Source organism: Heterocephalus glaber, unplaced genomic scaffold, assembly GCF_053883595.1.
Source record: "Heterocephalus glaber isolate CG9 unplaced genomic scaffold, H.glaber_assembly_v1.0 deba00001600, whole genome shotgun sequence".
Taxonomy (NCBI): domain Eukaryota; kingdom Metazoa; phylum Chordata; class Mammalia; order Rodentia; family Bathyergidae; genus Heterocephalus; species Heterocephalus glaber.
In genome coordinates, this window is record NW_028258372.1 from 41,540,371 (window position 1) to 41,821,180 (window position 280,810).

Sequence of the window (280,810 nt, forward strand, 5' to 3'; positions counted from 1 at the left end):
GGAGCAGAGCAAGCAGAGCAGGGGCTCTTTAAAGGCCCTGACAGAGCTGGGCGTAGTGGCACACGCCTGTGATCTCAGCATTCAGGAGGCTGAGGCAGGAGGATCGAAGCAAGTTCAAGGCCAACCTGAACTACATAGTGAGACCCTGTCTCAAAAAAAAAAAAAACAAAAAAAAAAACAGGGCCAGGGATTTACCTCAGTGGTTCCTGCACCTGCCTTGCAAGCACAAGGTCCCGAGTTCGATCCCTGATACAAAAAAAAGCAAAAAAATTAAAAGCTCTGGAGACATAGCTTAGTGGTATGCATCCCCGGGCTCAATCCCCAGTACTTAAAAAAAAAAAAAAATCCTCTCATTATTTTAACATTTCTACCTCCAACCTGTGGCTCTCTCTGCCCTGCCACCACTTGAAAAAACAGGATGGGACAGAAGGACTTTATGGTCTTCACTCAGTCCCTCCACAACCAGGAGGCTCAGGAGTCTGTGAGGAGATGGCCCAGGGTACAGGATGTGCTGCTTTGTCTGCATTTTCTCAGAAGCTTACTTTTTTGCTCCAGACTTCATTACTCCTCTCTGCTTTGAAGAATATTAAGAGAAAAGATTAGGTGAATTTTTACTGTGAAAACAATAAAGACATACAAATTTGACTTTCTTTACTTTATTTTGTGATGCTGTGGGTTGAACCCAGAGCCTTTGCACTGAACTATAGCCCTGGCCTTTTAAAATTTTGAGACAGGGTTTCCTGAATTGTTAAATTGCCCAACCTGAGCTTGAACTTTCGTTCTTCCTGCCTCAGTCTTCCAGAGTGCTGGGATTAAAGGTGTGTGCCCAGCTTGATATTCATTTTATCACCTCCCCCAACCCACACAATGAGAAAGCTGTCATATTTTTCCTTTTTTATTGACATTCATTTTATTTTTAATCATTCATTATTATTATTATTTTGAGACAGGACCTCACTTTGTTACTCAGGCTGGCCTTAAACTCACTATGTAGCCCAGGCTGGCCTTGAACTTGTGGCAATCCTCCTGCCTCATCCTCCTGTGTGCTAGAATTACAGGCATGCGCCACCACACTTGGCTCTTTGCCCGTTTCTTCATTGGAGGGTTTTGTTTTGTTTTGTTTGCTATTTTGTATGAGCTCCTTATATATTTCGAACATTAACCCTTTATCGGATATACGGTTTGCAAACATTTTCATTTGATTATTTCCTTTGCTGTGAAGTATCACCTTCCTCTTAGTCACCTGAGCTCAAATCCTTTTGCTACTCATTCCACCTCCATTCCTCAGTGTTATTCTCCAACATGGAAACCTCTTGATTCCACCTTCATTGAATTTAATAAAAATTCACTTTTTTACCTTCTTAGTCCATTTTTTGTTGCTGTGACAAAATACCTAAGGCTGGACATTTTATAAAGAAAAGAAGGTTACTTAGCTTACCATTCTAAAGCTCTAGTATCTTGTCAGCTTCTGGCTGAGGGCCTTGTGCTACAGTAACTCATGGTGGAAAAACAGAAGGGGTGCGGTGCATGAGAGAGAGCCGGACAGGAGGCTGACCCAGTCCCAACCGGATCTCTGATACCTCACTCACTTCCACAAGTCCCAGTCCAAGCCTGAGGCAGTTAACCCAGACTGAGAAAGACACTGACCCATTCACGAGGGTGACACCCAGCCACCTATTAACCCCCAAAGGCTCACCTTTGACGGGTACCACTGCCCTCAACACTGTCACACTGGGGATCAGGTTCCTGCACATGGACCTCGGGGGACAAGCCACGTCCACGACATGCTCACCACTTCTGTTGTCACCACGCACACTGACACTGCTTCAGTAGCCCGTCTTTCCTCCTCCGTAATCAGTAGTAGGTCTGGTAGACAATGCCACGTCCTAGTGGATGGCACTCACGTGGTTTCCATAACTCAGATTTTCAATAAATCCAAAGTTTTCATAACAATGTCTGGACTCCATAAAGTAGTATTTAAGCTACCACAAGAGAGACTTCTCGAGCACAAATATATTACTTTGCTTTAATACAATATTAATGATATAACATTACTTCCATGACCTGGGGGGGACAGTTACAATACACATGGCAAAGCAGTAATGTCCTTAACATACAAGGAGCTTTAGAAGGGCTCAGGAATGGAGTGCAGTGGTAGAATGCATGTTTGGCATGTGCTAGGCCTGGGACACAGGTGATGCGAGAAAGAAATAAAATGATCAATGTTATTTTTTATTTTTTTTGAGACAAGGTCTCCCTATGTAGTTCAGGCTTTTTTTTGAAGCAAAACATTTATTGGTACATTTTAGATATCCAAATGATAACACTCATTATAGGGATGACTTTGAACTCACTATGTAGCCCAGCCTGCCTTGAACTCACAGAGATCCTCCTGCCTCAGCCGCCCAGTGTTGGGATTGCAGGCATGTACCACCACGCCTGGCACAGGCTCCTCCTTTATTCCACTGCTGTTCCTCCAATCTTATTTTTCACCGTCCTTGCTATGCCCCGTGCTTCCGACATTCATATACTGAATTCTAATCCCTAATGTGTTGATATTAAGAGGTAGGCTTGGGAGCTGCCTAGGTTAGGAGGGTGGAGCCCTCCTGAGGGGTATTAGTGCCCTTCAGAAGTGGCCCAGAGGACAAAGCAAGTAGGTCCATCTATGCAGCCGAGCACCCTCACCCGACACCAAACCGCCTGGCGTCTCCACCTTGGACGTCTCGGCCTGCAGCACTTTGAGCCAAGAGCCTCTGTAGCTCGTACCTTCCGCAGTTAAGTTCATTACAGCACCCCAAGGACAGCCGACCACACAGTTCTGTCCTTACTCCCTGAGCGAGCGCCGGCCCACCGCAATCGCCCGGCCTTCAGCCGCTGCAGTCCGCAGCGGGCGAGACCGATCCAGCCCGAGGGCCCAGCCTGACCCAAAGCTTTCTCCCGCGCAGACGCAGTTCTTCATGGTCTGAAGCCTTCCCCTCTCAGCCCTGCCGCGCGCGCCCCGGGACAGGTTCAAGGAGCGACCCAAACAATCTGCCCAGCAGCTTTCTGACCTGATTTCCACTGCTCAACACCCAGACCCTTTGGTCCACTGGCCACGTCCCAAACTTGCGGAACAGTTCTCAACTCGCCTTCCTCCCCAACCTGAAATCTTTCTCAGTCTGTCCTCATCTCAAGTCCTCACCCTCTCCTACGACCCCTGCCGCAACACCGGACACAGGAGATGTGCAGTCAGAGATGCTTTAAATGTGAATACATTATGTGAAAAAAAATCTCTGCACGAAACAGTGATTGGCTGGACATGACGGTGCATGTTTATAATCCTGGCTGCTCAGGAGGTAAGGCAGGTAAATCGCAAGTTCAAGGCCAGCCTGGGCAACTCAGCAAGACTCTGGCTCAAAGTAATAAATAAAAAAGGCTGTGGATGTGGCTCAAAGGTATAGCACCTGTGAGTTCAATCCCAATACTGGAAAAGAGGGGCTGGGGATTTAGCTCAGTGGTTTCACTGCCTGCTGCGAAAGCACAAGGACCTGAGTTCAATCAGGAAGGAAAAACTGATTTAAAGCTCCCCCACCTTTTTTGGGGGGGGGCACTGGGAATTGAACCCAGGACCTTCACACTGAGCTATATACTCAGCCCTTTTAAAAATTTTTATTTTTGAGACAGAGTCTCACTAAGTCACTAAATTGCCCAAGCTGGGCTTGAACTTGCAATTCTCCTGTCTCAGCCTCCCAGAGTGCTGGAATTACAGGCATGCACCACCATGTCTGTCTTAAAATCAAATTTACTGAACTATAAATAAAAGTCTTAGTTGGGTTTTAGCGCTATTGGATGGTTTGGGTTTTTTTCCTTCATTTTCCTTAATGAGGAGGATTTGTATTTTTCAGTATACGAGTACTGGAAAATCTATCTACCCACTTGATTAATTACCCACTTAATAAATTACTCTTTCTGCCATACTGAAAATTTGTTAAATGGAAAAACTTCAAGGACCCACCACCACCATACACACAGGCATAAGGCAGGAGGCAGTGTAGCATACCAAGCAGCTGTTTCTGATGTCACATTGCTTAGGGTTAAAAGTCATGATTTTGTTACCTGCCAGCTGGAAAACCTTGAACAAACTGATTTTGGGGGGCTTCAGTTTCCTCATGTATTTATTGCATGGGGGGGGGTCACTGTGAGATTAAACATTTTCTGTGTGAAGTGTTTCTGAGAGTATGTGGTTTATAGCAAACACTCAGATTAACACTGGCTACTGGCAGCAGTAGTTGAAAATAGAATAGCTGTTAAATTCCTTGTGTTTGCAGAAAGGAAAAGCGATAATCCAAATTCAATGAGAGTCACTGGGCTTGGTAAATGGAACTTGTCAGTTAAACATCACAGGACACATCTGCCTGGCAGGTGACTCAAGCTCCACTTAGCTTGGCCCTCAATTTAATCACATGTCTCTTGTCCACATGTGAACATGTTCTCGAAGCTCTCTGACACAAAGCAAGAGTTTCAAAGCCCTGAGGGCCTGGTTCTGTTTCTCTAAATGTCTGGGCTTATTTTCTAAAATAGGTTTTGCAGGCCAAATATTTCCCAGAAACCTAAATGACAGAATGGAGACAGAGAATGAGGAGACATGCAGTTATGTCTTGGCTTTATGACAAATGCGACCAGCTGCCTTTCAGTCAGTCAAATTTTGAGCCATTTGTTCCTTCAAACATTAAATGGGAGGAACTGTTTGCTTTCTTATTTCAAAGATGGTGTGAGAGATACACAACTTGTCAATCTGAGGGAAGGATATTGGTTTCTAGTGCTTCGGACTCATATCATAATAAATCAGAAAATACCTGTCTTATCACCCTCCCATCTACTTTCTCCTGCTGATTCCTATTATCATGTAATTAATTCCTAACAAGATGGACTTTGTTTCGCAGTATTTTTTGGGGGGGGTACCGGGGATCGAACTCAGGACCTTGCACTTTCAAGGCAGGTGCCAGAACCACTGAGCTAAATCCCCGGCCCTAATAAGATGGACTTTGAATGTGAATAAAATTAAATTTGTGTGAAGAAAAGGTATCAAAACAGTACCCATCACTTAGTACTGTTAAGAGCATGTGATGGTTAATTTCATATTATCATCTTGACTGGACCACTGGGTCCCCAGATATTTGGTCAAACACTATTCTGGGTATTTCTGTGAGGATGATTTTGGAGGAGGTTAATATTTAAACTGGCAGGTGTAAAGCAGATGGCATTCCTAATGTGGGTAGGCCTTGTTCAATTGGTTGAAGGCCTGAGTAGAACAAAAGTGCTTTCTCTGAAGTGAGAGAGAATTCTGCCTGACAACCTGCAGGCTAGAACTCTGGCTCTTCCGGTCAGTTTTGGACTCAAACTGGGGCATCAGCACTGTAGATTTTGGACTTGCCAGCCATAATTGTGTGAACCAATTCCTTATCAAAGTGCATATATATCTCTACATATTTATATCTCTATCTATGTATGTTCACATCTCTCTCCATACTTCTCTCTCCTGTTGTTTCTGTTTCCCTGGAAAAATTTAGTAGAGATCAATACCATTATTATGCTGAAATTCTGCAGATAAAACTAGAGAGAATTCAGATCATGTCTAAAAACTAAAGGAAACCAGGATCTTTCTGACAAAAAAAAAATCCCCTCATATATAGATATAGTCTCATATATAGATATAGTCTCTGGTATTTATGGCTGAATCAAAAATACACACAGAGCTCTTTCCAACATAGATCATTTTCTAGTGACTTTCTACCTATTCCAATCTGCAGCTTTGTGACTATTTGCCTGTAACAGATGAGTCACTGACACAGTGAGCCAAGGTGGAGGAGAAAAGGCACTGAGGTTTCTTTCTTTGGGAGATCTGCTCACTGGATTTACAGAATCCCACGGAAAGTTTTACCTCCTCTAACCATGGCCCTAAATCATGTCGAATGCAACCCACTGCCTACAAAAGGATAATGACCAGCAAGGAAAGCCTCATGCAGGATGGGGGAGTGCCCTGAAGAATCACGCTAATCTGAAGGTAACAGGAAAAAAACGAGGAAACCAATTATACCTTAGCAGTCCTACCGAGAGTGACTCATTTGGGCTCTTTAGAAGTGGCTAAGAGCAAGGGACCATTTACTGCTGAGGGGCCTTCCCTGCCTCATGGTCTCTTCCCTGTTTATTTAGTCACAAAGCTGGAGGAGGAGTCGCTGTTCCACAGCACTGTTCTCAGCCCTTCTTGGGGTTTCTCAGAACACTCTACAGGGAATTCTTAGGTTTTCTTTTTGGTCAAAGACCAGATGAATAGCAGGGGACGTCTCGCCTTAAATATAGAAACATCTGTACGGAAGAACTACTATAATATCCATTTCTAAACAGTTTTACCAAAAAGACAGCATCCAAATGATAGGACTTGATTATTTTTAGTGTGATTGCATTTCCATTCAGGTAAGTTTCTCCTTCTCCTTCTTCTTTTTTAGAAGTGGCAAAGTTTATTTGAAAAAAATAAAAGTTAAGAGTGAGGGAGAAACTGGCTCTGCAGAGTGAACTTGAGCCAAGTGGAAGATGAAAAAGTAAGATAAAAGCACACCCTAGAGGAAGTGGGGTGAGCTCTTAGGAGGAAAGCTACCATAGCATCTTCTTCCTCATTTTAACTGCTTTCCTTTTCTTTATCTCTAGGCGCATAGAGGGAATTATTATGTATTAATTAAACATAGTCATTTCCTTCCTTAGTGAGTTTCAGGCCTATAAGGTGCACCATTTGGGAGAGAAACCCAGAAGGGCTGGCAGGGTAGCCTCCACAATGTTCAAAAAGGCAGATAGATCTTGAGCCAGCGAACTGGAAGAGAAAGCACATTCAGTTTTTAAAATGGTCACATCTCTCAGCAGTATCTGCAGTGTTACATTACGTACTGAAGTGGGCATATGGATCTAAGGAATTGGTAGTTGTAAATTAACAGATAAACAGAATATTTACGGTCCTCTAAAAAAGAAGTTATTTAAAAAATAAAGGTCTCCACAATACTCCTGAACTACTGGTATAAAACAGCACTTTAACTAACTCACATTATTAAAGGCCAGTACCTACTAACTACCCTGAAAGAAGACCTGGTTCCTATTTGTGATTCTGCAGGGGCTCAAACCAGTGGATGAAAACCAATTTTCTTTTCACATAAATAGAATTTGTTACTGCACTATTATCTTCAGGACCACTGTAATCAGAACCCTACCTGAAAATAGTAATACAGAAGAAAACATCAAGGTCTTAAAAAACTAGGCAAGCTATACAAACTGGCATTTAAAAGAAAGACCTAACCACTGAAGGCCCTCTTCTGATATGTGGCTTCTGGCCTCTTTCTTCAGAGTGGTTTTCAAAACTTGTGTGTATCATAACAACCTGCACAGCTAACAGAACCTATAGAAGCCCAGGATCCTTTACATAAGAAAGGCCTGGCTCTCTATGTCTTTACCAAGCTCTCCAGCAATAGTTTCCAAACACTGTTGATCACAATCACCCCTGATGCTTTGAAAATAACACATTCCTAGGCCTCACCCCTCAAAGTTTTGATTCAGTGGGTTTAAGGCGGGGACCAACAAAACCCTTAAAGCATTAAATACATTTTAAAACAAACTTTCTAAGTAGTTTTGATGAGCTAGATTTGGGAACTTAGGACACTTATTTAAGGTCTATCAAAGAACTCTGCCTCTGAATTCACTAAGAATATTCAAAAACTTGAGTAGTTTGTAAATCATCATCCTGGGGAGAATTTTACAAATTAAACTGTCTAAAGTGATTTATTACTAAAAACCCTAATTTGGCACTTAAATTATTTAGCAATTTTTTGTCTATCTACTTTCCGCCCCCAGGCCATACACAATATTTGTTTTGTATGGCTGTTAACTGCTAGCTATCCAGGGTTCCCAAAGCCACTCTGCTGGATTCTATTAACCTCCTCCCTTCCTTCCACTCTGATTCCCAAACTGTGAAAAACAGACCTATTTCAGAGCACCAAGCCATCTGATATGTTTATAGATAGATGAGCTAGGTAGAAGTATTAGAGGCAGTCAGATAGGGCCAAGTCCTCAAGAGGGCCAGGACAAAAATGAAACACACCACAGCTACACATCGGCTGGAAACCAGGCCTCAAGATGGAGACGAGATGACCAGACCCACGGACTTCTTCAAAGAACTGGAAGAACTGGAAGACTTAGTGAAGTCTAGACAGGCATCGACCACTCTGGGGTGACCAGAGGCCTCTGGACCCACTGCCCCCAGGAGAATCCTTGTTCTTTCCATCCACACTTGGTATGTGACTCGCTTCCCAACTGGACACCATTCCCTAAGTGACTGCACCTGTAACCTTATTGGGTGTTCATGGCTGTGGCCCACGTTGTACCCACGTGAGTTTCACCCTCTAAAACTCCTCTGTAAAGTGGGGTCCTTGGGCCGCCCACTTGGGACCCCTCCTGCCCCTCAGGAGCTCTCCTATCCATAAATATCTTCCTGCTTTTAACCTCCATCGTTCCTAGGACTCATTCTTTGATTTCTAGAGAACAAGAACTTGGTGTCTCATACAGTTAACAGGTTGGGAGATGTCATATTTCATATTTCCTATTTCCCGTGACAATATCACTTGGAGCACTGTGCATCAAGACATCAACCCAGAATCCCCAAGTTCCTGCTGCTGCCCTATCAGAGGGGAGATACTAAAAAAATCTAACATGAGGATTAATTTCTCGCTGGAAAGAAATGCTCTCATCACACAAGACAGGTAGTTTAAAAACTTGACAATTCTTGAAGTCAAAACAAGAAAAAGTTTATCATGACTAAAAGTTCCAAATGTGACTAAATGCAATGACTACTGGTTTACCAGCAGTAACCCAAAGCCCACAGATGTCCCTTCTATTTCTGCATCCCAGAATCATGTTTAATTTCCAAGTCCACAATGGAAAGAGTCTGAAAGCACTGGCCTGTGAGGATTTTGGAAAAAGACATCTGATCTCATTTTCCTGAAGTCATATTATCATACATCAAATGCAAAAGTAAGCTTACAAGTAGGTGAGAATTACAATTTTTAAAACAGATGCTGAATTCTAATCCTTCCCAAGAAATTCTAGATCACAAATAAGGATGAGATGCTCTTTCTTATATAAAGGCATTAACTGGGCCACAGGAGGCGGTAACAAGTCAGAGCCAACAGCCAGGAGATGCAGGAATGCCCAGCTGTCTAAGTCACAATGGACCCCCTCACCGGACAGGACAGCAGGCAGGAAACAGTTCAAATGTTCTTTTTTTTTTTTGTACAGGGAATTGAACTCAGGACCTTGCACTTGCGAGGCAGGTGGCAGAACCACCGAGCTAAATCCTCAGCCCCAGTTCAAATGTTCTTAATGAAATTGCTTGGTGAGAGATGGAAAGACCTCCTAGAACAGGGATGGAAAACAAGCCAAAGGCTACTAGCAGCAGGACCAGCTGGAGGAGGACTTGGCCTGCAGATTTATGTAGTTTCCTTGGGTGGACAAAGATATGACATCTTCTCTGCAATTGCTCATCATCTTTTCAACAAGGACTCTAAAAAAAAAAAAAAAAAGAAAACTCAGGCTGAGAAGCTGGATAGAGGAAAAGGAGAAATGGCAGACACTGTGTTATCACTAGACAGCATTCAATAAAGTCACAAGGTTTAAGTACCTCTTGTCCCCGGTTATCTTAGACAGAAGACAGCAGGCCTAAAATTCAGGAGCTGATATTACAGTGGTTTAGTCCATTCTTGTTTGTTCAGAAACAAGAAAAGATGGTCTGTGGGGACACGGTGGAAGACGGATAAACCAGATCAGTATGAGCTACTCACCTCATGGCTTCATTGATATTTTTGTTCTCCTTAACTGATGTTTCTGTCCAGCCTGCGAAACCGTTCTCTTTACTGAACCGGTCAATCTGGTCCCGGCTCACTGCCCAAGGGGACAGATCACACTAACAAAGAAAAACATAAACGGTAACACCATCAACTTCCTCACAACAGGAACACAGATCAGATACCCGTGGGTTTGGAACATTTCTCCAACCAATGGCTAAGAACACCAGCAGCTAGAATCTAGTCAATCTTCTTCCTGAAGAGAGTCACACTCTCAACATCCCCTGAAAGGAGGCAGGGATGATTCTGCCAACTTGAAAAGGGGAAACAGAGTCCCAGAGTCAGATGCATTTCAAATCTGTGCATTCTCTGACCACGGGTAGAGGCCAGGGGCATCATCTGCCGTCAGTCACACACCTTGTTGGCCAAGAGGAGGCAGGGCACGGGCTCTCCACTGGGCAGTGTGAGCTTGCTGTCCAGATCCTGTTTCCACCGCTGGCTGTTGCTGAACGTAGTGGCGTTGGTAACGTCAAACATAATGACACAGGCAGAGGCATCTCGGTAGTAGAGTCGGGTCATAGAGGTGAAGCGTTCCTGCCCTGGGAGAAGAGAGAATTTTCCAGAAGGTGATCTGGAAAGCAATTCTCACCACCTCTCTGCCACCCTGCCTGCTCTCCCTCTGCTGTGGGAGCCCCTTATTTCCCCCTTCTGATTCTTAGTTTTTCTTTCTAGCTCATAAAGGGAATTATTAAGCCTAGTTACTCCAAGGCAGATTCCGTACCCAGTTTGTTCAAGTCCAAATCACTGTGCTGCCACTTACTAGCTATGTGACTGAGCAAATCACACTCTCTGCTTCAGATTTCTCATCTCTAAAGTGAAGATAAAAGCTTTTATTTTATTTTTTTGGTACTGGGGATCGAACTCAGGACCTTGCACTTGTGAGGCAGGCATGGCGCCACTGAACTAAATCCCTGGCCCCAGTTTTTCTGGAATCTTGTTCCTCACCAAGATAAGCTGAGAACCTAGAAAAAGCGGCCACCCCTTGCTGTGAAAGGAGCACCCACCTATGGTCTGGACAATCTACCACCTTACACTGGAGTCCTTTCACCCACACAGAGTGCTCCTCTTCTATGCAGGGCAAAACAGCCACAAAAAACTTCTGCAAAGTTCTATGTTCTCAGTTCATGTATCTTTAGGGCGGCTCAATCATTCCAGCTTCAGAAAAAAAAAAATATCTGGTTTGGCTGGCCTGCTTTTTTCCCCCGGGAGCATGCTTGTTAAACTAACATTTCTTTCCTTGTTTCTATCTGGCCTTCCCATTTTACCTGCAATATCCCACAGCTGGAGGCGCACCATCTCTGAATCAGACCACTGGAGAACCTTCAGAGCGAAATCCACTGAAAATATAGATATGTTATACTTAACAAAATTTATCTTTAAAAAACCCAGGGACAAACTCAGATTGTGTATACAATTAGAACCCCTGGGACATGCAACTCCAATCTGATTTATTTATTTTTAAGCCCTCAAGAGGCTAAGATGAGCCCGTACTTGTGCATTAAGCATGGGACAGATAATTCATTATTACTCTTTTTTTTTTTTTGTACCAAGGATCGAACTCGGGTCCTTATCTTGCAAGGCAGGTGGTGGAACCACTGAGCTAAATCCCCGGCCCACCAATTTTTTGATATTATCTGTCGCCAAAGCTGGGGAGAGGAGGGTTGCAAGTGATTATGAAAACTTTTTTTCTCAGGTTAAACTTTCTGGGAGATTTGGGGGGGTTTTCTCAGGCAAGGGATGATGAAGAAGTTGGAGGAAATGAGGTAAGTGAGGCTGGTTTTGTATCTTCCACATTCAATCTCACCATTGGTTTCTAATCAAATTGTGTTATGAGAAAAAAACCCTAGGGGATTCCACATCCTCATTAAGGCTGTAGGAATCATCTCAGGCAGGAATGAAATAAATGAAAAAGGTCCCTGAGGATTCCCGGGAAAAGGACACTTCATGGATGATGCCTAAGATCTGGTGGAGTCTGCCAAGTCTGTGCAGGGGCCGAGACTCCCTGAATTAAGGCTAAAGGAGTACCCGGGGGGAAGCTGTCTGCTAAGGACAGAAACAGAATAATTTCCAAGGTTTGGAGATATATTCTTCCACATCTGTGACAGGAATCAAATCCACCGAAAAAAAGTAGCCAAGTCAATTTGTTCTTTACTAATGTAAAACTAGAACTGTAAAAATTGGCAGGACACTTTTAACTCGCTATCTATCCATGAAATACAGACGCTCATATTATTGAGGAGGAAACAGTAGAGTGGTCAGCAGTCTTTGAAAATTATAATTTGCTGGATATTCTTAGACAGGATGTTTTACTGTTAATGTTAATTTTTTAAAAAAACTTTTGGGCCGGGGCTTTTAGCTCAGTGGTGCTGTCATCTGCCTCGCAGGCGCAAGGTGACGAGTTCAATCCCTGGTATTAAAAACAAAACAAAAACAAAAAACTTTCATGGGAACAGCAGCACACATTTTCAGAATGTACCTCAGTACAAGTTTTTTCTTTAAAAAAGCTGTTTTCGTAGACATACATAAAAGTTTAAGTTGCTTTTTCCCATCGTCAGTTCTTTATATCTAAATATTTTCCAGTTAACAAAAAACACGTCACGTCCACCTTTGAAAAAACAGTTCAGGAGTTGAAAGGTCACAGTGAGAAAGAAAGGAATCAATTTTCCTGTCCCCATCCTCCCTCCCTTCCCCAGTGTGAAGAGGGGAAGAGGGGCAAGATGGGTCAGAGAGATAGGATATTTCATCCTTTGAAGAATTCCTCCCATTTTTCAAAAATAATTCCTAGGTTACTTTTTACTGCAGCAATCAATGGACAAAAACCACGCGGGTCATCAGAGGAGCATCGGTAAGGGGCAGGGCCCCAGCCTCAGCTGGCACGGTCCCCAACATTCCCCTGCCCGGCTGCGAAGCCCAATGGCTCGAGCACATCTTCCCTTCCTCCTCTGTCATCTTCACACCTCTGCCCTATCTTTTTCCATAGTGTCGGCTCAGGCTGGGAAATCCCACCCGGGGGTCCCTAGAGAGACAGGCAAGCCGAACGCCCAGCCAGGACTCCTGGGGGAACCCAGACGCCTACTTCCTGACCAGAGGAAGAGCCCAAGGGCGCCCTCCCCGCTGCACTCGGCTCCTGGTGGGCCCCGCCGCAGTCTCACCTCCCACCGTGGACTTGTAGTGTTTGCTAAAGCTGTCCTGGGAATACCGCTGCACCAGCGACGTCTTGCCCACGGCGGCGTCCCCCACCACCAGCACTTTGAACAGGTGATCTCGGCTGCCCATGGCTGGCGGGGTGCGTAGCGGGGAGGCCCGGAAGGCGCTGGTTTAACCCCTGTGGCCGCGGGCCCTCTGCAAGCTGAAGTGAGGCATTCCACCCCTCGCCTGAGAAGCTGCTTTGACGAGAAAGCAAAAAAGGAAACTTTGCGCTCAACCGAGACGCGCTTCCTCCCCGTGCGCTGCGGCCAGGGTGGGGCTCAGGACGTGACTCCAGCCCCCGACATTGGCACCTTCGCCTGCGCCCCGCCCGGCTGCCGAGAGTCTGGACGGGGCATGCATGAGTTTCACCCGCCCGGACTTCCCAGCCCCTGAACTCGAGCCAGCTCATTGACACAACTGGCGATAGACGACGGAAGCCCTCCCCGCCGCACACACCAAATTGTGAGGGGAATCCCAGCGGGTACCTGGGTTCCGGACCCTGTCCAGTCCCAGGCAGTGCTCTCGCACCTCCCTCTACAAGCGTCACGTGCAGGACGGCTTACAGCACTACATTTCCCAGCGTGCCTCGCCGCGAAGAGACCTAGCGAGTGCGGAGATTCGCACGCCAGGCCCTTTGGGAAATGTAGTTTCTTGGCTATTGCTCGTTTAAGAAAACTTGCTCAGTTTCAAGTTTTCAAACTCTTTCAACTATCGGAATCTTATTTTAAAATACTTCTAGGTCAATGCGGTGGGTTAACTGATGGTCATCTTGGCACGCCCAGCTGAACTGAGTGTAGCTCTTGGTGGGGAAGACCCACTTGAGAATTGTTGTCAACTACGTAAGAGGAGAACTGGAGGGGAACATTGCATGCTGTTGATTTTCCCGGAGAAGCTTGGCAGGGCTGTTTTTCCTGATAGGAACTTGGCTGTTCTCATGTCAGAGGAGCTCAGGTCCTTGCTGTCACCACAGATGGCTGCAGCTCTTGTCAGGGGAGCTCTGATCTTCGTCTTGAACATCGCTTCCTGGCTCCAGTGCAGATCCCTCAGCCTGGTGGCACAGGTCCTTCACCCCCCAAAGACTTTCCAGCTTCCACCACTGGCCTTTGGGCCTTCCTGATGCAGATCCTCCATGCAGACTTGCAAGAGACATTACCGTGGGCTCTAGGCCTCTGGCTGGGCTCATGGAGGACATTGCCTTGGGCTCTAGGCCTTCAGCTGGACTTGTTTGGGACATTGCCGTGGGATCCAATTCCTCGGTTGGATTCTTCAGGTCTCTAGTGTGTGCACAGATCTCTTGTGCTCCTCTGCATTTGACTTTTTGGGTAAATATTATAAAATAATCCTATACATTATGTGTCCTGTATTAAATCTACTCCCTTGCAAACCCTGACTGTAACAGTTAGTAAATATCCCTTCCCTGGAGATTTGTTCAACATCATCTCACATGCCTAAATCTGTCCCCATACAATTTTATCTTTCAAGGTTTTATAGAGTAAACATTAAAAATTATTCCACTAACCTATAATCCCAGCACTCTGGAAAGCTGAGGTATGAGGATCACCAAGTTTGAGCCCAGCCTGGGCAGTTAAGTGATTTAATGAGACCTGGTCTCTAAAGGGGCGGGGTGGGGGGTGGATAATGGGGATGTTAGCTCAAGGAAAAGGTCCTGGGTTCAATCCTCAGTACTGAAAAGGAAAAAAAATTTGCCCATTAATAAAAACCTCACCTTCATCTATCTTGCTCCAAGTGAAGTCCATTTTCTGTTCCTTCAAATAGACAAGTCCAGGACTTTGTGAACATAATTTCATATTCTTCCATATGACTCAATACCAAGCAAATTCATGGAAATTTGAGCCAAGAGACCAACCTTTAGAAAAACACACATGCCAAAAGTTGCAACAGTTAATAATTACCAGTGAAGACAGACAAAAAACAGAGAGATAGTTCCTCATTCTCACTTCCACAACCCCTATACTTGGCACTCATATCACTTGAGATGAAAGCCATTTATTGCTGTTGCCCCTGAATAATCATAAAACTCCAGTTTGACAAATAATTTAAAATTTTCAGTCTGTAGTTTTTCTGACTGGCCTGTCCTTTAGGTAGGAGTCAAAGGGACATGAGCTCCATGGCAAGCAAAATGAAGCCTGCTTTCTATGATTTTCCCAAGACCAAAAGAAGAGACTCCCTCAGGGCCAGCCATGGGGAATCAGCTGAGGGCCTGACACTGTGAAATCCTGCCTGGGTCCCCTGGTGGAGAGGCTGCTGCTACGGTCTATGAGGAAAGAACATCACGTGTGCACGACATACTTAGCCCCAAATGTTTGTTTCCCAGGTACAGGAGGTTAGGCCAGCTATTTAACTTTAAAGATCCACTTTTCTTTTTTTTTTTGGTACCAGGGATTGAACTTGGGACCTTGCACTTGCGAGGCAGGCGGCAGAACCACTGAGCTGAATTCCAGGCCCAAGATCCACTTTTTTGAGTTCCTCTTTGACATACTTGGTCACTCCTTGACATTTGTTCCCCACGTGGCTTCTGTGAGGCTGTTCTTTCTTTCCCATCATCCTACTTCCCTGATGATCATTTTTCTTTCAGGTGTCTCTCCGTCCCATCTTTCTCTAAGTATTTCCTAAGCCTTAACTCTTGGTCCTAGAATTGATCATTCAATAAACTCTTCAGTGAATCTTCAAATCTTTCTTTGTATTCAATTTAATTGTTCTTTCTTTATTTTTTTTTAAAAAATTTTTAAAAATTGTTCTTTATTGCCAATCAATTACGGTACATTTGTGCAACTGCCAAAAAGGTACCCTCACCTGGATGTACTTCCATAGTCTCTTCTTGCTACCTCACTGCAAAAACAGCTCCTTTTCTGTTTTTGTATTTTTGTCACTGACCTCTTTTTTTCCCTTCAGGTAGACTTCAGACTTTGAGCATTGCTAACATTTGTTTACTTACATCTGTTTATAGCCCCTTCCCTTTTTATTATTTATTGATTTGTTTGTTTGTTTGTTTGTTTACTTATTTTTTGGTGCTGCGGATCGAACTTGGGTCCTTGCGCTTGCGCAGCAGGCGTCGAAACCACTGAGCTAAATCCCCGGCCCTTTTTATTTATTTTGTGGTACCAGGGATCGAACTCAGGACCTTGCAATTGCAAAGCAGGTTCAGTGCCACTGAGCTAAATCCCTGGTCTGTTCCCTTTTTAGAAAGTCAGTCACCACCACTTACTGATTCTTTCAAAATGTTTCACCTACCCATCCTCTCTGGTCCCTATCCAGTAATGCCTTCCTAGTTTAGGTATCCTCATTTCACTCTGGTGAAGGAGATAAACATGTGTCACCTCAAAATATGCCAAATTGGTATAGTGATTTTTTTTCAAGTTGAAATCACTTGAAGAAATTGTAACTGCAGGAAGTGTCATCTGGTCTGTTTTGTTACATGCAGCATGCCATAAACATCCTTTTGGGAGGGATGTCCTTCACATACCAAGGCTGAAAAATAACCTTGATCACCAGAACTGGTAATTGAGATGGCAGTGGAGCTGACTAAACAAACTCTGACATAATTCTTACCGTCTACTAGATTGTACACTCCCCTCTATGATCTCTTAGCAGCATCCATAGAATTTGTCACCCTAGTCAAGATATCCACTTGTCCTATCATTTCTTCCCAATTGTACTGCTCTTGTCTAAAAAGTATAAAAATATCATGATTTTATCATTTCTTTGGACTTTACTCCATGAAAATTCTCATGTAAATGTAAATTTAATAAAACTTTTATGCTTTTCTTTTGTTAATCAGCTCTTACATAAATGGGGGTTCTAGATCCAGCCAAAGAGTCCAGATAAGAACATAAGGGGTGGTAGAGCGGATCTCTCTCTCTCACACTGGATTACTGCAATTTCCTGTTCACTGGTCTCCCTGATTCATTTTTTCACCCTCTTTAAGTCATCCTATACAATTGTCCAGGATGATTATCCTAAAACATCAATGCTTGTTTCTTTATTGTCAGCCAACTATCTTTTCAAAACTGGCCAACCTCGCTGAGCTTTCTATGCACCTGCCCTGTCCTACTAACTACTTTATCTCATCTAATCTCAAGGGAAGAATTTTTCTCCTCCTATATGATGTGGTTCCTTATTCTCTTTAAAAGCACAATTTCATTTTTGATTTTGTGTCTTTGCCCAAGATGCTTTACCTGTTAGAATAGTCTCCAGGGTTTTTTTTCCCTACACATCTGAATCTTACCACACAAAGTTCTCAAACTTTAACATTCATAAAGATCTTCTAGATTGCTTAGTAAATACAGACATTCTGACTTTGTAAGGTTGGGACTGGGCCCAGGGGAAATCTGCATTTTTGGCAAGTACACATGTGATTGCTAGGCCAGATTCCATGCTGAGAAATGGTGCTTTAAGGCCTGATTTAAATATCAGCTCATTTATAAATATTTTCCTTGTTATTGAAGCTCTTCTTTGTCATCTGTGGCATTCATATTCTGTTTAACTTTTGGTCACTTAATTATGTGAATGATTCACAATTATTTTAACTTATAAGTAACCAGCATGTTGCACAGTAAGTAGAAACTCCAAAATTCCTCTTCATCAATGAGAAGAACACTTTCAGTTTCTCAAATCAGAGAAGTGGGGTGTCAAGACCTACAAGGGAATCTTGCAAGTTTCTGCTGCCCCCACCCCTCAAGTCACAGAACTTCTATCAAAGAAGCAAGCTTAGCATCCCTATCCTGGAGGTGCATCAGCTGCAATTCTAATTGCAATTTACCAGAGAGAGAGAGTTATAAATAAGATAGTGGGAAAACACATTCAGAGAGCCAAACACCTGATTTGCATACACGTGTTTGGAACACAGTGTTTTGGAAGCTGGGGAAAGCCTTGCTCTGTTCCTATCACACTTCCCATGGGTGTCTGACTTTTTATTTCTTTATTTTACATTTTTCTTCTCATTTTTTATTTTTAAAAAATGCAAACCCATAGGAAAGGTAAAAGAAGAGTACAACGTATACCAGTATATCTTCTTGCTGAGTTTATCAATTACTAATATTGTGGGATACCTGTATATGCTTTATATCTTTTTTTTTTTTTTTTTTTTGGTACTGGGCATCGAACTCGGGTCCTTGCTCTTGTGCAGCAGGCAGCGAAACCACTGAGCTAAATCCCCGGCCCTGTGCTTTATATCTTTGTGTGTTGAACTATTCAACCTTAAGTAGCAGACACTTCAACCTTTAATACAATAGCATATAGTTCCTAATAATGAAATTATCCCACAAAAGCAAAATTCCACAATCATATCTTAGTTCAATAATGTCAGCTACTAAACAGTTTAAATTTATACTTCTTTATCCTCCCCCTTATTTTTCTCATTTTTTTGCCCCATCTGTGGTCCAGAATCCAATCAAGGTTCAAGGTTCATGAGCATGGCATTTGGTTATTCTGTTGTTGTTTTTTTTTCTGTTACTGGGGATCGAACTCAGGACCTTGTGCTTTCCAGGCAGGTGGCAGCAACACTGAGCTAAATCCCCACCCTGGTTATTCTGTTTCTTTAGTTTCTTTTAATCAAGGACTATGCTGTGTCCAATATAGGAGCTAGTAGTGATGTGTAGTCACTTACATTTTTGTTACTAAAATTAAATAAATTTATATCGATTGCCCAGACACATTTTCAGTGCTGAATAGCCACATTTGACTGGTGGCTACGAATTTGGACAGCATATACACAGACTATTTCTGTCAGCACAAAACAGTCTATTGGCTGTGGGTAGCATGCCAAGTGTAGGCCCCAGCACTTAGGGAAGCTGAGACAGGAGGATTACTGCAAGTTCAAAGCTAGCCTGGCTATGTGGTGCATTCAGGGCCAACCTGGACTACAGAGTAAGACTCTGGATCAAGGCAAAACCCCAACAAGGAGCCAAAACAGTCTATTGGACAACACTAGTCTAACAATCCCCTACTTTTTCTCTCCCTTTTGTTCCATTGGCTTTGTTTTTAAGAGTCCAGGCCAGTTGTCCGGTAGAGAGTCTCACATTTTGGATTGTCTAATTTGTTTCCTCAAGATTGGGAAAACAGGAGAAATGTTTGGCAAGAGCACTCCACAGAGGATGTGGCCTACATCTTAGTAAGCTGCAGATGCCAGGTAGCTATTGGTGATGGCTATGGTATGAATTCAACAAACACTTGCTGAAGAAATGATCCAGTGCCAGGCAGTCTCCTCAGGACTTTGAGGCTTGACTTCAAATGGCGTGTATGATCCCCGGATTCTGGAGACCACCACGGTCCTAGGACCAGAGGGGAAGTGTGTTTTGACCCAGTGAGTGGCCCTGCAGCAGAGGAGAGGGGTGGATTGGGACAGAAGAGGGCCCGCAGCCCACCGATTGTGCCTTAACCCCAGGCCCCAGCCGCTGTTCAGTGATCATGCATTTTAGTGACTGCTGTGGGGCAGGGAAGGCAGCTTGGTGAAATGCTCGTGAGCCACCTGGGCATTCAACCAGAAGGCTCCACAGCAAGGTGCCCAGGGTTACCTTCCTAGAGACAAGTTGAGCAAGCTCAAAGAGAGGCCTGCTGACAACTCACCGCTGGTTTGTGCTCAGGCCTAGCACCAGTCTTGGGCCTGGAAGAATAGGGGAAACACTAAACGGTAGTTTTTATTGCTTTTGTTGTCACATTTGCCTCCTTGCAGGATACCTAGCCTCCCACTCCACATAAAGACCAAAGAAATGAGACAGGGAAAGGAGCAGGAGCCAGAGATCTTGGTTTTGGTTTCTGAGACAGGGTCTTGCTATGTAGTTCAGGCTGGGTTTTTTTTTCTTTTCTTTTTTTTTTCTTTTTTGAGACAGGGTCTCACTGCGTAGTTCTGGTTGGCTTAGAAGTCACTACGTAGCCCAGGCTGGCCTCAAACTCATGGTGATCCTCCTGCCTCAACCTCCAAAGTACTGGGATTAGAGGTGTGTGCCACCATGCCCAGCTGCTAGACTGCTCTTGAACTCACTGTGTAGCCCAGGCTGGACTTGAACTTGTGGTGACCTTCCTGCTTCAGCCTCCTGAGTTCTGGTGTTACCCATCTGCACCATCATGCCTCACTAGAGATTCTGGTTTTTAAAGAACTGAATGTGTGGTCCCGGCTGTCCAAGTGGCCCTGGGAGAGCAGCATCTGTGGAAGGAGGGAGTTGGGAGGATTTTATTTCAATATCCTATCTCCTTTGAACTTGCTAAGAGGTGGGGAAACAGAGATTGCTGTTTCTAAGGGTATCTAGTTGCTCCCTAACAATTCCCCATCCCCAGGCACTTGAAAATACCAAGGAACCCCAGCAAGATATACACATGTCTGAAGGAGGAGTGCTGGTCTGAAGCGAAGTCGGCCCATCTGAAGGTAAAGAAAGGAGCCAGCAAGAATCCTGGCCGTACCTGTTTGGGCTCTGTCTCGTAGAGGGACGGGAGTCTTCCAGGATCTCCGGCCCTCGGTCAGGTGTCCTTATTGCACAGACTCTTGCGGTCAACCAACAAGGCCCAATACCATTTGTCTTGGTCATTTTTCTCATCGCTGGACAAAATACCCAACACCCACAATTCTCTCTCTCTTTTTTTTGGAACTGGGGGTTGAACTCAGGATCTTGCACTTTCGAGGCAGGTGGTGGTGCCACTGAGCTAAATCCCCGGCCCCAACACCTCCAGTTTAAAGGAGTTTATTTTGGCTCATGGTTTCAGTCCCTGGACGGCTGGCATCCAAGCAGGCACAGGGTGGCAGAGAGGAATGATGGAGGAAAGGATGCTCCACCGCAGCAGCCAGGAAGCCCAGAGAGAAGGGAGGAGCCGGGGACAAGACTGCACCTGCATCACCCCCTCAGTGACTCCTCCAGCCAGGCCCCAACTGCTAACAGCACATTCCACTCATCAGTGGATGAACCTCCTGAGGAGTAGAGCACCCTCTGATCCAGTCACCATCTTTGGGAGACACTGAACAGGTAACACCATAACCGTAACCCCATGTACTTTGGAGTTTTACAATGAACTTCTCCGTTAGGATTCCAGACTTCCCAGGCATCTCCCAGTCATCTGCCTTTCCCTGTAGCTTGCTTCCAGGGAACCAGTGTGTGTGCTGGTCAGGCTGATGCTGGCCTGGTGCACAGGCCTCTGTGAGTTTGAGGGTCTGAGTCAACCTCCATGTGTGAGGTCATTTCCGGTGTGACTGAGCTTTGAGCTTTGGAGGATGAGGTGGGGCTCAGGGTCATGGTGCCTGCACTCAGGAGACTGCCCTGTCCAGGGGGGAGCCTTCCTCACTGCAGAGCTGTGTCCCTTCACCTGTCCTCCTGTCATGGGTGAGTAAAACCCAGGTAGCTCCTGGTCCCCCCCGCCCCCAGTGTCCACTCCCTAGATCCTTCACATTATCCCATGCTGCGTAGGCTTGGTATTTCTCTTCTCACTAAAAATTCAACCAATTCAATCCACATTACATCATTATAATAATAAAAGTTTCTATTTATTGAATCTTCTGGTGCCTGACAACCCAGCAGAGGGCAATACTGTCCAATTTTGGGTATCATAAGAGGTTAATTATGGCCACATGATGAGTGAGCTAGGAACCTAATATTTGTCTACATCTGATTATTACTATTTTAAAACATTAAGCTATGTGTGGGGACTAGGGAGACATGCCAGAAGAGTACAGCATCCTCTGCATGTTTTCTGGGTTTCTTCATTCCAAAAGTGGATGACAGGGCCCTTGCTTACTAAAGAAAAAACAGTAAGAATATGCCCTGGCTGGAGAAGGCAGCCTGGGAGTGGTATCTGGCCAGAAGAGGAGGGGAATTCTAGGTGGCCCAGGTGCATCCCAGAGGATTCTGGCTGCCAGCTCTGACCCTGCTGCAGGAAAAGTATCACCAGATGCTAGGCCAAGTGAGAGACACGGAATGGAGAAGCAGGAGTGCGTGGGATGCGATGATTGTTCTGTCTTCTGCAGTGTGGATGCTACAGGGAGAAAGACCAATGCTCCACTCTTGGCTTGGGAGTGGTTCTCTCAAGGGTACCTTGGGCAGTGGTGACATCTTCCTCCACCTTCCTGAACTTTCAGTTTGGTGTTTGGGCTGCTGCTCAGGAGGCCATAGTCAATATTCTGTCTTTGCCACCAGGGGAGGTCAGTTATCCTCTTAAAGACTTAGTTTCTCAGCCTGATGCAGTGGCCCATGTCTGAAATACCAGCACTTTGGGAGCTTGTGGCAGGAGGGGCAATTTAGTGACTTAGAAAGACCCTGTCTCAAAATAAAAAATTAAAAAAGAGCTGGGGATGTGGTTCCATGCAAAGGCTCTGGGTTCAACCTCCAGTACTGAGAAAGAAAAGTTAGTTTCTCTCTCTCTTTTTTTTTTTTTGTACTGGGGATCAAACTCAGGACCTTGCACTTTCGAGGCAGGCGGCGCCACTGAGCTAAATCTCCAGCCTGGTTAGTTTCTTTTTTCACATGACTTTCTAACTCCTGAAAACCAGAAACTTCATTTCTGAATGATTTGTGAACTAGTCACCGACTGAGGAAAAATGCTTAAAAATTACATATGTGATGATTTGCTTTTGTTTTTTTTTGGTACCAGGGATCAAACTTGGGACCTTTCGATAGCAAGGCAGGTGCCAGAACCACTGGACTAAGTCCCTGGCCCTGTTTTGTTTTGTTTTTTGAGGCAGGGTCTCCCTTTGTAGTGCAGGCTGGCCCTGAACTCACTATGTAGCCCAGGCTGGCCTCGAACTTTCAGGATCCTCCTCCTGTCTCAGCCTCCCGAGTGCTGGGATTACAGGCATGCGCCACCATGCCTGGCTTCATATGTGATGATTTGTGTCAAAGTCAAGGACAGATAAACGTGAGCGAGCTGGGCAGGCCAGTCTGGAGCTCTTTTAAAGCAATGTTCCCTAATTGTGCAATATTCCTTCACTTAACCATAGAACACACTGCAAAATGAGAAATTCATACCCTATGAATATGAGTATGACCTAGCATTCCAATTTATTTGGACTTAGTTTTCCTACAATTTAACTTTAAAAAAAAACACCAATAGTTAGATAGTATTAGTCATTCATGTTTAAATAAACATAAATTAAAAAAACATAAATATAGCCCTAAAGTCAAATTATGTTTAAACATTTTTTTTTTCTGGTTGCCCAAACTGTCCTCACTTTTCTGTCATTTGTTTTCTCTTTAGTGCTTTAAAAAAAAAAATCTTACAAATGAGACATTTCCTTGGGAGCTAAATGAAAGATTTGATCTTTAGATAATATAATGAAATACAGTGCCGTGCTCTGCGGATTACGCAGTTTCTGAATTTTAGCTGGAGGAGACACTAACTTCAGGAGAATGCCAGCTGCCTGGTCTCAGGGTTGGAAGTACTGTCTGTCATTATGTTGCAAAAATATCATCAGAGATAGGCTGGCGCTCGAAAATGTCCATTGTGGGACACTATTTCAGGAGACAACATTTTACAGTCAAGTGTTTCACAAGTAAAACTGAGATAGCAGGTCACCGTTTTAAAAGCAATAATTCCAGCTGAGTTTTGTGTTCCTTATACTGTAAAAGGTAGCCTGGCTAGCCATTTTGTTTGGCTCTGGGCATGGTAAGGAGCACTGGGTTCAATTTAGGACCTTGTGCAAGATATTAACCTCTCTGAATGTCAGTTTCTCCCTTGTAAAATGGTAGTATTATCTTTTCCATAGTTATTAGAGATAATATTGAAGTTGTAAATAAGACTTATTCAGAAGTAAACAGTATAGCGGGGTGGTGGTGGATGCCTATAGTCCTAGCACTCAGGAGGCTGAGGCAAGAGGATTGCCACCAGTTCAAGGCCAGCCTGGGCTACACAGTGAGACCCTGTCTCAAAAAACCAAAAACCAGGCTGAGGATTTAGCTCAGTGGTTCTGGTGCCTGCCTCGAAAGCACGATGTCCCAAGTTCTATCCCCAGTACCAACCAACAAACAAACCAACCAAACCAAAACAAAAAGTAGATTGTATAATAAAACATGATATAAAATAATTAACAAGCAATTCTCTTTCTCTTAATAGACATTAACATATGGTTGCTTTGAAGAGTTAGTCCTAGAGCCCAGGGCTGTTACGAAGGCTGATTTCTGAGATTAGCTAGTGCTCAGTACACAGCCTATGCCCTGCACTGTTGGGCAGTACCCTGCAGGGAGGGTGTCTTACGTGGGCAGCGGTTCCCAACAGAAGCTGAGGTGTCAGACAGACCTGGGTGGGGCTGCATTAATTCTACCTTTCTGTATCTGCTGTCTCAGAAAAATTGCCTCAGAGAAACCCAAAATATAAATAATTTAAGGGGCAAGGTAAAGGAGAGATGGTAGGAAACTGGGAGACGACAGGTTTTCTGGGGAAGGAGGGGAGGGAGAAGAGGTTAAAATGATCAGTATGTGATAAATATATATATTCCCCCAAACAAGTGTAATTATTATGTCACAGACATATACTAGTATTTTAAAAAATATATAAAAATATAAAAATTGCTTTGTCACAAGCGTGTCTTTTTTGGGGTGGGGGGTACCAGGGATCGAACTTGGGACCTTGTGCTTTCGAGGCAGACGGCAGAACCACTGAGCTAAATCCCCAGCCCATAAGTATGTCTCCTAAGGTTGTGTGATCCCGTCCTGTGTCCTGCACTCCAGGCTCTAGGGAATGATGGATCAATTGGCAGTTGCCAGAAGCGCCTGGGGACGCGCACTTCCTTGCTTAGCTCATGGTCCTCTCTGCGGAGGGCTCTTTCTCCTCCCATCCACTGCCAGGCTCATACCATTCTTCTCAGCATCCTCCAAGTGGACCGACTCGCTGACCCTGAGACTTGACTCGGAGCCCTTTCCATCTGCTGCTCTCTTCACCACCTTCCGTCTGACCGGCGGGAATGGATGGATGTCGCCTAGGCTCCAGCCTCCAGTGCTACTGGAGGTGGTGCAAACTATTAAGAGATGGGCCTGATGGGAGGCTTTAGGTGACTGGGGACATGTCCTTGACGTGGACTGTGGAATGGTGGTCTCTGCTTCTCAGTTGCCGTGAGGTGAGCATTTTTCTCCACCATGTACTCACTGCCATGATATTCTGCTTTACCATGGGCTCAAAAGCAATGAAACCCACCCACTATGGACTGAACCCTCTGAAATGTGAGCCAAATAAACCTTTATAAATTGAAAAGCTCAGGCATTTGGATATAGTAATGGAAAGCTAATATACCTACTTTAATATTGATTAGTACTTTTGGGCACAGTAGTACCAGGCATAGAGCTTAGTACTTTTATGTATATTACCTCATCAAAGTCTCATAATTATCCTGTAAAACAGGAATGAGTACAGATGAGAAAACAGGCCCTAGAAAGGTTCAGTGATTTGTCTAAGGTCATTCAAATACAGGTAGAAGAGTCAAATTTGAACCCAGACCCTCTGTCGTGAATTGTAATTTCTTTTTTTTTTGTTGTTATTAGAGATCAAACTCAGGACCTTGCACTTGCAAGGCAGGTGTGCTGCTGAAGCTAAATCCCCGGCCCTGTGAACTGTAATTTCTAATGGCTTACAGGGTTGAGCACCCTGGTCATATAGGAAATATTCAACAAATAACAGCTATTATTTGACCTGCCTAATTGTAAACCTTTGCAGGGAAGGGATCTTAACCCATGGATGCTCCCACTCTTAGGACAAAAAGAAGCTAAGTGTAGGGAAACCACAGTGTAATTTCTTTGAGAGCAAGGACCCTGCATTTGGCTTCTGGAATGTCCCAGAGTTCAGTACCATTCTTTCTCCATGACTGAAGTCTTCTATCAAGCAATCTCTATGTCGATTGATGTTTTATTGCTTATCACACTTAGACCCCTTTCTACTCAACATGGAGGCGGTAGGACTACTAAAAAAATAGCTAAAGCTTTTTTTTGAACTGTGGATTGAAGCCATTGCACTGAGCTACATCCTCATCCCTTTTTATTTGAGACAAGGTATCACTATGTAGATCAGGCTAGTCTTGAACTCGCTATGTAGCCCAGGCTGGCCTAGGACTCTGTGATCCTTCTGCCTCAGCCTCCTGAGTGCTGGGATTACAGGTATATGCCATCATGCCTGCCTACCCATTCCTTTTTGAGACAGGGTCTTGGTAAATTGTCCAGGCTGGGTGGAACTTGGGATCCTCCTGTCTCAGCCTTCCAGTGCTGGAATTATAGGCATGTGCCAGCCTGCTTGGCTTGAAGCTGCTTTTTGATGAGATACACAGGAACACCAACCATCTAAATAAACATCCTCTTTATTTTACCAAATATAATTTATCAGTTAAGTTGACATTTGTCAATTCAGTTATAGTAACTATAAATAATTCTCTTAAGACACAGTTCTGTAACTTTTGAAGGATACAAGAGTAAACCAATTTTGCTCCTTGCAGCCAGGCCAAAAGTACATGCAGTTGGTACAGTCAGGGGGAGAGAAATGGACCATCCATTGAAGTCATCTTCATTTTCCTTCCCTCTCACCCCATAGTTCTCCTCTGCTCAATACTCCAAGGTCAGTCAGGGTGTACCCACTTCTCTTTCTGGGCAAAGGAGGACGGGTGCTCCAGAGCACTCCAGGACAGCCCGGCTGAACTCGAAACAGGAAAGGGTGAGGGGCTGGAGAACTTGGGCCACAGCCTCAGGGCTGGAGGCCTGCACAAGAGTCTGTGTGCAAGTGTGTTCTGAGGTGGAGGGAAAGGCAAAAGGAGGCTGAAGCAGAAACAAGCTCAGGCTGGTGTCAATGCACTCTGCGGGACACAACTCCAATTAGGTAACCTCTAGGATCCCTTCCAATTCTAAGGCTCTATGATTCCAGAAGGTGGCCTGGGAGGAGATGGAGAGAAAGGACACTGGCAGTCTAGGGCAAGTTCCTGGATAAGGCATGGTGCTGGCAGAAACAGGGCCACCGCTCAAACCTCCCCTTGGGGGCGGCCCTTAGGGTACAGAGAGAGGGCTCACAGGAAGCTTCAGACAGCCCAAGGCCTGCGTTTGCCCGTCCGAGTGTGGCTAGCTCTCTGGGCCGTTCCGAGCAATGTGTGGGGAAGAGGTAGAGGCTCTAGCTTCTCCCAGTTTTGCGGTAGGCAGAGAGAAGGAGCAGCCAGCTGAAGTCCGGCATGCTCATGCCGAATCCTCTTCCGGGTGTGTGATGAGCAGAGGTGGAGGGAAGGGGAGGGGAGGGGAGGGGAGGAGGGGTATTGTGGGGTTGAGCAGTGGGGCTGGTGGTCTGAGCTGTGGTCAGCATTGCAGAGCTGGGGTCTGGAGGAAGAATGAGGCCGAACCTGGTTTGGCGAAACAAAGACAAGTACCTGACAGGAGGGAACTTTCTCTGCCAGACTGAAAGGGGTACGTGGCCTCTGGAAGCTGGGGATTGAGGTGAGGTTAGCACTGTGATTCCCCTACCCTGGTCACTCAGTGCCTGGCACAATACCTAACACATACTGGGCACCCCATACTTAATACTCAATGGTTCCAGACCAGGCCTGCAGAAGGGCTTATCTTGGGGAGGCTGCGGTTTCTGCATGAATGAATAATGAACATCGGAGGGCAGGAGCCAAGGGACAGGATACCTGCCCTCTTGGCATGGCAGAATGAGTAGGAAGCGATGGAGGCCAAGGTGATCACGTGATTATGTCCTCAGGAAAAACAGCAGCAACAAAACATCCCTGGTTGCCCTCAACCTCCAGGTCGTTCTCCACGTACCCTTCCTCTGTCCCTAATCTCAGAACCCCACTTGGGGAGGGGAGTGCTAGAGACAAGGAGAGAGGTCTGAACAGAGACAAAATCCCAAGGAGCAGAGGGATCTTGGGAAACCTACGGCTGGACATGAATCAACCGGGAGACCAGGCCACTGCTCACTACTTCCTGGATGTGACCTTCCAGTGGAAGACAATCAGAAGGAGGTTGGTGATGCTGACCAGGAAATCAGGAGAGGCAGGTACATGAGCGGAAGCCGGTCCATCTCCCTCTGAGAGCAGCAGGGACTCGGTCCAGAAGGCAGAGAAGAGAGCGGGGATTCAGGGGCCTCGTCTCTGCCCAGTGCTCTGAAGTTGGTCCATTTCTACAAATGCGTGTGTGTATGTGTGTGTGGGGGGAGTGTTACTTATTCCTCTGCTCAACACTAAAAAAAAGAACAAAGAAAACCACAAAACCAAATAACCACAGCCTACTCATAAAGTATTTCTCATTAGGGCCAAGACTGAGGTTGCTAAAGCTAAACCAAATGTCCCCAGATCTCAGACAGAACCCCCCGCCCCAATCCACCTCACGTGGAGGCACCCACCATGAAATTGCACTTGGTGATTATCTCAGAAATCTACTCGTACTGCTTATCTCAGTCCATCTGTCCTTCCTGAATTCTTGCTATCCAAACTTGGCTCAATGTATAAAAATTCCCATTGAAAATAATGAGAATTTGGTATCAAAGTGAAGTCCTCGAAAGATGTGGGAGTGTGTGGTGGAGTAGGGATGGGGAACAAAGAAAATATTCAAATAGAAAGTGCAGAGGGATGGGGGAAAGGTTGAGTGGCCAAGCTAGTCCCCGACATCCGTGTCTCGGTCCCCGATGAGCCAGAGGACATGGAAGCTGAGTGCCAGGAGCCCAGTGCCAAGCAGGTCCCCCAGAGCAGTCAAGTACGGGATGGAGAAGTTGTCTGGGTCCAGGCCTCGGCCCCACATCCAGTGCACCATCCAGTCTGCGATGTACAGGAGGATCAGCACCTGGAGACAGAGCCCCAGCTGTAGCCATCGCCTCTCTCCAGGGGGAGCCAGAGGCCACACGGTGGGACCATTCTGTGCATCACAAGGCTTGGCCAGCCACGTCCCTGGGCTGGGACAGCTTACCTTCTCAGCCTGCCAGCCTCCCTCTTCCACCCTACAGTTACCAACAGGAAGATCGAGAGCTCCTTGGAGAGGAAGAAGTTGCTACCGGTGGGGTCACTCATCTCAGCATGATAGTCTGCTCCCAAATTTTCCTAATCTAAATCCTCCCTCGCAGGAATTTAGCATTCTCGTTTTTAATTCTGGGTCACTCCAATTCCTGCCAGGTTGGCCTCCCCAGGATCCTGGTAGGGGACTGGCATTTGGATTCAGCTTTTCCTACAGAGCTTTATTTGCTGGGAAGAGTGGGATGAGGAGACTGTTTGAGGCTGCTGTAGAACAGTTGTCTGAGTGAGCTGGCTTTCTCTTGACCCTTCCATTCTGCTGCTGTCAAAGAATGCAAGTTTAACATTTGTCCTAGCAAAATAAATTGTCTGCTGTGCTGACAATGCATAGCAATTCAAAATACATTTAGGATTGTTTGCTGCTTGATTTTTTTCTTTTTTAATCAGTGCCCTTGCTTAGCTTCTACTCCTACAGATAATTAAGAAGGATCTGGACATAATCTGGCTAACGGGAAGGACCTTGACCAGGACCAGCAGCATTAACTATAGCTGGGGGGTTGTCAGAAATGCAGACATGCAGGCTCCGTGCTCCACTGCCTGAGTCAGAACTTGGATTTTAAGAAGATTTATGCTTTGGAATTGATGGTACACCTGATCCAGAATTCTGCGGTGGCGTAGGCCTGTGTCTAAATGACTATGTCTGTGTGAGAATGAAATGGTTTCTAAAGTTTAAGTCCCAACACAGTCATCAGTCATCCAGGAGGTTTTATTTGTTTGTTTGTTTTTAAGATAGGGTCTTTGTTAAGTTGCCCAGCCTGGCCTTGAACCTCAGATCCTCCTGCCTCAACTTCCCAAGCAGCTGGGATTACAAGTGTGTGCCACCATGCTAGGCGGGAAGTTTTACTCCTGACTCTACTGTGAAAATACTGCAGTATGGAAATTCTTTTGTTTTGGTACTGGGGATGGAACTCAGGGCCTTGCGCTTGCGAGGCAGGCGGCGGGAACACTGAGCTAGTATGGAAATTCTGCCCTAAGGGACCCAGATGCAGGACCAGAGCTCTTAAGAGCCAGAGCCACAGTGGATACCTATTTTTAGGCTAACTTGGCCGCTCTCCTGTCCTCTCTCCAAGGAAGTCAGGGGTCACAGCCCCAGCCCCCTCACACTCCCCTGGCCTGCATACAGCTGCCTTGCACTCCTGTGGCCTGGCCCTGGGTAAAGTAAGACCCCCTGCCCAGTTTACTCTCTTTCTAGCAGCAGCAGAAGAGTCCCCAAAGCAGAGTGTGGCCAGAGGCCCCTCGAGATGCACCCCAGGACGGGAATGGCAGCAGCTGTCCTCGAATTTAGTCTCCTGAGCAGCCCCAGGTGCGAGGCTGGGAGGCGGCAGCGGCAAAGGGATCGGCAAAGGGATCGGGAAGAACTTTCCAGGGGACTGAGTGTCACGCTCCGCTCCTCCACAGGTCTAGAGGAGATGGTGGTGGCCAGTGTCCCCTTGGGCGCTCATGGCAGGCAATGGAGCCAAGGCTTCTTTCAACCTAGGCCAAGGGATAAGCTGAAAACCTGCACTACGGACCCTCGGCATCCGGCCCCTCCCCCCCCCCATAGGGCTGCACTTGACCGCACCTGCAAGGGAGCCGGGCAACTTGGGTAAGTGCTGCTAGGCAACAGCATATGGTTGTTCTCAGCCAGCCCTTGCTGCGATTCCTAACACACAACCATTCTGTAGTTGGGGGTGGGGCCCGGAGGGATAAAGGTTTATCAACAGGAGATGAGCTAAGCTGGGCGTGGTGGTGCATGCCTGTAATCCCAGCACTAGAGAGGCTGAGGGAGGAGGATTACTGTGAGGTCGAGCCCAGCCTGGGCTACATAGTGAGTTCAGGGCCAGCCTGCACTACAAAGGGAAATTCTGCCTCAGAAAAATCATCCCCCCAAAAAAAATAGAAGACCAGCTAAATAAAAAGTAGTAATAGGGTGGATGGATTATCTAGTGCAGTGGTTCTGATGTCTTTTCGTCATGGAACCCTTTTCTTAAATGAAGCCCAGCACACTAAGCAGAGCCAAAGATGGTCGCTAAAGCCCACCTGTGGGCATCCTACTACCATCTGTTTGAACTACCACCTCTGGTCCATTCCTCTCAATTTGCAGATGTATCACTGAGGCTCAGAGAAGAGAGCACTGGACCAGAGTCACATATCATGTTAGTGAGTCTGCTGGAGCCACACACCGCCTGTTCTCTTGAGCTCTGTCCAGTTTTCATTGGCCGCCCAGACCCAGGGAGAGAGGTGGCACGGCGTCTAATGGCCAAGCCTGGGGCTCCTCTCTCATCCTCGTAGGGCAGCCTGAACCCCTCCCCGTGCCCACCCGCCCAGAGCTGGCTCATACCTGGAGCAGTGCAGCTGTCATGTAGAAGATGATGAAGATGAGGGTGAGGGTGGTATGCCCACCCTGCATGCAGCTGATGGTGTAGAGGAACACCAGGTGTCCTGGGACCACGAGAAGGAAGAGGACCCGGGCCGAGCGGGAATTCACATCTGGGGTTGGGGGACAGAGTGTGAGGAGGCCAGGGACAGGGAGCGGGGTCCTGGCCCAAGAAGGTCACGGTTAGGAGGGCCCGCGCCATGTTCTGGGGCTGCAGACATCCCACTGTCCCTGTTTTTCCATCCCTGCTCCCCACTACCAGGGCATCCGGGAAAAGACAACTTTCCAGCCTGGGTTCCACCATCTGGAGCAGCTGGTAGAGCCCAGGAGAACTCCAGACCCAGGCCCCAGCTGTTTTTTCCCTCCAGGGCTGCGAAAGAGATGTGGGGAGGCTGAGAACCTGTCGTTACCAGGACTGAAGAAAGTGGTGCAAGGGCTGGGGCAGCGGCGAGGAGCTTGCTCAGAGTTCTCCCCGGGCATCCCATTCATGTGCAGGAAGGTGGAGATGCGGCTGGCCTGCACCGCCACCAGATTTCCCCCAACACCTGCAGAGACACAGAGGGCTTAGACTCAGGGCAGCGAGGAGTTGGTGGTGGTGGTGGGGGGTGATCTCCTGCTGTCTTGTCTTAGATCCACTATCCTGTTTTCATTTAGGCCAAGTCTCAAGTCCCCAAGGGAAGAATGAGACATTGAGAAAGGAGTTGTCCAGGCTCCTGTCTTCCTTCCCATGGCATGACTATGAGAGTGCCAGTATGGACACGGGCCATGAGCTTGGGTCCCTGGCTCTTAAGGCACAGGTCTCGCTGAGACTCAGCTGCACTGGCCCGCTGGATCTGCAGGCTCAGAGCTGCCAACTCTACCGTTACCACGTGAGAACAGTACAGGGGACGAGGCCCTGCCATCCTCATCTGCTCCACTACTCTGGCCCTTAGGCACCCAATGCTCTGTGCTGGTTCTGGTAAACAGTTTGCAGTAGTAGGTTTGAGCTCCAAACTCCTCTCTCTGGAACTGTGGCAGTTACTCTGCCTACTTCCTGCTCTGCTCAGCCTTGCCCTGAGCCTGGGAGCCCAACTTCTCCAAGCCACATCCCCTGCCTCCTTGCTGGGTGCTTCTATTCAGGTCTATGCAATGGGAGGCAGCAGCAGGTGATTAGAGCCTGGGAGAGAGTGGTCAGGGCCTGCCCTGCCCCTGCTGAGGGCAGAGGTGAGCTTTCGCTGGGCTTCTGCAACATAGTTCGCAGGTCCCCTGGCCCTTAAGGACTAGAAGTTCCCATCGTTGCTAATATCTGGGTACCTCACATTGCTTTTCAGTCCTTTTACCCTGCTCCCACCTTGTGAGCATTCCCTTCATGGAAATCTTGAGCTCTGAGCTATATTCTCCTGCCTGCGGGAACCCAGCGGAAGCAGAAACCAGCCCAAGTCCTCTCCCCCGACTCTTCCCCTGGTGCCAGGATCTTATACCATTAATCACAGGTGTGAAGACAGCCATCCCTGCAAAGTTGGGGTCCGAGACAGTCTTGTCTAAGATGAGGCCTCCCACGCTAGAGATACAAAGACAAAATGACACAAAGATCACTGAAGGGTTCTGCTCTGGTCTTTGGAATGAGAGGCACAGACCCATCCAGTCTTGGGGACAAAGGGAGGCCTGGTGGCTTCCTCATTTTTCAGTCCTTTGCCGAGGCAGCTGCTGCTCATAACCTCTTGACTTGGCAAAGTGATGCCAGGGCCAGCTGATGGTGCCAGGTTAGGCAGCCTCTTCCTGTGCTTGCCTTCCAGCTTGGCTCGAGGAGATGCCCATAGGACTCCCTGCCCATGATGACCTATGGCACTGTCCCTTTGGCGTTCATTTCCCTTTCTGCTACCAGCACTGAGCTCCTCCTCAGGGAACCACCTCTCTTAAACTAAGTCACTGTGGTCCAGATGACACTGCTTCAATGACAGCTAGGCTCTAGACTACCCAATTAAGACTACTGCATGGCCAAGGCCACAGTGATTGGTTCAGGGACTGACATGTGACCAGATGAGAACCAATGAAATTCTATTCTGAGACTTTGTGGACCTGGTGGTGAAAGAATCCCTCTATCTCACTGGAATTGGGAAGTCAGCAAAGTATGAGCCAGGGCTGTTGGCCACCATAGAGAAAAGCAGAGGAGAGAAATGGTGAGTCTGGGGCCCTGATGACAGTGTATATACCCCTGGATCCAGCTGTGCTTTTTTAGTTCCCTAGGCCAATACATTCTTCTTGAAATGAAACCCAATTCAGATAGTTCCTATCACTTGCAACAGAAGGACATGTGCCTGACACACTATTAGACGCACTACTAGTGGCTGCTCTGGCCCCTCCAGAGTCTGTGGCAGGGTGGGAGTGAGGCAGGGTACATACTCGGGGCCCAGCCTACCTGCTGATGGCCATGGCAATGATGACGGGCTCCCAGCCTGAATACAACACCTCCCTCGTGGCTGGGCTTCGTCGTGCCAGCACCACCCAGACAGGCAGTAGGGCCAGAAAGATGGCACACACCAGGGGGTAGATGTATCGCCAGTGATCTGAGAGGAAAGGACCAGGAGGAGATGAACACTGTGCCTCCCTGCGCCAACTTCCCTGGCTCAGCCTCAGAATGTCCCAGCAGACCGACAGCGACACTCCGCTAAATGCCTGTCAGCGCACTGCCTCATTTGATTGTTGCTGTAGGCCAAGGAGGTAGATGGGGGCGGCCACGTGCACTTTGGAGGGGAGGAACCCAAGGTAGAGAGAGCTACCCAGGCACTAAACTTACTAGGGGCAGAGACTGGACTGTCTCTTGGTTTGACCCCAGGAATCGCCATCTCCCACCCCTTCGTTAGTTTGCAGATTCCAGTGCCCAGTTCCTTTCCTTTCCCGTTCTGCCTCACCCCTCCAAGAGAAGCAAGATCCACAGGACAAGCAAGGATGTGTGCAGGAAACTCTCCCAGAACCCTGCTGCTGGCATGGATTTGAAATCAGTACCTAGCCTCTCCCCTCTAAGAGCAGCTGTGAGGACAAACTGTTCAAGGCAAATGGTTAAGGACATAGTAAAACATCCTCGCACATTTGCAGAATGACTACTGTCTCTCCCAGTTCCACCCGGAGTCCACCCAAGCCACTCCTGGTGGCTGCAGCCTCACTTAGTTCCAAGTAGAGTCCCCAGCTGATGCCTGAGAGCAGCGCCAAGGTGATGAGGTCGCCCAGGCTGGCAGCGATGGGTGTGGCCACATTGTCCGGGTTGATCCCAATCTTTCGAGAGCCAATGATGACTCCAATCATGATCATACCTGGAGAGAAGCGGAGGGTGGGCCAGGCACGGTCCACACCTTCAGGGCAGCCCTCCTTACCCTAGGGCCCCTTCCCTTCCTTACCCAGCACCAGGGAGGCAATGAAGGCTGTGGCCACACTGCTGGCACACAGCAGGAGGGCATGTGGGATACTGAAGTGGCCATCAGGGATCCAGCCAAAGATGACGGCGGCAATGGATGCCAGGAAGCCCACAACTGTGGCCTGCACCTGAGGAGAGGCATGGTGATGTGCAGAGCCCAGGAGCAGAGCTTCTTAGCTGAGGTCACTGAGCCCTCAGCAGCCCTGCCAGTCAGGCTGGACAGGACTGTCCCGCTCTCTCGGGCTGGAAGGATGTCTCTGTTTATTTAGTTTCACACCAGACGCTAGTACTGGGCAGTACACCCTGCGGGAGCCCAGGACACATTACTGGCTGAATGAGCAGTGTTCTAGGGGCGGGGTCAGAGTCAGGACCTGGGACTCTAGTGGGAAGACGCCCAATCTGGGACCTGGGTGGCCTCCTGGGGAGATGGGACAATAGTTGAGGACATCTCAGCACTCTTGAGTCTGCTCCTACTGCCAGGATCTATGAGGGCCCAAAGACTTCTCCCCACCTGGGGCCTAGAGCGGGACATCTTAGCCATTAAGCCTCCCAGAGCTATTTTGCAGGAGATTCACTCAGACCTGGATTAGCCTTTCAGAGATCCTGACTATGGGGGAAGCTGGGTCCACCCATCCTGCCGCCTTACCTGGATGAGAGCCATGTTCCCAGTGATCATCCGCCAGAGCTCCTTGGGTGTATCCATTTGTCCAATGTTGGCCTGGGAGAGGAAGCGTGAGGGGCTGGAGCTCCAGGCCACAAAAGGGCTGGGGCTAAACCGTTAGATCCTTGCCTGGATGAAGAGGCAGCACATGTGGCCTAAGACTCAGGGAACCGAACATGAAAGTTCTAAAACAGTGAGGTAGGGTTGGGCCCAGGGTGAGGGAGAAGGAGCTAGAGTCTGAGCTCCTGCAGCTGCAAGGCGGTAGGAAGGAAGCTCCCAAGGCGGCTGCATCTCTTCCTCCCAGGATGCAGGGGAGGCAGCAGAGTCCACCCTTTGCCTTGGCTATCTGGGCACCCCACTCCTGTGCGTCAGAACAACCCAAGCTCTGGCCCTGAACCCGGCTTGCCATCCTAGGGAAGGAAAGGTCAGTGGTGGGCCCAGGTTGGAGAGTATCTGGGGAGGAGGGGTGGCACGGACAGGAACAGGGTAGAGCACACTGGGGTGGGTCAGGCCGGTTGTCCCCTCTCCAGACTGGGCCCTGCAGGAACATCTTTGCCCTCTTGAGTTTTACCACCCCCACCTCCCACTCCACGGGCCCTGCATCTGGGTCAGTCCCTGCAAGGGCATGGCGGATCTGAGGAACTGTAAGAGGTGGGACTGGTGAGCAGCCCCTCCCCGTCCATTCCCTTAAGGCACAAGCTGCCATGGGGAATGCGAGCGGCTGGGAGGGGCTGCGAGGCCTGGCTCTGCTCCGGCCCAGCTGCAGAGTAGGGCTGGAGATCAGAGGAGGCCCCCACCTGTGCCGGTGGAGGGACCAGCATGATGCCTGCCTGTCAAAGCTGCACAAACAGTCACGAGGCAGGTTTCGAAGCAGGGGTCGGGGCAGGCATCCAGGGACGGCTGGGACGTCCAGAAACGGAGCCTGGGAACCTCTTTGGGCAGGGAGCCCCTGCCCAGGAGCAGGTCGCCCAGCCTGGGATCTCCCAACACCTGCCCAGCGGGCTCTCCCCTCACTTCGGCCCTGCACTCCAGGCAGGCCTGGGAAGTTGAGTGGCCATCTCCTCGTTGCTGGCTCTGCGCAGCCTGGAGTCCTCTCTGTGGCCCCTCCTCCCAGCCAGGACACTCACTGCGGTGGACAGCCTCGACGCCAGAGTCATTTCCAGGTTCCCCTTGAGCCCCAGCAGCGCTGGCACCAGGATGAAGACCTCAGTCACCTTCTGGAAGACCTCCCAGTGCTACAAGGTGAAAACAGAGCCCAGGAATCTCAGTGCCCCAAGGGGCTGGCATTGGGACTGGCTGGACAGCATGGGGTCAGGGGCTCAAGGAGGAAACGGATCAGCAGGGGGTGAGCACACCAGCCTCCTCTCCAAGGGCCTGGGGAGCAAAGCAAGCCTATGGTTTCCAAACAACACAGCCACCCTTCCTGGCCCTAGAACAGGGGAAACCTCTAGCCTGGCTCTCGATGAGCCACCTCAGGCTGGCCTGTGCCCCAGAACTCCTCTGCAATTCCCCTTCACATCACACCCCCAGTCCCCCGCCTCTAGTCCAGTTCCTCTGTGGCCTCGGCCTTGGGTGGTGTTGTCTCAGCTGCAGAGAGCAGGGCTCCACAGGGCTGGGGCTGGGAGATTAGAGCCTTTGTTTGGTTTCTATCTGCACAGGCTTTGGGCCTCAGCTACTCGCTCTCCTGACCAGGCTCTGAATCCAGACTGTTGCAGGCTGGAAAAGGCCTGGTCTGCAAGCGGCTTTTTGTTTCTCCTCTCCACCCTCTCAACTCACATACCTTCCCCCAGCCCCTCAGCTAGCACAAGCAAGTGCACCCCTACGGGAAGATCCCTGGCCTGAAGATGAGGGCTCTAGTATCTGTACACGAGGAAACAGACGTACTAGTTAATGATAAGAGGGAAAAATGCAGGAGCCAGGATTGGCTATTTGAAAGCCTCTTTAGTCATAGTGGAAACTGAGGACTTGAAAAAAGGCGGGGATTGTACAGTTTCCCCGGCCCTGATGGGCAGTGTAGTTTCCTTTTTCCCTCTTTATTTGTTTTAAGAATGGAAAGCCTCCAGGTTTGGAGAGGAGGGAGGGGCTGGATCTGGGCGGATGTGGGCAGCTTGGTAGGGAGGCACAGTGCTGTCATGAGCCAGGGCAGTGGACTGAGAGCCCCAGGGTTCCTTCCTACTAGGGACGTAGGGAAGGGCCTCATGCTATTTCTAACAGACTCCTCATGTCGACCAGCCGGGGACCGCGGACAAGTTAGCAGGTTCTCACACTGCTGGCCAAAGTGGTCCATCCTGGGGCCAGACAGTCTCTAATGGCAATTCCAGCACTGCTGCGCTACTGCTAAAGAGCAAGGGTGTGAATCAAAGCCGCAGTGAGGTGGCACCTCACATCCATTAGGATGGCTATTAGGAAAAAAAGCAAACCAACAAACAGCAAATAAGTGTTGGCAAGGGGTGTGCAGACTGGAGCCCTCGTGCAGTGCTCTGCGAGCGGGATTGGAAGTGTGTAACTACAATGAAAAGCAGATGGCAGCTCCTTAAAAAAGCAAAAAGAGAACTGCCGTATGACCTAGCAATCCCACCTTTGGGTACCTTCCAAAAAAACAGAGCAGGGTCTTGGAGAGATTTGCATTCCAATGTTCACAGCCACACTATTCACAATAAACAAGAAGTGGAAGCAACTTAAGTGCCCATCAGCTGAGGAAAGGATAAACAAAGTGTGGTTTACCTGTACAATGGAATACTACTCAGCTTTAACAATGAAAGAACTCTTGTCACATGTGATGACATGGATGAATCTTAAGGGCATGATGGTTAATGTAGAGGCGGTCACACCAGTCACACAAAGACAAGATTGTACAACTGCCGGAATCTGAGTAACCCTTATGTATCTTTATGTAGTCGAATACTGGGACTGGGAGAGGGGGAGGGGTCAGTGTTTAATGGGTATGTTGGGGAAGATGACCAACTTCCGAGGATCTGTTGCACAATACTATGAATACGCTTAGCACACAATAAAACTGGTTAAAATGGGAAATTTTGGGCTGGGGATTTAGCTCAGTGGTTTTGCCACCTGCTGCGTAAGCGAAAGGACCCGAGTTCGATCTCCAGTACCAAAAAAAAAAAAAAAAAAAGGGAAATTTTGTTTGGTGTTTTTTTTTTTTACTACAATTAAAAAAAGAGAGATGAATAAGATTATCTAAGGGGGCCTGTGTGAGGGCCAGGGGCCAGAGGAGCTAGACGCTGGGTAGTCCCACAGGGAAGGGCCTTCTTTTCTCATCCAAGTTTCTGGTGTGTGTGTGTGTGTGCGCACGCTTGTGCATCGCAGCCCTAACAGGGCCCCAGGGAAATGCTCATTTCATCAAGGCTGAAGCATACACTGGTCTGAGCTCCTGGACCCAGAATTCTTCTCAGGGTCCCTCCAGCACCTAGGACTCCCCTCGGGAAGCCTCTCCGATGGTAGGTGCTGAGAGGAGAAGGCGCCCCACCTCCACAGCAGTTCCAGGGCTTTCAGGCAGCCCCAGTGAGCGATGGCCCCGTCTCCCTCTACAAAAGCCCCAGTGAGCCCATGGGCCTTGGGGAATTCAGGGACACACTTTTTTTTGGTACCGGGGATTGAACTCGGGTCCTTGCACTTGCACAGCAGGCAGCAAAACCACTGAGCTACATCCCCGGCCCAGGGACACATTTTTAGACACAGCTGGTGCCTAGCCTGGGGCTCCAGCTCCCTGCAGCCCCAGCCTCTTGGCTTTGTCTTGTCCTTCCTCCCACCCTGGACAGGAGCTCCAGCAAGGTGAAGCATTCCCTTCCTCTCCCCAGCTGTGGGGGCTTGAAGTTCTCTCGGAGCACAGCACACATCCAGCTCACATCAAGTGCCCTAGCTGCTCCCAAGCTACCAGCCCCATGCAAACTCGGCTCTCCAGACAGGTGAGTGTAATGGACATGTGCTGGCAGAGAAAGGGCCTGAAGGAAACACTGCAAGTGTATGCAACGGACATTTTCTGAATTGTTTTTAAGGACTACTGCTTGTCTTTATTACTAAGAAGAAAATGTATAAAAGCCCCCTGGGTACCACCATAAGCACCCTCGAATCTCCACCAGAGCGAGCGCACGCGCACGCGCGCACACACACACACACACTCTTTTTAACTGCAGGAGGACTGGAGGTATGGGGGTTTCTGGGGGATGAGCTGAGACAGATGGGTGAGGGAGTGAGCAGGCACCCTATGGCCCCTGGCCAAGGCTTCCTGAACCTCACACAACACAGCCTGAAGGGCCGGGGATTTAGCTCAGTGGTTCCAGTGCCTGCCTTCCCAAGTTTGATCCCTGGTACCAAAAAAAAAAAAAAAAAAAAAAAAGAACAGCCTGGAGCTCATACTGCCTGACCCCGGCGCAGCAACGCCCCAGCTGGCACTTGGGCCATGGCAGCCAATTCCTACATACCTATTTCTTTTACCCACCAAACGAACGGTCTCAAGATGCAGCTCAGGCAGGGGAGGCTGTGACACAAAGCCTGCACAAAACTCTGGGGAAAGAGGGTGCTCCTGAGATAAGGAGTGGGTAGGATGTGTCGGGCAGACAGAGTAGCTCTTCTTCCTCCTTTGGCCTAATCCTGTTCATCCTGGCTGGGAGTGTCTGTCCCTGAAGTCAAACCAGTCAGCCAAGCCACTGGCCTAGCTGCCACCCACACTTCCTGCTCTGCTGGCGATGGAAAAGGGTCCAGGAAGCCTTATACTGTAGGGGGAGGGGCGGCAGGGGAATTACAGATTTTCAGGGCTTCTCAGAATTGCAGCCCTTCTCTCTCTCTTTGGGGCAGGTGGCTCATTAGTTCCTGATATTCTGAAAGTGAGGGAATAAAACTGTACCCCTCACAATCAAAACACATCCTGATTCACAGGATCACTCAAAGTCTCAGGTCTCAGTGGTCCTGCTGGTACCTCTTCCCTGTACATCCACCCCCCTTATGTCCCGCACCTCTGGGGGCCCCCGTACACTGACCCCCACCTGCCTTCAGGCTAAGCCTTCTGTTCCAGGAGGGCAGTGGCAGGGAAGGAAGTCAGGCCCATGAAAAGATGGTGAGAAGACTTAAATTCCCAGGTACAAGCTATATTTTATTTTTATTTATTTTTATTTTTATTTTTGGTACTGGGGATCGAAGTCGGGTTCTTGGGCTTGCGAGGTAGGTGGCAGAACCACTGAGCTAAACCCCCGGCCCTACAAGCTCTAGACATAGTCTGTAAGCAGGCCTGGGAAGCGGGGCTGGAGTGGAGCTTTCAGGGAGAGCCTGGTCAGGTAAGATCACAGTAACCCCAGCCTCCATCTGTGAGCTTTCCCCAGAGGCAACACCTGAGTATACAGGGCTGAACAAAATCTGAGAAAAGCAAATGGGATCCTGAGAACACGCAGGAGGCAGCTATGGGCAAAGCAGAGGGGTGGTCAAGGGAGACGGGATCTGAGCGTCCTGCCCAGGAATGTGGTGGCCATGGGAGCGCGCAGCAGCTAAAGGACTGCTTCCCTCCCACTGCCTCCTGAGGCCATGCTGCCATCTGCTTTCTCATTTTCTTGGTAGACTCCTCTGTATGCACAGAGAAGGGCGGGCTCAGGGAGAGGGCCTGCTTAGCAAGTAAGGACCTGGGAGTCCCCCTATCCTAGTGCAGGAGGTAATTTGTATGGGTGTCGCACCTCCTGCCAACCTGTTACTCACAATGGCTGGCCATAAAAGGGAGTGAGGTGCCTGGGGTGGGGCACAAAGTATCCCCTACCCCCTTTCAGTACTGGGGATTGAACCCAGGGCCTTCACGCTGAACTACATCTGCATGAAATGCGTCTACATGCTGAACTTCTTTTGTGTGCGACAGGGTCTCACTAAGTCTCTAAGTTACCCAGGCTGAGCTCAAACTTTTGATTCTCCTGTCTCAGCCTCCCAAAACATCCCATGCCTTTCCGAAGCCAACATTGGGCCCAAGGCTGTTTCTCTCCCAAATGCCACAGGAAATGTGGCCATGGTGGGCAAGTCAGGGTCAATGCAGCCCATTTATCCCGCGACTCTGACAAGCACCCCAGCTCATTTCACTAGAGGCTGCTGGGCACGTGGAGCCGAGGACAGCTAAGAAGAGACCGAAATCAGTTTCCCAGGAAGAGGCCAGGTCTTCAGTGCAGTTTCAGGCGCTTGCACTGGGCCCACACAGACTTGTGCTCAGCTGCTCTGACCCTGGGACCCTCTACAGCCACCTCTTCCAGGTGGCCCGTCTCTTAGGCACTTCCGGCCTCTGGCTCTCTGGAGGGCATCTTAAAGGCAGGATACAGGTGCGAATCCTTAGAAATCACCCTGCTCCTCCTGCGTCTGAGGTCAGTCACTCTCTTCCCTCCCCCGGATGTGGGATAAGACTTCCTGTGGTTGCAAGTCCTGGTCCTCCTGCACCCACCCCTACCCGTGATCCTGCTGCAGCCATCTGCAGGCCTTGCCCCGCCCCACCCTGCAGGGGAGGGAAGGCTGGGATAAGGCACAAGGACAAATCAGCATTGTCACCCACACCAACTGGACCCTAGCTCGGGGAGCCGAGGTGCCACACCGAGGGCAAATGCCGACCTCTGTGGGGACGCTGGGGCGCTCACAGGTACCCTACAGCCTAGGCCCTGGGGGTCGCAGACTCACAGGGACAGGGCGAGATGTCGGAAGGGTCTTCCAGTTCTGGTACCCTGTGATGTGTGGGAGGGGTGGGTAGGTGGCTTGCTCCCTACCCCTCTAAGAACTTCTGTTCTTGTTCACCTCAGAGGCTAACTCCATTTGTTCCATATTCTGGTAACCATTTCTTAAGGGAAAGACAAAGATAGCAGGCTCCTCAAAGACTTCAACCAATTGGCAAACTATGCCCATGCTGAAGGTCACAGAGATTAGTAGGACAGACGCTGGGGATAGGTGGCCAGAGGCAAGTTATCTAATTTTCTACGTTTTTGCATCTACAAAATGGAGGCGATATGTTTCTTACCTCACAGGCCTACAGGAAAGCCCCTGAAATGCTCCTCAGAAAATAACTCTCCTCGGTTCATCACTAGGCTCTGGCCCTGCACCCTTCCCCTTCTTGTTTGATGCCGAGGAATTGAACTCTGGGCCTTGCACATGCTAGGTGAGCTCTCCGCCACTGAGTTACACCCCCAACCCTGCACCCCTCACTGTGGGCACCAATCTAGAACTTAAAAACTTTACGAATAAGAAAATGAAGGCCACGGGACAGGGACAGAAGAGGTGGACAAAGTGAACCCTAGTTTCATTTCTTCTCTTCTCCCTTCCCCTGCTCACTGCCCTAGAAGGGGGGCAGCCACGAGGGGAAAGAATCCACAACTCTAGGCTGGCTTCCTCACCGCCGTATAGGAATAATCCTCACAGTAACAGGTTTGGGGAGAGGGACGGTAGTACCAGGCGTGACACAGACACCATTCTCACTAGCAAACAAAGGCACAGGGTTCTCCTGAAGGGCTCAAGGTCTCTGTGGACACTACGGAAGGAGCCACCTAGAATCAACCACCTACAGCCCCCTGGGAAATGGGCACAATGAGCTCTACTGGCAGCCACTACAATGCCACATGCAAGGTTTACAGTGCTATCCTGGCACAGGGGAGGTGATACTGGGCTTCAAGCTCTTCTGGGAGACGTCACAGTCAGGGAATACTGGGGGTCCCAAAGGGCATAAGCCAGCTCCCATCTTGCTTCTGTATTTCTCTGAATACCCAGGACAAAGCTAGCACGTGGAAGGAACGTGATACTCACTGCTGATTAATTTAGATAAACCTAGCACCTTCCAAAGACCGTGTGTGTCTTACTAGGCTTCAGAAACGCTTACTGTTTAGCTCCCCAACCTGGAGGCCCTGGGTTGGAGAGTCCTAAGTCATAGCACGCTCAACACAGCAGGTCCCTGGCTCTGAGCCCCCAGATGTCGCCCCAGCTCTTACTCTTCTTTCTACCTGGGACTCTCACGAAGAGCCCTCTTTGCCCAGGACTGGTTGATAACAGACAGGTGAGGGGCAAAAGGAGAGGCAGCTGTGCCTTCTGCCTGGCCTGCTAGCACTGCCCATTTAGGGCAATAATCAGCTTTTAGGTCTTGTTACGCCAACTCCCCCCATCAGGCATCAGGCAGCATGTGCCCACCCCCACTCCCCCAGTAGACTGTGCCAAGATTGCAAGAAGATAAGCAACATGAAGTGCCTTTAAAAGCTTTTTCACTTCATCTGAGACCCTCTTGGCAGAGAAACAAATTCCTGCCCAGCAGGGGAATGGAGGGGAGACTTGAAACTGAGCTTTCTACCATGGGTATCCTTGAAACCCCAAGTGAAGGGGAAAGAAGGTATAAGGACACCCATCTGGACATCTCCTACTGAGTGCAAATGCTCAGGAAGCACAGTGAGCCACAGCTCGATCACCTCTCCTCCTCCAGCCGGACTCTGGAACCAATTCTGTTACTGTTAAGCAATACTGCCCGACCACCGCCCTGGGTCTACTCAGCTTCTTCCAGGATTCTGCAGAAAGTGATCCAAAGGGAAATAGCATTGTAGCAAGTGGCAGCTGCTTCTCACAGGAAGTGGAGAGGAAGTTCTAAGGGCCTCATTCCCCCAGGCAGTTCACAGTCCAGAGCCACCCTACCCGAGTCCTACCTGCACGATGTCCAGCACCATGCCCGCAGCCACAGTCCCGAAGCCTGCCAGGAGGAAGGGGAACAGCACTTGCAGCCCGATGGAAAAGGAGGTCTCCTTGAGTGGGGAGGGTGGTGCAGGGCCGCGGTCCGTGCTGACGTCGTCACTTTCGTTGCTCTGGCTCCCGTTCTCCAGCAGGGCGTCCTCTTCCCGAACCCCCTTGGCGTTGGCCCGAGACTCAATTACCACCACCTCCACCCCAGCCCCATCAGGCCCCAGGAACTCTGAGGTCCCAGCCAAGGGCTCTCGCCCGGGGCCATCTGAAGCGCAGGGAGAGGGAGCAGGGCCAGTCCCATTCAGCTGGTGGGCGTCCTTTGGCTCCGGCTTAGAGGACATGACGAGCAGAGAGGAGGGGAGAGGAGCACTTTCTTTTCCCGCTTTCTCTCTCTCTAACTCGGGAAAGAACTTAGTCTTGGGGTGAAACCAGGCTTGGACGCCGCGGGACCTCTTCCCGCGGCTCTCTGCTCCTACCAGGCACTACCAGAATTGATCCACCAACAGGCAGCCCCATCAAGCACTGCCGCCCTAAGCTGGAGGAAAACAAGAAACTCCTCACCAGACGCGGCCGCCTGCCACTAGGGGTGCAGATGCCTGTTTGGGGTTGCCCTGCTCTTCGCTTGAGGAGATGGATCTGGCCTCTTATTTTTGGTTCTCAGCAGCAGGCTCCTCAGAGCAAGGGCATTCAGAGAAGGGCCCAACCGGAGTTTGGAGTGACCCCTGAGGCAGGCCCTCTCTGGTGAGTTCAGATCTTTTGGAACTGGAGCTGGAGTCCCTTCCCACTCCTCCTGCTGGGCTGTCAGCTTCCCACAGCACCTCAAGCTTGGCTGGTCCCAGGGCTGTGTCTGCTGTTTGTCCCCTCTCTTCTCAAGATTTCCTCCCTTTCTGGGAAGACCTTGAATTGCCTGGTCCTTAAAGTCACAAGAATCTGTGTAGAACACCTTATGTGGGAAGAAGAAAAAGAAAGAGAATGTTACCATATCCCAAAGCATAACTCCTACTGACATAGTTCTCCCCCAAGGCAGTTAGCAGTTACAGATTTGCTATTTGACTCCTTCCTTTCTCTAGAATTACTTATCCTGTACCGCTACAGGTATATCTGGAGGCTGAGCAGGTGCTATTCCCACATCTTCCCAACCAGCAACCCACCGCCCTCCACTAAGATGCTGGACAGGAGGCCGAGGCATTGCCTTCCTGCAGCAGGCGGTGGGCAGGGTTGTCTTCAGGGAGGGCCCTTCTTGAACCCCATTAAAAGCTCAGGACTATTTAAATGTGAACTCTAAATGGGGTATGTTACTGCCCATGCAGCCGCTCCACTGCAGAAAGTGACTACCATCCCAGGGCAGCAACAGCAAGGCAGCTGCATGGGGCAAATAAACAGGGAGGCTCTGACCACTGAGTGAGGACCCCTAGACCCTCAAACGCCCTAGCCCCTTTGAAAAAGGAAACTAGAAGGGCTTCCCAGGCAGTGGGGCAAGCCTGCTAGACCATGGCCAAGAGCCAAAGGCCTGCCCACTCCTGCCCTTGAGAGTCAACAGTGCTACAAAAAGCTCAGACGCTGACTCGGGGCCAGGCCTCTGTCTCTGCTTCTCTCCCTGTGCTTGGCCTTGTGAGTTTGTCAGACAGGAGGAGGCACTTAGCTCCTTGTGAAAAGTCAGAGGCTTAAACTCTTGGTTACTACCCCCATATTTTGGCTCCCCCTGTCCCCAGGGCTACTGAGCAGTGGATATAATGGAATTCTTAAGAACAAAAACAAAAAACTGAACGTGTCAAGGAAAGAGAGAGAGAAAGAGAGAGTGAGAATAACAAAGCAAAACAAAACCCCAAGCACCATAAGCTAATATGCACTTGCTCCCGTCACCTCTGGCTGTCATGGCCCCACTTTTCTTTGCCTGAAGGAACTCCCAGGCCTGCATCCCACCTTGTTCCTTTTTACTAGAATGGCTCTCACAAGAAAAAAAAAAATTTTTTTTTAAAAAATAAAATATCTATCCGGCGCCTGCCTGGCAAATGTAAGGTCCCAAGTTCGATCCCCGGTAAAAAAAAAAAAAAAAAGATTTCTACAGGTAATGAACAAGCCCTTAAGTATTCCAAGCACTCAGTTAGTCAACTCCAGTTCGGGAAATGTTGAATCGAATACCAGGAATGGGCCCAAGGGAACTGTTTCCTTTTCCTATCAACTCTAGTCACCCTTCAGTACTGTCCCATCTCCTGAAACCCGGGCTCTGTGATTCTCTCAAAGATCCTCGCAGAGCCGGGAGGAAAGCCGAGTCCACTGCCCCTGTGCCAGAAAAGTTTCCGAGTCGGCTAAACCCTGACACCCCCGCCCCTCCGGCCTTCCGGGCAGCCACTTCACCTGAAAGGGGGCTCCCGGGACCGGGACTGGCCGCCGGCTGCGCACCCACTGCCCAGGCGGGCACTTCCGACGGGCCTCAGGCCCTGGGACGCCCCATCCCCTTCTCCCAGGCGGGGACCGAAGAGCCCCGTCTCGCCTCCCAGCCCCGGGGAGGGAGAAGCGACTGGGTGGCCTCCGCCGTCTCTCCACGCTCGGGCTCAGCAAATGCGCAGCGCGCCAGGTCCCCCACCCCCAGGCCCACCCCACTGACCTGCCCCTCGCGTGGGAGGAGGGGGCGCCTGTGGTCTCGGCGGGTGAAGGGTACCCTCTCTTCTCATCACTCCTCCTCCTCGGCCCCCGCGTGCCCCCACACCCAGCCAAGGCGAGCGTCCGGCCGCGACCCCCGGCTCGCTACATCTCGCTAGAACGTTACAGCGAGGCCGCCGCTCGGCTTCCACGAGTGGCCTCGGAAGGCAGGATATACCGCCTCGGGCCGGCGGGGGAACCCGGACGGGGCACCGGGAGTCGAGCTCCCTCGGCCCCAATCGCTTCTTGCCCTCGGACTCGGGCCCGACTGGTTGGCTGCCGGTGGCAAACGTGATCTGGGGCAGATGGGATGGTACCCCCCCACCAAAAATAGATTCCAGATGGACAGCTTCGGCAGCCAATCGGGAGCCGGGTGGGGCCCCTCCCCGCCCCTTTCCTTCGCTCTGCGCGCTGGAGGCGGGGCGCCGGGAGACGCAGGCTGAGGAGTGCCGGGAACTGGGGGCCGGCTGGGCTGGGCGCGGGCTCTCGGGTCCCAGCGCCCAGCGGCCGGCAGGCGGCCCCCAGTTCAAGTTCCTGCCGTCCCTGCTCCCGCTCCCCCGCGCAGCCCGCGTCTTGAGTGTGTCCTCTGCGCCTCCGGCCTTCCGGAAGGCCGGCGAGCATCCCAGAGCCGCGGCTCGGCCATGCCCACCTTGTCCTCAGCTGGACCCGTCACCTCGCGCTTCCGCCAGGTCTCGAGTTCACCTAAGCAAGTGGCTCAGCCCGGAACCGACCCGGCCTTAATAAAGTCTCAGCCTCGAAAGGAGGGAGGCGGGAGAGGTCAGGTTCTGGCTGGGGTCGGCCCGTCTCACCTGAGGCGAGGGCGGAGGGCAGCCTCGGGGTCGAATGCGGGGAGAGGTCCCCATCCGGGGACAAAGGAAGTCCAACTTTCCCTGACGCACCTGGCGGGATCAAAGAGGGGCGTTTCCGAGCCCCGCTCTGGCCACTTCCTCCCTGGGGTATCTCGTCTCCAACCAAGCTCAGCACCAGTGCTCTTTGGGATGTTTTTGTGAGGGGGTGTGACCTACCCTACAAAGGAACCCCTGCTCTCAGCCTTTCCCTTCTGGTCGGTGGAACCTGTGACCAGTGATTCCTTCCTGCCCTTTTCCTCCGGGAAAGTGGCTCAGGGGGCACTGGAACCTCACCCCGACCCCTGCCTGGGGTTTGGATCAGAGATAGGTCTGCGGGCACACACACAGGGCGCACACAACAACCTGAGCGGGTTGTTCCTTTGGACTACCATGATAAATACGTGCACAAATCCCCACCGCACCATGCAATCTTTCACCTCTAGGATTATTCCAACTCACCTGGTGAGGCATTTACAAGGGCCTGCAGTCTCACAGGATCCAGCAAAACAAATGTCAGTGATTTAGAACCCCAGTTTTAGCTTTCAAGACTGAGTCTCTGCCAGGAGACAGAAGTAGCTCTGAGACTGGGAAAGCACTAGGCCTCCTCCCGAAGGATCAGGTGTGTGAATAGGGGGTATAGGGTTGGATGGGGAGTTGAGACTGACTATCTGGAGACTTTTCAGTCAGGGGTTGGAGACAACTTCTGCCTTGCTTTATTCAACAGAGCCCACTCCTTCAGTCTAGCTGTATCTCACCTATCTATGTATAAAATCTTAATCTTCCTCCTCTTCCTTCCCATCTTCCATGTTTTATCCACCTGAAGAGTTCCTCTGTCCTGTTGTATTTATTTACTTAGGTACCAGGGGTCAAACTCAGGGTCTTGCTCTTGTGAGGCAGACACGGTGCTACTGAGCTAAATCCCTGGCACTGGTGTTTTTTATTTTTAATTGAAGTATACCAGACATATGAGACTGTGCCCAAGTGTTCAGATTAACAAATTATAACACAAGTGAACAGACCCATACAGCCACTGTCAAGATCAGGAATTAGATCATGATCAGCATCCCCATAAGCCTTCCTATCTCTTCTGTCTCTACCTTATCCCCATTTTCAAAGATGAACTTTGTCTAACAGTATAGATGGGTTTTGTCTGCCTGCTTTTGAATTTTATATAAGTGGAACAATTTGGTAGGTATTATTTTGTGTCTGGTTTCTCTCATTTAATATTATATTTGTGAAACTCATCTATAATGTGTGGTAGCAGCTCATTTTTCAGTTATTGTATGCTATGCCCTAAGTGGATAGACCACAATTTATCTGATGGCCATTTGGGTCGTTCCCAATTTGGGGTCATCACATGAGGTGGATGAGGCTGCTGTAACACTTTAATGCATGTCTTTTGGTGCACTTTTTTTTTTTTTAAGTACCAAGGTTGGAACCCAAAGCCTTTCCACTGAGCTGTATCATCAGGTGTTTTTATTTTTTATTTTGAGACAGTGTCTTGCTAAATTGTCCAGTCTGGACTGGAACTTGGGATCTCCCTGCCTCATCCAGAGTACTGGGATTACAGGCATGCACCATCCTGCCTGGCTCATACTTCTATTGGAAATATGGCTGGGATGTTGGGCGTGGTGGTGCATGCCTGTAATTCCAGCACCTGTGAGGCTGAGGCAGGAGAAGTCACTGTGAGTTCAAGGCCAGCCTGGGCTAAATAATGATTTTAAGGCCAGGTAGTGAGACCCTGTCTCAAAAACAAAACAAAAAAGAAACAGGAAATATATGTGGGAACAGAATTACTGGGTCATAGTGTAGGCAAATGCTTATCTTTAGTAAATGTTATTAAACAGTTTTCCAGTTTGCTTGCATTAATTTACACTCTTGCCAGCAGTGTCTTAGAGTTCCAGTTGCATCATATCCTTATCAACACTCAACACCCCGTATTGTCAATCTAAAAAGAGAAAAAATTGACCCATTCTAGTAGATGCAGAGTAGTATTTCATTGTGGTTGAGAGCACATTTTCACACATTTACTTACTGCTTGGATATCTGTTTAAGTGTTGTGTCAATTTTCTATTAGACTCTGTCTTACTGCTTTGTAGTTGTTCTTTATATACTTCATGTGGGAGTCTTTTGTCAGTTATAGGAATTGCAAATATTTCTATGAGTGTATAAATATGGGATATCTTATTTTGGGGTCTTCTGAAGGATCAGGGCCACTGCAACAACATTATAATATGTATTGAGTGTGTGTGTGTGTGTGTGTGTGTGTGCATGCATCTGTGTTACTGAGAGTTGAACCCAGTGGCACTCTACCACTGAGCTACATCTCCAGCCTTTCTCATTTTATTTTTATTTTTATTTTGAGACAGGGTCTCATTAACTTGCCCAGGCTGGTCTTGAACTTGCAGTCTTACTTCAGCCTCCCCAGTCAGTGCTGAATTACATGTACCATCGTGCCTGGCTATAATCTGTATATTTTGGTCACTAGTGAGTCCCAGGCTCCTGGCACAAAGTAGGAACTCAGTAAATGTGTTAAATGAATGATACATGACACAGATGAGTCTCAAGCAGACTCAGGCAGTGTCCCCTGTGTTGTGCTGATCCTCAGAGTCAAACACCGAGAGTTCCTGGAGCAAGCAGATTTCCTGCTAGCCGACTTGGCTGTAACCTTGGGAAGGGGAAGACATCCCAACCTTTTTCCAAGAAAAGAGTAGAAATAGCTACAGTTTTCGAGCAGAGCAGCACAGATGTGGGGAGCAGAGGTCATAGATGAAAAGACAGGAACTAGCAGCAGGTATCAAGGCTGCCAGATACTTCAGAAGGAAAGTCTCAGTTGGGGGTGTCTAGGTCTGTGAGCATCGTGTGGACCTTTGTAGTACAAGAACACCCAAAGGTCACGTGGTCCTCATCCTGCCTCAAGGCATGTCCCACTGTTAAAGTTCCGTAGCTGAGAGCTCTTCTGCACTTAGAAACATGTTTCCCTCTCAGGGAGGCCTCCTGATAACTTTGGTCACAAGGTCTTTCCTACTTTTCACTAGGAACATTGTTTTTCCCTCAGATGTAGCATTAACTTCCTCATGGCCTGCACTGTCCATCCTGAAGATGGAGGGTCATTCGGTCACGGTCAGTATCTTATTTTCCCTGAAGACTGCCCAGGCCTGTTGCATTCTGCAGCACCTTTTGCTTATTGTCTTTGTCTGTGGTGTCCTCCCCACCTCCTTCAGTTACAGTGCTGGGATCAGGTTGGATCAGGAGTCTGACTGATTGTCCTTACTACAGGGGAGAGATTTCCCCCTTGCATCACCCTATCAAACTCATAGGATCCTCTCCCCAGCTCCTCTCCCTCCCTCCAGGCAGTGTGGCTAATCGTTGTGCTAGAAATTTCTGACTAAGGTAAGGATGGGCTAGCAGTCTCCTTGTAGAGAAGCTGGGTGACTTGTCATCAGGTGACATTTGAAGAGCAAGTCCAGAATTTTCACTTAGAGTATGGATCTATTCGGCGGTGGAGGTGGTTGTGGGAACAGAATTGTTGATCATTGCTAGGGATCCGTGGGAGCTGGTGAGGGGAAGGCTTCTAGAGGCAGCCTTCTTCAGTCTTGCTTAGCACGGTCCTGATACATGGGTCATTTAACCTCTATCCTGACCTTCCCTGGCACCACGGCCTTCCTTCAAGGACAGCTGCTATCCTCCCAGGACTTCTCCATGGATGATCTGGGCACTCATCCCGAAGCTCCATAAGATTCCAGAGCTGCACAGATCCTAGACACCCTCACTAGCTTAGCAGAGTCACAAGACTAACCTGATGTGGGTGGAAACTTTTCTGGGTCTTGTTTTGCTGGGAAAAGGTACCCCCTCCCGTTTTTCCCCTTGCTGTAACCCCTCCCCTGCGTCTCCCTCGCAGAGGTCAATGTCTTTCCGCTGCACAGAGCTGAGGTGATATCCCCTTCCGGCTTCATTCCGTTCTAGGAGGATGTGGTGATGGGGTGGGGTGGAGGGGACAGGGAAGTGTGGCCATCTGGGCACAGAGCTAGTTGCTGTCACCATCCCCTTGTCTTCCCTCCTGCTGGGCTCCTATTTCCCAATGCCCCTTGGATACCCACCCTGGGATTCCTGTAGGCAGGGTGATTCCAGGTGTTTTGGAGCTGTAGTTCTGAAATTACTGGGCAGAGCTAGGAAGACTTTATAGCCAGCAAATAATCCGATGAATTGTAACCAGGGATAGAGAAGTAATCTTTGAGAGGCAATGCTGCAAGTGGAGTGTGCCACAGCAGTGTAATCACAGGGCTGAATTCATGCTCAGCTGTGTATTAGGCATGTGACCATAGGCAAGCTCTGGTGTCTGATGTCTCAGAACCATATCTATAAAGAGGAGACATAAAAAATAATAAATGGCAGACACTACTCCCCCTTTCAGAAATGCTGAGAGGATTAGTGATAAAATAGGACTTGGAAAATTCTTTGCATACAGAAGGACTGTTATGACTTCACCAAAGAGGAGAAGCCACAAACAGGGCTTAGGCATCTGAAGGCGCAGCTCAGGCTTGAATGTGAAGTCGTGCCTGACTGGGAAGGGCTAAAGAGGGACAGCCAGCATGTGAGTTCGAGCAGGGAGTTAATCAAGACAGCATCTCTGCAGTGGTCACAAGCCAAAGATGAATCAGCTTTATTTTGCTAGAGCTAGGACACAAGAAGACTGTATCTTACCAACCAGATTATCTAGTTTCAAACTACTCTCTCTGTTTAATCCTCCTTTGATAATTCCTTATTCTGGGGATTCCTAAACCGGCCTGGTCTTAGGAATCACCTATGGGCACTTCATTTAAAATACAGATTTCCAGGGCTCTTTCCTGGAAATTCTGTTTCCAAAAGTCTGGTATTAGGCCAGAAAATTTACCCTTTTTTATCATATGAAAAAACAAGTGTGCACCTGTAATCCCAGCACTCAGGAGACTGAGGCAAGAGGATTGTCGCAAGTTTGAGGCCAGCCTGGGCTAATAGTGAGTTCAAGGCCAGCGTGAACTGCAGAGTGAGACCTTGTCTTAGAACACATACCTGCACACACACACACAAATCAAATAATGGGAGAGTAAAAATAGTTCTTACACTGTGTATTGTTGTCTATAAAGTAGTTACTCAGAGTATAAGACGTAGGCCAAAAAGATTCTTACAAAAAAGGAAACAGATAATAACACAAATCTTTCTTTTCAGTGAACTAAGATAAACTAGTAGTATAAATAAAACCAATTAGCACATATACTGAAATATTTTTAAACAGTGGGAAAGTATTTGAATTGGGGAAAGTATTCGGGAAAGCATTTAAATTTCTCATTATTTCCTATTTATCTCTCTTCTATTTTGCTCTTTATTTCTCTATATATCTATATCTCAATATACATTATATATCCTATTTCCCTGAAAATAAGATCTACCTGGAATATAAATTTCAGCTGTAATTAGTAACTGGTTGTTACCATGGGGATGGGCAATGTCATGCAGAAGATTATACCTCACTATTCTCTGTAATGACAGGTAAGGCAAGGGTGGGCTGATGGGCTGGCACTTTGGATCTCTGGTTAGGTCTGATTTTCAGGGAAACATGGGATATATATATTTTTTTCTTTTTTAAAAAAATTATTTGTAGTACATGTTTACAGTACCTAATGATCATATTTGTCATGGGGGACTTGTACATGTACAGAACACGTCTTAATTCTTTTCTTGTCCCCTTCTTGTTCTCCACTCCATTTACAAAAGCTCTATTTCCATTTTTTCTTCAATTATAAGAAAACCATGTGATATTTGAGCTTGAGTGTCTGATTTATTTTACTTAACATTACCTTCTCAGGTTGCATCCAGTTGATGGCTTGAGTTTATCTTTCTTTATGGTAGTACTACTTCATTATGTATAATACCACATTTTCCTTTTCCATCTGTTGATAGACATAAATGCTGTTTCCAAGATCTAGGTATTATAAACTGTGTTGCTATAAACATAGGTATGTATGTATTCCTGTAATATGATGATTTTAACTCTCTTGGGAAGATAGAAGGAGGATAGCTGGGTGAAATGGAATTTCTATTTTTAGTTTTTTGTGGACTCTCCACTCTGATTTCCATGGTCATTATACTTCTTTACATTTCCACCACAATGTAGTAGAGTTCCTTTGTCCCCAAATCCTTGCCAAGATTTGTTATAGTTAGATATTTTTGTGATATCTATTCTTTCTGTGGTAAGATGGTATCTCAATGTAGTTTTAATTAGCATTTCTCTGTTGGCCACCAATGATGAGCATTTTTTCATATATTTATTGACCATTTGTACTACTACTGAGAAGTACTGTTCATCTTAGTTGCCTATTTATTGATTTGATCTTTTATTTTGGGGGGGAAGGTTTAATTTTTTTTTTTTTTTTTTGGTACCAGGGATTGAACTCAGGTCCTTGCGCTTGCACAGCAGGCAGCGAAACCACTGAGCTAAATCCCCAGCCCTCTTTATATATTCTTGATGTTAGGCCTCTGTCCATGGAATAGCTGGCAAAATATTTTCTCATTCTGTAGGTTGTCTCTTCACTCTGTTGGTTTTTTCCTTTGATGGGTAGAAGCTTTTTAATTTAATATGATCCCATTTGTTGATTCTTGGTATTATTTCTTGCACCACTGGGGTTCTGTTCAAAAAGTCTTTGCCTACACCCATGTCTTCAAGAGTTGTACCTATTTTATCTTCCAGTACATTGTATTTCTGTTGTAACATTTAGATCTCTGATCCATTTTGATTTTAGTTTAGTACATGGTGAGATATATGGGTCTAGACTCAATCTTCTGCATATGGATATTCAGTTTTACCAGTGCCATTTATTAAATGGGGCTATCTTTCCTTCAATATATGTTTATGGCTCCTTTGTCAAAGATCAAATAGCCATATGTGTCTGGGGTTGTTTCTGCTTAATTAATTAATTAATTAATTAATTTTGGTACAGGGGATCGAACTTGGGATCTTGTACTTGCGAGGCAGGCGGCAGAACCACTGAGCTAAATCCCCGGCCCCTACTGGTTTTCAAATTCTATTCCATTGATCCACATGCCTGTTTTTGTGTTGGTACTATGCTGTTTTAATCACTGTAGCTTTATAATATAACTTCAAGTCTGGGATTGTGATGCCACTTGCTTTGCTTTTGTTACCTAGGTTTGCTTTTGCTCTTCTGGGTCTTTTCTGATTCTATATAAATTTAGAATTCTTTTCTCTGGCTCTGTGAAAAATGATGCTGGTATTTTGATTGGAATTGAATTAAATCTGTATATGAGTTTTGGAATTATATCTATTTTGATTATGTTGGTTTTGCCTAACCAGGAACAGGGGATGGTTTTCCTCTTTCTTTCTTTCTTTCTTTCTTTCTTTCTTTCTTTCTTTCTTTCTTTCTTTCTTTCTTTCTTTCTTTCTTTCTTTTTTGAGACAGGGTTTCTCTGTGTAGTTCAGGCTCACCTTGAACTCACTATGTCATGTAGCCCTGGATGGCTTCGAACTTGTGGCTATCCTCCTGCCTCAGCCCAAGTGCTGGGATTACAGGTGTGTACCACAATGCCCAGCTACATTTTCTGATGTCCTCCTTGATTTTCTTTTTCAATCTGATATAATTTTCATTGTAGAAGTCTTTCGCTTCCTTAGTTAGATTAATACCTAAGTACTTAATTTTTTTGATGCTATTGTTTTCCTAATTTCATTTTCAGTGAGTTTATTAGTAGTGGATAGGAAAGCTATTGGTTTTTATGTGTTTATTTTGTATCCTGCTACACCACTGAACTTATTTACCAGTTCTAGGAGTCTTTTTTTTTTCTGGTACCGGGGATCAAACTCAGGACCTTGCACTTGTGAGGCAGGTGGCAGAACTCCTGAGCTAAATCCCCGGTCCCTCTAGGAGTCTTTTGGTGGAGTTTTTGGGGTCTTGTAAGTAGTCATGTCTTCTGCAAATAATGACATTTTGACTTCATCCTTTCCTATATGTATCCTTTGATTTTTTTTCTCTTGCATGATTGCTCTGGCTAATGTTTCAAGCACTATGTTGAACAGAAGTGGTGATAAAGGAGGTCCTTGTCCTGTTCCTGATTTTAGAGGGAAGGCTTTCGGCTTTTTCTCATTTAATATGAGCACTTCCAGAACTGCTTCAGAAAGTGGCAGGAACAATAGGGTAAGTGTGTTCAATGTGAGGGGGGAGTATTTTTTTTTTTGCTATTAATGGCCAGTGTGTTTTTTACTTTAATATGTTTTTAAAAATACAGTGGACCCTCAAGTTAGGACTGGCCTGACATAAGAACAACTTGGGTTAATTAGGTCAATGGAAGATTCATCTGCCTCTTGTTATCTATAGCGTGTATACAGGTAAATATCCAGATCTCAGTTGTATTTTCCTAGTTACAACCAGCCCTCAGAAACCGATTGAGTTTGTAGGTCAAGGATCCACTGTATAAAATTCACTGTGATATTTTAGTCTTTGTGGGCTGGTATGGCCACTGGGTCCACATGGTGCAAAAAGCAGGAGGGCTCCTTCCTTGTGGATCCCTGGGAAATAACACCTTCTGTATCTTTCAGAAGGCCCAGGGCCCAGGGCTCTAGTATTCCAGAATGGCACAGTACTTTGGTCTCGGCACTAATAGTCCAGCACTGTGTCATTCTCCCCAGTAGCAGATTTTAGAGATCAAACTGGATATGATCTTCCATTGAAGAAGACAGACTGGATGGTGGAGAAAGAAGTGGAAAGTCTATCTAGAAGAAACCTGAGAAGACAGTGAGCAGATAGAGAGACAGCCAGACTTTGGAGGCAAGTTGCATCCATCTCCAATAAACACAGACTAGGGAAAGAACAGTGAATATAAGGAAATTGGAAAAACCCTTTGTTCACAGACCTTGTTTCTCTTAAGGCAACACCTTTTTTTTTTTGGTACCGGGGATCCAACTCGGGACCTTGGGCTTGAGAGGCAGGCGGTGAAACCACTGAGCTAAATCCCTGGACCTAACACCTTTTTGAAATTTTGAATTCAAAAGACAATTTAGACTTAATTATGAGGGAAGCTGTGTAGAAAAGAATCATCAATTTTATTAGTTTGGAAATCCTCTACCAGAGCGTACTCTATGTGTTAAAAGCCCCTTATGAATTGGTATAGAAATGCTTTTGTATGCTGTGTGATAGCAGAGCATCCCCACTGGAGAAAAACCCCATGAATTTACTGAATGTGGAAAACAGTCACCCACATGACGAGAACATTTGTCCACTGAACCGAGAAGTCCTGCTGAAGAGAAACCCTGTGCTTCTAAAGAACATTGATCAGCCATTAGCGAGATGACAGAACTCGCCAAGCATCAGACAATTCACGCTGGAGAGAAACCAGTGACTATAGCATAACTTCATTGAATATTAGAGTTTTTTACTGGAGAGAAAGCTGTGAAAGTGCTACATGTGACAAAATTGTCTCTCAAACTTTATCCCTTGTTCTGCATTTGAGAGGCCACACACAGAGAAGCCTTATAAATGTAATAAATGTGGGACTATCTTTAGCCAAAAGTAGATCTTCGTTCATCCAAAAAATTCATACTAGAGAGAAATCTTGTGAATGTGGGAGAGCTTCCATCCAGAGGTGAGAAATTAGCAGAGAAATTGTAGTGGGAGAAACCCCTTTGCCTTTATAAATACCTTTATGTGGGAAAATCTTCAGCCACAACTCCAATCTCACCGAGCATGACAGTTTCATACTAGAGAGAAACCTTTTGAAAATGATGAATGTGGAATAGCTTTTGGCCCGAAGAAGTACCTCATAAAGCAGTAAGACACTCACCCTGGAGAGAAACCCTATGAATGTCATGAATGTGGAAAAGCCTTCCTCAACAAACATCACTTACTGTGCATCTGAAGATTCATTCAAGTGATAAACCTTATGAATGCAGTGTATGTGGAAAAGCCTTCTCTCAGAGTTCATCTCTCACTGCGCACTTGAGAAGCCATAGAGGCGAGAAGCCCTAAGGATGTAATGAATGTGGGAACGCTTCCTCTCAGTTCTCAACCCTAGCCCTGCATTTGAGAATACACACAAGCAAGAAGTCTTATCAATGTAGTGAATGTGGGAAAGCTTTCAGCCAGGAGTCACCCCACATTAGACACCAGAAAATTCATACTCAATAAAAAACCTGTGAATATCTTCCAAATGGGAGAATATGCACCAGGAATTTGCATCTCACAGTACATGAGAAATATTTTGAAGCAAAGCACCACAAGTGAGGTGACCTTTAATGCTAAAACTTAGAGGACACCAACAGTTCATGCTGAAGAAAAAGACATTCCTATGAGGAAGACTGTGCCCAACCAAAAAAATGACAGCAGAGGTAACACTGTAACTTCAGGTACATTTCCCTAGAATTGGGAACAGAAAATAGAGGCCTGTTACTGCATTCAGCATAAATCTGGACATCTTCACAGTGTAAGAAAAATTAGGTATAAGTGTTAGAAAGGAAGAAACAAAAGCATCTGTGATCAATGTAGGCTTATTATTTGTAGATCATCTAGATGCAGATTATTTGTAGTTGATCTACAAATAATAAGCCTTTGTGATGGTGACTCAGCAGAGCAGAGGGGACCCCACAATGAGACCTATGCATTTATTCAAATTTGGAATATTAAAGAGATGGCATTAGGAGATGAGGAAATAATGAAACTTAAAAAAATTATTTGGGGGCAATTTGTTCTCTGAGGGGCGAGAATGGACCATGAATTATACAGAAAAGTAAAACCCACAGGGATTGAAGAAAAGCCAATATATTAAAAATGGTTATGACCTTGGAAGTAGGAAAACATTCCTTGTAACAAATTTATTTATTTATTTGCTACCGGGATCGAACTCAGGACCTTGTGTTTGCGAGGAAGGTGGTGGAACCACTGAACTAAATCCCCGGCTCCCTTATAACAAATTTAAAAAAAACAGGTATGGGCCAGGGATTTAGCTCAGTGGTTTCGCCACTTGCTGCGCAAGCACAAGGACCTGAGTTCGATCCCCAGTACCGAAAAACAAAACAAAACAAGTATTAGTTTTACTTGTGTTTATGCTCAGGAAATACCAGGAACTTCTCTATGGCTCGCTTTGTAGTAGCCAGATATTGGAAACAATTTAAATGTCCATCTGGAACAAAATGGAAAGTTCTTATGATGGCATACTGTACATATATCTATAACAGATAAGAATCATATGTTAATGGAAATATCTAAAATATGTCAAGAGGGAAAAAAGTTGCAGAATGATGCATATAGTATGGTGACTTTTTGTAAATTTGAGTTATAAAAGCTTTCTTGATCAAGTTCAGTGCTTTCAATTGCTTGTGGATACACACATGTATGTAAATGTTTTTGGAATCCACTGGAAGGATAGAGACCAAACCCTAGATGGTGGCCTGTGAAGAGTGGAGAAGGGAAGGGGATGAGAGTGGGAGGTGGGGTAGGGCTTCAGCTTTTTATATAGACATCCATTTCTCCTAAAAACTGCAAGTAAGTTGGGGCCGGGGATTTAGCTCAGTGCTTTCACTGCCTGCTGCACAAGCGCAAGGACCCAAGTTCGATCCCCGGTACCAAAAACAAAAAGCAAAAAACTGCAAGTAAGTATATGAAGATACTAATTTTGGACTGTAGTGTATGGATAGCTTATTCTTTTGTACTTTTCTGTACTTTTTTTTTGGTACCGGAGATCGAACTCGGAACCTTGTGCTTGCGAAGCAGGCAGTGGAAGCACTGAGCTAAATCCCCGGCCCAATTTTCTGTATTTTTAAAACTTCACAAAATTAAAAGAATTAAAAGTACCTGTAGAAGTCCTGTTATAAATGGATTAATTCCAAATCAAATACTAAACATTTTATTTTATTTTATTTATTTTTGGTATCAGGGACTGAACTCGGGACCTTGTGCTTGTGAGGCAGGCAGAGGCACCAGTGAGCTAAATCCTTGGCCCAATACTAAACATTTTACAGAAATTATTTCTAAAATTTTATCAAGGATGAGTGGATGGACTTACTCTCTATGTGATATGAAATTGTTTATTTCATTAAAATTAAAAATGACAAAAAACATTCACTGTGATTTTAGCTCACATCTTATATTTACAACAATGAATGATGGCTGAGGAACATTTGGTAGTATTAATTTATATTATTCTTAAATTTTTATATTTGTAGGTCTAAATGTAATGTATGTGAAACATGATATTGATTCCCTTTATTGACGTATATGGAATTGAACAACTAGAATTACAAATAGTTTAATTTTATAAATATACTTTAAATTTTCAATATTTAGTGAAATATTCAGCTCTTGCATAGAAACTTTGTCTCCTGTTGTCTCCCTAGAAGAAAAGAATATTGGATGATCATCTTTTTAGCAGCCTTGGTTTGAAATCAAGGGGTTCCAGCCCAACTTTACTCCCTTTCTTTCCCACTCTCTTTGCTTATGAGTATTTTGTCTTCCTTCCCACCTGAGGTGGTGAGGTGGGAGTAAGAAGGTTGAGCTAAGTCCCTGATGGGGAGGAAGGGCCTTGCGTGGGTGCTTTATCTGCTGCAGTCTTTTTTTGTTGTGTGGGGGGGTGTCTCACTGTGCAGTTCAGGCTGGCCTCAAACTCACCAGGTGGGCCAGGCTGGCCTCAAACTCTTGGCAATCCTCCTGCCTCAGTTTCCAAAGTGCTGGGATTACAGGTGTGCACCATCTCTGGTGGAGTCTTTCAAGGTGGATTCGGGAAGAGGTAGCTGAGTGGGAGCAGGGGTAGAGGGATGTCTTGGATTTGTTGCCCCATCATGCCCAGAGTCTTGGGAGCTCATGCTGTCCTGCTCAGCCCACACTTCGAGCCTCTTTTCCCAGAACCTCTAGCTGCCACTGGGCCGGAATATGTGTTCTCAGAGCAGTTCCCTCTCAGAGCCCTCCTTCCCACTCCAGGATGTTACAGACCAACCTTTCTAAAGCCAGAAGGGGTCTCTGCTTAGTCTTCTCCCACTTACTCTATGGGTCACAAGAGACCTGGTTGTCTCCAAGTCAGAGAAGGGAAAAGAACTGAATCTGGAAGCTGGGATTGGAGTGGGTAGTAAGAAGAGCTGCAGACAAGGAGAGGTGTGAACAGGCAGAGGTCAGCCAGGGGAAACAGAGCGCTAGAGCTAAGAACGAAATCCAGCAATAGAAGAGCCTTTGGCCTTGACCTCTCCCTGGATGAGAGCGAATCAGCCCAACACTGCGAGCTCTTGGGGCAGGCAGCATGGTGAGGTAGAAACAGCTCTGGACTTGGGGATTTTTGACCTGGATTTCAACTCTGGAGCTGCCCCTTAAGAACTGTCACCTTGGGCAAATGACTTTCCTGAATCTGTTTTCTCTTCAGGACTATTAGCACAAGTTTTGGATTCATATAGATTCTGTCCCTAATAGTTGCATGACCTTGGACAACCTTGGAGTCACTTAACATTGGAGTTTCAGTTGCCTCTCCTGCAAAATAGGCAATAACACCTTGGAGTTGTATTCGTTTGTTTTCTGTCTCCTAGAACACAGATGCCACAGACTTAGTGAGTTATAAAGAAGGAGGTTTATTTTGGTTCATGTTTTTGGGGGTCCAAAGTTCAAGGGCAGGTGGGATAGGGGGAGGGGAGGGTTAGCCCCTGTTGAAGCCTTCCGGCTGGCAGAGTCACAAGGTGGAGCTCACATACCTATGTGTCTTCTGGTCTCTTTCTATGGATTTTTTTTTTTTTTTTTGGTACTGGGGATCGAACTCGGGTCCTCATGCTTGTGCAGCAGGCGGCAAAACCACTGAGGTAAATCTCCAGCCCCTCTTTCTATGTTTTTAAAATGGGGCACCATATTATATTTTGACATATACAAGGGCTGATCAAAAAATGGTGTTTACACTTAAAAAATGTGTTACAGTGAAGGACACATTGCCATCAATCCCTCTTACTTTGATCACACTTAACCATCGTTCCTGCCACTTTCTGAAGCAATCTGGGAGTCCTTTTGTGAGGGTCTTTAAGAGGCATTATCAATACAGTGAATGCTGCTGCTGAGTGCCATCCAATAGAAAGGCAGCTTTGTAAAAATTATACAGCGTGTCTTCATCTACCCGATTCACCATGTCTGGTACTGTATAACTTTTCTCTCTCTTTTTTTTTTTTTTTTTAGTTTTTTGAGACAGGGTCTTGCTATGTAATTCAGACTGGTCTTAAACTCACTATGGAGTCCAGGTTGGCCTTGAACTCATGGTATACCTCCTGCCTCAGCCTCCAGGGTGCTAGGATTACAGGTGTGCATCATCACACCTGGCTGCTGTGTGACTACTGACTCTTCCCCCAAATAAAAATGACCATGAAAAGTAAACATTTCAAGTCAGTCATTGGGCTGTACCCTGTGACCATCTTCCAGTGGCCTCACCGCTGCAGATCATGCTCTGAATAAGTTTCCACCCTCTTACTACCATTCACACAAAACCCTGGGGATGAAGTTTCCGACACGTGAATTCTGGGGGACACAAACCACAGCAGTTGTCGTGAGGATGGACTAAGACAATCGATGGGTGGTAGATGTCATGGTAAGTTAGGTCATGGCACAACTGTGAGTTTGGGGCAGATGACACAGTTTGGGCCCACTGCCCCCAGCAAGGTGTGTGACAGCCCTGGGAATCAAGTTCTCAGCTCCTTCTTCACGGGGCTCGAGAGGGGCTGTGTTGGGGAAGGGTACGAAACTGCTCTGTATGGCAGGATTCTTCCTGTGCTTCAGCTTGCCCTCCGGCAGAGGCTGAATAAGTACTGAATTGGCAAAAACAAGGGAGGGCGAGGGGAGGAGGGTGAACCTTAGGAGGAGCAGCAAAAAAGCCTGAATAATCCCTGCACTGTTTCTAACACTGACAATGGAGCCAGAGCTCCAGGAAACGGCTCACATCCATGGGAGGGAGGTGAGGGATAGGCGGCTCAGGGGCACAGGGCTTTACGGGGAGAGGGCAAAGGAACCCACTGCTCTCAAACCCGGGAGGGCACGGGAGGAGAGAAGAGGGGAGCCTCTCAAGTCCCAGTTCCCTCTGTGACCCCAACTTCCTTGTGATCCACAAAGCACAGCTCCTGGCCTCGAGCCACAGCAATGCTGCTTTCCAATGCCCCCACCTGGCACCGACTGCGCAGTCAAGTATGCTCAGCGCTGGAGTCCAGAGCAAAAAGACAGGGCTCTGCTAGCCCCGATGGAGGCTGCTGTGTCTCTCCGTGTCCCCCGAGCCCAGGGCACAGCCCCCAGGGCAGTCTCCCCCTTCCCCTCCTGCCTTGGGCCACCCTCTTCCCCTTGATTGGCCTGAAGCAGGACACGATGCCAGGGCCAGGGCTCTGCTGTCATGAGTTCCCTTCCCTTGGGAGCTCAGCCCATAGGATGTGCCAGGAAATGTTCCCACAGATTAGTGCCTCCTGGGGTGGGACAGCAGCAGCAGGTGGCAGGAACAGGCCAGGGGAGGGAGCAAAGCCCAGGCAGCCCTTGGGAGGAGCCCAAGGACAGAGGCTTTCTTTTCCAGGCCCCAGGCTTCAGAGTGAGGAGGTCTGGGGTTTCCCGAGGTCCCTGCTCAGGCCGGCCCCTCAACCTCACCAGCTGGTGCTGCTTAGGTCCCTTTACCGACCAACTGTGGCGGCAATTGCACTAGCTTCAGCTTCAGTGAGTCCTGCTTCAGATGTGTTTTAACTGTTAGAGCAGGGAGAGGGAGGCAGGGGCAGGTGAGGAGAGATAAAGACCCAGCTCGTGAGTTCCAGAAGAGACAGGCTGAGCCAGGTGAGGTGGTGTGTACCTCTAATCCTAGCACTGAGAGAGGCAGAGGCTGAAGGGTTGCAAGTTCAAGTTCCAACTGGGCGACTTAGTGAGACCCTGTCGCAAAGTGAACAAATGAAAATGGCTGAGGAGGTAGTTCAGTGTGAGGGCCCCGGGAGAGAGGACGGGGCGCGGAGAAAGTTCTGGCAAGAAGCAACATACAAACCTTGAAAAGGGCACTAAAGCCCCTAAATGAACACTTTTATCAGCAAAAACCTGGTTGAGCTTTTTAAACACTGCATTTGTTGTCAGGCTCAAAGGGTGGCGCAGTTGAATAATTAGCGTAAGACAGATGGCATCTTTCTAAGTGGAGGAACAAGAAGGCAGTGAGTGCCAGTCAGTGGAAGGATGCAGACAGTGGGAGGAAGGGCAGGGAGAAGCCAGAGTTCCGCTGTCTTCCCTTTCTCCAGGCCTTGCTTTTGGATGCGCTTAGGGGTGACCTAGGCAGGCCAGCAATATAGCAAAATGTGGCTTTGGTCAAAACCATGATCGGCACTGGCTTTCCCTTGGGGGTTCGGCACCCTCACCCAGCTTGGCCCTCGACCTCACAGATCATGCAGGTGAGGGGGGTCTGGCATCCCCTCCAATTCCGTGTCAGCATTCTGGATGAACTCAAAGATGAATTTCACCTGGGTCTCGTAGTCTCGGATTGAGATCTTCTCATTGACTCCGTGAATGCTGAACCAGAGAGAGATGGTGAGGGCAGCGGAGGACGGCCAAGAGCTACAACCCGGGTGTCTGCCAAGTGCATGCCCTGCCCTCTCCCGGTCTCCTGGCCTCTGATCCTCCAGGGTGGGAAAGGGCAAAATGGGAGAAGCCATTTTTGAGACTTCACATGACATGATGGCCTCTCAGGGTCCTGAGTTGGTGCTCATGGCAAAGAACAGTGAGGAAGAAGAATACACTCCAGTGGGGTTCGAAATCTGCTCTGAAGTCCTCTGGAAGAACGATCTCCTAATTCTCTCTCTCTTAGGACAGAGCCCCCAGCCAGACTTTTCTCCAAGCCAGTTGCCCGTGCCTCAGGTTCCCAAGGGTAAGGGGTGGGGCAGGCAACTGCCTGGGGCCCTGTTCTGCCCTCTCCTCAACCTAGGGCCTCGCTGCTACTGATCTCATGCCCACCAACCTGCCTTTCCAAAACACAGTGAATCAAACACGACAATCAAACTACACTTGTAACCTCAAAGATGATAGGAAATAGAGGAGCTACTTGCCTCTCTGTCCAATGTGAAAAATAAAAACAAAATCATTAAAGTTATCCTTAAGCTCATATCTAAATATTTTCTTTCTCTTGTACCACTGACCTATCATGGGGAAATCAGGTCTGGATATGATAAATAGTAGAGAGGATAATGGAAATTATCTTCCCATACCCAACATTCCAATTTGCTGATGAATGCACAAGATAGTAAACCACACGCAGCCCCTAAAATTGGTGCTCACGTCTGGGATTTCCATAGTGTTTCAGAGAAGTCAATGCACATGGCTACTTCTGACCTTGTGTGCATGCATTTCAGAGAGTGCTGAGGGGTTTTCTTTGGTACAGAGGGGTCTGGGGGTAAGCACTCTCCCATAGGCAGGAGGAGCTCCCAAGGTCCTTATTCCACCAGGTTTTCACCAATCCTGATTATGTCCATCCTTGTAAAAGGCAGGCAGTTTTCATAAATTCTGGGGAATGACAAGCCTCTAGCCATGAGGGCACCTGGCTTCTACAATGTCACCACTTTGGACTGCCAGCCCCTGGCTTTCTTTCTCCCGTTCTGTGGACTGTTGGGATGGGAAGACACAGGTCACATGTGTCTCCTGACCCCCTCTGCTCAGAGCTGGTCCACTCACCTGCTGAAGTCCTCAGGCTGCAGAGAGACAGGATTGAACAGATAGATGCCATTGGTGAGGTTTGCGTAGTGTCTGCTGTCTGTATTGCCAATACAAGTTCCTAGAGAGGGAAGATGAAAAGGGGTTCTTATGAGCAACCAAGCCAAGGAAGAGTCAGGAGGCGGGGTGGCTGGAAGATTAGGACCCCTGGGTCATTATAGGGCAATGCCTGCCCCTTCTTGGGAGCCTATGACTATGACATTTTTGACCTTTGAGCTGCCCTTCCTTAAAATCTTACAAAAACTTAATTTCAGATAGGAACATAGACTCTTCTGCCAAGGGCAATGGTGATGTATTCCTGGAATGATTCAAACCTAAGTGTCCTCTCTTCATGATGACCAAGGAGGACAATACCTTCCTTTCATCCCCATCACCATGGCCATTTGCTATTTTAGAAACCAGAAGTCTAGATACAACTCTTTTATCACCTGAACTTTATTCACTATCTCCTTTGGTCAGAAATAAACACTGTCTAGGTGCAGGCCTCTGCAAGTGGAACACAACTTCCTGTTATTCTCATCTTCTGAGGGGCGATTTCATTCTAGACTCAAACTGCAGGTCTGGAAAGTCCCAAGATCCTCTCTTTCTGGTCTTCTACTCTCTCTCAGTCAGAACAGGTCACCCAGGTGGGGCCGGGATTTGTCCCTGTTAAGTGTGTTCTTTGGGAAAAGATACCACAGAGCAGCAAGACAACTGCCACAGAATGATCTGAGGTGATAATTTGTGTTTTATTTTTCTCTGCTGGTTTCAAATGAGTAGCCAGGCCCTTTACAATTACGTGGTTTGAATTTCTGTCAGTTGACTTCTTTTTTCCTGTCACAGCCCAACCCTAGTGATAAAGATTATGGCAAGTGCCCCAGAAGGGAGACAGTAAGGGACAAAGTCTTTGAGGGCCAGGGGAAGAGGGTCTGGGACTGTGAGAGCCAGGGCTCCCATGATTAAATCCAGATAGGACACAGGCCTTCACATTAGAACATCTCTTTCCTACTCCATGGACCAGAGCTTCTCAATCCATGTCAGCCATCACTTGCGTCAGAATCCCCTGTTGATATCTGTCCAAGGTAGATTCCAGGTCCCATCCACATGTGGCTGACTCGAATCTTTCCAGGTCTGCATTTTAAGAAGCTCCCCAGGCAATCCTTGCCCACTCTTGGTTGGACAATCATATCATAGGTAGATTTGGACAGCATGATAAAGACTGGAGTCCAGGCCCAGAGAGGAGCTGCTGGAATTGGACTGGGCTAGCAAGGTTGATAGGGTTAATGTGAACGTTACGGGCCAGGACACTCTTCTGGGTTGATGCTTCTGAGCCCTGCTGCTGAGCTGTCATCCTAGAGAATCAGAACCAGAACCTGGGTGTGGGGAGGAGCTCAGCTCCCTCTGTGGCTCCTCCAGAGGAGAGGGGATTCTAAGCCAATCCTCCTCTCTAGGCCAGGGGGTGCAGGACCTTCCTGGCCTACGTTAAGCAAGGACCCAGGCTTGACTGACTTAATTTATTGTTTCTGTTCCTTTCCTGTTTGTCTTCTCACTTCTACCCTGAGGGGAAAATACAGTTCTAGTCCCATCAGCAGAGGAAGCAGCCAGCTGTTTCCAGGATGAACAGCTGGGGTGGGTGTGGGGCAGTGGACACTGGATAGGAAACGGTTCCAGCCCCACTCCCTCTAACCACAGCCGATGAAGTCATTACCTGGGACAACAACATTGACTTCCGGGAAGACGGACTGTATGGTCTGGCGGAGCAGCTGGTAGCCCAAGGCCTGGTCATCAGAGGGACTGATGGGAAGAGGGTCAAAGGCTCTTAGCACCTGGAACTGCACTCGGTCATCAGCCACAATGTTCTTGGCGAGTTCTAGGACCTTCAGGGTGGAAACAAAGGGGGTTGGATTTCATATCAAGCTGGTATCCAACTGCCACACGAATTCAAATGGTCCCTAAAGAAGGAAAAGCTTGAGACATTTCTAGGTAAATGGATGCACCTTGAAACCATACTCATAAGTGAAATAAATTGGACATCCATTTAAAATATTGCCTTGTTTCTCTGGTGTGAGAAACTGAAAGGGTCAATAAGGATCAAAATGTATAATAAATATTGGGAAATGGGAAGAAAATGTTCAAACAGGAAGGGGAACTAGGGAGGGACGAGGGAGAAAGGAAGGAAGAGAAAAGGGAAAAAAGAATAGAAGGAAAAAATAGAAACAAAGTTTTTTTTTGTAAATAAGGAGAGGAAGAGGGGTCAAAGGGAGGGGAGGGGAATGGGGAAAAAGAAAAAACAAGATACATCATGTACAGGTGCAAATTCCCTACAGTGAATGTGATTATGATGTATATCTAAAATATATCTATAAAAATTTTTAAAAATGGTCCCCGTTTCTCTCCAGCAAGGCAGAGCCTTGGGGTTTACAGAAAGGACCTCAATTTCAGCTGACCTTGAAGTAAGAGCTGAGCCTTTCTGGAAGCAATCTACAGCACAGCAGATTTAGGCTAAGTGTGTGGGGAGCTTGTCTTACAGCCCCGAGTGTGTGTGGGGGAACTGGACAATCAGGAAATTGTGTGTCTTTCTCCTGGGGCTGAGGGTCATGTGCTGGTTGAAGGTGTCAAAGAGCCGATAGACTGGAGTCTGAATCATCTCGTGGCAATGGGCTGATCCTGCTTCAACCCGAGTCTCGGACAGGTGGCGAAAGGACCAGACCCTCTTCTTTCCCTCTCTGGGCATGCCTGCTTCCTGTTTGCAACCAACTCTACTGGAGGCAGGAAGATGAGCTCAGCACGGACAAAATGTCAGAGCTGAGATACTGGTATTCAAGTTTTCTCTCTTTGCCTCCTTTCCTCAGGAAGGAACCCGAGGAAACTACTAGAAAATTCAGCCTGAAAGGACTATAGAGGGAATCTGGCAAAATCCCTGAGCCCAGAAGGATGCAGATGAGACCCTGAGCAGTAGGTCACATGTAGAAATGGACCCAAACCCATGCAGCTACCCAAAGGAAGGCTCAGCACTGGCCTGAACCTATGACTGGGAGTTGCTTGAAAATGTTCGGAGATTACTGATCATTTTAAAGGGGGATGTCCTATTGTTGGGGATCATCTGAATGGGGGGCATCACCTCAAGAACACCCTCTTTTAGCTTGCTAGGATCTGAGTCTGGAGTAGAAGCGAGGGTTTCCACTTCTGGCTTAGAAATTACCATGAGTCAAATGGTGATTTCCATTTCCCTATTGTTGGGTGGGCGAGAGGGACACAGAGCTTATTTTCACTTAGAGCTGTTTCATTCTAGCACTTATGGCCCAAACATTCCATTCTAACATAAGAATCAATATAGTCTTTTCTTTTCCCTTTGCAGTGCTGGAGATTGAACATGCCAGGTCTTGAACATGCTAGGCAAGCACTCTATCACTGAGAGACCCTTTCTAAATTTATTTTGAGATAAGGTCTTCTGAAGTTGCCCAGGCTGGCCTTGAACTTGTGATCCTTCTGCCTCAGCCTCCATGCCTGAGCAATGTATGGTCCTGAAACATCCTTCACCCACTGAAAGGTTCCTGAAGTCATCTCCTGTGAGGTTGGATTGGACTATACACACTGTCCCCTGCCCTGAACCATTTAGAGGTTCCTGTTTCCAGAAATCAAAGAAGGTAGAGAGACTGTTCCTTCAGTAAGAGGCCAGGTTTCCCACTAGCCAAAGGACACTTCCGTGTTCCCAGTGTCAAGCACATGAAAGGCCTGCAATAAAGGATGTATACTTAGACATAAAAGATGGGAACTGACACAGATGACAATAGGAGCTGTCTTAGTAACTAACTTGCCAGGGTCAACCAGATAATGCTGCTGACTGGGCATTCCGCTGTGAGGGGAAGGATCCTTCACAGACTTCAAGTGAGAAGGAGGCCTTTGGGGAGTGAATTCCGAGCCCAAGTTTGAAGGAAGGCTATGAAACTGATGGGGAGGAGGCCACAGACATTCTGGGCACGGAGAGGGGCATGATGGACGGTCAGTCACTCAGAGCTGTGTGACCATGGCAAGCTCCTGGACCTCTCTGTGCCTCAGCTTGCTCTTCTGTTAGCATGTGGTGAGATTCTGTTGGGTGTTTATGTGTGTCGAGTACCATGCTAGCTCCTGAGGAGTACAGTACATGCAATATGAACAAACTCAAGTGGGCTGTTGTGTGTTACAGAAAGCCATGTCTCAGCTCAGTACAAGGAAGACGCTGAAAACCAAGTTGCTGAAAAATGGGATGGCATATTTTAAATAACAGCCTGTCTCAGTCTTCCAGTGAGCAGCTGCACAGCAAGGTGGAATCTCGATTGCTAACTCTAAAGCCCTGACCAGTTTTTATGTATTTATTATCTTTACCTTCAACAAATCTGCCATTCACATGAAAGAATAGCGCTATACGTAAAACAGCTGTGGGACAAGACAACGTTGTGAGAATGTTCTAGAAGGACTGCAGATAGAGAGGTGAAAAGTCAACGTGCTCTAAACTTTGAGGTCTCCCTCATCATTGGTGAGTCCCTCTGCCTACGCCCAGCCTTGTATCTCTGCTTATTGCTCAGGGGAGGTCCCTCTATTCTAAACAAACATCAGCTAGTTTATTGAGTGCTTGCAATGTGCCAGGCCCTGGCCTAACCACCTACATCACTGACTCCAGTAATGGTGACAGCCATCCTAGGAAGTAGATGCTACTGTTATCCACACGCTGAAGAGAGGGCATGCGGACTGCTCCCCCATTGAGCTCTTGCTGCCTGGATGCATTCTCAGCTCTGGTTCCTCCCCTGGTCTCAATGGAAATACCTCTGAGGGAGTGTGTCCCTACCACTGCACTCCACAGTTCACTTCCCCACTGCCACCTGATGATCACTCTGGACATAGCATCTGCTATTTTCTTCATGGTACTTCCCACTTAAAAATCCCCTTGTTTGGGGCCGGGGATTTAGCTCAGCGGCACTGTGCCTGCCTCACAAGGCAAGGTCCTGAGTTCCATCCCCAGTACCAAAACCAAAACAAAACCAAACCAAAATCCCCGTGTCCTTTTATCCGGCCACTTGCTCATTGCTGTCTCTTCCCCCTAACGCACAATTGCCGTTAGAATGGAAATCTTGTTTCTCGTGTTCACTGCTATCTCAAGTGCTTAGAGGAATGTCTGGTCCACAGTAACCTCAGTACACTCTTGGTGACTGAATGCATGAAGGAAAGAATCTTCTCTGTGACACTCTGCTCAAGCCCTGTGAGGGATGAAACTACACTGCTGCCCAGAACGACACATTCTAGAATGCTCCCTCAAGTGGAGGCTCCCCAAAACCTTGCCCAGTGGCCATTTCTGCTCCTCAGGCCTATTCAGAATGAACCTTCCTTTCCACATGGTAGCCTGTTGAACTTCTGAAGAGTCTTGTTTCTTAGAGGAAGGTGCTGGAGTCTACCTACATCTGGGACATGGGAGAGACCAGGTGAAGATGGAGTGGACTCTGGGGACTGCCTGTCTTTCCCCCCCAGATCCATCATGAGACTCTGTGCATGGAACCCTCAGGGCATGGCCCTGGAAAATGGAACATGGTACGGGAGAGGGAAATGACCAGGACCAACGGGCCCTGTGAGCTTTCTGACTGATGGAAGCTTTCCATTCCTCACTGGTGCAGGTGGGCAGCATGGACCTAGGAATTCAGGGGTCGGGAAGAGAGGGGGAAAAGTACCAGGACTGGGGAGATGAAAGTCCTGGCTGGGTGGAAAACAACCCTTGGGAAGGGCATGGAATTGGAACGAGGCTGGAAAAAAACTGGTGGAAAGAAGCTCAATGAGGGAATTCAGTGATTTCCTGGCCTCATGGTCCCCCAGCGGGGGGACAAAGGTTGGCATTTGATGAAAAGCATGCCCTAGTACTTCACGCTGGTTCTAATTCCTCCCTTCCCCTAGTGCTGGGTGGCTTTAGGCAGGCTATAAATCTACTTCCCATCTGCAGTGAGGAATGTGCCTCCCAGATGAAATCCTTCACAGGAAGAACTTAGGAGAAAGGACCCCAGGAGTGCAAGTGTAGTTGACCCTCCATGATCTGTGCCAGAGACCTGCCTCTCAGCCTGTGTATTCTGGAATATTTGATTCATCTGATAACTTGTTGGGTTGCTATTTGGTTAAATTGGGAAGATTCAGGTTAACTTTTTGAATTCTTTTCTAGCTCAACTTGATGTTTGAATAAGCTGGCATTTCCTCTAGATATTAAGCAGTTAGTGTAACTTCTGCTCACCCTTGAGGTTTTAGCTTAAATGTCCCAGTCTCAGGGCACCCTTGCCTGGCCCCAGAAGAGATCTCATTCCTTCTTATATTTTCTCAAAGTGCCAGGTTCCTTTCCATCATGACACCCATTATTGACTTTGCAGGTTCCAATTATGTCAATAACACTCCACCTTGTACATCTACTTCATGTCTCCCTCCAGGTTGGAGGTATTTAAAATCACCTATTAGTTTCTATGATATACTTCTCAAACTGTTAAGCCATTGTATTTCTCTTTGAACTTGTTCTTCTTCTGAAATTCTAAGTCTTGGTCATAGGCACTGGTTTTTGGTCAATGACTGCACTTGGGTTGGAATCTTACAGCCATCCTGCCTTTCCCTCCCTGCACATCTACACACCACCCCATCCTGTTGAACCTCTCTCTTGCAGGTGAGTTCCCGGTCTTCACCCCATGACCACAGCCTCGGTTCAGACCTCCAATGCACTGCCTGAGCTGCTACAATAGCTTCCTGTCTCCTTCTACCGCAGCACTTCCTCTGCAGTACCACCAACGTCATCTAACAGTAAACCTGAGCCTATCCTGACACTGTTGGAAAAACTCTGAGAGTTCTTTCCTGCCCTCAGTGTGGACTAGATTTTGATCCCCAAGCTACAACTCTATCTCCTATAAGTTTTCATCTCCCATTACTTCTCCCCAATTTCTCTTCTTTAGCCACATGAATATACTATTTCTGTGAAGTCTTGATCCTTTAACACCTAACTCACATTTCTAGGGGTCAGAAAAGATTTTGGAGGGGCCCCTCCAAGGTAGCGTCAGCTCTCTCTGTAGTGGTCGTATGGTGATTTGCCCATCCCTGGTTGTTGTAATTGTCATGTAGACCACAGACTCAGAAGCTAGCGTGCTGGATGCATAATTGTCGAATATGCTGTTTAACTGCTCTGTTGCTCTATGCCTCAGCTTTTACTGGCTGAGAGAATAAAGCAGTGCCCACCGCATAGGGTGGTTATAGAGACTAAATGAATGTCTGTGAATGAATGTGTGTGCATCTAGCCTTGGTGCCAAACATGCAGCAGGTGCACTATATTTACTACTATTGATATCATTTATTAGTCTTTGCCTCCCACTTTGCACCCCAGACACCAAATTCCTCCAAACCAGACACCTTATCCTAGCCATGTAGCCAAAGGATGCTTTTGAAAAATGTACATTGAACAAAAAAACCCCAAACTGGCCCAGCCCTAGGATTGTCGTTAAACCGAGGTCCTTAGGGCTTCGATTTCTCAGGTTTAGCCCATTTTCTGGAATATATGGGACGTACCTCACGGACTGTCTGTGAAGGGTGAATCCGGAAGTTGATTATGGCCCGGGCCACCGGTGGGATGACATTTACCTAGGGAGGGAACCAGAAAGCCTGGCCTGAGCCAACCTCAAGTCTCCCACAGTTGGTCCCTGCCCAGGAAATACCATTCACCAGCGGCAGTAGGAGCAGAGGGGCCCGGGCTTACTACTTCTGCCCTTGTCTTTGCTGGGCCCTTGGCATGTGGTTATATTCAGGGCTGGGGGCTGCTGCATCATGCTAGGTGGTCATGCTTCTTGGTCCCAGAGGTGGTCACGGAGTTGCTCAGAGAGAACAGCTTTCTCGGAGACAGTGCAGACACCTGTGTCTGGCGCTGCACTGTACTCTGGGAGCCTTCTGTGTGCACTTTCTCAGGACAACCCGAACATTTCTGTTAACCAGAGTGCTAACCCGCGTGAGGGCATGCAGAGCTTCCTGGGTCCCTCATAGCATGCTTCATCCCCAGGGGACGATGGTGGTGGTGGTGGATTCTCAGGTTCATTTGCAAAATCTGACTCTTTTTCTTTTTTCTTTTGGTACTGGGGATCAAACTCAGGACCTTGCACTTACCAGGCTGGCACGGCACTGCTGAGCTATATCCTGGGCTCCCAGAATGTGCCTCTTCTTTACCTGACCAGGAAGAACCCAGGACCAACTGCAGAACACAGTCGGCTATGGATAGATTTTTCCTTGGATGCTGGGAGGGAGCAGCCTTCACAGCTGCATGTCTTTCTTTGAACCGGTTTGGTACAAAAAACCCCCAGACTGGGGCCTGGAGAACTGGGCTGTTGCAAACTACCTGTGTGATTTTGAGTAACTGCAAGCATCCCCTCTGTGCCTGTTTCCTCACTGGCAAGCGGGCAATAACAATCATGCAGGTCTACAGAGGATCAAATGATGTTAACACACGTGGCACAGCTTGGTCACATTCCACCCGCACACACAGTCACTTATGCTGGGATTAATTTGGAGGCATCATTCACACTAGCGCAGGCTCCAGACTGCCAGGCCACCTCAGAGTCACGTTGTTGTTTTGCAGTGCTGGGGATTGAACCAAGGGCTTCTATCATGGAGCCATAGCCAGCCCTTTTTTGTTTGTTTGTTTTGTTTTTGAAACAAGGTTCCGCTATGTAGTCCAGGCTGGCTTTGAACTCACTACTATGCAGCCCATGTTGGCTTTAAACTTGCAGTGATCCTGCTGCCTCAGCCTCCAAAGCAGCTAGGATTACAGGTGTGTGCTAACACAACCAGCTTCTACAGGTCACGTTGTGCTTTAAGGGAACGGTGCCCTCTCAAACTTCGGTGGTGGCACTGCTGGTTACATGACTGATCGAATTCCCTGCAGGATTTCAGAAAGGCTAGGCTTGGTCCTTTACGGAGAGATGCCCCATAGTGGCCAATCCACAAAGCAGACTAATTCACCGAAAAGTAATTCTTAGAACAAAAATTTATCAAAGTATTGATTTACCTGAAATTTAATTCTAGAAAAGTAAATCTCATATAGAAATTAAGTTTGTTAAGGCCACCTGATATTTAGTAGATTTTGGGAAATAATAACATGAGTTTTAAGTGCGATATATATATATATTTTTTTCCTTAATTTTATAAATGGCAAGTGGGTTCCCCTCCATATTTATTTATTTGTTTATTTTTGGTTTTTTGAGACAGGGTTTCTTTTTTTTTTGGTACCGGGGATCGAACTCAGGACCTTGCGCTTGCAGGGCAGGCAGCAGCACCACTGAGCTAAATCCCTGGCCCGAGACGGGTTTCACTATGTGCTTCAGGCTAGCCTTGAATTCACTGTGTAGCCCAAGTTGGCCTCAAACTTGAGGGAATCCTGCCTCAGCCTCCCAAGTGCTGGGATCACAAGTGTGTACCACCATGCCAGGCCAGTTTCCCTTTTACAATTTAGGATTAACACTGGGTAAAATACATTAATTACTCACTAGCAGGGTAAGTGGATAAATCTTTTAAAACATGAGGATCTTTTTTTTTTTTGATACTGGGGATTGAACTTGGGACTTTGTCCTTGCAAGGCAGGCAACGGAAGCTCTGAGCTAAATCCTGGCCCTAAAATGTGAGCATCTTTAAAAAGACTCTTGGTGGTAGGAAAACTTTAGCCTGCAGGACTGAAGTGTTAGGGAAATATAAAACATGTGCAGCTACAGCTGAGTACAGGTCACAGAGCCAACTCCCAGATGAGGCTTCTTCGCACTAGCACAATGGTTGCTTCTGGGGGAGCTAAGACCCAAGGAATCGGAGAGGGTCACAGATGCCTCCCAGTAAAATAGGCACATGCAGAATGTGCCTTAGAGTCGGCAGGTCTTAGCTACAGCCCTGCTCTAGGCCACTACCTGATGAAAGACACAGGCCCGCACAGCACTGTTCCTTCCTATTGTTCAACCTGGGGCCAGAGGAGGATGACGCAGCCACAGGACAGAGGGGATAGGCAGTAGAGTGGGCAGCGAAGATCAGGGCAGAACCGGGTGACGTTACCTTGACCCCCGCGTGGAACATGGTGGGTGCCATAGTGGTCCTGACCAGTGCGTTGGTTATGGGATTTTTCTCCAAGAACCTAAAGCACAAGGACTAAAGTCAGACGTGAGGAAGGACTGTCCAAGGGGAGGAAGAAAGGGCTGGAAGTTCGCCCACTTTCCCGAAGCACCCTATGTGTGAATTAGATTCGCTGTCTGTGCAGGGTGAGAGATGATTCCGCAGGCCCAGGCAGGTCAAGGAAGGGAGACTGGGGCGGGCAGGCTTGGGGCAAGGGACGTCGGGGAAGGAAAGATAATACTCTACCTGTTTATGATGGGCCGAAACAGCCACAGGTTGCTCAAGACTATATTGGTAGGGAAGGGAAACTGAAAGGGAAAGAAGGTCAGCAGGATCAGTGGGGACAGTGCCATGCGGCCCTCACTCCTGGGGCCCAGGTCTCTACTGCCTTGGGGTCCTCACTGAGTTCAGCTGGCTCCACCCTTGCTAGAGGGCAAGGCACTTTTTCCCTGGCTGGGCTTACTGAATTGCCCACCAGCCTCAAAGATGAGTGGGAACCAGCTCTCAAAGGGGACCAGGCTACGTTAGGCCTCAGGGTCTCAGCTAAGCACCAGCAGCCCCAAGGAACAAGCCAAGTCCTCCCAACATGGCTGAGCCACTGGCTGTGAACGGTGAGACGTTGCAGAGCTTGGGGTAGCTCTCTAATTGCATTCTCCACCACCCTCTTGTTCCTCCTCCACAGTGGGTGAGGAGCATGTGCTGCTCCTTCCCACACCTCGCTTGCCAGTTGCTGCAACATCGTCTTCAACTGCCCGGTTCCAAACATGCTTGGCATTGGGGTCTGCTCCAGTCTGGAAGAGAAACAGAGTTCTCAAGACTTGCAAGCTTCGACCAGCCTGGCAGGAGCTCTGCCACTGACCTGTGCGTGCCCTCCAGCAACTCAACCAGCAAGCTCTCAAAGCAGCAGCAGGACGATCCCTACTCTACCAGAGGAGAGTCCCTGTCCAGCAAGTCCAAGTTAGGGTTCTCCTTCCACTCCTCTCTGACATTCCAACACCAAATACCTCCAATGCTGCAGCCAAGCTGTCAGTCTCCTCTGCCAACTCTGAGCGCCCTGACCACCAGGGCTGTTTCGTCCCTCATATGCCTATCCCTTGGCACGCTGCCTTGACCGTGGTAGCTATTCATTCAGTATTTGAATGAATACAGTGTTCCTTCCCACTTTGCTAAGAAAACCAAGACACAGGTGAATGCTGCTATTACCACGCTGTTCTCACCCGACAGCCAATAGCCCTGGTTTATCTTTGTCCAACTGCCAGGGCAAAAGAATAATTTAATGGACAGTTTAGCTATTGACAACTTGTGATTTTTAACTGATTAGCTGGACTCTGGGTTACTCATCCACCTGACCTAGCTTGGTCTCCGGCCCTGCAAGCTGTAAGGACGCATTGATCCGCCCTCTTCTGGCCCCAGCCCTTGCCTGGTGTGGGTAGTTCTGTCCCTCTGTGGGCTTGCACCATGGCCTCCCAGCCCAGTTCAGGGCACCGACCATCACTTCCTCAAACTCAAAGGGGAAGTGTCAGGCCTCCTGTCCTGAGCCTGGCACAGGAGTCACTTACCGGCTAATGGCAGCTGACAGGATGCCAATGCTTGTCTCCTTCGGAGGAGCTGAAGAGTGGCTTGGAGTCATATTTACCTGAAGCATGAGGTCCATTGCACCCTTCTCTGTGACGGAAATCCTGTCAAAGGGGATCAGCGATGGCCCTCCTGACCTCTCTCCACCCCAAATTATCCCGCAGACCCACAAGCCCATCTGCATGGTGCTCAGGTGGCCTAGGGGGTCGGCTTCATGCTACCTTAAAATAATCTACACTAGAGGAAGAAGGGAAGTGGAAGGTGAGGGTGACTAGGGCAGTAGGGGTGGAGTGGACTGGCCTCAGCATGGCTCACAGACACCTCAGGTCGGGTGGGGAGACTCCTTTCCAGGTGGGGCAGGGATGCTTTACTCACATGGCAAAGGACTTTTTGAGGCTGGGAAGGAAACCATTCAAGATGAAGCTGCCCTCATCCACAATGAAAGCCAGCTGGACGCCCCTGGCCTGTAGCAGTGCCGAGATTTTCTGAGCCCCATTTGTCCCTGATACCTGCAGACATTGAACCCAGAGCCACAGTCCTTCTCAGCCAGAAAGACCCCCAGAGGTAGCTGATGGAGATGCATTCAGCTTAGACAGGGGCCCCCAAGTCTTCCTTCTAGTTTCCTTTCTGGGGGGCAGGCCTGAGACAGTCCTGCCTCCCAGCTTCCTGGAATGTCACAGCTGGGAGAGTCCAGCTCCCTTCATTTCACAAATGGAGAAACTGGGCCGGGGATGCAGCTTAGTGCTGCAGCACCTGCTGGACAAGCACACAGCCCTGAGTTTGATTCCCGGTATTCCTGCTACTACTAAAAAGAAAGAAGAGGAAGAAACTGGGACCCAGAGAGTAAAGTGACTTGTCCAGGGTCAAAACAACTAGCTGTATTGGAAATAAGTCTCCCTGTTCAGTTACCTATCACCCCACTTCTTCTAAGGGGACAGGTGATAGACGACCTGCCTGCTTCAGATATTACCAGGGAGTCTGATAAAAATTCAGGTTTTTGTCACAGGACCCGGTAATCTGAATTTCGGTCAGGGTCCTTACATAGTTTGGCACAGACTCCCAGGGAAGTTGGCAAACCACAACACCAGCCCGTGAAGTCCTTATAGCTGGGAGCACACTGGGGTATGGTGAAGTACCTGCACCCCACCCCAACAAGGGAACCAGAGCCAGGTACAGTGTGAGGGGCTCTACCTCTTCATCGTGACCCAGCGCAACAAAGAAGGATCTCCGTGGGATGTAGTTTCTGAACAGCAGGAGGTCCAAGGCCTGCAGGATCGCCTGGGGTTTAGAAAAACAATGGAAGAGGAGAGAGTTGGATTATCTAAGTAGGATATCAGAGACATCCAGCTGTTTCCATCAGGGCTGGTGGAGCTAGGCTCTGATAGACTCTCTTTAAAGAGAACAAATTCAAATGCTCCCAGGGGACCCAAGGTGGGGAAGTAGAATGTTGCATAAAATATTTTCCACCTGGAGAAAAGCATTTTTTTTTTTTTGGTACCGGGGAGGGGATCGAACTTGGTTCTTTGCGCTTGCACAGCAGGCGGTGAAACCAATGAGCTAAATCCCTGGCCCAAGCATACATTTATTAATGTCAGGGCTGAAAGGGTCCCTGGGGATTTTCTACTACTCCAATCCCTGCACATGTGAGAAATCAAGGTCCAGCAAAAGAAAGGAACAAACTGATGGCTGGAACCCAGGTCTCTTGGAGCCAAGATTCTTGCTACCATAACTTCCTTCCTCCCAGAAGTCAGCCAAACACACCTATCCTGGATTATCTTTAGGGCCCCGAGGTAGAAGAAAGAGCATTTCAGACCATGACGGAGTTCTTGTTGTCCAGCGTGCCCCGACCATGGATGAAGCCATCACGCTTCAGCCCGGAGAATGGTGGCACCTCCCAGCCTTCCTCAGGGGCAGGCACGACATCAAAGTGAGCCAACAGCATGTAGGGCTGCAAGCTGGGGTCTGAGCCTTGCACAGTGAATAGGTGGCTGTAGTTTCCTACAACTTCATGCTTGATAAAGCTGGCTTGGAACACTGTAGGAAAGACTAGAGGCAAAGGATAAAAGTGGGAGAGAAAACCAAGTTTAATAGCTTCCTTTGGTCTTCCTTCCATTTAGTGCTCCCTACTCTTTTTTGTTTTAACATGCATTTTCCTTTATGAAGCCTCCTGAGGCAAAATCAATCTGACTTCTGATGGGCCTGCTCAATCTCCGAATCTTCTCTTCCTCCTATTTTAATGTGCTATGATTATATAATAACAGGCAAAGACTCCGCCATTAAGAATGCTCAGTATCTCAAGATCTGGCTTTGACTGATCTATAACATATGATGACATGTAGAAATCTTTGCAGAGGAGAGGGTGTATTATATCTTGAATATAGTAGTTCCCAATATCCAAGTTACTCAGAGTCAAACATGGTCCCTATAAAAAAGATTCAAAGGTACTTTTCTACTTTGTGAAATTTCCTACTTTCTATTTTCACTTCTACTGTTTGTGTTACATGGAGTTAAAAGATTATTCTGACTGGTACAATGCCACACTCCTGAGTGCAGGTGTGTATGTTCCCCGGGTTGATTATTCAGATTATTGGTGGGCCTAATACAGGTGGCTTTAGAGACAGGAGAGAAAGAACTTATATTTTCCTCTGGGCTTTTTGGGAAGAAGTTATATGTACCTCTGGGGACACCAGAAAACAAAAAAACCGAAGAAGGTGATTTTAGCTCATCAGCCAGCGTATCTAGTTTATTTCTCACTCTTTTTAAAAATCAACTATTTGATAAAGACTTTCTGCTTGGCCTCCCAGTTTGATGGCTAGGCATTAATTCCAGATTCATCTGCCCCAGAGTGTTAGGGGTAGGGGCCACTTGTGCTCCTAGGCCAGCCTCTTCCACCTGAAAATTTCAGAGGGGCTGCTTTTTATTTATTTTAGAAGGATGCCTCCCTACTCTCCATGAAATTTTCACAAGGGGACAGGGGCTTCCAAGATTCTTTCCTTCTCTGGCTATCCTTCCTTGTTCTATGCTGCATGGTGGTAGAGATGAAGGGAGAGAGGACAGCTCAAAACTGTTCACTGCCTAGAGCAGTGGTGGTGAACCTATGGTACCTGTGTTGTTTTTCTTTTAAGACAAAAGATGTTAATGTATGAATTGTTTTTTCCAAACTAAAAGCTCAGTATTCAGGTTTAATTGCAGTGTTGGCACTTTGTGATAAATCAGTGGTTGCAGTTTGGGCATTCATCTCTAAAAGGTTCGCCATCATGGGCCTAGAGGCTTAGAAATGAGTAGGCCTCCTGAGGTGGAATGCGTGTATGGGATACAGGGGTGTGTGTGTGTGTGTTTGTGTGTGTGTGTGTGTGTGTGTGTGTGTGTGTAGACAAGGGTGGGCAGTGCATGAAGCATAGTACTACATATTTGCCCAGGTAGAAGGAATCCTTAGTTATACCTTTAATTATATCTACTGATTGACACATATTTAGGGCAAAGATTGGGAGAGTTTAATTCCAACCCAATGGCTATGTGGCTTAGTCCTTCAAAGGGCAAATCAATAGTACTACTCTGCCTCCACCAGTAACTGAGGTTCTCCCTTTCATACTTACCCACCAGGTTCAAAAGAAACCCCAAGAATTAGATTGTCCTCGGATCAGTGACAAAATACACTTCTTTATCACCTTGTACAAGGATTGTGTTTCCACTGCTATCTCTAACACCCTTTGCCCACAGTTCTCAGCTGACCTCTCTGAATGTATTCTCCAAACTCAGCCAGGGCCGTGGTGTTGGACTCCTCATGGCTAAAAGACACTGTTGGAATCTGGATGGCACCTGTCAGAGACAGAAGATTAAAGATGATACAGGTTGGGAATTCCTAACTGAAAAAAATCTGAAGTCCAAAGTGCTCTGAAATCTGAAACTGTTTGAGTGTGGACATGATACACGAAGGGTTTTGGATTTTGGGGCCTCTCAGATTTTGGATTTTCAGATTAGGGATGCTCAAATTGGTAAATCAATTCAAATATTGCAAAATCTGAAACATTTTTCTGGTCCCCTTCTGATAGGAGGTACTCAACCTGTAATACTCCCCCGGCCCCACCCAGTCCTCTGTACATAAAAAGTTGTTTTTGCATTCATTATCTTATTGCAGAAGGCAAAATAATCTTGTGGGATCATCATGTTATTTTCCCTAATTTGGAAATGAGGAAACAAGTTTAGAGTTTGAGCCCCCTAAAATCACACAGCAACAAGTAGGAGAAGTGAGATTGAAACCCAGATCTTCCTGGTTTGTTGACCCTAATACAGTTCTTAAAGGACAATAAAGTCTCAGATTGGAACGCTGGCCCTTGACCCTGAGAGGAAAGTTTCTATAAATTGTTTCCTGAGGCCTCACTGTGCCTCTGAAACCACCACTCCCTTTGATGAATCCCAAGCTTCAAGCTTCATCGGTCTTGAGGCACTCACTGTCCTGGGCTCCTGCCTCAGTGTCACTTCTGTGCCTGTGTGTGTGCACAGGTGGGCTTCTTCCCCGGGTTTCACTGACCTCAACTATGCCAGCTTTTTGGGCAAATGATGCCTGGGATTAAGCTGCGCCCAAACTCTTCAGTCCCTCAATAAACTCATTCTCCCCACCCAGATGTCTCAGTTCCTGAGTTGTCACTGGGTTCATCCCTTTAAATCCTGAAGAATTTACAGCCTGAAAGGGCTCCATTATCAAATGTAGGCACCACCTGCCAGAGAAATGCAATGAGTCATGAAAATATTTGATTAGATAGCCATCTAACAATCCAAAAAAATTCACTGGGAACACCTTGATGTCTAGGGAGCACCTCTGAAAGACAAACGGACTCTGGTATTCAGTTTTGCTAAGAATAAATAACAGCTCACCATAAAGATGGGGAATATGAGGTCCAAAAGACTAAACTGCCAACCCAGGAGCAGACCCAAGATCTGAATTCAGGTGTTTTGGACCTTGCTAAGAATTCTAAACCATGCTGCTACATACCATCCCTATTCTAGGTTCTCAAGTGACTTCTTGCTTCGGTGCAAAAGGACTCTGAGTAGTTAGCTTTAGACCATGCCCTTCTCCATCTTCCAAGCCTATCATTCCAGCACATGAGCAATCCATCTGCAACTGCAGGGTTAATTTGGCCCCTGCATCTGTCTGCACATACTTACATAGCCAGATTTCTTGATGCACCACTTAATGAAAAGGAAAACACTGGAACTAGGCCCAGTGGCCAGGACAGATCCCATTATCCCACAGGATCTAACACTCAACAGAAACTCTCCTCTTTCCTCCTGGAAAACAGGTTCAGAGGATGAATGCGTTGTTAGCCTCGTTAGGTACTTCAAATAAGAAAGGGGATGAGGAACGTTTCACATCCCAGGAACACTCCACACTCTTTCTTGGAGCTATAAGGAGCCCAGTGAGTCTAGACATTTGCTGTTGTCACCCAGGCCCCAGTCCTTGCTCCCCAAACTGGGGAAGATCACTTTACGAACCTCAACTCCCCTCCTCTGGAGACAAGACTAAGATCACTTAGTTTGATTTTAAGATACCACAGAGATTTAACAGACGTGAAGCTTCAGTAGCCCTTGTAATATCAGAGGCAAGGAAGGGGTGGAGTGGGCGGCGGCCAGGCCAAGAGGACAAAGTCGGGACTTCCAGCTGGGCAGGGAACAGGAGCCCCGGAAACCGGGTCGGGGGGAAGAAAGGTGAACCCAAGTCGGGGACTGATGCGGGGGGCCGGGACTGGGCCGGGCGAGGTGTGTGGCCGACCTCCATCTTGAGTAGAGGACCCTCTGCGCAGTCACCAGGACCGAGGGACCGGCGTGTGAACGAACAGCAGTGGGCAGAAGGGACCCAGGTTCACCTTGTAGCGCCTCTATCATAGCGATGCGCTCCCGTCTGCAGAAGTGAGAAGGGATTCGCGATGTCTCCCGTAGCTCCATGTCCCACAGGCCCTGAGACCTGGAGGCAGTGGCGACATTTAGCAGTAACACGCAAAGATACCACAGAGCCATGCTTCCCTGGAGCTCCCGCTTCGAGTTCGCCCGGGGTACTTGGACCTGAGAGCAGAAGTCACCCGTCTCGCCGGGTCACGCCTCCGGTTTCCGCTGGCCAATTATCGCTTGATTGGAGCTGCAGAACAACCAATCAGCGAAACTACCACGCCCCGGGCCCGCAAAGACTTGTGGGAGTTGTGGTTTTTCACCTTTGGCAGGCCGGGGAGCGCAAAGGAGAGGCCTCAGGTCTGGTAGGTCTTGCCACCCTTGATCTTATTCTCTGGGATAAGTGGTAGAGCCTTTGATTGCGACAACAAACCTAGTTAAAGGGGAAAAGGTACTGATGAGATCTTAATCTGCTTGGCGACTTCCAACGTTTAGGTCTACTGCTACTCCATAGATGTGTAGGAACGTGAGCTCTACAGGCCCTGGGTTTGATTTGAATTATAATAGAATTGCTCTGTTTATACATACTCCTTTGAAATACAAGCTCAGAAGGTTTGCTCTTGTTTAGAAATTTCACCATAAGTGGGTTTTTTTCTTTTTCTTTTTGGCAGTGCTGGAGATCAAACCCAGGGCCTTGCAGTTAGGCCACCATTATCCCAGAGCTACATCCTTAGCCCTTGAAAGTGTTTTTGATATTAATATCAACCTTGCATTCTTGACACTTCAGGAAAATTACTTTAAAACAGAAGGATATATATAGGTTACTATAAAATATTTATGAACATTTTGATATATTTCTCTATCTGTGGTTTCAGTTTCCATGGTTTCATTTACCCTGGGTTAGGTGTGGTCTAAAAATATTAAATTGCAAATTCCAGAGGTAAATAGTTTGTAAGTTTGAAATTGCTTACTATTCTGAGTAGCATGAAGCTTGCCCTATCCCTCTTCCTCGCACACAGGATGAGAATCGAACCTTTGTCCGGGGGATCCATGCTGTATACATTTACCTGTCCACTAGAGTCAGGAGGTTAGGGTGTGGCAAAGCTGCCTGGAGAAGTAGATGTGACCTGTTAATTACAAAGTGCCACAGCCTGGTGTGGTTGTGCAGACCTGTAATCCCAGCAGGTGGGAGACTGAGGGAAGAGGATAGCCCATGAGGCTGAGGCCAGCCTGGGCTACACACTGATTTCAAGGCCAGCCTGAACTATACATTGAGAGCTTGTCTCAAAAGGTCAAGAAGCCCCCCCCGCCCCCATCCTGGGACACGTGGGCAGAACAGCTCCCAAAGCCCTGCTCACAGACTTCTCTGGAGAACTGGAGCAGGTTTTTGATAGGATGGCCCGGACCTGACCTCAGCCTGAGGAGTGCATGACACAAAAAGGATGGTTGCTATTAAGATTTTTGCCACTATGCTCTCTCATGCATGTGGCCCGTCCTCACGCTGCAGGGTGTGCTTCTTTTCCTGCTTTCACTTGGCCCAAACTTGCTCCACAGAGCCTGTTTCTCTTCCTACCTTTAATAAAATTTTGCAACCAGTTGTGGTTTTATTGACCAATTCTTCGCTCAGGATGGAAAGAACCTAGAAACCACCTCCAGAATGAAGCCCCAGCATCCTAAAACCTAGTAACATATTGTCACTTAATAGCAGTCTCAGTCATCAGATTTATTGTTCTGATTTTGCAGTGGCTGAGTTTAAGTAAGTCTAACTTCACTTAATAATGACCTTGAAGTGCAAGAGAAGTATTCCATACATTTAGATATGCCAAAGAAAAGATGTAAAGTGCTTCCTTTAACTGAAAGGCAAGGATTCTCCACTTAATAAGAAAAGGAAAAAGTCCTATGCTGAGATTCCTAAGATTTATAGTAAACATGAATCTTCTTTCTGTGAAGTTGTGAAGAAGGGAAAAGGAGCCAGGTATGGTGCCACATGACTGTCACCCCAGCACTGAGGGAGGCTGAGACAGGAGGAGTGCAGGTTTGAGTCTCACCTGGACAGTTTAGTGAGAACGTGGGCTGGGGATGTAGCTCAGTGGTAGAGTGCCCCTGGATTTGATCCTCAGTATCCCCACATTTCCCCCAAGAAAAGAAGGAAAAAGGAAGTCATGCTAGTTTTGCTGTCCGGGCTGAAACTGAAAACTCAAAACACTCCTAGACCAAAATGCTTCAAAGTCCACAGCTGGAAAATTTTGTAACTGAGTTCACGTGACGGGTTGCAGCCAAAATGTAGGTGTACTACAAATACTGTATAAAATTAAATTCAGGCTATGTGTGTAAGGTATACATGAAACACAAATAAATCTTCTGCTTAGACTTGAGTTCCATCCCCAAGACATCTCATGAATATGCAGATATTTCAAAACCTGAAGCACTTCTGGTGACAAGCATTTATTTTTGGAGGCCGAGTCTTGCTATGTAACAGATGTCTTAATTTTCTCTATTTAGTGACTGACTGGCAAACATTAACTTCTTCTGATATTAGTTTGCACTTCTGTTTTAATTACTTTCACAATACCCACAAACTGGAAGAGGAAAGTCTTATTTTGGCTCACAGTTTGTAGAGGTCTCGGTCCAAAGTCAGCTGGCTGCAAGGCAGGGCTTCGTGGCAGAGGGGCCAGGCAGAGGAGGCTGACTCTTAGCCTAGCAGACAGGAAGCAGGCAGAGAGTGAACAGAGAACAGGGGAAGAGATAGACCCTCCCAGGCCACACCCCAGTGACCCACCTCTTCAGACCAGATCCACCTCCTAATGGTAAATCAGCAATAAATTCACTGGAGAATTAGTCCACCCATGAATATCACACCCACCCCCATGACTAATGACCACTCCCAAGCTCCACCTATCAGCAGTGAGGCCTTGGGGGGGGGTATCTAGATGTAAACAATAACAACTTCCAGGTAATTAAGGTGCCTAAGCCTTGTTTCCTATGCTTATCTGGCATTCACTTTTCTGTAGTAAAATGCCCTTAATATCTTTTGCCCATTTTTGTTTTGAGTTTTAATATATTAATATACTAATATTAGAACAGTTTTGTTTTTATTGCAAATATTTCTTCCCATTTCTGACTTGTACTTTCTTTTTCTGGGTATTTTGAGACAGGATCTCTCTGTGTAGTTCAGTCTGGCCTTGAACTCGCTATGTAGCCCAGGCTGGCCTGCAACTTGTGGTTATCCTCCTGCCTCAGGCTCCCAAGTGTTGGGGTTACAGGTGTGTGCCACCATGCCTGGAAAATTTCACTTTTTAAATAGGCTTTTGATGAACTGAAGTCTTAATTTGAAGGTAGTTGAATTTATCATTATTTTCTTTTATGATTAGTGCTTTCTGTTTTCTTGCCTAATAAATCTTTCTTTGAAATATAAATATAGATACATTTTGATATGCACTCTTTAAAAGAGGTTAAACTTGCCTTTTACATCAAAGTTCTTGATCCATCTGGATTGATTTTTTGCACATGGAACAAAGTTAGAGTCCAATTTATTATCATTACTAGTGTTATTGAACCTAGGACCTTACTAATGCTAGACCTTATAATGAGTTATATCCTCAGCCCAATTTACTGTTATTTTCCCAACTAAATTACAAATTTTCCTAGCACCATTCATTAATCTGTCCTTTCTTTAGTGATTTACAATACCAACTCTATAACTTGCAAGCTTTCGTATATGAGCAGGTCCATTATTGGGCTATTTCACTAGATGCTTTGTTCATTCTTCTGCTTTAATTACTACAGCTTTAAAATGTTTTACTATCTGGTAGAGCATGTTTCTTTTTTCTTTTTTGTGGTACTAGGGATGGAGCCCAGGGCCTTCACACTGAGCTACATCCCTGGACCTCTTTATTTTTTTGAGACAGGTTCTTGCTAAGTTGCTCAGGTTGGTTCAAATTTGCAATTCTCCTGCTTCAGCCTCCCAGAGTGCTAGAATTACAGACATACACTACCATGCCGGATGTATGTTTCTTCTTTAATTGACTGATATAGTCAGTTGTATTAATATATTAAACAACATAAGTCACCCTTATAGTCCTGGGATAAACTATACTGGGATAAACTCATGCCTGATTTTCTTTAAGAATTTTTACAACTTTGCTTATGAGCTCGATTGGCCTATAATTTTTACTTTCCGTAATATCCTTGTTTGGATTTAATACCAAGTATGTGCAAGCTTCAGAAATCTAATTAGGAAATACAGTAGAGATTTCTAGCTGCCCTTAATATCCATTTGCCCTCATTGCTAAATAACAGGAATCTAGGGTTTTAGATTCACATAATGATAACCACATTTCCCAGGCTGTGGCAGCTGGGTTTGCCATATGACTACACTTGGAGAAAGAGATTGGAGCCTGTGCAGCACGTGATTCAGGGTGTGCCCTTAAGGACCCTCTTCATAATCCCTTTCTCCAAGCTCAGAGGTAGTGGCTCAGCTCTAGCAGCTGTGCTGGGCCAGCGAGTGAGCCAGAAGGAGCTGAGCCCTTGGAAGTTTCCTGGCACACTGCACCAGCTCTGGCTTTCCTGCCTCTGCACAGCTTCACCAGAGAAAAGGTTAGTTCTACCAGGTTCGAACCACTCACCTTAGCTTCTTCATTCACAAAATGAATAATCTTGGGGCACAGAACCTCTCCAACCTCAGTTTCCTCCCGTTTTCCATTGGTGTAAATAAAAATACTCGAGCCCAGGTAACTTTACAAGGAAATTTTTTTTTTTTTTGGTTTTTTTAAACTCACAGTTCTGGAGTTTTAAGAGCAGGGTGCCAGCCAGCATCAGTTCAGCTCTTCAACTCTGGTGAAGGCCTGGGGCAGATGGCATCACAATAGCAGAAACATACGCTAGAAGAAGAGGTCACATGACAAGACAGGAAAGCATCAAGCTTTACCATTGAGCTCCACCCTAGAATCATATAATATGTGGTCTTATGAGTCTAGTGCTTTTTACTTAATATGTTTTCCAAAGTTCACCCATGTTGTATCACGTGTTTGTACTTCATTTTGTAGCCAAATAATATTCCATTGTGTGAACGTGATATTTCACTTACCCACTGGTGGACGTTTGGGTTGTTTCCACCTTTGACTATTACAAATGATACTGTTTTAACTGTTCATGTGCAAGGTTTTATGTGAACATATGCTTTTATTTATCTTGAGTGTATAATTTGGAGTGAAATTGCTGTGTAATGAAATGTTATGGCTTGTATCTAGATGTCCCCCAAAGCCTCATGCAGTCACAGGTGGGGCTTTTTGGGGTGGCTGGATCTAGGATGTGTGATGATGGGGTTAAGGATGTGATGCTGGGATTAATGGTACGATGCTAGGATTAAGGGTGCCCCACCCTGGGTAGGATATAAGGGACAGAAAGATGGCTGCTGCTTTGCTGCCTTCTGCCTGCCATGAACTGTTTCTCCTCTGCAATGCCCCTCCGCCATGCCACCCTGCCTTGGAACCAGCCAACAATGAACGGAAACCTTGACAAACTGAGCTACAATAAACTTTTCCTCCTTTAACTTTGGGTGTCAGGTATTTTGTCTCAGCAATGAAAATAGTAACTAAGACATACACAACTCTAATGTAATCATATGTGGAGCTGCTAGGCTGTTTTCCAAAGAAGCAGGACCATTTTGCATGCCCACTAGCAGTGTATGAGGATTCTTCTTTCTCCACAGCCTTTCCAACCCATATGTGACACTTTTGAGTCTAACTATCCTAGTGGGTGTAAAGTGATATTTCATTATGGTTTTGATTTGCATTTCTCAGATAACAAATGATTTGAGGATCTTTTTATGTGCTTATTGGCTTCTTGTGTATCTTCCCTGGAGAAATGTCTGTTATAATTCTTATCTTTTTTAAAAAATTGAGTTGTCTTTTTATTATTGAATTATAAGAGTTTTAAAATATATATTCTAGATAGAAATTCCTTGTCAGATGTATGATTTTCCAATATTTTTTCTCATTCTGTGGGTTATCTCCTCACTTTCTTGATAGTGACCTTAGAGATACAAATGTTTTTTTCTATTTTTATTTTTTTTGAGATACAAATGTTTTTAATTTTGATTAAGTCTAATCTACCTATTTTTAATTTTTTTGCTTATGCTTCTGGTGCCATATGTAAAAATTCTTTGCCAAATCCAAGGTCATGAAAATTTACTTTTACATTTTTTTCTGATAGATTTATAGCTTCTGCTTTTACACTTAGGTCTGATAAAAAATTGAGTTAATTACTTATACAGTGTGTGATAAGGAACAATTTTTTTTGTAGGTGAAAGCTATCCATTTTTTGTAGGTGAGGGCTAGCACCGCTTATTGAAAAGTGTATTGTTGGGAGCCATTCTACATAATTTTGGGAAAAAATAATTTCACAATTAAATTATTATTAGGGCTGTCTGAAGCCTCAATGGTTCTGTGATGCTGTGAGGATCAAGGGTGAGAGGACATCAGCTGACCTTGAGAATGAGTAGTAATACAAAAAGAACAGTTTTCACCTGGGGAGGGGGAAATCCCTTAACAGCTTTACTCATTTCACCTACTGTTGTAAGACCATGTCGCTCATCTCAACATCCTAATCAACATAAGCTCCTCATTGACCTAAGATCCTCATCAGCATAAGAACCTCATAGTCATAGGGTTACTGGCACCCTCTGAGTCATCTGATACTCCCTACAATGCAATAAATAGTGGAAAGCTCAGAGAGTCTTTGTCTTTGCCCACTCTGCGGCACTGACCCTCCCCATACTTTGAAACTGTGAAAATCTCTATTGGTTTTTTTTCTTTAGTCCTTGTCCCCCTACCTAGAGTACTCTTTCCCCACGAACAGTCTTGGTACTCTTATTGAAAATAAGTTGATCATAGACATAATAAGTTTATTTCTAAACTCTCAATTCTGTTCTGTTGATCTATAGGTCTATCTTTGTTTTAGTATCACACTGTCTTGATTACTGTCATTGTCTTAATTACCATCATTGTATAGTGAGTTTTGAAATTGTCCAGTATGGCTTCTCCTATGTTCTTTTTTTGAAAGTATTTTTGTTATTCGGCATCCTTTGCAATTCCATATAAATTTTATGAACTTACCAGTTTATCAATTTCTAAAAAGAAGACAGCTAGGATTTCAATAGAGATTATTGAATCTATAGATCCATCTAGGGAGTATTATCATCTTGATAGTATTAAATCTTTTTTAAGATTTAATAAATGATTTTTTTCTTTTTTTTGTTACTGGACCTTAGGCTTGCTAGGCAGGCATGGCACCACTGAGCTATATCCCCAGTAAATATTTTTTGATTTATGAATGTGAGATATTTTTCCATTTATTTAGGTCTTCTTTTCTTTCACTAATGTTTAAGAATTATCAGAGTATATGTTTGCACATTTTTTGTAAATTTATTCCTAAATATTTTACTCTTATTGCTGATATTATGAATAAAATCACTTTCTTAGTTTCATTCTTGGATTATGTATTATAAGTATATAGAATTGCAACTACATTTTTATACTGAGCTTGCAACCTGAAACTTTACGGAGCTTATTTATTCCACTGATTTAAAAAATGCATTTCTTAGGCTTTTCTGTATATAAGATCATATCATCTGTGAGTAAAGATCATTTTACTTCATCCTTTCTAGTCTGAATGCCTTTTATTTCTTTTTCTTGACAAAATGCCCTAGCTAGCATCTCCAGTAAAATGTTGAACAACAATGGCAAGGACAAACATCTTTGTCTTATTCCTATTTTCCTTGAGGGAAAATATCCAGTCTTTCATCATAAAGCATGATGTTAGGTGTGAGTTGTTTATAGCTACCTTTTTTTTTTTTAATCAGGATGTTCCTTTCTATTCTTAGTTTGTTAAATTTTTTAAAAAACTCATGAAAGGCTAATTATTACTTTGTCATCTCTAGTTTCTCCTCCTCCTCTTCCTCTTCCTCCTCTTCTTCCTTCTCTTCCTTCTTTCCTCCTCTTCCTCTTCCTTTTCTTCCTTCTCCTTTAGTGGCAGTGGAGACTGAACCCAGAGCCTTTGTACTGAGCTTACATCCCCAGCCCATTGTAAAAGTTTTTAATTTTGAGACAGGGTCTCATTCAAGTCATGAAGCTGCCTAGGTTAGACTCAAATTTGTGATCCTCTGGCTTTAGTCTTCCAGAGTGCTGAGATTATAGGTGTGTATCACCACGCCCAGCTCTAGTACAGCTAGCACAGTGGGACTGAGAAATCACTCCCCACCACTGACTCAAGTTTGGGGAGCACCCTAGGGCCAATTCTCCTTCCTCTGTTCTAAGAAAAGCAGAAATAAAATAACAAGGACACAGGAAATCGCTGAAGCTTTAGGCAAGAGCACATGCACATGTTAGATCTCCTGGCCTGACCTTCAGTAACTGTTTTCCCACTCAAATCTGGAAAAGTCCTGAGCATTAGAAAGCCTTGAGATGGCTCAGCACCCTGTCAATCATTCCCATCAATCTTACCCCAGAGAGCCACTGAGAGCACCCGGGCTAGGGTACACATCTTTTGAAATCTGAAAGCCTGATTTATCTGTGTCCTGTATGCTTTTTGCTTTCTTGTCACCCTGGCACCACTTTTCTGTTCATCCCTTGTTTTTGTCGGCATGAACCTTCCCTGAGCACATCCTCCTGTGATCTCCAATAAATGTAGCTACTTTTCTTCTATCCCTGGATACACAATTTACAATTCTTTGCTCCTCATTCACAAAAACCTGTAATCTATCTGCTTGATTCATTCCATGGTATTGTGGGACTGCATAACTCTGTAATCATAAAACTCCCCTAGCCCCAACTGTGATTGAATGTGAGTAAATAGATAAAGATGCTTGTTAGTTCCTGGACACTAGATAAGATCTGTATCAGCCATAAGGTCCCAAAGTAAATTATTCAACTCTTTGTTTGAAACTGATATTCTGGACACCAGCTATCTATAGAACAATCTACAAACATCTGCTGACCATCAGTACGTGTCAGCTGACCACTAACTTTTGTTCCTCTTCTGCAAATTTTGCCTGTTAACTTCCCCTGCAACCCCCTATAAAAAGAGCCTCAGACTCTGGGCTAGTCGCCTCTCCAAGCTACTTTGCTTTGGGAGTGCCATCTGGCCAGACTAAGGTCTGTTTTACTTTCTAACTTGTCTGGTGTGTTCCTTCCCGGTGTTCTTTGCTGCAGTCAGCTCCTCGGAGCATTTGGTAAGGCCCTCAGTCTTACAGTATCAGCTCTGGTTATTTTCTTAGCTCAATATAGCTTTGCTCTCGCCTTTTTATGCTGTTACTGGTATGTATATTATATATATTTACATTTCTACATGTTATAGGCCCAAGAAAATATATATATATATATTTTTTAATTAAATTCTTTTATTGGTACATTGTAGGTATACAACACAATTACATTTCTCATTGGGAATTGTACCTTTACATAATGCATCTTGGTTCTTATTTTTTCCCCATTCCTAGCCCTCCCTTCATGCCCTCCACCCTTCCCTATGTACAAAGACTTTATTTCCTTTTTTTCCATTTCTCAGCATTTTTCCTTTCCCTTCTTTCCTTTCCCCTGCCCCTCCCACTATCCCTACCCCTTTGGACCTTTTCTTCCTATTTCACATTTTTGATTATTCATTCTAATCATTGGTACGTTTTAGGTATACAATATAATGACATTCATCATTGGAAATTTGCACCTTTACATAGTCTCTCTTGGTTCTTATTTTTCACCCTTGCCCAGCCCTCCCTTCAACCCCTCCATTCCTCCCTATTTACAAAGATTGTGTTCCTATTTTTCCATTTTCTCATATTAATCCCATTCCCTTCTATCCTTTCCCCTAGCCCTCCCACTTCCTTCCCCTTTGCCCCTTTTCTTCCTATTTCACATTACCTATTGTACATTTAGTCCTTATTTACACTTTCAGTTCCAAGAATATATTTTATATGTGCTATGCAATTGCTTTTTAAATCTATTGCAATCTATTTATTTTACTGTTCTTTATAGTTATAAAACTACCTTTGTTAGTACTCTTTATTTTTTTACGTGGGTTCAGACTCCTGTCTGTTCACTACTCTGAAGTTCTTTCTTTAGTATTTCTTGTGAGTCTGCTAGCAACATATTTTCTCAGTCTCTGTTTGTTACAAATGGTGTACAACAGACCAACCCAGACACAGGCTTTATGTGGAAAAAAAAAAGGGCTGGATTTACTGTCTGAATGCAGGTTGAAATTATGAATAACATTAGCAGCTAGCTTGAAGAAAAACTAAGTTTTTGTAGGGATTCTCCTGAGGAATCTGTAGTGGAATGTTTATAAGTGAGGGTCCAAGGATGTCAGCACAGGTATACATATAATACTGGACTCTCCTGTGCTGGGGAGATTGTGTATCTTGCCCCAAATTTTCTTTATGGCTATCTGTTCTGTTAAGGATACCATGGCCCTTTCCTGTTGTTTGCTGAGAATGGTATGCTTGCTGCGAAGGTCTCATTCAGGCCAGGCATGACTCTGTTAATGTGAGAAAATCTTCATTTCTTCTTCATTTTTGAAAAACAACTTTGCAGGATGTATGATTCTTGGTTGACAGTTTTTTTCCTTTGAACATGTGGAATCCTTTCCATTGTTTCTGCTGAGATGTTGGCTGTGAGTCTTATTAGAGTTCCTTTATAAGTGATGAGCCAATTAGACTTTCAGCATTTTTATTCTACTAGAATTTTTTTTTTTTTTGGTACCAGGTATCGAACTCGGGTCCTTGTGCTTGCGAGGCAGGCAGCAAAACCACTGAGCTAAATCCCTGGCCCAGCATTTTTATTCTAATGTGTCTGTTTGTGGATCTCTTTGCATTTATCCTTTTGAATTCATCGAGCTTCCTGGATATGTAGATTATTATTTTTCAATAAAATTCGGAAGTTTTCAGTCATTTACCACCCCCCTTCCTTCTGGTACTTTCATTTTGTACATGTTGGATACTTAATGATGTTATATATTTCTCTGAGGCTCTGTTCATTTTTTCTCTCTGTTTTTCAGTTTAAATAACCTCTGCCAATCTATTTTCAACCTCACAAGTTCTTTCTTCTGTCAGTAAAAATCTGCCACTGAATCCCTCTAAAGAATTATTAAAAATTTTAGTTATACTTTCAACTGCGTAATTTCTACACACCATAATTTCTGTATCTTTATTGATATTTTCTATTTGATACAACAGTCATAGCTACCATTCTTTACTTTGTTAATCATACTTTTTTCCTGTTCTGTGAATTTTTTTTTTTTTGGTACTGGGGATCGAACTCAGGACTTTGCACTTGCAAGGCAGGTGGCAGCACCACTGAGCTAAATCCCCGGCCCCTGTGAGTGATTTTTTAATGATTATTTTGACATCTTTCTGTTAAATCTGACATCTATTTGCTCTCACAGGCTGTGTATATTGCATGCTTTTTGTGTGTTTTTGATCATATGTGTGGGTGTATGTGTATTTTAACAGGCTTAATAATTTTTTGTTAAAAAGTGGACATTTCAGATAAGATTGTAACAACTCTGGGAGTTGGTCCCTATTCTTGGGGGATTGTTAATGGTATAGGGTATATGATATGTGGGCCTCTAAATAATATAAGGGACATATTATAACTCCCAACCTACTAGATATCTGAAATGCTGAGTTTGTGTTTTTTAAAATTGAAGAATGAATTCTAGGAACAACAGAGGTTAAGAGTAGTAAGAATTTATTGACTGAAATACAGCTTCTGTCTAAGAGAGACAGATGGGGGCCTGGAAAGTGGGTTGCCCACCAACCCTGCTTTTCAAGGGTGTTCTATTGAGCAAAGCCACGAGGTAGGACAAAACTATAGTCAGCTAATAAGATTAAAAGTATAGTTGCCCTTTCTGTGGCATGTTGGAGAACAAACTTTAAGGCAAAGGAAAAATGATAGATAAATCAGGAATGGATCCTGTTAACTATATGACATCTGATACAGCTGTGGAAATTGAAAACCAAAGTGACAGCTCTTCATCTGGTAGCAGCTATTTTTTGGTACTGGGGATCAAACTTGGGACCTTGTGTTTTTGAGGCAGGCCCTGGAACCACTGAGCTAAATCCCCAGTCTTGGTAGCAGCTTTTAAAAACACAGCGTGGGGCTGAGGATTTAGCTCAGTGGCTGCACAAGCACAAGGACCCGGGTACAATCCCCGGTACAAACAAACAAACAAACAAACCACAATGTGTACCATCCTTACCAAAATGGGTACCTGAAAGTGTTCAAACAGATTGAAGTGACTCATCTATTGAACCAAGACCACCGACTTTAAAATCTATTTTTGAAAGATTCAAGAAGAAATGTAAAAAGAGGAAATACAAGCCAAAATTAACACCAAGGAGAAGACCAAAAAGAAGGAGAAACACTAGCAGGTCATCAAATAGATTAAAAACAAATTAAAGAGAAAGGACCTATGTTCTCATTTTTACAATCTGAGGAGTTTGCCACTCCAAATTCTGAGCCCCGAGCAGGACCAATGTAATTCCTTTTATACAGAAGCAGAAAAAAGGCAATTATTTAAGCAGTGAGTTTGTAATTTAGCACATCTGGGTGTCCTTTGTCTGATGAAGAAAAGGAAACAGGCTCCCATAAAAGCAGGATGTAGCAAAACCATTATTTGTAGGGATAGAGTCGTCAGGGCAAAGAACAGCAGCCACAGGGAGGGTAAAATTTTGAGGGGAAGCTGACAGAGTGTTAGTTATGGCCCTTAGGGTTTTATCTGACACTTAGGATTTAGGTTTTGTTCTTTTTTTAAGTTTTGGGTTCCTCATTATTTCCCCCCTTTGATGCCCTAACAACCTTTTATAGGGCATCATTTTTGGCAAGAGGCCTATACCTGTGTAGAGACAGAATTTGAGTAGTAGCTCTTCTGGTGATGGTGGTTTCTGTGAACTGAATCAGGCTGTTTAGGATGCATGGCTCTGTTATGAGTAGTAATAGGGTCACCAGGGGCCCTGTCAGGGGCAGTAGTCAAGAGGCCCATTGGCCTAGGTCCCATCCCCAGCTGCTGTTTATCTCTCCTCTCTGCTGTTGGATCCCCTCTCTCAGCTCTTTAACCTTGGAAGTGACTATTCCTGACTGGATGACAGAGTAACAACATTCTCCTAAAAATGTGCAGATCCTGTCTTTTTCAGCCATGAGGAGGTCTAATGCCCGTCTATTTTGTAAGGTCACAGCGGCTAATGAATGATCTGGTTTTGTAGGGAGACTGGGGGGTCAGCCACGTGCTCCATGTCATCATTAAGTTCTGGTTATAGTATAGGCCCACTGAGGATCCGATTCCCCCCAATCCTGTCCCTATTCCAGTAGCTATCCCAGTGCCAATCAGGACAGAGGCTAGGATGGCCCTTTTGGTTCTAAGTCCAGGGCCTAAGGCTGACTCTAGTTCTGTGTCTGTATAGACTGAAATATTTGGGGTGAGCAGCACCCAGACACAGGTGCCGGTCCAGTTAACCTGTAAGCAGCAGTATGATGTCTCTCCACACAGGAGAAATATACTTGGGAGTTACACTAAGTCTCATTGTTGAGCAGGGTTATGTTGTGGGAGCAGATTGAAGGGGGCCTGGATCCTAATGACCCATTCTTTGATTCTGAGTGGAGACTCTGGTAGCATGTTGTAGTTGGTTTTGTGGTGCCCAGGAGGACACCAGGTGCCATTGGTCCGATTAATGCACTGGTATTTGTATCTGGCCTGTTTCTGGGAGGCTTCAATTAGTGGGAATTAGAGTTCCTATGTAGGTTTGCCTATGGAGAGGCAGGCACAACCAGCAGAATTGGGTTTGGTTGCCTCCACTTTGGTAAAAGAGTAAAGGTGGCCTTGAGGAGCCTGCGGGTCTGATAAGCGGGGTCTGTGAATCGAGTCAATTAGTAAAGGCCAGTCAGATCTATGTGCTGGTATAGTTGTTTTGATCCAGGGCTAGACTGACCAGCTGTTTTTGAGTCAGCAGACTCAGTGTCTGGTGAGAGCCCTCCTCCTGGGAGATGGATGTCTCCTCACTGCAATCTCACATGGCAAACGGGTTAAGGGATCTCTCCGAGTCTCTTACGAGAGCACTAATCTCACCCTTGAAAGTTAAACCTTTACGATCACTTCTTTTTTTTTTGTACTGGAGATTGAATTTGGGTCCTTGCCCTTGTGAGGCGGGCTGTGGAACCACTGAGCTAAATCCCTAGCCTAATCACTTCTTAAAGGCCCCACCTCTTAAACCCATCACCGTGGGGGTGATGATTTCAACATATGAATTTTTGAGTGAGACAAATTTTATTTTAACCAAACTACAAAATCTCTATTATCTCTCTATCTATCTGTTATAATATTCATTGGTATGGACTCAATTCTTATTTTTCAATGGTTTAAGAATCACTATTATATTTAATTATTTTGGGATTAAACTGACCCATATCTGGCTAGTTCAAGCCACTGTAACCTGGCTCCTGTGATCTTGTGGTGTGCTCTCCTTGACACATGCAAGTCCCTGATTCTGGCATGGAAGATGTTCCAGACTCATCTTGTATCTATCCTGTCCCAGCCCTGGAATCAGCCATTTCCCAAATGTCCTATTTCCTCTTAGAGAGACATGGTATTAGAAGCCAAAATCTGAGTCCTTTTGTGTTTTTACTACTAAGTTTCTGCTTCTTGGAACTGTCAGCAGTTAACACTGAGACATATATTCATGAGTGTATGCTGCTACAGTGTGAATTCCCCTACCAAATCTCAGGTTGAAATGTAGTCCCCAGGTGAGATGTTGTAAGGTGGGACTGAATGACTGGGTCATAAGGAAATGGATTAATTCATTTATAGATTGATGGATTAGTGGACTTGTGGGTTACTGGAAGAGTGGCATTGCTACAGATGTAAGTGCCTCTGGTTTGTTTGCTCTCTTGGTATACAGTGCCCTCCACCATGTCATAAGATCCTTACCAGATGCTGAGCAGATGCTGGAGCCCCTTCCAGAACTATGAGCTAAACTTCTTTTCTTTATAAGTTACCTGATCTGTGGTATTCAGTTACAGCAAGACTTACATCTACACATATGCATAAACTGCACCCAGGCAAAAAAATACACATATACACATGCATACATATAGGTATATTCATATGTATATAATATGAATGTAAAGAGATACACACAACAATATAAATAAATTTTTTAGAAACTGTGGACATGTGAAAAAGAAGTCAGGGATCTTGCTGATAGTAGGATGTGGAGAGCTGACAGGTAAATGTAGATTGTAGGCTGGAACTAGAGAATCAACATTTTGTAACCATCACAGAATCGATAGAACTAGACAAGAATCATCAATGGGTGCTCAATATAGGAAGATATTTTAATGAACAGCAGAATATTTGCATGGTTTTAAAGTGTTTCTTCAAAATCAACAGTTTCAAGGAGAAAAAACTTCCCTTCAGTGATTATATGGTGAAGCAATCAGGCAATATCCTGACTGTGTAATCAAAATTAACTTCTCAGGCCAGGGATTTAACTCAATGGTTCCACCGCCTGCCTTGCAAGCACAAGGTCCCGAGTTCGATCCCCAGTGCCAACCCCCCCAAGATATTAACTTCTCTATGAGTGACTGATGGATATCTTGTTATTCTGGATATGATAGGCAGAAAAAGACAAAGCATTCATTACCTATGGAATATTCTGGGTGAGAATGCAGTGGAAGCATAAAGAGATATCAGACAAATGAGAAATGAAGGATATGAAGAGAGGGTAGGTGAATCATAGTCTTAAAAAAATGCCAATATTGTAAAGGGCAAATCACGAAAATGTTCCGTGCCACAAAGACATGGCAACTAAATTCAGTATTTGACCCTAGTGCTTCTTCTCCCTAGTGCTGGAGAGAAAAAAAAAAATACTACCAAGGATGTTACTAGATTGACTGACAAAAGTGGAATAGTGCTGTGTCTGTGTAAATTTATCAAGCTCGGAAGTGGTTAGATGTTAGAGACAGTCTCTAAGGAAATACACACTGAAGTATTTGGAATTAAAACACCTATCCTAAAATGGTTCTTTTTACTGGGACAAAATACTGAATACCTGCAACCTAAAGGAAGAGAAGTTTATTTTGGCTCATGGTTTTGAAGTTTCAGTCCTTGTCTGGCTCCAAGGTAGGACTGCCCAGCACAGGGATGTGGCAGAGGGACAGCGGCTCACATCATGGTGATCATTAAGTAGAGGGATCAGGGGAGGAGCTGAGGGATCTATAACTTCTGGGCTCACAGAGACCCGTGGATTCTGACCGGCGCCCACCACCTAACAGCAGTCAGCTCTAAGGCCCCCGAATTGAATCACCTCCTAAAAGCCCCGTCTGTGAGCACACATGGCTCTGGGGGACATCTAGATATAAGCCATAACAGTAAATAATAAAGCAAATGGGTAAAATGTTAACAATCAATGAAAATGAGTAAAGAGCTACGATGTTTCTTGTGCTACTTTTAGTACCCCCCGCCAAGTGGCATTTAATTTGAGAAAGTAAAAGTGAAGAGTGGGAGAGAAGCTGACTCTGCAGAGGGAGCTTGGGGTGAGTAAAGAGAAAAAGATAAAAGTATGATAGCCTATTTTTAGTTTTGTACCCTTTTCTTAGTTTGAATTATTTCCAAATAAAAAGGTTTTTTTAAGACTTTATGAACGAAACATCAGTAGCACGGGAACTAGCACAAAGAACCAACAACTGGGATCTCATCTCATTAAAAAGCTTCTGCACTGCAAGAGAAACCAACAACAGAGCTAAGAGACGACCTACAATGTGGGAAAAAAGCTTTAGCAGCTGTACCTCAGACAAAGGACTATTATCTAGAATATATCAAGAACTGAAAAAAATCAGACTCCCCAAATTTAAAGACCCGATTCAAAAATGGGCATCTGAAATGAACAGACATTTCTCAAAGAAGTAAAAGCAGGAAATAAACATATGAGAAAATGTTCAACATCACTGGTCATTCAAGAGATGCAGATGAAAACAACACTGAGATTCCACCTCACCCCAGAAAGAATGGCTGCTATCAAGAAATCAACCAATAACAAATGCTGGTGGGACTGTGGAGAGAAAGGAACCCTTCTCCATTGACTGGTGCAACCACTGTGGAATTCAGTATGGAGACACCTTAAAGAACTAGGACTAGAGGTCCCATTTGACCCAGCTATTCCCCTGCTGGGTATCTTCCCCAAAGAATTAAAAGAATCATACCACAGCGATATATGTGCACCCGTGTTTATAGCGGCACAGTTTGTAATAGCTAAAGCTTGGAAACAGCACAAGTGCCCATCAACTGGAAACTGGATAAAGAAGATGTGGGGTTTTTTTATAAAATGCAGTACTACTTAGCCATAAAGAACGAGAAACTAGAGACATTTATAGCTAAATGGATGCATATGGAGGCCATACTCTTAAGTGAAATAAATAGGACACACGTGTAAATACTGAATAGTTTCTCTAGTGTGAGAAACTGATAGTGTAAATAAGGATTAAAATGATTAAAATGAATAATTGATGATTTGAAATAGGAAGAAAAGTTCCAAAGGGGTATGGGTGATGGGAGGGGAAGGGGAAAGGAAAAATTATGAGAAAAGAAAAAAAATGGAAACAAAGTCTATGTAAATAGGGAAGGGTGGAGGGGTGAAGGGTGCACAGGTAATGGGGAAAAAATAAGAACCAAGATCCATCACGTACAGGTACAAGCACCCAATCATAAATGTAAACGTATGGTATACCTAAAATGTACCAATAAAAGAATTTAAGGAAAAAAAAAGTTTTTTAAAAATGCCTTGTTTCAGGGCTGGGGATGTAGCTCAGTGATGCCATGGTTTCCTGGTAAGTGCAAGGTCCTGAGTTCGATACCCAGTACTGCCAAAAAAAAAATGCCTTGGTTCATTTTAAATTAATTAATTAATTAATTAATTAGCAGTACTGGGGATTGAACCCTGGGCCTTTGCAGTGAGCTATATCCCTGGCCCTTTCAACTGGATCTCATTAAATTGTCCAGGTCCGGCTTAAATTTGCTATCCTCCTGCCTCAGCCTCCTAGAGTGCTGTGATCACAGGAGTGTGCCTCCACAGCTGGCTTACCTTCTTTTGAAAAATGTTATGCCCTTTAGGGCCTGAGGGCCAGGAAGCCTTCGCATCACCGGTAAGATCTGCCCTCTGGAGCAGGTCTCCTTTGACAGCACCTGTGGGGTGTGTTGAACATGTTCCTCTTGAACAGGTTCAGAGATTCGTGGCCTTCAACATACCCCGTTCCAGTTTGGGGTGGCAATATAGCCATCTCATGGAAGTTCTTGACTCTACCCCACTAAGACCATATTGTAGTTATACCATCTAGGCAAAAATGGGTCTTAAAAGATGAGAAATTTAGCTTTTGGTGCTTAACTTCTTAAGTCTCATATCCAGAAACTTGGCCTATAAGTTTAGAAAGAACTTTTGTTTTCTATTTTTATTCTTAAAAATAATCCAGTTCTACTATTAATGGAATTTGTATTATTTACAGAATGGTTATCAGAATCTGTCAGTTTAATTGAAAATCTGCAGAATTATTTAAGTTGCCAAAATATGGACTATGGAACCTTCATACTGTAAGATACTTTACTTTACAGTCACAATAAAAAATTTGAATCATAGAGAATTGATTTTCAAAAGAAGCCCTTCTGTCATTAACTGGAGGTGTACATTTTTCAGGATCTTGTCCTGCTCTAATATGGTGCTCTGCATAAGCGATTTCTGAAGAATGGTTCTTTTTCGGCGAATGATCTGTAGCCATTGTTTCATGTTACTTACACAAAAAATCTTATTTCAGACTGAAACTGGAACTCCTTGTTTCTCATATTTGCTACTCCTACCACTTTAGTACTGCTTGAAATTCGTGTTGTCCATGTATTACCGTTTATTGACTTGCTGATGCATGTATACTGGCTGCATTTTGTTGCTGCTGTGTGTTAAATGGTGACCAATGTTTCTACAAAAGAATTGAACAAAAAATATCTTTTAAGAAAAAAAAAAAGATGAGAAATTTAAAATGCATTTGAATTTGATGTCCCTTATGTGTGATCCCTACTGAGCCGCTGCTGAGGCTGGCGTTTGGAGCTGCCCTACCTGCCAGTCCCTCCCTGAAGCCTTGTGGTGCCTCTTCTTTCCTACCGAGGCTTCCCTGCTGCACGTGGGACACCATGGGGACTTCTCTGCACTTATGTCCTTGCAACCTGTAACTCCTGGAGAGTTAATACCCAGCTCTTGACTAATGGAAGATGGGAGTGACGGTTGAGTGTTTCTCCAGGACAGCTAGTTGTGCTCTGCCATGGCTCCCTCTATTTCTCATCGCCATGTTGGCTTCTCCCTTTCCTCTTTTCACACCTCCTGCTTGTCACTCCTGCTCTGTTCGATCACTTCTAAATAACCCGTGCACAGACTTGGGCCTCAGATTCTGCTTCTAGAAGGATTCAGGCTAAGATAGCATCAATAACAAATATCTAAAACTCAAATGGGAAGGATGTTAACCGGGAATCAGTCCAAATCCCACATTCCAGCTGAACAGGAGGATAAAGCAAGATCAGTTCATAATTATGTGTCATTTGGAGCTCACTGTCTTTTCTGCCTGTGCAATATATCTTCCTTCTCCTGCCCCATTTTTCTTTCTTCTAGTTCTCTTCATCTCTTCATTCCCACGTGTCTATTTTGCTCACCGTTCATCTGCTTTCTCTCTTTGCTTTTTCTCTGGTCATCTCTTTCCACTTCATTCTATTTCTGCCTTCCTCACACTTTTATGCTTTCTTTTTCTGATCCTTCTTATCTCCTTCCCTTTTTACTGTGAGTAAGCAAAGCTAGGAGTCAGTCTAGCTTGTTGGGCACTCGAATCCTATGGCCTCACTCTCCTTGAGATCACTCACAAACAGGAGGTGGGGTGGGATTAGATCATGTGCTCTCCCAGACTGAGAATTCTAGTCTTTGCTGAGTATTGATGATGTTGACCCTGTATGAGTCACTTTCCCATCGCTGGGACAAAGTACCTGACACCCACATTTTAAAGGAAGACAGGTTTGGTTCCGGCACCTGCCTCGCAAGCACAAAGTCCCGAGTTTGATCCCTGGTACCAAAAAAAAAAAACAAAAGAAAGGAAGACAGGTTTGCTTTGGCTCATAGTTTCAAAGGGTTCAGTCTGTGGTTGGTTGACTCCAAGGCTGAAATGGCATGGCATAAGGGGATGGCAGAGGAAAGGTGCTCAACCCATGGCAGCCAGGAACCAGCAAGAGAAGGGAGGAGCTGGGAACCAGAATACACCCTTCCAGATCACGCCCCCAGTGACCCACCTCTTCTGACCAGGCCCCACCTCCCAACAGCAGTTAACTATGAAATTATTAATTCCCTGATGAGCAAGCACAGCACCCCCATGATCCAATCACCTTTCAAAAGTCTCACCCTGAATACATGAGACTTTTGGGGGCAATGTAGATGGAAACCATAACAGACCCATAACAAACATCTTATGAATGCAGGAGAATTGACAAGTAAAGTGTATGCATACAAGAGGTTGGGGATTTGACTTCCTTAATATGAGATTGTGAGGAGCAATGCTACATAATTCTAGGGAAAAATCATTTGAGTAGGCCTAGTTCTCGGGCCTACAGGCCAGCTACGGCCTTCCAGACATAATTGCATTTTGGCCTCGGGTCACAACTGAGACCTCAGTGATCCCACAATGCTATGATGCTCCAGGGCAAGGCCACACCTGCGGGAGAGGCCAGGGAGGAACCAAATCTTCATCTGCACAGTTCCTCATTGTTCTTAGATTCCCCCACCCCAGTCTTTTGTTACACCTTGTTTATCCCAATTTGAAGTACTGAACTCTGCATTTCACTTGTTACATCTGTTTCCCCATGTACTGAATAAAAGGTGCTGCAAGCTAGGGGGTCTTTATCTTTGGTGCTCAGAGCAGCACTGATCAAACCCAAAGCTCAGCTTCTTCTCAGTCTCATTTTTCTGCCTTTCCTGTAATTTGCTGTGTGCTGCTGTGGGTCACAGGAGACTAGGACTTACTACAGAGGTTCTGGTAACGTCCCCTTCCCCTGTTCCCTACATGAGATGTGATTGAAAAATACAATTAATGTTTAAATTTTAAAAATTATAGTAAAAGACACATTGCTATTAATGCCCCTTAGAATATCTCTCCCTGGGTGGTGGCGGCTCCCGGGACCAGCTGCGCAAGTTGGCTGTGACAAACAAAATGAAGATAGATGATGCTGATTGGCAGGTTCTGGGTCCACCAAGCATCAGTGAAGGACTCTCTTCACCAGAGAACAGCAATGATGTCGTCCACTGGGCATGTACTGACCAATGTGGCAGGTCTGAGAACATAGCTAAAGCTGAAAATAGGAAAGCTGGGGCAAGGAAGAGCCTTGAATCTTGAGGTGGACGTTGACTCTAAGATGTCCTTGAGCAGTGGCGCCTCTGGAGGGAAAGGAGTAGATGCAAACCCAGTTGAGACACATGACAGTGGGGATGAATGGGACATTGGAGTAGGGAATCTCATCATTGACCTGGACGCCAATCTGGAAAAGGACCAGCAGAAACTGGAAATGTCAGGCTCAAAGGAGGTGGGGATACCAGCTCCTAGGGCTGTGGCCCCACTACCAGACAACATCAAGTTTGTGACCCCAGTGCCAGGTCCTCAAGGGAAGGAAAGCAAATCAAAATTCAAAAGGAATGAATGGCAAAGACACTAGCAAACCTACTCCAGGGACTTCCTTGTACACTCCAAGCGAGGGGGAAGCTAGCAAGAAAGAGGTGCAGGGGTGCTCAGGAGATGGTGCCAGTGCAGGAGGCCTGCTTGCTGCTATTGCTTCCAAGGGCTTGGAGATGGTGGCTAAGGCGTCACACAGTGTAGCCGGCTCCAAAAAGGAGAAGGAGAACAGTTTGTCTAGGAGCAAGAAGGAGAGAAACGAAGGAGTGGGGACTTGTTCAGAAAGGGATCCTTGGGTCCTCCAGCCAGTTGCCTTGGGAGGATGAGGTGGTCAGTATGATGGAAGTGGGGGGGTGGATACAGGCTCTGTGGAGCCACTTGGGAGTGTAGTGATTGAGCCTGGGGCAGCACTCAGTCCTTTGAGAGCTAAACCGGAGCCAGAGGAAGGGGAGAGTGAGTGTCACCCGCTAAAGAAAGTCAAGTCTGAAAAGAGATTTTCCAGGGGTGTTCTCAATGCAAGAGGGAGGTAGGTTTGAAGTCAAATGGAGGAAATGATCTGCAGATGGAGTAAAGAGTGGTTTGAAGATGATGGTCCTGAAGAATGGAGCCACAAGCCAAAGAATGCTTGCAGCCACCAGAAGGTAGAAGAATCAAGACCTGGATTCTCTGGACGTTCTCCAGAGGGTGTGGCCCTACTAACCCTGGATTTCAATACAGTGAAAACTGATTTTGAACTACTGACTTCCATTACCATGAAAATAAATTTCTGTTGTTTTAAGATTAAAACAAAACACACAAAAAACCTCTCCCTTGCTTTGAGCTCACTTATCCTATCATTCTTGCCACTTTTTTTTTTTTGGTACTGGGGATCAAACTCTGGTCCTTGTGCTTACAAGGCATGTGGCGGCACCACTGAGCTAAAACCCCGGCCCACTCGCCACTTATTTGAGGGCTTGTTTGGAGGTTCTAGCAGGGGAGAGCAGCTATTCCTATACCCTTGACTGAGGAAACAACGGTCCTCCTCTATCCGGGGTGGTCGTCTTTGAGTGGACAGCTCCGGGAGGGGCGAGCATGGAGCGCTGAGGGAGGAAAGGGACACTCACCTAAGCAGCCAGATCAGCCAAATCAGCCTGCAGATTGATGGGGTGACAGATGTCACAGCCAGATCGCTCTCACATCCTCCTGCCACTTTCTGAAGCAGTTCTGGAAGTCCTCCTTCCAGGATGTCTTTAGTTGTGCTGTCATGGCTGCCTCAGTGTCTTAAATCAATTTGAATCAGTTACTTTTCATGGTCATTTTGACTTTGAGGAGGAACCAGAAGTTGCACGGTGCCAGCCTGGTGAATAAGGTGGGTGAGGACTTGCTGCCTTTCCATTGAACGGCACTCAGTAGCACTCACTGTATATATATATATTTTTATCACAAAGACACTCATGAAAGAGGACTTCCAGAACTGCTTCAGAAACTGGCAAGAATGATGGGATAAGTATTTGAAACAAGGGGAAATATTTTGAGGGAGATTAATAGCAATGTGTCTTTTACTGTTATTCACATAAACATTTACTGATCATTTTGATCACACCTCTGGCCCTTCATAGTCCAAAGCCCAGAGTTGGCTCTCAGAGCTGGTTCTGGGTATGTGAATCCTTTAGTCCACTCTTCTCTCCCTGATCTCCACATTCTAGCTGGGTCATGAAAAATTGCTTCTCCACCGGAGTGCAAAGCCAGAAACTGGAGAGGTGCTAGGAGACCCATGAGGAAATCTCAGGTCCTTGTTTCATCTCAGGATGGTGCAAAGCCAAGCCAGACGTTCCCTGGAAGTGACTTGTTTGCCCCTCTGTTGAACCACCCAAAGGTGTACTTGTTCACATTTCAAAACCACTTTATTACCAAAATGAATGAAAAGAGAATGACACTTAAATTAAATAAATTACACAAATATCTCAAGAGACAAGCTTCCCAGTCCTCCCTGGGAATCGTATCATCACAGGTCAGCATCAGTAAGAACATTAAAAAGGATTGAAATTCTGGGTTATTTTGCTACCTTTGCCTCAGTCATGTCAGAAAAGTGGTCGGTGTGACATTTGTGTTCTTTCCAAAATATCTGGACTGCGAAGTTGCTTCTGTGTCTTCCCCTGCCCGCTGAGGGGGTACTGGGAGTGGTTATTGTCCTGATATGTCACAGATCATTCCTGGAGCCTCAACTCTGGGCCACTGTAAGTCAGCAATCCCCTTCAGTCCTCAGGCTGGCCTGGCATTAATGGTCACTTCTCCAAGTCCCCCTGGGATCTAGACACTTGGTTCAAAGGGGGATTCTGACTTGAGCAGTCCTGAGACTGACCTTCCTCTACCTCCTGGGCCTGAGCTGCACTTTGGAGGAGGTGGAGTAGGGGAGGGTGGGTTGTCATTGGCTAAGGTTCTTGTCCTCCTGGAATTTGGCACTTCGAGTGCTGGGCACGGTGAATCCCAGATAACATCGTCTTCTGCCTTCCAAGTTTTGGGTTCCATTGGCAAACAGATGGCATAATGAATTCACTGAGAAGCAGCGCCTCTGGGCCAAGAATGCGTGGGCGCTGTGCCAGCACCCTCTCCTTTAACTCTAGGAAGACTTGCTAGCCGATCAGCTCGCTCAACATACAGACATACAATGCAGATCAGGCTGAAGTTAGGGACTGGGATGTTTGCCCAGGCTGGGCCAGCCCAACCTGTTGGGACAGGGAACTCGGGAGAAGCAGTGAGGAGAAGCAGTGAGGAGAAGCCAGAAGATTTTCTGTGCTCTTTCATGGAACTTTTACAAAACACTTGCACACGGAACCTATTTATTTTCAAGCCAACAGTAGGGTTCCTCTCTATATCCATATAGAGGTTCCTCTAGATGTACCTCCCTGTATATGCGGAGGATTGAACCCCAACTTTCATCTTTCCCGGAGGAAGATGGCCTCAGGTCCTGGGGTTGTTAAGGACATCCTGTGGAGAAAGACCCATCTGGACCTGCTCCTTTCCACCTCTGAGGGGTGCAGCTGACCTGTGAGACCCCATCCCTTGCCTGGCAGGAGGACCCTATGGTGACTCCAGTATCCAGGCTGATAAAGGAGAGTTAAAATGATTGGCTCTTTGCCAAGTAAAGAAGGACAAGGCAGACATCCGAGTGGAGGTATTTTCCCAATGGGCCTTGAGGTCAGGGGAACCATGAGACCCAAGTCCCTCCAGTTTGGCCTGGGTTGGCACTAGCACCGCACCCCCCCAATCTCTGGCACAAAGAGGAGTCCCAAAAGCCTTTGTGCAGAATCACTAGTATCTGTTGCCAGGTTGTCAGAGGATTCTACTAGCTGCCTACCCCCTTTCTTGGGCTCCTACTCAGTCTCAAGCAGAAGGCAGCAGCCTCTTGGGGGAAGCAAATGGTGCTTCAGGAGGCCCAGGGAGTCCCTCAGTGGGCCGCCCCCAGGAGGAAGTTCTGGTGTTGTGAGGGGCCTCACCGACGCTCAGACTGGAGTTTGGAGTGCTGAGCAGCAGCGGCCATCTTGGCAGCCTTCACAGGAAGAAGGGATGTGGGCACTGCGACAGAAGCTCCTAGGCTGTGGAATCACATGGCCCCCGGTGTGGAGCTGCCGGGCGTGGAGGGGACAAGCTGTGGTATCCCTGTGTCCTGTCACAGCAGGAATCCTCTGCCACCAAGCACTGCAGGCCCCAGGACCCTTGCCAAGCTCGCACACCAGGTCAGTGCAGTTGTCCTTGTCCTCCTGCCCTTGGGTCACTCTTGAAGTTCAGAAGTCAAAACATGCACCAGCTGCATGGGGCAGGGCATGGGTGGGTGCCGTGGAGGGGCCAGAGGCTAGGGAGGGGTGAAGAGGTAAGTCCACCCGACTCTCAGCCCAGCAGAAGGAAGCTCTTCCCATCCAGGGAGGAGGCGAGAGAGGAGCCAGGTCCTGGTGCACAAGTCTCCTCCCCCATCACTCCCTGCCACCTGGGATTTCCTCCATGGAATCCCCAGTGCCAGGTGCTCTGGAGGCAGCATGGGACCAGCGGGCCTCACAGGGCAGTCAGGGTCTCTGTGTGAAACATGGTCCCGAACATCTCCTGCAGGGCCACAGGAAGGAAGGGGGAGAGGAAGGGAAAGAGTCAGACCTGTAGGGGCTGGAGGGGATAATGTGGCTCTCAGCCAAGCGATGCATTGAGTGTGTGTGTGTGTGTGTGTGTGTGTGTGTGTGTGTGTGTGTACAGGGGAGACGCAAGGCCAGCCCAAGGGGAACTGGTGCCATGACGACAGGCGAAGGTGCTAGAATCCACTTGTGCATTGCCCTTGTGTCCTGTGTGACCTTCCACATGTCACGAGTCCTTCCTAGTACTTCAGCTTCACTTTACTAGGTAAAATGAGGGTTGAGACTAGAGAAGCTGAGAATTTTTTCTCACTTTGATAAGCCAGTATTTCAGTCCTACCCAGGCTTTTTATGGGAATGTGTTGGAGATTCCAAGGAGACACAGAAACTATTCTGTCAGATCTCCATGGTGCTGGCTGTTTCCGACTCTCTCCTCTCCCATTGGCACTCTGAGATGTATTCAGAGTTCCATGGAGCCCAAACTCAAAATGAATGGAAAGAGACAGGTGTTATGTTTAATGGGCTCAAAGCCAGATTTCTCTAAACCTAGTCATCTGTTTGTTTGTTTTTTTTAAATTCAGGAGGTTGGAGTTAGTGGTAATTTCCATGGGCCTTGTGGGGCTAGTAACCCTTCATATCAACATAGGCTTTAGTTCTTAAGGGCTGTCCACTTGCAAAAATAACAGTGTACACTAGAATTGCAACAATAATACACCCGAGAATCCATCTGATTCTCCCAAGGGGCAGGGTTGTGGGAGCAGCTGTGTCAGGCAAGGAACAGGCACCCCATAAATACCTCTTTGTAATGAAAGGACACACGAGCCCCTGCCCCGTTAACCTTGTGGGGGACAAGCATTACCGCATTTCCCTGATTTACAGATGGTAACAACAGGGGCTCCTTGGGTTCTGTGGCTCCCCCAAGACTTCCAGGTTAAGAGTGGCTAAGGCGCTCTGGGATTCCACCCAGACTCCCTTTCCTAGGCTGCCTTCAGGCGGTGGGAAGAATGAGGATCTGCTGTTCAGAGAAGGGCGAGGATGCAGCTTTGCTGCTGCAGATGACTGGCTGCGGCTGGGGTGAGAGAGCCCAGCCAGCCCTGGGCTGCAGGGTCCCCGTCCTGGCCCCTCCACCTCGTCTCCCTGCTCACCTGCTCTAAGTCCCAGTAGCCAGAGTTGTCCTCCGAGTTGCACAGGGAGAGCTCGGTGACCTCCAGGGCCTGGATGGAGGGAAGCAGGTGCAGATGAGCCCAGTGACAACACAGCCGCAGGAAGGACACAGGCCGGCTCTGGGTGGGTGCTGTGCCTCCCACATAACTCGCCTCTTGCCCTCTCCCTCGCCTGCCTCCCCCAGTACAGCGGTGAACAGAGCACCAGGCAGGTGTGTGCCGAGGCTGCCCTCCTTAGCTTACAAGGTGACTGCAGGTGCCCGAGCGTGGCCAGTTCCCTCCCTCTCTGCAAGTCTGCGAGAGCCGGCTTTCTCCCCTACTGTGGCATTGAAAAGGGCTGTGTGTGTGCATGTGTGTGCACGCACGTGTGATTTACATGTCTAGGAATGTAGTCCGTAATGGGTAAATACAGAAGACATCTAATGTAAATGACCTACAGACATACAAGCAATGCAGGATACAGAGAAACCATAACAACTGGACATTATTGACGCGATAAGAACAGTGAGATTCACGAGAATCTCCCTGTTTGGTTGTGGAGGGAGAGCCTGTCCCTCCCCGCCTCCCAGCCCTCTAAGTTTCCCTCTAAGTGGGGAGGGCGGGAGCCAGGGTGGCCCCGAGCTGTCCCGGGAAGGCTGTCAGCTCTGGGAATAGATGGCGTCACCTTCACCAGTCTCTCTTATGGCAAAGAGCAAAGCATTGCTCTCAGGCCAGAAAAGTCTCTGATGACCTAGAGAGGGCAGGGGAGGCCCAGGTGGGGGGCATGGAGTCTAGGGAGGCCAAGGGCAGGGGCGGGCTGGGAAGGGACCTGCGGTTAGGGCAACTGTGGGACTGGTGCAAAGACCCCGCTTGAGTGGCCTTTTCTCTGACTCCGCAGCTTTCCAGAATCCTACACAGTGTTATTTGTACCCCATTCGCATGCCACTTACTGAGCTAGGAAATGAAGTGTCCAGAGGCTGAGACCAAGCTCAGACCCAGCCTCTCTGTGCATTGCCAGCTTGAGGTCTCCAAGGCCTGCTGAACTGAAACTGGCAGGGTCACTCCCTTCCCCTCCCTAAGTGTGGTCTGTCTGTCTGTCTGTCTATCATCTATCTATCTATCTATCTATCTATCTATCTATCTATTTTTGGTTTTTGAAACAGAATATGGTATGTAGTTCAGGCTGTCCTTGAACTCACTATATAGCCCAGGCTGGCCTCAAATTCCCAGAAACCCTCCTGCCTCAGCCTCCTAAGTGCTGGGATTACAGGTGTGCAGCACCACACCTGGCTAGGCCCTTTTAGAAAAAAGGCAGGAGGCTGTGGATGAGCAATGCCAGGTTGTAGGGCATAACACGCTAGCCTTTGTATGTTGGTTCAATCAGGGAGTTAATAGTGACAAAAGGATTTTAAAAATAATACACACATAGTTTTTAAGTGACATAAAATATATAGTTATCATTTAATCCTTTAAAAAAAAGAAACCAAGAAAGCTCTGTGAAGTTGGTAATGGTAGTTGATGATCTCATTCTACAGATAAGGACACTGGGATTCAGAAAAGTAGGTTGGCAGAACTGGGGTTGGAACCTGAACCTTCTAATGCTCCTTGGTCGGCCATGGCGGTGGCCTGGAGCCCAGGGTTCGCTACGGGCGGGACCTTACTTACCCCTTGGGCGCTGGGTGCTGGGACTGCTTCTCGGGCATTTTCGCGGGCAAAGAGGACCGCGTCGTGTATGCTGGGGAAGACGTGGTCGCGCTGTACACAGCCACCCTCGAAGACGCCTCCGTGGCTGATGTCATTGTACACCTGGGCTGGAAGGACGCAAGATCACGCTCAGAAAGATCGGCCCTGCAGACTGGTGCTGAAGGGGCTGGAGCGGGGGCAGCGCGGCCAGGGCGGGGAGAAAGGAACACAGAGGTCTGGGGGTCCCAGGGGGTCCGAGGGGATCCCAGGGGGTCCCAGGGGGTTCGAGGGCCCTGACGTTGGCTTCAACGCTGCAATGTCAGTCCTGGACAGCAGAGGGCAACATGAGCTTGAAGATGCTGAAATTTCCACCAGCAGAAGCGGTTTGTTTTAGGGGTTGGACTCCGCCGCGGTTCCGGAAGCACAGGCCTACGCATCCCCAGGAGGCTGCTGCCCGTTCCCTCTCCTAAGGCCCATCCTTCCTCTCCTTTACTTGGGTCTTTCCCGCGACTCCCGGTGTGTGGCAGACCCCTTACTCATCATGTTCGAGAGTGGTTTCCTGAGGGAGCGACTGGGAGCGGGCAAGGGATCTGCTGATGCGAACCGGGCGCACCCCAGCAGGTCGTGGCTGTTTCTTCCTCTCTGAGCGGGGCCTCTGCAGAGCCCTGCTGGACCCCCTAACCCTCCCAGTGCCTGGGTGCGCAAGTGGTGTGCACTTGCTGCCTTTCCACACCCTGTCCTTGGCCTCCGTGCTAACGCGTGAATGTCCACTGCTCTGCGGCCGCGTGCGTGGGAGACTGCAGCTCCGTGTGCCCAGGGAGGTGAGGGCGTGCACTTGTTTGCATCAGTTCCTGGGCCTGCTGACGGGAGGGGGTCCCCATTCACAGGCAGCCAACCCTGTACTTTACACAGGTGGAAATGGGTCCCTACACAGATAAAGTGACTTGGCCCAGGATACACAACAAGTCAGGGGCAGATTACAACCCTGGCTGTCCTCACTCAGCTCCACGGCCCTGACTGTTACTGAGGCCCCTAGGATGTTTATACCATCTGTGCTCCCCCCCTCATCTTTCAGCACTGGGGGTTGAATCCAGGGTCTTTGCACTGAGCTACACCCCACTCCTTCTACTGTTTATTTTGAGACAGGGTCTTGCTAAATCGCTAAGTTACCCAGCCTGAGCTCAAGCTTTACATTGTCCTGCCTCAGCTCCCCAGAGTGCTGGGATCCGAGGCGTGCGCCTCCACCCCTGCCTCTGGCCAGTCTCTTTTGACTTGGATCTGAAGTTCTTACTCCTATGCACACGTTTGGGGGAATATTAGAGTGCTCTCATCTCTTACCAGTGCCCCACCAACTGGCCCCACAGCGCCTCCCTCACCAGCTTCTCAGGCCCTTCACGTTGCCTTTCCTTACCATGGATGTTCACCAAGAAGACCTTGACTCCAATCTTCCCATAGGTGGAGCTCAACTGGAAGTGTTGGAGGAGGTTGAGGGTGGGAGACAAAAGGAAAGGAATGTTCTGAGTGGGTCTGAAAAGTGAGTCCCAAATGCATTTCAGAGAGGAAGCCAACAAGTAAGCAACCCCAAGGGACCTGGATGCCAAAGACAAAAATAGCAGCTGAACATAGCACTTCTCTCTGGAGTGTTGGCCGAAGGCGCTTTTGGAAAGTGGGATGGAAATGGGTCTTTGCCAACACGGAGGGCACTTAAAGTCACCACGGCCTGCCTTATGGGACCAGATCTTCTTTTTCAGTAGCTTGATTCCCACCTCTGTCTCTTTCCCAACCTTGTGGCTTCAGGCAGAAGCTGAAGGACAGGGTGGAGGCTCAGTGAGCCCAGGCCTTCAGCCAAGACCTGGACTCCAGGTCCAGGCTTGGGGAAGTAGGCAGAGGCTCCAGGCTGGGCCCAGGGCCTCCTCTGCCCCAGTGACTGCACCTCCATCTGAGCCCCAGCCATCGGAGGCCCACTGAAAAGTCAGCAGACGAGTACATGCATTCACAGTGTCCTGAGGTCGGGCACTGATCTCATTGCTTCTTCTCCCCTAGGCAGGCGCAGACCATGAACCTGTGGCTAACAGGTCTCTTCGGAGGCCTGGCGGATTGACTCCTGGTGGCCTGAGAGGGCACTTGGGATCGCCCCTGCAGGGACTCCCCAGCATGGGCCTGCTCCCTGGAGAGCATCTGCCCAGTCTCATCAGGGGCTGGGCCGGCTTGCTGAGACGGAGCCTCCCTGGAACAGGAGTGTGGGAGACGGAAGTATGCACACCCTCCTGTTAGGGCCTCACCTTGGCCAGGGCTTTGATGCCCATCAGGTCCACAAAGCTGACACCACTCATGTCCAGAATGAGGGTGTGGAAGGTGACAAAGGGTGGGATGCTGGTCAGAGTGTCCCTGGGTTTGGGCTCTGCAGAGGTCACCGGCTCACTTGGGGCAGCCGAGGAGGTGTCGGGGCTGAAGGTGATGTAGGATACGCTGGCACCGTTGGCCAGCGTCTGGTTGTTGTTGGGGTCAGTAGGGGTGGTGTTCTCAAAGTCCTGCTGCAGCTCCTGCAGGGAGACCGTCTGGGGGTGGCGGTCAGGGTGGGGGCTGAGTCAGGGACCACGGAACTGAGTCAGGCTTCGCTGCGGCTGAAGCAGCAGCGGGAGGGGACAGGTCGAAGAGGGTCACGCAGCTTGGAGGTGTGAACATGGGCCCTGAACACCCCACGGAGAGCCCCCCAAACTCCCTTCCTGTGGGCCTGTGAGCTTGGTCTCCCACATCCCCGACATCAGAGGACCTTTCCACAGGGGCCCCAAAGTCTTGGCCCACGGTGCCCTGGGAGGAAGTTCCTTTGGGGACAGCTGAGCTCCCTTCTGCATGTATCCACGTCTGAGTGCTTCTCCCTAGCTCCTACTTCCGCCCCAGCGCTGCTACTCTGGATTGGCTGGGCACCCCGGAAGTTCACAGCTGTGCCCCCTCCAGGCTTGTTAATAAGTCCCTGGGCAATAGCCTATCTTTGCCATAACATGGGAGTGCGGTGGTTCCCCTGGGAGCTGACAGCCCCTTGAAGATTGCCTGGCAGCGCTCGGAGACTTCCTGTCTTTTCCACTTGGGGTACTGAAGGTGGGGTGCAAGGGGCAAAATCAGAAACGGGGGCCTCTGTTCACCTTGCTTTTCATGAAGAGAAATTTCCTCTGCTGTGTGGGCATCGTCCTCTTCTCCTGCCTCCGGAGGTGTTTTTGCTTGGCAAGTAATACTTTCTGGGGGTCCATACCGGTCTGTCGGGGGAGAACCAACAGCAGTTTTGACCTCCACCCTTGTGGGGGTGGCCTGCTCTTAGCTCCAAGCCCCTTTCTGCTTCCATCTTCTGGCCACTCCTTCTTGAGCCTTTCTGGTCACCAAAGCCTTACCTTAGCAATGACCTTTTGCCTGAAGATCTCTGAATTGGCAAAGTAGATAGGAGAGCAGTAAGTGACGATTTTAATCCCCTCAATTTCCTGGACCTGTGACACGCAGACTGAGCTCAGGTTGCAGAAATGTCTCTGTTGTTTTTATTTCAAAAACACTTCTCCTTAGGGTGGGGGGACTGCAAGAGGAGGTGACATGCTCGTGGGTTACCTACCCTACTGTATGTCTTGGGGTTCACATAGATGTCAGTGTCTATGACCTGAGCCAGAGCATAGCCGTTTCGACTAGATGAAGAGGAAATGAAAAACGTGAGGATGAGGGGGTCAGGTGGGCCTGGAAGGATTCTGGGCAGAGCCAGTGTAGGACCTGCGCCCTGGGCTTGTGTTCGCCTTTCTGCACTGGAGGCGTGCCCAGCGGCCTGCGGTTAGACTGTCACGAGGGGAGGACAGGCAGGCCCTTGGTGCTGCTCCCCGACTCCTCAGGGAAGGTGACAAACTTAAGTGGCCCCGAAGTCACCACTTCCTGGTTCTAAGTTCTCAAGAAGGGAAGAAAAGGAGTCTTTAGCTTCAGCATCCTTCCTGCCAGTCCAGCCCCTTTCTCTCTGGTGCGGTTGGCTTTTACTACTGAAACCATTTTAGAAAGAGCACAGCGTCTGTCCTCTGCCCTGGTGCTGTCCTAGGGTGGTCTCACTGGGTCTGCAGTTGGGGCAGCACTTCTGGAAGTATGCTGGGTCTCACCCATCAGCTCTTCCTCTACTCTCTCTGTACCCCTCAGGCCTTCCAGTCTGTGCTGGCCTCCTGCGTGGCTGAGGATACAGGAAGTCAGACAGTTTGGCCCATCCTACCCGGGCCAGATTCTCCCAGGCCTGGCAGCACCTCCAGTGCCAGGCCTATAAGGTCGAGGGCACAACCTTGGCATGGGAACCCTTGGCAAGCTGGCCTGGCCACCCCAGTGCTGTGCATGGGAAGGGAGGAGACTGCTACTTACAACTGGGTCTGGAAGACCACAACCAGGATGGAGAAGGCAACACCCACGGCCACTCCATAGGGCAGGCTCAGGAAGAAGGAGGAGAGGAAGCTCACCACCCAGACACACTGTGAGGAGAGAGGTGTCAGAGCAGGCTTGGGGAGAAAAACCACCTCTTTCAGGAAGACTTCCGGGATTAAACAAGGTCACTCTGCTAGCACATTCTCAGATCTAGCCTCTCCTTTTCAGTGCATTTTTGCAATGATTTACATATTTGGGGTTTGGTTATACTTGCCTGTTTCCCTTAGACTGGGGGTGGCTGCCTGATCTCTCCTCCCCTCCCTCCCTCTTTCTTTCCCTCTCTATTTCCTTGGTGGTACTGGGATGGAACCCAGGGCTTCACACATGCTAGGCAAGTGCTCCACATGCTTAGCCCCTCCCTGAGACACCAGCATGCACAGGGAGGCAGCATGGACGTAATTAGAGCATGCACCTTGAACCAGACACACCAGGGTTCAGAGTTGGGCTCTCTTACTTGCTGTGGGAGCCCTGGTTTCCTAATTCACAGAGGGAAATGGTACTTATTTCATGAAAGGGTGTAACCAATATCGTCTCATTTCAAAGCCACCCTCCGGGTAGCGATAAGGTGATTGCTGCAGAGCCACTGAATGGCTGGGTTAAGATTTGAACCCAGGACGCCTCCTGCAAACCCTGAACTCCTCACCTCTAGACTACGCTAACGAGAGAGCAGCGACCAGGGGGCTCAGCCTTAGCCCAGTGTGTGGGTTTGGAGGAGGTGCCCGGAGGCTGCCCAGTACCTACACAGTCCAGCTTGCTTTTCCTCCACAGGTAGTAGGGGTCGGCGAGCTGTTTGAGGGAGTTCTTGAGGTTGACAGCTATCAGGGCTCCCAGCACAGACTGGAGGATCAGAGCATTGCTTGGTGTCACCTGGGGTGTCCCCTTCCCAACTCCTAGGGAGGGCTGCTTCCAGTGGGGCTCTTACCTTGGGGAGAGGGTACAGATAGGACCCCAGGACCAGCATGGTGATCATCACCACCAGAGACACGCACAGGCTTGCCATCTGTTCGGAGAAAGAGTTGGGAGCAGGGGAGTCTAGCTGTTGGCTGGTTCCCCCTGGAGCCTTTGGTGGCGTGGAGGTGAGGCAGGAAGAGGAGAGCCAGGAAGGCTGGCCTGGACTGCGGAGCCTGGCTTCCCTGGGCCTCCCCGGGACAGTCGTTAGCGACCCTGCACCACTCCCCAGCGCGCAGCTCACCTGGGATCTCCCTCCAGCTGCATCCACGGCCAGGGTGACGGAGAGTGCACAGCAAATGACGTGGATTTTAAAGAAGGAGCCGAAGAAGTTGCTGCAGCCCAGGGCGATCATCTCCTGTGGGGAGAGGGGCTGGGTTGGTGGGGGAGCGGGGACCAAACGTCGCCAGGTCGCCAGCCAGCCGTGCGGGCTGGATCCTGAGCCTAGGGCTTGGGAGCTTGAGAGCGACCCTGTGCTGTAAAGCCACACACTGGCAGTCAAGGGGAACGCAGCCTGTTGGGGCGAGAGCCCCCCGGCCCTGCTGCCTCATCTCCGTGCCCCAAGGAATCCTTGCGTGGCTTCTGTGGGTCCCCCTCCACCTGTCCCCCAAGGGTGGCCGAGCTACCTGGTTAGAATCCACATCGTAGCCGTGCTTGCCAGCCAGGGTTCGACCCATAGCCAGGTTGATGACATAGCCCACGATGGCCAGGGAGAAGGCTGTGCCAATCATGTCCTTCCACTGTGAAACCGTGGGCGACACCGGAGTGGGGAACCTGCCGAAGAGCCAGAAAGGAGGCAGGCCCAGGGATGTGAGGAGACAGAGGCAGCTGAATCCTTCGTCACCTCAGGACCCACGGTGGGCCAGGCCCTGGTATGGCTGAACTCGCCCAGTCTCCTGTGGTGCCGCCCCCACGGGAGGTACCATGGCTCCTGCAGCACCCCGGCTGCACCCTAAGTGATAGGGCCTCATTTGTCTGTGCCCAGATTCTGTCTGGACTCTCACTCTCGAGTTTACAGACCACAGGTCCTGGGGCTGGGTCCTCTCCTCCTTTGCCTGCTCCTTCTCTGCAGGACAGACTCTGTCCCTCTTCTCTGGGGGCCCAGCATGTTGCCTGATCCTAATAGGGTTGGCTGATCCTAATAGCTTTCTGCATGACTCACAGGAGCCAGTGTATGACAGCTTGACAGAGCCAGCAAGGGCCGATCAGAGAGGGCTGCCAGCCTCAGTGCAGGGGACTTACTGGGGAGCGGAGCAGAAAGACAGACTCTTCATAACCAGCATGCGGTGGCTGTGTGGCTCTTCTTGGTAATAGGTAGCAGTGATAATTCACATGTGGTCAGTTTCATACACTTTCTAAACCCTCCCTCTCTCGCTTTCTTCCTGTCATTGTACTGGGGATTGAACCCAGGAAGAATTGAGCTACATCCTGTTTTTTTCAGTACTGAGGACTGAACCCAGGCCTTCACATTGAGACATAGCCCCAGCCCTTTAAATTTTTTTCTTTTTAAAAATTTTGAGTTCTCACTAAGTTACTAAGTTGCCCAGGCTGGTCTCGGACTTGCAGTCCTGCTTCACAGCTTCTGGTCAGGTGGCTGGGATTTCAGGGTTGTGCCTCCATGCCTGGCCTCTGATGACCTCCATCTGAGGCCGGGCCTTGGTGGGGGGCAGGCCACTGGGCCCCCTGGACTCACCCATGTTGGATATGTCCCACGACCTGCATGTGATACTTCTGGGGCATCTTACAGCTCCCGGAGACGGCTGTCGCCACCACCACCTGCAAATCCCAGAGTGCAGAATGGGGTGGGCCGTAAGCTGAGTTCGAGGGGTCTCTCCCAAGTCTCTCTTTTCTATGTGGGCCCCAAATTCTACCATTCTGCTGCCTTGGGGCAGCTTCGGGGGGGACAGTATGAGAACAGGAAGGGAGGAAGAGCCCCACACGGGGAATTGGAATGGGACTTCCTGTCCCCCTGGCTGTCCACGGAGGGGCGGGGCGGCAGGTGGGGCATCCCTGGCCCTGCCTGGAGCAGGTCCTCTTCTCTCAGGCCTCGTCCTGGCTCTGGGAGGTCCTTACCACAACCACCTCTGTGGGGATGGGGAAGTGGATCTTGTGCATGTAGCGAGCGTTGAGCTCCTTCACCAGCACCAGGAAGACGCCACTGATGAGGGCGAAGATGAGCGAGGCGACGTTGGTGTGCGGAAGGTTTTTGCAAATGTCAATGAACGTCTGTGGAGAGAGCGTCAGGCTCACGGACCTGGGCCTCTCTTCCCACACGGCCCCACCTTGGGTGCCTGCGCCAGGGGAGGAGACGCCGTGGTGCTCATGCTGGTGGCACACGAAGGCCATGGGCACCGTCGCAGCGGCCACCACCCTCTCCCAAAGGGCACCTCAGGAGCTGGGCCAAGACTGCTGCCTTTTCCTCTACAAGAGCACAAACTGAGAGAGGAAGGACGGAGGTCAGACTTAAGGAAGGACTTTCCAGGCAGGGAGGGCTCGAGGCACTGGAATAGGGAACCCATGCTGTGAACCTCTCCTTTTCTGCAGCCATTAACCGTGGCCTCAGCAAGCTCGGGAGGCTCGTGTTCGACCCCCATGGCCAGCCAGGGTGGGAAGCCCCTCCAAAGCCCCTCCCCAGAATCCCCTCTGAACAACAGCTCAGCCAGCCCTTGCTGAGCACATCTCAGGATGAGCAGCAAGAGGGTTCTTTAGTTAACTGCTCCCATGATTGCTCAACACCTGCCTCCTTTGCAGGTGTCGCCCCAGACTCACAAGGACGATGGACCCTGGGCCTGAGTAGGAGGGGATGGTCAGTCCGAAGATGTACTTGAGCACCGAGATCAGAATCTGCAGGCCGGCAGCCGTCATGAAGCCCCGGATAAAGGACTCAGACAGGTAGATGGCCACGAAGCCAAACTGCATGAAGCCCAGGCCCATCTGGAAGGGAGAAAGGGGTGGTGGGAGGATCAGGAGGGGTCATCTGCTCTGCAACCTGCCTGACACCAGCCTGGGCCCGAGCCCCATGCAGCACGGGACAGCAGCAGCTCTGGGGAAATGAGCCCTCTGTGCCTTGTCCTGCCCTTCCCTGGGGCCTGTGTGCCCCTTACCAGGCCCTCAGTTCTTGTCGGGCGTGGGTCTCTTTGTCACTTTGCCTCTCTGGCTCTGGTCCCCTTAACTGTAAAACAAGCCTGGTTCTCCCTCACTGCCTCCAGTCGTGGTCAGTGGCACCACCGCACACCTGGCTGTCTAACCAAAAACTTGGGAGTCATCTTCTTTCACCTCCCACATCGAGCCCCGTCGCCGTGCTCTGTGATGCTCCTGGCAAAATGTCCCTGGCACCTTCTTCTCCACAGCCACCACCCTGGTCTAGGCCCTTGTCACTTCTGGCTGGGTCGCTGTAGTCCCTGCAGGTCGCAACATTGGTTCTACTCCACCTCCACCTTCTCTGAAGCCCCGAAGACCCTTATGCACTGCCAGTTAGACCGGAAGCCAATGCTCAGGGGACTCCATCCAGACTTCACTGTCTGGCCCCTGCCTCGGTTGCTGGTCTCTTTCTGGCCCTGTGTCCTGCAGCCTCAGCGCACTCCTTGCTGCTCAGATTCTACCCTGTTAGGCCTCCGTGCAGCTCCCCCTGCCTGGATCTCCCTTTGGCACCTGTTCATTCATCTACCGGTAAATTCTATTCATCCTCTCAGAGGCCTGGCATCACCTCCTCTTTCAGGTCTTCCTGGCTCTCTCCTCTCTGTTCCCAGCTCCATTGTGCTACCTATCTCTGCACAGAAGTTTATCTGTTGACATGGCTACTTCCTCTGCTGGCTAGGAGCAACTTGTGAACTGGGCCCCTTCTGACTTATCTTTGTATCCTCAGGGCTTAGCCCAGTTCCTGGCATAGAGAAACAACCAACAAAACGAAACAAAAGAAAACAAGGAAAACCACTAACTGAATGAATGAACGAAAGGAAGGTGTTCCGTCCCTGAGGCTGCTTGTTGCTCTCACATTACGCCTGCTGCGCTCCCCTTCCTAAAACTTAGGAACCTTTGCTCTCTTTGGTAGCAGCTCAGGCTATGCAGGCTGTGCACCTGCCACGTGGCTGGGGGCGGATGGTGCGGGCTGGAGGGGCCTCTGCAGACGCTGACAGAGAGTTAGGGCAGCAGATCTGCCTCGGTGGTTTTAAAATTCAGGGCATGGGCCAGGGATTTAGCTCAGTGGTTTCGCTGCCTGCTGCGCAAGCTCAAGGACCCAAGTTCGATCCCCGGTACCAAAAAAAAAAAAAAAAATTCAGGGCAATTTCATCACCATTGCTGGACTTAAGTATGGACCTACCAGATGCAGGTGGGAAACTACTCTGACATTTCAGGTCCTTTCTGGCCCCGGGGCGGGGGTGGGGAGAGGGAGGAGGTGGAGGGCCTGCGTCAGATTTGACATCACGTCATGGGCTTTGAGGCGGGGTTTTCTGGTGCCCTTGTGAGGCAGGGCTTTGAGGGGCTGGGGTGTCCCCCTCACCTGGATGATGGCAGTCAGGCAGGCGAGTGTCGCTGACACGTGCAGCCTCTCTGTCTCCATGGCTGCCGTGTCCACGTAGCTCTCATTGGTGGCATTGTTGAAGACCCGGAATTTTGACTCTGGGGCCAGGTGCAGACAGATGTTACCCACCAGGATGCTGATAACGGCAAAGGTACCTGTGGTGTCCCACACAGCCAGCAAAAATCAGAGGTTTGGAGCACGCCCGTGGAAGCAGCAGAAGGCCCAGGGACGGCTTCCTTGTCTGTACCACCCGTCTCCGTGACACAGATCTATCACATCTAGCCACCGCCTATGTTTTCTAAGGTGCTCTTGTCCCACCCGTCAATGATCTCACTGGACATGAGAGCTCAGAAGTAGAAGCAAAGCCTGCACCAGAAAGCAGCCCTGGCGACAGGTCCTTTTTCTCTATTCACTTAGCACCAGAGAACTCCAAATGTCCGGCAGTGGCCTGCTGGGACCAGTCGGCATTAGATGGTGGCTTCCTGCATTTATTTAGCCCGAGTAGTGTATGTATTTGTTTTGCCAAGTCCTCCTCTCCTTCCAGGGAAGGAACTAGAACAGGTCCTGCTAACCGACCACGGAGTCTCAGTGGTTTCTCCAAGGTCACGGAGGACCTGGGGCCGACTCAGCGATGGACTCTCCAAGACTGACCCACCCCAGCTTTGGAAGAAAGCAGGTGGAACCTGAGCCTCCTTCCCATGGTATGCAGCCTCAGGGTCCAGACCATCCTGCCTGGAAAGCGGAGCGGCCTTACCTGGCACCATCTGGTGCACACTCCCCAGGAAGAAGTAGATCAGGAGGGGGAAGAAGGAGGAGTAAAGGCCGTTGACCGCAGGGAGGTTGGCCAGCAGAGCGAATGCCATGCCTGCAGGTGACGAAGAGTGAAGGCTCAGAGCACAGTTGGCTTATGGGGGTTGCAGAGGGATGAGGTCGGGGTAGGGAGAGGACTCCTAGGAGGGCATAGCAGGCCAGGCCTACTGAGGGGCTTCTCACCTTGTGGCACCTGGATGCATCCCCCACTGAGCCCGCCAAGCAGGTCAGGGAGAAGGTACTCTTTGATCTTATACTTGGGGAGCCAGGAGAGCACAGGCAGCAGCTTGAACACCACAGTTTTGATCTTAGCTGAGGAGCATCTGCAGGGAAAAGGGCAGGTTGGAGAGGGCTGGTAATAGCCTGTCCATGCGTGCATTTGAAACCCACTTGGATCTCGGGCAGGATTCTGGGCACCCACACTGAGCTGCCTGCCAGGGCCCCCAAGGGGAGCAGCAGGAACTTTCTCAGGACAGCTCCCAAGCTTGCCCTGGACATCAGCTGGATGTCTCCTTGCTGCAGTCTAGGAAGTCCACAGGCTTGGCTTCAAGGTGTGGGTCGCATGGTGGTTCAGCCTTTGAGGTGTCGGGGCCTCCCCTGGCTCTGATGGCCTCTCTCCGGGAAAGGCTTCTTTGGCTCCTGTTCATGCGAATGCGGGCCCAAGCACCCCGGCCTGGGCTCCTGCAGCTCCGCCTGCATCCTGTGCAGTAACAACTTGCTTTTTGTCTCTCCTGACAGCAAACCCCACCGTGGGAGAAGTCTGTCTTTCTTGTTCCTACTGTATACATCCACTGTTACAGAGGCTGCTTAGTAAATACTTGTGGAATAAAAGAATGAAGAAGTGAATGGATTAGCTGGTATTGAAAGTCAGTCTGAGCCAGGGGCTGCCTGCTGCCCTTTTTCCTTGAACTTTCCCCAAAAGGAAGGCTCTGTTGTCCCCACAGGGTGCGGCTCTGCTGACTCCCTGTCCTTGTTTTGTGTGACGGCCTCCGTGCGGGAGTTCTCTGCTGGTTAATGCACTGTGGAGGAGGGAAGAATGGGAGACTATTCCCTGGCCACTGCGGGCCAGGAGAGTCTATCCCTTCCCTGTTTGTTGAACACCTTGAGGCCCTTTCATGGAAACTCCAGAGCAGTCAGAACAAGGGTGACAGCCGCTGGATTGATGACCGGAAGGGGCTGCTTTTCTTCTCCCAGTTGAAGGAACTCAAATACTCAGGGCCCATGTGGTGACTCACTAGCCTGGTCTGATTAGGCTTCCCTGTCCGGCACCAATTCCTGCTCTTTGCTCTTGCTCAACAATAGTTTACCCGACACTGGGCCCCTTGGATGTCACCCAAGACTGAAACCAACACAGATAACGCTCTGTGTCCTGGAAAGTCCAGGGAGGTTTTTCTGTCCCAACAAACACCCTGCGGAATGGCATCACTGGCTGCCCAGTCTCCTCTGGGACTTGCATGTGGCTCTCCCATCCCTGGGATGGTGGAGGGGGAGATGGGCTTGGTGAGTCGCTTAATGCATCCTTGATGTCTTGTCCTGGGAGAGAAGCAGCCCTGCAGGAGCTCTGTTAGGCTGTGTTGTGTGTGGCAGAGAGAACTAGATTCACGAGTAGACAGCTGGCTGGGGAAAGCATAACTCCTCATACGAGTGGTAGTACCTGTCCAGCCTTACTTGCAACTCGGCCGTCTGCGAGGCAAGCAATCTAAAGTCTGACAGAAGAGGTAGAAGCAGGTGCCGAACAACCACACCGAGGCCTCAGAGGTGCCCCGGTGGAGGGAGGGGTCGGCTTTCCAGGCACTCATTGATCGACAGATATTCACCAGACACCTTCTGTGTGCCAAGCCTGTTCGCAGTCTCCTATGCATCATGGGAATTGTTGGCTTCCCACCTCCCTTTGTGGTTCACATCATCCTCATCTTTGAGGACCACAGCAGACCTCCCCGTTGCTCCAGCACAGATGCAACCCCGACTTGAACTCTTTGGGAACAAAGACTGACCGAGCCCACCTATCCGAGGAGCAGAGCTGTGGGTATTGGTGTCCAGAATTGGGGCACCCAAGGCCTTGGCTGTAACTGGGCAGAGATGGAACCTCCCAAGAGAACCAGGGTTGGGCCGGGGCTTTTAGTAAAACCCAAGTGGGTGATTCCCCTGGCCTGAACCAGTTCCACCTGCATCTCCACTTCTGCCACTGGCAGCAACCTCAATCCAGGTAACTGAATCAGCTCTTAGCCCAGGGGAGTGAGCGTGCACCAGCCAGCCCACAGCTAGGCCTGGACGAGGGCCCCAAAGTAGGAACGGGGAGGGCGAAGCACGTGGCCTCAAGCCCTGGGGTATGGATCCGAATCACCTTGTGCAGCCCTCTGCTTTGAAGCAGGGAGACACTGCCCATCAACATGCCAGGGATCCAAGGCAGGAAAAGCCTGGAGGTAGTAGGGCCTTCAGGTAGGTCATCCCCTTTGGGAGAGCCCAGGAATTTAGAGCCTCCTGTGGAATTCTCTGGACCAAGTAGAAGAAGGCCGGAAAGAGGAGAAATGGCAGGAGTACCCCTCCCCTCCATTCTACAGCTTGTGCACCTCCTGTGAGGACCCAAGAGAGACTTGGGTGGACGGAGTCTAGGGATGCAGGGTGCCCTGTACCCTCCTGAGACTGTAGATGCTTCTCGTTCCTCCTCTCCACACCCCCTGGGGCTCTCAGGGAAGATGAGCTTGTAGGCACTGAACTTGAGGGTTTCCTGAAGCCCCGCTGTGGAGATACTGGTGCAGGAGCCACGCCCGGAGCTGGAGGACTTGGGTGGGGAGCAGAGGAAGGAGGAGGCTGGGCCCTGGGCCATGGTACCTGAAGGCATGGCGAAGCTTCTCTCCCACTGGGTATGTGCGATCCTTCTTCTCAAACTCCTCATCGAAGAGGGTGAGGGAGTACGCGGCTCTGTCCACCACGTAGCGGGGCCTGGGCTGGCTCATGTCTGGAGTGCCTACGAGCTCTGGGAGGAGCAGAGAGAGAGAAGATGAAGGGCATCTCTCTGCAGCACAGCTGGGCCACCTTCTTCTGCTCCTCCTGCAGCAGTTTTATGCTGGCCTTCCCCACCCCATGCAGCACGGTGCCTCCCTTCATCAAGTCGCTTCTTTTGGTGGCCTTCCTCCCCGGGCACTGGTGACACACACCCTCACCGTGGCTGTTTTACTTGGTGCCAGCACGTGGCTGACACTGCGCACCTGTGACATCACTCTCACCCCCGCGGGCACCAGGTGAAGAGGAGGTGGCAGTACTGGGGCAGAGGTCACAGTTGGATGCAGTGTGTTGAGCCTGCTCCTCCCTGGGCCCTAGACCTCCCACAAACCATTGTCTCTCTCCGAAAGGCTCCTGTCATTCAGCCAGGAACAAATAGAGAAAACAACCTTCCTGGAAGCAGAGGGATGATGAGGTGACCTCAGGAGGACCCTTCCTGAATAGGAGGCCTCGGACTTCACCAACAGGTTTCCCTGGGAGGGACAATGGCGTGTCTGGGAAAGTCAGGACGGTCCACTGCCGGCTGTCTCTCCCACAGCTTCCGGTGCCTGAGCTTTCCCCCACCCTTGTGTACTGGCGTCTCTCCTCCTTGCTGTTTGCGCAACCTCACTGAAGTCCCAGGAACTGAGCTGGGCAGAGCTGGTGCCGGGGCCCTGAAGGCGCCTTCCCCTCTATGTCTCTTGGTCCCTTTCCCTGTCCCCTGCCCTCCAGGGCCAGGAGAAGCTGCGAGGAAGATGCTGGAAGAAGCGGGGAGTGGGGCAGCTTCGGGGGAGGCTTTGTGCTTGGGATTGGGGGTTCAGGGTGGCTGTGGCCAGCTTGAGATACAGCTGGACATGAACCCACAGGGAGCTGGATGCTGACTTCCTGAGGGGGTCATGGGAGGAGACCGGGCTGTGGGTGCAGTCTGTGGAAGAGGACAGTAGGGAGAGCTAGAGAGGGGTTCGCTCAGGGTCCCCGACCTGCTTCTAGTCCTGGCTCTACCGGAGAGGTGGAATGGTGACCTTGGCTCTCCAACCCCGATTCCTCATCAGCAACAGGAGGGTAGCTTCCCAGTTCAGAGGACTGTGCAGAGGATGGGATGAGAGGGGAGGGAGTGAGAAGGAATGAAGCAAAGTGCGAGGGGTGTGCATGTGTGTCCTGTGGTTAACAGGCTGTGCTCCAGGTGGGGACGCTGGGCTGACACGTTCCGTTTGTTCGGCCTCAGCACTGAGGTCCACTGGGAGCTGTGTACAGGGAAGGTGGACTTTTGGCCAAACCTCATGCCTGGCACCCAGTTCAAGGCAAGGCGGGGATGGACCTCCGTGCCCAGCCCCTTGCCTGGGCCTCGGTTAGGACTCTGCAGTGCTTGTTGAGTGAATCAACGTGGTGTTTTAGAGGAGGTGGGCAGAAGTGAGTGAGGCCTTGCAGTGGGAGAAATGCAGAGCAGCCTCAGAAAAACAGCACAAGTTTGGGAGCCAGAATGACCTGCGTTCAAAGATTCAGTTTCTTCCTTGGAGAAGGAGGATAATAACAGTGCCAGGCAGTGGCCGTGAAGACTCAGTGAGGTCATGAGTGTGAAGCGCCCAGCCTTTCCTGGCCCCATGGGGAATGGTAAGGCCAGTGATTACTGTTATTAAGGTGGGAGGTGCTTCCTCCTCCCACTCTCTGGCTTCCACCTTCACCTTCTCTGAGGCAGGGTGGCCTCGCGCTCCCTGGCCACCCCCTCTGGCCTGCCCAGGTCTGGCTTCCCAGGTGGATTTCTTGGCAGGTTCTTTAGAGAGGAGTTCAGAGCTCTATACCTGGGCGTTAGAGAGAGACTTGTGGTTTGGGGAAAGTGTCCCAGGCCACCCAGCAGACACTTGCAAAGAAATAACCCAACTTTCTAGGCAGGCTGAATCCGAAAAGAGTGCTTTGGAAAAGGGGCTGCTGACAGGAACTCTCGAAGCCACGGCACCCAGCACGCGGGGACCCTGAGCCTCCTTCCGAGGAAGCGTCCCAACTGAGAAGCTCTAGTAGTTCCCCGGGATGGGGTGGGGGGGTATTAACATCTGACCCCACCACACCCTACTACCCTAACTCCACCGCCAATTCCCCCGTTTCCTCAGTAGTTCCTTCCTTCTGTCACTAGCCTCTCCTTTGCCACATGTCCCTGCCTGTTCTCAGCCTCCACATTCAGTTGTTCATCAAATCTTACCTCTCTTTCCTCTCCCTGTTCCATATTTCCTCCCTCTCTCCCTCCCTCTTACTTACTTCCAGGAAGATCAATCAAGCCCCACATCCTTATTTTGACATTTGCTTTCTCATCCTCTGGCTTGTTTTGGTGGATTCAGGAGATTTGTTGGCTGGGTCTGCTCAGCACCCAACAAGCTTGGGTGTCTGCTCATTCTTTCCTCCTTACTCTAGTGTCTTGACTCATTCTGCCTTTCTAGACCTGCCCATCCTTAAGACTTGCTTAAATTCTTCCTCTCCCGCCTTCCTCTCTCCTTCCTCCTTTCTATAGTGAACACTTTCCCGATCGTCCTAGCCCAGACGGATCTGTCTTTCTTCAGGGACCTCCTTCCCGGGTTCCTGTCCATCTTGTACCCTGGGCATTCCTGTCCATCCTTCTAGGGAGGGAAGGGGGAAGGGGTGGGTGGTGGAATTGCTTCAGAGCGTGAGCAGGTGGGTGACTCAGGACTGTCCCTGCCCTTCCGGGCAGCTTCCTTTCCGCTGGGGACCAGATGCTAGGGAGTCCCCGGTGACACAGGCCAGCAGGGGGAAAAGCTCCCTTGCTTTACTGCCAATGACATCTACCCTTTTCCCAAACTGTCTACCCATCCCATCCCTAAACAGGGTGAACTGGAAAAGGCTCCTTCGGTTTGTACCACACATGCAGAAAGAGCCCAGCAGCCAGTTGGAGTCAGGAAGTTTTGTCTGGAAGGGAGCTTGCGGACCACGCAAGCCCAATCCTCTATGTGGCTGAAGAACCTGAGTCTCAAACAGAGGGGGGAGGGGTCTGAACCAGGCCTTGACTCCCCTGAAAGTGGTCCTGTGAGCAGGGGCTCTGGACTCCGGGGACAGCACTGATCTCTGCTTCCCGGGGTTGTCCCCTGAGTGGCATCCAGTTTCCTTTCAGACCATTCTGGTGACCTTGCCATCTCGCTGGTGAGACAGGATTTCTGGGTTCTGAGTCTCCCTTTTTTTGGTACTGGGGATTGAAGCCAGGGTTTTTGAACTGAGCTCTATCCGCAGGCCTTTTCACTTTGAGGCAGCTTGTTGCTAAGCTGCTAAGCAGCCCAGATTGGGGTCATGTTTGGGATTTTCCTGCCTCAGCCTCCCAGAGTGCTGGGAAAACAGGGATGCACCCAGCTTTGAATCCTCTTTTGGGGACTTTGTGGTGGGGTCTGCCTCCCAGCTGGCTTCAGGTTACTCAAGACGATGACAGAGTCACAAATCTGCGGGCTCTGGAGCTCCCCAGCCCTCACCGCCCTGCCTGCTCTTCCGAATTCCAAGAAGAGGGCTTGAGGTGGAGCCCTCACCGCCCTGCCTGCTCTTCCGAATTCCAAGAAGAGGGCTTGAGGTGGGGTAGGGCAGCAGGGAAAGGCACTTCATCCCAGCCAGTTTTTCAGGCCTTGGGACAGTGGAGGAAAGGGGCTCGGGAGGTGGGGAGGGCCTGCCCCTCCCAGACAGGCTTTGAGGCTCTCTGAGAGCTCAGGGGCTGCAGGGTCCTGGGGAGCAGGGGCTCCTCCTGGGGTGGGGTGTGGATGTGGGAAGTGGAAGCGGGAACGAGAACTGAGAGAAGTAGATGGAACGAGACAATTTGATCCCTAGTTAAACAGGCAGCCCTGCCGGGTGATGTCAGCATCGGCCAAGTGTTCTGCTGCCCTGGGTATGTATAGGGGTGCCTGCCGCCTCCCACCCTCACCAGATCAGGACCAGGAGCAGAGCAGGGGCCGTGTGACCTCAGTGAGGAACAGAACACTGGCCCTGCCCGCCCCCCATGCAGGGAAGGAGGTCCAAAGAGCTGGAGAGACTTAGAGGGGGCTGCGGCTGCGGGGCTTCAGAGGACAGAGGGGGACACGGGAAGAGCAGAGTGGGAGATGCGGGTGCCCCGAAGGCACCCCAGCTCTGGGGGGCCAGTGAGGCCAGTCTGGGGCTGGGGACCCAGGGGCCTTGCAAGGCTGAGGAGCTGGGCAAGAGGACTCAGTGGGTCGCCCCTACCAGGAACTCATGCAAAAGAAAGGCCACTGGGTCTAGGGCTGTGGACGTCCTCAGAACACTAGGCACAGCACCAGAGTCACAGCTTGGAGAGGCTTGGACTGGTGCCCGGCCTCGGGAACCGCGAAAGCAATCTGGGCCACTCCTGTTGCTGTTGTCACCCTGAGGTTCTCCTTCCTGCTCCTCAGTTCACTCGGCTTCCTTGGCCTTCCTTTCCCTATCTGCCCTGAGCCCTCCAGATGTTCCCAGGACCGGCAGGAGGGAACGCAGGAAGTCTTTTCAGAAGAGGCCAAGGACGTCTGGGAGCAGGGCTGCAGGATCCCCCATGTGGGTTCTGGTCGGGTCTGGAAACCTGTCGCCGAGACCCCAGCCCTCTCTGTGTGTGCGTGTGCGTGTGCGTGTGCGTGTGCTGTGGCTGGGGAACCTCTGATGCGTCTGTGCCAGGTACGGGGCAGCCCCAGCTTGGTGTCCTTATCACTGTCCCTACCTGGCCGGTCACTGCGTTCTGGGAGAGGAAAGGTCACTTTGAGGTTTCCCCTTTGCTCCAGCTGCTGGTAGCCTCTGCTCATCCAGGGGGGGCCCCAGGGAAAGGGCACCTCTGTCTGGCCAGGGCCGAGTGGGCCAGGAGGCCTTGGATCTCAGCCGGAGACGTGTCCCTGACAGGAGAGGGAGCTGTAAAGGACCGTGTACCCCTAGGGCATTTCAGATACTCTTTCTTTCCGTCATCCTCAGGGTTCTTGGGTGACTCCTACCCCAGCCCGAGTCCTCCTTGGTGTTGTGAGGAAGGACAGCATGTCCCGGACAATGTCTCACCCCTTTCTCCAGCTAATTCCCCTCCACCTCTGCTTCCCCTGCTGGGCATGGGGACAGTGCGAGGATGAGGAAATGAGTTCCGGTCAGAGGGACCAAGGCTTCAGGATGCTCCCCAACAGCAAGGCCCGAACAGGGTCACGTGGCCCCTGGGATAGACGCCCGGGTTAGATTTGTCGGTGTCTCCAGACCGAGACTGGCCTCCCTGGGAAGCAGGGGCCCAGACAAGGAGACCGGTGAGGTCTGAGTATCCAGGACGAGGCCCGGCGTGGCACGGAGTGAGTTCTGCTCTTGTGTCTCTAGGTGACCCTGTCACCCTTCAGAAGTTGGACTGTGTCCAGCTGGTCCCCTGTCCCCCAGAGAGGCGACGCCTGTTGTTCAGTGTAGTTTAAATCACACTCACTACATACTGACTAGGTGCCTGTCTCCTGCAAGACTGAGCACTAAGGGATACAAAGAGTCCATCTCGGCTGGGTGTGGTGCTGATGCTTGTGATCCCAGCACTCTGGGAGGCTGAGGCAGAGTGACCGAAGGTTGTAGTCCTACCTGGGCCACTTGGTGACTCAGTAAGACCCTGTTTCAAAATAAAAGAAGCTCGGCGTGAAAGACTCTGGGTTCAATCCCCGGTGCCGAAGAGGTAAAGAGCCCCGTCTGCGCCCCCTGGATTTCATACAGACGGGCCTCAGAGCCGTGGAGCAGACCTCGGGCCGAGCTGGGACGGCCACCCTGGCAGTGAGCGGTTGTGGGTGTGCCAGTCTCTGTGTGCCCAGGCAGGCTCTGTCAGGTTCTGAATGCCAGGGCCAGGGGAGAGCCCGGGGGTGATGGGGCTGTCTGTGAGAGCAAAGGCATTTAGGGGGACAGCCCTGGCTCATTCTCCCTGCCTGGGGGCTGTGTCACACCAAGGGCCCTTAAGCCAGTGCTTAGACCCGATGGGTCCAAGTTCAAGAGAGGAGTCGGCCCTAGGAGGGTAAAAGATTTGCTTGGCCTGGGCTGGACCCTCAGAATGGAAATCAGCCCATTGCCCCAGGGTGATGTGGGACCCTCAGAGCTGCCAGACAAGGAGCTGGGAAGAGGGGAGCCTGTGGGGCTGGCTCGTCACCCACTCCCGGGGAACTGGCTGTCACCGAGTGCCACTCCGGGCTTCCATCTGGACTCCCAGACCTTCACGGGGCTCCTTGTCCAAGTGAGGCTGCCCACAGCCCCCTTGGAGACCTCAGCAGTCTAAACCCAAAGCCTTCAGGGCTGACGCATTGGCCAGGGAGCTCGCCCCTCGGGCCCGCCCACTCCCCCACCCTGCCCACCCTCCAGGCCTTGCTTTGCTCTGCTCCACCTCCTCCAACTTCTCAGGGTTAATGGGACAAACAGGATTCCTTGTGGTCCGTGCTAAGTGCCTGAGCTGAATGAGTGACGGAGGACATCGGGGAGGGTGGGAGGAGGAGGACAGCCACACAGAGCAGGCTGGAGAGCCACGCATGAGGGCGCTCCGCTTCCCAGGCTTGGAAAGAAAGGGAGAGGCACAGCCTGCTGCTTCCAAGGCTGGCGTTCTGAGGACAGCCCGGGGTCCCCTCCCTGGGAGGCTGGGCAGGGCAGGTGGCTCTTTGGCCCCTCTCCATGTGGGGCTCTACGGGGCCTCCTCCACCATGGCCTCTGTCCTTCCACTCCCTCAGCCAAGCCTGGCCTCAAGGAAAGTCCTTCCCGGAAGTGGGGACCCAGCGGGCTTCTCAGAGGTGAAGACCTGGGGGCTACTTCCAGACTTGAGGACCGCAGTGTCCTTCCCACTTTGCTCAGGTGGGAAGCAGCCCACCCTGTGCCCAGTGGGTCCTGTCATCCCTCTCCCAGGGCTGCCCTGCCTGGTGGGGTGGGCTGGGCCGGGCCAGGTGGGGCTTACCGGTGGGTGAGCAGAGCAGCTGGGCAGGGCTGCAGGTGTGTCTGGGCAGCGGGCAGCCAAAAGGTGTTCTGAGGTGTGTGAAAGGGCTCTGCTCAAATAATCCAGGGAGGCGTTTATAAATAACTTCACCTCAGGGCCGCGGGGTGAGCCCCGGCTTCTGATTGGCTCCGAGGGGAAGTGGTTTTGAACACTACACCGTAGCTAAGCCTGAGGAGATAGGAAAAGGAGATAAGGGGGAAAAGGTCCCAAATGAACAGCCCTTTTTTGTTTCCCTGAGGGAGCAGGGCTGTTTGATGGGAGCTTGGCACTTCCGAAATCCACCCTGAAGACAATAGGTCACATTCAGCGGGGCCCCTGCCCCTCAGGCTCCCCCAAGGCAGCCCGCTGAGGAGGGGCACCGGGCAGATTCCTCTCTGAGCTTGCTGTCCTGCTGCCTGTGGGCTGGGGGTCAAGCCAGACAGCTTCCTGGACAACGGGGACCTTTGAGGCAACCTGTGAGGTGGGCACTGGGGCTGCCTGCTTTGATGGACGGAGATCTGGGGTGGGGGCACAGACCTGGGAACGCCCCTGTGCAAGGAGATGCGCCGTGTCTGGGAGGCCCCCAGAGCCTCTGGGCTTCCAGAGCTGTGATAGAGGGCCCGTTCCCAGCTCTGTCCCTGCCCTTAAGTCCCTGTGAGCCTGGGCCTTGGTCTGTCCATCAGGGAAATGGTGAAAGCATCCCTGGCCCTCCCGGCTTCCAGACCTCACACAGAGAGAACATGGGGGATTGGGATCTGGTAAAGGAGCTCCAGAAACTGGCTCTACAATGATACGGAAGGTGTCCTGAAAGCTAGTAAACCTCCCAGCCACCGGCTTCAGCCACTTCCAGGAGTCAGTGTCTGCAGGGCCACGGCACTGCTCAGGCTGCTGCCTGCCTCTGGGGTCGGAGAGGCCCTCGGAGTGGCCCTGACAGTGAGGTGAGGAGGGGGATTCCCTGACATCTTCCGGGAAGAGGAGGGCCCCTGGATGTCAGGTGCCCTTTCCCTGAGAGAAGTGGGGCTGTGCTGTCCCAGTCCCGAGTGGTCCTTCCATCCCTCCAGGAGAAAACAGGTGCTCTCGGATGTGGTGGGATCACCGGAAGGCACAGCTAGAAGTTGGGGCAAGAGTCCCCCTGAGAAGGTGAAACGAGCTGGCTTTAGTACATAATAGGACTCAACAAATATTTGTTGAATGAATGGAAGAATTGTCTACCAGCCCAACCCAAGGGAGAGTTCGTAGATGCATTGCTTGTGGGGCTGGGGAAACACCCAGGGTCACTCAGAGTTGTCAGGGTGTAGCCAGCAACGAGCTGAAGAAAGCCAGAACACAAGCGGCCCAACTCCTGTGCTCAGGGAGGGATGTGTGCATGGTCAGTGGCTCTAGGACCCCTCCCAGGCCCCTGCATGGACCGAGCATTGCTCCTTCATCCCTGGGGCCATCTCTGCCTTCCCACTGTGATGCTGGTTGCTGGTGGTAACCAAGCACTCAGCTGTCTGTCTCCAAAGCCTGTGTACCCATGCAGAGGGTGGCGGACAGGCCTGTGCTGTCCACTTTTTGCATCCTCACCTCCTAGCCCAGTGCCCAGCACTTAGCATGAGCTCAGTATAGGTTTGCAGAATGGATGTGTGATCGTGCAGTAGGGCTGCTCAATGAAGCAGAACCAGAGAGCATGCATTTATCCATGGTCTCCTGCAGTGTCCAGTGTCATGGGCAGCCCGACCTGCTCTAACTTTGGCTGGGAAGTTACTAGAAAGCAGATGAGTCATCAGGCTTCTACTTCTAGCCAAGTGGCAGTGGACATAAGTTCAAACAACTGTGTCCCTTTGCCCACTGGAGACTCATCTGGTTGTGCATTCCTGCTAGGCAGAGAATGTGCTGCTAAGCTGATAGGAGCATCCAGGGCTGTCAGCAGTACACAGCATCTCTTCTGTATTGGGCTACTGATTGGTCTAGTGTGGGTCTTGTTAATGTGAGTCAGTCTCCCCTGAGGCTGATATACTTTCCACAGTAACTCTTGGCTTTCAGACAGGTTATCTGGTTTAATTCTCATACCAAGGGTGCATGTAGGCACGCTGCTCTCATTTTTTTGGATGAATAAACTGAGGTTGACTGAAGTGAGATAACTTGCCCAAGGTCACAAAGATCTGGCTGGAAGGAATCTAACCTGGATTTTATGGCTTCACCTCCTCTGCTTGCTCCATTATTCCACTTTAGTCTTTGAACAGGCAAAGCCAAGGATGAAGCCCTAGCCAACAGCTCTCCTTTCAGATACTTTCTGCATCCCTTTCAAATAATTTCCAAGGCAGCCTGGAATGGAGCTCAACAAATGTTTGTAGAATGCATGAAAGAATAAATTGTCTGTAAGTCCAACCCAATGGGTAGACGGCGAGGGCCTCCAGAACATGTGTGGGTCTGGAACTTGTTGGGTCTTCTCTGCAGCTCTTCCGTATGTCAGCAAAATTCTAGGCCAGCAGGCCTTACATATGGAGCAGGGGAGGGGCCCAGTAGTCACTCTGAAGTCCCGAGAGGGAGGGACTGGGGCTTAGAATCTGAGACCCAGGAGGGAGGAAACCAGAGGTTAGGGAGGCAGGGGGCAGGAGGGAGAGCAGCGCTGATGGCTGAAAAAGTCCTCTCAGGGTGTGGAGAGGAGAGAATTATACGCCACGGGACAAGTTAAACCCAAGACCTGGAGAGACAGATGGACAGATGGTAGAAAGAAACACAGAGAAAAAGAGTCAGAAATAAAGAGAAAGGAGCAAAGAACACACCGACACCCAGAGCAGCTCCGTCCTGGGTTTGGGGAGCTGTCTGGTTTTCATAGTGAAGGAGGTGATCACCAGCCCCAGGCCTCTGGAGCACTGTGGAGCCTCCTTTGGAAGCAGTCTGCTTCTCCCTGCCTAGGGTTGAAAGCCACATCCATCCATCCATCCATCCATGCATCCATCCAATCATTTAAAACCCCGAGGTCCTGTCCTGGGGATGCACAGGTAAATAAGAGAGAATTCCTGTCCTGAAAGCTCATGGGGGTGTGGGGGGTGTGGGGGGGCAGGGACTCGAAGAGAGCACTGTGATAGGGGAATCCAGCATGCTTTGGGGAGCAGAGGAGCGGCATTGAGCTCGGCCTCGAGGAGAGGGAGGACTTGCTGCAGGAGGGGACACAGGCGGCCTGCCACACCCAACGCCCAGGCACCTGCACTAGTAACCCACGAGGGAGTAGGATGGAGGTGCTGTTCGAGGACTTTCCAGCTTGCTCCCAAGGCCTCTCTGCCCTCTGAATCCATTCCAGGTTCTCTACTGAAAAGCAATCCCTGGATTCCCTTCCGACCTCGGGCTTGGTCATCCTCCCCCATCCCTGTTCTCTAACACATCACACCACGCCCCATGTACACATGTGCACATGTGTGTGTGTGTGCACACCTGCAGAACAGCTTTTGGGCCCTTTATAAGTTATGCAGATAAAGTCACAGTATTCATAGTCCCTCCTGTCACACCTCCCTTCGAGCTGGTCTGGCTAAAGAACAACTTCTTTTCAGATGAGCAAACTGAGGCTGGAGACTAATTCTGCCCCACTGCCCATCCCTGGCCTCTGGCCTTATCCGTGCCTGCTGGCTCCTTGCAGGAGTGCTACGTGGGGCACATGCCAAGGGTGTGGGCAGGATCGTGTTTTGGGCAGAGCGGCCTAGCGACTTAAACAAACACCTCCAGGCTGAAGACAGAAAAGTCTTCAACCCTGCCCTGCAGGGACCGGAGCTGACCTGGCCCGAGGCTGCTAGCTTCATAAGGGCAGATCCTCACCCCTCTCCCCAGGGAAGCCTAGGGGCTCGGCACCCCAGCGGGGCCAGGTGCAGCCAGCCAGGAGACAGGGACAAGGTGAGCAGGGCGAAGCCTCCAGGTTTCAGTGTTCCCACACAGGGGACTCAGCCTCCTGTTACGCACCCGGCTCTGTGCTAGGCACAGAGGGTACAGGAGCTGGGAGAACAGCCCGGGGGAGGTCACGACCGGCACAGCAGGCACGGGCAGGCAAGCTTCTGGGAGCACACAATGACCAGTCTGGAAGGAAGACCTACCCTTTTCTTGCACCCTGGCCCTGGAGCTTCCCCTCCACCAGTGGCAGAGGCCACGTGGGACAGACTGCACTCCCAGTGCTGGGCACCAACTGCTCCGCCTTCTCGATGCTGTCCCTTGTGGGACTGGAAGGAGCCCGACTGGCTGGCTCTGCCAGGGGCTGGGGGAGGCGGCTCCCACGTGGGCTGGCCCTGCAGGTTCTAGAAAGAGGAGAGAATTCTGCTCAGATCCAGAAACTGGTGGTCTGGTTGAGGATGGTCTGGGCAGTCTGCACTCTGGGGACCATGACAGCGGGCTGGAGGTGGGGAGGGAAGTCGCAGGCTGTTAGTGCTGACTGACAGGCCTCCTGGGGGCCTCAGGTCAAGCCCACATTAGCTGCTTCAAAGGGTGGGGCATAGGGGGCTTAAACCCCCAATTCAGGGAGAACTGAGCGAGCTGGAGAAGCAGAGAATTGGTCAGCTTGCCTCCCAAGCCTCGTCTGCCTCCGGGTCTGGCTTGGACGGTGAGAATTAGGTGGACTGTAGTGTCTTGTGACTTCAGGACAAAGGAGAATGATGCCCCACCAGCTTTCCCTTCCTATCCTCCCAGTGTCACCTCTGTTCTCCCCAGACTGACAGCTGTGCTGTTGAACCCCACGCCAGCTGAGGGTGAGGCATTTAGGGTTCCTGATTAGCGATGGCATCGCAGGTGCCTGAGAGGCCTCAAGAGACAGGGGGCCCTGGAAACTGCAGGCTCACACCCCAACTCTGGGTTTTGCTAGCTACGTGACCTCAGGCAACAAATCAGGCCCCTGGAGCTTCAGTGTGTTCATCTGTGCAAGGAGACAAGTGGCAGAAGGAGGTGCTGTTGGAAGGTGGATTCCTTGCCTTCGCACCCCTCTGCACTCAGCTCTCCAGCCACACCCTGCTCGGGGACACCCCTTCCTCCCTGTGAGGAATGGCTCTTGTCCTTGGTCCCTTGTCCCAGGGAGCAGGAGTTTTAGGCTCCTGAGCTCGCACGCCTTCAGAGACACAGCAGACTGGCAGGGTGGGCTGGGGTAGCCTTCTCCACGCTCCACCTGTGCCCCGGGCCTCCCTGCCTTTCCTCCTTGGCAGAGGTGCCAAGTGAAGAGGGTAGCAGAGTGTGTGGGTGCACGTGTGTGTGTTTGCTTGCGCATGCTTGTGCGTGCGTGCCAGGTATGGGTACCGAGCAAGAACAAGGGTGCTTTTCTAAACGGGAGGAGCCTTGGGTACATTGTAGACCTTTCCTCTGGCTCCTTCTGCTCCTCTACTCGTTCCCTGATCACCCGTGGTCTTTTGCCCAATCCTGGGTGCAGCTGGCCACCTGGTGGGCCGGTATGCCCTCCCTCGTCCTCTAGATCCCTGGAAGCTTTCCTGCCTGGAACAAACGAGACTTTCTTCAAAAGGGAGGATTGAACCCAGGGTCTTTGCAGTGACCTACATCCCCACCCTTTTTATTTCTTACTTTGAGTCAAGGTCCTGCTAAGCCACTAAGTTGCCCAGGCTGGGCTCGAGGCTGCAATCCTCCTGCCTCAGCCTCTTAGAGTGCCGGGGTGACAGGTGTGCTCCACTACGCCTAGCTCACAGCTGACTCTTTATGCCTGGACCCACTCTAGGCAAAGGTGAACAGTCGGAAGTGGGGGCTGCGCCTAGTTCACACTGGAGAGAAGAGAAGGCGGAGGGGATTGTATCTATCCTGAGATTTCCCTCAGGGCTGCACTTAGGGCACAAGTTCAGACAGTGTCAGCTCTCTCCGGCAAAGAAAACCTCACGCTGCTGTTAGGACCTTCGGAGGTCAGGACACTCGGCACCCTGATTCAGCTGCCTCCTTCCGGGTGGAGGTAGCAGCGCGGTCAAGGACACATGTTCAGCCTAGAGTGTGCAGGTGCATTCTGGGCAGGGGGTGGGGGCCAGGCCAGGGCTTTCACCTGGGACCCACTCAGGGCTCCTCAGCCTGCTCAGGCTCTGGGAGGGGAGGGGCTGCGAAATGCACATGTTGCCTCGAGAAGGTGGTTCCACGCTAGGGTGCAAGAGGAAAATTCTTTGGGTCCCCTGGCACAGGAGGCATTCCCGAAACAGGTGGGATGAAGGGTGGTAGAATCATGCTAGGGTTACCAAGGCTCAATAAGTATCTCCAAACCAGGTATGGTGGCATAGGCCAATAACCACAGCACTCTGGGAGGCTGAGGCAGGAGAATTCCAAGTTTGAGGCCACCCTGGCCAACTCATTGAGATCCTATTGCAAAATAAAAAATAAAAAAAGGCTGGAGATGTAGCTCAGTGTGAAGGCTCTAGGTTCAACCCTCAGTACCACAAAGAAAAAAAAAAACATGCACTCTCGCAGAGTTCAGGAAACAGGCTGCAGCAGGAGCAGGCTCTGGAGTCCTCCCAGAGGCCTCAGTCGGCTGGGGCTAGTTTCTGTCAGCCCTCCAGGGCTGATCCCTGCCTGGACTGCTCACAGAGCCGCATTGTTCCTCGGGAGCCTCTAGAGCATTTAGCTTGTCTCATCCCGCCGGTACACTCTCTGGCTGTGATTCCTGCTGCAGACATCTTTGGGGAGTAGGCAGGATGCCAAGCTTGTGGGCAGGGCCTGGGCTTTGTGGCACTCAGAAGCAGCAAGGACTCACGTCCATCTGGGGCTGAGGGCCAAGGGCGAGAGCGAGTCCTCCCGGAAGTTCTGACAGCAGCTCTGGCCCTGGTAAGGAGGCCTTGGGCAGACCCTGCAACTGGAATGCCCTGAGTCTGGCCGTGTCTCCCCCAGAAAAAAGCGAGGTAATCATGGGTGAGACCCTGAGGCACTCTGAGCTCTGTATTTGCTCTTCTGCAAAGCACGGGTGATAACGGCATCTACCTCAGAGGCGTCGGGAAGAGTAGGCAGGCGGTGTGGGAAAAGCAAGTGGCTCAAAATGGGACGCTTCTTCCGCCCCGCCCACCAGCGCTGTCCTGTCTCTGCCTGGCCCCCGCCCAGTTTGGAATGTTCGTCCCCTTCCAGTTTTCCAAGCCCTTCAGCTCGAGGCACGTCTGGGTGAAGCCTGCCTGCTTGCTCTGTGGTACCCACCCTCTGCCAGCACCCTCAGGGCCACGTACCCTCAGGGTGTGGGGCTCCTGTGGTTGATAGGAGCCCACCCTCCTGGGGCGAGGGAGTCTTGCGGCTGCTTCTTCTGTACCCTTCATGGACCAAAGCACCCTAAGCGTATTACATGGTCCTGCCCAGAGCAATTGGAAGGACCAACTGCACACCATAGTTCAGCTGTCCTCTGAAGGGCTGAGCCATCCACGGAGGTGCTTCAGCTGCAGCAGCCTCCAGCGGTGAGGTCACTGCCCCGTGACTCCCCCACCTCATGCCCCTCGCTGTGACTCAGGGTGCGTTTGCATGGGCAGCCTTCTCCTGGTAGGTTTTGCTGGCCACCTGAGAATTCTGCTCTCCCATCCCGCTGTGTCCTGGAGCTCTGATCCTCGACCATCCATCTCAGGGTCCGGTGAGAGTGGGTGGAGGCCTCCATATCTGTGTCACTGATCATCCCAGCCCTGAGGGTACTGTGCTGTAGATGGCCGGTAGCCACCATTGGAGACAGCAAAGCTGGACCTGTGCTGGCCAGGCTGGGCTCCTCTCCCCAGCCGCCCTGGCTGTCATCCATGGGGTGGAGAATGAGGCGCGCTGCTTGCAGGTCTGGGCTCTCGCTGGGGGTGCACCTTCTCTTTCCCCTTACTCCTGGCCACAACCTAGACATGCTGGTGACCCAGCTTCTGCCATGTACGATGGCAACGGGATGCCAAATGGGAAAACAACACATGGAAGGAGCTGGGGCCATGAATGACTTCATGAAGCCAAGGGCACTGCCAGCCTGGACTTCCTCTCTCACTGAGGGAAAATCTCCTATATTACATAATCCACTCTGTCGAAAGTTCTCTTCATAGCAGGAAGGTGTGTGTGTGTGTGTGTGTGTGTGTGTGTGAAGCCCATGGGCTCTCTACCACTGAACCACATCTCCAACCCTTTCTGTGTCCTATTTTGAGACAGCACCTCTCTATATTGCCCAGGCTGGCCTCCACTTGCAAATCTCCTGCCTCAGCCTCCTAAGTAGCTGGGATTCCAGGTGATGCCACCATGCCCAGCTGGGCGTTTCATCTCTAACACACTTGGGGCCAGGTCTTCTCCTCCCATACTTGGTCCCCACACCAACCCCCGTCTTCACTCCAAGACCGCAAGGTAGGTGCTCTGAGGGCTCAGCCCCCCTCCCATCCCGGAGGAGCTGGGATCTGGGGAGAAAGAGGTTCCAGGCCTGCTGCTCCTGGATGGCTCACTGGGTGAGCCCCACTGGGCTGGCCTCTGGGTGGGGCCCAGGCTCGGACCGAGGCCCTGCTCTTTCACCTCCAAAGGCTGAGCCACATGAGCTGCCTGGGTGGAGTGCAGGTAAAAGGCCAGTGGGGAGGAAAGGCTGGTGTGACCCCCATGCCTGAATCAGCTGCCCCAGAAGTACACAGATACAGCCCTGTGCATTGATACGAGCATATCCATTTGTTGAGAACTGCAGACTTCAGGCCCTGTGCCCCACTGGGTTCTGCAGAAAAGCACCATGCAGGATGTAGGGTAGACACAAAGAGGAACTTCTCAAGGTATCAGATCAGAGACTGGACACTGTGGAGTCTCCCGAAAGACGTAGGATAGTTTTCATAAATATGACAGCAATGCGCGTTCTTCTGGTGGTGGGGATGGGGGCCGGGCTGGAGGACCTGAAACTGGACCAATCAGGTGGGAAACTGGTGCTGGTGAAAGCCTGGGAGCCCAGGCAGAAGCAAGGCCTGAAGGACATAAGCAAGCACCCACAGGAGGTGGACCCTTTACTGGAAGCAAAGCTCCGAGTTCTGGGCCCTGGGTGCAGTGGGGAGGGGCCCCTTGCCTGCCCACAAAAGCTACCCAGGAGGCAGGACTCTTGGGTCCCTGGAGTGGCATGAGGGGCCTGGGACTTGCAGATTTCCCTCTGTCTCAGCCACAGCTGTGAGCAAGTGGGCTTGGGGTTAGAGCAAGAGGGGAAGCCAGTGAGGACGGGCAGAGACCCTCGTGGGCTTCTCCCCGTGAGGGCTGGGGAGGACCCTGGGGAGGGGTGATACTCTGACACTTCTTTAATTTTTCTCATTTCCACCTTTTGTTTTGAAAAATCCCAGACATACAGAAGAATGCGAAGACCTCTACAGTGAACCCTGTGGGTTCACAACCAGCAGGCTGCTACTAATGTCCTGTCACGTGCATCATGACATCACGAGTCTGTCCCACCGTCCGCCCCTCTGTCTCTCCACGAGTCCTCCAATTCAGGGCAGTGTTTTGGACCAAGGTGCAGCCAGCAGTGCCCGTGGGGGCCAACTCTCCCATGCTGTATCATTAACAGGAGTTCACGTTTCTCGCAGCTATTTTACTTCTTCTGAGACAGGTTTTGCCTGTGGTGGGTGCACAACATGCGTCAGCTGTGGTCGTGGTGTGCGCCCTGGCACATTCCCACACCTGTGCCACTGGGAGGCGGACCTAGCTCCCTGCAGATCTTTTTCTACCTCAGAGTTAGTTTTGCTCGTTCTTTAACTCCACTCCTGTGAATGAAGTCGTGCAGTGTGTACTCTTGTGAAGGTCTCTCTCCCGCTGCATAAACGACTCCTGCGTTCTTTGGCCTGCTCCGTCTCCAACCTGGCCAGTTCACCCCTCCTTAGGCAATCTGGTGGTCCCCGCTCTCAGGAGGTCACCATATTGATGCCGAACTTAGTGCGGACATAGTGCACTGCAGGCCAGAACTCCTGGACTCCAGCGACCCTCTGGCCTCAGCCTCCCGAGTAGCTGGGGCTACAGGCTTGTGCCACCACGCCCGGCTCCTGCGTTCTTTGGAAAAGAATCTGCTTCACATCGTGCCAGACTTCTTTTTAGCCATCAAACAACATGTCCCCAAATCTAATCTTCGTTATATCCAGAGGAGCCAGGCTCACAGGGCAGGGTCTGCACCCCAGGGTGCCCATTCTGTTTGTCCTTCGTCAGCCAAATGTTAACCTGGCACGGGGTCAGGCGCGCCTGTGAGATGTGCAGTTCCTCAGCCTCCTGCTTCCTCTTTCTGTGCTGAGGTCCCTCTCGGCCCCCCCTTCCAACTCCAGCGCTCGGGGCTCTGCTTCTTCATGCCCTCCCCACCCCCTCGGTGGGCAGGATCTGATAAGGAACCGTTTACACGCGGTAGCTGATAGTCCGGTTACACTGTAACTGGACCGCCCTCCACCTGGCCCGTGCTGCCTCTCTGGGGTATTGACTTGTTCTGCTTTTATCTCTGAGTGGGGCCCGATAGGCTCTGTTCCTCTCAGACTTCCACTGAGGCCCCCTAAGGACAGGGAGCATGAACACATCCCCATCCTGCTCAGGCGATGCTCTATTTTCCTTCAAACAGATTGTCATGGATGTTTTCATGGGGGAGATTGAACCCAGGGGTGCTCTATCATTTCCAGCTACATTTCCAGCTGTTTTTATTTTTTATTTTGAGATGAGCTCTCATTAAGTCACTAGACTGTAGGCTGGCCTCAAAGTTGCAATCCCCTGCTTCAGACTCTCATATAGCTGGGCTAGCCACTGTGGGGTGTCAAAGATTTTTATTTATCATTAGACTCAACCCGTAGATAAAGTACAGAAGGCTTAGACCCACGATGCTATCCAAGAGAGACGCACCCCAAGGAGAGCGGCTATCTAGAGCTAACACATTGTAATAACAGAGCAGCTAAGAACCAAGTAAATAAGCGCACTGTACACATACATATTGGGTGACCCAAAGACAGCTACCAGAAGACCCAAATTACCAAACATGAGGAGGCCAGAGAGGGCAGGGGGACCGGCTTCAATGAAGGTCACTGAAGGTCACTGAAGGATTGTAGGTTACCCATGAGTGATGCCATGGGGTCCCCATGTCCACCTGGCCAAGTTTACCTGTCACAGAACAGCGGCCTCCCCTTCCTGGGTCCCCCAAGTCCGGGAGGAAAAGCCAGTTTGTAGGGTTCTGCTTCCCTTGGTGTAGGGTCCCAGCCTGACACAGTGTGCCCTAGGTTGGGGGACATAGCCTTTCACAAGCATTTGGGGCACTGGTAGCAAATGAGAAAAGGCGTGTGGGATGCGAGGAACCTAGAAAATCACTCTTGGCCCATTCTGCTGGCCCCAAAGGGGAGCCAGGTTGGCCCTTTGTCCAGAGTTTGATTGTAGGGGGTCCAGCCTTCTCGTGGTCTCTGCTCTGGGGATGCTGGCTGAGCCGTGGAAGCTTTCTTCTGAAACAACTCGGAGTGGAGAGGTCCGGCTTCCTCCCTGGGCAAGAGGCCACCCGGAACGGCACAGAGCAGCCTCCCTTCCCACACCTGCTGCTCACCTGCAGGCCTTTCCCCCAGCCCCAACCTCACCTTGAGCACACGTGGGTTCCTCCAGCCTGGCTCTACTTGAGAACCTCCTGGAGGAGCTGAAGAACAAATATGCAGAATCTTAGGCCCTGTCCCTGGATATTTAGTGCCACTGTGTCTTTGTGGGACAGTCACGTGAGCTTTGTAAAAGCTCCTGAGATGGCTCGAGCATGCGATGAGGCGTGGGAGGCCCAGCCTTGCCCCAGTCCTGGCTGCTTTCCCCACCTCCCCTCCCAGCCTCCCAGTATTCTTAGGAAGTGGGTCAAGTTGTGGACCAGCTCCTTACGGGACCCTAGTGCAGCCCCAGCTAAGTTCTTCCTCTGAACACCAGGCTCCTGCCTTCCCTCTTCCCCTCCCCCTTCTTTGCCTTGATTCTCTAGTCTCTAAGGTGAGGAGGGGTGTCGGTGACATAACCAGACAGCACCCCAGCCCTTCCCAAGCCCCATCTCCTTTCTAAGCTTGTGTAAAGCAGTGGAACCAGTGATACCATCTCAGACTGTGACCTCCACAAAGGAAAACATGTGCCAAGAATCCGCATGGAAGTGTGGGGACGTAACCCTCCTAACAGTTCCAGGGCATCTTTGTAGGGCAAAACTAAAGAAAGAAAAAAAACCCAGCTATAGTAAGTGGTGAACAGTGTCTAACCCCAGAATAAAACTTCAGCAGCAGTGAAGGGCGAAGGAGAGGTGATTCTGGATTGGAGACACTGCTGTAGCTTCTCAGATTGCAGCCGCTGCCTGCCGAGCGGCTGGAGGCAGAAGAAACACATCTGAGCTACAGCTTGGTAGCTACCTCCTCCTTCTCCAGCAAGGACAAATAAAGGATTTTCTGTAGAAAAAAATCACTGGAGTCTATGGAAAACTCACTTGAAAAGCCAGTAACATTATATATGTGACTCTTCTGCAAATGATCTTGTTCCTAGAACTTCCGGCCTGTCGTTCGCCACCAGTCTGGTTCCGATCCAGGCCAGGGTGTGAGATGGTGGCAAATCAGTGCCCAGAGCCCAGAGTCTGGGACTCCCTAATGCTGCCTGCGAGACCCTCCTTAGTGGGGCTCTCCCAAAGAAGGCAGGAGCTTAGCCAGGGCAGGGAGAGGGTGGCAGAACCCCAAAGCCTGCTTCCTCCCGGAGCCCTAGCTGGACGCATCAGCCTGAGCTGACAGACCCTCCTGAGCTGCCCTGCTGCCTCGAGAAGGGAGCTCCCAGTCAGCCACTGTGCCTGGAGGCGGAGCCAGACCCGCTGCTCCTCTGGGGACTGTGACAGCGCCTCGCCTTTTCTCCTCACGACCCCCTTCCAAGTTCTTGCTCCCAGACACCACACTTTGTAAGGATGCAGCATTCAGAGGAAGAACTCTTTCCTTCCTACATTTTCTTCCTGCTTCTGAATGCAATTATTGCTCACTCTGAAAATTCAAATAAAATAGTAATGTGGAAATGCCAAAGCAAATGTTCCCATAGTGTAATTTTCCCGAGATAACCCCCTTGGCTCTGGGCAGGACCCTTTGCTCTTGCCCTCTGCCCTGCTGCCTGCCCGCCCTCGCTCCTCCTTCCTGGGCCGGTTCCTGCACTCAGCTCATTTGTGCTGCTGTCCCCCAGCCTCCCCAGGGACCCCTCCTCGGGGCCCACCCACCCCCTGCACAGCCCCAGCCCCGAAATGGCACAGTGAGTGACCCAGTCTTGCCCCTGGAATGTGGGCTGGCGCTAAGAGGGAAGCTGAGGCCCACCCTAGCCTGGCTCGGAGCCTTCAGTCTCTGCTGGCCAGGGTCCTCACTTCAGCATCTCCCGTGTCTAGCTTACTGCCTGCTCGCTTGCGGCTGGAGTCGGTAGGTATTTGTTGGATGAAGAAGCAAGTGAATGAGAAAGTTGCGGGTCACAGCAGGTGCCCGCATAGGACTTTGACGTACAGGCGGGGGCTACAGGGAGAGTTAACCCACTCTCCGAGAACAGAGGCCCTTTTGGCTGGCCCTAAGAACTGCCACTCACTTACACTAGCTGTGTAGCTTGGGGGAAGGACGCCCCCGAATGCCACTAGAGTGAGGGCACATGAACTCAGTTTCCTTCCTCCCTGCACTTGACTGATCAAGCCCCACCCCCTTTCCAGCGAGTACCAAGTGCCCTGGACATCTCTGGGGACATCTTTATCTGGAAGTCACCCCCTCGCCTACCAGTGGGGTGGCCAGACGCCTCCTTGCCTAAGCTGGACCACGGTGGGAACACAGTGAATGCTCAAAGTGGGTGTTTGACAGTCGGTTGGTGCCTCTGTGTCACGTATCTGGTTTGGTCCTCGAAGGGAGGTGGGATTATCAGCCCTGCCTTATGGGTGAGGCAACTGAGGCTCGGAAAAGCCGGGAGCCTGCCCTGAATTGCAGGGCCTGTTTGCAGCTGAGCCGGAGTCCCCCTGAGTCCTGAGCACCAGGCTTCCTGGAGCTGCCCTGGGTGGAGATGGGGGTGCCGATGGGACCTGGGACGGGCACTCCAGGACAGGGGGTGCTTGAGGGGGTCAGGGAGGAGGGCAGGGCCACTTGGCTGGGAGATGAGGAGCCTGGAGCTCAGGGCCCTTGGCTGTTGCTGTGAGGTGCAGGGGCTGGAACGACTCCTCAGAGTCAGAGAGGCAGGGACTGGAGGGGCAGTGGGCAGCCTCGGGTCAGCAGGGGCTGCTCAGGACAGATCGGCGGTGGCCCTGTCCTTCTCCCCACTCCATCCGGCGATCGGACTCTTCACTGCGACAGCTGGTCTCTGCCTGTTTGGTTCCCTGACCTCTGTCGCCACAGAGCTGTGGCCAGGCCCGGCTGTCATGTGTCCCGTTCCTCAGGACTCCCATGGCTCCTGGCTGCTGCTGCTCTGACTCTGGGCTGGGGATGAGGGCTCTGTACCTGTGGTGGCCAAAGCCATGTTGGCCCCCACCTCCCTGCCTGACATGGACGGCAAGGTCAGGTTCTGCCACCTTGCCTGGTGGCCCAGGAGCGGCGCCCGAGACTGTGGCCTCCTCCAGGGCTGTAGGGATGAGCTGATCCAACCTCTCCTGGGACTTGGAGTGAGGGGGCAGCTGGGAACCCGCGTCTACCGTGCCCCTGCCAAGTTCTCAGGGCCCTTAAGGTCGGGGCCCCGCATGAGGTGACCTCACTGTCATGGGAGGGGCAGCCTCCAGGGTGCCAGGAAGGAGTCTGGGTTGGTGGCAGTGAGATAAGACCGGTTGAATGAGCAGTTTTGGAGAGACAGGCAGGAAGGAGTCCCCTGGCTGGGTGCCCTTGAAAGACTGTTCTCACCTCCCACCGCCAGCCCTGCGCCACCCCCGCTCCCACAAGAGCTCTCTCCCCTCAGGGAGCAGCAGGGACGCAATTTGGGTCCAGCACGGAAACTTGAGTGCGGACTTGGAGCCGAGCCAAGCGCAGAGCCAAGAAGGTGCAAAGAGATACTTTTAGGGTCACTCACTCCAGAAAAGGCGGGGAGGGGGCACCTCATCAGCATCCCAGAGCTGGGGAGCCTTATTTAGTAGGCTCTTGACCAAATGATCTGACAGAGTAAGGGGCAGCTGAAGGCAGGAGCTTGTGACATGCTGACACAGGACTCGCAGAAAGGCTGGGAACTTTCAGCCTTGCATTTGCTTATTTATTTACTTATTCTGAGGAGAGTTTATTCAGGCATTCCCTGAGTATGTTTTAGTGTCTACTGCTAGCTCTTGGTCAGCACGGGAGAGAGCCATGACCAAGGGACACCTGTTCCTTCCCCGTATGCTGAAGGTCACCTGCCTGGAGAGCCTTCTCCTTGTCCTGACCAGGGGCAGACACCCGGGTGGTGGGCACAGGTGTGGGCCTTGCCTGGTGTGGATCCCCACGGGGAGCTGGGTGAGGCAGGAAGGATGTGTCAGGAGGAGTGGGTGGCCTGAGATATGGATCCCCGTGGCCACCCCTTCTCCTGCCAGAAGCCTCCGTGGCTCATGCAGGGGCATATCCAGAAAGGCACTGGCTGCCAGCTTCGAGCACGACGCTACATCTCACGTGACTGAGAGGCCTGTCATGGGCGTCGGCTGAGAGACCCAGGCTGTCCCTGGAGCACCAGTGGGCCTGTGGGGGACCTCAGAACGGGCATGCCCCATAGCAGGCTAGGCCTACAGCGTGGCACCTGGGCCTTGCTCCCCTGGTGGGCGTCTGCCCGCTCACTGCCCTGTTCAGTTCAGGCTCCTCGGGGGAACCTGGTGGCACGGGCAGCCATCTCACCACTGTGGCGCGTTTCTCTAGCAGCACCGCCAAGAGGTGCACAGGTGAGCAGAGGGAGAGGTGAGAGGAACCCAGCAGAGGCGTCTGTGGCTGCCTCTCCGTGTGGCCTGGGTCTGCATGTGTGAAGCAATGAGAATGATTCAAGCCCCAAACCACCAGGAAGTGGGAGTAGACCCGGCACCCCAGGACTCTCTGAGTCCCTGGTAAGTTCCAGAACGTCTCTGGGTTCTCCTTCTACGGCAGGGAGGATGATGTCCGTGGTTCTCTGAACCGAGGGCGGGGTGGACCGTGTTAATGGAGCGCTTGTGGGCTGGGAGGGTGCTAAGCATTTTATGTGGTTCTCCTCAGCCACCCTATGAGGTAGCACAGTTATTATCTCACAGAGAAGGAAACTGAGGTGAAGAGAGATGAGGAACTCGCCCATAAGTGGTGGCGTTTAGTCCCCAGCCTGTGTGCCCGAGCTCTTTCCCTGCAGGAGCTTCGAGAGCGAAGCAGGGGCAGCAATTACGGCTGCCAGTGTGGGGCTCTTGGGTTGCTTAACCGAGTTCCTCTGGACGGGGTGGCGGCGGGGCGACTGCCTGAAGAACTCCTCTCTCTCCTCCTGAGGTGACCCCTCATCCTGAGCCGGGCTCTGTGGCCCCCTCCTCCTGGCATTCCTGCCTCTTCTCCACACAGGCCCGTGGCTGGGTCTGAGCATCTGCCCTGCTGACTTTTCACTGTTGTGCTCGGTTTCCAGGTGAGGAACTGAGGCTGGGGCTGGGTGAGACTCACCGGGGGCATCATGGTCAGTGGACTCAGCCCAGTGCTTTCTTCCCCAGTGGAAGTGCCTCTAAGGTGGCCCTGGCGACCAGTACCACTGGGGTCAGAATTCCGAGGGTGAGGCAGAGCCTGCATTGCTGAGTCCATCCATCCATCCATCCATTCACTCCCTCACTCATTCACTCGCTCACTCATAATGAATGAACTCCTGCCATGCTGAGAAGCTGGGCCAGATGAGTGGACACAGACGTGAACTGTCCTTGGAAGCTCAGCGGCTGGGGAAGAAGGAAGAAGGGAGGCAGCAGCAGTTGCTGCTCAGGTGATCCCCGAGGAGGCCTCACTCCTAAACCTGGGAGGCAGGGATGGCTTCCTGGAAGCAGTGGTGAGGGTAAGCCTAGGTTGAGACCAGGAGGATGAATAAAAGTGGCCTCAGAAAATCACGCTGAGGGTGGGAGAGAGGAACGGTCCCACAGACAGCCTTTGTGAGCCTTGACGGCAGTGGAGCACAGCACACCTGCCACTCCGGAGTCATCTTCGGTCCTTCTATGTCCCTCCTGCCACCCCGGCGGTCCAGCGCTCTACTTCCCTTCTGGTGGAGACCCGGGTGTGGGCACCATGGCATCCTCCCTCCTTGCGCTGGCACATGGAGGGCTCCTCTGGGTGCGGGCCACATCCCTCCAGAGGTAACTGGAGAAGAGGTGGCAGGTGAGACCACAGGGACATCCTGGCCCCAGCTCTGCCCCGGAGACCCGCGGAAAGCCTTTGTCCTGGCGGCGTGCTAATGGGTTTCAGGAGAGAGCTTCAATATTTGCTGCAAACACAGACACAAAGGAGGTGGAGGACTATTGTGGGCTGTCCAAAGAGGAGCTAAATCCTACCAGCCAGAAGGGGCTCAAGTGCTGCAGGCGCTTGGGGTGTTGCTCTGTGTGGGCCATTGTAGCAGATAATGGCAGGGCTGGCAGTGGAGGGTGTGGTGAAGGGATAGCACCTGTCCTGAGAGCTCGGGAAGCAGGCCACGCTCCCCGTGCCCCCATGTGCCCTCCAGCGCTCCAGGTTGATTTATTCACTGTCCCTTGCCGGGGTCACTCATGCCTGGGGTGGGGGTGGGAGCAAGGCTCAGCCAGGGCTCTTGGGCCTCGCTTTCCCTTTCCCTTTCCCTCCCCCAGCTCCCCCCCCCCTTCTTTTTGGTCCACTGCATACAGACCAGTCATTTCTTGGCTCCCGAGCCCAAGGAAAGGGAGACCAACTGTATTTGCATGTCATTAGCACAAACGGGTTCCATGGCAGGAGCCTATTTTTAGCTCCTCCTCCCTTCAAACCATCCAATTATCCCCAAATGTGGTACACGAATGTACTGTCCAGTCACAAGAGCAGGGAAAGTCTTTGGTGGAGCTGATGGTGAGGGGGTTCCCCTTGGTGCCTTCTAAGAATGGGTGGTGGTCACCCTAGGGTTCGACCAGCCACGCACTCTTGGAGCCAAAGGAAGAAATTTGCAATCCCAGGAGCCAGAGGGGTGGAAACTCAACTCTTGCAGCTTTGCATTAGTGCAGAGGGCTCTGCCCGGATCCCTCGCTCTAGATATCTCCAGGGGTGCAAAATGGTGGGTTGGGAATAAAGAGGAAGAAAGGTGGCAGATTGACATAAATTTGCATGATCCTATGTAATCTGCACAGGTGGGATTATTCAGTTTTGCAGAAATGCTCAGATTCAGTGTTTCTGCTTCCTAAGCCGTTCCTCTCTCTCTTGGAATTTCCTTTCTTTTGCTCCTTGTGGGCTTTCTAAGATGCAGGCTTGCCGCCTCCCTAGGAGAGAGGAGAGGACTGGCCAGGAGCACAGGGAAGCAGATGCGGGGAGAACAGGGCAGCGCAGCTGACTGAGCTGAGGAAGAGAGCCAGGGCAGATGTCTGAGGTTGCTGCCGGGTCCCAGCGGTGCCATCCCAATTCCAGGGCCGCCGAGGAGTCGGGGAGATGCTCCTGAGGCCTTCCTTTGCCGGAGAGCCATGGGATCTTATTTCCTCTCACAAACTCGCAGAACTGGAGCGAGGTGAGGCTGGGTTTGTCTGGTATTCCCAGAGGGTGTCCAGGCCACACAGTAAGAATCTGGAGAGCTCTGCTCCAGGCCATGGTTCGGCAGGGACTGACCTGCACCTAGGATTGAGAGCCCAGACTCCTGGGAGCAAGGCCTCCAAACTGCTCAACAACTGGAAGAGGGCCTCTCTCCCCTGGGGTTATGGGGCAGGAAGAGCAGCAGGAAGAAATCCGATCCCTCACAGCAGAGCCCTGGAGATCTCGCTAGTTATTTCCATTGACAGCCAATGATTATTGTGTAGAAGATAAATGAGGCTCCACTCCCTGAAGCCAAGCAAAGGAAGCAGCTGCGAAAGCCCTTGCTGGCTGAATACTTCTCCCTCCAGCCCACCCTGCTTTCGCGGCCTCCTTTGTTTCCATTCTTCGCGCTTGTCTGCTAAACAAAATTTTTTGGAAAAGCCACACTGTTATAATTATTAGCGCACTGCAGGGCTACTTAAACAATTAACATAATAATGTCCTTCTAAAGCCACCACTGTACTACCTGGAAACCTCTGAAGGCCCCAGGGTCCCTTCCCGGAGCAGATCAGGCCCTGGCTGGTGGGTCCAGCCTCCTTTTCTCACCTCTTCTGAGGCTACTTCCACCCTCCTGCCAGACTTCTGGCTCCTCCCCACCTCGCTCCTCTGCCTTCCTGCAGGTGAGAAGACCGCACCTCTCACTCAGGCTCCTTCACCTCCCTAACCAGACAGGACCCCTACCCAGTCACACCTGCACCTGGCTCAGTTCTGTGGAGGCTCTGTTTGTGGAGAGAGGCCTCGCCTGCTTTGGACATCTCTGTCCTCAGCGTCTGGGCAAAGCACCTAGAACATAGGAAGATTTGTTGAATGAACGAATCAGCATGGATGGGTTGGGGTTGGTGACAGATGGTGGATTTGGAGTCAAAGGGGTCACGTTCCAACTGTGGTTCTGTCACTCACTGATGGACAGCCGTAGGCAAGTTATGGGCCTCTCTGAGCCTCTGTTCCTCCAAGAAATAGCTTCTGTGTGGAAAATTAAATTTGGCCTTATGTTTTAGCATCTGCGAATGTCTGGGGCACGTAGGGAGCTCGTTAAATAGTTATTGCTAATGTTAATAATTAATACCTGTGTTTCACACTTACCCTGCACCAGGATCTTATTGCACAGAGGGAAAGCAACCAACTATAAGACCGTGAAAGCAGAGGCAAACTATAAGCCAGGAAAGCAGAGGCAAGAATAATGCCTTCCACCAGCCCTGCCCTGAAACAGCATTTTACAGCTTCCATACCACGCACACTTGGCCCTTTGATAGCCTCCCAGCTTTCAGGTAGGCAGGTGAGGGAGGCCTCAGTGTGTCCGTCCTGCAGCAGGATAACAGAGGCCCTGAGATGACACCTGGCCAAGGTCACCCTTGTGCCTGGCTCTGCTTTATTCTTCGTGGTAGCTCTTATCCCTCCAGCACCTTCTGTGGTTACAGGTTCTAGGACAGTCTGCTTTGTTTACTTCTCCACCCCCCCACCCCGCCTCTAGACCAGTGTTTGGCGCACGATAAGCGCTGGGTAATTAGATATGGAAAGGATGAATGAGAGCCAGCAGAAGGAATCAGGGCGTGGCAGAGTTCGGAGACTGAGCTGCAGAGCCCAGGCGCGTGGGTTTGGGTCCCAGCTTTGCTACACACTGGCTCCGGTACCTGAGCAAGTTACCTGCCCAGCGGGATGATAACGCAACACCTATTTCATAGAACTGTTGTGAGACTCAATGACTGAACATTTACAGAGCTACTGGAACGGAGCCCGCTCGTAATAAACCTCAATATACATTTGGAAGCTTAGAAAAACCAAACGAATGATCATCCTGGCTCTAAATCCATATCATGGCATGTAGAACTGTCTACCTTTCCAACCATCGACATGCTCATGGTCTTATTTCCTCGTTAGATCATCCTTGTGAAGGAAGCAAGTAGCCGATACCAAATTTTGCAGAGGCGCAAATGGAGACCACAAATGGTGGCTCTGGCTCAGGGCCACACAAAGGCTTTATGAGGACGATCTGATTTCAACTATTCGGCCCTGTGTGGCTCCACAGGTGGCCTCCCTGTCGACCCGAAGCAGAAGGATGGATGTGCGCGTGTGCGTTAGTCTCAGCATTTGAAGTCTGTTTAATTTCCTCTAATCTTGGGCTGTCATTCATCTGACGGAAGGCAAACCTTGCTGGAGGCTTTGAGGTCCAGGCAAACCACAGATTCCAGTAGATCCTAGGCGTAAATGTTCAGGATGCTCCTGCTGACCCTCGGCCTCTCCTCTCCTCCCCTCTCCGTTGTTTACACCAACAACTGTGGTGGACCCAGAACTGTGCCTGGTGTGCCCAGGGGAGGCAGACAGGGTGAGCTCCACCCCGGGGGATCTGCGTCCAGTGTGGAGGAAGGAGGTGCAGTCTTCCTGGGCTGATGGCTCAGCTTGCTACTTTCAGAGACTCTGAGCAGGTGTGAGAATTCTATTCTAAGTTTATTTTACATTACTGCAGTGCACACCAGGGGGTTTGAATCCCAGAAGTCATCGAGGGAGGACATGGGGAGGCAGGAGGAGAATGGATGAATTCCTTCATTTATTTGCTCGCTCATTCATTCATCTCTCATTTATTGTATCCTCTGTGTCAGGGATCCCAGAATCCTATGCCTGACCCCATAAATAGATTGAAAAGAAACATCCCTATCACTATTCCTGAACTCATTACGCCAGCCATTTATTGAGCATCTACTATGTGCCAGGCACATTACATACACAACAGGAGCTCTTTGAGCTGAGCATTGTCATCCTCACTATCCAAGGGGGACAATGGAGCCTGGGAAGTTAAGTGACATGTCAAGGTCACCCAGCTACATCAAAGACAGGATTCCAACCAAGGCCTACCTGACTCCAAAGGTTTAAATTTTTAAATTGAAAGATATGGGTCACAGAAAAGAATTTGGTAACATACATTCAAGATACAAAGCTTAGTAGCAAAGCGATGTCATGACTCAACTAGAGGAATCGGCAGTTTCCAACCACGTTCTCCCCTGCTTTCCCCACCCTGATCCATCCCAAGGAGCCCCTGTCCACATTTTGGGTTCATCGTGCTTTTATGTCTGTGGCTGTTTCACCACCCGTGTGAGGGTGAGCCGTTGCATTGCGTGGTTTGGGCTTCCCGTGAGTGTTATTGGCGTGGCTCCTTCCGTGGCCTGCTACCTTCCGGATGCTTGAGACTCCCCGCTTAATGCGAATGGCTTTGGTTTATTCATTTCCTCTGCCATGGAACTCCATTGTTTGAGTATAACACCTTTTATTTACCCCGTTTCTTGCTGGTATAAGCAGCACTGCAAAGAATCCTTGGTCGTGCTCTCTGGCGCCCCCGACAGTGCTGTGTGTACGTGGTGTGCGTCTGCAGGTGCGGGGGTCTGTGGGTAGAGCGCTGCACTTCAGCCGGCCAGAAGGGAGTGTAGGTCACCCACAGACCGCCCGAGGGTCTTCTGAGGGGCCAGTGTCGGCGCAGGAAAGGGGATTTCAAGGTGTGGACGGCCTGGCAAGGCCTGAGTGAACCTTGGTAAGTATCCGAGCGGTCATTTCGATGGCCCTTCACGGCAGGGCACACTCTTGAGACTTATCTTCAGAGTCCGGGCTCCGAGGCTGGAAACACTCGCTGCTCTTACCTGACACCAGGAGAACCAAGAAGAGTGAGGTGAGCTCACCCCACCCGGGAGACGCGGTGCCCAGGCCAGGGCACGTGGGTTTAGGGGTTTTCGTGCCCCGTGCATCACTTGCCACAGGATCTGGGTCTGTCTGTCTTGGATTCAGGACTGTGAGCTGCAAGCGACCAGAAGAGCTCAGTCCTGTTTGGACCCTCCTCTCTCTCCCTTCTCGCTCCTTCCCTCCCTCCCTTCTGCCAATATTTATTTTCCTTCTTTTAAATTTTGGTTGAGCAATCCATTCAAAGAGTTGGAAATTAAAAGTGTAAAATTATACTAGGACAAGACTTGCTCCTGCTACTGACTCCTACCTTCTCCATCCTTCCTACGAAAGGTAACTGCTTTCGGTAATTTCTCATGCATCTTTCTAGAGTTTTCCTTATATATAAACAAAACTGAACATAAAGTCTTATTTAAGCCTTCTATTATAGAATCGATAGCATATTACAAATGTGATTCCACCACTGTCTTCTCAAATAACTGCACCTTGGAGACCTTATCCACAGAACATTTGACTATTCTTTTTAAATAGCTGTGTAATGATTTATTGTATTCTACCATATTTATTTATCACCTACTGGGCCCCAGTCTTACGTGGAGTGCTAGGTTTACAATGCTGTTTTGATGGATCAAAACAAGCCGCACTTTCAAGGAGATGGCAGTCTAAGCACCACAGAGAAATAATTATTATAAAAGATCTCAGGTACTACTTGGTCCAAAAATATTTATGGAGCGCCGATCATTCTGGCCCCGGGGATGACAATACCGAAGCCCACAGGAGCCCGGCCATCCTGGTGGAGCTGATGTTCCGGCCCTGTGGTGAGGGAGAGTGAGGGATGGGCTGCGTGCAGGGCGCTGAGCCGGCCTGGGCTCAGGGAAGGCGCAAAGGAGGAAATGACGTTCAGCTGATGATTGACAGCTGGGGAGGGGATTGGCCAAGCGGGTCCAGGCTCCAGCAGCCCTCGCTGGCCGCTGGCCGGGGCAGAGAGGAGGAGCAGCCAGCTCCCCCCCTGGCTGCATCGGCACCCGTAAGGGCGGGAGGGGAGGAGGAGTGAGCGACACTGGGCAGCCTGCATCTTCAGGCCCCACCCGTCCGTTCCTGGGCGCCCCTCCATCGCGTCAGCTTAATTATTCCTCTTCGCTTCAACCAGGGCAAGCTGTTGCCCATTGCACACACAGCACACACGGACACGAATGCACACCCCAGCCCCGCGCCCTGCACAAGCGACATACACAGGCCACACTGCGGCACTCCACCCTGCATGGGCACTGCCCTCCACCGAGCTGGTCCTCAGCCCGGCAAACATCCCGGAGGGGCCTCGGATGTGTGCAGCCCACTGTTGCAGCCCGGCCGGGCGGGTGTGCGTCACCCAGCCTGGGTTTATTTGCTGATAAGATTTGGCTTGGTTTTTGCCAAGCCCCAAGGGCATGTGCCACCCTGAGCCTGGCCCGGCCTCTCTCCTTTCCAGTAGCTGCTGCCTCCTTCATCAATCCCTGGGCTTTTGGGTGAGTATGAGGGCCAGAGTCAGACTGGGGGCCCAGTGCGGGGCCTCCATGGCGGCCCGTGGCTCCTTCACCTGGCTCGGTCCCATGGTGGATCCAGTGATGCCCCAGATCCCATCCCCACTGGCTTCTGACTGAAGAAGACGCAGGGCTTGCGGTGTGGGCCTTGGCAGGGTCCCCGGGCTCAGGCCCAGCTGTGCTCCATTTCCCTGCAGGCCACAGGCCTCATGGTGGAGGACAGGAACCCTGTTTGCACAGCCCCATCCTACCCACTCCGTGGACAGTGACCTGTCCCGGGGCAGCCCCATCTTGGTGTAAGCACCCGTTGTTGCCCTCTTGCAGTTCCTAGTCTCTGGCGAACAAGGGGACCCGGCCTGTTCAGTCTGTGCTGGGCTTTTCACAGGGGTGGCCAGCTCAGTTTACTGCTGCCTGTCCACTAATATCTTTTGCATTTTGAATCATGTAGGTGTGGGCGTTAAAAAAAATTAAACAGTAAAAGGCCGGGATTTAGCTCAGTGGTTCTGCCACCTGCCTCGCAAGCGCAAGTCTTGAGTTTGATCCTCAGTACCAAAAAAAAAAAAAAAAAAAAAAAAATTAAACAATAAATTTTGTAGCAGGGGACACAGTGGACCCTTGAATTATGACCGGCCTGACATATGAACAACTTGACTGACGACCGGAATTTTAGTTTTAACTTTCGACTAGAGTCTTGACTTACGACCCAAATGCCAGCTGCTTGTGCTTCCAGATGGTCTCAGATGCAGATTTAACCTTAAAGAGTTCTGGAAGGAACATTACAACATCCTCTCCTGTGTGGGGTTCATTGAGAAATCCTGGGCCAGTGTCTGTCTAAGATCTGCCTGGAAGAAAGCATGGCCTAAAATTATACAGGAGAGAGACTTTGAAGGCAATTGGCCAACTTGAGTTACAATCAGCTCTGGGGAGTTTGTAAGTCAAGGAGCTTGTAAGTCAAGGGTCCACTGTACATTCCAAGACCCCCCATAGATGTCTGAAACCAAGTATAGTGACAAAACCTATATATTCTATGCCTTTTCCTATACATACCCACCCATGATAAAGTTTAATTTATGAATCAGGCACAGTAAGAGAACAGGACAGTTATAACAATACATTGTAATAAAAGTTGTATGAATGTATACTCAAAATATCTTATTATGCAGTATCCACGCCACTCCCTGTGATGATGTGAAATGACTCATGAACTCTGTGGTGAGGAGTGAGGGGTGGCAGAGACCTTGTGACACAATGTTAGGGTATTCCTTAAGCGTTGCTTGACACAAGCACTTGATATATATGCCAGCTGATCTGATAACCAAGGCGGCTTGTCAGTGACTAATGGGAGGGTAGCATACCCAGTGTGGATACACTGGACATAGAGATGATTAGTGTCCTGGGTGGTGTGGCATGAGATTTCGTCACACAACTCAGAATGACACATGAATTAAAATTACCCATTTTTCCTTGTAATTCCTACCTAATATTTTTCTTCCACAGTTGACTGACATCTGCAGAAAATGAGACGATGGACAATAGGAGAACACTGTTACACAATGGATAAAAACACAGGGCACGTTTATTAGAGCTGCTCCGTGTGTCCGCGGACGCCCCCATGAGGAGCGGCTCCCGGCTCCTCCTCCCTGTTTGATTTCCTGCCGGATCACCTGTGTCGCAGTTCCTGCTCCTTTCTTCCCGAGCCTAAGGAATTGGAATTCTCTCGGAAGCGACGGGCGCTGCTGCCCTCTGCTGGCCGGACGGCGCACGGGCGCGCCTTGCGGCTCTGGGACGCCTCTGTCCGGAGAACGAGGTCCCTTCGCCATCTGGGAAGCAGTGAGCCTGTCCTTGCCTCGGCCTCCGCCCTGCTGCCCCCACCCCACCCCGCAATGCTCTTCTTCCAGCCCTCGGGCAAATGCCACCTCCTCAGCGAAGCCCTCCTGGGCCACTTCAGCTGCTTAGCTTCTGTTTGTCGCCTCTTCCTCACCGGTTGTAGGCTTTTGGAGACGGATGGGGCTCTTGTCTGTGTTATCACTGGGCCTCCGTGCGAACAAGTCGGAACTCAAGGGTGTCCATTGAAGGAGCAGACAAATGCACAACATCGGCAGGGACTGAGATTGAAGCGCAGCTTCCGCCTCAATCCACGCGCCCATTTCACAGATGAGCAAACTGTGGCTTGAGGGAGCGCTGCAGCCGCCTGAGCACCAGGTCCCCGGCAGCTTTGTCCCCCTCAGGCCCTCAGCAGCATCTGTTGGCGGGCCGGGCCCTCTCCCCGCCTGGCTGCTGAGGGAGGCTGCACTGCACCCGGTCAGAGCTGGGCGGGGCTGTGGGCAGCGAGGGGAGCAGCCCAGGGAGTCCGGGGCCTCGCTGTCTGCAGGGGTGCGTGTGGGGCTGCGGGGGCCCGGAGCTGAGCCACCAGGCAGCCTCACCTGGGACGCTCTGGCTTCCCTGGGTCCTGTGGGCCCAGCCCGGCCTCCCCGCAGTCAACCCCGCAAGGCCAGCCTGGCTCTGGGGCCGGAGAGGCTCAAGGCTCTGGCTGCAGGGCCTCGGCCTCCTGGCAGGCAGTGTGGCCCGGAGGATGCCGGCGGTTTCGGGATGAGGGAGCCCAGGCCGGGTCCTCTCCGGAGTCCAGAGTGGGAGTGGCCTCAGCAGCACCTGCTCTCTGCCTGGCTGGCCGTGAGCTTGATGGAATCTGCAAGGTGATTCTCCAAGATGCCTCGGTACTGAGGGAGAGGAACAGCAGTCAGCGTTCGCGGCCTCCACAAAGGAGCTCGCCCGAACCCTACTTCTGAAAGGCCCTGGAGGTTGGGTGATTTCTTTCTTTCCCATGGCACAGTTGGGGAACTGAGGCCCGGAGGGGCAGCTGCTGCCTTCCCACCCACCCCTTCCCCCCTCCTCTCCCAGGTGCTTCCCAGAGCCCAGCATAGTCCTGAGGCTGGATTCAGATCCCCGGCCTCCGACCTCCACCCTGGGCCCATCATTTCCCAGAAGGAAAAGTGGACGTGACATGGGGGCTCAAGCAGAAACGGGACAGCCCACTGCCCAACGCCCCCACCCTCTCTCCTCCAGGCCACTGCCCGCCCTCTTCCCTCCCAGCCGGTCCTCGACCTGCCCACTCTCCAGACTCCCCTCCCAGCAGGGGCCCAGAGACGCCTTTGCCTCGCCTCCCGCTGCCCAGCGGGATCCACTTCTCTCCAAGAACGCCACCCGCCTTGGTTCTGGGTGAGGGTGCCATGGCGAGGGTCCTTTCTCCAGGCCCCAGGTTCGGCAGCCGAAGGGTTTCCTCCTCCCCCTCCTCCCCCCTCCCCCCTCCTCTCCCTCCTCCCCTCCTCCCCTCCTCCCCTCCCCTCCTCCCCTCCCCTCCCCCTCCCCCCTCCCCCTCCCCCTCCTCCCCTCGCCTCCTCCTCTTCCGCAGTGCTCCTGAGAAGATCTGGGGCCTTGCACCTACCAGGCAAGTGCTGTGCCACTGAGCTACAGCCCCAGCTCAGTTCCCCGGGCTGGCCTTGAACTGTGGTCCTCCTGCCACAGCCTCCCCCGTGGCTGGGATTACAGGCCTGTGCCACCACGCCCGAAGGCCCCCATTTCTCACCCTTCCCTGGTAGAGTTGGAGGGCCGGCACAGCACCGGCCACCCTGAGTCGGCCTAGGTGACAGGGAAATCTTTTCCATTATTAGCGATGTAAGTCGGGATGCAGACTGATAGGAAGAAACGGCGGCGGCGGCGGCCTGTTCTGCAGATGAAAGTCCTCCCCTGCCGAGGCCCCCGGGACGCCCCACATCCCAGCTTGGGGCGATCCTGGCTCACAGGTTCCACACCAAGCCCCAGCTGCCAGCCGGGAGCCCGAGGCGGGAGAACAGGACCGCAGGCTCGGCGCCCCGCGCCGCCCACCCTGGACTCACCCAGGCCTCTGCCCGCTTCTTCCCCGTCCTGTCTTTTGGACCCAGGCCGGGGCCTGCAGCTCGGCCTCATTCGCACACAAGGCCCCGGGGCCTTCTGGGAAATGTCGCGAAAACTTCTTCGGCCTCCGTCTGTGTGCAAACTTCTGCTTCAAAATAAACTTCACACGGATTTGACTTTGCCGTCCTCGTGTGTTTCTCTTACTGTGAAAACGTTACTTTTCCAAACCTCCGCTTATGGCATTGAATTACTTTTGCTTTATAGAGAAGGAAACCGAGGCCGGGATGAGTGCTATGTTGTGCCCAGGCGTCCACCTGAAGGCTCAGGGCAGGACTCGAATCCAGGCCAGTCTGACTGCAGACAGGGCACCCGTGACTTCCGGTCTTCAAGGTCAGTTTGCTGCGTAAGCGTGGGGGGCGGATATGAGATCTCCAGTCTGTTCTGTTTTCAGGAAGGACTGTTAAAAGGAATACGCAGACGAGCCAACATCTACTAATGGCATTACCTCGTAAAAGCGACCCTGTGGGAAGGACAGTGTGACCACATCAACAGGAAGGACATGATCTCAGCAATAAGAGCCGCTCTGTCCCCTTAAGGAACCAAGGCTGACCACACAGACGTAGGCAGCGGCTGCTGGAAGCCGTGACTGTTGGCAAACAGCTGCACCTTGTTTGTGGAGGAGGGGATGATGACACCCCCACGCGAGGCCGAGTAGTAATGTTCCCGGGGATCACGCAGGAGGTTCACTCACTGAACGTCGGGAGCCACCTTGCCTCTGTAATAAGGCCACAGCGCTTCGCTCTGCCCTAAGAAATGGACACCCCGCTGCTTGCCTTCCAGTGGAGCCGGCGAGGTCCAGGTCCGGCGAGTGGGCGGGGAAGCTTGAGCGGAGACCGGGCCGCGGAGGCCGGAGGCCGGGCTCGAGCCCGCCCCTGCGCTGCCGCCAGAGGGCGCTGCCGCCCGTCCTCCCCACTGTACCCTAGCGTCTGGCAGCGGCAAGGCGGGGTCACACGGGGCAGGCACTGCTTCGCTCAGGGGGAGCTGCCAGCTCCCATCCGCATTTCTCCTTTATGCCTCATTGCTGCCATGACCGCCACGCCCCATATTTTAAGAAGCCCACCTTGATTAAAGGCGGCACGATGCTGAACGAGCTGAGCCCTTGCTCCAGTTCATCTCCTGTTCTGAGCCCCCCAACTCCACTCAGGATGGCACCAAAGCCCTGCTACGAGTCAGGTGTGACCGCGACACTCAGCACTCTGGGAGGCCGAGGCAGGAGGATGGCAAGTTCAAGCCCAGCCTGGGCAACTTAGTGACTTAGCAAGACCTTGTCTCAAAATTTAAAATCTGTTAAAAACGAGCTGGAGGTGTAGCTCAGTGTGAAGGTCCTGGGTTCAATGCCCAGTACTGTGAAACAAAACCAAACGCCCCCGCTACTGCTTCCAAGTGACCTTCCCCTCTATTCCCCCACAGGGTGGTGGTCGGGGTGCCCCCAGGTCCTAAACCACTGTGTGCCTGTCTCCCTCCCGAGACTGGGGTCCCCGACGTGGCACAGTGCCGGGCACGGATGCCAGCTGTGTGCAGTCCTGCCGGCTGCAGAGGCCTGCCCCTCTTTCCCTGGGAGGGTGCAGCGCCTCCTGCACGCTGCATATGGCACTTGGATGAATGCTTGGCGTCGGGGCTTCTGCCCTGCTGTGGGGAGACCACTGGGCCACCACTTCCGAGCCCTCGCTGGACGAGTCTGGCACTGGCCACGCCTCGAAGGCACTTTGTGGTCTGTGGTTCCAGAACTGGGGACCCCTCGGCACCGAACTCGCCAGGATGGAGAGCACCCCCGCACCCCGGGCCGGTGTGGTCCTCTCTGGACGCTCCCGTGTCCCCCGCCACACACTCACCCTGGACAGAGCCCGTCTGGCCAGCGTCTCGAAGGCTTGGCCCACGTTGATGTCGTTCTTGGCGCTGACTTCAAAGTAGGGCATCTCCTTCTCTTCACACCAGCCCTGGGCCATCTCCGGGGGCACCTGAGGAGGGGAGGAAGCCTCACTGTCCCCGTGGTGTTGTCACTGCCGTCACCGCCGTGGTCACTGCTGTGGCTCCCGCGTGCTCCATCCTCGCCCCCCAGACTTGCGTGGAAATTGGGGCTGGGGCGGGGGCGGAGGGCAGTGCTAAGGGCGCTGGGGCCTTGGGCAGGCGATGAGGTGGGAAGGATGGGGCATGCTCTTGCTCTGGTGCTCGCCTCCGTCACTGTGAGAGCGAGCTGCCCCTCACCTTTGCCCCCTCTGGGGCTCCCGCCCACCCTCTCACTTCCTCTGAGTGGAAGCAGCACGAGGCTCTCGGATTTCGCAGCCTCCAGAACCGTGAGCCCAAACAAACCTCTATTCTTTATAAGTTACTTATCTCAGGTGTTCTGTTACAGAGACAGAAACTGGACCAAGACGCACATCCAGCCTCCTCTCCGTCCCACTCATCCTGGGAGAACTTTCCACACACCTCTAACTCTCTTAAACCCTCACCATAGATCCATGGGGTGGGATTCTTAGCTCCATTTCACAGATGAAGGAGCGGTAACCCAGAGAATCATAATGCTGCTCAGAGTATTCAGGGCCGAGCAGGATCTGGATGCAGGCCTGGCAGAATTAGAGCCACTGCAAGTGCAGCCGTCGTAAGCCTTGAACTAGGAATCTCTCGCTGGCATTGGCTTCTTCTGCAGTCCCCTCAAAGGGAGATGGACAAGGCAGAGGAGCGGGAAGGAGGGAGGCCCTGCCCTCCTGCCGGCTGAGCAGACTGCTTGCTGGAGGCTTGTCACTGGGCAGAGACTCAAATCCCTGCTGACCCTCTTCCCCAGGGCCTGGAGCCATGGAACACCAAGTAAGCTCCTCCCAGGCTCAGGCTCTGGGTTAGACGGCTCTTCATACGTGAACTCATCTAATCCACTCACCCACCTACAAGACGGGGTCATCAGTTCCACTTCATAGACAGAACCCTGAGATGTCCAGTGGCAGCCCCAGACCACACAGCAGTGAGAGGCAGAGCATGGCTGCAGGACAATGCGTGAGAATTTGCTCCTCCTTTTCTGTTCTTCCCATTAGGCTGGAGCCGCCTTGCACTCGGTTCTGGACCTTTCTGGATTTTGGCTTGGCACATTTGAGTCAGCTGAATGAAGACATCTCAACGTTTGGGTTGTTGGATGACAAATGCCCCCTCTAGCAGCTGTTGGGGTGACTTCCAAAGGCAGGTGGTACCACTGAGTCTGGTGTCGAGTTACTTATTTTGGGAAGGAGGAAGGACCACAGATGGAGCACTTTATAATCATTATTTTGATTTACTGAAGGGAACCAAAGTCTTTCTCCTGCAGAAAGGATCCTGCTCCCAGAACTCATCACAGGCAAGGGGAGATGGAGGACGCTCCTCATCATATTTCCCCGCTGCTCCCCCAGGGTCTGGGAACATGTGTCTTCCTGGGATTAAAAAGTACCTTGCTATACTAGCAACAAAGTCTTTCCACTGTAATTGACCCACACCTTCAACAAGTGCGCACACACACACACACACACCCCAATAGAAACATGAGACAACAAGGCAACAAAATGAACCAAAACAAAACAAAACAACAGGTCAAGAAGGTGCTCAATGATCTCAAAGATGATATAATTAAACAGATAACAGACTTAATAAAATGGTTAGTGAACTTACAGAAGAAACTAATAAAAAGCTAGCTGAGATAAACAAAAGGATACAATGCATAAATGACCAGTTTAGCAAAGAATTAAGAGTCCATGAACAGGTAGCAAATAGAAAGCCAGGAGATAAAAAATTCCGTTGAAAGTATGGGCAGCAGAAGTGACCAGTGTGAGGACAGAGTGCCAAAAGTAGAAGACAGGGGCCAGGGATTTAGCTCAGTGGTTTCGCCGCCTGCTGCGCAGGCCCAAGGACCCAAGTTCGATCCCCGGCACCAAAAAAAAGGAGACGACAGGACTGATGCAGGTGACCATATTCTCAGAGATACTTTAAAAACAAGAGAATATGGAAAATGGATCCAACAGCTGCTAGATAATGCAAAGAAGACTAATCTAAAATTAATTAGAGTTAGTGAAAAATCAGAAGACAGCACAAATACCCTGGTTACAGAAATAATAGAAAACTTTCCAAGAATAAGGAAAAAATTTAACATACAGATAAGCAAGGGATACAGAACCCAAACAGCCACACTCAGAAAAGGACTTCTCCATGACACACCATAGCCCAAATCCCAGGAGCTCACCACAAGGCAGAATCTTGAAAACTGCCAGTGAAAAACAATGAATCTCTTATAAAGTTAAGCCCATTAGAATTACAGCAGACTTCTCAACACAAACCTTGTGATCAGGAGAGTTTGGAGTGAAGTGTTTCAAGCCCTACAGAAAAACAACTCCCAACCCAGACTAAAATATTCTCCAAAGCTATCTTTCAAAATTGATGGAGAAATAAAGTCTTTCCACAACAAAGAGCATCTTAAAAAAATTCATGACCACCAAACCAGCACTACAAAAAATTCTCCAAGATATCCTAGAGAGACAACATGTAATGACAGGAATAGGTCAGTGTGTTTCAGTAATAACTCTCAGTGTGAATAACCTCAACTCTTCAGTCATAAGACATAGATTGGCAGATAGGGTAAAAAAAAAACCCAATGGTATACTATATGAAAGGAACACATTTTATCCCCAAAGAAATTCACAGACCAAAAATCAAAGGATGGAAACAAATTTCATGAAGTGGAAACCCCAAAACCAGCAGGAGCAGCTGTCCTATTTTCAGACAAAGCAGACTTCAAGCCAAAACTGATCAGAAGAGGCAAAGAAGGTCACCACATATTGATTAAGGGAGCAGTTCAACAGGAAGAGATAAAAATTATAAATAAATATGCACCAAACACTGGTGCCCTCAACTTGATAAAAGAAATACTGCTGGATGTAAAAGATGAGATAAATATGAACATAATTAGACTAGAGGACCTCAGTATCACAAATACACGGATCAACTAGACAAAAAAAAATCAACAAAGAAATAATAGAGTTGAACCACATTCTCTAACAGATAAACTTAATGAATATCTGCAGAATGTTCTACCCAACAACAGCTTACACATTCTTCTTAGGAGCACATAGAATTTCCTCCAAAATAGACCACATGCTACCCACAAAGCATGCTTAAGTAAATACAAAAGAATCAAAACTATTGCATGCATATTATCAGATCATAGTGTAATGAAACTAGAAATCAATAGCAAAAGAAACAGAAATTATGCAAAAACATGAAGATTAAACAATATGTTCTTGACTAACCAAAGAGTCACAGAGAAAGTCAAGGAAGAAACTAGTTCCTAGAATCAAACAACAATGCCAGTCCAGCACACCAGAACCCATGGGACACAGTGAAAGCAGTCCCAGATGGAGGTTTATAGCTGTAAAGGCCCAAATCAGAAAAACAGAATGATCCTAAATAAATAACCTAAATCCTAGGAAAACGAACAGTCCAAATTCAAAACAGATACAAGGAAGTAAATTATAGAGATTACAGTAGAAAATTGAGACTAAAAGAACATTACAAAGCATCAAGAATACAAGAAGTGGTTCTTTGAAAAACTAAATGAAATAGACAAATCCTTAGCCAATCTTACCAAAGAAAGAGAAGAAAAGACCTATATCAATTCCATTAGAAATGGAAAATGTTTTAAAAAAGAGAAATGGAAAAGGTGAAATCATAATGTACATTGCCAAAATCTAGAAAATTATTAGTAATTATTTTAATAACCATACTCTAATAAATTGGAAAATCCAGAAGAAATGGACAGATTCCTAGATACATATGAACTACCAAAATTGAACCAAGAAGATACAAAACTCCTGAATTATCCATTAATAGGCATTGAAATGAAGCAGTAGTTAAAAACCTAGTAATTAAGAAAAACTCAGCATCTGACAGATTTACCACTGAATTCTGTCAGGACTTCAGGGAAGATCTAATGCCAATACTCCTCAGATTCTTTAATGAAACTCAAAAGGAAGGAATACTGCCAAACTCACTCCTGGAAGCCAGCATTACCTTGATTCTAAAACCAGAAAAGGAATCAACTGAAAAAAGTACAGACTAATCTCTTTAATGAACATAGATGCAAAGATTTTCAACAAGATACTGACAATCAGAATGCAACAAATCATCAAAAAGATCATACATCATGACTGATAGGTCTCCCACTACCTCAGCAGCTATTATGTATAGTAGCTGCCCTCTTCCTATTGTGCCTTGACCCCTCGCCTGTGTGACATTATGCCAAGATGGCTGCTCCCACCAAAGAACAAACCCTTCTTCCCAGCATGCCCCTGTTCCCGCCTAGAGAGTAACCTAATACTCGCTCACCTCCTACCACCTAGTGACATCACCGGCTCCTCCGTTCCCTAGTCACTACCTCACTCAACCCCACCTCAGCCCCTACAAACCCCACCCCAGTCTCTGTAAAAGACACTCCCTGCCCCAGCCATATTGCTTTCTGTCTCTCCTTTGTTCAGAGACAGCCTGGCAGATCTATTCCCCTAATAAAGGCTTGTTGTGGCCTGGTCTGGTCTTGGTCTTTAGTCCTTTTACTTGACAATGACCAAGTAAGACTCATCCCAGGAATTCAAAGATAGTTCAACATATGCAAATCAGCAAGTGTAATACATCACATAAATAGAAGCAAGGCCAAAAATCACATGATCATCTCAACAGATGCTGAAAAAGCCTTTGACAAAACCCAACATCTGTTCATGATAAAAGCCCTGAAGAAAATAGATAAGCAAGACCTTATCTTAATACAGCACTGGCAGGGAAACAGACATGTGATTCAGTGGAACAGAACAGAGGATGTAGAAACAACCCCAGGAACGTTCAGCCATCTGATTTTTGACAAAGGGGCCAAAAATATGCGCTGTAGGAAAGACAGCCTCTTTAGCAAATGCTGCTGAGAAAACTGGCTCTCCACATGCTGAAGATTGAATCTCGACCCAAATCTCTCACCATGTACTAAACTAAAATAGAAATGGACCAAAGATCTAAATATTAAAACAGGAACAATCTGTTAGAAGAGAAAACAAGTAAAACTTTTGAAGATATTGGCATAGGCAGAGACTTCCTCAATAGAATCCCAACGGCACAAAAAATAACATCAAGAATTAACAAATGAGATGATAGCAAATTAAAAATCTTCTACACAGCAAAGAAAATAGCCGATAGAATGAAGAGATAATGTATAGAATGGGAAAAAATATTTGCCAGCTATTCCTCAGGGTGCTACTATCTAGAATATATACAGAACTAAAAAATTAGACCCCCAAAATAAAAGATCCAATCAAAAAGCAGGCAACTGAAATGGACAGACACTGCTCAGAAGAAAAAGTACAAATGACCAATAAATACATGAAAAAATGTTCAACATCTCTGACCATTAGAGAAATGCAAATTAAAACAATGCCGAGATTCCATCTTACTACAGAAAGAATGGCTATCATCAAGATATCAAATAATAACCAACACTGGAGAGGCTGTGGGGAAAGAGGAACCCTTTTATGTTGTTGATGGGAATGTAAACTAGTACAACACTATGGAAATCAGTATGGAGAGCCCTCAAAAAACTAAAAATACTCAACTATTCCTCTTTTATGTATTTTCCTGAGTTATAGACATCATATTACAGTGATCCATGCATAGCCATGTCTATAGCAGCACAACTCATAATAGCTAAATCTTGGAAGTGGTCTAAATGTCCATCAACAGATGAATGAATAAAGAAAATGTATGAAGTAGGATAAATTTGAGTCATTTGTAGGGAAATGGATGCACCTTGAGGCCATAATGTTAAGTGAAATAAATCAGACACAGAAGCTTAAATATTGCATGGTTTCTCTTATATGAGAAACCCAAAGTATAAATAAACTAAAGAGCAAAATGAAAGATAACTAATAGGAAACAGAGAGACAGATCTTTTGCAAATGGGAAGGGCACCAAAAGAGGAAGGGAGAGGGAGAGAAGAGGAGGCGTAGGCACATAAAAAGAATTAGGATGTGTTACGTACATGTACCAACTCCCCACCATGCATGCAGTCATTATGAATTGCAAGCATGTAGTAAGAAAAATAAAAATTTTAAAAGTACCACTGCTGCCCACTGTCCCTTTGGTCCAGCTCCCCTGGTTCCAGGAGAGGCAGGAGGGCTAGTAGCTCATGTTTTTCTCCCACGAGGCTTGTGCTGTCCACCAGCCCTGCCCTGGCATCGCGAGGCCTGTGAGCTGAGGTGGGGGTGAGGACTGTGGCCAGCATGGCAGCCTTTCCTTGGGGCTCCCCAGGTACTGGGAGGTTGAGCAGAGAGGAGAACATCTCTAAGCCTTAGTCTTGGCCTCTGATGGCTAAGCTCCTCAGAATTGGTCAGGGTGCTCTCCTGGGAGACAAGATGCTATTACCTTTTACTGTTTGTGTTATAGTTTTGCACATCCATTGGAGGCCAAATATTTGACAAATTCACACAGTTTGCATCATTTTATTTATGATGCTTTTCCACCTCGCATGCCTTTCAAATGATTGCTTATATTTTTCTTAAAATTAGCACATTAATACTAACTAGTAAACCATTCACTAAGAATATGAAAGAATATTTTTAAAAAACATGATCCAATTCTGTGAATTGGCAGTCAGAAATGACCTCCCTGAGCACAGAGCAAAGAATTCACATCCTGTGAACAAATTCCTGTAGCATAGGTGCTAGCAGAGCTGTTCTTCCTAATAAACTATTTTTTTCCACTGCTACCTTCTGTAGAAGTAGTATGGATATTTAAAAAAGGGTCAACAATTTCTTTACAATCATTGTGTGTATGTGTTGTGTGTGTGTGTGTGTGTGTGTGTGTGTGGTAAAACATATAGAATATAATTTCCCATTTTTACTATTCCAAAGCATATAATTCAGGGGCATTAAGTATATTCCCACTGTTGAACAACCATCACCACTATCCAAATCCAGAATTTTCTCTTCTTCCCAAATCTAACGATGTATTTTAAATGTCGATTTTCTTTTAATGAAGCAGGAAAGGCTGCCATGTTTTCCAGCCTGTCCCTTACAGACATTAAGAAGGAGGATAACAATGACATAATTTCCTTTAATCCTCAAATAACATCAGAGAATTCATGTTCTGGTTTCCAACCCACCAAGTAAGAAACTGATGTGGACCCAGGACGCAGAGGGAGCAAGTGGCAGAGTGCAGATGTGAGTCCATCTCAGCTAGAGGTGCTGCAGTTTGAAATATCCCCCAAAGACGTAACTGTAAAAGCTTGGTCCCCAGCCTGCGGGCTACTGGGAGGTGGGAACCTTTAAGATGTGACACCCAGAAGAAGGAAGCTAGTTCTTTACGGTTGTGCCCTTGAGGACCTATCAGGACACTGACCCCTCCTCTTCTTTTCCTTGGCTTCCTAGCAGCCTCCTCCAGCACGTACTCCTGCCATGATGTTCTTCTTTTTTATTTAATTTTTAAAATTTATTTTTAAAAATTAGTACATTTTGTTATACCTAATGATCACATTTACTGTAGGGAATTTGTACCTGTACTTAATATATCGTGATTCTTTTTATCTCATTTTTCTCCCTCGCCTCAACCTTTCTTCCCCTCCCCATTTACAAAACTTTTGTTTACATTTTTTCCCTTTTCTTCCCCACCCCCCCTTTCTCCCCTTCCCATTGAACGCGTTCTTCCTGCTTCCCAGTATCCATCCTCCATTATGCCCCTTGTTTACCCTTTGGGCTTCTCATACCGGAGAAACAGTGCAATACTCTATTTAAACTTGTGTGTCCAATATATTTTACTTAAGATTATGTGCCATGCAAAGAATCAATAACTGAGATCTCAACTTATTAAAAAGCTTCTGCATTGCAAGAGAAACCACCAACAGAGCTAACAGACAACCTACAATGTGGGAAAAAATTGTTACCAGCTGTTCCTCAGACAAAGGTCTATTATCTAGAATATATAAAGAACTCAAAAAAATCAGACCCCCAAATTTAAAGACCCAATTCAAAAATGGGCATCTGAAATGAATAGACATTTCTCAGACAAAGAAGTGAAAGCAGCAAATAAACATATGAAAAAATGTTCAACATCACTGGTCATTTGAGAGATGCAGATGAAAACAACACTGAGATTCCACCTCACCCCAGAAAGAATGGCTGCTGTCAAGAAATCAACCAATAACAAATGCTGGCGGGGGTGTGGGGAGAAAGGAACACTGATCCATTGGTGGGAGTGCAGACTGGTGCAACCACTGTGGAAATCAGTATGGAGATACCTCAAAGAACTAGGACTAGAGGTCCCATTTGACCCAGCTATTCCCCTGCTGGGTGTCTTCCCAAAAGAATTAAAAGAATCATACAACAGTGATATATGCACACCCATTTATAGCGGCACAGTTTGTAACAGCTAAAGCTTGGGAGCAGCCCAAGTGCTCATCAATTGGAGACTGGATAAAGAAGATTTCTTTTTAATTTTATATAAAATGGAGTACTACTCAGCCATAAAGAATGAGAAACTAGAGACATTTATAGCTAAATGGATGCACATTGAGGCCATACTCTTAAGTGAAAGAAATAGGACACACATGTGTAAATACCAAATAGTTTCTCTGGTGTGAAAAACTAAAAGTGTAAATAAGAATAAAAACGTATAACTGATATTGTGAAGTAGGAAGAAAAGGTCTAAAGGGGTAGGGGAAGTGGGGGGGGGTAGGGGAAAGGAAAGGAGGGAAAAGAAAAAATATGAGAAAAGGAAAAAATGGAAACAAAGTCTTTGTAAATAGGGAAGGGTGGAGGGGGTGAAGGGAGGGCAGGGGAAGGGGAAAAATAAGAACCAAGGTACATCATGTACAGGTACAAGATCCCAGTGATGAATGTAACTGTACTGTATACCTACAATGTTCCAACAAACTTAATGGAAAAGAAAAAAGATTATGTGCCATGATAGTCTGTCTTGCCGCAGGCCCACAAGCAATGGGACCCATTAACCATGGACTAAACATGGTGAAACCACAAGCAAAGGACACCCTGCCTCTTTGTAAGTTGGTCCTCAGGTATTTTGTTGCAGTGACAGAACGCTAACACAGACGGGCTCACAGAGAGGGTACTCCTTCACAGCCTTGGGGCTCCCCCACTTGGCTCTGTGCAGTGAGGAGTGCTGCCCACCCCAGACCGGCCCCGCACCCAGTCTGCTCCGTTTCCTCACCACCAGGCAGTGGGGGCCCGCAGACCCCTTGCTAGCTCTGCACCAGCGTAAAGCCACCCGAGGCAGGTGCTGCCCAGCTGCCCCTCTTGGCTCGGCTTTGCTGGGCTCCCTCACCCACTTCCTCCTCCCCACTTCCCTGTTGTCATTTCATTATCGCTAAGGACTTCCTCACCCCTGGCTCCTCTTTGCACCTGGCTCCACATATTGACCCAGAAAGTTCCCTCTGGAACCCCCCTTTCACGGCCCCGTCTTGGCTGAACCCTGGCTTTTCCCTGGGCTTCTGTTCCACATTTTGCCGTTTGCAGTGGGACTATTTCCACATCCTCCTCACTACAGATGCCAGAGTGCCTCACTTCAATCCTTTGTTCTTCCTCTCTCTACCAAAGCCCAGCTAAAGCCTTCAGGGACCCCTCTGCTCCTGTGAGCCACCACTGGTCCCTCTCTTGTTGGGAAGGCCCCTGCTCATGGAAGGCTTGCAATCTGGTGCCACTGCCTTGCCCCTCAACACACAGCTGGCACTGCTAGTGGTAGCCTCAGGGTTCCTTCCCAACCATCAGCCTCTCTGCTTCTGCCTCTCCCTCCCAGGGGCAGACCCAGGCCCTGCAGACACCAGACCTGGCCTCCTGTTCAGTGATCACAATCTCCTCACCTTCCACTCCCTCATGTCCTTGCTCCTGCCCTGCTCTCTGACTTCTGACATGCCAGCTCCACCCTCAACCCTCTGCTCACCCCTCTCCTTCCCTTCACAGCTTGTCGGAACCCTCCCAGCCCTAGCCTTCAGCTCTTCTGGCTTGAGAAAGCCTCAGTCCCTTGTTCCTGACATTTATCCCACCCAGGGCCATTGGAAGATGCACACACCACAGACTCCACTTCACATTCACGGCCCCCTCCTGTTGGGCCCGTGGTGCTCCTATCAGTTCTTGTCCTCGTCTTTGATCAGCTCTTCCTCCTATTTCTCCCAGGACTAAGTGGCCCCACCAAGCCTCACCATGACTCTTAAGGCTTCTACTTGGTCTCCTTCATCTCACCAGAAGGCAGTGCCTCTTACTTCACTGAGAAAAAGTCAGACTCAGTCTTGAATTCCCCTCAACTTCCCACCCTCCAAACTACAGACATACAAAACAAGATGTTAAAATGAATGTCTGGGTGAAGCATTGCAGACTGATAGATGTCAGATAGGAGGTATACTGGGAACCCCGAAACATTACAGGAAACCTCTGCAGTAGCCTCCAGTCTCCTCCCCAGTGTATGATGCAGGCCGGAGGGGAAAAAACCTAAAAGAGAGAACTAAGAGAGACAGAAAGCAGGGTGCCAGGATGACCAATGCTGGTGCAACTGACAAAGGTGCTGGTCTGCCCAAATCACCGATTTTTATTAGTAATCAATTGGGGTAAAGGCAAGCTATGTGCAAGGGCAGAACTTCGTGCGAGGATGCGCAGTTGTGCAGTTTCTATGGAAATTAATGTAAGCAAGCCTCATAAAGGACAAGACAAAGCATTCTTGAATAGGAACAGAATAGATAAAATGTATGGTTGTAATTAGAACACTGTCCTTCTAGTTAAGAAGGTTTTAGTTGTGGGAATGGATTTTGAGTGTGAGTCACTCTGACCTCAGCACATAGGCTTCGGCCAGACTCACTTCTATAAACAAGCCAATTGTGAGGTTAGCTATTTACAGCCTGCTTTGGGGCATAATCAGTATTGCAGTCTCTGGCAGAAGTGGGTTGAGGGACAGACCATCCTGGGATCATGCTCATTTTCAAAGGCTCATAACTGAGGAGCTCGTAGGTGAGGCTAAAATCCACAGCATGGATATAAAGGAGGTTGAAAAGAAGATTAGAATGGATTCCTTTGGAGAAGGAAAAAGTTGTGTTGTTGGTACAACTACCTTTGTCTCCTCCGAGAGGGGGAGCAGGTAGATTCCCACTAGTCTAGATGGCTTTGAGGAGGACCATGGACATATGAGCCTGGAGCCTAGCGGACATGGGGGTCTGGTGGTACTTGATATTTACCTAAGGGCTCCTAGGCAGAGGCAATGGGAAGAGAGAGAAGAGACTTTCTGCAGGGGACCCCAAAGGCAGGTGTGCACCTTGGGAAGGAGGTGGGGTTCAACAGACAGATGGCTGGCCTGGAGCAGGTGAGCCCAGTGGGGTGGCTGAGAAGTTAGGAATTGAGGAGGGAGGAGAATGCAGGACTCTCATCATGGAAGGCTCAGTGTCACGCCCCTGGTGCAGGCTTCTTATGGACCCAAAGGGGTGACAGACAGAGGAAAGAGCTTGCCATCCCCTGCCAGGCCCAGAAACCTCAAAAGTGTCCATGACAGTGCCAGTCAGGCCAGCATTGGCCCACTCTGGTGTTCACTTCCCCTCCCTTCTGCTTGGCTGCAGACAGCTCTGTTGCCAGATTTATGACCTCAGGGACAAGGAGGGCGGATGTGTGAGGTTGGCTATGCTATGATGGTCACCTGCAGCTGGCCCAGTGGGGAAAAGAGAGGGGACACTTTCTTTGCCTTTGAACAAACACAGGACATTGGTTATTACCTGATACTTGTAATTGGAGAATTGACCCTGAGTTTCCAACCTGAGCTGACCACCGAGACAATTTCTAGCTACCTGTTTCCAACCTAGACTTCTCCTTCCAAGTTTTGTTCTTATTCCCAGCTTTCGAGTCCTCTGCAGCTGCCTGTAGTTGTTGCCCAGGCTCCTCAAGCTCAGCGCGTCCAAACATACCAGGCAGGCCTCTCCCTAGGAGCAGGAGGCTCCCCTCTCTGTCAACGGCAGTGCAAAGTACCCTCCTCTGCTGCCCTCAGCCCTCCTCCCCTGCCCAGTGGTGCCTCAGTTCTCCCACAACTCCTCTCTGAACCATCATGAAAACTGAACTCAAGCGCAGTGATTCAGTTCCCGATTGCTTTTTTCTATTTGAAACAGTAAAGAAACTTGTCTCAAACGGTTCCTTTGGGTTCCACTTTGGTTTCGCTTGGCCTCGGATGCTTTAAAAATTCAGGCTACATCTATGCCTTTCTTGTTGGCAGGCAAGGACTAAAAGGACTCTCCACTCAGTGGTCGTGTGATGGTCTGCACTATGCACGCTGGCCACTGTGGCCACGAAGGGGACCAGCTGTCACGTGGTTAACTCGATGACCTGGAATAAGCTTATGCTGGTAAGGAAAATTATTACTTTCCCAGAGAACTATGGATCCAAGCATTTATGGCTGTAGACCTTCTACCTGGCCACAGGCAGAAATGTTGCTCAAATTCAAATCCCTGAGACCCAACTGCTGTCCTCTTTGAAGCCTCAACCTCTCCATGCCCTCTCTCCAGACAGAATTGCTCAGTTCTCTGCTCACACTGTGCTGCTCCTTCAGCTTGGAACCTGCCTCTTGAAGGAAGCCTGGCCTGTATTCTGAACTTGAACATGCGCCTCTGTACTAAGGCTCCAGGTCTCCAGGTGGAGGCTGCCATTACTTATTGCATCATAGTTGTCTTTCAAAGTGTCTGTGTCCACTACTAGTCTGTGGATTCGAGAAGTAAGGACTGTGACCTATTCGGCTCCGTATGTGTGGGACCTAACACAGTGCCTGGTAACAGTGAGGGCTCACACGATGTTTGTTGAAGGGGTGAATGGATGAATGAATGAATGAATGAATGGATGGATGAAGAATGAGTGGATGGTACCTTTCTGTCTTCCAGATCGATTTTGTTGCCCAGCACCACCATGGGGTAGGACTGCTCCACAGGGATGATCTTGGCTAGAACGTCATCCCGCCAGACATCTAGGGCCTTGAAGGATTCCAGATCAGTGACATCAAAAGCCAGGATGCAGCCATCGGAGCCTTTGTAGAAGGTGGACACCATGGAGCGGAACCGCTCCTGACCGCCTGTGTCCCAGATCTGGAGGGGAAGAGCAGCCACACCGTGGGGCCGTGATGCCAGCTGGAGGGAGATTTGTCAGGTTAGAGTGGCCAAAGCTTCCCCTTCGGGGTGGGGAGCAGGAAGCCGGGGTACAGGTGTGGGCCTGACCCTCACCCAGGTGCACCTCAACACCTCTGCAGTGTTGTTCAGCATCCTGTGAGCACTTTCACACTTGAGCTTTCATTTTGCCTTTGGCTTATGGGCAGGGGTTGCTATTCTCATCTGACAGATGTGGAAACTTGGATCCTGAGAGTGACTTGGCCAAGACCACCACCAAGTTTTCTGGGGGACCTGGTGCCTCTCAGCTTCGCAATGAGTCAGACGCCGGGTATTTCCTGCAAAGAGCCAGAGAATATTACAGGCTTTGCAGGTTGTACTGTTCCTGTTCCATCCACTTCCTTTGTCATTGTAGTGCAAAAGGCAGCAGATAAAGAAGTGGGCATGGCTGTGCCCCAGTGAAGAGATCATTTGCCAGTCTGCTTGGACCACTCTAGCTCCTGGTGCACTTTGCTGTGTAAGAGGCAGTGCAGGGAATGTGGGTGATTTTCAGGTGCATACACGGGGAAGGGAACGAGAGGGTGGCTCACCTGTAGCTTCAAAGTGGTGTCATCCAGGATGATGACCTTGGAGAGGATGCTGGCCCCCAGCGTGGTCTGGTATTCCTCGTAAAACGTCTTGTGCACATATTGGTGAAGGAGAGAGGTCTTTCCCACCCTGAGGCAAAACCCAAGACACGTATGAATGCACATCTACAAACACACATGCATGAACCTCTACACTGTTTCCAGAATCTCACCAGGCCCCTAACATGATTGTCGCTTCCTGAGATTCTGATTCATTTGTTGGCTCTGGCCCAGGAACCGCACTTAGAGAGACAGGGGACTAAGGAGTAGTTTCTAGAAGCAAAAGCCAAGGGAAGTGCTCGGGTTTGGTGAGAGGTGAAAACCCCACAGCAGGTTTGTCCTGGGTGTGGCAGGCAGTGGAAGGGCGCAGACTTGCCGGCCAGCTCATGGGACTTGTGAAGCTTGTTACTGCTGAGCTGGGGCCAAAACCACCCGTTCACTGCTGGTCTCTTTCTCTCAGCTGAGCTCCCTTCCTGGAGGTGGATGGACTTCTGCTGCCACCCAGAATTAGAAAGGGACCCAGGGGAGGTGGCCTCCTCTCCCGAGTCAGGGGCTGTTTCCTGACCCCCATAACCTGTGCTGAGCTTGGCTTACCCAAGTGCTCCGACAATGATGAGCTTCAAGTCCATCTTCTTCCGGGGATTCATCAAGGGGCTCAGAGCCTGGAGGGAAACAGAGGTCTTTCATGCTGGCCATGGTCCCTGTGGCCATTGTCACCGGGGTTGGTCCTTCTCAACAAGCAGATCTCCACCCTGGACCTGGGACACAGGTGGGGCCATCCCCCAAGGAGGAACAAGATTCAGCAACTCTCAGCCACCCTGCCCTCACCTGCCTGGGAACCCTACAGGGGCCACAGATCACTCACCCTCGCACTCCACCAGCACTGCTCAGAACGTAGCCTGGAATGCCAGGAAGGCTGGATGGGTCTGAACAGAGGCCTTGCAGACAGCCAAGCCTGGAGCCAAGGGTGGCGGGCAGTGCGGGAAGGGAGAAGGGGGACAGCACAAGGGGCCCATTGTCAGTACTGCCTGGAGCTGGAATGGGCGGCCCCGTCCCCCAGCCCGGGTGTGGCTGCAGTTGTGGAGTGAAAAGGCTCTTCTCTCTGCAGCTGGCAGGGCTGAAATCTGTACATGTTGCTGGAAAGCTACTTGGCAGCAAGTGCTGAGAGTCTTAAAAATGTCCTGACCTCCACTTCTAGGAATTTGTCTTAAGGAAATAACCAGAAATGCAGACACTTGTTCCAGAATGTTCTTCTCAGTACTGTTTGTAAATAGCCAATAATAAAGAAGTGGTTAAATCATGGTGCACATGAACTATTAAGCAGTCATGAAAATGGAGCCCTTGAGTGTTTTATAACAACATCGGTTCCTGCAGCTCATGCACTGGGATATAAATGAAAAACAGAAGGTGCTAAACTGTATATGTAATATCGCCCCAAAGATTTCAGTATAAGCTGATAGTAAATTGAATTTGCTCTGCCTTCTTTCTTTTTCTTTTTGATGTTGGGGATGGAATCCAGGACCTTGTGAAGGCTGGCCAAACGCTGAACACTGACCCCCTCTCCCTCGCCTGAAGCCTTCAACATGTTCTTTTGAAATACAGGACATACACGTTGTGAAATTGCTAAATCCAACTAATGCACACATGCAGGACCACACATCCTTACTGCTCTCCAGTGATAAGAACAGTTCGCAAAGCCCTGTGCTAACACTGGCATGGCCCACGATGAAGGAAATAGGAGCCCACAGTGGGGAGTCACCAGGAGGAGCGTACAGGGGCTGCTGACACCAGAGAAAGTGGACGGCCCAGTGACACAGGACAAGGCAGAATTCAACAGAGCCAGGAGGTGATGCTTCCTGAGGGGGAATGAGAGAAGCAGACCCTGGGAATGGAGAGGTGGTGACTGGGTTTTGCTCCAGGGAAGGGAGGAAGCAGGATGAGGGTGGGCTGTAAATGTCCTGCAGCAACTCGTTTGTCCTCTCAGCACACACTGCCACCCTTCAGATGTGTGAGGAAGGAATTCAAGGTGTTAAAGGTGTCATTGCCCTCAAAGGAAGGCAGCCAAGGGACACTTGGCTCAGAAACTCCTAGAAAGGCCCCACTTTGGGGGTGGGGTGGGGGGGAGCAGTGGGGAGCTATTTCCTGAGGCTTGGGTAAATGTGCTAGCTTAGCCGGAGAGACCAAACAGTATCTTAGAAAGGGAATCAGAATGAAAGGGAGGCAGAAAGAAGTGGGGGAAATCCAGCAGTGGCTGAGCACCACCGAGGGTCTTCCAGGTCTGCTGACCACACGTGACCCTTCCCCTGCGAACCGAGAGCACACAAGCTCTGAGAAGCGAGTTGCTCGTAACGGGTAAGCTGGTATCAGGCAGAAGGCCAGAGAAGACTTCTGCATCCTGCTTCCTGACAACCTGAGCTTGAACCCACGGAATCTGGGGCCCTGGGCTCAGGTTTGGAGAAATTCACTAGGTCCTAGGAGAGCAGGGGGAGCTGAAGAAAGGCAGCCAAAGCAACAACATACAGCAGGCACCAACGGAACTGTGTCGCTGGACAGCAGCTCTGTGTGAAGACAGCCACAGGGCTGACCCGTCATGCTGGGCAGAGGGCTGCGCTTACAGTGCCAGAGTGAGTCCCACACTGTCCACCAGCATCAGTTTCCCAGCCACTGTGCTGAGAGCTTTGCAGGTATGCAAATAAGCAATTTGCATGTTGTTATGAGAGTTACTTGAATCAATATTTTTATCATAATGCATTTAACACTTAATGTGTTGCTATGATTCGTTTACTGGCACAAATTAAGGGCTCAAGAAATGTTAACTACTTCATCAGGCACAAAAATAGCCTATGAGATTGATGGTATTATTATCTCTTTTTATCACCAAAAAAAAAAAAAAAAGCTTACAGAAGTGAAGCAGTTCATCCATCCCTAAAGATACATAAAGCCTGCAGTGGGAGGAGCATGGACTGGAGCTGGGATCTGAAAGCAGGCCCAGCTCCAGCAACTATGCTTTTTCTTTTCTTTCCTTGAGAGGAGCTGTACTTTGCTGCCCAGGCTGGACTTGAACTTGCAACCCTCCTTCCTCGGTCTCCTGAGTAGCTGGAATTACAGGTGTGCATGCACCACTGTGCCCAGCAACAGACTAGAATCTTAACTGGGTTCCCGTCTGCCTGGACCACTAGAATGAGGATCACACGCTCTGCTCCCCGGGGCCCCATGAGAACTCCTATTTGTTGGACCTAAACTTCGACCTGGTGCAAGCGGCAGCCGGAGCCGCTGCGCGCCAGGCCCACGGAGATGTCCTCATCTTCGCTGTCATCTCGGTCTGGGAGGAAGTGGACAGCTTCACAAGGAAATCGGTGCCAAGGTGCACAGGCAGCAGTGCGCGCAGGGCTGTCGTGGTTCTGCAGCCGGGGCAGCCAGGCGGAGCTGCAGCCCCTGCCCCAGCTCGAAGATGCCACTTCCAATGAACAACAAGAGCTTTTCTGCCAGAAGTTACAGCAGTGCTATGTACTGTTTCATTTCATGGACTCTGTTTCAGACTTGAAGAGCAAAGAGATTACAAGAGCAACACTGAATGAACTGGTTGAGTATATTTCAATTAATCGTGGTGTAATTATTGAATCAGCATACTCTGATATAGTAAAAACGATCAGTGCTAACATCTTCCGTATTCTTCCTCCAAGCGATAATCCAGAGTTTGATCCGGAAGAGGATGAGCCCATGCTTGAGGCTTCTTGGTCTCACATACAATTGGTATATGATTTCTTCTTGAGATTTTTGGGGAGCCCTGATTTCCAGCCTAGTACTGCAAAACGATACATTGATCAGAAATTTATACAACAGCTCCTGGAGCTTTTTGATAGTGAAGATCCCAGAGAAGGCGACTTCCTGAAGACCGCTCTGCACCGAACTTGTGGGAAATTTCTTGGATTAAGAGCATTCATCAGAAAGCAAATTAACATTTTCCTCAGGTTTATATATGAAACAGAACATTTCTTTTTTTTTTTTTTTTTTGGTACTGGGGATCAAACTTGGGTCCTTGTGCTTGCACAGCAGGTGGCGAAACCACTGAGCTAAATCCCCGGCCTAAACAGAATATTTCAATGGTGTTGCTGAACTTGAAATTCTGGAAAGTATTATCAATGGCTTTGCATTGCCACTGAAAGCAGAACATAAGCAGTTTCTAATGAAGGTTCTGCTTCCTATGCATACTGCAAAAGGATTAGCCCTGTTTCATGTTCAGCTGGTGTACTGGGTTGTGCAGTCCCTGGAGAAAGACACAACACCGACAGAACTGGTGATCAGAGGACTGCTGAAATTCTGGCCAAAAAGTGCAGTCAGAAGGAGGTGATGTTTTTAGGAGAAATGGAAGAAATCTTAGATGTCATTGAGCCAACACAGTCCAAAAAATTGAAGAGCCACTTTTTAAGCAGATATCCAAGTGCGTCTCCAGTTCTCATTCTCAGGTTGCAGAAAGAGCATTGTACTTCTGGAATAATGAATATATTCTTAATTTGATTGAGGAGAACATTGATAAAATACTGCCACTAATGTTTACCAGTTTGTACAAAATTTCCAAAGAACCCCGGAATCAAACGATTATAGCACTGGTGTACAATGTGCTGAAAACCCTCACGGAAAAGAATGGCAAGCTGTTTGATGACCTTACTAGCTCCTAAAAGGCTGAGAGACAGGGAGAAAAAGAAGGAATTGGAATGTGAAGAATTACGGAAAAAATTTAGAGGGGCTAAAGGTAAAGAAAGCTCTAGCAAAGCAGAACAGTGCTTACAACATGCACAGCGGCCTCAGCAGCGCCAGTGCCTCTGTGGGGCAGCACTGTTCTGTACACGTTTTAAATACATAAAAACTGCGAAGCAAACCTCAGCAGTATAATGTAATTAAAAGGCCAATCTTTTCTGGCAACTGTAAATGAAAATGTGTTTGGACTAAACGTAGCCCTGTGCTGTATCATGGCCGCAGTATATTATAACCTTTTATCTAATCATTGATGCATTGCGTCACTTCTGAAGTTTCACATAAATGAATGAACTTTATCATCTATGAGTGAGATAATTATGGGAGTGGTAAGAATTATGACTTGAATTCTTTGATTGTGTTGCACACAGACCAAGTAGTCTGCTCTGTATATTTTTCCTTCTCTAATGTGCTTTTCACACTGCTGCAAACCTTAGCTGCATCCTAGGACAAAGAGTATTTCCTAGAATAAACTAAGGCACCATCCTTGCCCTGCCCTCCGTCACTCCGTCACTCCTGGAAACATGACGGTGGGATTCCTGCCCCAAGCCCACCTCATCAGAAGGAATTCCTGTATTCTGAATATGCAGAAAACCTTCCATCTCCAGTCTTTTAAAGTACAAAGTATGAATAAAAGCTGGGACAGTAAACCAAAATTCTTGAGAGTGCTCCTCACCAACACCCCTCCACCGGCAGTGCCCCGGGGCAAACACAGATCAATGGTGCAGCGCAGGGGACTTGCTGCCCTTTGTCCATTCCTCTCCCCCAGAGGCTGCAGGCAGGGCCTTTCCAGGTCTCAGCCCTGACCACCCCACCCCAGGGTGGAGGCTTCAGGTCCGTGTGGTGTTGCACACTGCTAGTCCTCACTGCCTGGCTTTATTTAGAGGAAATGCAGTAGGCTTCCTCCGTAGGGCGCTGGAAAGTTGGCTCCAGAGAGATCTTGTATGTTTTACCAGGTCAGGTATTTCTCACATCTTTTCTTATCAGAGTACCATTCCAATCTCTTAACTTGCAGTTGTGTGGAAACTGTTTTGTAATGAAAGATCTTCACTGGGGGATTGAGTAGCATTTAATAAATTCTATGTTTGTATAATAAATAAATAAATAAAAACTTCCGCCCATAAGTGACTCTCTACATGAATTCTAATCCCTGCATATACTCTGGAATACCAGGCAGTTTTAAAAAGACAAAATGATAAAATGGGAAAACACAATTATTTAATTTTAAAAAGAAAATTACTGAACAATTTGTATAGTGTGATCCCAATCATATAAAAACAGACAACCCGATGGGTGTGACCGTGTGTTTCGTATGACACATACGCTTATCCTGTGAAAACACAGAAAATTAGATACACATGACAGGACTAATGAGAGAGTTGTACAAAGGCAGATTAGGGGCTAAGAGCTACCTTTTTCTTTTATATATGTCTGGCTTTAAAATTTGTTCCACAAGCCTAAATTATTTCTGTAATTAAAAATCCCAGATAAAGACTTGACCCCTTTTTCACAAGAGTGTGTGAATGTGTGGCAGGCCGAGTCATCTGAGTGTGACTTCCGGGTATGATGAGTCACTTGGTGGCTGGGACGAGAAAGAGAAGCAGGTGCCACTGAGTGATCATGAGCTTTGGGTCAGAGCGCCATGCCAGCATGACGTTAGCAGGCTATTCACTGAGTCTGCTCTTTATAGGGACAGGGACGTCACCCACGTTGGTGGCTTCCTCTACAAGTGGTGTATTTTATAGCAACAGGCTCCCCAGGATGGGAAAGATCAGCTTAAATGTTTAACAGCAGGGAGGCGAGGAGGCACAGAGCTCACCATTTTCTGTGCTGTAACTCACCGGGGATGGCTGATTGCAAGCCCCAGTGTGGAGCCTCCAAGGGCCCCTCTGTCTATCTCCCACCCTGCACTTGAGTCATCTGATCGCACTCCTGGGGAATAGGGTGGACTTTCCTTTCCTGTGCACCACGCAAGAATTGCTCAATTCCTCTGCCACACACCAGCCTCTTGGGTTTTACTTGATTCTTTCCTTCTGATCATCGCCTCAGCCTGAATGGTGAGCTCCCCCACTCCTTCCCACCTGCCCCTGAACGTGTTGCTGCCCCAAGGGCAGGAGTTTTGCTGAGGTTGCTGTGTGAGTCTCAATCATAGCAGCAAGGAGGGAGGAGCTGGACAAGCTCGGTGCAGCACTGGCTCCCAGGGACATGCAGTCTTCAGACAGTGGCTGAGTTCTCTTTCCCTGTCCTCTCTGCTCTGCTCTTGGCTGGGCAGTGGCCACAGCTGTCCTTTTAAGCCTTCTCCTGCCCATTCAGCTGACTCAGATGTATCAAAGCAGGGGATCCTCTTAGAGGCCGGGCTGACTCATCCTCCACGCTTCAGGAGAGTGACAGGCAGGCTTGGAAGGCAGCCCCTTGCCATCAGCCACCAGGCCCACGCGGAGCAGAGCCCAGGCCTCACTGGATGTGACCAGCTCTTTTTCCTGTCTGGCCTGGCAGCGCTTCCCTGCCTGGAGCCCAGGCTTTGCCCACTGCCGAGGCTGGCGTGAGGCTCTGTCCCTGCGGAGCAGAAAGCGTGAGAGGTTGCCAAGCTACACAGCCGGGCCAGTGCCTACTCCTCCAAGAGCTCCCGGAGCTGCTCTGCCCTCACCCTCCCGCTTCCCTTCGTTCCCAGGCGCTGCCTGCCTCCTGCCTTGCTGTGTCGGGCGGGGCATCTGCTGGCAGGGAGACCGGAGCAGGCCAGGTGAGAGCTCTGAGGCAGGTCTTCCCCAGCTTCTTGCCCAATCCTAGCATCTCCCCTCCGCACACCATACTTTAGAAAATAGCAAATATATCCACCCTAAAACAAGGAGTGGGACTTGCCATGGGGGAAGTCAGGTTTGTTGGTGGAAGAGACTATCAAGGGAGCGCAAAGCTCTGTCGCCTGCCAGGAACATTCACAATTTTGCCTCCCCTGCCCAAACCCTAGCAGGTCCAGACCTGCTCCCTCCTGGAAGGGCAGGGCACCCACAGCCCTGGTTTAGGAGGTGCAGCCCCCTTGTTCTTAAGTTCCCTGGAGTATTTAGCCCTGTCCCCCCAAGCACACTGTGTCTGGGACAGTGCCTCACATTATGTTTCCACAAAGAGCCTGATGCATGCTGAGGAGATAGAGCCATCCATAAATAGGCACCCAATCACCCAGTGCAAAAGCAGTGCAGGCCAACTGTGCACTAGACTAAGCACACAGGTCAGGAACAGTCTCCTTTCCTGATGGAGAACTGATCAGTACGTCCAAAGGAACAATATTATCTACACACAATGCATCGAGATTATGGCACACTTCGACCTTTACAAAATGCCATCATGGGCCAGGGCTTTCCTGAGTGAGGAACTAGTTAGTGGCAAGCTGAGACTGGAACCCAGGGCTCGCTCTGCTCATTAGCTCACCTGGCATTGCAGCTGTTTGCCAGGAGAAGTATGTATGATTTAGAACAAGTGTCATCTCTGACTATGGAGGCTCCCTTTACTGGATGAGGCCCTGTGGCCCACAGAGCTCCATCTCTGAAGGTGCCCTGTCCATGTGGCATGGGGACACCATGTGCCAGCCTCCCGGAGGGCTCCAGCTTCTGGCAGGCCCTGCAGGCCTGACGTGGCAGTGTGAGCGGCTGCAGCTGCATCCTGCCTGGCACAGCTGGCCCCGTGGATTCCCGAGCAGGGCCCCAGCTCCTCAGGCAGGCGGGCGAATCCTTTCTTGCCACCATGCCCGGGAATTTCTCCAGGGTCAGGGACTTTGGGCTGGGTCCAAGCCAGCAGCTGCCAGGTCCCAAGCCTCTTCCTGCCTCCAGCCTCCATCCCAATCCCCTAAAGCACACAGATAGCTCCGAGGGCTGCTGGACAGACAGAAGGTTGGGGACAAACATCGGGGGCACTTACAGCTGTGGCTGCGCAGCACTTGGCTCCGGGCAGGTGGGTGTCCTGTCTGGGTCTTGAGGTCTCTTCTTGGAGTAACGGTGCCAGCCGGGCCAGAGGAGAAAGCTCTGGGCACTTGTGAGAGTCTGTGGGCCAGGCAACTTCCCTTTGAGTTTTCCTCCTCTGCCTCCTTGCACAGACTTGGGAAAGTTGCAAAAGAGGCTGGGCCAGGGTGACCTCAGCTGTGTGGGTGGGGAGGATGGGGTGGGACAGGATCGCTGGGCTTCTGAGCCGACTGGATTTGGAGCTCCCTGAGAATGTGCTTTCAGGGACCCTGGCCGGGAGGATGGAGAATGAGAGGCTTGAGGGTGGGGCCGGTGGGCTGGTGGCGGCAGGGTAGCGGGGCTCCGTGAAGCTCCGAGGAAACTGCTGCCTCTGCTGCTGGAAGCCACCCAGGACAGGGGCTCTTTTGTGGGGTGACGTTTTCAATACGCGTGCAGTAGATTCGGTCCTGCTGCCAGCCTGGTGGGAAGAGGCTCCGGCCTGCACACCTCGTGCTCACCCCAGTGCTTTACACACACATACACCCAACACACAAACACACCCCCGAATGCCCCGCCCGCTCCACAAACCCCACTCCCCCCACATAACTCCTCACACAACACACACCACATATACCTCTCACCCACCATACTCCCCACGACCTACACCACACACAGCCACACACCCTACACTACACACACACACAGCACACTGCACCACACCGCACTGCACCATGAGATGTGAAACACGTCCTCACAGCTTCCTGAGCCCCTCAGGTGAGGGTGTGTGGCCCCACCTGGGGTGCTCAGCAGGCTGCAGCAGTAACCCACTGTGGCAGGAAGCTGATTTGTGAATCTCTGTGAGCTGCCTGGAACCAGGCCTTGGGGAATGACTACCTTGGTGGATGAAGGGGAATGAAGTGTGCTCAGACAAGCCCAAGACCTATGGACCACAGATCTCAAGGCGCGCCCTTCAGTGGGTAATACCTCAGTGCACTCTTCCGCCCGCGTTCCTTCTGAGTTGGCCTTCTGTCTCCTTGCCGGCCCATCCCTTAGTTTAGCTGTCCTCCTGCTCAGAAAGCCCCTCCTTGTGCCCCCTGGTCTGTGGCTGTGTGTGATCTGGCCACAGACTGTGCATTCCACAGGAGCAAGGGGTGGCCACGAACCCCTCCCCTGGCCACTCCCACTGCCAGCACAGGCCCAGCAAAGGAATCTTTGGTGGAACCCAAGTTGAAGCTCATTTCCTTGTATCAGCTGGCAAGCATGCCTGGAGGGAAGACATAATGATTTCCACGAGATCGAATATTGGACAGGACACAGGAAAGTTGGAAAAATTTTCCAGAGTGTGTTTACCCAAAATTTTCTATTTTGATTTTTTTGGAAAAGGGTGCATCAATCCGCCCTCAAGAAAGTCACTGATTTGTAACAGCTGATTTGTTCTTCAATTGTTACCATTTAGATGTGTTCCCCCATATTCTATTTCTTTCTGAGACCAGGTTTTAAATCAACATGTATCAACATGCGTGTGTATGTGGGGTGTGTGTGTGTGTGTGTGTGTGTGTGGTGTGTGTGTCAGATGGGGGGGATGTGAAAAGCTGGAACTGTCCTGGGACTGCCGCTGTAGGAGACTTTGGGATACAGGAAGTGACCCACTGGCCTTTACTGTTTCTGAAACTTGTTCTTTTGGGGGACGTTTGCAGAACCGTCCCCAGTACCTTTGGAAGCCAAGTCACCAGCCACCATCAGCTCCAGCCCCCACTTCCTCCATCCAAACAGATCAAAAGTCAGCAACTTCCCTTTCCTTACTCTGATACAAATTGCAGCCAACCTCTGTCCTGCAGAGGAGGCCTGAGGTCCCCACCACACATGCCTTCGTTCATTCCATAATTTAGTAGGCCAGATACTGGGGACTCAAAAATAGATACCTGAGTTTTAACAGTAGGACAGACACTGTGCGAGTAAAGAGGCCTGAGGAGCTAGAGGTGGAATGTGCCCACCTTCCTTAGGAGAGGGGGATTTGTACTGGGCTCCAAGGAGGCCTGGGCACAGGCATGCCCAGTTGTGCAGGGTGCTGCAGGAGGCCACAGGTTCCAGCTGAGGGTGGGCAGAGGAGGTGCTGAGCCTTCAGGTGGCAGAAGACAGAGTGCACAGTGGGCTTCAGGTCCCAGCTGATCACGGTAATCATGCACCCGTGCCGGAGGTTTTCATCTGGTTCTTCTGAGTATCATCCTTAACGTCTCTTCACCGTTACCCCAAGGCTAGAAGAGCCGGTTTGGGGACTTGCTTGCTCCTCTGCTGGGTGGGGCAGAGAGACCCCTGGGAGCACAGTGTGCTCGTGACTGGATGGGGGTTCAGTTTGGTTGGAATGGGCTGGATGGAAATGGAGGAGGGGGCCAAACTGGGGCCAGGCTCTGGAGCACCCCAAAGCCCTGGCAACTGGATGTCATTTGGTGCACAGCAAGGAATGCCTGGGAAGCTCAGGCAGAGTGAGGAAGCTGGGAACTGGAGCCAGGACTCTGCAGTATTAATCAGTCCAGCTCTGGTGTGGGGGGAGGGAGGCATGACTAGGATCAGAGCATCTGCCCCGATGTTCTTGAAAACCCTTGGTGAACAGCAGTGCCCAGGGGAGTGGGGACAAGGGGCCAGGCTGTAGAAACATTTCTGTAACAGGGCTGGCAGGCTATTGTGCAGACAGTCGCTCTCCTGTTCCTCCATTCAGCAGATCCAGTGGGTGTGGCTTTGGGATCACTTTGGTCAGCACCTGCGGCTCCAGATGGCCCCCCCCCCTGCAGGAGGGACCCTAGAGAAGGTGCTTGCAGGGGTGCTACATAACTCTTAGCTCCCCTTGGTTCTCGGGTGCTTTGCTTTAGAGGGAAAGTTACAAATCCTTTTTACTCAAGGGCCTTTTGTCTTTGATGAGATTCACCCTCCTGAGTAGAGATCTGTTCCCTGACAATTCCCCGAATGATCGTCACTAACTGTTAGAACTATGAGGTAGGACGGTGAAGGAAAAGTCGCAGTAGATAGCAAAGGTTGACAACTCCAAGTCCACGCATCAGTGTTGACTCTGCCAATGGAGAGGCACTTGGCATTACCCACTTCCTGAGGGGACCTGACAGGAAGTACCCAGCACCACCATGATGTGTTTGTGCCTCCAATTCAGACTTCCGGCTGTAACTACCACTTCATGGGAAAGATGGGCTCAAAGACCCACGTTAAATGACACCAGCAAAATTCTGACTGGGACAAACACTACAGAAGAAAAGAGGTTTAAGAGACATTTCAAATAAGCAGCTCATGGATTGTGTTTAGACCCTGATACAAACTAGCCACCTGTAAAAAACAGCCACACATGTGTGAGACAATGGGAGATGTTTGAGTTCTGATCATCTAAGGCTGTTAGAAATGTTTATGGATAAAAAGACATGCTTCTTGGGATTTGCCTCAAAATAATTCAGGTACATGCAGCGGGAGAGGGAAGTGGGGAGTGGTGTAGGGAAAGGGGGCTACCCACGTGTGTGGGGGTCGAAAAGCTGGCTGGGGTACACAGGGATTTATTGTTCTACGGCTTCTGCCTGTGTGTGTGTTTGGAGATTTTCACAGTGAAAAATCAACAAAAGCAGTAAAGGACAGAATTCCTCCATTATGATGATGGTGGAGGGATGTGTGTGTGTGTGCGTGCGGGTGCGCACACGCGTGTTCTCCTGGTCTGTTCGGTGCTAATTTAAATCGAAACCTTGGGAATGTCTGCATTCTATGGAAAGTGACTTTTTAACAAGTGTAAAGGATGCCCCAACTCAAGAGGCCCAGGAAGGGTCGGGTGGCTGGGCATGGAGGCGAAACCCTACTCAGGGGACTGCCGGCGCCAGCCCCACTTGGTTATTCCCACGGTCAAAGACGGCGTAAAACTGTCGGATGAAGACATCCCCCAGGATCCAGAGGGGCCCAGCGGGAGGCTGGATTTCCAGGCCTTGGAAGCCAGTGCTGCAGACCTGCATCCCGTCGGCATAGTCCTGGGGACAGAGAAGGAGGTGAGAGGCCCGCAGGGAAGAGGGACGGAGCGCCCCCTAGAGGCTGTCCTGGGCGTTGGCGGCGGCCGGCATTGCAGGGCCCCGCCAGGCCTGGGTCCCGCTATTTTGGGCAGCTGTGTCCCTCTCAGAGGGGATGTCACACCCACCCGAGCAGGACGAGGTGGGAGAGGGGCTCGGGGCAAACTCAGCTCTAAGCTTGGACAACTGTCTGAAAAGGGGAAGTGACAGGCGCGTGGGGAAGGCCCCATGACACGCGGATGAGGAAGCAGCTTACCAGCAGGGTGTAGGCAGTTGGGCTGAGCGTGTAGAGGACCCCGTTGATGACGAAGGTGACGTCCTGCATCATGTTGAGGTTAGCACACTCCACAGCATACTAAAGCAGAACACGGGGTCCACTCAGAGCCTCCCAAGCCAGGCGGGCTGTCCTGCTCCTGTCCCCTCCCCAGCCCAGGCAGGCACTGACCTCCTCATCCACATATGTGGCCCCAAGGGCCTCTTGCAGCTGCTTGATCTTTGGGGGCGGGCCGGTGATGAGGGACGTCCCTGTGTCCACAATGGCTTGGCAGCCCTCGGAGCAGAACATCACACTGTCCCCAACCAGGATTCTGAGAGCAAAGGAATTGTAGTCAATGCCATTCTTGGGATTCCTGGCAATTCCGCTCCCTGCCGGGCTCTGGAGGACTCCAGACATGTCCATGATGTCCGTGGACATGTCTCTCCTGCCACTGAAATACTTCTCAAATGTTTTTTGAGGTCTGTTACAAGAAGTATACTTGCTTCTTGACCTAGTTCTCGCTCTCTCTCTGTCTCTCAGATGAAATGCACTCTGATATTTCCTACCATATTCCTTTCATTTAAAAATGAAGATCAGGGCCAGGGATTTAGCTCAGTGGTTCCACCGCCTGCCTCAAAAGCGCAAGGACCCGAGTTCAATCCCTGGTACCAAAAATACCCCCACAAAAAACGAAGGTCAGAACCCCTACAATGATGTTGTGATCCATACCTGAGTAAATCCCTGCAGTCTGAAAAGCCCTCATGAGACTGAGCTTGAGGCTTTTCACTTTTATCCTAAATGCCTGGTGCCTTGCAGGAAGTGAAACTTGAATTACACGTCTTTGAATCCCTCACTCTCTAGCCCAGGGCTGTGGGTGCAAAATGAGCACCCGGTCGTACTTCCTCAGTTGCTCCTTCCTGAGACTCAGTTTTAAGGCCTCCCGCTCTCACGAAACACTTCAGGGGTCCTCAGATAGAAGCGGTCTTGTCTTTTGGCGGCTCCTGTCTTGGGGCCCTGACCACTTCCACTTTACGAGGTAGCAATTTGTGTGCATGCCTTGTCTTCCATACAAGCCTCACGAGGGTAAAATCTGAGTCCTGTCCACCGCCATATTCCCACGTCACTCCGCACTCGCCATGTGTGTTCATTAACATCACATGATGGGAAGGCAGCAGGCTGCATGCTGCTATTGGCTGTGTGAGGTAGAGGCATACCACAGGTACAAGGTCACTGGTTACTGGTGCCCTTTCTGCGTTTTTATTGGCATCTCCACCTCCAACCCACAAGAAAGGGCCCAGTATCTGCCTCTAGGGACAGCAGAGCCACCCACTGAATCCAGTTTGAGTTGAGCATTCATCTATCAAATTGTAAGTGCTCCCTGCAAGATACTCACCCATCCAATGCAATCTGCCAGTAGGCCTGCTTGGTGACCGGGACCCAGTTCAGGCTCCCCGAGAAATGGGAGGGGTCATAGCCTCCGAAAGTCAGTTCGCCACCCGAGCCACCTGGGTTACTGTGAGGAAAGGCAGATTGTGAAGGAGCAGCCACACACTGTGCCTGGAAGCACCCCAAAAACACATTTCCCCAGAGTATCTGCCCCACTGTTATTGGGGCGGTGTCTGGAGTTTCCGTGTTATTCACTCCTTTGTGTCAAGACAAAGAAGCTACTTTGAATGCAACCTGATTTACTAGCGCTTGAATAGTGGCTGATTTTTATTGGTATTGATGTTTTATGTTCTGGGACCTAGCACTATTCTGGGGAAATAAGAACAAAACAAATTCACTTTCATGAAGAAAAGGGTCAGAAAAATACAAAACTCAGGGCAGTGCCAGGGAGGATGGTAATGGAAGAGGGAACTGAGTATCTGTAGTAATTTTAGGTTTTAGAGAGGGAAAGGGGAAGGAACTAACACTAGTCAATGGCCTTTGGCCAAGTCACTGTGGTAGAACTTTGGTCTATGTCATTCTATTTAACGCTCACCTCAACCTAGGGTCCACTTGAGGACACGGAGGCTCAGAGAGATGAAGCCTCTCGAGTCAGAGGGCTGAAGTCAGGGCTAGGCTGATTGCAAAGCCCTTGCTAGTGCCCATCATGGCTTGAGCTTCCCAATAGGCTGGGAGGGAGCAGAAGCCCCGCCTTGCCTCTGGATCCACCAGGCAGCGGTCTCAGCTTTACAGCCATGTGGCTGACACAGCACAGCTCGAAGAGGGAATTCGGGATCCTCCTGTGGGCAGGGACAGGTGAACGCAAGGCCTGTCTGGGAAAAGGTCTGAGAGATAAGAGAACTCCTTCCGGGGCATGGAGGAAGGTGAGGTGACTTGCCAGGGAGCCCAGGTAAGAAGAGTACCTAGAAGCAGGTAGGCAGTACCTAGATCTTTCTCACGATTTTTCAACTACTGTGTGTAACCATTTTTAAAATTTGTGGCAATATATACGTAATATAAAAGTTCCCATCAACTATTTTTGAATGTCTAGCTCAGAAGTGCTGAGAACATTTACACTGTTGGAAAACCAGTCTCCAGAACCTTGGCATTTTGGAGAACTGAGACTCTATATACCCATTAAACAAGAACCCTTTCTCCCTCCTCCAGTAGTCCCTGGCAGCAACCATTGTACTTTCTGCTTTTGGGAATTTGATTACTTGAGGTACCTTGTAAAAGCAGAATCATATAGTATCTGTTTTTCTGTAACTGGGTTATTTCATTTAGTCTCATGCCCTCAAATTTAATCCATGTTCTAGCATAAATCAGAATTACTTTCCTTTTCAAGACTGAATAATATTCCATTGTATGGATTTACCACCTTTTGTTTATCCATTCATTAGTGTGCAATTATTTTATTGTCAGCTTGCTTTATAATTTTTCCTGCCTCCCGCAACTGTGTGAACTATTCTCTTTGTTTCTTTGTCTCCCAGTGTCTAGCACCATGCTCAGCATATAATAAAAGTTTGATATTAATTTCATGAATTAGTGGCCAATTCCAGAGATCAAGAAATTCAACCCATTGTGCTAGAGTTTACAAAATGTTTAGCACATCTACTTTATGAGGCAAATGCCATGCCCTCAAAATCCAGAGAGGTCGAGTGCCCAGGATCACAGTTGGTAATAGGCCAAGCCAGATCTTTGATGGCCAAGCTTACTGTCCTACATTGTCTTCCTGCAGTCTTCACCAACCTGACCTGGTGGACTCACCAGGACTTACCTGCTCATGTAGACAGAAAACAATGGCAGAGCCACCAGGTTCTGGGCCATCATGTTGTCAAACACGGGGGTCACCCCTCCAGCAGCCAAGGAGGGATAGCCCAGGCCCAGAATTCCGTCAAACTCCGCATGCACAAAGGTCTGGCCTGGCTCTTTGACACTTTCTCCAAACTGCTGGCCAACCACAGTGAGTCCTTCCACCTGATGGAAAAGGCCCAAGGGAGAATTGAATGGGGGTGGGGGGAACTGGCAGGGTCTCCAATTCCGGGGTTCTCCCTCTGTCCTGAAGCTAAGTCTTCCTTCCTCAACTTTTCTTGATTAAATGGCCACAAAAATTGTCACCAAATTCCCACCCTCTTAATTTCTTTATCTAAATTTAAATGAACTAAACACACTATAGAAATTATAAGTGCACGGTTCAGTAATTTTTCACATGCTTTACACACCCATGTAACCTAGTTCCAAAATCAATAGCCAAGATATCCCTGACCCCAGAATCCCCTTCCTACATTCTCAGTCATCATTGCTTCCCTCCCAAAACAACCACCCTCCCGACTTCTAATAGCATTGATGGTTCTGCCAGTTTTTAATTGTATATAAATTGAATCACCCAGTATGATGTTGGTATCCAGCTTCAGTCACTCAGCATAGTGCTTATTGAATGCTGCTGTCATTTGTTCATTCTCATTAGTATTTGATGGTATGAATCTATCACCATAACTTACCCATTCTCCCATTCATGGATATTTAAGTTGTTTCCTGTGATTGACTACTATTACTAACAGTGCTACTAATATGTTTCATCTGATGAAAACATGTATGATTTTTGTTGGACATAAGCTTAGGAGTAAAATGATGACCATAGGGTAAATACGCGTTCTGCTTGAGTGAATATACTACAGAGATTTTCAAAACAGTGGTACCCATTGATGTTTCCACTACAATAATGTGAGAGTTCTGATTGCTTCGTATCCTCACTAACCCTAGATATTACTTAACTTTCCCTGATATTTTAGTTTTTTTGGTACAGGGGATCAAACTCAGGACCTTGTGCTTGTGAGGCAGGCGGCAGCACCACTGAGCTAAATCTCCAAAAATATTTTAGTTTTTTAATAGATATGCAGAGGGTTACATTGTGGTTTTATTTGTATTTCCTGCTGATTAATGATATGGAACATTAGGATATCCTCTTATGAAGTAAGTTTCTGCATTTCCTTGTTGTTAATATTTTGGAACCAGGCCGGGGATTTAGCTCAGTGGTTCTGCCTCCTGCCTCGGAAGAGCAAGGACCCAAGTTCGATGCCCGGTACCAAAAAAACCCCCAAAACCAACCCCCCCCCAAAAAAAACCTGGAACCAGATAGATCTTAATTAACAAAAGATACAGATTTTTTTGTGGGATTTTTTTTTTTTTTGAGACAGGGTCTTACTATGTAGTCCAGGCTGGCCTCAAACCTATGGCAATCCTCCTCCTGGGATTATAGGAATGCACCATCACGTTTGGCAAGATGTGAATTTTTTTTTTTTTGGGTACCAGGGATCGAACTCGGGTCCTTGCACTTGCACAGCAGGTGGCAAAACCACTGAGCTAAATCTCTGGCCCAAGATGTGAATTTTAATGGGATTAATTTTCCCTGTACTATTAGGGGTTTTTGTAATTTGCTTCAGAAACTTTTTCCTTCCCTGAGGTTATGAAAACATTTCTCCCATGTTTTCTTCTAAAAGCTTTATTGCTTCACTTTTTTCATTTAGATATGTGATCTACTGAAGTTTGATAACATGATATAGAAATAAAGATTCCTTTTTAAAATATTTAATATCCAAATGACCTAGCACTATTTAATAAATATACCATTGCTTCTTCCACATACTACATTATCATGTTCAAGGTAAGTCAGATAATTGTTTAGACAGTTTCTAGATTTTATATTCTGTTGCATTTGGTTATTTTTATTCCTGTGCCAATACCATGTTGTCTAAATTACCATAGCTTTATAATGCATGTTAATATTTGGTAGTGTTTTTCTTCATCAAGACTATCTTGGTGTATTACATTACATCCACATACATGGTAGAACCAGCTTGTTAATTACTAACAAAAAAAATGCCATTGTTCTGGTTGGAGGGTTTTCATTGAGTCAACACTGGATCTGTAGATCAGTTTGAAATTTTTTTTAGCTCTTTATAAAACGGAGTCATTTAATCTACAGGCATAATGTTTTACAGATTACAGAATGGAGGTTTTGCACATATTTTGTTAAATTTACTTCAAGCTGGTTGGTCTTTTTTCATGGTATTAGGGATTAAACCCAAGGCTTTCACACTGAGCCATATCCTCAACTCTTTTTATTTTTTATTTTGAGAAAGGGTTTCACTACGTCTCTAAATTGCCCAGGCTGCACATGAATTTGTGATCTTCCTGCTTCAGCCTCCTAGTGTGCTGGGATTATAAGCATGAGCCACCATGTCTGGGTTAATTGACATCTTTGATGGTATTATATAAATAGTGTCATTAAAAATCTGCTTTCTAAGTATTTTTCCTGTTACATAGAAATATGCATGATTTTTATGTTGATTTCAGCAACTAAACTCTACTAAATTTACTTAATAATAACCCCTGTAGTTGGTCTGTAGTTTTAAAAACATTTTCTACATGTGCTTGCTTCAGCAGCACATATACTAAAAACATTTTTCTACAAAAAGAATTTATCGTATATTAATGAAGGTGTTTATATTTTATCCCAATCTTAATGCTCTTAATTTATTTTTTCTTGCTTTATCACATTGGCTAGGATCTTTAGCACAATATTAAATAAAAATAGTAAGAATGGGGCTGGGGATTTAGCTCAGTGGTGCTGCCACCTGCCTTGAAAGAGCAAGGTCCCTAGTTTGATCCCCGGTACCAAAAAATAAAAAAATGTAAGAATGAACTTTCTTGTCTCATTCTTGATCTCAGAGAAAAGACTATCAGCAATTCACCACTAAGTATAAGGTTTGCTGGGCCAGGGATTTAGCTCAGTGGTTTCGCCGCCTGCTGCGCAAGCGGAAGGACCAGAGTTCAATCCCTGGTACCAAAAAAAAAAAACAAAACCCCAAAACAAATAAGGTTTGCTGTGGCATTTTTGCAGGTTTTTAAAAAATTAGATTAAGGGAGTTACTTTTTAGTCCTAGTTTGTTAATAATTTCTTCTAAGTCATGAATAGATGTTGAATTTTATCAATGGAGATTATCATATGACTTTTCTGTTTTTATTCTCTTAGGAGGTAAATTCTTAGGAAGAAATGACTCTTGATTGAGATGTATTATCCTTTTCTATATCATGAGATTTTATTTGCTAGTATGTATTTTGTTTAGAATTTTGGCATCCACATTCATAAGAGAGAGATTGCTTAATTTTTATAGTGTCATTTTCAAGTTTCTTTTCTCTCTCTCTCTTTTTTTTTTTTGCTGTACCAGGGCTTGAACTCAGGACCTTGTGCTGGCAAGGCAGGTGCAGTGTCACTGACCTAAATCCCCGAGCCTTCAAGTTTCATTATTAAAGTTATGCTTCATAAAATGGGTTATGAAGTGTTCATTTATTGATTATCTGAAGAGTATTATAAGACTGGTGCTATTTTTTTTTCTAAATGTATAGAAGAATTCACCAGTGAGCCTACCTGGGTCTGCAGTTTTCTTTGCAGAGATATATAAAATAATGGTCAATATTTATAATAGACACTGGACTATTCATATTATCTATTTTTTCTTGTGTCAATTTTGTTATGCCATTTCTCAAGATATTTGCCTGTTCTTTTAATTGTAAAGTTCATCAATATAAACTATTCTTGATGTCCTTTTACTTTAATGTCTATAATATCCTCTTTTTACTCCCCCTGTTACCAGGGATAGAACTCAGAACCTTGCGCTTTCTAGGCAGACATGGTGTAATATCCTCTTTTTTCATTGCTAATATTGTTAAGTTGTATTTTCTTTCATTTTTCTTAACTAATCATACTAGAGATTTATCAATTTTATTCTTTGCAATGAGTTAATTTTGGGCTTTTTTGGTTTTGTTGTAGTATGCCTTTCCTAGCTCACTGACGTTCTTTTTTTCCATTTATTACATCTTTCCTTCTACTTTTGGGGGTTTTGTTTGCTGGGTTTTTTGGGGGGGGTTGGTACCGGGGATTGAACTCAGGACCTTGCGCTTGCAAGGCAGGCACTGGAACCACTGAGCTAAATCCCCAGCCCTTGTTTGCTGTTTTTTGTTAGTGCCTTTCTTGTTGCTTATTTGTTGCTTGAAATAGATGCTTAAGTCATTGGTTTTTCTATTACAGGCATTTCAAGTTTTAATTATCCCATTAGGACTGCATTGGCAGCATCCACAAATTTTGGCAAGTTTGATGTATATGAGCCTGTATTTCAGATAATTGACTATCTGCAATTGTAATGTCAGTTACACAGCATATTTCAGAACGTAGTTGCTGACCTAGGGCTGCAGCCCGAGGTCTACAGTTTTTGCAGCAGAAGGAGAAGACAGTTAGCAAGTGGGAGAAGGGTGAACTGGAACCGGTGAGGATGAGGGTGAGTGGAGGTCCCCACTATTCTCTAACTGCCCAAACCTCCAGCCTCAGTAATGAGGCGTGTCCTGCAGGGAAGTGACACTGTAGGTTAGGTTTCCATGCCCATTTCAATCCCTTCCCTGCTTTCCAGAGGTTGTTAAAACTATTGGCTTGGAATATAGCCCTCGGCAGAGTTATTTGTCCTTTTATATGTCCACGTACAGTGTATTTTTATACTCCTACACATGGTTCCACAGTGTACTGTTTTATCAGTGTGTTTATATGTATGATTTCTTACTTACATACAAAGTGTTTTTCTGCTTTGGCATTTTTTACTTAATAATGTGACCTACCCTCACCCCCTTCGGAAGGGTGTTGGTGAGGCTGGGCCCTGCTAGCCTTGGGATGACCCCAGAACCAGAATGACGCTCTGAGCGGGTGGATCAACCTCAGTTTTCCCAAGGCATGGGTGTAGATTGAGGCCCATAAGCCTGTGTGAAGTTCCCAGGAGGACCAGGGCTCTCTTGATCCTGGTTTTACACCAGGCTGATCTCTGTGGACCCAGGACCATCAGCCTTTTGGTCAAGGCGGGGTTAAGAAGCAGCTCACAAGACCTTGGGTCTTTGTTTTGACATCCGAATTCCACCTTGTCCCTGCGGTTGGACTATTTCCCACTTTGCCCTGCTCTTTCACTAACTGAGTCCTCCCACCCCTTGCCCTGTGCCTTGGACTTCTTTATCATTCAAGGTCTTGTCTCCTCATGTGCCTGGTGACCCAGCCCCACCACAGACATGTGCACAAGGCAGTGTTTCCTGTGGCAGAACCCTGAGCCAGCCCTCAAGGGGCAGGGGTGCTGAGCAGACAGACCCTCTACTGCCATCTGGGAAGGGAATGTGGCTGCTTCCCTTTCCCTAGAATCTGGCCTTTTCCTGAGACAGATCTGACACTGTCCCCTAAGACCTCCGAACAATGTTCTGTCTCCTAAGCTTCCGGGCAAGGAGAAAAGATGACGGGATCACACTCACAGAGACTTGGTCGGCTCCGATGATCCCGGTCAAGCTTCCAGTCCCGTACTGAATGGAGAAAGGATTCCCCACCTCGCTGTACGTGTTGGACAGGGAAGGGTGGAACACGGGGTGAGTCTCTGGAAAGCAAAGACAAAGCTTACTGCCTTCATCCCTGCCCCAGAGATGCAGGGTCTCTTCTTTCGGCTCCCACTGCCGAGCGGGGACCCCTAGAAAAGCCGGCCATGGTGCCGTCCAGTGAGTGGCCACATTCCCCCTGAGCCACAGGTGTGGCCTAACTGGGACCAAATAATTGTTCCTGGGCAAACCTGATTGCCTGCAATGACCTCATGAGGCACACCAAGATAAGCAGCATTTATCAGGTGCTAGAAGCAGTCCCAGGCGTCAGTATGGGTCAGAGCTTGCCTTCAGAGAAACTTAGGGGTAAACAATTACCACTCCAGGAAATTACTTCCCTCTCTGCCCAGCCTTGGGAACACCTAGCTTCAGGATTGCCAGGGACTTTCTGTCTCTGGGACTTGTCCTTCATAGAACAAGGCATCTTTCTGCTCTTTTTTTTGGTACCAGGGATTGAACTCAGGACCTTGTGCTTTTGAGGCAGGCGCGATGCCACTGAGCTAAATCCCTGGCCCTTGGTCTTCTTTTTCTAATCTTCATTGGATCCCCTGAATTACTTCCAAAAGGACATGCTCATGCCATAGTGCCCCACAAGCCCTAGCTCTGTGGGAGAAAGGCCACCAAGCTACCAGTCTCACCTACCTGCCCCGAAAGAGTCAGTCAAATGGAACGTTCTCCCATGTTCCTTGGGCTGTTCCAAAGGAAGTGAGTCATCAATCTAAAGATTTCTCTTTTCAGTGGCTAATTTTCTTCCTATTAATCCTGACCGGTATGAAAGTTGTTGCCTTGTATCGCAGCCAAATTTTATCTCTTCCTGGCCTAGCCCTATTTGAACAGTAAGCAGTTCTGGGCAGATCCAGAGATGGGGAGGGGAAGCTGAGGAAGCAGAGAGGGCCAGTTTCGGGCCCATGTGCCCCACCTCCAGGGTACCTGGCTTCCCAGGACAGCCTGCCATTTCCCACGGGTCTCCTGGCCCTACTTACTGCAGGCCGGGCTGGTGCAGTAGACAGAGGGGACCCAGAGATTGGAGGATCCGGTGTCAAAGATGACGGTGAAGTTTTGTGGTGGGGAGCCGATGGAGATAGTGCCAAAGTATTCCATCTGCGGGGAAGGGAGAGAGGCAGGGGACGTGGTGGAGGGGAGGGGAGGATGTTCAGCAGGGGCCCCAGGGAGACTCCTAGAGCCAGACGCTGGGGTCTGTGGACTGGATCTTACAGAGCTCAGGGAGGAAAACATAAGAGGACCAGAGAGAGGCCATGGCAGGAGAACTCGAGTCAAGGCCTCCAGCGACTAGATTCGATTTTCCTCACATTGTCCTGAGCCAGGCAAGGGAAGCAGATCCATTTTACAGATCAGGGAGCAGGGGCTGGGAGAAGTCAAGCTCTTTGCCTAATGTCACTACTAGTAAGCTGCACAGCTGAAGGCAGAATCAAGGTCCTTCCCTTTGGGGCGCTTGTCACTTTCACCCCTTTCCTCCTGCAGAGAGCTCCATGCACAGGAGCCCAGGGGACCAGATCACGTGAATTATCCAAGAGCAAAATCTGGGAGGGTCTTCAGGCCTGATGCTGGTGCGGCTAAGGCCAAGCCTTCCTCCCTCCCCAGCCTTTCCCCAGCCCCCCAGCCCAGGAGGGCTCACATCCAGGTAGTTGATGAGGGGCTCGCTGGAACCCTGCATGGTGGAACACTGGTCCAGGTCCAAGTTCTGGGATTTCCAGAAGTCGGTGAGCTGGCCCTGAGCCCGCAGCTTCTTCCGCAGGGACTCATGCCTCTGGAGGGGCACCCTGTAGGCAGATCTCTGTGTGAGGAGCAGTGCAGCCTGGCCTCCCTCTCCTTCCCCCAGCCTCCTCGCTGCATTCACTCTGAGCTAACTAGAGAATGACCCAGGAGGGGAACCGCACGGTCCCCCTGGGCCCCAGCCTACCACTCTGTGTCCCACAGACTCAGAATCCCGGTGTGGACATGACTCTCCCTTCTGGCCGTGGGCTCTGTGAGGTCTTCTGCGGTACGAGATGCAACAGTCTGCAATTTTACCTGAACCCCTTGAAGGGCTGATTTAAAGGGACAGAAGAGCTCCTGGGGGCGGTGATGCTCAGCTGCATTTGAGGGGAAGTTATTTGAAGGTTTTGAGCAACAAACCACAGTTGTAGGCTCCTGCTCTTTTGCAATCTGAGCAGTGACCTGGGGCTCAGGCAGGGCCTCCACTACAGGTAGAGCCAGGGGTTGGCTTCCTGGGGACAGAAGATCAAGGCCATGCACAAGGTGGCTATTGGAAAACCTTCCTACAGGTCATGCAAGCCCTCACTTCCTTCCCTCCCTCCCCATCAGCACTCTCCCCGCTGACAGCCCTGCATTGAGGGGGTGGGGGTGGGAAGTCCCCAGTTGGGCTCCGTGCTGGGGACACCGCCTCACCTGTGAAGGGCTCCCGGGGCCTGATCCAGCTCCAAGAGCACCAGTAGTAGCAGCAGGCATGTTTTCACCATGGTCGGAACAGCAGTTTCTCTCGGTCTGCTGCAGCCGGTGTTCTTTCTCTTTTCTCCTCTCTCACAGAGCAAGGGAACTAACTCTCCAGACACCTAGATCTGCCCTGCCCTGCCCGCTCTGAGGACCCAATGATAAGGCTGAGTTAATAGTCATGCCCAGAGCAAACAGCATGTGTAACGAGCTAGTCCTCCACCCTCCACTCCCCTCTACTGAAAGGGGTGTCGGTCTGGGGTGGAACTTGGGAGTCCATGGGATCCCAGGCTCAGCTTCTCCCAGGGTCTCCTGCACCCCACCCTGTGTCCCAGGACGCTCGGAGGCCACAGTGGAACTGCTACTGTGAGCGGCAGAGCTAACGTCTCCAGAGGGCCAGAAACCAAACAGTCCTGTGTGTGGCAGTTCTGTCACCCGAGTCATGAATCAGTCTGTTTTCTCTGCATTTCTTTCTTTCTTTTTTTTTTTTTTTTTGGTACTGGGGATTGAACTTGGGTTCTTGCGCTTGCGCAGCAGGCGGCAAAACCACTGAGCCAAATCCCTGGCCCCAAATGTTTGCATTTCTTATTCCCTCCTCGTTACCTCAGATGCCCCAAGGCAGCTTATCTTTCCATCACTGTGGAGAAGCAGAAGCTAGCCATGCCCCAAAGCCCTGAGGTGGGGAGATGGGCTGCGGATTTGTGGGGAGAACCCATCTGAAGGACCTGATGAATTGTGTAGGGAATGCTGAAGAGTCAAAGGTCTGGGTTTTTTTCACCTTTTGGGGAATCTACTTAACATTTCTTGACCCAGAAAGTTTTGGCTTAGCTCTTCGGGGACCCGCTGAGGGTTGGCGAGTGGACGGGCTGCCACAAGCACTGTGCTGGTTTTCCAGGGCCGCCAGAACGAAGCACCACAGACTGCCGAGCTTAAACAGCAACATTTGTTTCTGTGTGACCTGGAAGCCTGAAGGTCCAAGGTGAAGGTGCGGCAGGCGCTGATTGCTTGAGGCCCCTCCACGCCTTCCCTGATCTTCCTTCTGTGTGTGACTTCATCTTAATCCCCCCGCTTTGTGAGTACACTGGTCACATTGGGCTAACAGCCCCTAATGACCTCGTTTAACCCTAATGCCTTTTCAAAGACCCTCACTCTGAATAGGGTCACACTCTGAGGTGCTGGAGGTTAGGACTGCAGCATATGCATTTTGGGGAACACGGTTCAGCCCATAAGTAGTGCCTGGGGAGAACAGGATCTTCCAAGGACAGGTGGGGGTGGAAGGAGTTGGGACTGAGTTACCTCACCATCAGGAAAACCTTTCCTTAGCCGGACCCAGGGCAGCAGAGGCCACGCCACTGCCACGCCTGCCCACGCTGCCCGGGGGCACTAGGGCGAAGCAGGAATTAGGGCGCCTGGGTTTGGGGTTACCTCCGCCCTGGCCAGCTGGTGTTCTGGATGATTCCTAACTGCTGTGGACTCTGCTTTCCACTTCTGGAGGCCAAAAATCAGGCAAGCTTAAGAGTCTGGAGCGAAATCAAACCTTCCGTTGGATCCAGAAATGGTGAAGAGACTTCTGAAAGGAGGAGGCACACCAGACTTTTGACCCCTGATCCTGAGGCAACAGAAGCTCTTTGGCATTCATCCTTTTCCCAGGAGCCGGTGTCCTTGACCTTTCACTGGGGACACAGGTCTGTGTACCCCAGAAGGACAAGGGGAGGCTGGGAGGGGCCAAGCTGAGAACGATCATTTCAGTGCCAAGCTCGGCTGTGACTGCCTCACACCAGTTAGTCTTGTTATCCGCCAGTTACCTGGCCCACGCCAGCAGGTGTGGAGGAAGATTAAATACGCAAAGTGAGGTACCCAAAAATGCCTGAAAAACTACAATGTGCTGTAGAGAGTGAAGATCATCACTAGAAAAACCTTGAGGTAGACAGCTTCGTATAGACCCTCAAGGCAAACCTACACACACACACAGCAGATGAGGACATTGAGCCACAGGGAGGCAAAGTGTCAGGCCCAAGAGCATGTGGTTCATGTATGGCGGAGCTAGGACTGGGTCGCAGGGCTCCTAACTTCTGCTACAGATCTACAGCAACCTTATCTCTGAGCTGTTGAAGTGAGCAGATCGAGGCCCCCCTGTGTCCCTACCTTCCCGACCTCTCTCCACCTCCCTCCTGCCTTTGTTTCCTGGGAGTTGAGGATTTGACTGGTCCAGGCTTGGAGTTGACACAGTCCGGCTTGTCTTGTAGGAAGTGCAGGGGTTGGCTGGATTTTAGAAGCTCTGACAAAGGGTAGGAGCAGGTGCCTGGGGACATTTGTCAGAACTAATGATGGATTGTGTCCTGTCTGGGAACACCAGGAGCCGCACTGCCCTGCCTGCTGTTACAGCCCCTCCCAGGCTGCAGCTGAAAATTGCTGTGGAAGATGTGACCTCTCTCTGGGGATCCGAAGCCCCTCGACTTGTGTGTGATCGTGTGGGTGTGGCCTTTGAGAAAAGGCAGAGGGGAGAGAGTTCAGGTGAACGTGGGGCACAGTATAAGCAATGACCCAGAATCTCAGTGTTGGGAGAGGACTTTGGGGAGAGACCCTCAGAAAGGTGGCAAGAGGCTGGCACTTGAAAGGCGTTGGTGGTGACACTATGCAATCAACTTCTTTCTGCTTCAGCTTGAGGAAGGTGAATTAAGGTAAGAGGACAGTTGTTCAGTGCTCTGTGGAAACAGCTGTATCAGGGCTTGACAGCGTTGGAGGCAGATGCTCAGAGGTGGGTTGATGGGGAGATATTTCAAGACGGTGCGCTGTGGTGACACAGCTGGCTCCTCGTGGCAGGGAAGCCAGCACTGCAGGAGAGGTTGCTCTCGGCCTAGCTCTGCATGAGCTATCTGTTCCAGTCCTTTTCTGTTTGGAGTTGATGAGGAAGGAAAATCCAGCATGTTGTGTGGCTCAGTGGGAAGAGGGCTGGGCAGAGACATCTGGATACAGCCTTGGCTCAGCAGTAACTGGCCATTCGACAGTAGACAGAACGCTTCTCTCTGAATCCAGTTTCCTTATCTGCGAATCGAAGAGGTTGATTGCATGATAATAAGAAGGAACATTTTGGGATATAAACCATGTGCTAGGCTCAGAGTGAAGGAATTTGCAAGCGTTAGCTCCTTTGGTTCTCACACCAATCCTATCAGGTAGGTATTTGAAAGGCCACATTACAGGTGAGTAAATGAGACACAGCAGGCTTAAGTTACTTGCATAAAGCGCTGCATTCAGGATATGAAGCCAGGTTTATCTGACTTTGAAGTTGATGTCACTGGGTTGGGAGATCTCTATGGTCCTAATTCTAGGATTTTTGAGGGGGAAAGAGAGAATATTGTAGGGTCTTCTTATTGTAAAAAGAGAAGGGTGAAAGGAAGGAAAAAGAAAAAAGAGAATGGAAGGGAAAAAATGGAAACCAAGCTTGTAAATCAGGAGAAGAGGGGTTGAAGGAGGGGAGGGGATTGGGGAAAAAAGAAGCAAGATATATCATGTACAGGATCAAATTCCCTATGATGAATATGATCATTATGTATATCTAAAATGTACCAATAAAATTAATTTTTTAAAAGCTAAAAAAACCAGAAGTGTTATACCGATGTGATGTGGATGTGGAGCTCCAGGATAGGAAAGCTTCTCCTCGCCTATTCTTTGTAAGCATTTTCTATTTTAGTTCAGGAAGTGTTGTTATTGTATTGTGGACAGGTGCAAAAGTCCCCCCCACCTCTCTTGGCCCCCACACCCTGATTGAATTATGAAAAAAATAAAAGTTGCATGTAATCACAGCATCTGTTTATTGCAAAAAGAGAGAACTTGGTTGAGCAGGCTCTCACCATGCCGAGAATTCCTTAGATCAGTTCTGCAGCTCCTGTCGGTTCTACCCGGGAAAAGCGACTTTTGGGTCAGTGATTGCTGCAGCACAGTCAGCGGAGCGAGTGTGCAGGCAGTCGGGAAGTTTCTCCTGAATTTTGCCTCTGCATGTGCGTGTGTGAGTGTGCATGTGTGCATGTGTGTGTGCGCGCGCGCACACATGTCTCTGCACCTATAGAGCAGGAAGAACTGTTCACACGTTAGTTTGCTGGACAGCAGCATCCACATTGCCACCGACAACATTTGTGCTTGCTCCTGAGCCCAGATTTCGAAAGCAGACAAATTAGCACTTGAACTCGAGCTCTGCCACTTAGCAGATGGCTGTGTGGCAGCAAGAAAGCTTTGGAGACTGTGACTCTTCCACCCTACAGGAGGCAGGATGATTTCCCTGCAGAATGACGTGGGGAGTCCACGCTGTCTAGGTGTCGCCAGCCCAGAGCTGCCTCCGGCCAAGCCCTGAGTACCAGGCGCTTGCCGGATCACGTAGGCCAGGCAGGTGCCTGGCTCGAACCCAGTACCCTCTGATACCACACACTGCTCTGGGTGTGGGTAAGGTAAAGGTAATGGGCCCAGGCACATGAAGGAATTTATGCAAAGTCACAAAGCTGACAATGATGGATCTGGGCTCCAGCTCAGGGAGCTGTTCTGTTCCGTCTGTGATGTTGGGACCGCCCCTCAGCTGCTATCTGCAGTTCCTATACGTGTTCCTGTTTGTATTAACAGGCTGAAATATGTGCTGAAGGTCACTACCCTTCTGTGTATTTCAGTTGTTCTGGAAAGTTATCAAGGCTTCTACTGAGGGTCCTGGGGGAAGTACTTAGGCTACAGATAGGACAAAGGTAGACTTTCAATCTCAGGCTCACCTTCAACGTGAATTTGTTTCCACTGCTGAAGCCTCTTGTCTTATTTCTAGTCGAGTAACTGCTCTAGAAACCCGGAGAAGGAAAACATAAGCTAAAGGCAGGAGTAAGAGTACGTGTATTCCAAGACACCAAGACACTCATCTGACTTTCCTTTCGACAGCTTGAACAAGGTTCAGCAAGCTCCCAAAGGGAGCCCTTTCTCGGGAGACCCTCTGACCCCCGCTAGGAAAGGTTGTTTCCCTGTAAAAACTGTGTAGGTAACTCTGCAGATAATCTAGAGTCATTTCCCATCTTTGGTCTTCATTACCTCTGCAGAGCCTCTTTTCCCATGTAAAGTAACAGATTAATAAGCCCCTAGGATTAGAAATGAACACCTTTGGGGGACCAGTATTCTAGTTGCTGACCACACCGAACTACTTTTTAAAAGTTCAGTGACATGGGCTGGGGATTTAGCTCCGTGGCGCCACAAGCCCAAGGTCCTGAGTTCCATCCCCGGTAGGGGGAAAAAATAAAATAAAAGTTCAGTGGCAAAAGAGTGACCCTGAAGCCTTTGTTCTGAGCCACTGGGTGGAGAGCAGTGTGTTCGCTAAACGCAGGGGTCGGGGGAGCAGAAACAGGTTGGGGAAGGGCAGAATCAAGGACTCTGAGCCAGTTACATCTGAGAGGCTGGGAGACCCTCCAGGTGCAATCAGGTTCCTTCCAGGTGCAATCGGGTGGATCCTGGAGTTCATGGGTGCTCCTAAGACTGCTGGGGCTGGAGACAGACGTTTGGGAGACATCAGTGGTTAAAGCCATGAAGCTGTCACGTTCGTGTGCTCCGCAGCCTCCAGGTAGGTGGAGGAGAAAGAAGGAGCAAGCAAAGGAGAAGGACAGGAAAACCACACTCCTTGCTTCAGAGCCTCTGGAAAACTCAGTGCGACTCTCTCACATCCCACTGCCCATTCCCCATAGGCAGGTTGCAAGGGAGGATCTAGTGCATGTTTTAAAGTAACAGGAAGCTACCTCTATCCCACCTGGCTTAAAATTCCACCTTTGTCCAGTCATTCTCTAGAGTGAGGCACTACCCTCTTAGCACAGTCTCTGGGAACTAGTAAGCACTCCATAAATATTAGCTACTCTTTTATTATTCAGTCTTTTAAAAATGCCCGTGTCCCTGGGGAAGATGGTCAGTTACTCCTTAGTATAAATTAGTTTCTCAGCATGAATAGTTAAGAAAGACACTTAGGTGGGGTTGCAGAGAGAGGAAAGGTTTCTAAAACATGCGAAGGCATCTACAGCAAATCTCAATTTCTGGTTTTGCTGAGGCTCGTGCTTGCAGAGTGCGAAGATGGCCCAGCGGCAGAGGAAAGGAAGAGGCTGTCAAGGGAGGGGTGAGGCCCGACGCTGGGCCAGTGCAGCTGGCAGTGAGAGCCGCTGCCTCTGCAGCATGGCCCGCTCCTCCCGCTCCTCCCGCTTCTCCTTCTCCTCTTGCTCCTCCCGCTGCTGCTGCTGCTGCTGCTCCCTGCCCAGGAGGCAGGTAAGGGCTCTGTGCAGGGCCGAGGCTCTGCTTTCAGTGTCACCTGCCCCATCTGGAATTTGGCCTCAGCCAGTACCAGTTGGGGCCCAGGTGGCCTAAAGGGATCACAGCACCAGCCGTCTCCCCGGGGTGTTGTGTGTCCCAGACCCCAGCCTGTGTGGACGTGGAAAGACCGCCGTGGTTGCCATGCGCCTGAGGCTCCCAGCATGAGGATGGAGCTTCGGAGGTAGGGCCTTAGGGTGCGTGCTGGGAGCCCACGTGCTGTTGGGTGACACCTGGCCCGGCCTTGGTCTAGATCCCAGACTGGACCGCATGTCCCTGGAGGCCAGGGCCCGAGCTCGGGGCAGCACAGGGGCTGAGGTGAGTGTACACACCTGTGCTGTCCAGTGTGGTGAGCTCTGGCACTGAGATCGCCAGGGGCAAACCACACTGATTCCGCAGACTAAGCAGCAAAAAAGAAGCTCCCTCTCCCCTCTGCTCTCGCTGCCCCTAACTCTAACCAGACTGGAGACACCCCGCTCCTTGGGCGTCTGTCTAGAGCCCCGAGGACATTTTATTGAGTGCAGCAGGCTCTCTTGTGTACTTCTTCTGTCGGATTTCTGACTGCACCTTCCAAACTTGTCCCTTGTGTTGCTCGAGCCCCATCTGTGCCTGTCCCTCGCCTTCCAGGATACCATCATCCAGCTGCTGCAAGTCAGGGTGTGTGTGGGTTCACTTCAATCGAGCACCTAAGCTACCAGCTGTACAAGTGTTGCGATTGTCTTTAAATTTACCTCCAGGACGTCCTGTTTGCTTCTTCTGATAAAGAAGGGGCTCAGAAAACCCTCATCACTTGCCCCAAGTCACCCAGTGTTTCAGGGGTGCAGGGCCCGGTCGTGAAGGCTGCTGTGCCCCATTCATGGGGCCAGGGTTTCCCTTGTCAGCAACATGTGGCTCCATGTTCCTTTGCCCCCGTTTATACGTCCTGTTGTGCTTGGGCACAGAGGGGAAGGAAGAGCCTGCAGGTGTTTTGTGTTTGTTTTCAGCGCAGGGGTTGGAATCCAGGGATGCTCTGCCACTGAGCTATATCACCACCCCTTGTTATTTTTTTATTTTGAGACAGGGTCTCTCTGAATTGCCAGGTGAGACTTGAACTTGTGGTCCTCCTACCTCAGCCTCCCGAGTAGCTGAGGTTATGGGATTGAACCACCACACTCGGCTGAGAACCCCCATTTCTCTGCCCCTCCCTGGTGGGGCCAGCAGAGCATCAGCTGCCTGTAGGCAACCCAGGCGCTGGGGTTTGGTTATTGATTAGCAAATTCTTTTGTGTTATTAGAATTTTTACTTAGCATGAATATTTTAATAGGAAGAATTATGCTGGGTACTGATGTACTCCTGATCACAGTTTTCTAGGTTGTGTGACGAACCAGCCCAAGTGGGTTTTAGAGCACTTGGATTCTAGTCCCAGTGTGGTCCCTGCTTACTGAGTGCCCTAGGGTAAGTGTCTTCACTCTGTCAAAGAGGACCTTCGCAGTCTCTGACCCTGAGCCTGCTGGATGGGGAAATTGAATTAGGTTGTCCCGGGAGCTCACTGCCTAAGGGCTTACATTTGGACAGACTTTTTCTAAATAAGAATTTGTTTAAAATCCGCCTCAGAACCTGTTATTTCCTCGTGTTCCAGTATGTGCTGAATGCACTGATCACCGGGTGGTCTGCGTGCGCGGGTGGGCAGGAAACCTCAAGTTCATTTTCAAGGCTTGGGGCTTCTGGTGGCTGCTGCATGGTGGTGGTTTCCAGAGTGGGTCTGCAGGTGCCTCCCCGGGCATTTTGATCTGGCCTCACTGCTCTGACTCCCGGAAAGCCCACGGTCCATTTGGCAGACAGGGCGGGAGTGCCAGGTTCCTTCGTCAGCCCGCTTGCTAATCCTCCCTGAACGCTGTTAATTTATTAGAGCAGCATCAGAGATGGGAATCCCCTCTTTAAGATTCTGGCAGCCTATTGCCTTTTCAAAGCTGGATACAGAGGTCAGTCGCATCCAGCCTGGGCCCTTCCCAGCCGCAGCTTGGAGGAGTCTAAGGCAGTTAAGGACCATACTGATCCCCAACTTGGGTCAGACCCACATTTCTTTATTCAGTGCCTGCTGATTGCTGCTAAGGTGGCCTCTGAAGATTAATTTTCCAAATGAGTTGCCATTTCTTGTTCTAAATCTCTGGAGAGACCATTTATGTGGCCTGCAGTGATTATTTCTTCTAACTGGATTTTGGGCCAAATAATGTTTTTTATTTGTTCCATTAGGCTGAGCCATCAGTTAATTCACTACTAGTCTTTGATGTTAAAAAAGAAATGGGTCAGGGTGTATTCATCCTTTACCCACCTCCCTTTGAAGGAGGATGGGGAAAAGGGACAGAAATAACTGTTTGTAAGAATCTGCAAACCCATTTTTAATGCTTCTGTTAGCAGGCAGTGGCTTCCTGTTCAATGCACTCCAGAACTGCTAGTCAAGAACCCCACCTGACATGGTACAGCCATAAATAAAAGAAAAGAAAATGTTTTACATGAACAAAATCCCTATTGTGTTACTTCTGGAAAACAAATGAATTAATAGGCAAGCAAAATCTTTAAAGATCTTTCAACATATCAGTAGTGGAGATTATCGAGGCACATAGGCTGCTTTCAAATTAATTTCCTTCTACAAAAATCCATCCGGCAGGCCCCTGGGTTGGTAACCTAATCTTTTTTTTTTTTTTTTTTTTTTTTTTGGTACCAGGGATCGAACTCAGGTCCTTGGGCTTGTGAGGCAGCTGGCAAAACCACTGAGCTAAATCCCCAGCCCTGGTAACCTAATCTTGCAGGTAGCTGTTTGGGAAGAACGGGCCAAAGATGTCTTTCTGTTTTGTTAGTTATAAGCTCCCTCTTCCAAAAGATCAGGACCTATGGGAGCTACATCTGGAAAAATCAAAGCAAAAATGATGGCATGCTTAAGGGCTTTAGAGCATAGCACTCCAGGGACAGTGTGGCATTTTCAGAACTCCTGAAGAACGTTTACGAGTCTCTAACTGGGCCAAGAACCTTTCAAGCAGGGACCCCACCACAGGCCCGCTGTAAATGGGGTCGTAGACGACGTGGTGAGGAGCCAGCTATTTGCAGAGTCAGCCTCTTGGCTGGGCCCCTCCACTTGCTCCAAAGCTGCTGTCCAGGCTCTGCTTCTGGCAGCACAGGAGGAAGGAGCAGCCCTCACAGACTCTGCCGGTGGGGAACAACCACCCGGGCCCCTTCCTATGGGCCAATTGACATCCCTGTGCAGAAGGAAACCTGAAATCCCGTGGACCAGGCACGGCAGTGCTGCCCAGGGCTGCCGGGTCTCCAATGGAGATGAGGGAGTGGGTGGGGACAGAGGCTGCAGAGAGGACACTTGCTGGGAACAGTGTGAGCTTTCACAGCCCAAGGTGCTGTGGACCTGAGCAAAAGGCTCTGAGGGCATCAGTTGGATGCTGGGCTCCCTAGGGAGCGCCCCCTGCATGATCCAGCAAGTCCTCCCCAAGAGCAGCACAGATAGAAAAAGTCTAACAGCCAGGTGTGGTGGCGCACGCCTGTAATCCCAGCACTTGGGAGGCTGAGGCAGGAGAATTGTCATGAGTTGGAGGCCAGCCTGGGCTACACAGTGAGTTCAAGGCCGGCCTGAACTACATAGAGAGACCCTGTCTCAAAACGAAACAAAACAAAACAAATGGTTGGGGGTGTAGCTCAATGCAAAGGTCCTTGGTTCAATTCCTAGTACCACACAAACACACACACACACACACACACACACACACACAGACCGAGAAAAACTGTGATGGAGAAGTTGTTTTCACTGGGGTCAAGGAGGGGCTCAGGACGAGAGGATCTGAGAGGAGAGCCCTGAGTCCTCATGCGGGCAGGATGTGCTTCCAGAGCTACCAAAGATGCTCCGGCTGGTCTCTTCCCTTCACAGCCTCCCATGTTGCTTTACAATGTCTGTGCCTTTTACATCTACTCTGCACACAGCTTTGGATTTCAAAGTAGGGTAAACAAAGTGACCCCAAGGCAGCTCAGGTGCTGGGTGCACCAGGTTACGGTGACGTTTAGGGAAATGTACTTTAAAATAGAATCCTGGGAAAGCAGAGCCAGCCTAGCCTTTGCTCATCACACTGCAAAGCAGATTCGCTGCAAAAACGAGAACAAAACCCAGCTTCACAGTGAAGTTGCTTTGCTGGCCTACATTAGAAAGAGCCGGCCTTACTAGAATGGGCTCCGTGCAGCAAAATAAATGACCACTTGTCAGATGCAACAAGGAGAGAGGCTCTGGAATAGGAGGGAAAACCTAAGGGCTGAAAACGCAGTTTTATTGTCCTGAGATTTGTCTTCAGTGCTGCATTCACAGGCAGCTTCGTGCCACCCAGGCTGCCTTTTGGTGACTCTGCTGGTCTCTGTAGTTTGCCTCTTAACAAGACCATTTCCACAGCTGCCTCACCTCAGAACTGGTGCTCTCAGTTTGCAGCCCAACCCTTCCTCCTTACACTACTGATGCCATACTCTCCTTTCTTCCCACCACCTCCCCTCTCTGCAGTCTGCTCCCTTCCCTCTCCCTCCTCTCCTGTGTCTCCCTCTCAGGACAGTACATCTTCACTGTGGAAAAGTCAGAAAGGACAGAGAAGCAAGAAAGAAGAATATGAAAATCACTAGGGATCTCACCACCCAAGATAATCATTCTCCACATTACTTCTTTCAACTGTGGATACACTGTTAAGAGGGAAAGAAGGTACAACACACACGTACAGACACACACAGTACAGAGACTTGTGTGTCCAGTATATTTATTTTAGTGGAGTATATTTGCATTCTGTTGTGTTATCTGCCATGTGCTGACTCAATGATGTGTTATGAACATCTTTCCCTGTCCATTAATTTGTTTCCACATTTTTTTTTAATGACTAAGTTTACTTCATCTTATGATGCCTCACAAGTGACCCAACACCCCACCATTACTGGGTATTAAGATGGTATCTCAATTGTTGTTGCTGTAGATGACACAGTAGTCATCCACCTTACAGCTGGATCTTTGCACACACATCTTTGAAGATTACATCAGGACTAATTTGCCTAAGTGGAGCTCCTGGGTCAAAGGAATGTGGGTATTTTCATTGCTTTTGATACTCACCACCAAATGTGCCTTTCAGAAAGATTAAAACAGTTTTCTTTCCTGCTGGACACCGTCCATGCCCAAAGCACTTACTTCCCCTGAGCATCTCAATTATTTTTTTAAATGGTTTAAAACCTTTTAATGCAATATCTTTATTTGTGAGATGGAACTTTTAAAAATAAAGTATGTGTCTGGACACCTATGCAAATGTTACTGAGTGTCAGGTAGGAGGGCAGTGGTGGTGTGTCAGGGTGCAGTGACAGCTGAGCCGTGATGCCTCCCTGCAGGACAGGCAAGGTGACAGGTGACAGTTCCGTGTGACAAACATGGAAAAACTCAGAAGGTGCATGGCTTGGAATGAGCACGGGTCACCGAGAACCTGCAAAATGCCCAAGTTTGCTGCAGCTAAAGTCTGCTAGGAACTGCTGGGAGGGGAGGCTGAACGCTGTTCAGGGCATCTGGGAGACACTGGCCCTGGAGGCAGACCCAGCAGTGACAGGCAAGAGGTGGCTCACGCACGGAGGGGAGCAGGGTGCTTCCTGGGTACCTCTTGCCCCAGCCACTGCCTAACAAGCACGAGAAGGGACAGAGTCCCTGGTGACCTCTCTGGCACCTTGGTGTGATGAGGAAAGGGCAGCCTTTCCTCAAGGGGAAAGAGCCTTTCCAAGTGGGTAGCTTGTCCGCAGTAACAAAGCAAACAGTGGATTCTGCACAAATTATTTGCAGATTATAGAATTTTAATTAACAGAGAATTCATGGTTTTACCTGCAATAATCAGGAACTCAAAATCTCTGGCATATATAATCTGCTCAGTCATAAAACAATTTGTAGGCAAACAAAATTTTCTGTGGCAAAAAACAAAACAAAACAAAATAATTTTCTGTGGCAATTTCAGTGCTTGCATGCTTGGGCGTCTTATTAAGTGGTCACTAGCATCGATAGTCTTTCTTGGGATGTTATAGATGAGTAGCTTTTATAAAGTTCATGTGTGGGAAGCTACATTTTCCACTGCTGGCTGATGATACTGCAGTTAGTGCAGCCTGAGAGCTACAGTGGTTTTAGTAAAATGTGTCCACTGCCTGGGAGCCTCCTGGACATCTGAAAGTGACTGCAGGCCTTCAGTTCCTCCCACCCCAGTCACCCCAGCGTGGTGCTTCTTACCGAGGCCCTCAGTTCCAGTCAGAACAATTTAACGCAAGCAGAAGTTCATGCTCATCATAAGTTTTCAAACTACACAGGCCATCTAGACTATTGACTATGTTACCATATTCTGTGAGCATCACAAACCTTTCTTTTACAGAGGTAGCATTGCTTCCAAGATAGAAAAAAAATGATCCTGATGCTGACCTTTGGATTGTACAAAGTCTAGCCGTACAGATCTCAATTAAAAAGAGCGTTCTCTTTCCTCTTTTTAGTGCTTTTTACTTTGGAGAAGTTGCCTCAGTACCAAGAGACTACCATTTATTTAGTATGAACAATATTTCAGGAACACTGTTTTATTGTTTTTTGTTTGTTTGTTTGTTTTTTTGGTACCAGGGATCAAACTTGGGTCCTTGTGCTTTTGAGGCAGGCACCGGAACCACTGAGCTAAATCCCTGGCCCAAGGAACACTGTTTTATTAACTTGGTAAAACTTTTTTTGTAAGAGTTTCTTAATTCTGTTGGTATTTTCAAGGACAGTCAAGATGTTAATGTTTGATTTCTGCTCATTTTAATATTTATGTTATCAAAATTTTTACTTAAAATATCATCCAAATCAGTGCCAAGAAAATATGTTTAGAAGCATATTTACTTGGAAAGCAGATTTATTTTAATAGATATATTAATATTTATTATGCTTATATTATTATATTTGTATATTGTGTATTTGTTATGCTATATTTATTTAGTATAATAAATATAAAAATAAGAGTTTAGCTTTGGCATGTGTTCAAGAATCTTTATTAGTAGTGTTGATTTTTAAGGGTGCTCCATATAATTCAAATTAATGTTTTTGGATCGTAAGAGTTTCAAATTGATTTTTCTATCATATATTTGATAGTAGTCTCAATTTTATGTTCTATTATTGTTTCTAATACTTTACTAAAGTCATACAGTTTTGTACACATAATAGAATTCAATGGTGTCAAGCTGGGCGTGGTGGCACATGCCTGTAATCCCAGCACTTTGGAGGCTGAGGCAGGAGGATTACTATGGGTTGGAGGCCAGCCTGGGCTGCATAGTGAGACCCTGGAAGAAGGAGGAGGAGGAGGAGGAGGAGGAGGAAGAATTATTCAGTAGTGTGAAAGGAACTTTTTGATGTGTTTCTCCCTGTGAGGTTTAAAGAATGGGCAGCCTTAGAATTGCTTGGGGACTTATGTTGAAATCCATTAAGATTGTCATAAGTTTTTTCATCACTGTTGTATTCCTGCTCCCTCAAATGATAATGGCCTAGAGTCAGTCTTTGTTGATGGTGGTGGTGTAGCCTACTAAGAATCTATATAATCCTTCTCTAGCTAAATAATTTGTTGTGGAAAAATATTTTTTTAAAAAGCTTACATATAGAGGCAGTTGTGTTTTGAAAATTTACAAATCTAAGCATAATTAACTGTTCCACATGGCTTACATCCAACGCAGATAGGTCTCAGTTATTTAGCTATTTATATTTAGCATTTCTTAAAATATTTAAAATCATTTTGGTCAACAAATCTGCTGTTTTAATGATCTGATTTCTATTTTCACCTGCCAAATAATGTCTACATGTTATTTGGTGTTTTTATCTGTGTTCCGGGTCAATATTCTGCTATGATGCTATGAATCTTCTATGATTTCAGTAAATGAAGAAAATTCCTGTTAAAATGTGCATCCTTTTCTTGGATAATCTCCCGAATGCTAGCTTCTGTCTTACCAAAAACAAAATTATGTCTATGTGTTCAACAGCATGCCAATATTTTCCTCACCATGCAGAATGGGTTTTTTTGCACCATTAATAACATTTCCAAATCAGTTTTGAAATTTGAATATTTAGCATTACTGTTGACGCTTATTTCAGATTCTTCATACTTCCTAAAAAAATGTACTAAATTCTTCCAGTCTACATTTTTCCCTCATTTTCCAATTGTTTTTTCATCCACAGAGAGCTGGCTAAGTGCCGAGTCCTTTGAAGTTTCATAAAGTAACCAGAATCTAGGGATTTGCTCTCCCACCGTTTGGGAAACACTGAGGTCAGTCATATTTCCCAAAACTTCCAATCACGTTGTCTTTTGTAAAGCAAAAATTTCTTACTCGAGGTGGAGATTTTTCAACAAGAGAATGCAGTTGTTTTATGATCAAACTATGTGACCATGCATTTGCATTCTTTGCATTGTAAAAATCCAGTTTTTGGCTGGGATTTAGCTCAGTGGTTCCAGCGCCTGCCTTGTAAGCGCAAGGTCCCAAGTTCGATCCCTGGTACCAAAAAAATAAAAATAAATAAATTACTTATTCTTTAAAAAAAAATCCAGTTTTTAAAATTCATTGATTATATTTGATAACAGAGTTAGAGGTTAATTAACATTCTGCTCACATTTCTGTGACACATACACTGAAACCAACACCTCTGAGCTCTATTTTCTTTTCGTATTCCACTCCCTCCCTAATTTATTTAACAGTGAATATTTCACTTTTTCTTTTCATGGCATTTCATCTTCTGTTTCTGGTTCAATATTTTTTCTTTTCGATATCCTGGGATGAATAACATATTAGCTTGTTGAATATTAGAATTTATAACTTAAAAAGAAAAGAATGTGTAAGCCAGGCATGGTGGAGGACACCAGTGATCCCAGTACTCTGAGAAGCTGGGGCAGGAGGGTCTCAGCTCAAGCCCAGCCTTGAGCAGGTTAGCAACTTAGTGAGACCCTGACTCAAGATTAAAAAATAATAAATAAAAAAGAACAGAGAATAAGGCTCAGTGCAAAGGCCCTGGGTTCAATCCCCAGTACTGGAAAAAAACAAAAATAAAAAATATATAAATCTACCTTTGGAGTCATCAGTTAAACAAAAATGTTAAAAAAAAACACCCCCAAAACCCAAAGCCTCAAAATAATGCTGTCTACAATGTCAACAGTTGGGCAGGGCTTCCACATACACAAAGCAGCCCTTGTAGGGAAGGGACAGCAGGCTCTGACACTGTGACCTTCGGTGTCCTTAGCTGTGACCTTGAACCCCCCTGGGCTGTGGAGCACGCAGGCCCTTGCTTTCTGAAGATGCTGCCGCCACTTTCTGTCCGCCCACGCACCCCCAACTCCCACCCCGACCCCGGGCCGGCAGTCAGCGTCCCCGAGGCGCAGCCTCGGCTGGAGAAATGAAAATTTGCAGTGAGCACTGGAGAGTCCTTTAAAGTTCCTTCAGAGGAGGCCGAGAGGAGGCACCCCGGCCCTGGGCAAGAGCGCAGCAGTGAGTCCCGGATACCGGGGCGGGAAGCTGAGTCAGGAGCATCTCCGGCCACACACGGCTGATGTCTGGAGAACAGATGCCTGGCCACACTGTCTTTCCAGGGTGGGTCCCTCCAACCCTCCCCAGCGCCCCCGGTGTGTGCCCCCTGTCCCTCACCTCCCGTCCAGACGTTCACAGAAGTCCCAGCTGCTGCTCCCAGGGCTCCTGGGACTGCCGCAGCCCAGAATAGCCCCTCCTGCCTTCCCGCGCTGTCCGCCAGGCTAGAGACGCCTTGCCCCTCGCTCCGATCCCTGAGCCCTGCTCCTACGACCCTTTAATCCAACCTCGGTTCTCCCTGCTGGGTCGGGGTGGACAGGGCCGGCGCGGGTCTGTCCCGCCCCCGCAGCCTGCCTCCCACGCTGGGGACAGACCGTGTTCAAACCAGTTTGGCTGGACTGAGTTTTGCCCTTGGATTTTAGAATTGGATTCGTTGGTGGCGCTCTTCTAGTACAGGTGCGTGCACAGTTCTCGTGTTCACTTTATTTCATATATCTTGGTTTTCTAGGGATTGAACCCAGGGCTTTCACATTGAGGTACATCTCCAGCCCTTTAAATTTTTTTTTTTTATTTTATTTTGAGAGAGGATCTCGTTGAGTCACTAAGTTGCCTGGGCTGGACTCAAACCTCCAACCTTCCTGCCTCAGCCTGCTAGCTGCAATTACCGGTGTGTGCTGTCTCCTTTGATTTTTTTACATCCATCTCACCCCTGGTGTAGATACAGGCTCTTGTTTCATTGAAGTGGAACATTAAAAAAATCAGCATGTGTTTGTAGTACGTATAACTCCCACAATGTTGTGTGCATATTTGTGTACACGTCCATGATACGTGGTGTTGCGTGGACTGAATTTGCCTTTTGCTAAGGGAATGAAAACAATTCCATGGAGATTTCAGACCCCGGTGGCCAGGGAGGAGGCGTCTGGGCAGTGGCCCTTGGGTCACAGCAGGCGGTGGTCAGCAGCTTGGTCATCTGCCGCTCCTGTCCCTTCTCCACGCTCTGCCTCAGGCCCTGAGCTCTGCCCCTCCGCTGCCAGGAGTCCTGAGCCTTCTCACTTCCGAGAGCCACTGTCCTCTCTGCCGCTTGCCACCATCCACAGACCCTGGCAGTTTTGATCTCTGCTTTCCAAGGCTGATTATTCTCCGGCTAGGTCTTATTTTCAGAGAAAAAGGGTTATTAAGAAACCCAAAGAACTACTGTTTAAGTGGCTTATGGCTACTTATAGGCCATACTGGAAATAAAAACTGAGGAAGTTTTAAGATATTTACTAAATCCATTTTTAAAAATAGCAATAGCTGGGCGAGGTGGCACCTGCCTGTAATCTCAGTTTCTTGGGAAGCTGAAGCAGAAGGGTCACAAGTTCAAGGCCAGCCTGGGCAACTTAACAAGACCTTGTTTCAAAATAAAATAAAAAGAGCTGGGGTGTAGCCCAGTGGTAGAGTGTGCCTGAGTGTGATTCCTAGTACTACAGAAAAAGTACTAAAACCATTCCATCTTAGCGTATTTCATGAAAAGTAGCTATATTTTCCAAAACATAAAAAATTTAGTGTGAGGAGAAGCCCTGATCAACATTTCTGCAAGTCTTATTATTAATGTCAAGCTTGATCAAAAAGAGCTGGAGTCTCAGATCCACATTGGCATGCTGTCTCTTTCTGTACCAGGTTGTGGAGCGTTGAAGAAATTCCACTGTATACTTGAGAGAGAGTCTCAGTGAAAAAAGCAGCTGGCATTTGGCTTTATTTTATTTTATTTTATTTTTTTTGAGACAGGGTCTCACTATGTAGCCCAGGTTGGCCTCGAACTCACAGCAACCCTCCTGCCTCAGCCTCCTAAGTGGCAGGATTACAGGTGTGTGCCACCATGCCTGGCACAAATCTTCATGTTTTGATGAGCATTTTGATTTTTAGAAATAGCCAGGGGCCATTCAGAATGAAATTTGGCTTAGACTGTGGGTTATTAAATTGGGTAATACTACATTTTGGATTTTTTTAAAGTAATACCAACTTCCTAAAATATGGATTGCAAATCTACTTTAAGACCATTCCCCATGTGACACACGTATTCACACATGTGCAAAATGATGCTTGTGCAAGTTTAATAATTGCCCATCCTCTGAAGAGTGAAAATTGGAAACAATCTAAGTGTGCACTGCTGGGACACCAGTTAAAATCACCCGTGGCAAGTGCATGTCATGTCACGCTGCTGCTGGAACGAACAGCATGAGGGGGTCCTGTGCATATCGATAGTAAATCAGCTCCAAGATACGCAGTGAAAAAGTGACACAGAGAACAGTGTATACCCCGTGCTATCATCTGTAGGGAAATGTTTAAAATTGTGCATAAAGCCCACAGTGAGTGAGCTCGCCACGCCTCCTCTGTCTTTGCATCCTAAACTATATTAGTGTTGCTTAATGAAACAGAAACTTAAATGCCCCAAATGGAAAAGATTATGATGTCCTCACTCAGACAATTAAGGCTAAAACCAGTTTCTAACACTCAGCTTACTCTCCGGGAAGTTTTTCCTATTTTTGGAGCGCTGGCCTGACGGAGAGATGCAGCAGGCGCCAGGTAGCACGCGCAGGGTGACAGCTGGGGAGAGGCGCTTGCGGAGACTTGGCATTCTCCTTGCCTGTCTCGTTCCTTTTCTCATCCTGCTGCGTCTCACGAATAGAGAAACCGAGTCCAAGCGAGGGGGAGAGACGCGTCCAGATCTCTGGGCTCTGGGTCCAGCCCCGGCTTTCTGCCAGGATGTGGGTGCTGGAGGGAGGCGGTTGTCTTTCGTCTCCCTCCTCTCCTCACCCCTAAGCAGGCGCGGAGGCCCGGCAGGGTGAGTAGCCGAGACTGTGGGACAGTCCCTACCCCTCCCTCCTCTCTCTTCCTCCCCTGGGCCACCACATCCTCCTGCAGGGCCCCTGGCATCCCCAGGAGTGACCCCCTCGTCTGAAGATGCCGGTAGTGAGAGGGACGCAGTCTCATGCCTTTGGGGTGGTGAGATTTACCATTCGCCCCCGCAGGCAGGTTCCCGCGAGGAGTAAGTGATGAGGTGGAGAAGAGGAGGCGTCAGCTGCCCAGGGCCCTGCGTCTGCCTCTGCTAAATACCTCTGAGAAACTCGGCTTCCAGCTGAAGGGGACCCGTGTGGCCCCAAGAACCCCCTGGAGTCCCTGGGTGAGATGGACTGGACCAATCACAGCTTTCGGGACTTGGGAGCCGGCCGTGCCTCCCTGGAGAGCCTCATCCGGGTGCTCCCAGCAGGTAAGACCAGCTGAAAAAGCTCAAGCAAAATGATGGTCACTTACTGTTCAACAACAGGCTCAGCATTTAGTCCTTAGAAAGAAACAAAACAAAACTCCGTGAGGTAAGTGTTCTTAGTACGTCCACTGCACAGAAGCAGAGAATGAGGCTCCCAGAGGGTGTGTCTGCCCCCAGATCACACAGGCAGGAAGTACTTTTGGGCTAGGCTGTTGGATCCTAAGGCCAAGCTCTTCCCGGACCTCATGTCCATGCGAGCTCTTCCTGCCCAGCCTCCCGCTCCTGCCTCTCAGGAGGCTGCTTCTCTTCTGTCCTGGATGGGATGGCCATCCTCGTGCTGCCTGCTCCCTGTGGTGGACAGGCATGCCCAGCCCACCCGCCTCCACCAGCTGGTGACTCACGTTCCCCTGTCCTTGTCTGGGTCATGTGTGTTCTGGACCCTACCCACTTCCCTGCTGTCGAGCCCTGTGACTCGGTGCCTCACCCTTGGTGACTCGCATTTGATAACAGGCACTGGGAAGATCTGGCTTCCAAGCCCCCTGCTGACCCTTAGGCGGGCAGCAGCTGTCAAGGGGAACTTGATGAGGGCCGCTGGCCTACGCAGAAGGGGCCAGGGGAAGACAGAGGAACTGAGTTGTCAAAGTGTCCTGCATGACTCCATCTGGCTTGGTGCTCCAAGAAGCTACAACTACTGGAGCCTACAACCTGGGAATAGACTGCCGTAGTGATGCGATGTGTCCCCTCAACCACCCTGGCAGCTGTCTCTGCGTCAGTGTCTGTGTAGCCAGCTTCCCGGACACGTGGCCAGAGTTGCCACCAGCCAGAGCAGCAGTCATCAGCTCCATTTTACGGAGGGAGAAACAGGCAGGGGCTGAGTGGCTGCAAAGGCTGCTCTGGGTTTGGACTCTGGTCCTGGCTGTGGCATTTACCTCGGGCAAGTGCCTTCCCCTGAGCCTCCTAGCCTCTGTGATGGCGTGTGTGTGTGCTAAGATTCCTATGCCTAGAGAAGGGATGGGCTTCCCTCACAGTGGAAAGAATTCTCTCCTTCCTCTCCGGAACATGCAAATCATCACCTCAGCCACCTTTCCTGGTCTCAGCCCAGCCAAGTCTGATCCCTTTCAAATTCCTTTACCCCCCTCCAGGTACTCATCCCCAAATCATTCTCCTTTCTTTTTTCTGGACATGCTGTCGTAGCTGGTGACCTTGCATAAGGATAGTAGGGGTCAGAGGTGAAATGCTCACAGGAAGGCAGTACAATGCAGAGTGTGTGAACACAAAACTGAAAGCTAGAGACATGAGTTCACGTCTTACTAGCTCTGTGATCTGCATGAGTCTGAGCCCTATGAGCTGATCTCCTTACTATGAAATGGAAATGACGACTGTTCCTACCTACGCGATCATGAATACGCCCAGTACGTACATAGAAGTTAATGGCACCACTCAGGATCACATAGAGCTTATTGTGAGAATTGCTTGTGTGAGAATTGCCTCCAAGGAATCCTCTGCTTTATTTTCTGCAGGAAACAGCACCACCCTGAAGCCAGAGATGAGGTCTGTAGGACTCAGGGTGAGGGGTGGGCCCGGGGAAGGGCTCTGGGTGTGGGGGACCACGGCTTAGAGGCCAGGGCTGGGGAGAGAAAGCTGGGCTCTGGAGGAGGGAGAAGCCAGAGCTGGGGGAGCCGGCGCTGGGCAGGGGCCCTGGGCACTTTGGTGGGTGGTCGCCAAGCAGCCAGGGCAGCTGGACAGACTCCATTTCCCTGGTTGCTGTCCTCAGCATCGGCATAGCAGCCACGGCCCTCTCTGGATCTATTGGAGGTATGGCCCTCGTCTTGCTCCTGGTGGGGGTCTCAATTGTGATCTTGAAGAAATGGAGGCGTGAGAGTGAGTTGAGCAGCTGGCCTAGGAGTGGGAATGAAGAAAGGGCAGCAGGGGTCGGGGCGGGGGAGGAGTGGGGTGTCTTTCCCGTGGGGCAGCCTTGAGGGAGGGGGCTGGGCAGGCGACAGTCACCAGGGCCTCCGTGCATAGCAGCAGGAGCTATTCGTCATGCAAATTCTTCATGCTGAAAGCCACATGTCAGCCTTCCACATATGTATGCATCAACTAAAAGAAATATCGATAGCAAATCGTCTCATCTGAGTAACAGCAAAATTACAAAATGTACTCATTTCCACTGTGTCTTCCTGGGAAATTTACTCCATCTCAGAGGCCCATTGAAATGGGTTTGGCACTTCAAAGCTGAGCCCTAAACTCAGCAATTTGACCTTGAGCTCATTAATTTTTCTAGGACAATTTAAGAAACAACTGAGACTTCAGACCAATTTTCTCCACAAATCTCTGGTAAGGTGGTGGCGAGGTCAGAGCCACAGAAGCTGCTGGTGTCTCTGCCATGATTTCTTGCTGTTTCCTAGATGGGCCCCATGCAGAGGGCAGGCTGAGGGGGCACAGTTGAGAAGGTGTTTGAAATCCCAGGCTCTGCCCACCAGCCTGTAGGGACAGCCAAGCGCCTGCTTTGTTGTTGGAAGTCCTCACTGCTTGGCCCTCTGCCTGTTACTGGTTTCTGTTTCTAAAGGACTTTCCCTGCCAAGCTGAGCCTGTGTACTGCAACGTGATCAGCCTGGCCCCCTGGAAGGAGGATGACTTTGCCATCTATGCCAACGTGCCCCGTTTTGGTTGCCCCAGGAGGACAATGCCAGACCAAGTGGAATATGCCTCTATTGTGTTCCGCTGATGGGGCCTCGGCGTGTGGAGTGGCAGGGACATATGGGGTCCAGACACCACTCTCGCTGTCATCTCTGTGTACACATGTGTGCTTTTAAATAATAAAACACAAAACATATGTGGGTGGAGGTTGCTGGCTGGGTATTTCTTCTAACTTACTGGAGTCAAAGTTCAGCGCTAATGGGAAGGAGAGACATAGAAGAGACAAGGACACGTTCCGTTTGTCCGTCCCCAGGCCTCCCTGAGCCCAAGGTGTGACACCTTGCTCTGGCCTGCCTGGAAGTGACACCTGAAGGAGCTAACGCAGGAGCATGCTCGTGTCTGTGACACATGCGTGGCTGGGTCCCTGCTGGACAGGACTCCCTGAGTCCTGGGAAAGAGCTGGAGAAGGAACAACCGGTGGGAGGGGACTGGGAGATGCCTGGAGCTCTGCAATGTCCCAGCACACGAATCTTTATTTAGCACTTCCATGCAGCAGGTCCTGGGAATACCCAGCAGACAAAGGCTGCCCTCTCAGAGCTTACCTATGAACATGAACAAATAAGCAAATACCCAGAAAGTCAGATGCTGCTATGTCCCGTGGAGAACATAAAGCAGGTTATGTAAGGTGGAAAGTGCTGGGTGAGGGCCAGTTTTGTGTTGGGTGGTCAGAGAAGGCCTCACTGACCCGAAACAAGTAAAGACATGAGATGGGACAAACGGGGAAGGCTATTTCAGGCAGAGGAACAACAAGTGCTAATGTCCTGGGGCAGAAGTAGAGCTGACATGGCCCACGAAAAGCTCTTTCTCCTCTGCCATGCCTTCTGCCTTGGAGCCAGCTGACTTTGGACTGAAACTTCTACAGACTGTGAACTAAACAAACCGTTCCTCCTTAGAGTTGTGGTGTCAGGTATTTGGTTCCAGCAATGAGAAAGTAACTAGGAATCTCTCTCTATATATCTAGATATATTTCCATACATATTTAAAGAATGGAATAAGCCAGCTTTTCATGTCCAGTGGGAAGGAATATTTTATCACTGACATCATTTAGAATTGCTGGTGTGTGGTCATAAAAAGCAGACTGCCTTTATTTTGTTTTAGTGTTTTCAAATCCTCTGTAGACAGCGTACCCCTTGGAATCCAGGATGGACCCTCCCTTCCCCCTTGTTCCCCCTCTGTCTGCCCACATATCGATCTTGTTAACTACTCTGTGAGACCAGGGCTTCTCACCTGTCAAATGGAAGTAATGATGGACAAGTGACAGGCATTGTCTGATGATATCATATGAAAACATTCTGTAGGGCCGGGGATTTAGCTCCGTGGTTCCGGCGCCTGCCTTGTAAGTGCAAGGTCTGGAGTTAGATCCTGGTACCAAAAAAAAGAAAAAGAAAACATTCTGTAAACTCTGTACTGCAGTGGAAAATGTACGGAATTATTAACTACCGATTATATTGTAATTGCTTATGTTATAAGCAGTTATTCCCCACTGGCCAGCTGAATGGACTAAGTCAACAGGGCTCTGTGATCATCATGAGAAGGCAAAGGCCAGGGTCAGTCAACACATATTCTGTTGTTTGTTTATTTGAGGTCCTGCTCAAGTTCCATTCAGAAACAGTTCCTCATACACGGAAACTGGGTACACAGATAGGGATCCCTGACTTTTTACTTCATTGAGGAGCTAGCGACCTAGGTGTAGAGTCACAATTGACAAAAAACAGTAGAGGGAAATTTGTGTGCAAAGTAGGCTGGTGCCCAAGGCAGAAAGGACACTCTCTGTGGACAGAGATCCAAACATTCAGCAGGAAGAATGACTTTTATCCCCAAAGGATTCTTGTTTTTATGAAAGGGTGCATTTCAGACTTTGTGAAAAATAGGAAGCTCCTGTTAATGTATCCGAAAATATATTTCTGGACATACATGTTAAAAATGGAATTTATTGGATCACCGATATCCCCTGGAAACATTCCAACCGGGGGCAATCTTGCTGCTCAAGGAAAGAGAGCACACTCAGAAGCCCTCATGGGTTGGATGGGCACTACGTAGGGCTCAGCATCTGCACACGCCTGACACTCCCGCCTCCTCCCTCCCGCCTTTGCCAAGCCATTAGTCTCCTTGGCAGCCCCATCTGTCCCTCCCTTACTGGAGTGCACTCCTGCTCTGTCTGTCCTCCCTCTCTGTTCCCAAGGCTTTAACACTACCTGTTTGCTGATGCCTCTGAAATCCACCTCTCATACTGCTACCTCTAACTACCTCCTGGACTTCTCCTTTTGGGCATATGGTGGTCACAGCACCACTCATGAGCAGGAGGAGCATTTGTGTAGTTTTCACAATGTGCCAGACACATTGCACGTGTGTCCTAGACAGTGACCTGTATAATCCTAATGTCTGCACTTGAGGAAGATACTACGTTGTCTTAAGAAATGAACAGAGAGGCAAGGCAGCTTTGCCAAGATGCAGTAAGATGGCTAAGCTAGCTGAGCTGAGCTTGAGAGCCTGGGTCCTTACCACAATGTATCCTGGACCTTGTGTGCTTACACTCAACACACGGGAAGCAGAAAGTGCCTGATGTCCCCATGTGATTCCTGCGTCAGCCTCATCTGCTCACTTGTCCAAGCAGGTTTCTATGCACCATCTTGGAATTCTTGTCTTTTTTTTTTTTTTTTTTTTGGTACCAGGGATCGAACTCAGGACCTTGTGGGGCAGGCAGCAGCACCACTGAGCTAAATCCCCAGCCCTTAGAATTCTTGTCTTCTGACTCCATTCTAAGCAGCTCCCTCACCAAATCCTATCACTTCTACATATTTTAAAAACCTGGTCGATTGCCTCTTTATCTTCTCCAATCTATTTTCCATAGGGCAGTTGGTGTTCTTAAAAAAAAACAACAATCTGATCTTTCCTCTTTTTGACTGCTCAGCAAACCTTTAATAGGGTCCCACTGTCTCTTAAATAAATCCAAACTCAACTCAGCCCACAAGGCCCTCTGTGATGCGACCGACACAACCCACTTCCGCTGCCTTGTCTCCCCTCTCCGCCTCTTACTCCCCTCCCTTCATCTTGCTTCCTGTCCTCACTGGGCCTTTACCCAAGTTCTTCCCTCTGTGTGGGACCCCTTTCCCTCTCCTTCCATCAGAGCTCAAGTCCCGAATGACCAGCCCTGATGGGCCTGTCTGCTACTTGGTCTGGGTCTCCCTGTCACTTTTATAGTGGAACATTCGTCACACTCAGTGTAGGTGTTCTTCTGAAGTCTACATTTCCAGTCGCACGAGAAGAGGGTCCGCGTCTACCATCTTCAACTCTGTGTCCCAACTGTTGGGTATCAAGCCAGGTGCATAGTAGACCATCAAGAAATATATGCAGAGAGAATGGATGCAGAACCATTTGGAGGAAAAAATAGGGGCCATAGTATCAAATTCCTCCATATTTTATGTAATTCTCTTAACCATTAGCTTTATTGAGATAGAAATAACATGCCATCTAATTTACCGATTAAAATATAAATTCCTTGATTTTAGTATATTCACAGAGCTATACAACCCCTGCCACAATCAACTTTAGAACATTTTCATCATACCCAAAAGAAACTGCCTCATTAGCCTCCCAGTGCCCTTTGTGTTATCATTAAAGACAAAAAGCTTAACATGTGCGGAGTGTTTTATAGTTAACAAAATTTTTCTTGTGGGCTCAGTGACTCTCAAAAGAGTTCTGCGAGGTGGGCATTTTAAAGCAACTTTCACTAGGGTTCAACTTCAGCGTGGAGTGGACCTCTAGCGAAGAGAAAGCTTACTCTGGAGGGAAGGGCAGGGCAGTGGAGGTGGCCACTGGGTATGGAATGTCACTTCTGCAGTGGCATGGTCCCGGGTTCTGTGTGGGTGGTGTTCAGTCTGGACCTGCTAGGCTGCTGTAATCTGCGTCATGTTGAGTGTGGAAAAGCCAATTAGCCGGGGGATGCAGGAGGGAGAGAAATAGTGCTTAAAGCAGATGGCTTTTGAAATAATGATGCTGCTGCTGCTGGTCATGCATGATCTGAATTTGAATCCTGATTCTGCTGCTTACTACAACTCGGTGACTGTGGGCAGATTAACTGACACAATCTCCAATTCCTTTATTTGAAAACAGTATCTAGAGTATCTTTCTTGTGAGGTTATTGTGATAATTAAATGAGTACAGGCAGAGCAGCTGGTACATAGGCCGGAGCTCAATAAATGGTAACACATTACATCACTAATGCCGAGCAGATGTGCAGAGATAATACTGCGTAATTACCGAAGTGGTAACTCATTGTCACCCGGGTCATAGTGAGACAGATCCACTCCAGCACTGCCAGTGCCTTCAGGTAAAAGGGGCTTTCTGAAAGCGGAAGGTCAGCGCGGTTCAAGAGCACAGAGACAGCTTCTCTTAGCTTAGATATCTGTTCGGGAACTCAGTGTTTACCATGGGGAGATCATCTAAATCAGGCCTCTCCCCCAGTCAGCGGGCACTGAGGGTCCATGCCAGTGCTGCCTGCCCTCCTGCAGCACCAGAACCAGCTCAGGTGGTTCAGCCAAGCAAGGTATCAGGCAGCTATTAAAAATATTTGAAAACTCTGGGGTCAGGGATTGAGCTCAGTGGTTTCGCTGCCTGCTGCGCAAGAGCAAGGACCTGAGTTCAATCTCTGGTACAAAAAATGTATATATATATTTGAAAACTCTGCGTGTGGAGAGACCCAAATTCACCCTGGCAGAGCAGGAACAGATTAAACAAGCAAAGCCCCAGCCTGTAGGGGAGCCCTCTAGACCTGTTCAGGACCCTAGTTTCATCTGAAGCGCATAGGAAGCCCCTGGAAATTACGGACTCATTCATTCATTCATTCTGGAGTGTGCAAGGCCCAGAGCATTCTAGCCAAGTCCTGTACCACTGAGCCACATCCCCAAAATCCACTACAAAACTCTGAGCAGAAAGTGACAGTACCAGAAAACTGGGGACTTAAAAAGCTCATTTTTTTGGTACTGGGGATTGAACTCGGGTCCTTGCGCTTGTGAGGCAGGCATGGTAGGTGCTGCTCCACTAAAGCCCCGGCCCCAAAAGCTCACTCTTTATAACAATTTGGGAAACTATTTCCTAAAATGCAAGCGTATAGATAGAGCGTGATGCAACATGGATTGGGGTGATTGAATAGTGAGAAAGGGTTTTTTTTCCCCTTTTCCAAAAATTCCCTAATCTTATCGACACATCATTCCTCACCTAAAAATCAAAGAGAAAATTGATGGTCCTGCAAAGAGCAGCTTTGCTCTCCCACAGATGTCGGGCACATTACGCAGCGGGTGCTCGGGAGGGAAGCCGAGTCTTGTGAAATTCACGAGGAGATGGAATGGAGAACAGGGAGGAGGTGAGTGTTATCGACCCCTCCATCTGAGGCCCCTTCTCCACCAGGTGATAAACTATCAAAAATAGCTTCCTGTTGCTGTCTCCGATGTTACAACTTCATTTATCACTGTTCTGATCTCCCCTTGCATCCTACCCTTGGGGCTGGAGTCTGTCAGCTCAAAGCAAAGGGGGCCCTGCCACACAGGGCTTGGCAGAGAGGGCACTGGACCCAGACTTCAGCGAGGAGTCCAGTGCGGATCCACTCCGAGCAGGAGTGAGCCAGGTGGCTTTGCTGGCAAATAGCCTTCTCATTCTTGCCAGTGATTGCGTGCAGTCAGGTCAGTGGTCACGGGTCACAGGACAGGCACGCCAGTCCACTTACTCACTGATCCACACCACACGTGTGTGCTGAGCACCTATTAGCTATGCACAGCACCGGGCAACAGGGATGCAGAAAAGACACAGGTCCCAATGACTCGAAAGCTGCTGTTTAAGGCAGGGTAGTGGACGGCACAAAACCATGGGATTTTAGAGCCCAACAGATGGTTGCGTGTGTAGCTCTGCAGTAGCACATGGGCGTAGCATGTGCAGGGTCCTGGGTTTCATCCAAGCATCAACAAATAAATAAAATTCCTTATAATAATGCACAAGGGAAATGTGGTCCAGAGAGGACAAATGCCTCAGATCCAAGGGGACTTTCTGCCAAACTGTGATGCCTTTACTGGCTTCTGACAAAGCTGGTGGCTGTGCCCGACACCATCACTTAGCACACGGGGTGGCATGCCCCCTTGTAGTCCCCAGTCAAGTGAGGAGCTCTAAAATCATATGTGGAGGAGCTGAAATATATAAAATATGTTCAAAGACCCCACAGTGTGAGCTCTGAGCAGTGTCACAGCAGGTTCTGGTCGCATGGTGGTCACGGGAAGAGGAGACCAGTGCATCTGTCACACAGTCAGGTCGCTGGCCCTGGGTCATGGGAAGAGCAAGCCAAGAATCTTGACTTTGTTTCCACAAGTTAACTGGAGCTCAAGGTGGAGCTCTTGGCTGAGTCTGGGGTGGAGGAAATCACCCTGTGTTCTCCTGAGTTCTCAAGGTCTCAAGGATAAAAGTCTCCTCCTCACGAGGTGCTTGGATTACAGGCAGCACCACTGTGCTCTGCGAGGGCTCCACATTCTTTTGTTTTTTTGTACCGGAGTTTGAACTCAGGACCTTGAACTTGCAAGGCAGGCGTAGTGCCACTGAGCTAAATCCCCGGCCCAGGGCTCCACATTCTTAACATAGGCCACGTGAAGGACAGAAAACTGCAGCCAGGGACAGGGTCCTGGGGCTGCAGTAATCGATGGGGCTGAAAACCCTGTAGAGGACTCAGCCCAAGAAGTAGCTTTCCCACTTGAGGGTTTAGCTGGAGATTCCCAAAGAACCTAAAACCAACCTTCCTTCCTCTGCTGACAATGTCGAATAAACTAGAAGCCATTTTCCGTTCATCCATTTGAGGCTTAATGGCAAAGTCATTCTTGAAAAATTATCCTCATCTGGCTCTGCATTGCACACGCACTCAGCCTCCAGCTACATCATGCATAGATTCAGAGACAGCCGAGTCCGAGCGGTCTTGGCTAGTAGCTAGAGATTTGCCTGCTTTCTACAGAGAAGCTGTCCAGCCCGTCCATGGAAGTGAACTCCAGTATCAAGACAGTCCCAGAGCTGGGACTTGTACCTGGGCCTCTGGACTCCTCCTCCTGTGCATTTGCTGTACTTAAACATGTGCACACACAGAGAGTGAGGACTGGGGATCTGTCCCATCTGCACAAGCTGCACTGGCGGTTTTATCTGCCCTTGGCCTGCTCCTTTCAGCTGAGATCGCTATCTGACTCCAGAGGGCCACACTGCACCGCCCTGTTGGAAATGATGAAACATCGGTGACTTCAGCAGCAGAGGAGGGTCCTGGTGGGGCTGCAGGGGGAGGTTTCCATCAAGACTTCGCTGAAACACAGGCTGGGCTCAGACCTTGCCCATGGCCCCAGAGGTGAGTAGGTGGGGTGTTTTAGTACTGGCTAAGAAGCTGGGATTTTAAGCTAATTTGAAGCATGTGCTTTTGTGGGTATGGATGTGTAGAAGTTTCAGACAGGATTCTCCCTTTCTGTCAAGATTTCAGGATATGCGATTCAGTTTGCAGTGAGCTCGGAGGGAGCCTGAGATTCAGCAGTCTGACTTTGCAGACATTAATCTTGTGTTTCCGAGATCTGAGATCTGCCTGCATAAGCAGCAGTGGCCCTCAAGGCTCCAGCTAGAAGGTGCATGGATTTCGCATCCCAAAAAACATGGTTTCAAATTCCCACTCTGCTGAACTGTATTGTGCCTCAGTTTCCTCATCTATAAAAACGGGTATAAGAACACCTACCTTACAGGGTTGCTACAAGGATTCAGACACATACCCATGGTGCCAGGACAGCCCTTGATCAGTAGCTGCAGTTACTTTTTTTTTTTGGTAAAGGGGATTGAACTCAGGTCCTTGTGCTTTCGAGGCAGGTGGCAGAACCACTGAGCTAAATCCCTGGGCCAGTAGCTGTTACTTTTTAAGTCAACTGGAAACCAGATCCTGGAGAAAGTCTCCCCATAGGAAGGTTTTCCTTAAGATTTGTTCTGAGCCACAAAAGGCAGGAAGGATAAGACCCAGGAGTTTTAAATGTGATGCATGAAAAGTCAGAAACTGAATCCTGTCCAAGAGAAAAGCCATGCACACGTCCAGGCAAGGAAATAGCACCAGCACAGGGGAACATTTCCCCTGGAAACGAAGCTGGCTGTGCCGCACACTGTCCCGGGAGCTTTGCTTAGATGGACTCATTTGATCTTCACACCTAAGTAAGTTGGGGCAATGACTGGCTTTTGTTTACACTGGGGAAACTGAGGCTGCCAAGTGTTAAGTGACTTGACCGAGTCCACAAGAGGAAGCTCTTCAGAGGACACTAGCACAGAAGAGCAGCCTGAGACCAGCCCTTTCTCCCTATCTCCCAGCCTGGGAGGGGCTCAGACAGCACAGTGCTCAACTCGGAGGCCCAGACCAAGGCTTGCTGACTGGCCAGCCTTGCTCCTTGTGCCCAGTGTGTGGGCCTCACTGAGTGCTGGCGATTCCACCAGTGCGAGCCCTTGAGCAGGACTGGCTGCACAGCTAGAGAGACTCAGCCCAAAATGAAAGTCTGGGCTCCCATGTACAAAAATTATTGAGAATAACCAGAAAGTATCGAGGCAGCCACGGGGCCCTTGTGAACACAGGGCCATGCCAGGCTGCAAACCCAGCAACCAGCACAGCCCTGCATCCAACAACAAGGCAGGGAAGGTGCTAGAACATTCTGTGGTCCCTGTAACCTTCTTGATGGCCCCGTGAGGGGGACATTCGACCCCCCAATTATTAAGTATTGAGTGGCTCTCCCAGGTCAAGCAGTGTTTCTTAGGTAAGAATTGATCCAATTGACACTTGCTCAGAGTTCTAGCCAGCTTCCTCCTATACAGAATGTCCAAAAGTCTGTTAGGAGTTACGGGCTATAACATATGGACAAGCCACCAAAGAACTCACAAACTGAGCATGATCTGTAGAAGGTGCTTAGTGTCCCTGAAATGAGTCGGCTGATCTCTGAAATGTAGTGGACCAATCTAGGAAATGGCTAATAACTATTTTGCTGTCTCCCACAAGTCTCCAGTTTCACCTGGAAGTAGCACGATGAATCCATACATTCTGCCCCCGGTGCCTGCCATTCTTCGTACCCTTGCTGATTTAGTCTCACAGTTAACTTGCATTCAGCTCAAGGAATTTCTGGCCAAAATGCTTTCCCAAAACTTACTAATGAGAGGGGCTGGGGATTTAGCTCAGTGGTTCCACTGCCTACCTCGCAAGCACAAGGTCCCAAGTTTGATCCCCAGTACCAAAAAACAAAAAACAAAACTTACTGATGAGAAATGCTGGGTGGCTTATTTTTCTCCTAAAGAAACTGCATCAAGACATAAGCATGACTAGGGATGTGGCTTGCCTTGCTGAGACTCAAAGTTGCCTTTTCTGGGTAATTGAAGTCTCATCCTTTATGTTCATTTTGGACCCGTGGAATTCTAGAACAGTGAAATGTCAGAACTAAATCTGTTTAGCCCATCTCACCCCCATTTTATAGACAGGGAAACTGGGGCTTGGTGCCCAGCATGACTGGTTTATAAAGCTGCCAAATGGGGAAGCTCATCTTGTTCTCATTTCGTTTTCCAGATGTTTCCTCATCACCTGGGGTAAGGCCCCTGACATGGTGGCCAGAGCCAGGGAGAATCCAGAGAAGATTTCTCTGACACCCAGCACAAAGGTGACCCCTAACTTCTGCCACCCCCTTCCCCATGGCATCTGGTAGACCCTGTGCCTCCCTGCCCTAGCTGAGTACTTCCATTACCTCTGTCCCCTCTGAGTGCACATGCTGGTAAGGGCTAGGGTCGTCTCAGACCCCATAACTGTGCACTGGGCTACGTGCACCCCCCTTGGAGATGTGCCCGAGCTGCTATGGATCCAGCGCAGGGCTGGACCCTTGGCTCCACCTGCGGCTCATCCCTCTGAGCACCATGCGCTCTCCATGTGGCACGCTGAAGTCTCCGCCAACTCCCCCACCCCGGGCTGGATTTCTGTTCCTCATGGGGGGCACTGGAGCCCAGCTTTGTCTCTAATGTGGAGAATAGTAATGTCCACCTCTGGAGGCTGTTATTTGGAGGCTTAAATAAGAGAATTCAGGCAAAATGTTTTTCACAATTTGCATGCATAGAAAACACTCACATGGTTTAAAAAAAGAAAGGTCCATCCTTATTTCATGGATGTAAATGCTGAGGCTGGAGGGGTAAACACCTTACAGCTAGGAAGGCTGGAGCCGAAGTCCCAAATCCTGATCACCAGGTCCTGCTCCTGGCTGCTCTCCTGTACTTCCTGCCAGGAGGTCGCTTTGCAGACCTGACAGCTTCTCACTTTGTCTTATCTGCACAAGGTGCAATCTAAGCCACACTTTGTTGAGAATGCCAGTTCCTCTAAGGCTGTGCTCCTCTGCCAGGGTCAGCTGTGCCCTGAGCTGTGGTGTTCGTCTCCCCTCTCCCTCACCGGGTTCTTTGCCTGGGCTTCTTCTCTGCTTCTTCATTCTGCACATGTTCACATTTCAATCTTCCAAGAACAGCACGAGCTCTGGAAAGCACAGACGTGCCCCTTTCTTCATGTCATCCGAGTGTTTCACCCGCAACGGTGCGCGTGGACCCCTCACTAAGTACTGGATCAGCTGAGACGCTGACACTCAGGGGGCTGCCTCAGTGTTCTGTTAACACGGGGAGTTCAAATTCACCAGATGAACTAGGTGTCAGGCTAACCTACAGCAGGAAATCCAGGCTTGATTAAATGTCTAAAACTTGCCTTGAGTATAGTTAATACAACGTATGGTATTATTGAACATTACGAAGAGAGTAAATTTTGTTTGTTTTTTGAGACAGGGTCTCACTATGTAGTTCAGGCTGGCCTTGGACTCACTGCGATCCTCCTGCCTCAGCTTCCCAAGTGCTGGGATCACAGGTGTGCGTCACCATGCCTGGCAAGAGAATAAATTTTAAGTGTTTTCAGCACAAAAATTAAAGTATGTGAAGTAATGCATCTATTAATTAGCTAGATGTAGCCATTTACATATATATTATATAAAATTTCAAAAACGCGTATATAAAAACAATATATATTTTTTTTGTTAATTAAAATATTAATTTAGGAGCTGGGGGAATAACTCACTGGACATGCTTTAAAGCCCTGTGTTCAAGTCTCAGCACCAAAAAAAAAAAAAAAAGCAAAACAAAAAACCCCAAAATTCAATCAGGGCAAAAACATTTTAATTAATGAACACAGTTTTTCTTTTTTTCTTTTCTTTTCTTTTTTTTTTTTTCGGTACCAGCGATCGAACTCGGGACCTTGTGCTTGCGAGGCAGGCACCAGAACCACTGAGCTAAATCCCTGGCCCCACTGTTTTTCTTGATAGGAAAAAATGCATATTAATTCCTGAAAATTTTGAAAATCACAGAAAGTATAGAGACTGAAATAAAACATAATCTACAACCCTAACAACTAGTTTTGCTAACACTTAGGCATATTTTTTTGGCCATTTTCCTCTATGAGCAAACTACATTTAAATAACATCCCGAATTTGTTTTCCATAAATTTGTATCTGTGAAGAAAGTCTGTATCTGAGAGACAAAATTGTTGTTAAAGAGCTCTTCTGGATTTGGTGAGCTGGTCAGGTAAATGAGGTAGTTTTTACAGAGGTGGGCATAGTCATGTGCTGCTAATGCAAGGGCAGTCTACCTTTCTGCATACTGATTCGTTTCTCTACATGAATTCTTCCTAAATGTAATTTTAAATTTGATGCTGTAAGTCCAATTTATTTAGCTTTTGTTTTTTAGACTGTTTCTCATTTTTAAATTTTACATTGTTTATTTTTAATAAGTGAGACTGCATAGAACTCTTTTGCAATAATAACTTTGGTCCTGTTCTGTGTTGTTTATAAATTTTCTTTTCTTCATCTTTTCGTTTTGTTTTGTTTTGATTTTGTTTTTATTTTTGAGACAGGATCTCACTGCGTAGCCCAGACTGGCCTCAATTTCATGGCAATCCTCCTACCTCAGCCTCCCAAGTGCTGGGATTATAGCATGTGTACCACTCTTGGCTGTGTACAAATTTTCTGTTCTATATCCTTTATCCATTTACCGTTTACAGCTTTCTTACAATATACAAGCGGTGATTGAAAATACAGTGACTGTTTAAATGTTTTAAAAGTTATCACAGTAAAAGACACATTGCCATTAATCCCTTGAGAAAATATTTCCCCTCACTTCAAATACAATTATTCTGTCATTCTTGCCACTTTGTGAAGCGGTTCTGGAAGCCCTTTCTTGTGTCTTTACAGGGTATAATAAAAAATACAGTTAATATTGCTGCTGAATGCCATCCAACAGAAAGGTAGCTCATAAAAACGTTAGTGTGTCCACATCCACCTTATTCACTGGATGTTGCATCATACGACTTGTAGTTCTTCCCCAAAGTGGAAATGACCAGGAAAGGTAGAGTTTGAAATGAGTTAAGACATCGAGGCAGCCATGACGGCAAAACTATAAACACTCACAAAAGAGCACCCCGAGAGCTGCCTCCAGAAAGTGGCCAGAGCGATGGGATAAGTGTGTTCGAAGAGAGGGAGAGTATTTTTGAGGGGGATTAGTAACAATGTGCCTTTTACTGTAATAAATTTTGTTTTAGTTTAACACAGGCCATATTTTCTTTATCACATCTCATATGTTAAAAAAAAGATGTAAACTCCAAAATTTTGGTTTGGCAAACTTGTTCCAGGTTTTTTATCTGATCACCTTTATATTTTGTTTAACATATGAAGCTCTAATATTTTTAGAGCCAATCTATTTTTTCAAGTATTCTTTTGCACATTAACTAGAAAGTTTTCATTTATTTTGAAATTTAATAAATATTATTAAATTTATGAATATCCAATTCCATTTCCTTGTCATTTTAATGGCTCAATTTGAAAATATCTACCTCCTAAATCCCTTTGTAATTTCTTTTGTTATCTAGTGTCTTCATCTAGGTTATTTTCTCTTTCCTTATGGGAAGCTAACCCATTCTCCTGTTTGCAGCGTTTCTTAAATAATGCTTTTTTTTCCTTTCACCTCCCTTGTGAACCACTTTGTGATATGTGTATTGTACACACTGGCATATTTTAAAGCCCACTCTATTCTTTAAAAGCTCTAGTCAAGAACCTACCTCATCACAATTCCTTTCCAAACATCTTTTTGCTTCTTTATTTTTATTATTCTCCTCCCCCCCAAAAAAATTAGAACAATTTTGAGTTAAAAAAATCTCACTGTAATTTTTTTTTCTGGTACCAGGAATTGAACTCAGGACCTTGCACTTGCCAGGCAGGTGTGACACCACTGAGCTACATCCCCAGCCCCTGTAATTTTGATTGGAATTATATTGAACCAATAAATTAAGTTTGAAAGTTATTTTTAAAAGTGTCATAGCTTCACAATTTGAAGCATCGTATGTCTTTTTTGACTCTCAGTAAATTTTTGTTATTTTCATCAGAATAATTTTCATGGAATTAAGACTATTTAGATATTTTTCTTGTGGTGGGTGCTAATCTCATGGGATTTTTAAACCATTTTGTTTTCTGATCATTGCTAGTATAGTAGAAAAAAGGACTCAAATTTTAGACTATTTATCCATGGGACTTATTGAACAGACTCATTGATTCCAATAGTTTCCAATAGAATTTTTAGGTATAAAATCACATAATTTTCAAGTAAGGATGGATTTGATTTTCCCCCACCAAAAACTATACCTTCATTCTTTAGCATATTGCATAACAGCTCAGGATCCACACCAGCCTGCCTGGGCACAAAGCCCCATCACCTCTCTTTGACACCTTGAGCATGGAAGGTAACCTCTCTGTGCATTCATTTTGTCCTCTGATAGTGGACATAATGGTAATATTAACCTCTCAGGGGTTGTGAGCATTAGATGAGTTAATACATATAAAAGCAGGGCCAGGGATTTAGCTCAGTGGCACCGTGCCTGCTTTGAAAGTTCAAGGTCCTGAGTTTGATGCCAGGCACTGGAAAAAGGAAAAAAAAAATATATATATATATATATTTATATATATTTTATATATAAAAGTGTCTGCCACATAGAACATATTTAATAAATATTCTGTTCCCTTACAGTTATTATTGGAGGTTGGAGGAACCTCCAACTTCTAGCAATTAGAACTTCTCAGACTCATTTCTTCAAGTGGTTACATCACACATCCTGGCTCTCAGATAGCTACTGAAGTATTTTGCCATGTAGTAAGATACTTATTGGTGAAAGGTGGATATTCTTTATTACAGTAAGAAATAATTCTCATGCTTTTACTTTATTAATTTAATCAGAAATAAGTGCTTGAATTTATCAAGTCCTTCTGGGCCCTTTACGTTGGGTCTATGGATGTCATATTTATAGGACTCAAGAGGCAGGTGCCTGGAGCAGTTGGGATGAGGGCTTTGGCTCACACAGCCTTTGAAACCTGATTCCCCCCTCAGGGACTGAGACAACTGCTCAGCCTCTCTGAGCCTCATCCCTCACCTATGAAAGGTGGTCACGCTCCCTTAGGGTGAGAGGAATAAAGCGTGGAGTTGCGGGGATACTCAGCGGTGGCTTTCATTCTTGTAACAGTTGATTTTTTCCACATGCCTGGGCTAATTTCTTCATATGATCATATATTTACCTCTGTGTTTATAAGTGAGATGAACCTGGAGAATTTCCCATGTTTTTCTGTGCCCTAACTTCATTTATGTTTTGTAAGAATTATTTATTCCTTAAAATTTTGAAGTAATTCACTTGTAAAACCATTTAGAACAGATTTTGGGGGTGACAACTCTGATACATTTTTAATTTTAAAATAATAATATCTATCATTTACTCGACGCTTATTACTACATTCCAAAGTGATAAGAATTATTTTACATACTTTATCATCCTCAGAAGAAAGTATTGGGGCTGGGGATGTATAGCTCAGTGGTGCCTCGCCTGCCTGGCAAGCCCAAGGTTCTGAGAGTTCAATCCTTGGTACCGCAAAAAAAAAAAAAAAAAAAAGAAGAAGAAGAAGCAAGTATCATTTATTTTTCCCTTATTTAATCCTGAATTGCTAAATTGCCCAGGCTGGGCTCGAACTTGGAATCCTCCTGCCCCAGCCTGCCAGGGTGTTGGGATTACAGGCCTGTACCACCATGCCCAATAATTCCTATCTTACATATAAGAAGACTGGGGCTTTGAGAAGTTAAATAGGCTCATGCAAAGATTTCTTACCAAACTTCATTCTCATTGTTCTGATTTGGTTTGATTTTGGTTCTGTTTTCTGAGCCTTGTGAAATCAATTTTTGCTAATTTATATTCTATAATAATTTATATTATTTATATTATATGTTAATTTATATTAATTTATAAAAGGAAAATATTCCTTGTATTGAGATTTCATCAATCTTAGTAGTCTCACAATTTTTTCTCTCTCCTGTTTCTGTGGTTAAATTCCCTGGGTCACTACTTTGACTTATTTGCAATTCATGCTTTTCTTGGTCATTTGAAACTAGGTATGAAACAGGGGAGAAAAGTATTGGAGTGTGGAGGGTGAGAGAGACTGGTGATACCACACAGTGACATGAAGGTTGTTTTCTCTGAAGTCTTCCACTTCCACCCATTTTTGTTTTTCTTTTCCTCCCCCCCCCCCGCCCCAACATTTAAAGAAGAAAATACTAGGGACTAGAAAGAGCCTTAGGAACATTGTCAAGCTCCCTAATTCACCACTTCCTGGAGAGCACGTGTGCCGTCCGAGTCCGAGGCCACGTTGTTAGCAGATGGCAGAGCCAGAGAAGCTGAGCCCCACCAGACTGTTCTGTCTTTTGCTATTCTTCCAAAGCTAACTTTAGAGACAATAAATTAATTTTAAAAGATGGATAAAGTCAGATACCGACATTGATTGTGATTCGTTTAATCCATACAGTTTCCATAGGATCCATCTCTACGCTGATCCCACTTTAAGCCGTTCTTTGTAGAATTCATCCATCCAGAGAAAACGAGTGTCAGGCAGAGAAGGGAACGTCTTCTTACTCCACCTCTGACACTAGGCTGCACCACGGGGAGGGCCGTGAGAAGGCCCCTTCCCGAGGGCAGAGGGACACCGATACGACAGAATCCAGCCTTAACCACGAGCGTGAGGCAGACGGAGAAGATGCTTTCAGTGCAGAGTAGGGGCCGTGGTGTCCACAGTGAGGACGGCAGGACAGTCCCCAGCTCTGCAGTGGGAGGAGGATAACAAACTCTCACGTGGGCGGGGACTTTTTCCTGACATAATTACCTGACACTGCTCACTTCCCACTTGGGGTGTGGGGGTGTGTGGGTGTGTGTGTGTGTGTGTGTGTGTGTGTGTGTGTGTGTGCAGCTGTCCCTGCTGACTGCCTCCTCAGCAGCCTGCAATTAGACCTCAAGAGACAGACAGCCTGTTCATGGTAGTTAGGGGGCACTTGCCACTTCATTAAGGTTATCTGTCATAATTTTCCCCCTCTTCCTCTTCTAGATGTTATCTCCAAACTATATTCGGAACAAATGTCCACGTCTCCTAAAATAGAACAACCCATTTTTTTGGCGGTGCGGAAATTGAGCCCAGGGCTTTGCACATGCCAGGCAAGGGTTTTACCCTGAGCTACGCCCTCAGTCTCCCCAACAAGCTAACTTTTCATAGCTGTACCCTGCTCACCATCACAGTGGGGGATTTTTAGAGTTGAATCGTCCCTAATAATTATCAAGCGCTTCCCATGTGCCTGGCATTGTATAAAGGTCTACAAATAAATCTCGAGCCACACAAGAACTCTGTGAGGGCAACATTACCCTTCTCTCCACTTTACAGATACGGAAGCAGGCGCTGTGAAGTTCCATGATTTACATCTAGAAGGGGACAGAACTGGGATCTGCATTTAGGTCTCTTTAACTATACCACTATATACTGCTCTCATTTGACCTAGCTGCTGTATATCATTTGGCCAGTAAAATGTAGCTTCGTACTAAAATGGTGGGAGGAAGTTTAGGTGATGTAGCCAAAATAAGATACTAGTTTTAAAATAATGGGACATTTATTGCACATAGTGATTTTCAAAAGGGAGAAAGCTTTCTCCTTCAAGGGACATTTAGAAACACGTGGGGTCATTTACTTGGTTGTTAGGCTGACCTGTCACCTTGGCGGGTTTCCAGAATGCCCTACGTGCTGTGGGAATACAACAGTGCTAGGCGACCAGGACTTGTAGGGTGCCACGGGTCAGACAGTGCTGAGAAACACCAGTGGAGTGGAGTACAGAGTCTCCCTATCTGCAGCTCCTGCGACCGTAGATTCAAGCCACTGCAAATAGAAAATACTCAAATCACAAACAGTGTCTGTACTGAAACAGGTACAGACTATTTTTTTCTTGTCATTGTTCCCTACATAATATAGTAAAACAACTACTTTCTTTCCCTGGAAATAAGACCTAGCCAGAAAATAATCAGCCTTGAAAACTAGAGATCAGAGACACCAGCCCCAGGCAGCCTCTTGGCCTTTGCACAGCGCAGTGAGCAGGACCGGGTCTCCTCTAGGCGGGGTGGGGAAGCCCCATGGCGCTGAGGCTCCCAGGTGACCTTGAGGTGCCCCTTGGCACTGCAGTGGTGGGGCTGGGGGGACACAGAAGGGCTCCATCACAGACAGGAAGGGAAACTCTGCAACCGAGGACATTCTCGCTTTTTATCCCCTCTCCACCCATCCCATGTGCTGGATCTATAGAAAGCAAAGGACCCCTGCCTGGATCCTGGTCCACTTTTACACATCACATTAAATAGGACTCTTTGGGAGTGATGATGATGATAATGGTGGTGGTGGTGGTGGTGATGCACTGTGTTCATCTGAATGAAACACATGGGCAGATGGGCGTAGGTGCTTAGGGAGAAGGGTCTCCAACTGATCACATAAGAAAGGGAGGCCTAAGTCCGCAGGCTGGACAGGGTGGGCATGCTCTGCTCGAAGCTTTTGCCTTCCTTCCAAAGGAAGGCGTGCCCCAGGAATACCTGTTAGTCGAGTGAAAGGTGTGGGGAGATCGAGCTATCTTCTCCCTGGAAACATCCAGCTGACCCTTCCTCACTATTACCTTCCCTTCTCTCTAGTTTGACTTATTTGGTCCAAGTTTTGATGCTAAGGAGCCTGTGTGAGAACTAAAATTAAACACACAGTTTCCAGGCTGCCTCACATTTCCCTTCACACTCGGAAGCCCTGATTGGGAAAAGAAGCGTTCATGGCAGCCAAGTGTTTAGGTTCCTGGTCTGCAGCAGGAGGGAGGTGGGTGGGTCCCCACTGTCTCTGCCCACTGACTGCCATCTCACCTTATAGAAAACTCCACATTCACCCACTGGTCGATGGAGCCCATGCACCGATTTTTTAAATAAATACTTTGTAAGGGGGTAGGAGCATCCGATGTCCTAAGCTCATGGAGGCTGTGTGGGGTGAGTGTGTGTGTGTGTGTGTGTGTGTGTGTGTGTGTGCAGTTAAGACCTGAGCTTTTCAGAGAATCTGCACCGTGCTCCATGCTCCAGTAGGAGCTTGAGTATGTAGACACCAGTGATGCTCCCCTGGGGTGAGATCAATGGTTGAGAGCGTGTGGGCTTTGGACCTCGCGCTCCAAGCCAGGCCTGCCCGTTTGCCAGCCATGTGGCCTCAGTGTCATTGTCACTCACCTCTGAGGCTCCTGTTTTTGTTCTAAAAGGAGGCAGTTATACCCCGCTCCCGGAACTGTCATCCAAATTGGGAAGATGGAGGGCACGTGGGGCCCATGGCCACCGTAGCTGACACGGAGTATCCGCTGGCTGTTAGGTAGTGACCTTGTCGCTGCCTGTTTTATACCCTCGGGATCGGAAATCTGGGGAGAGGAAAGCAGATGAACCTCGAGCAGCCGAATTTGGGTGCAGAGTACTTATCCGTCACCTTCCCCCTGCAGGTGCCCAGGAGGACCCCATTGGCAGCCCTCTCTGTGGTTCCTCCCAGACCCCTGCCTGCTGCCACTGAAAGAGGCTGAACCCCGCTCCAACTGGCGGCTGCATAGTCGGAAGCTCAGCATGTTGACAGGGTGAGGGGCCCAGGGTTGTCCAGAGAGCCAGTGGGATTTGCCCTGAGGCACACAGCAACGCCAGCCGTGAGCCTCTGGCTGGGGGGTGGATTTGCAGTTGTGTTAACGCTTTTGCACTTGGGCTTTGAGGCTTCTCCTTTCCCAACAGAGCAATGGAGCTCTGGCACGGCCTAGTGATGGCAGCGGTGTCCCTCCTCCTGCAGGCCTGCCTCCTCATTGTGACTGGTTTCCTGCTCAGCCGGCACATTGGTAAGGGCCTGGCCCCCTCCTGGTCACCCTCACGGCCATCCCCCAGCCTGCAGTAGATGACGCCCCCTTGGAGACCCTGAGTGCCACTGTCCTCCCTCCCCTGTCACTGGGTAATCAAAGCTCTAACCTCACCGTTAACCGCAGTGCCGGTGTGGAGGGGCTCCTTCAGCTGGCCTTGATTCGTTTTCTTTCTCAGCCCAAAGGGCTGATGGTGAAGAATGGCCTTGAGTTGCAACAGAAGGAAATTCTGGGAGATTTGTTGAGCTTCCTGGGCTGATTTATGGCGCCAAAGCTCTGTCCTGGGAAAGCATTCCAATTAGGAAAATGGCGCTGCTTTGGCTGCGCCACGTCAAGGGATTAGGCATGATGATGTTTTCAGTAAACATCCAGTAGAAGAAGCCCTTTCCGTTCCTTTGCTCATCCATCCATTCATTCATTCCTTTGACACATTTATTGAAATCTCAGGCACCAGCCAGGCCCAGGCTACGTGACAGGAAATAAACCAGAGATTCCTGCCCTGTGGAACTTCTATTCCACTGGACGAGCAAGATAATAGCAAGTGACACACATGTATGTTAGGTTGTGAGTGCCAGGGAGGAAACACAAAGCCAGACGATCAGATATGTCCCTGAGGCGCTGGCATCTGAGCAGGAGCTTGCAGGAAGTGAGGAGAGAGCCGCACTGCAAAGGCAGAAGCAGGAGTGAGCTGGGCAGTGAGCAGGGACCAAGAGGCTGATGGCTGGGGCCAGGAGCAGCAGGGGCCGCCAGAGAGGAGAGGGCATGAGGTCACACGGAGGGGCTCAGAAGCTAGTCAGGCTTTCTCGAGCGAGGAAAGGAGACACCACAAGGTTGGAGCACAGCAGAGCTGAGATTTGAAAGGCTCCCTTGGAAGCTATGGCGATGGATGGAGGGTGGGTTCAGAAGGCCTTTGATTTCGGAGGGGGGCCTAACCCAGCAGCTGTGACCACCTGTGACCTTGCCCTCTCTGCTCCAGCCCGGCAGAGTGAACGGATGCTCAAAGAGGTCAGGCTGGAGGCCCGGGGCTCTCGCTCTGTCCACCAGCCCCCGCCAGCCGCCAAGGAGACCACGGAGACTTGGATAGAGAGAAGCACCCGCGTGTCCGTTCCGCGTTACGGGCGTGAGTCAGTGGCGGGGCGGGGCCTTGTCCTGAAGCTTATGGCGCCCTGTTGGGAGCCTCCGCACAGCAGCCTAGGGCCGTCTTTGCTGAGCAGATCTCCAGCCAGGGTCCTCACACTCGGGGAGTCCAGGCCTCGCCAGACTGCCTTTCCCGGAAGGTCGTCATCCTGTGTGTGGAGAAGACCCCTGGGTTTGCGTGGGTCTGGGTTCCTTCCTGGAACTGCCCCTGAGTGAGCGATTGCAAGGGTCTCAGACCCTGCTCCTCCTTGCTGTGATATCTTCCGCTCCTCCTGCTAAGGGTGGAGCTAGGACTTTAACCACCCCTCCCTGCCCCACCATGGCTCCTGCAAGGCACCTACCACCTATCTGACCAGTGGATGGCTGGTTCTGGACCTAGCTCCTCCACGGGAACCTCCTCATGGTCTGAGACCTGCTCGGGGACCTGGCCATTTGCATAAATATGTGTCCTAGTGATGGTTCCCTCTCTATTCCCTGTTGCAAGAAACTCCACTCTTCTGGTTTTGTCCACACACCTTAGGTCTTTCCCACCCCTGCCCCTGAAGTGCTGGTGACCAAACCTAGGGCCTCGAGCATGCTGGGAATGCTCTCTCCCACTGAGCTACATCCTCAGCCTTGTTTTCTATCTCAAGGTTTGGGAGAACCAAGGGCTCGCTATTGAAACTGCTGCTTACAGCGGGTGCCCTCGCCCAAGACCACTTTTTCCGCTGGTTTATCTCTGATTGACTGATTTGCTTTTTCTCCATCCTGCTGATTTTATCTTTTTGGCTGAGATAAGGCCTCAGAGTCTGTGGTAACCAGCGAGGGCAGCTTACAGCCCTCCAGTGTTTCTCAGCCCGGAGAAGGCACTGGCCTCCTTCTGACCCCTGGCCACAGAGCTTCACCGGAGCCTGGCCACAACCAGAGACGTTCAGCTAGCAGGGCCCTCAGCCATCACTGCTCAACCCCCTTGCTTTACAGAGGACACAAGTCAGGCCACAAAGAGAGATGTGAGCTGCCTGCAGCTAGTGACAGCTGTAGACGGGAACCTGTGCCTGGGACTTGCAGGGCCAGAGCGGTTGATGCTGGGCCACACTGCCTCAGCTTGTGCCTGCTTGCTGCTCCTGCCCCACTTCCCCAGCACAGTAAAGTCTGTTGTGTTTGTATTCGTTTTAGATGGAGCTGGGGGAAGCAGCGGTGTTGGATTCTTGTACATGTCCCTGCCTAATGTCACAGGCTCCCTTGCCCACCGCCCTTTCTCTGCTCTGTTTTCTCTTCTTTCTCTTTCCGCATCTCTGTATCTCTCCTCCTGCTTCTCTCTGAATTGCTGGCTCTGCCTCTGTCACTTTATCCTCCCTCCCACTCCCTCCACCCTGTCTCAACACCCTCTGGCTTGCTTTGGAAGAAGAGCCATTTCCATGTTCTCTCCAGGTGAGAGCGGCACATCCTTGGATAGCTCGGAAGGCACAGACAGCTCGGACGGCACAGACAGCGCACCTCCCACCGGCCAGGTAAGGACAATCAGGTGATCCCAGCCTCCACGTGCAGCCTGGGGTCCCTGCCGTAAAACAGGGAACTCAAGCCACCCCGGCTATGTTACTGGGAACAGCAAAGGAGGGCCTGGCCCGGCTTCCAGCCTCTCGGGTGAGGGTGTCCCATATCAGTGTGGACCACCTAAGCAGAGCCAGTCTGAGCAGACCGTGAAAGTGAATGCGCTAACGAGAAGGCCCCTTCCCCAGACCCCAGTCACAAGGCCCAAATCTGCACTGGATCCCACCCCGACTTCGAGTCTCTGCATCTTCCTTCTCATCTGCTGCATCCCAACCGCTCATCCTGAAACCCGTTCCCTGCAGAAGGTGGGACGCGGCCATTCGCAGGAGAGCCTTGGACTTGCTCTCAGACACAGCCCCTGGGTCCCTGTCCTTCCCACCGAGCCTGGGTGAGGCTCTCTAGCTAGAGCTCAGTCCTGGGGTCTCCCCTCTTCCGAGCACGGTGCACACCTTTCCCCACATGGCTCTGCTTTCTTCCCAGGTCATCAATGATGTGAATTACACACAAGTGGTCTTCTCAACCCCTGGAGGACGAAGCAGGGAACCTGCCCTGGATTATGAGAACATGAAGGAAGCCACGGATTACGTCAATGTCAATCCACAAAGCCACAAGCACAGTTTCTGGGCATTTTCGAACCCTGCTGTCTCCGAGCCGGTGGAATATTCTCAAGTGGTTATATGAATTCTAGGGTTCTTAAAAAATAAGGTACAATTCTCTATTGATTCTTGCATTTATTTTGTATGAGAATTCCTTTAAATTAAAAAAACAAAGTATAGGGGAAAAATAGGTCTAGGTCCCAACAAGAAGGATCCAGATCAGATGTTAGGAAGAACTTCCAAGTAAAGTTTAAAAACATTGACATACAACCAGAGAGAAAGTGGTGAGGTCTTCTAAAAAGTTTTAATCAGCTCCAGTGAAGTTCTATTTGGTGATCTTAAGGTTAAATGACTTCTTTTTGAGTTCTTTAATTATTTGCAATAAATAATTTTCTTAAAGATTTTAAGTAGAGTTGCAATACTGGTTCCTCTTCTCCTCTTGCCTAATCCTGCACTTTGGCCCTTTTATCAGTGTTGTATTTTTGCTGAATAATCCTGCTTTGCCTTCACAATTTCAAGTAATTCACTTATAAAGCCTACCATCAATCAGTCTTTGAGTTTGCTGATTTTTTTTTATAAGCAAAAATGACAAAGAGAATCCTAGTCAGTATCAGCTGGTATCACAATTGGTTATTCCAAGGAAAATCTTTCAAAATTTAATACAATAAAATTCAATATTAATTCCTGGGGTTTTTTAAACCAATTATGAATAAGAAGGTCCTTCTTGACTTGATTAAGAATTGTTTACTCCAAATCAGCAGATAACATGATATTTAAGTGTAAGATCCTAGACACAGTCCCATTAAAACAGGAACGAAGTAAGACTGTCCACAACCCTGCTGTTGGCTTATTGTCCAACATTGCTTGTTTAGAAGTTCTTATCAGTGCATTAAACAGCAAGCCGGGCACAGGGGTCCACATTTATAATCCCAGCTATGCAGAAAGCTGAGGTAGGAGGATCACTTGGATCCTAGAGTTTGAGACCAGCCTGGGCAACATAGTGAGACTCCCATCTCAAAAACAAATAAAAATAAATAATCAAGAGCCATCATTACTGAAAGGAGGATAAATTGTTCACTGCAGATATCCTAGCCCTAGAAAGCTACAGGAACTTAAAATATTGATAATGCATAGTAAGCAGTGATTGGATGCACATTTTTTCCAATAGCAAAGTAAGACCATGACTAAGCAACCGCACCCCAAAAAATGAAATCTCAGGAATACTCTTGGCCAAATCCAATCCAGACCCATGGTGTTCAGGTCATAGAGAGCTCCACGGCTGTGCCCCAGAGCTGGCTATAGATGACATCTGTGTCCTGGGGCTGTGAGCCGCTGGTGGCCTTCAGCTTCCCAGTCTCCTCCCCCAGGAGGGTCTGTAGTGGTGGCTCTGGTATGGATTTCAGGATCTGGAAAATTCTCACCACCACCACCACCTTTCACCTACCATTGTTAATTCCTTCCTTGAAAGTTTTGCTTAATGGAGAAAAAGAGATTCTACTGATCAGAGAGGCAGAATGAGGAGTAAACATCAATAATAATAACGCTGTCTTTGCAGCAAGAAATTAAATTCTACTTCCTATTGATCTCTTTTAAAAGGCTAAAAAACATTCAAGAGTGTGCTGAAAAGGTGCAACAAGTTCCATACGGGCCGCCGAGAGAGACAGTGTAGGGACATTGCCATAGCTGCTGCACATGAGGCGAGGGGACAGCTGGAGCGGACCCAGGGCCAGGCCCGGGGGCCGAGAGGCGAGTGAAAGCATGATGAGAACACTTGGCCATCAGAGATCATCAGGGTGCAGTTAGGACGCTTTTGACCTAGTTGGGGGACGGGAAAGAACTGGAGAACATATGCAGAACAGCATGTAATGGGGGGATTAACAGCAGGAAATGACAGGGTTAGATCTGGGGAAATGATGAGGCAGACCTATTCAGAGAACATCCCAGACAGAGGTTATTTCTAACCTTGGTGTAGAAAGGAGGGTGGAAAGTCAACTGACAAAAAGCAGAAGGAAAGTGAACAGGTCTGCCACAGTGCGGGCTCCCGGGAGCACGTGAGGGCTGTCCTGGCGTGAACAGTGTGCAGAAAAGTCTGCCTGGGCTCAGGGCATGCCGGTGCTCAGGAGCAGGGAGAGGATGGCAGCGAGTCTGGGGCTGTAGGATGCCACAGACCATCTGAGTAAGGTCCCGGATGATAGCATTTTACAGCAAACCCACCACGGAGGGCAGCACTAGCAGCCACCCTAACTGCTTATCAGGTGCAGGCACTCTTGGAGAGCACTGTTTAAAAATCAAATTGAAAATGTGACTTGACCAAATGACTCACACAATTTTGAGGTTCCAAGGTGTAGATGACTCCTCAGATGCTGTGATCAGTAAAAGGGGAACTGATTTTGCCTCCTAAGGGTTTTGAGCTTGTAAGCTTTTGATGGGGGCTAGCTAAAAATTTAAACAACAGTAGTTCCCATTATCTGTGGAAGACACTTCCACGACTCCCTGTCTAAAACTATGGACAGTACCAAAGCCTGTGTGTACTGTTTTTCCTATACATACATATATACCTATGAGAAAGTTCAATTTATAAATCAGCCATATTAAGAGATTAACAATAGGAATCATTAATTAAATTGAACAATATTAACAATGTACTATAGTAAGTTATGTGGCTAAGGTCTCTCTCTCTCTCATGCATGTGACACTGTGACAGTTAATCTGATAACCAGGGCAGCTACTGAGTGACTACTGGGTGGGTAGCATATATAGCACGCATACACTGGACAAAAACATGATTCATGTTGCAGACAGGAGAGAGCAGGATGGTGCAGGGTTTTATCACACTATTCAGAAAGGTGAGCAATTTAAAATTTATGAACTATGAATAGGGAAGACCACTGTAATCTTTGAAGCCATCTCCAGCCAGCTTGCTGCAATAAAATGCCCTGCATTCCTCATATTTCCATGCACTTAGAGGGTTGGCTGCATAAATCTCTGAATAGTTGCCTGGATACATAATCTCCCTTTGAGGAACAGTTTCCAGTTTGATGAGGTTATGTTCTCCCATGTTACTTATCATTGGTTCCTCCAGGGAACCACTATGCTGATCCACTCTAAGTTCCTCCAGGGGTGAGGACTGGATGGAAATCTTCCCAAAATTACCTGATAATAAGATGGAAACTAATTTGCTACCGGCATCCAATAGACAGTTGATTACCTGCCATCAGTGAGCCGGGACTCTAGACCACAATGAATGTGACTTGTCTTTAGTGAATTCCTAAAAAGAACAAGCATTGAAATGCCCACCATGGGGGCTGCAGCACAATTCTGTCTCATTAGCCACCCAGACCTACTTAGGTGGTGAGGGGGTATTTTAGGTTCATTTTGCTCCTGGGATCAGGATGGATCACTGGGCTCAGAGGGGTCTCAAAAGATATATTCCCTCTACCTCTAAACCAGGACACCGAAAAGTAAGTGATTCATCTGGCTTTTTGAGACTCACACTGAAGTCTCACTGCCTTTGAGGCTGGAATTTCTATACTCAGCCTTCATTCTGCTGTAGATACCTCTTTTTCTCTGTCCATGCGAAGTGCACTAGCTTCTGTGTGCTTCAAGGGAAGGGAGCAGGTGTCTGGGTATCTCAGGGGAACTGTGTCAAATGAAGGACTGAGACTCTTTAAGGGAAAGGCTTCGGGCCTGCAGGAGAGGTGAAGTGTACACACTGAATCTCAGCAGTGTTGGCTGGAGAAGGGGCTTCCTCCTGATTCTTACCCAAAGCCACCCAGCCCACCCCAGGCTGATGGTGTGGGCACTTTCAGCCCCACACTGCCACCTTGTGGCTCCAGGGCAAACTCAAGGCCCCTCTGTCTTTCCCATTTGAGCTGGACACGGGCTCTGGGGAAGTGGTCTCACCCTACCCCTTCCTCAAGAAGATCACAATTTATCTTGTACAACGCACTACCGCTGCCCTTAGGAAACAAATAAGCCCGCAGATTTCCTGGATGTTAAAGACTTTCATTGATCGATTTCAACCACATCTCTGGGTTCCTGACCCAGGAGCAAACTGCTGCTGCCTGGGCTGAACCTATAGACCCTTCATAGAGAAAAATGCCTATTTACACACAAAACACAGACAGAGCCTTCTGGGAAGTTGCTGGCCTACACCAAACAATGTAAAAAGCCATTCTGACCCCCACTCCGCCTGGCGGTGAACGGGGGACAGTGGCTGGGTGTCGGGGACGCCAGGCCCAAGGAAGGGGAGACTGGGTCCTCCTGTCACCTGAATCTGCCCAGTAGGGGCTGTGTCCCACGCGCCAGCTCTCAGCGCTGCAGGCTCAGGATGTTTTGCTCACTCGCAACACTCGGCTCAGGTGCTTTTCTTTCAAGGAAACCTAGAGTTGAGTTGCCTCCTAAAGAAGAGTGAGCGCCAAGCCACCGTCACATGTCAAGGCTTCCCTGGGGTGGGGCAGAGAGAGCCGGGCCCTCAGGAGCCCTTGGCTAGGTGAGCAACTGTGTACACCTGCTAGAGCTTGGGGCAACAAACCACACTTACAGCCACAGTTCTTCCTGACGTTCGAGCCAGTCCTCCCCCGCTTCTGGCAGCTGCTCTTGCCACCACGAAGGCCGGGGCAGGGAAGCACCCCGTGGCCTAAGTTCCCTGGACATGATGAGGAGAGGAGAACAAAGCCCCAGTTCCACAGCACTCTGCTGTCTCTCCGCCCTTGGAGGAGGAGCTGGCACCACAGAGCCGAGGGTGGAAGTGGACAGCAGGGCAGTGGCCAGCCCCTCAGTCGCCAGAACTGAATGAAAGGGTATAAATGTCACTGTCATAAAAATTCAGCAATTCTTCTGAGCTTGTGGGTTAGAACACCCTCTGTGTTTCTCCACTTGAATATGATTTTCCATTTTGCAAAATCACAGAAGGCTAGAGCTGAGAAAGAGTTTCTCCCCAAGGCAGAGCTGAGGGGCAAACCCCGGGCTCCTGCCTCAGGCCCAGGGCCGGGCCAACTCACAGTGAAAACTCCACGGAGCCTTGGGACACCGAGCCAAGGTCATTGCTTCTCAAGGGTGTCTTCTCTGTCCAGCAGCCCCAGAGGAAGGCACAGTTCGGGGCCCTTGAGCCCCTGCCACCTCCAGGCTTATCCCTGGTCTCAGAGGTACTGGGACCATTTCTACCTCTTTCTTCCCATACCCATCCCCGGTGGGCGATACCACTGCGGACGAGAATCACTTATCCCTGCCACCCAGCCTGTGACGGGTGGCATGGAGAAGAAGAACCGCAGTCTGTGGACTTCCTGCCAGGTACCAGGTGCTGGGCTGAGTCTGCGTCTCCGCCAGGCCATCTCCTTCCGGAGACAAGCAGCTGGAGCAGGGGCGGCCCCTATCCACGCGCTCTTCCTCATTAAACGCTCCTCCTTCAGCTGTGCATGCTGTCTCACTCCAAGAGGCTGAGGCCAGCGGGATCCCAAGTCTGGACCCAGTCCAGGAAACTTAGCAACTCAATGAGACCCTGTTTAAAGAAAAACAGGAACTTGGAATGTAGCTCAAGGTGAAGGCTCTGGGTTCAATTTTTTAGAGAGGGGACAGGTGGCCAAGGCATGAGACCGGCTTCTGGGCTCCCGACACTGATCTGGGGTAACCCAAGTGCCTTTGCAAGCCTGCCCCCCATCCGGGGCACCATGCCTACCAGGTGGGTGTGTTCTCAGGACCAGGGAGCTGGGCTGTTTGACCCTCCCGACCCTCAGTCTTCACACTAGGAGCAGCTGTGGCACCAAAGGCAGGGACAACCACTGCGACCCCTTCGCCCTGTCTCAAACTCGGCTCTTTCACACCAGCCCTGACCTCCCAGCCCCACACCAGTGCCCAGGAAAGACAGACACCTCCACTCACCGTGGGGCAGAGCCAGACTCCGGGGTCCTCTCTAAAAGGTGCTGGTCTCAGTGGGGGCTTCGTCACCTTCCCGCTCTAAGTCCTTCAGTGACCCCGCAGGCCCAGGCCTCCCACCCAGGCTGGGGCTGAGGGTGGGCGGGCAGCTGGAGCGGGTCAGCAGTGTAAAGCGGCGGCTGGACAGGCTGCCATTGGAGAGCTGTCTGCGAAGCTGGGGCCGGGCAGCCCTGCAGCAGGCCAGGCGGCCCAGGGACCGTGGCAGCAGGTGGCTGTTGAAACACATGTAGATCCAGGGGTTGCAGCAGCTGCTGAGGTTGCCCAGAAGCATGGAGATGGTGAAAGCCACATTGGTGGAATCTGGCAAGAGAGAAGCACAGGAAGCCTCAGGATGGCCCGGGAGAGAGGCATCACTCACAGGACAGGCGAGGACACTGAGTCCCACAGAAGCAAAGGGCTTTACTTATAATCGGAGAGCACTGCAGCTGTGGCTCGAACCTGGTCCCTGACTCGAGAGTTTCACCTTCCCGAATTTTTGGTTTGTTTTCATGCTGTAACTACGGGGAAGGGAGGGGAGGAGCTGAAATTTGTTCCAGTTGAATTGAGGTTACACATTCTCAGGGCTAGAACCAGCCCACATAGGGGAAACTGGTTTTGTACTAGAATCTAGACCGTGAATCCCCTAACAGATATAGACCTAGGGTGAGGCATGTCTATAAAACACTCAGGAAAAGTAACCAAGATCTGGTCCCTTGGGCCCCGTCCTCACCCATGTCACAGATCGAGGCTTCGTGTTACAGTCTGGATTCTGTCCTCCCTCGTCTTTGGGGGCAATCCTCCCATCCTGTTGCTGTCACTGAACACGTGTGAGCACTGGCTCTGGGCTGGGGACCTGGACTGGGGACCTAGTGGGCAGTCAGTGGAGCATGACTGCTCTGCAGGTTGCTCCACCGTCATCTCCAAGCGCCAGAGGGACAGATTCTCAGTACAGGGCATCCGAGCGTCCCAGGCCAGGCCAGTGCTGCTCTGTGTTGCAGGGAAGGACAAATTTCTCTCCTGGGCAGCCAGAACCCTGATAAGATTCCCTCCAGACACTGTCTTCTTTCTGGAGATGAACTGAAACTGCTCTTGCCAACAGGAAGGCTGCTGGGATGGGCCCGTCCTCCTGCTGGGTCACCCTGTTGACAGCTGTGGTGCAGGTGGCTCACTGAGTTAGTGTGCTCTGCAGAGGGGCTTCAGAATCTCTGGAAGCAATGCCAGACTGGAAGAAAGCTTAGGGGTGACCCTCCAGTTGTTACAGGGCAGTGGACAGGAACTGCCTTCAGACCAAGGTCTCCAGCTCTGAGACAGGTCCTGCAGAGAACCCAGCTGGCAAAGTCAAAGGCCAGGCTCGTGTGCCCACAGGTGAACCATCCTCATGCACACCTCCCATAGGTGTGCTCAAGGAATGCTACCCAGGGTCCTAACGCAGGACTTAAAGCAAAACAAGCCTCAGGCAGTTTCCCCCACCTCAGGTCACACACACACACACACACACACACACACACATGCACGCACACACACACGCACACACCCGCCAGCTCCAACTCCTTGTTCTGCTATAGGCTCGGTAAACACCAAGATACTTGCTAAGAGTCCTGAGACCACCTGCTTCTCAAGAATCTGCCTTCCTTCCTTCCTTCCTTCAAGGCCGGCCTCCCCCAGTACTGTTAGGGCAGACAGTTCCATTCCTAGGAATGAAGAGAAGGAAAGACACAGGGCAAGAGGCATGAGTCACGGGCACGAGAAGGCAAAGCACCTGGGCTGGCAACAAGATCCTCTGCTTAGGAAGCACTGGTTAGTTTGGCCCTCTGAGCCAGGGCCAGTGCAGGGGCTGCAGACTGCCACGAGGGAGCAGCAGCGTCATCTCAGCTCCACTTCTCAGCCCTGGAGGGAAGATCTGCTGTGCCAGTCCAGGCAGAAACACAGCTGACAGTGGGGGCAAGGAGAGGGCAGGGACACAGACTCTAGACTCAAACCAAAGACTTGGGCCAGGAGGCCGGCATGCTGGGGACGAGAGCTCAGTCCACCTACATGTAGGTTTAAACTAGTGAATTTCAGCCCAAAGATGCGATCAGTAAGTGGTAAATCACTGTGCAGGTGAGGTGCTCGGGATAGGCTTGCAGTGGAAGCAGGGAGCCTGCCCTAGCTGAGCATCAAGATCCTTATCTCCTGTGGGTTCCTCAATAAAGGGCAATGACCCCCCTGCCTGGTGCCACTAAGCGGTGATTGGGGGAGGTAAGTATGGCACAGATAGGGACTCACTTCAAGGCCCGACTCCCTCGCCCCCAGCAGTGGCATTTTTGGACCAGTTGCTTTGCCTCTGTGAGTTCTCAGATGTACAACAGAGAAGGCCACATCGAGGAAGGATGAGGTCTCGCTGTGCTTCGCACTGGGAGATGCCATATGCTTATTTGGATTTAATATGTTCATTGCTTACAAAATAATTTGCAAATAGCCTCTTCCCCAAACTGATGTCAAAGAGTGATTAAGAAGAGACAACGGGACCATCCTAGGTTGGCATTATTTTTTCATCTTTCCTGCATGACTGTGGTAAACTCAAAAATAGCCTTTCTCTGTTCCATCTCTCCAGAAAAGCAAAGTGTTTGGCTTGAGTGTGTTGTGGGATGAACAAAACGATTTAAAAACAAAAACTTAAGAGGAGGGGACAGCTTCCTGCCCACTGGTAGGAATTGGTAGCTTCACCCTGCTGGGCAGCGAGTTCTCAGGACACTTCCAGGGAGGAAGCCTGACCAGCCTCCCCCAAGGCAGCACACATGCCAACCAGACTGCAATCTTGTGCGGGAGGAAGGCCCCTCTCCTTGGAGAGCAACTTTCAGAACCAGGGTTCTGGGCAGGACGTGGGGCTGAGGGAAAAGACAAGGAGACAGAAGACCTGGACTCTACTCTGCATTTTGCCATTCCCCAGCTGTGTGGCCTCAGGCAAGTCATGGCCCTCTCTGAGCCTGTTTCCTCACTGATCCAACGAAGGGGCTGGAGTGGGCAGATCGGTAGTGACCGTTGAGCATGTCCTGGTGAAGCCGGGAGAGTGCCAACAGAATCCATTCCTGGGCCACAGACTGTCATTCTGGACCACAGGGTTTGAAAATCCCTCTTGGTTCTGCCACCCTTTGATCCCAATTCTAGCAAACTGGAAGTTGCTTGGGCAAACCTGCCACTGCACCAGTGTCGCGCGGTACTTTAAAACTGTCACACAGGTCGCCAGAACTGAAAGCTCAGGACATTTCACAGGAAGATGCACAGCACCGATGGGCCAGGTGAAAGCTGCAACTCCCTTCTGACATGGGACAGCACTTTGGTTTGAATGTTTGTCTCCCGAGTTAATGTGCTGGAAACACAACCCCCAAGGTCACCGTGGGCCTTCGGGGGTACCTCGGGAGGTGACCAAGTCATGGGGCTGTGCCCTCCAGAACAGGTAACCGCGGAGCAATGAGTTTTGTTCTAAAGGCAAATCTGGCCATCTCTCATGATTCCCTCCTCCACGTGATGCCCTGCACCACCCCGGGACTCTGCGGAGAGCCCTGTCCAGCAAGAAGACACTCACCAGCTGCAGCCCCTTGACCTTGGGCCTCCTGGCCTCCAGAACAGTAAGAAATAAATTTTTTTCTTTATAAATCACCCAGTCTCGGATATTCTGTTACAGCAACAGAAAATGAACTAAGACAAGTAAGCACCAGGTGGCAAAACCACTGAGCTAAATCCCCGGCCCCAAGTGCCCATTCCCTCACTGCTCCACTCGTTTGTCACTGGCCTAGCCAAGGGAGGAGGCATGGTAGCTCCTGCTGAAACCCTAACCCTGACTTCCCTGTCTTTTCTCCCCCTCACCCCACACAGGCCACACACTTGCCTTCATCCGGGGCATTCTCGTCCCACACAGACCACATCTGGACACTGAAGAACGGCGCCCAGCAAGCGACGTAGGCCAGCACGATGACGAAGGTCATCCTCACGGTGCGGATCTTGGCCCGAGAGACGGTGCCCGTGCTGCTGACGCGGGACAGCCGCCCCTGAGTGGCTGCTGCTGGGGCCGAGGGTAAGGCCTTGCCCCACGTCCTCCGGCTGCTCCTTTCCACCCTCCCCGCCTTCGTCTTGGCTTTCAGGTTCTTACAGATCTCACGGCAGATCAGGCTGTAGCAGGCGGTGAGCATGGCCACGGGCAGGACAAAGATGGCCACGGTGGTCCAGGTGATGTAGGCCCGGGGCCCCCAGGGGAAGCGGAAGTCAGCCCAGCAGTCCAGCACCCCGGAGCCCTGGATCACCTCCCGCAAGGAGAAAATGAAGACTTGAGGGAGGCTGAGGATGGCGGCCAGCAGCCAGGGGGCAGCGATGAGCAGGTAGGTGGACTGGCTGGGCTGCTGGAGGCTGCGCAGGGGGTGACAGATGGCCAGGTATCGGTCCAGGGTCATGGCCAGCAGCATGTAGGTGGAGGCAAACATGCTGAGCACCTGTAGGTATTTGATGGCCCGGCAGAGGACGTCGGGGCCCTGGAATCGGTAGGTGAGGTCCCAGAGCAGCTGGGGTAGCACCTGGAAGAGGGCCACAGCCAGGTCGGTCAGGGCCAGGTGCAGCATGAACAGGTGCACGCAGGAGCTCTTCAGGCCCGGCCGGCCCAGGACCAGCAGCACGGCCAGGTTGCCCCCCGCGGCCAGCACCAGGACTGTGGCCAGGACGCCAACCTCCACCCTGGCCAGCTCTTCATCCCGGCCGAGCCAGGGTGCGGTGGCATTGAGGGCAGAGAGGGTGCCCTGTGGGGTGGGAGCGGCCGCCCAGGCAGGCCGAGAATTCATGGTGAAGGTTTGCTGGGAGGGAGGAGAGGAAGGAGGGTGGAGAGGTGTGGATGCAAGTGGAGCTGAAAGGCTGTGTGCAGAGAGAGATGTGACACGGAGAGGAAAAAGGCTCGGGAACACGTGGAGTGGTTCGGAAGGACAGGGACGGCGAGGAGGGGAGGGGATGAATGGGGCAGGAGGGAGAAGACGGAGCCAGACAGAAGCGGGCAACCCCGGGAGCGGGAGGGGGGAGGAGCCCCGGGGACAGGGTGCGGGAGGAGGGCGAGGCTTCCGGAGGAGGGAAAGCCGCCCGCCACCGCTCCAAGGCCCCCGAATTCGCCTCCTCTAGACTTCTCTGGAAGTGGAGAGCGGAGTCCCCGAGCCGAGCCGTGCGAAGCGCGGCGGAGACCGTGGTGTCGCCCTGGGTGCTGCTGCCCGCGCCCGACGCTCTCTGCCCGGGCTGCCCGGAGCGGAGCAGGACCCGCAGTCCGGGGGCCCCGAGGGCAGCGCGACCCCACAGACCGCGCCCGGCCTTGGGGCCAGGGGCTGGGAGCCACAGGGTGGGAGTGGGCGCTCGTGCAGGAGCGGGCGGGCGGGTCAGACCCGGGAGGGGACCCCGCGCGGGGAGGAAGGTGGGCGCGCGTCCTGGACCTCGCCAGAGCAGATTACAGGGTCTTTAGCAGCGGCCGAGGCGGGGTCCGAGCGAGGCCTGCCTTTCTTCAAACCCCGTCCGGCCTCCAGCCCCTTGGCGCTGCCCCGCGCCACGCGCAGACCGGGTCCTCGGAGATTCTGCCTCGTGCGGTCCGCAAACAGCCCACGCCCCCACGGCCTCAGGGATATCCCCCACCATTTCCTTCTGTATTTTTGCATTCCAGGCTGGCCTCAGTGTCCCGGAAATCCTCCTGCCTCAGCCATTCCAGGATTACAAACATGCGCCACCACACCCCCTGAGGAGTTTGCTCTGAGTGATGACCTTCAGTCTGTGGCTGATCATTCCCACGTTTATGCAAACACACTGTAGTACTACTAAAAAAAATCCTGACCTTCCGAGACCCTCTCCCCAGCTATTCGATCCCTTCCCCTTCTCGGCAAAACGTCTCAGAAAGGCTGGTCTCCGTTTTCTTGCTCCTCATCATTCATTTCTGGATGCATTTGTTTAATATTTTATAGAGATGTATGCTTTTAAAATATATAAATGACACCATGCCACATGAGCTATTCTGGAACTTGCTTTTTAAATTCTACATTATTTTTTAAAAATAAAATTGTATATATTTTTAAAAACAAATTCTGTGTTATTTTGAGCTCTGTATATGCACATATACAGGAGAGCTCTCATTCATTTTAACAACTGCATAATATTCAAGCATGTGAATATACACATTTTATTTATCCAGAACTAGGCTATTTCCAGCTTTTTACCTACTACTTGTTATTTTTATATGGGTATATTTCATTTTTGTTTTTGGTTGACAGATAATAATCGCACAATTTATAGGTACAATATGATGTTTCAATTTATGTACACAATTTCTTTTAAATGCTACAATGAATGTTTTTAAATATAGTCTTGTGTTTATGTGTCAGACTTTGGGTTTTTTGTTTGTTTGGGGGTTTTTTGGTATCTGGGATCGAACTTGGGACCTTGTGTTTTCGGGGCAGGCAGCAGAACCACTGAGCTAAATCCCCGGCTATGTGTCTGAGTTTTATCTGAAGTGTATAGCAAGAAGTATATACTGAGTATAAGCATTGTCCAGTTGTACAGAGTATGGATTTTCAACTAGATAGGCCATATCCTACATTTTTATCTCTAAATTACTTTTCCTACATTTTAGTTTCCCAACATTCTCAAAGTGATACTTTTAAATTTTTGCCAATATGTTAGGTATGAACTAGCACCTCATTTTGCTTTTCTAGTTCTCTGATTATAAATTAGTGTATTTTTTCTTACACTTCCTCAATTGGATTTCCTCTTCTATGAATTATTCCTATCCTCTGCACAACTTTTTATTAGGCTGTTGTTCTTTTCAATGTGTAGAACCTTCTTGTATATTCTGATATGAATCTTCTATGTATTCTCATATTTTGCAGATATCTTCTCTAGTATGCTGCTTATCTTTACCTTTTTTTTTTTTTGTACTGGGGATCAAACTCAGGACCTTGCACTTGCAAGGCAGGCGCAGTGCCACTGAGCTAAATCCCTGGCCCTGCTATCTTTAACTTTGTATAAGGTCATTTACTATACAGACGAATTTGATTATGATGTAATCAGCATTTTCTCATCAATTTTGTATCTTCTGTTTCCTATTTTGAGAATAGAGATATTCCCCCTCATATTTTCTTCTAATAGATTTAACTTTTATTTTTCGTGTTTATGTCTCAAATCCATCTGGAATTTATTTTTGTGTATGTGTGAGGTAATTATCAAGCTTGTTTTTCTCTCACATGGGAAAGCAATCATTCTATTTATTAAATAGTCCATTGTTACCTGACTATTACCTACGCGATTTAGCAAGTTTCAAAATTTGTTTGAGACTCTTTCTTGGATCTCTAGTATTTCATTGGTTTATTTTTCTATCCCTAATCCAAGATTTCACTATTTTAGTCACCACAGCTTTATAATGAAACTTAATATATGGTTAAAAACAAAACAAACAAACAAAAAACCTAGGCCTCTTCCTTGTTCTTTTCAAAATACTTCTCAAAATTTTAAATTGCAAAATTTAATATCAGTTTGGCTAGTCCCACAAAGAGTTCTGTTGAATTTTTAGTTGGAAACATTGAATTTAGAGATTAATTGGAGAGAATAAACATTTATGATTTTATTCAGATCTCTTCTTATGTCCTTCAATAATGTTTTATAACTTTCTTTTTTTTTGGTACCGGGGATCGAACTCGGGTCCTTGCGCGTGTGCAGCAGGTGGTGAAACTACTAAGCTAAATCCCCAGCCCTTTTATAACTTTCTTTATAAATATCTCCCCCCTTGTGATGAGTGGATCCAATGTACTGTAGTCTCTGTTGCCATTACACATTTCATTCTGTTCTCCTGTATGTTCTAATACTAATTGTCCATTGTCCACATATGGAATCATATTGATTTTTGTACTTTCTGTTTGTCTGCAGTTTGTAATTTATTTTTGATTCCTTATGCATACAATATTGTCTGCAAACAATAATTTTCGGTCTTTCGTTCCCAATCTATTTATCTCGCATTTATTTTTCTTGTCTTGTGAAGCCTTAGACTCCAGTACAATGTTGAAGAGCAGGAATCATTGATGTTTCCAAGTTTAGTGATAATGCATCCAAAATTCCACTGATAAGTACTGTGTATATGGTAGGTCTTCATTTTTCAATCTTTAAAACAGACTTACTTTTCGTATGTATATGTTATAGTCAAACGATTCTATAGTAGTCATTATGAAAAAGCTAATCTCTCCTTATCACTTCCATGTTCCATTTCCCTAGAGGTAATCATCTCCTTCTATTTTTAAGTTTTTGTTAAAGAAAAACAACCATATACAAAAGTAGAAAGGGCAGCATAAGGAAAGCCCGTGTTTCTATCACCCAGCGTTTGCAGTTATCAGTAGTTAGTAATTTTGTTTCTACAGTTTTTCAACAGGTTGTTTAGTCCAGATTCAAACAGGTTCTACATGGGCACTGGTTAATGTGTCTCTTAAGTTATTATTTGTAGATTTCATTTCCATCCTTCTGTAGCCTCTGGACCTTGCAGTATTATTTTTGTTGTTGAATAAACAAGATAGTTTTATCTTGTAGCATTACCACCATGTATATCCTGAGAGCTGCACCCTGTACACTTGTTTAATAAGTTTCTATCAGATTCTGGTCAGTCTGGGGGGTTTGGGGGGTATCAAGAATGCTTTGTGAGTGATATTGGGCACTTTCATCAGGGTACCTGATATCTGATCATTTCTCTCTTTCTGATGTTAGCAGCCACTGATAATTACTGCATAGATCCATTATCTCTTCAGGGTTGCAAATGATTATATTCTGTTGTTCCATTATTGTTCATTAATTTAAATAATTCTATAAAGAGAACTTTATCCTCATCAACTATTTAGATATTTTTAAGCACAATTTGTACAGGAAAGGGTGGATGAATGCTTAAAACTTATCTATTATTTTAATCCAAATACTATACTTTTAACACATGCTTTTTTTTTTGGTACTGGGGATTGAATTTGGGTCCTTGTACTTGTGCAGCAGGCGGCAAAACCACTGAGCTAAATCCCCAAAACTTTTCTATTATTAATCAGTTAATCAGTTTCAAAATAATGAATCAATTACCTAGAATTCACCAGTTCATGGATTTAGACGTTTTTGGTGGTTTCAATCCTTGTAGTTGCTATTGTTTTGGTGCTCAACTTGTTCCATCTTTCGCCAATGGAAGCTTATTTAAGTTGGCAAGTGAGTCCTTTTATGCTGGTGGTGTGCATTTGGCAGTGGATATTTTTTAAATTGTACTGTACATATCTTTTTTTTGAGATATAATTCATATACCCTTGCAAGTATAGTTGTATCAGTCACTGCTCCTGAGGGTCAGGTGTAGAAGAGTGCAAGGCATCTGTCTGAAGGATCCGGTCGAGGGCTTGGAACCCACAGCAGTGTCCCACGCAAGTCCGCATCAGGAGGCCGAAGGATCCGAGCTGGAAAACCAGAAGATCTGACCAGAAAGCCCCAAGGGCCTTGCTGGAAGCTGAAGAGTCTGGGCCTAAAGGTTGAAGGATCTAAGCCGAAGCCTGAGGGGTCCGCACTAGAAGGCAGAAGACGACATCCAAGATGACTGAAGCTCCCCCGAAGAGAGAAGGCCGCCAAAGTTCCTGCAAAGAAAAACCACCGAAACTCTTCCGAAGAGAACCAGCTGCAACGGACCTCTTCAAGGAAGATCAGCTGAAATCCTTCCCTCCCATTCTCCTTCCATAGGGTTCCAAAAAGAAGCCTCCTTACCTGGGTCTTCCACACCCAGAACCCGGGCTGGGCATTCCCCATCCAAGTTGAAAATGAGACAGTTAACCACCACAATGGTGTTCAATGGCATTTTGGTGGCAAAAGTTTCGCTAACATCACCACCATCTAATTCCAAGATATTTTTATCACCCCAGAAGGAAACCTCTTACCCAGTATGACTTATTTCTGAAATTTTCTGCTTATTATTTTCAGACTAGAGTCAACCACAAGCAAGTGCAACCCTGGGAAGGAAAATGCAGAGAAGAGGGAACATTGGTGCCTTTCTAAGGCAGAACCCTCACAGGTCTTACTCCCGCCGACCCAGTGTAGTTATGGGACTAGGAGTTCCTGACTGTGACTGGTGTCGCCGGAACCGAAAGTTGAATCTTAAGGGAATTAAAAAATGTGTAAAGTCCCTCCAAAGGTATTTAAAAATAAAAATTAAAACGTGATTCGTCCTTGAATAATTCAATCTAATCATTTAAAAAAGGATTTGCTCCTACAGATTCAAATGTGGGCTTCTACCTTATTAACTAGTAAAGTGACAGGCAGGGCAATTTCAATCCAAATTGTTAGGTGTCACTCCCATTGAGGAAGAAAAGAGTGTTCTGTTTTCATATATTCAACTTGAATACATTATAATGGAAACAGACCTATCATGAAAAATAAACTGTTTCTCAGAATACTAGCAATATCTGTTTCTTAATAATCTCCCATTAGGGCCAACAGGTGACCTCAAAATCCTTCCTGCATTATCACTGGCCTGAGAAGCCTGAGGTGGGGGTATCCATCCCTCTTGTGCCACGGCATGAGCTGTGCAGAGAACCTGAAGGATGCTGCCTTCCTGCAGCCGTGCGTTTTGTCTTCCTGGCCGGGACTCAGAACCCTCTCAGAATGTTGAGCTGTTTTCCAGAGCTGGCGTTTCACTCTGACATGCTGGGTCCCTCCTGGATACGCTGTCATCCACCAGGTGCAGCCGCTCTGCCTGAGTCACCCACCCATAAATACCCAGATGGAGGAAGTAGTCGGGGAAGATGGGCCCTTATGGGGGCTAATGTGTCTTTTACAGACGGGGTCACTGCTGTCTCCTGTTAAATTGGTTTAATTCTGTGGTTGGTGGAGAACAACAGGTAAGATAATGAGTGTAGAGGGTAGAAGGGTCGCTTACCTGGTTTTGACTCCCGGGACTCCTCCAGAGCTTCACTTTGGCCTGTTCACCATGGACGTCTGTGTGGTCACAGAATCATGCGGTTGAGAGGGACTTTGGTTGTCAAGAGGAAGGGAGTGGTGGGAAGGACCTCTGAGACCATCAAGTCCCCTTCTTGGGTTTCGTTCAGTTTGCCCCCAAACCAGTTTGGGTGGTTTTTTTCCAGTTCATCCCCCCCCCCACTCCACCCCCAGTTCGTTCCCCATTCTCTCCTTTTTCAGAAGAACATCTAACCTGAAAGTCAAAGAGACAGACAAGGCTTTTGACATGTTTGATCTGGAAGGTCAGAACCCAGACAGGACCTAGCTCTACTGAGTCCTCTCTTCTCTTTCTAGAACATTCTTCCGCCTCATCCCAGAGTCAGACTCTGCTCCAGGGCAGGAGACAGAGTTAGAGCTCATGATTCACCCGGCCTGGGGCTGGAGTCTCCAGGGAGCCTCAGCTCTCTCCTGTTATGCTCAGATAGGTGACGCTGGCCCCGACTCCCTTTGGGGAGTGGTTGAGACTTTCTTCATTAGTTATCATCAGTGCATAAGAAAGTATGAGAATCTTTTGAAGCTCCTTGTGGCCATCAGATCTCTAGTAAGTTTCCTTGGAGTTCAGTGACTCAGAGAGGACAGCAGCATCGGATGGCTTTCTAGTTTCCAGGAAAGCTGGCCCCCGCCAACTTGGTGGGCTTGGATCTCTGAGGCCAGGAGCCCAGGAGAGGGCTCAGGGCAGGAGTGGGGAGGTCCGCAGCTTCGCAGCCCAAGTGGCCAGAGCGTGGAGATGGCTGCAGGGTCCTCAGCTCTTGTATTCAGCTTCAGTGCTCCCTCCCTCCCCCAGAGGGGGATCCTCAAGACTCATCTCTGTGCTGACCCTTTTACCTGAGAAGGAAGTGTGCTGGTGTCCCTCCCAAGCCCGCCTTCAGAGGCCTTCGCTTCTCTTTCCTCCTACTTCCTGCTCCCCAGTGCTGGCCACGTTCCCAATCTTCTTACACTCTTATCCCATGGAAAGTTTTACTGCCCAGCTGGATGGGTGGATGGGTAAGTTGCCTCCCACATTAGAAACATTCGACTTCATTTACCTTTCCGTCAACACTTCTGCACGCTGTGCCCTAGTGGTGGGGCCTGGGGACTCATCCGTCCATCTGGCTATGTGCACAGTGGGCAGTATGAAGTGACCAAGCTGTCTGATATCTGTGTCCTTCTCTTACTGTAGATCTTCACACACTAATAGCATGTGCTCAACAAATGTTTGTTAGAGGGATGGATGGATGGATGGATGGAAGATATGGAAAAACATGGGAGCCGGGAAATCTTTCTCCCCTTGGTACTAATAACTCAGTGCTCTTAATAAAGCCACCAGACCTCACTTGGACCTCAGTTTCCTCTTATGGAAAACAGGTGGTTGGACTGGTTTATCTTTAAGGCCTCTGCAGCATTTCTTTTATGGTTCTATGATGGTACAATTCTGAACCCGTACTGAAGTTTTAAGGCTAAATGGAACACCTCTCCAGTGATATTGATGTTTACAACAGACTTCCTGAAAAATAGCTATTCCTAGGAGGGACTCTAGTCTGAAAATTCAGAGCTAGTGGAGAATCAAGGGCTAGATTGATTGTGTGAGCAGAGTTTGAGCCACAGGCTACAGAGGGATGAGAACATTAGGTGTGGGACAAGGTCACTCTGGGATGCCGCCTGCCCTGGCCTCACCCATGTCCCCTTCCCAGGGTAGGGCCTAAGTCAAGTCTGGTCTTTAGCGTATTTCTGCCTTTTGAAGTCCAGGTGTTCTGACTACTTCAATGCAAGAGATGTCATTGTAGAGCCAAAAACCCTAATTTTAAAGAACTAGTATAAATGGGATTGTCAGTCCATCCCTGCAGTGGGGTTTGGGTGAAAAGAAGGAAGAGACTACTCCACACAAAGCATTTGCATAAGAGGGCGGATTTGAGCTACGCAGTGTATTGGTGAGATTTTGTTTGTTTGATTTTTAGTATCTACCTGGTGCTGACACTATACAGACATCGTCCCAGTTCTCACTCTAACACTAGAAAGTGAAGGTTGTATGATCCCTTCCTCAGTGTGGTGAGGAAGCTGAGGCGATGCAGAGAGAGCAGTGGCACTCAGGTCTCCACACAGCTGGTGAGCGGGGGCCAGGATGCTAGCTCCTGCTCAGCAGCCTCACCTCGGTGTCTGCCATAAAATGCTGCTTCTGAACTGGGGAGAAGTGACCCGAGAAGGTGGCACCATCTCCCTGATTCACTTAATAAGAATAATAACGACTAATACTCCCATAGCTTCTCAGAGATGAAAAATTACTTTACTTTTCTTACGTTATTCCATTCAATTTTCACCGCCATCTTCCCAAATGGGTATCTCAGCACCAACTTGGTGAAGGATAAGGAAGTTCAGAGATCTTGGCTGATTACTAGGCCAAGATCACACAGGACATAAAGATAGCAATAGGGACAAAGAAGTGTTTGAAGGGCTTATTAAAAACTGTAGGAAGGGCAGGGGATTTAGCTCGGTGACACCATGCTGCCTCCAAGCACAAGGTCGGGAGTTTGATCCCTGATACCAAAAAAACCAAAAGAACCAACAAACAAAACTATAGGAAGATGTTATGGTTTATATCTAGGTGTCCCTTCCAAAGCCTCAGGGTCTTATGGGAGGGGCGTCTAAAAGGTGCTTTGATCATGGGAATGCTATAGCTAAGTGTGTTAGGAGGTGGGTCCTGGTAGGAAAGTTGGGTCACAGGGGCTGTGGCCTGGAAGGTTGGCCTCTCTCTCTGCTTCCAACTGCCATGACATGGGCAGCTCTTCCTCCTCTGTGCCCCCTACCGCCCTGTGCTGCCTTGGAGCCAGCAGAGTATAGGCTGCAACCGTGAGCCCAAATAAACCCTCATCCTTCAAGCTGAGGGCGTCAGGAATTGCGTCTCAGTAACAAGAAAGGGATGGAAGTAAGAGATTGGTTTCAAGAGCCACGCTCTCAGCCAGCCCTTCTCAGCTTTGCGTTTCAGCCGGTTTCCCCCGTGAAACACACGGAAGATAGGCTCATGGGACTTGAAACATGGAAGGGCTCTCGGAAATTATCCAGTGCATTGGTTCTTGGGGTGGGACCCGACAGCTCCCCACAGGTGCTTCAGGGCCCACCACGGAGGCACCGGAAAGGCCAAGTGGATGGGGCCCCAAGAAAAATGTTAAGATTGACACCAAAGGCTCCCTTGGACACAAATTACTGTGCCCTAGGAAAGACTTAAAGAACTGCAGGGAGCTAGAGGTGAGATCCTGCAGGCGTGGTCTATAAGGCATCAAAGAGGAGAGGATTAAACCAGGAGCACAAAGCACAGCAGGATCTGGACAGGGAAGACACGGAGCAAGGGAGGGGGCAGAGAGGGCAGACCCAGGCCGCAGGCTGGTGCCAAGCCAGCTGAAATGGCTGGCGGTCTGCTTAGCTGTGTGCTCTCACGGCCCTCTGGGGCCACAGCCCCTGGCCGTCCCCCTTCCTGCACCCTAGCTGCCTCAGGTAAGCATGCTTCAGAGGATGAGGAGGGGATGCAAAAAGGCCTTGCCCTATGTTTCTGTCGCTGTTGGGGTAGAGACGGAAGAAAACACTGCAAAATGCAGAATGAGCATTGAGCGAAGCAGACAGGAGGAGCCAAGGATCTAGGAGTAAGCACAGCCCTCGGAAGTGTGGGCGGTGGCAGAGCTCCAGCTCCAGACAGGCAGGGGAGCTGTGCTACCAAACTCAGACGATATCATGGGGCTGCTGCTCAGTGGTACAATGCTGGCTGGCATGCAGGTGGCCTTGCATGTGAGCCCAGCACTGCAAAAGCAAAAACACAAACAATGGGAAATGGCTGGTGGCTGGTCTCCCTACCTCTGACTCCCATGGAATGATCCCATTGTGTTCTGCTGCCTGACTCTTGACCCTAAAACATGTTCCCGTCGCAGTTCTCCCCGTGCTTGTAGTCACAGGGGTTTCCTGATGGTTAATTAGACTAAGCCCAGCCTCGCCCACACTGACCTTCTGTTTTGGTCAAGCTGTCCTGCTGGCCGGGGCCCCTCCCATTCACACTACTTTGTCTTCACTTTGTTGCCTCCTATGAAACTGCTGGTTGCCTCCTTTTGATTCATCCAAATCCCAGCAGGCTTCAAGGCTCCTCGTTTCCACCACTGTGGACAGTGGGGAAGTCTGTCTTCAACCTCACCCTGCAGGTGAGCTTGGTCCTGGGAACCTGCTCATCCCCAATTTCCCACGCCTCCCTAACAAAGTTGACAATGTGACATTGGGTGGATAAAGCTGCTGACAGATGTCCTGTGGGTCTTCAGTAAGTGATGGCCACATGTCCCAGGCTTTGTGAGACATACTTTATTTCAAACAGTCTTCATATGAAACTTATATCAGGCATCTTGTGGGGTTTAGAAAACATAGACTCTGTGCTAGCAGGCTACTCAAACAATGTGAAGATCTCACACCACTTACTCAGCCGCGTTCTTCTTACACATTCGGGCCTGCTGGGCCAGGTGGGGGCTGGTGGCTGGAGGCTGTGTTTGCTTCAGGTTTTTTTTGTTTTTTTTTTGCTTTGGTACCGGGGATTGAACTCGGGACCTTGCGCTTGCGAGACAGGCAGTGGAACCACTGAGCTAAATCCCTGGGCCCTGCTTCAGGTTTTCCTGAATTTGTTTCCTCAGGCTCAGACTAGGAGGTTCTGGGGATGCAAGACCTGTGTCCAGGCTCCTGGATAGTGTCTCAGATGGGAAAGGAACTCACCAAGGGAGGAAAGGATGACAGTCGTGTGCGCATGTGCGACTCCCATGCACAGCGCAACGCCCAGATGATCTTCCAGTGCAGCCCCAGAGGCCTGGGTCAGGCTTCTCCGGAGATGGATGTTATTGAACTGGAAGAACAAATCACACCAAGGAGAACAGCTGGAGGACGCAAAGCAGATGCCACTCTGATTGGGGGCCTCATAATGGTGTCTAATGCCAGGGTGGTGCTCAGTGGGATGAGCCTGAAAGCAGAACAGAGATGGGAACATCCACTGGGAGGCAGGAGCAGCTTCCCTGTCACACAGCAAGGAAAGAAGTCTGGTGACAGGAGAAAGGTGCAGGTCGAAGCCACCACTATGTCTGGGAGCCATGGGTGACCATTGGAACCATAGGGAGGGGACCTTACCAGGTGACCAGAAGATGTGCAGCTCAACAAGGTGAGGAGGACACACCAAGACAAGGCGAGATTTCAGGCTGGGGAGTGTAACAATTCTACATGTGGGTGATCTGAGCCAAAGAGGATCAAACATATAAACATGGCATCAGTGCCCAAGAAAATCTCAATTACTCCCAGTGATTCGTCTTTGGCTGGTAGTGAACTGTACAGACAACAGAGCCCTGAGTACTTTAAGACCAGGTCGGGGTATTTATACTTACGGAAAGAGAAGTCGCCTCTGGGCAAGTACAGAAGAGGCACTCCCTGCCCTTTCAGGAAGGTCCTTCAGCTTGTGTTCTCCCCTTCCCTCTTTAGACCCTGTCCCCTTCTGGGGCTTCCTGACAGAGGCCTCGAGGTGGTGACTCCAGAATACACATGGTTGTTTTCTCATTGTCTTGTTGTCTGCCCCAGGTTCCCTCGGTTGAGTCATTGTGATATAAAGTAAAGCGGGCAGTTTCCTCATCTATAAATGGGGACACCCAACACTGTCTTGAAGGCCACTGTAGAGATGCTGCAGTTAGGGTTCAGTGAAGCGTGCATTGTACTATAAATTATTGCTCAGCTCTTGCTCTTTGCTGCTGCTGCTTCTGGCTCTGGTTCCTTTTGTTTTCTTTGTAGAAAGTGAGGGTTACATGGACAGTTAGGGCCTAAGGTATAGTTCCGTTAGCTCTACAACCTTTTCCACGTTCCTCTCTGGGTGGTATAAATGATGGTACTGAGAGGCAGAGATAGAAGAGACTTTCCTTCCGTGGCCTAAACATTTTGCTAACAGCCAGGGTCCCCTAACAGCAGTTTCCCTCCAAATTCTCACCTTGCTAATTACCAGGGGTGCAGTGTCATCCATCTACAAGCTCCTTTCTCTTCTCTTCTGAATAGTTTTTCAGCATGGAATTAATCAACACCCTAATCAACACCAGAAGAAGAAAATGGGAGGGGGAGATAAAATCTTTACAAAGAAGACAAAATAGAGGTAAATTAACTTAAGAAAAACCAACTCAACTGTTCTCCATAAGAGTTACATTTTTAATCTCTCCACTAAAGTTTGAGAATCAATTTGACAGGGAATACAAAGATGCCTTGTTTATGTCTACAGGGAGCTCATGGTGCAGGTAGGGATGATTTAAAAAGCAATGATATAATAGCTGTGTATTTTCAAAAGATTATTCTGGAGGAACCAGAGTCCAGAAAGACTCAAGAAAGGAAGCAGACGCAGGAGATCCATCAGGAGACATTAGCAGTAGGCCCAAAGCCAGATGAAGGCTGAAGGGGCTGGAAAGGAAGGGTAAATGTCACGTGTCAGCCTGTGTTATGGGTGTGTGTGTGTGTGTTCAGTTGCAGGTAGTCACCAATTCCTTTTGAGCAGTTGGAAGGCCATAGATAACAGACATAGAAAGCCAGAAATAGTTTACGCAAACTGACTTCACTTATGCTAACAGAGGCCCCAAACCCTAGCAAGCAGATGCTCTGCCTCCTCAGCATAATTCAAGACAAAATGACACTGGGGGTGAAAATGAATGCTGAAATTTAGAAAGCTTTCTAGGTTTACCAATTGCAAAATTGGGGATAAATTCACAGCTGTTACACTTCTCTTGTCTTCTTGATTTTCCCTGCTTTGCGCCCTGTTTCCCTGGGGCAACTGGAACCAGCTGCAGCACCTAGGGAGGCAGAGGAGGAGGCTGGGGGCAAGGCGAAGAAGGGAAAGCAGTGCAGGGAGACGGGGCTGATGGGGCTTCGGCTTCTGGACAATGTCATTCCCCCCCGACTGTAATGGATAAGAGGGCGATCGGCCATCCCTCCAGAGCTGGGACATCCTGTCCCTGTTCTCCTGTCCCTCTGTAGCCAGTGTCCAGTGCACTTGGTTGGCTCTGAGGTCTCAAAGGATGCACCCTTTGACTTTGGGGGAAAGGTAAAATAATCACTGGCCAAAATAAAGACAAATGATCAATGGGACACTGATTTTAGGAGATCTTTGTGTATATAAGGCCAGGGAGTCCAAATTGGAGATCCAAACTTCCATCAGTATCTGAAAGGCCCTGAGAGGTTCTCTGATTATAAAACAACAACAACAAATCCTGCTTGCTTTTTTTTCTCTGTATTTTTTTTTTGAGACCAGTATTTGCTAAAACATTTAATCGTGGGATACTTGTACATATTTGGCAGAAGTTGTTTATTGGAGCTGGCTACACTATGTTTTAATTTAATACCCAAGTTGCTATTGAGACCTTTTTCCAGCCTGAGTTTGTGAGCTTTGTTACAACATCTAGTAAGACCACACAGAACCAAATGAGGGAAAGTATTGACAAATTCTGTTCCCCTCCTCCCTGCCTCTATTCATGTCATAGAAGTAACAGAATTATCAGGGTGTGGAGGCACACACCTGTATTCCCAGTGCTTGGGAGGCTGAGGCAGGAGGATTGCTATAAGTTCGAGGCCAGCCTGAGCTACATAGTGACTTCAAGGCCAGCCTGAGCTACTTATCGAGACACTGTCTCAAAGAACAAAACAAACAAATAAACATCAGAATTAAGATTGTGGATAACCCTGGGTGCCATTATATCATCTATCCTCCCCAAGAATGTCATAGTAACCTTAGGAAAACGCAATTAGAAATCACTAATATGAAGAAAGTTACTATCTTTTAAGATGATGGTATGTGGTAATATCAAAAAGGGTCCACTCAGGGGACACCCAGAAGAGAATGTAGTGTCCTGGTGTAAAAAGATCTGAGGGTGGCCTTTCTTTGGCCTCTTCTGTAGCCAGAACCTCCTTGCTTTGGGATGATTCCATGCTCACCTGGCCACTTCCCAGTTATAAATTCCATTAGCAGTTGGGAATTGTGTTAGTTACTTTTCTCTCATTGCTGAGACAAAATACCCAATACCAAAAGTTGGAAGGGAAGGGGTTTATTTGGCTTACGGTTTATAGAGGTTTCCATTATCATCTGGCTCCAAGGCAGAGATGGGAAACAGACATTGCAGAGGAGAAACAACATGGTGCACACAAGGCAGCAACAGCAACAAGAGAGAGGTTAACAGTGTCTCTCTGCCCTTTTTATCTTATTCAGACTACTTAGGGTGGGTAGCACTCACCCTAATCACTTAACCCTAGTGCCCTGGAGCCTAGCATTGCACCATGAATCAATTCCAGCTTCACACACTCTAGATCAATCCTATGACCACACGAGGCTTAGGGGGGACATCTACACCCAAACCATAACAAGAATATTCTGATCACCAGATAGCTGATCCCATCCATTGCTCATTTGTACTTTAGCCTCCTGATGTACCTGTTTCTTATGGGGTTAAGCCCACTAGGGGCACAAGGCCCTAGTATTGGTCAGCTTTCCCACTATTTTGGGACAAAATAGCCAACACGCACCATGTGAAGAAGGAAATGCTTTATTTGGCTCACGGTTTCAGGGGATTCAGTCCATGGTCAGCTGGCTCCAAGGCAGGAACATCATGGTGAGGGCATGGGCTAGCAAGGCTGCTCAGTTGGCAGTGGCCAGGAAGCAGAGCACAAGGGAAGAGCAGCAATGAGAAATGCACACCCTTAGTGACCCACCTTCTCCCCCTGGACCCCACCCCCACAGCACATTAATGCTGATCCAATCACCAAGAGTCTCTCGGTCCAGCCAAGTGGACAATTCCGATTATCAGGCACACCACCAGGGCCTAAACAGGTAAAACCAAGCTCCAGATCTTGCAACACTGAGGACCTGATCAAGCAAAACTCAAGGAGTGGGTTCTCATCAAGGGACAGAGTTCTCTGCCAGTAGCCACCATTCCACTGCTTCATCGAGATGGTCCCATCCACAGTCCCAGCATGCGGCAACTCCCAACTCCAGCCCCAGGATCTGCAATGGGAGACTGGCAGACCTTGGTTCATTTTGTTCCTGAGCTTGCTCTGTCCTTGGGAGATGTCACTGGGCTCTGACCCTGATGTGCCTGACACATAGGAGCACTCTGTAGACATGGGAAGAATCTCAAATAGAAATAGTTCCCCAAGGTCAGGTGCCACCCATCAGAGATGCCAGAGGGGATCCTGCTGTGTTTTGGAAGCTCTTGTTGATTTCCCTTCCTTTTCAGAGGCCACATCTCAGCTCCCTGGGCTAACTGGTGGCAGAGCAAGGAGAAAGAGAACAGTGCTGGCATCTGGCCAGTGAGCCACTGGGGGGCGGGTGGGTGTCTCAAGTGAGCTCCATCACTGCCCGGCTTGCATCCATCGGCTTCCTGGTAACCCTGAGGTGCTCTCCTCGGGTGCCTGGATACCCGGGAGAGGGGTGGAGGCTGGAGGAGAGAAGGAACACAAGTGTCTGCTTGGTTTTCCTGGAGGCAGCAGGTCAGAGCAGGACGGGGGGGGGGGGGGGGGTGATGGGTGAGAAGCAGGAATCTCAATGACTCACAGAAGCGGAGGAGGACATGCATGGGGTCAGCCCTGTCCCTAATATTAAAAAACGCTGCACACCCCTTACTTACTTATCCCGAGTAGAGAGTTCCACGAGAGATGAGGTTTAGGTGCTTTGCTGCACCTGTGGGTGGCGAGTGAACAGAAGCATATAGTAGACCTCCCACCCCGAATCCCTGTCTGCAGGTCCTGCTCTAAACAGGCACCCAGGCCTCAGAGGGAAACTGTACCAATCAACCTTTTCCTCCCGGGGGGCCTGCAGCTCTCACAGTTTAAAGCTTTGCCTTTCCATTTTTAGAGAGAATATTATAACCAGCTCCATGTACAGAGCACCTAAATTTAACATTGTTTTCAATTTATCATATTTGCTTTTTTATGCACATTTCAGACATTGTGAACAATGATGCTTTAAAACACAAGGACATTTTGTCACATTACCTTGACACCATTCCTTTTCTCACATAACCCTAATACCATTATCACACCTCGCAGCATGAACAATCATTCTCTAACGTCATCTCATAGCCAGCCCACACTCAATGTCGCCAGCCGTCCCGGTAATGAGATTGTAGGGCTGGTTGGTTTGCTTTGAAGCATCTGAAACATGGCTCCCAACACCTCAGGCTTCTGCACAAGGGTCACCGAGTAAGGGCAGAGAAGGAAGGCCCAGGGTCCCAGCCTGCTTCAGCCAGAGCAGTTTTATTATTAGGAACAAAAAGGTTTTCGGCTATAAAATGTTTTGTCTTGAAAATCATTCCCAAGAGATATTACTTCTCTCACATATTTCAAAGAGAATGCCTCTCCCTGCGATTGGCCTAAATCCAAGGACTAGGTCTCCAGAGGGGAGAAAGCAGGAAGCCCTCCAGAGAGAGGGATGGGAAGATCTGGGGGATAGTTGGATGGCTATAAAAGGAAAGATTTTATTACTGTGCGGCACGAGCCTGGCCTCACAAAGCAGACTTTCCTTGACCTGGCACACTTTGGATCTGCTTGGTAATTTCTCCCTTCAAGTTCTAATACATCTAATGTGTTGCCTTTCCCTTTGCCTAGATACCCAGATCCCAGTCTATGAACCTTCCAATTCTTGCTCAATCACAGGGCTGATTGGCAGCTTCTGAGGCCAGTGAATTCTAAAACTCTCCCCTGCTCAGTTTATCAGTTCCCCTTTCCCAGGTCCATGCTTGAAGAATCTGACCTTAGATGAATGGTCTCCCAAAATTCGAATCCTACAGTTTGACGTTACCAAAACAAGCATTAACAGTGAGCGTCAATCACAGCGCTATTGGTAGCAAAGCAAGGCTGTTCTATCCCAGACACAGCAAGTCAGCAACTGACCCAGGAAGGGCTGCAGCGATTGTTACCTCAGCCTGGAGAAGAAAAGCTTGGATAGCAAGAGATTCTAGGACATTCTGAACTTTTCGGGGAACCTCAGTAATCACAGTTTTCCATAATAGCACAAGCCCTTTCTCCACCTTCAGGGCATGTGCTCAGATTAACCTACAAAAATGCTAATCCACTTTTAAGATTTGTGAAAGTATCATGAACTGTTTGTCTTACTATCCTGTTCAATTGCAAAATCATAAGTCCTAAAAGATGGTGCTCTGTAGATGATTACACGTTTATCCAGTAAAGTGCAGAGTATACAGAGGTAGGAACGGGTTGAGATGTGTGGCCAATTAACACGTTTGTCCACTAATATGCAGAGTATACCCAGACAGACACAGCTGGAGCAGAGAAAAAACCTAGGAACATTTGAAATAAGTCATCCCCTCCCAACACCAATACCTTAGTAATTTTTCTGTAAGGGCTTACAACTCTCTGGCTTGCCCTTGAATCTAACTAATATTTATGAATACTTACTATGTGCCTTGTGCTCTTTGGCTATAAGATATGTGTAACATATGGTCCTGGGGTGTTTGCAATTTAGTTGGTGACACAAACCTGCACTAAACAAAAGTGAAGTCTTAATTACTTCCTCATTCCTGGGACGAAATACAGAACACTCACAAATTAAAGGAGAAAAGGTTTATTTTAGCTCACAATTTGTAGAGGTTTCAGTCCAGAGTCAGCTGGCTCCAAGGTGGGGCAGCAGAAAAAAGCAGCAGCAGAAGCGAGCCTCCCTTTCCCTTTTTATTCCATGCAGGCTACCAGCCTATTGCTTGGTGCCACTCACCCCTAGGGTGGGTCTCCTGTCTTCAGTAAATCCATTCAGCCATGCCGATCCAATCAGTGGACTGATCCAGTGTCACCCAGTATCATACACCCATGGTCCATTCCCTCCCAAAAGCCTTGCCTGGGAATGCATGAGGCTTTGGGGAACATTTTAGATATGAACCATAACTGATGAAGTAATGCAAAAGTGTATCCTTTCCTTCTGTCATATCCAGAAACAGCCCTTCCCTCCAGACCCAATTCAGATCTTCCAGTGCTAAGCACTCATTGTTCCTCCGTACTTTCCTGAGAACTGACTGAATGCCAAGCACAGTATCCAAGAGCGAGGGACTGAGCAGAGAGACAGTCACAGTCCCTAGTCTAGCACTCAGCAAACCAGCCACCCTGAAAGCTTATCTAACTGTTGCACCTGTCAGTATGCCCTCAGTCAAGAAAACTGTGGGCTCCATATCTTCTATTCTTTTGTCATCTTTTCAACAGCTAGAACTTGACCCCAGAACTTAATGAATAGAATTTTACAAGCTGGGTGGTGTAGAATTTTCAGTATACATGAAAAGCTATAAATCAATAGTAAAATGTTAACACAGAGAAATCTTTAAATGCTAAGAACTGTTGTCACCCTTCAACATACAACTCAAGTGCCATCTCCTCCAGGGTGCCTTCCCTTAATTACGCGGGCAGGTGGAGTCCTTTCTTTCTGAGTCAATATTTGGTAAAGACCTTTATAGATAAAATTTAGCACAGTTCTATAACTCCTAGTTTACCTCAATGGCCCTTGAGATGGGCATATTGGTGTTTAGGGGAGGCAGCCTGGACCCCTCTGCTTCCTGGATGAAGGGAGGGTAGAGAATACACAAGGCCAGCAGGCTCATCCTGGTGAGACAGATATGCAAATAATCATTTACAAAATGACTATTCCACGTAAATCTGTTATTGTCCTCCCTGCTCTTTTTCTTGAGAACAGAAGAGTCAAGTGTTGCAGGTCTGGGTGAGAGGGACACAATCTAATTGGAGACCACTGAGATCTTGGAGGTTGTGTTACTGGAGTTAGGGAGCAGGCTCTGGCTCCTGGGGTCCCAGTGAGCTCAGCGTGGCCATCCACTCAGGAAGCCAACTGGAGAAATAAGTGGTCAGGAAGGCAGGAAAGAGCTTTTTCACAGTGTGGCCACACAGGTAGGACTGAGGTTGAGCAACCTAAGATCTGTCTTCAAAATGGCCACAGCAGTCTCTGAGTTATATAGGGAAGGGAACAAAGGCAGGGTTGTGGCATTTCCATGGTTACCAGTTCTAGTCCATGGTTATCAGTCTGGTATCATCTGCCTGATCATTACCTCAGGCCATTGTCTCAAGACCAGCCATGCAGAGCTTTGCTGGCACCAAGAAGGTCGCAGTTGCTTAGTGGGTAACTTGAGCCTTTGTCATTAGATGTTCATCAGGTGTTCATCAGTCAGACCTGTCGTTCCTGTGAGAGAAAAACTCAGGAGAAGTCAGAAGGAAAAAGTCAAAAGGCAACATGGCGTCAGAGAAACAAAATGGAGTTATTGGGTCTGTGACTGGGCCCTCCCTCAGTTGGGTACACCCACCAGAGTGGGGCAAGGACACTTAGGGGCTGTCCTTACTCCTTACGTCATTGTCCAAGACGAGACACTAGCAGTCAGGTGAGTGGGTACTTCTCAAGGGAGTCAACTAGCGGGGTTGAGGGGGAAATTTTACCCGAAGAAGTGGGCATCTGGGGCAGAGGAGTCTGGCAGCTGCAGACAGTGGTTTAATGGGCTCCTAATGGAGGGGAGTTTATGGCTATGAACTGAGGGCAGCAGGAATCTAGTCCCAGGAGTCAGACACAAGACAGTGCCCAGGAGGACAGAGGAACAAAGTAGGGCCCCAATCCCAAGAATGACATTATCAGATAAATAACCCAGGAAGGAATCCAGCTCTGAGGGACAAAGAGGGGGCCCAGCACTGCTGCCGGGAAGGTGAGCACCATGGTGATGATTTTGGCCTCCGCATCAAATGGGCCAAGGCTCAAGCCTCAGCTAAGAGACTGAATAAGTCACTTTTCCTCCCTTAAGTCTCAGTCCACCTCCCTAAAGGATAAGGCTGTTGAAAGGAATAAATGAGATTGTACGGGGAAGATTTAAGGCAATGTCCAGTACGTTGTAGGTACAGTTGCAGAATCCAAGGACAAGAGAGACCAATGGGAAACAGGAGGATTTTATTCTAGGTGAACGCCAGCTCACCAGACTAATGTCCAAAGGAAGGGAGAAGAACAAAGGAGAAGCTCCAGTTTTTACGCATTTGGTTGAAGTGGTTGGCCTTTTAGTGATGCCAAGCGAGCTTATAGAAAACAGGACAAGGGCAGACAGTTTTGTAATTTAGCATTGAAAGAAGACAGAGTCTTATGAATCTCATGGAACACAGTGCCATAAACTCTGTTCCCAGGACATAGTCGTCAATTTTATCTGTACCAGAACAAGGAGTTACAGCTACAGGCAAGAGGAAGGGGTCATCCAAGTGGGGGGGGGGGGGCTGCCCAAGGCTGGGAAGAACTTGCTCTTCTTTAAGTCCTGCTTCAGTATAAATAGTTGGATTTTTTTTTTTTTTGGTACCAGGGATTGAACTCAGGACCTTGCACTTTTGAGGCAGGCAGCAGAACCACTGAGCTAAATCCCCGGTCCTTCAGTATAAATAGTAATTTCAATAGTAATGGCAACTGTGGAGGGGTTAACCTGAGCCAGGTACAAGTTTTGGTGGTGGTGGTAATGACAGGGAGGCGCTAACCAAGGCCCTGCCTCCTGGACTGAAGTACCTGTGAACTGGCATTGGGCTTGAAGTCAAGATACAAGATTCAGTCCAGCTTTTGCTAGATTCGTGACCTTGTTTAAGTCAATCACTCTGCCTCAGTTTTCTTGGCTGTCAAGTGGAACTGTTCACACTGGTTGTGTATTCCTCTCAGCGTTCCTGTCAGAATTTCATCAGACCTAACATCTATAGCCGCCTACACACACCCTGCCCCTGACAGACACTTGAGGAATGTGGACTCAATCTGACAGATTTGTCAGCACCCCACCCCAAAGCTAAGTGGACAGTTCTCGAATGTTCTTGCCAGACACAGGGTAAAGTCCAGGGTTTGGGGCAGCTTGAGCTCACCAATGTGTTTAAATGGTCTCAGGTGAGTGGTTTTCTGGGGGCAGAGAAATAGTCAGGTCGCCATTTTCCCTCTTGGTCAGAAACCGACTCCAAATGACCCTACCTGTGACTATCGCAAAGGGGAAACGCACCCTTGAAACCAGTCTGCAAGTCAAAAGAACATGCACTTCTTTGACTTCCTTGGGCTTTAAGTTTTAATTTCACTGGTAAACGGGTTTGGAAGAAATAGACAATAATCCAGGTTTGTGATTTTTAGTTTGAAGCCAAATCTCTGGGCCTTCTTGTAGGATACCCAGCTAGTCAGGAAATTTGCAAGTAAATACACTTTGGAGAGGGGAGGGGACCAGAAGTGTCTGCTGCCCTCAGAGGAGGCCCCTGCTAGCTGCGAATGATATCATCATTTTGTCACCTGTAGAAGAGCTGGATGGAGAGTTGTTTTCACTTCCTCAATCGCAGTGGGAGTTTCTAAGAATTGTTATTTTTAAATGTCATGGCACCCTGCTTTGAAAAACACAACCAAATTGTCCATGCACAGCACTAACCGGGTGGTCCCGGATGGTCCCGGGCAGGGCACAGCGGTGTTGGCTTTCTGCAGATATTGAAGCGGGAGCCATGGTGACCAGAGGAGTCTGATCAATGCCTCAGGACATGGGGCACTCGCAGGGCTGCTGGATCGAGCACTTACCACGTTTATTCAACTTGTCTGGGGGATCGGGTGCTTGAATTGAAAGTGTTCTAAAGAGTAGGGAGACAGCCCATCCTAGTTGCTGCAGACTGAAGGGTGTGGAACCTTCCCTAAAGCTAGGACAGCCCCTCACAGCCCAGGACGGCCACCGCCACACACCGAGGGCCCCGTGTTCAGATTCCGGGTGTTTGGGCAGGACCTGAGATTTTGAGTTTCTAACAAGCTCCACCGGAGGCTGCTACTGCTGGTCCATTTAAGGACTGCAATTCCAGAACCCTGGCTTCTTAGCTGCACACTGGAATCATCTGAGGATTTTCTTTAAAAATATGGATTTGGGGTCTTGGCCTTAGAGGTTCTTATTTAATTGGTTTTGGGAGTTTTTTTAAACCTCCCCAGGTGATTCTGGTGTGTGACAAAATTTGAGATCACTGTTCTAAAAGGCGCTGCTACCCCTACATTCAGAAAGAGAAATGACCTGAATTCATATCCTGACCCTCATTCATTTGACATCCAACATGTATTTGTTGAGCAACTACTATGTGTCGTGTACTGTGCCAGAGGCTGTGTGGCTAAAACGGATACGATCTCTCCCTCGAGGAGCTTACTGCATGAGGGACAACGTAACAGGCTCAATAAAGAAAAAGTGACATACAATTAACAAGTGTGACAAGAGCCAGTGTCACGGTGCATGTGTGTAATCCCAGCACACAGGGAGGCTGAGGCAGGAGGATCGTAAGTTCAGGACCAGTGTGGGCTACATACCAAGACCTTGCTGAAAGAAGGAAGGAAGGAGAGAGAGAGAGAAAGAGAGAGAGAGAGAGAGAGAGAAAGAAAGAAAGGAAGGAAGGAAGGAAGGAAGGAAGGAAGGAAGGAAGGAAGGAAGGAAGGAAGAAGAAAATGATGACAAGAGGACTGGGGAAAACACAGCAGGGAGCTAGGGATCAGAGAGAACATGGGGAGCAGGGAACGACCTTGGGCAGAGGAGTCACTGGATGAAGATATCTCCAAGGCGACATTTCCGATGACATTTAAAATTAGGGGACAGCCATGCTAAGTGTGGAAGAAAAACACTCCAGGGAAGAGAAGTGGTTCTGAGAACTGTGGGGAGAGGAATGTTCCTGGAGGACCCAAGAGAGGGCAGGGTGATCTGAGGGAAGTCATCAGGGCAAGGTGGGGGGACACCGGACCCCATGGAGGGCCTCAGGCCAACAGAACAAGTGGGGCTGTATTCTAAGTCCAAGAGCAAGCCACTGAGCAAGAGGAACATTTCTGGGTTTAAAAAAAATATATATATATATATTTTTTTAATTGACACAGAAGTGTACATATTTGCAGTACAGTGCAGTACTTTTACACATGTATATGTCATGATCAAATTAGATCATCAGCATGTCCATCCCCACAAGCATTTATCATTTCTTTGTGTTGCAAACATTCGACATCCCCTCTCTCGGCTATTTTGCAATCCCAAGTCGCTGTGTTTAGCTATCGTCACCCGAAGTGCTGCCGAGCCCGAGAATGTATCCTCCATCTACTGCATTTTGGCACCTGCTGTCTAGCCTCTCTCTACCCCACCCTCACCCCTCTTCCTAGCCTCTAGCAGCCTCTATCCAGCTCTCCTCTTCTATTAGATTAACTTTTTTAGCTTCCGTTTTTATACTTCAAATATATATGTTTATGTGACGGCCATGTGGAGAAGATACTGCAAGCATCGAGCCCGGGTTCTACACCAACGACTGACAGGAGTGAGAGTCACATATTGGGGGTCATGAGAATATCTCCCCGATGTGTTGCTGAGAAGGGCTCCCGTGTGGGGATCACTGTGTGGCTGTAGCTGCAGGGAGAGGACAGGGACCGAGAGAGTGGTGGTCACACAGGAACATGGTAGTCGGGCTGCAGCCTCTTTACTGCTCTGTGAGGACGAGGACGCACTTACCTGATGCGATTAGATTTCCCGCATGACCTGAACATCTGCACCTCCCTCACCGGCCGTGGCTGAGGCTGCTCTGATGCGGGCTGGCTTTGCAGCTCCCTGCTAGATGGGCTGGAGGCTCCCAGGCTGGCGCCCAAGCCTGGCCCAGGACACAGGAGTCCCAGGTGCACGGCCACCTGCAGGGCCTTCGCATTGTGTGAGGATTTTTGATGGACTGCCCAGATGCAGGGTCAGATTAGATGGTCCCTGCAGTAACTGGAGATGTGGGGGAGTTCAGCAGCAGGGCCAGTCTGCAGAGAGGCCTGTCCTGCGGCAGGTGCGAACTCCCACAGGGCAGAAGGCACTGTCTCCTGAAGCACACAGGGAGTCCTTGTCCCCGGCCGATGCGTGTGAGCTGAAACTACAGCCTTCTGAAGAGCACACTAATCTGCCTCATGGGGACTCCTCGGGCCAAGGACTCTTTGTCCTAAACCATATGCAAGCAGAGGACAGGAGGGCAGCTCAGCTTCCTGTTTTGTAGTGGGGGGTGGACAGAGGCTCTGGGGCAGGGCAGGAATGCCTCAGCCTGGAATGAGGGTGTGGGATCCACACCAGGCTCCTGTTCCCGACCCTGTCTGGTGCCCAGCCCGTGCCTGGCTTGGGAACAGCTCCCTAAGGAAAAGCTTGGGGCCTGAGAAGCGGCTCAGAACACCTTGTGTGGACCGGAAGTGGGCAGGATTGGGCTGGAAATTAGTGAGGTTGGGCCCCCAAAGTGGGTCCAATTGGGCTCTCAGTAAGAGACATTTTCTGAGAGTCATCTGTGTGCCCAGTACTGGGCTGGGGCCAGGAACAAGAGAGATCCCAGACCGCGTGAGGCCGAGAAAAGGCGCGGTTAGGTGCCAGGGCTCTGTCTTACCTTTGCTGTCTTAGTGATTATCACACGGTGGGCACTTAACACAGGGTAGGAAATGATGGAACCACGAAGGTGGGCCTGGCTAGCAGTGGGCATGGAGAGCTCAGTGATTGAACAAATGAAAGTGTTTCCTCCACAGAGGTCCCTGGAGGGGATCTCTGGGAAGAAAATAGCAGGCTGAATGAGATGTTGGGGGTTTGGGGAGACAAAAAAGAGGCAAGAATCAAGTGGAATAGAGTGAGGACAAAGAAAGAGACGTAGAAAGGTGGGGCACAGAAGATCTAGGGAAGAAAGGAGATGCGATCATGGGGTGCTGTGTGTTCTGGGTCAGCCATCCTCATGGCCATAAAAATGTTCACACTGCATTAGGAAGATGGAGGAGAGGACCTGGGTGGTGCAGGTCGATAATGTCTAAAAAACCCATCAACAGAAAGCACAGGAAGCTCATCGTTCAGGTAGGTGAAGGACAAGGAGCTGAAGTGGCCGTCCTGGGCTAGAAGGACAGGAGGTACCCTGAAGATTCACAGCACTCCTAGATTAGTCTGAGCCCCAACTCCATGCCCCAGGCCAACCAGACCCAGTCGGAGTCCTGAGGCAGCCAGCCCCACCCACTCAGCAGGGACAGGAGAAGAAGCTGCTGGGCAGAACCTGACAGGCCTGGGAACGGGGAGATTGTGAGGTGCCCTGGCAGCTGCAAGGCCAACTTCCAAAGTTGGGATTTTTTTTTTTTTTTTTTTTTGGTACCAGGGATCGAACTCCGGATCTTGCGTTTGGGAGCCAGGTGGCAGAACCACTGAGCTAAATCCCCGCCCTGGGATCTTTAAAATGGCATTTGATTTTCTGGGTTCAATGGGAAATATCAACCTAATAAAAAAAAATGTCTCCTTGGGCCAGGGATTTAGCTCAGTGGTTTCACCACCTACTGCACAAGTGCAAGGACCCGAGCTCGATCCCCGGTACCAAAAAAACAAAAACAAAAACAACAACAAAAAATGTCTCCCTTAGGTAACAGCTGAAATAATGGAAGAAACCATAAGAGGTAGAGGTGATGGTGGTGGGGGATCGATGCTAATCTTGTGACTGTTCCTTGCTTAGACACTCTGTTTGCTCCAGAGCGATTCGGCCTCTTACACCTCAAAGACAAGGGGAAAGGATCTCAATAAACACAAGCATAAAATAGAGGCTGAGAACAGAGCACCAGGGCTGTAGCTGGTGG

General features: G+C 49.0%; 9 protein-coding genes, 1 long non-coding RNA gene and 2 pseudogenes across 22 annotated transcripts; 4 read left to right on the forward strand and 8 right to left on the reverse strand.

The window, feature by feature from the left end:
- Nucleotides 1-8,778: 8,778 nt before the first annotated feature.
- On the reverse strand, nt 8,779-13,685 carry Rab29 (RAB29, member RAS oncogene family). 2 transcript variants are annotated; one of them, XM_021242405.2, is made up of 6 exons: nt 13,592-13,685; nt 13,070-13,300; nt 11,183-11,254; nt 10,275-10,456; nt 9,855-9,976; nt 8,779-9,577 (listed from the first exon to the last, which is right to left on the reverse strand). In XM_021242405.2, the coding sequence occupies exons 2-6, from the start codon at nt 13,191-13,193 to the stop codon at nt 9,463-9,465; spliced, it is 615 nt and encodes a 204-aa protein (XP_021098064.1). In that variant the 5' UTR covers nt 13,194-13,300; nt 13,592-13,685; the 3' UTR covers nt 8,779-9,462. The 2 variants fall into 2 exon arrangements, with proteins under 2 accessions (XP_021098064.1, XP_004862140.1); XM_004862083.3 differs by having other exon boundaries at nt 13,070-13,303; nt 13,592-13,675.
- A 12,681-nt stretch (nt 13,686-26,366) lies between these two features.
- Slc41a1 (solute carrier family 41 member 1) lies at nt 26,367-47,113 on the reverse strand. 6 transcript variants are annotated; one of them, XR_002388521.2, is made up of 12 exons: nt 46,760-47,111; nt 44,118-45,094; nt 36,600-36,707; nt 35,458-35,529; nt 34,795-34,939; nt 34,564-34,710; nt 33,819-33,966; nt 32,881-32,960; nt 31,831-31,965; nt 31,385-31,533; nt 27,083-28,840; nt 26,367-26,947 (listed from the first exon to the last, which is right to left on the reverse strand). XR_002388521.2 is itself a non-coding variant. In XM_004862078.3 (11 exons), exons 2-11 carry the CDS (start codon nt 44,490-44,492, stop codon nt 28,655-28,657), a joined length of 1,545 nt encoding a protein of 514 aa, XP_004862135.1. In that variant the 5' UTR covers nt 44,493-45,094; nt 46,760-47,111; the 3' UTR covers nt 26,367-28,654. The 6 variants fall into 6 exon arrangements, 5 of the variants coding, with proteins under 5 accessions (XP_004862135.1, XP_021097883.1, XP_004862136.1 ...); XM_004862078.3 differs by having other exon boundaries at nt 26,367-28,840; XM_021242224.2 differs by lacking the exon at nt 46,760-47,111 and adding an exon at nt 46,510-46,658 and having other exon boundaries at nt 26,367-28,840.
- Nucleotides 47,114-63,642: 16,529 nt separating this feature from the next.
- Nucleotides 63,643-83,170, reverse strand: Pm20d1 (peptidase M20 domain containing 1). Its single transcript, XM_013078627.3, has 13 exons — nt 82,891-83,170; nt 80,759-80,845; nt 78,840-79,072; nt 78,218-78,304; nt 77,402-77,535; nt 77,011-77,130; nt 76,167-76,242; nt 75,698-75,759; nt 75,395-75,473; nt 72,881-72,952; nt 67,035-67,203; nt 65,309-65,408; nt 63,643-64,153 (listed from the first exon to the last, which is right to left on the reverse strand). Exons 1-13 carry the CDS (start codon nt 83,039-83,041, stop codon nt 64,021-64,023), a joined length of 1,503 nt encoding a protein of 500 aa, XP_012934081.1. The 5' UTR covers nt 83,042-83,170; the 3' UTR covers nt 63,643-64,020.
- A 40-nt stretch (nt 83,171-83,210) lies between these two features.
- LOC106010840 (uncharacterized) lies at nt 83,211-145,065 on the forward strand. The gene is made up of 4 exons (XR_002388512.2): nt 83,211-83,274; nt 119,684-119,824; nt 140,265-140,433; nt 141,390-145,065. It is a non-coding gene; the product is annotated as an uncharacterized LOC106010840 (long non-coding RNA).
- Nucleotides 107,436-132,225, reverse strand: Slc26a9 (solute carrier family 26 member 9). Of its 2 annotated transcripts, XM_004862077.3 has the most exons (21): nt 132,142-132,225; nt 125,097-125,241; nt 122,448-122,587; nt 122,209-122,319; nt 121,434-121,609; nt 119,702-119,866; nt 119,006-119,158; nt 118,626-118,708; nt 117,559-117,706; nt 117,177-117,290; nt 116,907-116,984; nt 116,726-116,821; nt 115,925-116,031; nt 115,152-115,221; nt 114,940-115,032; nt 114,697-114,807; nt 113,836-114,111; nt 112,965-113,019; nt 111,536-111,681; nt 109,874-109,942; nt 107,436-108,708 (listed from the first exon to the last, which is right to left on the reverse strand). In XM_004862077.3, exons 2-21 carry the CDS (start codon nt 125,219-125,221, stop codon nt 108,661-108,663), a joined length of 2,364 nt encoding a protein of 787 aa, XP_004862134.2. In that variant the 5' UTR covers nt 125,222-125,241; nt 132,142-132,225; the 3' UTR covers nt 107,436-108,660. The 2 variants fall into 2 exon arrangements, 1 of the variants encoding a protein (XP_004862134.2); XR_015444263.1 differs by lacking the exon at nt 107,436-108,708 and having other exon boundaries at nt 109,911-109,942; nt 111,536-111,676; nt 132,142-132,219.
- On the reverse strand, nt 141,797-142,080 carry LOC147823193 (signal recognition particle RNA; annotated as a pseudogene).
- A 12,383-nt stretch (nt 145,066-157,448) lies between the features above and the next one.
- Rab7b (RAB7B, member RAS oncogene family) lies at nt 157,449-184,666 on the reverse strand. 6 transcript variants are annotated; one of them, XM_087193996.1, is made up of 7 exons: nt 184,247-184,666; nt 176,448-176,537; nt 176,177-176,244; nt 175,547-175,673; nt 174,723-174,938; nt 161,674-161,799; nt 157,449-158,607 (listed from the first exon to the last, which is right to left on the reverse strand). In XM_087193996.1, the coding sequence occupies exons 3-7, from the start codon at nt 176,227-176,229 to the stop codon at nt 158,530-158,532; spliced, it is 600 nt and encodes a 199-aa protein (XP_087050122.1). In that variant the 5' UTR covers nt 176,230-176,244; nt 176,448-176,537; nt 184,247-184,666; the 3' UTR covers nt 157,449-158,529. The 6 variants fall into 6 exon arrangements, with proteins under 6 accessions (XP_087050122.1, XP_021098058.1, XP_087050123.1 ...); XM_021242399.2 differs by having other exon boundaries at nt 174,723-174,980; XM_087193997.1 differs by lacking the exon at nt 161,674-161,799 and having other exon boundaries at nt 174,723-174,980.
- LOC101709697 (serine/threonine-protein phosphatase 2A 56 kDa regulatory subunit alpha isoform pseudogene) lies at nt 178,975-181,235 on the forward strand (annotated as a pseudogene).
- A 107-nt stretch (nt 184,667-184,773) lies between the features above and the next one.
- Ctse (cathepsin E) lies at nt 184,774-200,352 on the reverse strand. Its single transcript, XM_004862073.3, has 9 exons — nt 199,861-200,352; nt 199,088-199,232; nt 198,435-198,552; nt 197,335-197,453; nt 191,771-191,970; nt 189,962-190,081; nt 188,758-188,899; nt 188,569-188,667; nt 184,774-188,276 (listed from the first exon to the last, which is right to left on the reverse strand). Exons 1-9 carry the CDS (start codon nt 199,929-199,931, stop codon nt 188,112-188,114), a joined length of 1,179 nt encoding a protein of 392 aa, XP_004862130.1. The 5' UTR covers nt 199,932-200,352; the 3' UTR covers nt 184,774-188,111.
- A 19,362-nt stretch (nt 200,353-219,714) lies between these two features.
- On the forward strand, nt 219,715-221,864 carry LOC110345331 (uncharacterized). The gene is made up of 4 exons (XM_087193998.1): nt 219,715-220,555; nt 220,779-220,885; nt 221,289-221,341; nt 221,574-221,864. The coding sequence occupies exons 1-4, from the start codon at nt 220,371-220,373 to the stop codon at nt 221,730-221,732; spliced, it is 504 nt and encodes a 167-aa protein (XP_087050124.1). The 5' UTR covers nt 219,715-220,370; the 3' UTR covers nt 221,733-221,864.
- Nucleotides 221,865-228,818: 6,954 nt separating this feature from the next.
- Rhex (regulator of hemoglobinization and erythroid cell expansion) lies at nt 228,819-244,698 on the forward strand. The gene is made up of 7 exons (XM_087193999.1): nt 228,819-229,067; nt 231,291-231,381; nt 240,638-240,766; nt 240,915-241,015; nt 242,010-242,153; nt 243,581-243,660; nt 244,181-244,698. Exons 3-7 carry the CDS (start codon nt 240,756-240,758, stop codon nt 244,379-244,381), a joined length of 537 nt encoding a protein of 178 aa, XP_087050125.1. The 5' UTR covers nt 228,819-229,067; nt 231,291-231,381; nt 240,638-240,755; the 3' UTR covers nt 244,382-244,698.
- Avpr1b (arginine vasopressin receptor 1B) lies at nt 244,582-255,263 on the reverse strand. The gene is made up of 3 exons (XM_004862072.3): nt 254,078-255,263; nt 250,177-250,530; nt 244,582-249,796 (listed from the first exon to the last, which is right to left on the reverse strand). The coding sequence occupies exons 1-2, from the start codon at nt 255,015-255,017 to the stop codon at nt 250,208-250,210; spliced, it is 1,263 nt and encodes a 420-aa protein (XP_004862129.2). The 5' UTR covers nt 255,018-255,263; the 3' UTR covers nt 244,582-249,796; nt 250,177-250,207.
- Nucleotides 255,264-280,810: the final 25,547 nt, after the last annotated feature.

Excerpts from the sequence above, each read along its gene's own strand:
- Slc41a1 (XM_004862078.3), bottom strand. The coding sequence starts at position 44,492 with ATGTCCTCTAAGCCGGAGCCAAAGGACGCCCACCAGCTGAATGGGACT. Across the intron at positions 35,530-36,599 it reads CGTCGAGGCTGTCCACCGCA|GCCAACATTGGACAAATGGA; the intron begins GTGAGTGTCCTG and ends TTCCTCTCCCAG. Across the intron at positions 34,711-34,794 it reads CATTGCCTCCCTGGTGCTGG|GTATGATCATGATTGGAGTC; the intron begins GTAAGGAAGGGA and ends GCTTCTCTCCAG.
- Slc26a9 (XM_004862077.3), bottom strand. The coding sequence starts at position 125,221 with ATGAGCCAGCCCAGGCCCCGCTACGTGGTGGACAGAGCCGCGTACTCC. Across the intron at positions 121,610-122,208 it reads TGTGCACCAGATGGTGCCAG|GTACCTTTGCCGTTATCAGC; the intron begins GTAAGGCCGCTC and ends GGGACACCACAG. Across the intron at positions 114,112-114,696 it reads TTCTCTTCATGAAAAGCAAG|ACGGTCTCCCTGCAGGAGCT; the intron begins GTGAACAGAGGC and ends CGCCACCCCCAG.
- LOC110345331 (XM_087193998.1), top strand. The coding sequence starts at position 220,371 with ATGGAAATGACGACTGTTCCTACCTACGCGATCATGAATACGCCCAGT. Across the intron at positions 220,556-220,778 it reads ACCCTGAAGCCAGAGATGAG|CATCGGCATAGCAGCCACGG; the intron begins GTCTGTAGGACT and ends TGCTGTCCTCAG. Across the intron at positions 220,886-221,288 it reads GAAGAAATGGAGGCGTGAGA|GACAATTTAAGAAACAACTG; the intron begins GTGAGTTGAGCA and ends TAATTTTTCTAG.
- Pm20d1 (XM_013078627.3), bottom strand. The coding sequence starts at position 83,041 with ATGGCTCTGTGGTATCTTTGCGTGTTACTGCTAAATGTCGCCACTGCC. Across the intron at positions 76,243-77,010 it reads CTGTCAGCTGCCATTAGCCG|ACTGGAGCAGACCCCAATGC; the intron begins GTAAGTGACTCC and ends TTTCTCTTCCAG. Across the intron at positions 67,204-72,880 it reads CTTCACAGACAGTCCGTGAG|GTCCTAGAACTCGCCAAGAA; the intron begins GTACGTCCCATA and ends TCCACCCTGAAG.
- Avpr1b (XM_004862072.3), bottom strand. The coding sequence starts at position 255,017 with ATGAATTCTCGGCCTGCCTGGGCGGCCGCTCCCACCCCACAGGGCACC. Across the intron at positions 250,531-254,077 it reads CGAGAATGCCCCGGATGAAG|ATTCCACCAATGTGGCTTTC; the intron begins GCAAGTGTGTGG and ends CTCTCTTGCCAG.
- Rab7b (XM_021242399.2), bottom strand. The coding sequence starts at position 176,229 with ATGAATCCCCGGAAGAAGATGGACTTGAAGCTCATCATTGTCGGAGCA. Across the intron at positions 175,674-176,176 it reads ATCATTGTCGGAGCACTTGG|GGTGGGAAAGACCTCTCTCC; the intron begins GTAAGCCAAGCT and ends GTTTTGCCTCAG. Across the intron at positions 174,981-175,546 it reads ACACCACTTTGAAGCTACAG|CTGGCATCACGGCCCCACGG; the intron begins GTGAGCCACCCT and ends ATCTCCCTCCAG.
- Ctse (XM_004862073.3), bottom strand. The coding sequence starts at position 199,931 with ATGGTGAAAACATGCCTGCTGCTACTACTGGTGCTCTTGGAGCTGGAT. Across the intron at positions 197,454-198,434 it reads CTGCACCAGCCCGGCCTGCA|AGACTCACCCCGTGTTCCAC; the intron begins GTAAGTAGGGCC and ends TTTGCTTTCCAG. Across the intron at positions 188,668-188,757 it reads CCACATATGTGGATGAGGAG|TATGCTGTGGAGTGTGCTAA; the intron begins GTCAGTGCCTGC and ends GTTCTGCTTTAG.
- Rhex (XM_087193999.1), top strand. Across the intron at positions 241,016-242,009 it reads CCTGCTCAGCCGGCACATTG|CCCGGCAGAGTGAACGGATG; the intron begins GTAAGGGCCTGG and ends TCTCTGCTCCAG. Across the intron at positions 242,154-243,580 it reads GTCCGTTCCGCGTTACGGGC|GTGAGAGCGGCACATCCTTG; the intron begins GTGAGTCAGTGG and ends TGTTCTCTCCAG.
- Rab29 (XM_021242405.2), bottom strand. The coding sequence starts at position 13,193 with ATGGGCAGCCGAGATCACCTGTTCAAAGTGCTGGTGGTGGGGGACGCC. Across the intron at positions 10,457-11,182 it reads CCAGCTGTGGGATATTGCAG|GGCAGGAACGCTTCACCTCT; the intron begins GTAAAATGGGAA and ends CTCTTCTCCCAG. Across the intron at positions 9,578-9,854 it reads AATATCAATGAAGCCATGAG|AGTCCTTGTTGAAAAGATGA; the intron begins GTGAGTAGCTCA and ends TTTTTTTTTTAG.